We start from the raw sequence: 242,794 nt of genomic DNA on the forward strand, positions 1-242,794 counted from the left end.
ACAGAAATATGCTTAATGGAAATAGGAGAACAATCTTGGCAAAAATACACAAACCAAGATGAATACCAAATATAATCGTTTCTATGCTAGTAGATTCTAAACCAAGTTGGGAAAGTAGAATTAAAAGCAAACAATAAAAGCAAACATAAATAAAGTGGGTATTATAGAAAGATGTACAAAAATGAGTGGGTGATGTTATCCTTTACATGATAATGAAACAAGAGAATCAGTATTGGAGATAATATCAAGTCCATAAATTAATTTAGAATTTTATTTTTCTACCCCTCTTGAGATTGCCTGCCTGATTTTATTTTCAGTTTGATCCAGATTGATTCTATATTCTTATTGTCACTCTCCATTATATATTTCCTATGATATATTTATCCTGCCTTCATTATTAAGATACTGGATGATTCCAGCAGTGTCAAGACCAAGCCATAATGATATAAAAATAAACAGGTATCTTGTGTTTATCTTACAACAGCATGTTTAAAATAAACCAAGCATATACAGGGCAGAAGGCCAAGCCTTGGGGGTAAATAGCATAGTATATTAGCACACCGCTCCACCCAAAAGTGAAGCTTCAGGAAGAAGATATAGCCTTGGTGTTAAAGAACGAATTGTTATTACATATAACTCATTTGCATGCCCTCAGATGTCTAATTGGTGCCACCTGGGATTGTTCATAATTCATAAAAAGGTTAAATATTACCTGTGCCCCTAAAATTCCAGAATGCTGTTCCATAAGATTCTAACTAAAAACAGCATTAACATTATAAACAATCAATGATTTATTAGATGTGATGCTAGACATAAGATTCAGCAAGACAAAAGTGATTTATTGCTAATATAAAAGAAAGCTTCTTGACTGAGCAATTCTGCAATAGGAAAAACAGTCATTACAAACTAGGTCTAGGGAATATAGTCTTGATAACCTAAGAATCTGTCTAAAATCTATATGGGGCCTGCTTGTCTCTGGAAGTGGACATTTTGTCCCAAAGATGCTTTCCCAAGAGGCAGATGAACTTTCTGGTTTTCTTTGAAGAAAAAAAGTAAAACCAGAATGTCCAGTTGCCTCTTGAAAAAGCATCTTTGGGACAACCATGACCTGGATGACTGAGAATGTCCAATAGACATTAAGTGGACATTTTCTTACAAAAATCAGGGGTTTTCACAGAAAGTACTGAAAGCATCCAACTAATTGCCCATGTGAATGAAAACTGTTTATGGGGATAGAAAGCAATTGTGGGATCAAATATACTTTTTCAATTGATTTTCTAGATAGCCTAGGCTTCACTGTACTAAACCAATATTAGTGGGTGCATACTGTTCCTACTGACCAGGACCTTCACTTTGGAGACTACAGAGGAAAGTGGCAGCTGGAACTGGAAGGCTGCCTAGCATTGCTTTGCCCATGCAGCAAATCTTGTTTGGACGTTCAGGAATGGAGAGAAATGACAATTAGTTTCATCTATACCTTAAAACTACCAGACCAATCCGCCACCATCTTCCCCTTCTTTTGCTCTTCAAGGTACTACTGTAAATCTGCTCTCCGTTGTCATGGTGTCGGGAGACCTGGACGCCATCCAGGACGCCCCCCCCCCCGCCCATTGGCAGCCACGTGCCTTTTTCGCCTTAACCTTCCCCCCCCCCAAGGCTGCTTGTGTCACAGTCGCAACTCGCCTCTCAGATGACCCCTCCCCCCTCCTCGCCTGAGAGAGTCTCTAAGTGGCCAAACGGCTTGGAGGGAGGGAGACTCAGTCCCGCCTGCCGGGAGGTGGAGATGGGGATTGCCCCACGGAATGATCTAGGCAGCCTGGCTAGCGCAAGCGGTCAGAAGGCGTCCGGGGGCTTCTGGGAGCGGCTTTCGGCACGGGAGGTGGAAGGAAACGGATTTCACCGCCGCCTGATCTTCTCATCTGTCTCTCTCTCTGGGGACTTTTGGCTCCTTGCAGCAGGCGAGATTGAGGAGAACATCTCCAAAACTCAATGTCATAGCGGTCCACGGGCGGAGCCGATGCCGAGAAGCCGATTCTGAAGTCAGTGGAAGACGGCAGGGAAAGAGGAGAAGTCCCGAGAAGTTGAAAGAACCCGGAGCTGCAGAAACCCTCCTTTTGCCTTGAAGCCTGAGGCGATTGCGAAATCTCGCAGCAGGTGCAGCGGCTAAGAGAGAGAGACCACCTTCCCTCCAAGCGCAGCTACCGCCGCCGCCGCCGCGGACTCGAAAGATAAGCGAGAACGCGCGCCGAGATCACCCGCTTCGTTTTATAGAGAACGAGAAAAAAAAACCCTTATCGCCGCGGGAACAGAAGAAAATAATAATAGTAATAATAATAATAATAATAATAATAATAATAATACTTCTATAGCTGCAGAAAAAAAGAACATTCCAATACTCGGGAAGCCGATTTGGACCCTAGGTAAGTCTGCGCTGGCGAGAAAGCGGAGAGAAAAGAGTACCTTTCGCTCTGACGAGAGCGCGCGCCAGAAAGAGAGGAGAGGGTTGCTGAAGGTGAAGTTGGCGCCGAAAGCGAGGTGGGCGGGGGTGGGGCAAGTGAGAAAGTTGGAAGAGGATGCGCGCGCCTGTGGGAGAGGTGCAAAAAAAGAGGGAGGGGGAGGGGGGATGGAGTTACGCGCTCACCGGGGCGAGGAGGGCCGGCTACGGAAGGCAGCTCGCCAGAAACTTGACTTTGTGGGTGCGTAAACCCCACGGGGGTTGGGGCGGAGGTGGAAATTGGCTGAAAAGGTGTGGGGAGCGACGAATGGAGGATGTGCGGCCGGGAGAGGAGCGAAGGATGCCGGAGGTGCCGATGGGGTGGTGGGATAGAGTTTAATATGGAGGGGGCGCATATCCTCTCCTCTGCCCTCTCCTAAATATATCGCAGCTGGCGAGTCACTTGGACCTCTGACGGCCTCGCCGCAGCCTGTTCCTGGCCTCGGCCGTTTGCAGGGTAGAGCCAGAAGTGCTCTGAATTGAGCCTTGGGGAGCGGCCTTTCCTTCCTCTTTCCCGGAGCTGCGTCCCCAATTACCTGCCTTTGCCGAGTCCAAGCGCCCCGTCCTTTCGCGGCCGGGTTCGCTGCCTGTAGGGGGCAGTCTCGTTTCCTTCGCGGGTGGAAGGCTGCAGCCGAACGCGGAGAGGGGACTGGGGGCCGACAACCTCAAGGGGTGAGAGGCTTCTTGTGAGGGAAAAACTCTAGGGGGAGTAGGAATGCGGAGCTGGAGGATGGAGAACATCCTGTTCTGGCCTTGGGTGCTGAGGCGAAACTTCGCTCCTTCGGTGGCAGAGGAAAAATGGATGAGGTTGCTGGAGGGCAAGGTTATTCAGGGTAAATAATATAATAACACACCGGCCCCACCCCAGGTCGAAACGGAGCTTCAGAAAAAGGATACCGTATTGTGCTTTGCGCTAAAAAGCGCAAGTTGGTGGTTATTTTAGGAAGAAATGAAACCCCATCTTTGAACTTCAAGGAAGTAGGACCGGAAAATAGGTGATTCCTGATAAGTCTGGCCATGCTAAACCAAGGTCGCTAAAGGAAAAGGAAGAAAAATGAGAAAAGTTGTCTGGCTGGCTAACAGTGGGTCAAATGGGGAGTTGAAAGAAAAATAGTTTTAAACGGGGAGCACCCAACGTTTTTTGTTTTTTTTTAAGCCAGGCAAAAAGTTACTTCTGAAAATCTTGAGTGAAATTTGCCAGCCTTTCACTGATCATTGAAAGGTATTGGTTTTTCTCTCCGGAACAGCAGAAAAGGGAGCAGAATATGAAAGATATTATGGCCAGAAGATTAAATATAATTAAAATGAAAAATAGGGGCTATATTTGGTGCTTATTAATGCAGGATTTAGTTCTGGTCCTTGGACAAAATGATAATGGAAGGACATATATTTATGCACATACTGAACTGGATCAGGGAGTATAACCAAAACCAAGTATAACCAGGACATATATTTGTGTACATACTGAAATGGATCAGGCAGTATAACCAAGACTTTAGGGAGATGAAATGTCAGGTGCAATTTGACTTTGCTGACATTCTTCAGCTGTGCTACTGCAGTAATCAACTCCTTACTATCTGTTTCTTCTTATTGCTATTGAGTCTTAACATCATTTGTGCTTCTCAGAATACTTGTCATGTAGGGTATTTATTATTTTCCTATTAGATTTTCAGGCTAAGATAACCAATGATAACTCTGCCTTGCCTTTTTATCGCAATTTTAAACTACAATAATTGTGTGGAGAGAGATTAGTGACAGTTATGATTCTAACATTAAAAGTGAAGTGCGAACGCCTAGTACGTGCTAATTGCTAAATAATGATTCATGTAGAATAAATCAAATAACAAAACAGAGATAATGAATTGTATGTATGTGGCCTGCTTAGGCAAGCATTCAGACCTATTAAAATATTTTCGTGCCACAAAATTCTCCTTTCAAATTGAGTTAAAGAGGATAGAATGATTCATGAGCACATGTGAACTATTGAGAACATGATATGGAGATGTTTATAAAGGGCAGCCATGGGAAATGTTACCAATTCACAAAATAATAATTTACCAGAAAGAATACAAATATTGTTAGTCCTCCCCCCCCCCCGCCCCCAAATGTCCCATTTGGATTCTCTCAATGACCCAGCTTACCTTTTTTTACATTCCAGGCATTTTTCCAAAAAAAATCCCCACAAAGCTACTGCAGTTAATTAATATTATTGTTTTCTAAGAATGTCTTATTAATTAAATTTATGTTTTCCATCTCTCAGTCACTTGTTCTTTAGCCCTTTTGCCTCATGTCATCACATTATTCATCTTGCTTTGAAATATGCACATCAAATTCTGTTTCGCAACAGTGTCTAGAAATAAATAGGTCCTCACTATGACTAGTATTGCCAATTGAACTTTAGCCTGTATACATTCATTTGCAATTGTTTTGTATGTGAATTATTTTATTTCCAAGGAATAAAGGTATAGTTTTCTTCACTTTCCATTTTCATAAATGGTTTAGGCTAAAAAAAAACCTGCATGCTGTACTTAATACAATACATACAGTCTCTTTGCTCATAATTCTGAAATACTAAAATATTATAGAACTTGGTTGATCGAAGCAAGGAAGTGTGCAGAAAGAGAGGAACATAGTGTATAACACATAACACGTAGGATTAACACATTTAGCCATAACACATAGGATTAAAGCTGCTGTGCAGTGAAGGAGGAACATAGTGCACTATCATGGTCTTGTTAAGCTAAGAAAAATGTCATGGGGCACCCTTAGTAGGGGGGAAATAGTTGCCCCTACCTGGGATCAGATTGGGCACCTGGCTTCAAGCTGGTTAATACTGATTTGGTAGTGGACAGGTGGGCAATTTGGATTATATCACTGAGAACCTATTGAGAGAAAACAGTGAGGTCTTCTTAGGAATCTACCCAGCCAGATTTCAGCCTGTAGTAACTTCATTGCCAAGGCTGGGATAGTGTTGATCTACTGTGATGTGTTACCTGCAGCAAGGATTGCTATTTCAAATGTGAGTGGATATGAATATGTGTTCAATTAGATAGTAGGACAAGCTAGGAATCCTTTTGGTGGACTACTTGCTGTGCCCTTCCTTAGGATCCCTTCCTATGTGACTAGACCTGGTTGCTAGACTGTAGGTAGAGATTTCCCCCTTGCCATGTGTTGGTACAGGGAAACGTCAGTTTCCAGGTGGAAGGGGCTGAGTCTTGTAATGCTAGGAATTTCATTGGCCTCTATGACAACCGAGAGTCAATCCTAGGTTATATTGGCTCCGATGCATGTAGACATCACGTATTAAACTTAGGTTTTACATCTGATTACAATTGTGTAATCTGGTTATGGATGTTACTATTATCTGCCCGTTGCCGTGGACAAATCACTTACTAATCCAGATGCCACCTATTTCTTCTGCAGGACCTGACCCATTTAGATGCCTTCTTCCTCTGGTCAATCCCCTTGTTTACTGAGAACTTCCATGAGATAAGGTGGCAAAAATAATGTCCAGTGCATAGGTAGAAAATAAGGTAGACTAAATTTTACTGAACAGGGGTGTATGTCCCAGTTTGAACATACTTTATGGCAGACGTGTCAAACATGCAGCCCACAGGCCGGATGCAGCCCGCAATAGGCTGAGAGTTGTCCCACGGGGTTTACCGGAGACAGCAAGGGACTGGCCCGTGTTGCCCTGGCCTACCCCAGCTACGCTCACCCAGTCGGCCTCAACAACCAGGCCACGCCTACCACAGCCCGCCAAAGGCAAACAAAATCCTGATATGGCCCACAATGGGATCGATTTTGACACCCTGCTCTATGGCATACATGTTTCTACTTTGTTTCTGCTTTTGCTGATTATCATCTGGTAGCCTTTTATGGGTAGTTAATTCCCTTTTGGAAAGGAGCTACCATCTGTCCTCTGTGACTAGTTTGCTCAATATTTTGCTTTAATTTTGATTGTATTTGAGATCTATTGAGGAATTTTGCCAGGTTACTTCCATTTCATTTTGGCCTATTACCTCTGAGAAAATAAATAGGGTGCTCTCTAAAATGTCCTTGGATCCTTGTTCTTCTTGGCTTCTTCAGAAAGCTAGGAACAGGAGGTGATCAGGTTGTTCCCTGGATCTTAGAAGCTGCGAAAGCCTCACTGCAGGATGGGTTGATGCCTGCATTCCTTAAAGAGGTATTGAATTGCTCCCTCTTTAATGGGCCATGTGTAGATTTGCATCTATTAGATAAGTGACTAATATCTACCTTTCTCTTCTTAGCAAAGATTATAGAAATAATGGTTTGCTATTATCCCAACCCTCCTCTGTCAGGATTCAGAAGTAGGTATGAGACAAAGATGGTATCAGTTGATTGATGATGTATGTCAAGACCATTACAGAACTAGTGTGTGCCTGTCCTGATCTCTTTGGATACACCAAACATGGAATTTTTCTGCATTGAATGAGGATTGGGAACTTGTTTTATAGGCTTCTGCTCCTTCCTCAGTAGCTGGTTCACATCAGTGGTGGTTTGTTGTAGGATTTGGCCCAGTGGTTGCTCTACTGGATGCAGCAGGATCTTTCCCACATTCTTCCCAGTTATTGAACATTCACATGAAGCCACTATGGGAGCTCAACTGGCAATATGAGATTGATATCATAATTATGACCTGTTGTATGTTGGAAATATTATTAAAGTCTTTTTCCAATGTCTGGAGACTATGAGGGTCTGGATGGGAGAGAACAGCTTAAATTGTACCCCAGCAAGGTGGAGCTATTTTTTGTACATGAATTCCTTTATGTTCTCTGTTTTGTCTTGGATGAGGGTTGTACTGCCATAAAAGCATTTCTGTGATATAGGGATTTTCTTAGACTCCAGATTTCATCAGGAAGTGGAAGCCATGCCTGGGGGTGAGGGTTTTGCCCAGTTTTGGCTGGTATGGTAGGATCTGATTACTTGATGGCGAACCTATGGCACACATGCCAGAGGTGGCACACAGAGCTCTCTCTGCTGGCACACGTGCTGTTGCCCCAGGTCAGATATCCGTGGCGTTTCTTTTGTGAGCTTCTGTTTCCCTGCAAACGACGAAACAAAAGCTCACGGAAAAAAAGATCTTAGCTCTTGCTGTGCTGCCAGTGCTGGGATGCTCTGCCTCCCACCAGCCAGCTGGTCTTCGGGTCTCTGTTGCCCATGCGTGCATGTCCATGCATACGTGCGTTCACCTTTCAGTTTGGGCATGCGCGGTTTAGATGGATAAAAGGTTCGCCATCACTGACTTACGCCATGTCTATCTAATTGGTGTTCTGAATCATACTATGTATGAACCTGCCTTTAAAGGCTACCTGGAAGTTTTAATGGGTGAAAAATGTTTACTCTGGGCACATATTATGCCTGTCTTGTGGCCTCTGTACTGACTTACTATCAGCATCTAGGTGCAATTTAAAGTGCTAGTTTTAACCTATAAAACTTGTGATGGCTTGGATGCTGGGTTATCTGTAGAACCACATTTCCCAAAAGAATTGTCGTGCCACTTTGATCATGCCAAGAAAAGTAGTTAGTTAACTTTCATTTTTGGGAGATTCAGGGGTGGGTTGCTGCCGGCGTTACTGGCTGTTCGCTTTGCATGCGTTAATGCTGGTTCGCTCGCATGCACGCATGCCGACCATGCATTGCTTGCGCATGCGCAGTTGCCTGTGAATTGTTCTCTGCATGTGCAGAACATTATAAAATGCCTAAAAAACATGCTGGCAACAGTATGGGTGACCGGGGAACCAATTTAGGGACTGGGCCAGCCTGCTGTGCCTACTGGTTCAGCGACCCACTCCCAATTTCCACTATCGGTTCACCCGAACTGGTGCGAACCAGTAGCAACCCACCTCTGGGAACATTAGGCTAAAGCCCAGAAGCGTGGTTTTCTTTTCCTTTTTTTATTACATATTTTTTATTATGACACTTTTATATAACTCAAGGTGACAATCACACCTAATAATCCTTCCTCCTCCTATTTTCTCCTTAACAACAAGCCTGTGAGGTGAGTTGGGTTAAAAATGAGTGACTGGACAAAGTCATGGAGCCAGGTTTCATCCCTAAAAGAGGACTACATCTCAGGTCTCCTGGTTCGTAGCTTAGTGTTTTACCCAATACACTAAACTAGTATTTCTTATGAAAGGGCCTGCATTCTGGAATTTAAGGAGCTCAGATCAATAATACTATCTGTTTCCTTAAAAAAAATTGAAAATAGATTTTCTGGAGGCTTTCAAGTGTTCTTTTTAAGCCTGTTTATAAGGCGTTTGTCTTTGGTATCATTGTGTTTATTTAGTATTGAATGCCATCAAGAGTATTTTTATGATTCCGCTGAGTCATTTTTATAATTCTGGTGGCTTATAAATCTGAAAAATAAACAGCTCTCCAGACCCAGTTAAAAAAGAATTGGTATATAGTATCTTGGACAAGATTTTAGAGATATACATTTGAAGTCACAGCTAAATACACAGCTAAATAAATGTACTTGAGGGTGCATTTTGTACTTCCTGGTGGTTAATACAATTTAAAATCATTTGGTATTTCTGAAGTGTATATGGTAACATTAATTATACACCATTTACCTTATATTTTCTACCACATTGAATGTACAATATTTTAATGCTTTACCATTTAGATCTAGAAAAAACTGAAATTGTATATTGAACCAAAATGTATATTGAAGTCAGATTTTTTTTCAATCTCACATCCCAAAAATCTTTTTGATATGTAGTTTGCCTTCTTTTTATGTTTTGTGATAGATTTTATTCATGTTAATTCTTGGAAGAAAGTTTAGGAATATAGGCATTTGGAGTAATTATAGCTTCAGTTGTACAAATAGTTTCCTTTCCATTTTCATAAATAATTTTGCTTGGCCATGACTAAACATTTGTCTCATATTGTAGATGCTTCCGACACACGTAAGAAAAAGAAAAAGCTCCTTCTCTTTCAAATGTACAGAATGTACATCTTGTTCTATTCCTTTACTGTTTCTCAAATAAATAGGTACATCATTACATATTTGTAAGGACCTCTCTCTTCCATATCTTTGTGAAATTTAATCTTCTACCTTAGCCATGTAATTCACAAAAAGTAGAACTAGATATGGCATAGAATTGACAAAAGCCCAAGGGAAAAAATGACAGGAAAGGTGATACTGAAATAGGAAAATAAAGCCAGGTTAGTGTGGATACAGGAATGGAAAAGACTTTGAATAAAATGAAAACATTGAATAGCAGTAAAGAGGATATCTGGGAAAGGAATAGTTTTCCATCTAGGGGATTTGATGTTGTATTGGTTGTACCCCTGAAGCTTGAATATTTCCAAACCAGAGATGGGTTGCTACCAGTTCGCACCAGTTCAGGCAAACTGATAGTGGTATGTTAGCCTGGGTTGCAGAATCAGGAGCAACCCAGGCTGGCCACGCCCCTGAACCAATTCCCCGGTTGCCGCTGCCATTGCCAGCATGTTTTTAGTCCTTTTTTGCAGAACATTAAAAATTTATAGGCAACTGCATGCATACACGAAGTGAACCGATAGTAACACCGGCAGCAACCCACCCCTGTTCAAAACAGCTGTCATTAACGGGATTTGGATAAATAGATATATAAAAATATAACTCCTCCTTGGTCTTAAAGGCAACTATGTCTTTACTTGTTATATTTCATAATTATTATTAACATAATCATAACATGTTCATAAATCTCTGATTTGTTGCATTCAAATAAGAAAAAAACATAATGCCTTGGTGAAAATTATTTCCATTCTTAAATTCCCTTATTCTTAAATAGCACTTCTTTCCTTACGGTAAAGTCTAGCAATTCTTGTATGCATAACAAAACGGAGCAAAAATTGAACCGAACTAGCCAGTTTATCTTGTGGTAAAGGCACCAGTTTAGAAACCAGGAAGCTGTGAGTTCTAGTCCTGCCATGAAAGCCTGCTGGGTGACTTTGGGCCAGTCACTCTCTCAATCCAACACACTTCACAATGTTGTTGATGTGGGAACAATAAAAGAAGAGGAAAATATTACATATCTTCCCCTTATTTATAATAATAATACAGGTGGGATATAAATAAAATAAAAAATAAACATGGGAGCGTAAACTATGGAGATGGAAAGATGGTTTGAATCTGGTTGTTTTTGAAGTCTGTGCAGTTATACAAAGGAGTTGGGAAAAATTTGTTCAGATAACAAGAAATCTGAAAACAACAGTAGTACAAATGGTGTCACTAATCACTGAGCATCACAGAAGATTCAAACAATGCTTATCTTTGTCCCTTAACCAAAACTTTGATATATTCAGAAGCAAAAGTGTCAGAATGTTTATTAATCAGATATACTGGTATAATCTATGTAAAAAAAGAAATAATTGATTTATTTGATTTTTTAAAAGTCTACTATATCTAGTTTGATAGGTTTTATCTTTTTAAACTTCTTTTCAAAAATTGCCTTCAAAATTTGCCTCAATTGTTATTTTATGGAAAATTCACTAGCAGCTTGAAACCTTGCAATGGAATTACACCAATACCAACATTTTTATTTTTTCCAAAGCCCCCCAAATCTGTTCTTATCCAAACGTATGGCTTTTAAAATTGTTAGTTGGAAAAGCTCCTACCAAACTTTTTTTTTAAATTCTTTGACTATCATAGACTCACACAGCTGTCCCCCTACTTCGTCTAAGAAACAATATGTTTCTTTGTCAGCATTTGGAAAGGAATAGCATAATTGCTTCTATTGTTTATGATCACCCCGGCACCCCGCTGTTGTCTCTGCCCTTACATACTAATGCAATGGTTTAAAAAAATGGGAAAATCTCTTTGGCCCAGACACAAGAGTAGGCAACTAAATGCCTGTTTCTGCATTAATGAGACATAGGTTGCTGATTAGGACAGAGGACAAGACTGATTTTGAACAAGGTCACAGTTTCAGTGTTTGGCATCTCCAATTGAAAAAAATCAAGGGCTAGAAAGACCTCTGCTGGAGACCTTGGATAATGACCACCAATCCAATACACATGGTATGCAATGCTGCATCCCTCTAAAGGGGTATTTGGCCAAGGTACCCATAAATTTCCTATTTATCTTTAAGAAATACCATAAATGCTTATTAGCTAATAAAATATAGCTGTTTAACTATGAAGGTTATGGCTTTCAATAGCTACTAATCATTTAATCTGTTTAGTTAATTCTAATTTAAAGACATTGGAATAGGCATTTACTCCAGCTAGCTCTGATTTTGAACTATATATTAAAAACAGTAAGTGTGATAAAATGAAATAAATAGGAGCATGCAGTAAAATGGATGCATTCTAGTATTCTACATCAGTATCTCTCAATTTTCGCAACTTTAAGATGGGTGGACTTCAACCCCAGAATTCCTCTGCCAGCATGAGGAATGGCTGGTTAAGCAATAATTAATCTGAAATTAAATGAAATATTTCATAAGATTTGGCAAACTTAATGAGAGGGCTGTGTGAACATGGTAATTGCAGCAAGCCCCAAAAGTAATTTCCCTCCATTTGTCTCTAAGGATTGCTCCATTTAAGAGGTATACATCTAATTTGTTAATATACAGCAGGAATGTCAAACTTGATTTCATTGAGGGCTGCATCAAAGGTTGTGTTTGACCTCGGGGGGCAGCTTGACGTCACTCGTGTTAGGGGTGCCTGTGGTGACCTGAGTGCTCTGCCAGTGAAAACAGGCTCCTGATTTCCGTTTTCTCCTGGGATGGCCTCCTGCAACCCTCTGCCAGTTAAAACAGATCTCGGGAGGGCCGCAGGGTCCTTCACTGTTTCCAGGATGGCCCCACGGGCTGGATTCTGCCCACAGTCCTTGAATTTGATACCTTTGGTATACAGCACCAAACAAAGTCCAGCTTACTTTCATTTTCTACCCTTAGGATGGCACCGCTATAATGAGGGGTAGTCAACCTTTTTATACCTCCCGCCCACTTTTGCATTTCTGTTAGTAGTAAAATTTTATCACCGCCCACCGGTTCCACAGTAATGGTGATTTATAAAGTAGGGAAGTAACTTTACTTTATAAAATTTATAAAGCAGAGTTACAGCAAACCCCTACCGCTCACCATGAAAGCTGGAACGCGCACTAGTGGACGGTAGGAACCAGGTTGACTACCACTGGCTATAATGGATGAGGCAAATGATCTTTTTGCAGACCAGCAGTGGCATTATATGTTATAGATGAGATCATTTGTGCCTAGTCTTGAATTGAAGTTACCTCCTACTACAATCTGAGTTTGAGGATGATTGCTAATCTGCTTAAATCACTAATTTTCTAGCTCCTGTCATATTCCTTTGCTCTGAAATTTTACCTCTCATATAGGTAAGCAAACATTTTTAACAGCACATTCTTGAATAGAACTAGTTTATTACAATACAATATGCCTTCAGTTTGATGAAACTGAACTTTTTTTTAAAACAAAGTTTTATTGGTTTTTTTATATTTTACAAAGGGAAAAGGTAAGGGAAAGGTTACAAATTTTGGCAGCTGCGAAATACGGTAGGTGCACCCCCCCTCCAAACTCATAGTATACATTTGCATAAAATTCAATATTCAGTAATAACATATAGTCAGTGTGGTAAATTCAATTGGTAATTTCGATCAGTTTATTTCAGGTGACTTTTCTTACTCATTTGTGTGATCTGAGCTTTCTTGATGTCGCCCCATCTCCCCCCGCTGGCAGAGCTCCGGCCCCTCCCGTGTCTTGTATGTCTGTTGAGGAGTCTACTGGTTTTTCTAGGAGTAGTTTGTTTTTCTCCATAAAGGCCTGCGCCTCTATGGGTGTATTAATTCTAACTCTTGTTTCCTCCCAGAATATTAACATACCTTCAGGCATCAACCATCTAAACCACACCCCCTTCTGGTATAATTTATTCGCCAATTGCGAATAATGTTTTCTTTTTCCCCTCACTTTCTTGGGGATCTGTTTCAGGATGGTTATCTCCTTATCTTTGTATGTCAAGGCTTGCCCCCTTTGTGCATTCAGGATTTCATCTCTTGTGCTTTTCCTAAGAAATTTAATGTGTACCTCCCTGGGAACATTGTGTGTTCTAGCGTAAGCTGAGTTCACTCTATAGGCCAGGTCTATTTCCCACCCCATCTGTTGTTTCTCCTTCTGAATATACTCAGCCAAAATGTTTGTCATGATGTCCCTTATATTTTCATCATCTGTCTCCATCACGTTTTGGAATCTAAGATAAAAAGACATTCTCTCAAACTCTATTTTCATTTGTTGGGTGTCAAGTTCTTTGTTTCCCTTCTGCACACCCTCTATCCCCCCCTCCCTCATCTCAGCTGCCCCATCCTCCAAAAGATCCAGTCTCTGTGAGTTCTTATTAATTTTATCCTGGTTCTCTTTAATTTCTTCTTTCATCTCCTTCAGTTGTCTCTTTATTTCCTCTTGTCCCTGTAGAATTTGCTGGAACATTTGATGAAACTCCAGGTCCATAGATTTAGGTTGCTTTAAGGCTGTTAACGTTGATTGTGTATTAGGACTGGAGGTTGCAGGTGTCGGGGCAGAGGCAGCAAAGCCTGACTTTCCAGGAGGTGGTCTTTTAGATGCCATTGTTTATAAAGTAAAGAGTCCAGTCAGTATAGAGAAGGATCAGTCAGAAGGGTAGAACAGCCAGGAGAGTCCAGGAGACAGAGGGTCCAGGCAGAGGGGAATTTTCTATTCACCCTGGCAGAAGAGCAAAAGTTTTTCACTCCAGGGAGTTCAAAAACAAACAATCCACAAGAGAATTGTCCGAGTAGCATGGAGACAAAGACCGGAAGCCTGAGGTTTGGAAGGTGGAGTCAAGTTTCACATTTCATAAAGACAACGGAAGTGTGCCATCTTGCCCTGCCAGCTTCGGGTTTCGAGGCAACAAATAAAGTTTTCAAAGTTCAAAATTCCCAAAGCTTCCAGATCTCATTATATTATAAGTTTAGGTCCAAAAATCCACTTAGTAAGGGTGTGGCATCTTTGGTTTGGCTCTCCCCCTCCTCCTTCCCTTGGGGCTGAGAGCACACTTGTTTCCAGCCGCTTGTCCGAGGGGGGGGGAAATCCCCCTCCCCTCCAGCCACGCCTCTCCAAGTCAAGCCGAGAAATAAAGTTTGCACAACTGACAAATTTTAAAGTTAGTAATGGGAATGGAGGAAGTCTACGCCTCACCGCACTGCCGCCGCATCCTTCAGCTTTCTTTATCTCCACACAGCCTCACAGCGAAGATGCTGGAGCGTCTCCCCTTCGTGCTCCTCAGTGCCTGGAGCGAAGCGGGGGGGCCCCGCCGGCCACCACCGATCCAGGGGTCCCCCCGCCGCGCCGCTCCTCCGGCAGAACGCCTCTGCAGGGCGTCCTGTGCCCCCCATTGATGAAACTGAACTTGACTAACTCTTCGTTTGGTCCATCTCCATCAAAGACCCTATTGCATTTAGTGAAATTGCAGTGTTGATCAAATATTAGTTCTTTCATCTATGTTGCCTATAAAAAGCTAAAATCAAAATTATTGTAATGCTCCAGCATCTAGATCTCTTATCTCTCGTGCTGCAGTTTTCCAGCATAATAAGGAAACATAATGAGGGGATAGTAATTGCCACCTATAAGCATGAAAAAGACCACTATAATAAAAAACAAATGAGAAAAACGGCGTAGAAAGAGCTCAGATATCTGCTAAAGATATTAAGCAATTTTAAATAGAAGACACAGAGAGACATAACATTACAGGAAGTGAATGGTATCTTTATTGTCTTAATAAATGTGTAGCCCATGATTCAGAAAATAGAAAATTATTGTCTCCTAAGTGGCTGCAGTTAGAAGTTGGAAAGGGAGAGATTCAAATATTTATCTTGATCCTTTTTTAAAATAAACATTTATTAGCAATTTTAAATGCAGAGTAAAAACTAACAATAACTAATATTTAGAATGAAAAAGGAGGAAAAAAGCACAAAGACAAAAGTACAGAAATCAAAGAAAAGGAAAAAAAGGATTGTTAAAAAGTTTCAATTTTCTTTCATAGCAGCTACAAATATAAATTAACCTCTTACTCTATGGTTAAACATTGTTTATATTTTATGAATAATCTATTTTATTCTAATCTTCAAACCCAAGTATTGTGACTTCATTTTTTTTTCTGTTTCCCTTAAAAAGTCCCATAAGGGGTTCCCAATCGTCATTAAACTTAGGCAGTTTAATTATAAATTCCCTACATTGATCCAGATTTGTAGTTAGTGTCCCAAAATTATTTTCTGGCACAGTCATTTCAATTTATGACCAACCATAGTACTGGATTAAAAGTAAAACAGATGAGTTCAATGTCTCTCTGATCTGTACATAGTAAGGAAAAAAACCTTTAAAGGACAAAGCATTTGTATGCCAAAATGATATCCATTACAAAACTTTTGAAGATCGAACAAGGAATACATAAATTATCAGAAAATGCCTCATATGAGCTTTGCTCATTTATAAACATGGAATTCTGGGAGTTGAAGTCCACAAGTCTTAAAGTTGCCAAGTTTGGACACCCCTGCTTTATAGATTCTTTGTCTGCCACTTGCTGTATTTCTGGCTAATTCCATCAATTATTGTAGCTTTTCAACTTGATAATGACTGGAATGCCTGTCTAATTTCATCTCGTACTACAGGTCTTGTCAGTAAGAAATATCTCATAAGGTATCTGGCTGTTGGCATCTCTGTTCCACAGAAATAATGAAATTATGCCTTTTCCTTTATCATTAAAGTAATCTGCCTCCAGCATCTCCCTATATTGATGCTACTCTGTATAGCTGCTTGTTTTCTTTACTTGGGCACCTGGGCATCTGAGATGATATTGATATTTTGGGATGGGATATATTTTTGGCATATACTCCTGGTATTCTTGGCTTACCCTTCCCATGAACACTGACTCTTCCTCGATGGAATTTGGGGGCAGGGGAGAAGGAAGGAAGGAGAGAGAGATAGAGAGATGTGTTATATAAAATTAACAAATATAAAAAGAAATTATAGATTAAATAATTACAAAAATATTCATAAGTAATACCTTCTGCACATTACTGTTACAATTTTAAATGTTTGCAGTTCTACTAGGCGCTGCTTGGAGTGTCCAAGCATGGTTAACTTCAGCTTGCTGCCCAAGGACTGAGTTTAAATCTTTAGTGTAGCCATGCCTCCAGCTCCCTTCGGAGGTCAGTTTGAAAAACTCAGTCGCCCTAAAAGGATGCATTTGAGATTTCCAGTCCTTGGATATCAAGCTGAATTTCTCCCAATTAGTTTAGTGTAGCCTTTTTAATTCCTTCCACAGTTGTAGCCTTAGATAGACCTAGGTTTTTTGTTTTTTCCCATTGCAAGAGGTTTATTCATCTAAATAGCCTTCCTCATGCGCCGACCAGGCTGCTGGAGCGTTTCCAGCCTCTTGTGCTTCCACGCGGTTCTGGCAGCACTGGGAGGCTTGTCAGCGGCCACTGGCGAGCTTAGGGGCCAGGTAGGGAAGTCAGGTGCCCCTGCAAGCCGTCGGAAGGTCCCTCTTAGCTCCGAAGGCTCTACTGAGCACTCCGTATCACCGACGGCAGCCCGGTGTGGCTGCAAACTTGTGGCAGCCATTTTGGAAGAGAAAAAAAGTGTGCACTTTAAATCCAAGCCATTTTTTTCTCTTTTCTTGTGCTACAGCCTGGTCACTTAGCAGATCGCCGCTGGAAGGGGTGTTGGTCAAGTGGCCGTGCTCTGGGTCTCCAGGCAGGCCTCTTCCTCCCCTGAAGATCTTGATCGGCGGCTACCGGGACTTTGGCTTTCCTGGCCATTCCCTGTCCTGATATTACCAGCATGGATCTGCGAACGCCCTAAGAGCTTCCTTTTGTCGCCATTTTGTTGCTGCCTCACCTGCTAGAGTCATTGCCTCAGGATTTCATCAAAACCTGGGACTCCATTGATTTGATTATTGATCTTTAAAATTGTTTACATTTTCAGGGGGGGGGGTGTTGCTTTTTTGCAAGTCTGCCCGGCATGGTAAAATGTGCCCCTTCTTGTTTTTTACATTTCCAGAATTGATTAGAAATACCATTATATATCCATGATAATTTCTCTGGAGTCATATACAAATGGTGCATCATTTTATAAAATTTCTATCAAATTATAATACAGTGTAATTTCAGTAACTTTATCTAATTCTCTCTCAAGTCAGGGAGAAAAAAAGGCATTTTTAAAAAATAATAAGTAAAAAAAACCCCTAACTTCTGACTTTCTTCAAACAGTTATGAATATAAATTACATTAAACTCTTGTTCTAAAACTCACAGTATTTCTGTGAAGATAAGCAGTTCTAATCATCAAATCTGAAAAGTAAAGTCATTTCTTCCTGTTTCAAGCAAAAAGTCCAAGAGTGATTTTCACATAGAAACAAAACTAGGCAAAAATGTTGTATGTTGTTCAATACCATCAATTACCTTTTTATTTATATTAAATATCTCTCTTAATTGTGCAAATGAAATTTGGGGGGGGGGGCTGAAGGGTACTGAATGTTTTAAAGTAGTGTTCCCTAAACTAAAAAAGAACAGCCAAATAAACAATAAAAACTGGGATGAAATGTAATTTGTCATTTCATATCTAATCAATTGTACTTTTTAATTATTTTAGATGTTGTCACCGTACAGAGACAGTTTTTAATAACTGCATATCTTGTACATACTCCAGCTGCAATTTGTCCTATTGGTTTCCTTTAAAGACTTCTAATATCATTTTTATTTTGAGTAAATCTGTACTGGAAATATCTTAAGATGACTGATACATAATTTGCAAATTGAGAAAATTAGTTTTCTTGCAGATAAACTTTACAATTGGTATAAGTAATACAAAAACAGGTGTGTTTTTACTTCTGCCATGGAGTGCCGGAGTCCAAAAGGGCAGAGATAGGAGAGAGATAGGCAGGTCAGTTGAGTTCAATGCACCTGTGATAGTAAGCATGGGAGGGTTGTCAAGTGCCCACATTTTGATGACTGCAATATCTGTAATTTCAGGGACTAAGATGAAGTTTTGTTCAGTGCTGCCATTTGAATGGTCATGATCAAATGATGGCACCTTGAGGACTATCTGAATAGATATAGCTATTTAAGGTGTCGTTATTCTTTTCAAGTGTCTAGAATAAACTATCACGTCACAGTATATTTCTATCTTGTTGCAAAGTGAGATAGCTTTTCTGAGACATCTTCTTACATTCTTTTTTCCAAAATAAAAATAGTGTAGATCAAAATACTTGTCAACTCCTATAGAGGCATTGCCTGTGAGTAAAGCCATGCAATCCCTACACCAGGGGTGTCAAACTCAATTTCATTGAGGGTTGCATCAGGGTTGTATTTGACCTTGTGGGGCCAAGGTCAGCGTGGCCAGGGTGGGCGTGGCCAGTATGACATCACTTGTGTCAGGGGGGCACCTGTGGTGACCCAAGTGCTCTGCCAGCCAAAACAGGCTCTCAAGCTCTGTTTTCAGCTGGGATGGCCTTCTGCAATCCTCTGCCAGTGGAAACGGAGTTTGGGAGGGTGACACGTGGCCCTCATGAGCTCTGTTTTTGCTGGCAGAGGCACCGTGGGTCTGTCCTTTTTGTTTCCAGGGTGGCCCCATGGGCCAAATTTAAGCACCCTGCAGGCTGGATCCAGCCCCCGGGCCTTGAGTTTGACACCCCTGTCCTAGACTATAATCAGTGAGGTTGATTCAAGCACTTAGACTTGTTTGGTGAGCCCTGCTAGTTGGTTTGTGTCAACCAACAAGTGTCAGGAGTTTCAAATAGATTCTTCCTCTTGCAATAGATAATTTACAAACTATACACAAATCAAACAACTAGGCTCACTTAACAAGTCTAAATGCTTGAATCAACCTCACTGATTCTAGTCTAGAGAGTGCATGGCTTTACTCATTTTAGTTTAAAAACAAAACAAAACATTGAAGTTGTTTTGCTGTTTTCCAGTTTTAATTCACTGCCAGTCACCCAAAATCAAAGAACAGGATGGCCATCCCTATACATGGTTTAAATAAATAGATAAATAATAAATAACACACACACACACACAAACACACACACAATGTTCAGTCATTTATTTTATTCAAAGTACAGAATGGGATGGATTAATTCTGACTTTGGTGCTAGGAGTCACAACTCATCTTCCCAATTTTGCTTTGAATCAAGCATTAATTACTCTAGTAGTAGTTCAAATGGAGCCCACTGTGAAACAAATTTAAATCTTTATAGCACATTGTTCACCTGTGAAAGTTTCCATAAATACCCTGTTTCAAATATATTGGGGTTTTCTTTTTTGTAAATTATAGGAAATGCAAGAAAAAGAAATGTCCTGCTAAGAATGATTTTCCTTTTGCAGATTACACTTACACCTTCTTTACAACATGTCCCAAGTGCCATTTGCACGAACTGTACAAGTCCTTTGCTGTAATAGTTACTTCTCAGACTGATAAAGTTTCAGAAGACAGTTCTGTAAGCTCCTATGTTATCAATGAAGAAAACCATTACTTTGCAGGTTGATAGAAAAGCTGTTAGTAGGAAGATAAAAAAGGCTGTGCCCTACTGTACTTTGGAATATATTGATTTATGTGGGAAAAGAATTTAAGTTACTGGAGTTCTTGTCACCCCATCCCTTTCTTATCAATCAATCTTACTGAATAGTTTTTGCAAGAATCGTCTTGGAGAAGTTATTTTTAGTTCAGTCAGTTGCCAAAGTATCTACCAGTAACTTAAAGGTTCTTCGGAATTGTGTACCTTTAGCGACTACCCAATCACAGCACGTACATTTACATTGATTTAAAGTGTTTTACTTGCATTGGGTAAAGAGGACTTTTTGTTGGGTAATAAAAGGAAACATTTGGGAAACACTTGCCCAGAAAGCTTGGGTCCTTTTACTTGACATGCGAGCCCAGCAAACCACACCTGATAGATGAAAAGGCATAAGACTGCAAGTTCCAAAATGGGCCCTACACCTCTTTGGAGTGAAGCCCCCTTTTACATGGTTTTGGAAAGCATTGCCATGAACCAATCATGGCAACATATATCCAGTGGTGGGATTCTAATTTTTTTACTACCAGTTCTGTGGGCATAGCTCGTTGGGCGTGGTGTGGCTTGGTGGGCGTGGCAGGAGAATGATACTGCAAATCCCCATTCCCTCCCCACTTCTGGGGGAATGATACTGCAAAATCTCCATTTCCACCCCACTAATCTGCTGTCCAGCTCTGTTCTCCTGTGCAGGGCAACAAAAGAAGACCCATCCGATCAGCTGGGACTCAGGAGGCAGCGAATAGCTTGGGGGCAGGGCCAGTCAGGTGGCATTTGCTGGTTTTCTGAACTACTCAAAATTTCCGCTATCACTTTGGCAGAACCGGCTGAAAATATAACCGGCTCTGCATATATCGCTCTAAACCAATAATCAAAATCAAGATTTTTGTCTACATTTCAGTAGTAATAGTAACATACAGGTAATCCTCAACTTACAACAGTTCATTTAGTGACTGTTTGGCAACTGACTCATATTTATGGGATTTGCAGTTTCCTGGGGCCATGTGATCCTCTTTTGCGATCTTTTGACAAGCAAAGTCATTGGGGAAGCCAGATTTACTTAATAATTGTGTTACTAACTTAACAAAACTGCAGCGATTCATTGTGGCAAGAAAGGTCATAAAATGGGGCATAATTCATTTAACTAATATCTCACTTAGCAACAAATGTTTTGGGCTCAATTATGGTCATAAGTTGAGGATTACCTATAGTTCAACCAAAGGTTGCAAGGTATACTGAGATCACAAGAATATATAGTATAATGTATATAAATCAGTGGTGGGATTCATAAATTTTTAACTGGTTCTGTGGGCACGGGTTGGTGGGTGTGGTGTGGATTTGTGGACATGGCTTGGTGGACATGGCAGGGGAAGAATACTGCAAAATGTCCATTCCCTCCCCACCCCACTATCCTGCTTTCCCGCTCTGTTGCCCTGTGCAGGGCAACAGAAGGTTGAGCCAATCAGCTGGGATTCAGGAGGCAGAGAATAGATAGGGCGGGGCCAGCCAGAAGTGGTATTTGCCAGTTCTCCGAACTACTCACAATTTCTGCTATCGGTTCTCCAGAACTGACTGAATACCACCTCTGATATAAATCACATAATAATAATATCAAAAGTTTACGATCTTGTGGGGCCATATTACTATAACTGTCCAGCGATGCATGCAGCCTATGGGCCATGAGTTGGACATATGTTATCTAGATGTACAATGATTTAGTTTAATTGCCTTTCGAGTGTCCTAGTAAACACAAGTACATGAAAACTAAAGTGGGGACTTCAATGGACATACACATCATTTACAGGGGGAGGACAAAAATCCCTAATGGGATTACTTAAACTACCAACCGCTTCTCCCAACCATTTAATGTTTTCTGGATGGACTGTTGGGAAAATAGCCTTGTTATTAACCTCTCAAGATTGCTAACCTCAATCTCATTTTTTACGTTTAAATAAAAACAACATTATGCATTTTAACTACAAAAAACCCTTTAATGCTCTTTAATTTTTCAGTGGGTTTCCAAAATCAAAATTTATAAAACTTGGGAAGAAATTGGCACAAGAGTTTATTCAGTACTTGGATTGCTTGTTCAGCCAAAAATTGTTGTGGAAAAAATTCAGATAGACCAGGAGTCAATGTAGGCTCAATCAAACATTTCTCTATTGCTTTTTTCTCTTTTTTTAAATCTTGTGCCATGTTGAGGGAGACCCAAAATCCAACAAGCTTCTCTTCATAACCATTTAAAGTCTAGAAGGATCTTGCAGCGTTTGGCCATTGAACTGTATATTGTATTGTAGTTCCAGCTGCTATGAAAAGACCCCACTCTTTCCACAAGGTCTCGTGCATATACAAAAATCTAAAAGTATGCTGAAAATCAGTATAAATATTCAAAGGCAAAACATGGAAGTTGCAATCTGAGGGTTGATGTTTGGTGCATGTGTGGAGAGGGGGGAAGGGTGTCAGGGATTTTTGCAATATAAAATTTTAACCATGTTTTTGTTGCAAAACAAAGACAATTTTACAGTAATATTTTATTTCAAAAACCCATTTCAAAGCTATTTCACTCTATCCTCCCAACAATTATGTGACTAAAGATTGACACATAAAAAACCCTTCGTTTCGGTCTTAGTGAAGGGATCTCTATTTCTGATGTTTTAGGATGCATCCAAGAGGATTATATTCTCGAATTCTACTCTGTTCACCTTCCATTTCGCACTGTGGGTTGTTTCCTGTTTTCTTCCTGATCCCAGAAAATCCAGTAATGATTTAGAGGTTGGCAGATGCTGGTCTTGGCATTTGCCGGAAGATAAAAACTCATCAGTGCATCACAGGTGAATCTACGATGGTCTTGGTGTTAACAGAGAGTCAGGTGCTGAGAAAAACCCAGCATGCTTCACCGGTGAATATATCCTGGTCTTGGCACACAGATGCTGAAGCCTCGTCAGGCCAGCCCTAAATGATTAGATAATAGAAATGGACCTATACTTGTTCCTGATGACATCTTTGAAGATTAAGAATGTAGCCCTTCCCCAGCCACTTTGGCCTCATTTCATCGCTTTTTTTGGTGCTTTATGTTTGTATCTCTGGCCTCATTCTTATGCCAGCCCAAACACCCAACTTCAGTTTATTCAGTGACACACTCATTCTTCCTTGCAGGGGACATTCACACATCTCTCAGCCATTCCCTTTACATTTACCAGTATTAAGTCTGTTGGCTGATGGTTCAGGATCAGTTTGGCAGATGCAGATGAGGCCCCTTGGCCCTATTCTGGCACCAAAATAGTCCAAGAAAGCTTGAGTCCTTTTACCTAGTATGCGAGCCCAATGAACCATATAAGGTAGGTGGAAAAATAATAAGACTTTCTATCTGTAAATAAAAAGTTACCCAGATCAAGCTCCAAAATGGGCACACTTCTGCTAGAAGTGAACTCCCCTTTTATATAATTTTGAAAAAGTGTGCATAGCTCAACCAAAAGTTACAAGGCATGCCAAGACCTTTATCTTATCAATAGCATTCCAACACTAAAAGCATTCCTAAGTAACCTGGTATCAGGATCTTGTCTATCACCTTAGTGGACAGGCATTTTGGAGCACGAAGGCAGATGATCGGGCCTCCATCTATTGCTATCATCCCTGCTTAAGAAAGCAGGTCAACCAGTGCACTGGTGGGATTCAAATTTTTTTACCACCGGTTCTGTGGGTGTGACTTGGTGGGTGTGACATTGCTTGGTGGGCGTGGTAGGGGTAGGATACTGTAAAATCTCCATTCACACTCCACTCCAGGGGAAGATTACTGCAAAGTCCTCATTTCCTCCTAATCAGCTGGTACTCAGGAGGCAGAGAATAGATGGGGGCGGGGCTAGACAGAGATGGTATTTACCGGTTCACTGAACTACTCAAACTTTCCACTACCAATTCTCCAGAACAGGTCAGAACCTGCTGAATACCACCTTTGAATCAGTGGATAACCATGCCAATAGATACAAAGCACCATCCCCTGAAGCTATTACTATATGCTAAATAATAATTAACATATATGTTAAAATAGGCTGTCCCAGCACACTAATCTTGGCTTTCAATCAGGAATGACAGCAGTAATGTTCATTAAAAACTTAGCAGGTTTTTGATTATTCTAACAAAAATATAATAATTGAGAAAATTTCATTAAAGTTTCTACTGTTTGTATTGCGTTTTTACTGAAATACCATTGTTTTCTTTCCTATAAATTATCAGTTAAGTCTTGGATAGACTTGAAAATGGCTTCCGTGAAGCCCTCGACTGCGTATGCAATTTGAGAAATGTGTTCCATAACAAAGAATTTGATAAAGCATTGTAATACAGACAAACATACTCTTTTGGTTTAAATTTGGGCCATTTGTCCTCCTCCCCTCCAGAGGGAGACAAAACCTGTCTGGTTTTATGAGCCTTTTTTCTCCTTTCAATATGGCATCTTGATGCTCTCTTCTAGAGTAAGGTCTCATGTTTAAGGCCTCCTGGTAGGCCTTGATCTCTGCAGTAGCAATATCCTTATTTATATCTTTGTTCTTCTCAAATCATCAGCACAAGTAGATGATTAGGTTTCATTTTCTCCCATAATTTTGCTTGAATGATTGCTGACAAGTCTCTAAATTAGATGATTTCGCTGCCTGCTTCTTCCCTATACCAATTTTTCTTTTGGAGGGGTTTCATATTAGGAAGTACTTCCATTTTGTTATTGCTGCATTATTAGTAGCACACTGCAAGCCTCAGCAGGTAAAAATATGGTTATGTTCTTACGTTTACATGCCTTTTTTTCTTCTGATATAGTAATATTTCCTTTGCTCTTAAATGATAGTAAAGTAAATAGGCTCAGTTTATTTAGAACCAATGGCAATGTAACCCTGTTTTGGATGATGATGATTGTGATTAACAGGAAGGTTTGATAGTGGTTGGCTCTAATTTGTTTGAAGTCATGTATAAAATACTATTATGTTGAGTTCTGATATCACAGAATCATAGAGTTGGAAGAGCCCAGTCAGGCCCTCAAGTCAAGCCAGTGCAGAATTTATTTATTATTTCTACTTTGCAAAACAGTATTTTAAAAATATCTTTCTCCCCCACCCCACTCCTCTGAAATTTGTGAAACAGATTAATGGATATATTGTGGAATAAGTTGTAATAATGAACAGCTAGTCATGAAGGTGATAGATAGGCGTACGTAATTTTACTTTATAACTCTGTTTCTCTTCTTTGGAGAAGACATATATTTACATATTTCTTTTTTGGAGTAATATGTAAATATATGTCTGTTGATCTAATGAAACAGCTTTTCCTAATTTTAACTTATTGTGGTTTTATGCAATTGATTTTTGTACTAAGCTATGTTTGCTTAACTATCCTTTATTGAATAAACTAGAGTTGGTTGGGTTCATACATCATTATAAGCCAAAATTACATTTTCACTTAACATGATATGGGAATCGGTCATTGATTAATTAGTCTATATTTTTGTACTCTCTTGTTTCTAATGCATAAATATATATTCCTTATATTTTATTTCATAATCATGACTAGCAATACTTGCTCTACATGAAATGATATAAATTGTAAAGGCACTTTAATCCTCAATTTATGTTATCATACAACTCAATTTAGAAATTATTGTGAACATTTATTAATATAATGAACATGAAAATTAAAAATCAATTGATTTGGCTCTCCATTTTCTGTCTTTTTCATACACAATATAACAAACATAGACAATTTTCTTTTACCAGAATCTTAACTACTATTTAATTGGCCTACGCAATGTATTAAAAATGGTGCTTCCTTTTATAGGAGAATATTTCAAATAATTAAATAGATTCAGTCTTTTCAAGTCTCACACTGTTGCTGCGGATTCTGCTCTCAGTTGTCTCTATGTTCATTTTTATTTCTTCCCAGGAAGGTGGCAGCATGCAAACACTGAGGTATGAAATACTGCTTATGAAAGGCTTACCCCCTTAAAATATCTTGTCAAACAAAAGTTTGCTAAGCATGATTCTTTCAGGAAGTTTCTATTTAGAGATTGGAATAAGGAATAATGGTGCAGCTATGCTAGACATAGCATTTCGAGAAGATTGTTTAAAGAGGTTTTTTTTAATTCCACCTTTATTATTTTTATAAATAACAAGGTGGTAAACCTAATACTTGTTTCTCTTCCTATTTTTCCTGAAACAAAAACCTGTGATGTGAGTTGGGCTAAGAAAGACTGGCTGATCCAGTCAGCTTTCCTGCCCAAGGCAGGACTATAATTCACGATCTCCTAGTGGTGCCTTAACCACTAGTGCAAACTGGTTCCCTAGTCAAAAATCAGAATCAGTCAAGGTTTTGAAATAATTTAAGATGTTCAGTCAAGATTTTAATCAAGGATTAAAACCATACATAAATTTCAGTACAGAATTAAAACATCAACAATCTCACAATCCAAATCCACATTGTCTAAGATTCAAACAATAGCTCCATTTTTTTAAAAAAATAGCTTGCCCAACTAGCTGATCCAAATGCTTGGGGGAAATAAGTAGATCTTCAATTCCTTACAAAAGATTAACAGATTTGGGGCCATCTGGACTTTTGAGATGCTGTTGTATAGAGAAGGTACTGCCTGATTCCTGAGTTCAAAAAGATGTCACTGCTTGATGTAAAGGACCTGAACCATGTTCTCCCTACTTGATCAATTGGGGTGAGCAGACACTCTTGACAGATATAGCGCAACAGTATATTTCATTAGCTACATTTGAAATTCTTTCCTGAGATCATAAAGACTCTTGAGCATCATAGGTGACATATTTGCCCTAATAATCTTCCCTGTCTCTGACCTAATTGAACAGCAGAAGCCTATTGGCTGGAACTCTTCAGAAATGTTTTTTCTGATTTCAAACTACCACATTCTAACTGAAATTCCACCATATACATAAAGGAATAGCCTGCTAACTGAAGGGACCTGGATAAGTGGAAGGAAAATGAAAGTAGACTAAGAGAAAATAAATTTACTATTGTGTGTCACAGGGGTAGGCAGAATAGTTTCTATAATTTTGCAGGTCCTATCTCTGATAAGCTAGATTTCTTAGGGAATATTTGAACCGTGCAATCTTTTTTTTTACTATGATACACAGTCACTAGACTAAGTGCTAATTAAGTGCTCATTAGTAAATGAATATACGGGTTCAGGAGAGTTAGGTAAATACAGTGCTGCGATTTCTGCCCTGTTTTATTATCTGTCAATGGTGTAACAACTAAGCAATTTAAAACCTCCTGGTAACATGAGAAGTACAAACTGAAGCTGCAAAGATTACTCAACAGGTGACCCTGTAATGCTGTTCACTAGTTAGAAGAGCATATCTGTAGCCATGGATACTCTTCTTAATGAAGATTTAGGGTGATCAGAAAGAGTGCAGTGAACTGAACAAAGAAATGGGAAGATGTGAGGTAACATCAATCTATTTATATTGTTTTCATTTATCTCTGTGAGAGATAATTGTCATCTTTCTCTTTTCCAATTTAATACATCTCTTGAAAATATATAGTGATTATCACAGGTGTATATCAGTATGTGCATGTATAGAAATATATTCCACAGGGAAGTTTATGGCCAATGAAGTGTGCAAATAGTGAACTTTGCAGTCCAATTCTGAGTAGTCAAGGTCCACATGATCTACCAGATATTCAGCTGACTAAATTTGTACCAAATCCAAATCCTGCACAGTCCAGACACTGTGTAAACAATTATTTTGGAACTCTTGTACTTGATGTGTAGTAAATAATTTAGGACTAATCTTAATCTGTCTTGTCTTTCTCCAACATTGTAACCATTTTCCTCTTCCATTTGACATTTGAAAGTAACGTAGTCCAGCTGTTCCCTTGCATCTTTCCTCCCGATCAGCTGGGACTCTGGAGGCACAGAATAGATGGGGGCAGGGGCCAGTTAGAGGTGGTATTTGCCAGTTCTCCAAACTACTCAAAATTTCTGCTACCGGTTCTCCAGAACCGGTCAGAACCTGCTGAATACCACCTCTGTCCTTATGTTGGATATTGTGGGTGATTCCTGTTTTTCCGGTTGGTGAGTCTTTCAGTATGCTTAAGATGTTTGGGGAAGCTTTCACTGCTTTTTGTGATGCAGTAATGCCAAGAGGTTGTAGTAGGCTGCGGTTGTCTCAGATATATTCTTAATATATAAGAACATTATCTTTTTCATAGGTTGTATTGTTTGTGGTTGTATTAACCTCTATACCTGAGCACATTTTCATGATAATATGTGTGCGTAGTTGCGCTAGGAGGTGTTGTAGTGGTAGCTTATTTTCTCTCCAGCATTCTGGGATATGACAGTGTGCTTTTTGTTTGTCTGAATAATGTTCTTGTGCAGTTCCTCTTCTCGGACATTGGGTTGTTGCTTAGTATGTTTGCAATTTGCCATTGTTTTCTCTGCTGATAAGGATATCTAGGAAGGATAATAACTTGTTTTCTCTAGTACATCCTCCCTTAGAGTAGGGGTGAAATTCAACAGGTTCTGGAGAACTGGAAGCAGAAATTTTGAGTAGTTCGGAGAACTGGTAGCGGAAATGTTGAGTAGTTCGGAGAACTGGCAAATGCCACCTCTGGCTGGCCCCAGAGTGCAGTGGGAATGGAGATTTTGCAGTATCCTTCCCCTGCCACATCCACCAAGCCACAACCACAGAACCAGTAGTAAAGATAATTTGAATTTCATCACTGCCTTATAGTGTTGTATGTGTCATGTACATTTTGTAGTTGTTCTTTTCTTATAGAATTATATTAATCCATGCATAATGGATTAATGATTGGGATTTTGTGTGTGTGAAAACTATTGCGTCTCAGCTCTGAATGGGATGGGTAATCTCAGGGTTGTTCCTCAGACTTGTCTGTACATTTGTCTATAGAATTGGAAATAAATGTGAGACAAAGACAGTAAATTCCATGAGTATGGGAAATCCAATTTTTGTATGTTCTGTTAACAAAAGAATGGAATCTAGATTCATAGATATGAAAAGTGCTGTAATCAAATGAATTTTGAACCATAAAATGTAACAAAAGAATCCATTGCAGTAACATTATACAGGCAATGTGTACCATACATATAAATTACAGAAACACCCATTTTTTATTATTCAAACAATCATTCATTCCATACTTCATCTATTCACTTTATATATCACTTCCAATCTGAATTATTTCATGCATTTTCTAGTGCACTGTTTTGGCCCTTATTTGCTTTCCATTTATTCAATTAAACAATAATCACAAGATTCCAATTATCAGGCACTGGTGCAGTTGTCACATGTTAAATGTCAACTATTCCATAAGAAACCATAATTATCTTAATCCATTTTTTCTTGAGCACTAACTTGTTTAGCAATCAAATGCTTGCTAAATTCTTGAAACATCATTGTTCCCATACAAATTAAAAAATAATAATTCCAGCATTCTCTTACTTCAGTTCCATCCAAAATAATTCATTACTTTTATGTTAACTCTACTGGAGGCTCTATGTCATTTTATTCATTTAGCTGACACCAAGAGTAATTTTTCTCTATTTTTTTAACCATTCTCAGTACATTCTTTGCCATTATATCTTCTAAATGTATATTATTCAATATCTTTCTCTCACCCTATTTTTACAGCATTCTTTTTTCTAAACTTTACCCTCTTTGCCGTTAGCATTTTACCAAGTGTCCTTTTTCATATTTCCTGTTATCATATGTTTCTTAATATACTGATTATACGTCTCTTCAGATCAGTGGATGACTTCTCCCAGTGACCTCATTAAGATGTTAAAGAGCTATAGGGAAAGAGCCAAGCTCTGTGACATCCCATATGGAAATAGCCACAGATGTGACAGCTCCTTATACTTCTTACTGAAACTGATTATCAAGATAGAAGTGGAAATGGTTGATAGTATCAAAGCCAGTTGAGAAATCTAAGAGAAGCTAAAGGTATGTGCAGTTTACTGTCACACTCAGGATATTGTTATAAAATAACCAATATAAAATACTGTACAGATAGTCCTTGATGTACAACCATAATTGAGCCTGGAATTGGGTTGTAAGTAGTAGTTGTCATTAAGGGATACCCCCATGCGACTGCCTCACTCACTCAATGACCACAATCCAATTTCTTTCTGTTGCTGTTGTTAAATGACTATACAGGTGTGCCTCAAGGGGTGGGAGAGGATTGGGAGGCATAATGCCCATCAGTTGCAGGTTGCAAGGAGGCCTCAGCTGGCTACGCCAACAGCATATGTACCGTATCTCTTCCACCTGTCAGTCCCGAGACTCCTATGCCTTCTGCCTGCTCCACTGAGCCCAGAAGGCCTCCGCTCGCTAGGGCCACTAGGGCAAGATCTCCTCCCTCCCTGGGTCTCCCCTGAAGCGTTGGCTTCTGCTCTGGCTCACCACTTGTGGAAGATCTCTACCAGCTGGGCCCACCAACTTGCTATGGACTGGAAGGCCTCAGCTAACTAAATACAGCAGCATGCAGACCTTCTACTTCTCCACTTCTTAGAGGCCTGGGCCTTCTTCCTTGACCCCATGACTTGGTCCACTTACTTTTCCCTTTCTGTGTAGTGCTGATAGGTGCACCAGCAAGTGCGAGGCTCAGCAATCTTTCTCAAAGCTAGCCAGGAAGAGGAAGTCAGCCACCAGGATTTCTACATACCGATGGGCCAGGTCATTCAAGGCCTTCTGAGTGTGATGGGGCAGAGAGAAGGTCCATGTCTCTTGGGAGTGCTGGGGGAGGGAAGCCAAGAATGGGGCTATCTGGCTGAGACCCACTGTGGTGGGAGTTGTGGAGTCCCACTGTCATAAGAACAGGGATGTGTCAAATGCCTGGATTTTGATCATGTAACCATGGGGGGCATTACAAAGGTCAGAATTTCAGGCAGGAGTCATAGGTCCTTTCATTCAGACCCAACATACCGTGTTTCCCCGAAAATACTGTCCTGAAACTAAGGCCATGCCATATTTTCGCAGTGGGCAAAAATATAAACCCTCCCCCCCCAAAATATGCCCTAGTGAAGGGGTGGGTTTATCCAGAACAGGGGGCAGCCCTTCTCTTCCCTGGTCACCTCAGGGCTTCTTGGCCCCTTAATCGGATCAGCTGGGCCGCTCCATTCACAAAACAGCTGATTCGCGGGTGCCGCTCAGGCCTCTGCCTCCAGCAAACTCTGGTCGCTTTTGCAGCCAATTGCGGCTGCAAAAGAAGCCGGAGGCCAAGCAACACAATCCAAATGCCTCATGCCCTCCTTGCCTAATGGTGACAATCACAGCTGCAATTCCATCCATGGAACAGGAAAAGAAGGCATGGAAATCCATACACCTGGGACATCGGAAGAAGCCCTGCAAGGAGACGCTGCTGCCGAAGTGCAGGAAATCCCCCCCCCCCACCTCCAGATCGTCCTTTCAAAGAGGAGTTTCACCAGGATGAAGGTGACACAAATGCCGCCTTCAGCCACCTCTTCGTCCTGGTGAAACTCCTCTTTGAAAGGACGATCTGCAGGTTGAGGGGGGGAAGATTCCTGCACTTCGGCAGCAGCGTCTCCTTGCAGAGCTTCTTCCGATGTCCCAAGTGTATGGATTTTAATGCCTACAGGAAGTCGCTTCTCACCTACGTATATTCACATTGAAGGCTCGAAATGGGTTTTTTTGCAAATGATATTCCTGCCTCTCCCCCTTTTCTGAAGATCAGCACAGACTGAGAACAGGATAAGAGACGAAATCCCCCCTCCCCATTTTGAAGAGGTTTGAAAACACCACATTCCAAGCCTTCACATTATCCAGGATTGCAGAATTGAAGGCATGTGGGAGGGAGGATTTTGTCTCTTATCCTGTTTTCAGTTTGTGCTGGCCTTCAGAACAGGGGGAGAGGCAGGAATATCCCCCTCCACATTTTCAAGCCGTTCGCAAAAATGTTCCATTTCAAGCCTTTAACATATTCCAGGATTGCAGGATTGAAGGCTCGGAATGAGGCATTTTTGAGAACGGCTTGAAAATGGGGAAGGGAGATTTTCCTTCCTCTTACCCTGTTCTGAAGCTCAGCACAGACTCAGAACAGGATAAGAGGCAAAAATCCCCCCTCCTTTTCCTGGCAATCGTTCTTTCCTTGGGATCTCAGGGCAGACGCACATCCCCCAAAAGCTCTATCTGAAGCCTTCTCTGCGTCTGTACAGAGCTCCCAAGGAAAGGATGGTGTGTATGTGTGTGTGAGAAAGAGATCCCTAACCGCCCCCCCCCCCCAAGGCAGCCACATCCCTCCACTAACCTGCTTTCCTGTTCCATTCTCCACTGCCATGTGCAGGGCAAGAAAAGCAGTTTGTGGGACTTCTTCCAACTTCGCAAGATTTTTTTTTTGCGAGAACTTGGAAGGTATTTTCTGGTGTTTTTTTTTTTTTTTTACCATAGGCACACAGTCTACTTTTCTTGTCCTGCACGTGGAGCAGAGAATGGAGCTGGAAAGCAAGTTAGTGAAGGGATGTGGCTGCCTTGGAAGAGGTGTGTGTGTGTGTGTGTGTGTGTGTTCGTTCGCTCTACCAGGAAAAGCCCCCCCCCTTGCGAGGCCAGAGCAGCCCAGTCAGCTTGTTCCGCGGCCAGCAAGCAGGGCAGGCGAAGGCCAGGATGCAAGGAGAACTTGGGTCATTGTGGCCACAGGCATGCAGAGGGTGGGATGGAGAGGGTGGGGCTAGTGGGTTTGCTGCTTCCTGCACCTGAAAAATAATTAGCCCTCCCCCTCTAATAAGCCCAAGGCCATATTTCGTGGATCAAAAAAATATAAGACCCTGTCTTATTTTCAGGGAAACACGGTAATTTTGAATGGTCGCTGAATAAATGGTCATAAGTCAAGGATTACCTGTTCTTAGTGCTGAAAAATACAGTATGTGTTGCCAACAGACAGGATATCTAATCATACGAACTTAATCATATGTTCTGGTATCACAAAAACTTCATAAAGATTCCCAGAATTTTATAGAAATTTGCCTTTGTTTAACCTTGGTCAAACCAACCAACTTTGAACTTCTTCCTTTTGCTATTAGTAGTCTTTATATTTAATTCATTTGGATGTCATAGGATTTGATATCTCACTTTTTCTTTCCTCTATCTTGAAGACTTTTTGTTGAGGCTTTAGCAAACCTCTTTTGTAAATCAAGTAATGGTCATTATTCTTTTGGGTTGTCATTTCTATTTTTACTATCATCTTATTTTATAATCCACATTTTTCCTGTATTGAAACAGTTTCTGTATATGCTAATATTTCTGCACCAAACAAGATTTGTTTCACCTCTTTATCATATAGATCTTCCATTGTATTCCCTTTTACATCATCTCGCAGTACAATTATTTTAATTTTTCATTCCACACCCCATTTTGGAATTTATCTTAATACTAGAATAAGAATGATAGAAGACAACATCTTATTTGTTTCTTATACCTTTCTTTTTATCAAAACATATTTTAAAAGAGTTTATTTAATTTAACATATACATTTATCTTCATTCTTGCCTAATCCCTAATATATAATTTAACAACTCATTATAATTTTTCAAGATGCATTATTATTACCGAAAATACGACAGGGTCTTATATTTTTTTGACCCACGAAATATGGCCTTGGGCTTATTAAAGGGGAGGGCTTATTATTTTTGGGTTGCCAGGCGGCTGCTCCCTTGCGACTGGGTTCCTGAAGAGCCGGGCACAGCCTCAGGGTCGAATGGCTGTGTTGCGCTGTCATAGCAACAACACAACAGCCATGAGGTGACCAAGCTTGCGAGCAGCCGCCCGGCAACCCCCTTTCCAGCCGGGTACAGCGCCGCTGACCGACCTAGCAGTACCCGGAAGGCACCAAGCAACGTGAGCAACTGTTTGCCGCCCTCAGCCTCCCGAGGCTCGGTGCCTTCGGAATGCTACTAGGTGAGTGAATGGGGCTCTGCATGGCTGGAGAGGGGGGTTGCGCAGCGGCTTTTCCTCTCCCTGCTCGTGCGAAGGGCATCTCCGCTGCTGGTGCCGCCCGCCGCTTGGGTTTTTTTTTTCAAAGCACGGAGGATGGATGCCGCTCTGGAAGTACGCTCTATAGTTGTGGGCTGCAGATTGTACAACCATAGAGCGTACTCCCAGAGCAGCATCCATCCTCCGTGCTTTGAAAAAAAACACCAGGTGGCGGGCAGCGCCAGCAGCGGCGGTGCCCTCTGTGCGAGCAGGGAGCGGAAAAGCCACTGCGCAACCCCCCTCTCCAGCCTTGCAGAGCCCCATTCACTCACCTAGGGGCATTCCGAAGGCACCGAGCCGCAAGAGGCGGAAGGCGGCGAATAGGCGCACGCGTTGCTGGGTGCCTTCCAGGTACTGCTAGGTCAGTCAGCGGCACTGTACCCGGCTGGAAAGGGGGGTTGCCGGGCGGCTGCTCACAAGCTTGGTAACCTCATGGCTACTGCGTTGCTGCTGCAACAGCGCAACACAGCCATTCGACCCTGAGGCTGTGCCCGGCTCTTCAGGAGCCCGCTTGCAAGAGAGCAGCTACCCAGCAACCCCTCCCCCTCTTCAGCTGGGCACAGCGCTGCTGATCGACCTAGCGGTACCCTGAAAGCACCAATCAACACTAGCACCTTTGCTCCTACCTCGTTCCCGCGGCTTGGTGCCTTCGGGATACCGCTAGGTCGGCGAGCGGTGCTCTGCCTGGCCGGAAAGGGGGGTTCTCCAGGGCGCTTATTTTCGGGGGTGGGCTTATATTTTTGCCCACGCGAAAAATGTGGCAAGGCTTTAGTTTCAGGACAGGTTGTATTTTCGGGGAAACACGGTATTTTAACAGTAATTAAAATTACTACAAATAAATAAATAAAAGACAAATGCTAGATTGGGACCCTGCATACTTGAGAATAGTTTGGGAGAGATATTTCATGCATGAGTGCAGTACTTTGCTGTGTTTAAAATAGCTCAATTTCTGTAGTTGGGTGTCTGAATTCTCCCATACTCCCCAGTGCTATTGCATTAAGAGTTACATTAATGTTACCAAGAGGATTCTTTAGAGCAGCAGCATTTTATATATGTTTCAGGCTCCTATTAAAGCATGATGTATGCAACACTATATTACCCTGGGTAATCATGAAAAATATTTATTAGCATTTAAAAGCCACCAAAGCAAATTAAACCAAAGTTATATTACCTGGGGGTACAATTTCTGATAATGGAGTAACAAACCAAGAAATCTATTCTTTATATTTTTATTGGAAGTATCACAAAAACGTATTGTGGAATGTGTGTCAAGAGTAGAATTCTGACATCTAAGTTTTCTGTTCGTCTGTATTAAAATGTTATATATTAACAAGTTTATATTAGGCTGGTTTGATATAAAGGTTCACATATTCCATTAGCTGGTGATTTACCCGTTTTAAATATGTCTTTAGCTATTTCATATAGTAACATCATAGTTTGTGAGGCAGCCGCGCGTCATGCGAGGCCTTCTTCTGGTCTTGGGAGGAAACTGCTGGAAAGCCTTGTGTGGCCAACAGCTATTCCTAAAATGCCAGGCCAAGCATGCTTGATCAACAGTAGGAGCAAGAAGCTGGCCACGGCCAGCTGGGGCAGTAGAGTGCAGGGTGACATAAGGACAGGATGGGGGAGATAGGCAGGTAGGGGTTGCCATCAATATAGACAGGTTGCCAAGCACCTGAATTATGATTGTGTGACTACAGGCGTGCTCCAAAAGTGATAACTTCAATGAGGACCAGGTGTAAATACCAGAGGTTCAGTGTGTTGTAACTTGGAATGGTTGCTGAACAATTTCTGTTTGTCTAGAACTCTGTCCCATCTCTTCTTCATGGTACATTATTTATTAGAGCTACAGTATGCAAATCTTCCAAAAGAGGTGCTTTGCAAAAAGGAGAAGCGCATATGAATCCCTTCTCTGAATAATTAAAACAGTGGCATCTTTTTCCAGGTTCGTGTGACAGTTTCATAAGTTTGTCCTGTCTTTATGTGCATAGTTTGGAAAAAAAATTCAGTACTTTAATGACTGAAAGAAAAGTGTTTTGTATACTATCCCCCACACTGGATTACAGAGTACTACTTAGGAAGCTTTTATACATCATTATGATTTATAGAATGAAGTAAGATCAACTGAGAAGGTAACTAGGAAAAAAATGTTCTGGTCACTCTATCTACCTTTAATGATGATTAAATATTAAGATATCAGCTGGAGAAGGTTACTATGACGTGGAAATAAATAGCATACCTTACTAATATCTGCAGATCTTAATTAAAGATAAATATATTGTGAGCTATTGAACAACTGGCAATATATAAGTAGCTATATATTTCTGGCATATGCCTATATCTTACAATGCTTTCTAGTTTCTCCTTTTTTATATATATATAATATAGCTTAGTGTCTTCCTAGCATGGTTTATTTGGATAATTTTGTTCCTAGGAAAACAAGTTTTTTTGCCATAAAAATCTCATCTAAAGTTATATTCTAAAGCTTTTTTCCCCTTTGATTTTCAGTAACATCAGTTTCATCAGTTTTAGGGTTTAAAACAATTTCCCCAAAACCTGATGCCCTCCAGAAATGTTGGAATACATCTCCAATAAAATAACTTGAATTATGGGAATTGTAACATAACTGAATAGTACTAGGTTGGAAAAGACTGGCTTAAAATATCCAATTGTTACTAAGTAATGGCTTTAAAAATATGTAAATGGCATTTCAGTTGTGTTGAATAACATTTTTGTTTATCATTTCAGCTATGAAGTCTTACATTCCATTTTTCATTCTTCTGTGGAGTGCTGTTGGAATTTCAAAGGCTGCCAAAATAGTTATTGTGCCGCCAATTTTGTTTGAAAGCCATCTATATATTTTCAAGACCCTGGCTTCAGCCTTGAATGAACATGGCCACCAGACTGTTCTGCTTCTGTCTGAGGGCAGAGAAATCCCTCCATCAAGTCATTACAGACTACAGCGATACCCAGGGCTCTTTAATACAACCACCTCAGATGAATTTCTTCAATCCAAAATGAGGAGTATCTTTTCTGGAAGACAAACGGCGTTGGAGCTGTTTGATATTCTGGATCACTATTCCAAGAATTGTGACATGGTTATGGGCAACAAGAAGCTCCTACATGCCCTGAAACAGGAAAAATTTGACCTGCTACTAGTAGATCCTAATGAGATATGTGGATTTGTTCTTGCCCATCTTTTAGGGATTAAATATGCTGTTTTTTCCACTGGCCTTTGGTATCCTGCAGAAGTAGGTGCACCTGCACCATTAGCATATGTCCCTGAATTTAATTCACTTCTCACAGACCATATGAACTTCCTAGAAAGATTTAAGAACACTATTGTTTATCTGGTTTCAAGATTTGGAGTCAATTTTTTGATTCTGCCAAAATATGAAAGGATAATACAGAAGTATAGTGTACAGCCAGCAAGGTCCATGTATGAATTGGTTCATGAATCCAGCCTGTGGATGCTATGTACTGATGTAGCACTGGAGTTTCCAAGACCAACACTACCAAATGTTGTTTACGTGGGAGGAATCTTGACCAAACCAGCCAGTCCTCTACCAGAAGTAAGGTTTGCTAAATTTTATTGTTATGAAAGATTGCACAACTATATGTGAATAGTTTGCATACTTACTTATTCCTAAGATTGGGTTGTTAGCATGCTACTTTATTTTGTTTCTTACACGTTCCTTCTTTCCTCTGTGGTCCTCTTGTAAAAACAGCTCCGGAGAATTTGTGGGAGTACTTTTGATTTGGAAGGAGAGGACATGCAAGACATCAAGAAACTAATGAATAGAATTTTTAAGTTTTAAATTGTCCAACCAGCTGTTTGTCACATTTACACATGAAATCAAAAAACATCTAATTCTAGTGTAGCAGTAGTGGGTTGCAGGTGGGTACACCCCGGTACGGGCATACCTATGCCTGCCCGGAGCACCGGGTACCGTTCTGGTACAGTGCTCCAGAGGCCCCGCCCGCCCGAGCTCCTTAGCTGTATTTGAGCTCTTCGGCGCTTCTGCGCACACGCACAGTGCAAAGCGCCTGCACGATGCTCGGCTGAGCAGCTGGAGTGTCGCGGAGGCATCACAAGAGGTAAGTACGCATGCACGCGCTGTGCGCGTTCATGTGGTGCACCCTGGGCCCTATTGCAACCGTTCCGGTTGCAACGGGATCCAGAACCCACCACTGCAGTGTAGTAATCAACACCAGATAGTACACACTGCTTGATACTTAATAATTGTTATTTCAGTAAGTTTAAAAAGCAGAAGAGCTTCAAGCCAAGTTAGTAAAAATTAATTGATTGGTTTTTATTAAATCTGTGAAAGAGAAGTTTAAGATTGCCTAAATATATGCTATATCTATTTGTGATGAAGACAAATAATTTGTCTTAAAATAGTGCAGTAAGTTTTAATTTGAATGATAAGTCACAAGGATTTGTTTGCTTTCTTTTGGACCTGAGTGTTTTTGTGTGATTCAATAAAAGATCTTATATTTTTTAAATATTGTATGAGTCACATAAAACATTGAAACATTGTTTGCAGTTGTATTAGTGTATGCTTTTTAAATAACAATTTTACTGTACTTTTTTAAAAGTACAGTAACATTTTAGTCAAAAGGTGCAAACAAGCATTTTTCTTAATCATCTTTTAGCGATAAATAGTTACATAACATAAAAACTAGTTTTTAATAAACTCCAGAAAATTCTGACGATTATATCAGTGCAGTCTTGCTCTTTAGCAGTTATCCATCATACATTTCTTGCCGTTTTTTTTAAAAAACTGTCCCTGTTTTCTGCATTTAACCCACTTGCAAACATTTTCTCTTTCATCCCTCGTGAATAGCAGCTGGCGATGTGCTCGGTCTTCATTGTTCAGGTGCTGAATGGGGAAAGAGAAATAAATACCTCAATCCCCCCTACTTTGGCAGCGTTACTGAACGTTCTGATATTTCTTTTTTCATTCCAAAAGTGGTGAGGGGTCCAAATTATAATAAGTAAATATGGGAATCTTAAACTAAAGAAAACTATCACAATTTAAATAAATTAAATTCTGCTTTTAAATCTAGTAATGTGGAGCATATGAATATAAGGGGAAACAGTTTGGAAAAATTAAAAAATGCAAACTGCATTGAATTGATGTTTCAGTGTAAATTAGTACATATTTAAAGATTATACATTTTCTAAATTTAAAGGTCAATATTTTTTCAGCTTTTCAGTTATATTTTTTAAATGTCTTTCTTTCTTTAAAACTGACAGAGGATTATGAGAGAATGATTGCAAAAATAAACCCAAAGTGTTCAAAATCAGAGGGATTTAGACTCTGCAAATTGAGCTAAAGGATTCATGTGGCTTGCAGATCACCTATGTTTTGTTTAATAATAAAACAACTAACTCTAAACTACAGTATTTTCAGTAAGGTTTATGCATACTTGTAATAGTTGACTTATTTTACTAAGCTGACTTTAAACCTATGGAACCAGGGGAAGCAGGACTTTGTCAAATTAAATTTGTCAGAATATTCTTTTTTGCTAACTTTTTGTGAAAATGAATTTTATGAGATGATTCTCCCACATCCTGGTCAGGTCTGAATTTGGGAAAAGTCTAATATTAATTTCAAATCTAGTATAAGGGGATCTGCCATGTATTAGTTTCTTTTTATCATTACAAGTTATTAATATGGATGAATATATAAAAGCATTTTAAAAATCACCGAAAAGCCAGCCCTGATTGAATCACATAGGTGTGTGTGTCTGTGTGTGTGTGCTATCATATAATCCATGGGTAATGTTCTTAGCCAGGGAAGTTGAATCACAAATGAGGCCTGTAAATATACAGAATTATTCATATTCCTGCATGTCTTAGAAACACCTTCCCGCTCCAAGGGAACATAGTTATGATAGCCATTTCCTTCAGCCCTAATGAGTCTGTTGGGCAATTCCAAAATATTGACATTTCAGCATATAACAAATTTCATGAGTCAAGCAAGACTTGAGTAAAAATGGAGAATAAAATTGTAAAGGCTCTATATTTGCCTGCCTGCGATGTGTACTTATCCTCCTTACTGAGCATACTGTGCTTCTGGGGAAAAAAACCTGTTTATTAAGGAGATATTTTCTTTCCTTTTCCTTGTTTTCTTTGCATAAAACCCAGGTTTTTAAAAAGTGACATTTGTAAGATGCTGTTTTCTTCAGCACCAAACTGGAAGTGATAGAAATCACTACCTTGCTATAGAAAAAAAATAGGTTAAGTCTGTTTACATTTTTACAGAAAGTTAACAATGAAATTATATATTTACACAAAATCCTTCTGTGAAGATCTTACTCAAGCAACAAATGGTTTGAGTAAAGTTCAGTGATGACGCTTTGTTACTAGGGCCGTAAAAATTACTGGACACGTGGATTGCTACCATTTGTCAAATGAACTCAGGAGACTGCCAATGCCTTTCTGTCAGTGGAAATTTTCCAAACTGGGACTCAGATAATATTGAGCTTCAGATAGCCATCCAGCAGCCCTGTTCCAGGTGGCCAAATCCCTCCTGGATAAAGAGGAGCCAGTGGATCTCTTAAATGAGGCTCTGAGGAAAAATTAACAGCATTTGCTAGGCAGACCCAATTTTGGTAAGAGGCAGTTTTCCTGTACACCGCTTGGAGAGTCCAAGCAATGGGTTAATTCAGTCTGCTTGCCCTTAGGACTGAGGAACTATTTTTCCTTAAGCCACACCTCCTCCTGGTGTGCTCAATCCCCCAGAATTCTTCCTCAGTCAGCCCGTTTGGACGTATTTAGTTAGAGCTCTGAGCTAAATTGATCCTTTTTTTGGCTTGGACTCTCTAATTGCGTTTAAAGTTTTTTCTCTAATATTCCCCAACCTCGTGAGACGTTTCTCTCTTCAATTCTGCGACTTTCTTCAGTAGAATCTGCACTTGAAGGCCAGGAGGTAAGCTGGAAGGTGGTGGGGGGTGCCCCTCAGCCGATCCTCTTGGGACGGCTTCGGAGGCCTGCCGCTTGTCGTTTAAAACGGCGCGGCTGCAGCGGCGAGGTTCCTAAGTCCCCAGGCCCCTCGTTTGTTATTTTCGTCGAAGTTTTTTCGCTCCCCGGCCTGCTAGAGGACCTCTGCCGCAGGGAGGAGTGGGCGATCGTCGCCATTGCGAGGCGCGTTCGCCCCTCGCTCTCCCTTAGCCCCACGCTGTTGCGGCGGCCATTTTTAGGCGCGAAAATAGCGCGCCCAGCCATGGCCGCCATTTTGCATCAGCCTCGTTGTCAGGAGGCCGCTGGAGGTGGCAGGGCCTAGCAAGGGTTTCTCGGGCTAGGATCGCCACCTTCGCCATTTGTCTATTTTTGCGAGCGGCGCTGGTTCCTGTGCCATTCCAACGGTCATCATACCGGCTCAGGGAGGAGGCCTTAAGTAAGCGCAGGCCTAAAGATTTTTTCTATAGTCATTCTCCTCCCTGCTTCTCCTGCGGAGCCTTGCACCTCGGTGCAGGCCCCAATCCTACCCCTGGGCCTCCGACTGGTGTGAAACATGGGATGATTTCATAGTATTGATTCGATTAATTGTATATATGGCAATTTTAACGATCATTTCGTTTGTTTCCCATTACAGCACCCAGTCTATATCTATCCTTCTGCCTTATCATAGCCTTGCTCCATCTTGTGTGGTCATTGACTATGGACCTGCCCAGTCCTCCCGATTCCCAAGACGCTAGGCCGAGCCTCTCGCAGGCCCCTAGCAAGGGTTCCTCCTCTTCGGGGAGTGGGGGTGCGGGCAAGAGTGGTGGGGGTAGCTCTGGGAAACAGCGTTCCAGAACCCCTTCGGTAGCTGAGGCCAAGGATGCTGAAAGGCGCCAGCGGGCCCTTGACAAGCAATTCGAGAAGGCCAGACGCCAGGCAGACAGGGTGCAGTCCCTTTCAGGAGCCCCTCCCTCCCGGGAAGATCTCCAGTCGGTCCTCGCCGAGGAGGTGGAATCCCAGGACCTATCCCCTAATAGGTCATTTGCAGAGCCGGCTTCCCCGGTCCCTTCTTGGGCCTGTGAACAGGTTCCTCCCCCTGGGGATGCTAGCATAGACGATATGCAGGGTGAGGCTTCACCCCCCCTAGAAGAGGGCTTGGATCCCGATTCTGACTCTGAGGAGTTATCGCCCCGCATGCAGGAGCTAATGGCCCGCGCCATTGCCAAGGGCATCACGGAGGCCATGAAATTTAAAAGCCCTACCGCAGCGGCCCCTAGGGGTCCCAAACCCGATCAGGCAGCTCCGCCCCCAAGCAAGCGTGCTCGCCATCCTTCCCTGGAATCCTCGGTGGTCAGCGAGGCCTCTGCCATTGAGGACCCTGACCCGGAGGTGCTAGGCCTCTCGGACGACGAGGACCTTCCCCCCGAAGCGCCCGCCTTTGCGGGTCTCTTCAAGCCCAGCCTTTTTAAATCGGTCCTTCACAAGGTCAAGGCTGCCACCAGGGTGGGGATCAAGCCCAAGCCGACCGCGCCGGCGGATGATGCCCCTCCGGCTAATCCCAATGCGGTCATGTTTGATGTGCCAGCGCCCCAGCAAGAGCTGGTTCCGGTCCCGGGGCTGTTCCTCGACTTAATCCAGCGCCAGTGGGCTCAGCCAGCCACGCAATCCTCTCCCAGTGGGGTAGATAGGAAGCTTTATACTATGGAGCCAGTGTTGGAGGACCTTCTGGCCCTTCTCACTGTCGACCCGCCCATCGCTGCGCTCACTTCCAACTCCTCGCTACCGGCCGACCTCCTGGAAGGCCTTAAGGCGGAGGACAAGAAGGCGGAAAAGGCGTGCCACAAGACCCATCTGGCGGCTGCCTGGGCCATCAGGGCCTCTTCTTCCGCTTCCTTTTTTAATAGGGCCTCTGTGATCTGGCTGCGCGAGCTCCTAAACAAGCTCCCGGCGGGAGACATCCGTCTCCACCAGGACGTGTCAAAAATAATCGCGGCCTCCCAGTATGCCGCTGACGCGTCCCTCAATGCCACCAAATTTGCCTCCAGGGCCCTCGGTTCTAACATAACTTCCCGTCGACTGATCTGGCTCCGACATTGGCAAGCGGACCAGAAAAACAAATGGAAACTGGCTTCCGCCCCCTTTAAGGGGTCCAAATTGTTTGGCGAGTCCCTGGATCCTCTCCTCATTGAGTCCAAGGACAAGAGGAAGATCCTACCTTCTCTAAATAAAAAGCAGGAACGTAAGGCCGCTCCCTACTCTAGGAGGCAGTCCTTTCGTGCCTCCGAGCCTTCCACCTCTGCCTCTTCCTTCTCTCCCTCTAATAGGTCCTTCGGCCAGCAGGGCGACAGGTCCCAAGACAGAGCGCCTTTTCGGGACAGAGGCAGGCAGCAGTTCGGCTTCCGCAAGTATAACCGCGGTGGGGCCTCCAACAGGCCGTTCCGTAAGTCAAAGTGACTGCCAGGGCTTGGCGCCCATCGGGGGTCGCCTCCAGCTGTTCGCCTCCCATTGGGCCCAGAACACCGAGGATGCTTGGGTTCTGCAGACAGTCAGGGAAGGCCTCTCCCTGGAATTCCTGTCCCTTCCCCCTCGGACCTTCATCCGGTGCCCTGTCCCGTCCTGCCCCCAAAAGAGGCAGCGTATGGACCAGGAAGTCCGTCATCTCCTAGACATCAGGGCCGTGGAACCAGTTCCCCAAGGCGAAGAGGGGAAGGGGTTTTACTCCATCCTCTTCCTGGTACCAAAGAACTCGGGGGGGTGGAGAGCCATCTTGGACCTCAAGAACCTCAACAGGCATATCGCCTACCGGAGGTTCAAGATGCAGTCTCTGCAGTCCATTCTGGCGGGGATTCGACAGGGAGATCTTCTCACATCTATAGATCTCAAAGAGGCATACCTCCACATCCCCATCCGTCCTCAGCACAGGAAGTTCCTGCGCTTCTATTATGCGGGTCGCCACTTCCAGTACAAAGCTCTTCCATTCGGCCTCTCGTCCGCTCCTCGGACGTTTACCAAAGTGCTGGCGGTAGTGGCGGCTCAGCTAAGACGCAGGCCCATAAGGCTCCAGTGCTACCTGGACGACATCCTGATCCAGTCGTCGTCCAGGCAGCAGGCCCTTCGGGATCTCCAAACCACTATGAGATCCCTCAGAAATCACGGCTTCTCTCTAAACATAGAGAAGAGCCATCTCACTCCAACCAACAGACTTGTACACCTGGGGGCGGTGATAGATACCAACTTGTGCAGGGTTTTCCTTTCCCGAGACAGGTTGACCGGTCTAAGGTCCATGACCCACAAGGTGTTGAGCTTGAGGCAGGCTCCAGTGGTCCTTCTGTCGCAGCTGCTGGGAAAAATGATCTCCTGCATTTCCATCGTGCCGTGGGCCCGCCTGCATTCCAGGTCTCTTCAGTGGCTGCTGCTGCCGCACCAGAGGGCATCCAGGAGCAACTCTACCAGGCCGATTCGAGTTCCCCCGGACGTGAAGAGGTCTCTCCGCTGGTGGGTGTCTCCGGCCATCCTCAAGGGCCACCTATTCAAGGAACCCGAGAGGTTGATCATCACCACAGACGCCAGCCTCTCCGGCTGGGGAGCCCACATGGGGTCCCTGGTTGTTCAGGGCAAGTGGTCCCAAGTGGAATCCAGCTACAGCATCAACCTGCTGGAACTGAGAGCTGCTCGCCTGGCCCTGCGCCATTTCAGCCGGTCCATCCATCGTCAACATGTGCTTCTGATGACGGACAATGTGGCCACCAAGGCCCACATCAACCGCCAGGGCGGCACCAGATCCAGAGCACTGATGAGAGAGGCGGAGTCCCTGGGACGCTGGGCGGAGCGCCATCTGGAATCCCTTCGCTCCGACCATATCTCCGGAGTGGACAACACACAGGCCGACTGGCTGAGCAGGACGACCATAGATCCTGCGGAGTGGAAACTGGACCCTCGCCTGTTCCACCAGATGTCCGACAGATTCGGGACTCCGGCCGTAGACCTGTTTGCGTCCAGGGACAACAAGCAGCTCGACCGCTTCTACTCCCGGTTCTTCACCCCGGGGGCGGAGGGGACAGACGCACTGCGTTGCAAGTGGCCCCGCGAGCTACTGTATGCCTTCCCTCCCCTGCCTCTCCTTCCTCAATTCATCTCCAAAGTCATCGCAGAGGGAGCAGAGGTCCTTCTCGTGGCCCCGCATTGGCCCCGCAGGTCGTGGTTTGCCGACCTTGTCCACCTGTCGGTGTCTCCTCCGTGGCGCATTCCTCCGGACCAGATCTCCCTCAGCCAGGGGGCCGTGATTCACCCAGAGCCCCAGTGGCTCCAGTTGGCCGTCTGGCACTTGAGGGGGACCAACTAAAAGACCAGGGCCTGTCGGAGGAGGTAGTGAACACCATTCAGGCGGCTAGACGCCCTTCAACCACTAGGATTTATGATGCGTCCTGGGCCGCCTTCGCCAAGTGGTGTGAGGAGCTGCTCATCGAGCCGACGACCGCGCCTGTTCCCAGAGTGCTTGACTTCCTTCAAGCGGGACTCAACAAGGGCCTGGCCCCGAACACCCTTCGACGCCAAGTGGCGGCTTTGTCTACTGTCTGGTCGGGCGACCACCTTTTGCCTCTCAGCAAAATCCCGAAGGTGCGTCTTTTCCTCAAGGGCGCTTCTAACCTTCGCCCTCCCACCGTTCATCGCTATCCTACTTGGCAGCTGTCCGTGGTCCTGCGGGCCCTCTCTGGCCCTCCATTCGAGCCTTTACGCACTACTTCTCTTCGATTCCTGACGCTGAAGACGGCCTTCTTGATTGCCATCACGTCAGCTCGCCGGATTTCGGAGCTGGCGGCTCTCTCTGTTCGCCAGGATCTGTGCGTCATCCACCCTGACAGGGTCATTTTGAGGCTGGACCCGACCTTTACCCCCAAAGTAAACTCATGGTTCCATAGAGCGCAAGACATTGTGTTGCCAAATTTTTGTCCTCATCCGTCGCATCCCAGAGAGCGATCCTGGCACAATCTTGATGTCAGGAGGGCCCTGAAGGTCTACATCGCTCGTACTGCGGAATTCAGGAAGTCAGAGGCTCTTTTCCTCTCTTTCCAGCCCGGTTCCCTAGGGAAGAAGGTCACTTCCTCCACAATTGGCAGGTGGCTTCGCGCTTGCATTGCGACTGCCTATGAAAGTCAATCCAAGGCCGTTCCGCGCGGCATCACTGCACACTCCACACGAAGTGCTGCTACTTCAGCGGCCTGGGCCACCCAGGCCTCGATCCTGGACATCTGCAGGGCCGCTACGTGGTCCTCTCCTTCTCCATTTGTGCAACACTATAAACTGGACATTTTCGCCTCGGCTGAGGCGTCTTTCGGCAGGCGTGTGCTCCAGGCGGTTGTGTCAGAGACCGAATCCCGGGAGCCTTCTTCTGCCCACCCAGATGGACAATAACTTTGGTATGTCCCATTGCTTGGACTCTCCAAGCGGTGTACAGGAAAATGACCATTGGCTTACCTGAAGAGTCCTTTTCTGTACACCGCGGGAGAGTCCAACCCACCCTGGCTCTCAAGGCCGGGATTCGGGTTCCTCGTGTCAACAGTACATCATCTTGGACGCTTCGCTCCGTCCGCACGAACTGACTCCTTCTAAGAATTCTGGGGGATTGAGCACACCAGGAGGAGGTGTGGCTTAAGGAAAAATAGTTCCTCAGTCCTAAGGGCAAGCAGACTGAATTAACCCATTGCTTGGACTCTCCCGCGGTGTACAGAAAAGGACCCTTCAGGTAAGCCAATGGTCAATCCCTCCAGAGGCAAATTTACCTCTGTGACAACCCTCATAGTTTCTGTGGGTGGTTATTTATTATACTGTGTAGTAATTAGTAAAACTGTAGTAATGTCATGAAGAAATACTGCTTTTTCAGAATATAGGGAAAACAAAGAAAACACAGAACCAAAGAGAAATTTCCTGGCAGAACAATCAGTGGAACGACTTGTTTCAGAAGTTGTGGGTGCTCCAACTCTGGAGGTTTTTAAGAGATTGGACAATCATTTGTCTGAAATGGAATGGGGTTTCCTGCTTGAGCAGGGAGTTGGACTAGAAGACCTCGAAGGTCCATTCCAATTCTGTTATTCTGTTGTTATTGTTATTATTATTATTAAAGTTTACTTATGAAGCATACTTTATTTGGGGGCTTGAGCAGGGTTATAAACTTTATTAAGAAAATGATGAAAAAATGCTGACATGCTTCCATCATACTCCCAATAGTCCCAAAGAATTTTTTTAATCTTAGAGGAAAAAAGAGAGGAATCACTCGGCCTCCTTAGATTTATCTTACATTTTGCTTTGCCATCTCAGTAGTGCAGAACAAATGAAAAGATTGGATTTGGGAGGGGTGGGGTTGGATGAAATGAGATGAGATGGTGGGAGATCGGGCTTGAAAAATGAATGGCAAATGTTTTGTTTGCAAGCCAATTCATTACATTTGTCTGTCTGTCTATCTCTCTGTGGTGTATGTATTAGCACACCATTTTGCTGCATTAATGGGAATAATAAGCATAGTGCTTCAGAATCAAAAATGATACCAAATAATGCAAGTTTGAGAACCTATGTGGTCTAAACTACAAATACCAGCATTCTTTGCTGTTAGCTGTCCTGGTTAAGAGTTAAATTTCACTATGTCCCAGTGTGAGATTTCCATGGAAACAGAAAATGAAAAATCCTTTTGTAATAATGTAATATTTCCAAATCTTGTAGCAGAAGCATCAATGAGCCACAAGAATTTTCAGAGGATATCTTAGCGAATTAATATATAATTAGTCCAGGAGATGTGATGATGGATTTTAATAAAAGTTTGATTTGATCTAAATTCTCAATTTGATTTTAGACTTTATTTTTATAATTTATGTATTTATGTGAAGATTGAACCAGAATCACTTCATATAAAAATATACCTCTACAAATAAATACTCAGGGCTTCATTGCAAGTATCTTTTTCCATAAATGATTTGTCACAAAAATATTAGTAAATAGTCACTGATGCTTCTGCATCTCTGATTCCAAGAGCTGAACAGAGAGCGTTTTGGACGTTGAAGCTCAGTTATGTTTGTATTTGCGTGTGTTGTTTATCTGAAACAAAGCTCAGTATTAGGCACCACTGGTTACTGCCAGCTGGGACCTCACACTATATAGTCACAGCTGTGCATTTAGCATTTATGCCTGCAAAGAATAGCTAATTACAAAAAACCCTAAGAGGACAAAGAACACTCAGTAGCATAAGTACAATACCATATCTGTCTTGTAATCATGTATTTTAAAATACTAAAATGGTTAAAACTCTGAGCAGCATCTAATAGGAGAGACAACTTCAGTTAAACACGTTCACCCACTTGGTCCTTTTACTTCTAGAATATAATTTTATATAAGTTTTGATTTAATTTATGTTACTTATTTATTTTTAGGAATACAGAGTCTGCCCTTTTCAGAATAAAGTTTTCAACAAGCAGACTATATTCATTTCAATTAAACCTTGTAGTGGTATTTTATTTTTTTCAAAAAACTATAGTGACGTTCATAGTCCTTTTAACATAGATTTTTCTTTTAAAAAGACTACAAATTATGGGTGACACCTAGTTTTTCATAGTTCTTATATCAGTATTTTATTGGTGGAATATATTCTAGGCAGTGTTTCTCAACCTGGACAACTTTAAAGATGGGTGGACTTCAACACTCAGAATTCTCAGCCAGATATTCAAACAATTTTATAATTTTATTGTATGAACCATATTATATTACTTGTCATTTTCTTATATTAATGTTCTGCATAGGGTTTAATAGAGGTTTTGACATTGAAGATATTCAAGTATCTTTTATCACTAATAAATATGGCAGAACATAACTATCACATTTGTAAATTATTTGTTATCTATCCAATTCTTTCTTTTTTTCTTTTTTAATCCTTTATTATTTTTATAAATAATTAAAGGCTGTGAATATACTTAATATTCCTTTGTTCTACTCCCCCCCCCCCCAACAATAATAACTGTGATGTGAGTTTCGCTGAGAAGTGTGACTGGTCCATTTGATGCCTAAGGCAGGACAAGAATTCACCAACTCCTGTTTTCTAACCTGATGCATTAACCACTTCATTCAATTATTCATTCACCATTTTATATATTTATGAGTCCCAGGTCATTAGAACAAAGCAAATTATAGGAATTTCTGGCAATTCCACCCATGAATCATGAGAAAATTGAGCATTAAAATGGTTCTGGTCAGGATGAGTCTGCTCCATGCCATTGCAAGATTCCACAGTTACAGCAATAGGCATATCAATGCAGAATCACCATGATACAAATCTCAATATTGCCCTCTAGAGACTTGCTAGATTTGATGGTAGAAAACTTTATTCATCTAGAGCAAGAGTGTCATGGCGGCGTCACATGACATATCGGGACTTTTTTCCCTTCCTTAAAATGGGTGTGGGCGTGGCCATCTTGTGATGCATCCGGTGCATGGGCCAGGAGTTTGACAGCCTTGATCTATAGTTTTATCTCTGAGTGGTGAATTACTTAACTTGCCATGTAACATATCAACATGAGAAAATAGTATCCTGCCTTAATTGCCTGCCAGATGATCCGAGGGGAATAAACAAAAGTTGTTAAGTTTAGTCACCCTGCATTCAGTCTTGGATGTCCTGGCTGGAGATTAATTATTCTTACTAATTTTGTAATTGGGTCCTATGATGACAGCTACCAGAATGTCTTTGCAAGTTTAGGAACTGTAGTTCTGTAACTGAGGGGGAGGAGGTGTCTGTTTTTCACACTTTCCACAAGTATCTTATCTTTCTGAACTGGTGGTACATTCTTTCTCAGACTTGCTGTTTTTTATTTTGACTATAGTTGTATATAATGTTGAGGTGGGAAGCCCGCAGTTAGAGCATACATATACAAATCCAGTGGAGAAACAATAGTAATAACTGGAACTGTTTACAATATTCAGGCTGCTGCATGTTTTCAGTCAATCATTCAAATTGTGAAGTTTCTCTTTGATGGTTCTCTAATAGTGGTGTGAATAAACCAGCGGGGTGGCGTGAAATTGCCCTCTTTACTCAACCTCTATCTGAGGCTGTGGGATTGGTGTGTGTGGCCTGGCATCTCTTCCTTATATCTTACAGAGAAAGACAGTGTGCTGGCATATGTTCCTAGCTGCATGAATTAATTACAGTAATTGGTTCTTGATAGATGATGGGATTCAAGAAATAAATATTTAGCAATCCATGGCAACCCTGGCTGTGTTCAATATTTCAGTGGATGGGAGCATGGTCTAAATTCATTTGCAGATACCAGTGTCTCTAGTTATGTTGCAGCTTGATTGCCAAGCTGGTCAAAAAAGTATTTAAGATGATACCGTGATCTCATCACTCACTGCTAGGTTTGCTGAACTTAAAAGTATCCAAATATAGCTTTGTATCATGAACATTCATATTTCACTTTGGTAAGGCATTTCTGTCGTCTCCCATGATCAAGCTAAAGGCATGAACTAAGACCATTCAGTACTTTCTCCATGAAAATGATTATACTACTAATAATTTATTAAACATGTATGCAGCCCAAGATAAATTATAATAAAACAATAAAAAATAAATATAAAAGATACCCAGCATGACAAAACTCCATATCTTACTTTCACTTTCTCTGGAGAAAGAGCCAGTTCTTCACAATTCTTCTAAACAACAGCGAAATGATGTCATTTGGTTCTTGGGGAAACCTCATTCAAGAGTGCAGGTGCTACTACCAATAATGCCTGCATCTGGTTTCTCAATAGATGACCATTGTTTAATTGAAGGAACCGGGAGCATGCTCGCCATGCAGGATTAATCAGCCAAGCAGATGTTGCAAGAAACAGATGGACCAACAAATAACCTGGTTATCTACCTTGTAAATCTTCGTAGGTAACAACCAGCACCTTAAATCACACCAGAAACAAAGTGCCAAAGCAAAGGTTTTTTTTCCCCTGATGACAAGCGCTATTATATGCATCCCATTGGACAACATGGGTGGTTGTCTGCCCTTTAGTCTTCAAATAGTTTCTGCTTTTCTGATAGGTAGGTAGGTAGGTAGCTAGCAAGGGTGGGTTCCGCCCCGCACTACTGCCGGTTGGTTTTGTGCACACATGCTGTGCGCATGCAATAGAAATTGTTCTGCGCATGCATAGAACTGAAAAACAAGATGGTGACGGCAGCGACCGGGGAACCAGTTCGGGGGCATGGCAAGCTTGGGTCACTGCCGGTTCCAGTGACCCAGGCCACCAAACCACTATCGGTTCAACCGAACCGGTAGGAACCCACCACTGGTAGGTAGAGAGAAGGAGGGGGAGAGAGAAAGAAAGAGAGAGAGAGAGAGAGAGAATCACTTGTTGTATTTTAATTTTCGGTGTCCTTTGAGCACTTATCCACCTTGATTGATTGGTGTTAGTCTCTTAGTGGTGTTCACATCAGCTTGACAGAACAGTAGATTATGTTTATTGATAACCTTAATTTGCATTTAGTTCTCCTTTGTCATAGTGCTTTTTTATTATTAAGGTAGTCTTGAGTCTCTGTGCAGGACAAATTCTACCTAATTTCTTCCTAATTTTTGAGGAAGTCTAGGTAGACAAATTAAGTAGACAAATTCTACCTAATTTCTTCCTAATTTCTTCCATAAACCCTCTATAACTCAGGTGAAATATGTTAGATCTGCTGTTTATTCTGGAAAGATGGGATTCCCTAAACCTGTGATGGCGAACCTATGGCACGCGTGCCACAAGTGGCACGCGGAGCCATTTGTCAGGGCACGCGAGGCGCTGCCCTGTCAGCTGGCCAGCATGCATGCGCGCGCTGGCCAGCTGAGTTCACCTTTTTAAAAGCTATTTTTCGCCTTCCCCAGGCTCCAGAGGATTTATAGGAGCCTGGGGAGGGCGAAAAGAGCCTCCCCGCCCCCCCCCAAAGCTTCAGGGACCGTCCCTGAAGCCTTCGGAACGCTTAAAACCACCCTCCGAGCAAACCGGAAGTTCCGGTTTGCTCGGAGGGTGGTTTTAAGCGCTCCGAAGGCTTCAGGGAAGCCTCCGGACAGTCCCTGAAGCCTCCGGAGGGCCTCCGGGAGGTCAGGGGAGGCTCTTTTCACCCTCCCCAGGCTCCTATAAAGCCCCTGGAGCCTGGGGAGGGCAAAAAAAAATGTAAAAATGGGCGCACTGGGGGGGGTCGCGCATTGCATTATGGGTGCGGCACGCCTGCACTCGATCCCCCTGCGCTCCCCCCACTTGTGGCACGTGAGCCAAAAAAGGTTCGCCATCACTGCCCTAAACAATGCAGGTAGCTGTCAAAATACTGGTGGCTAATACACTCTGTTGCTATCTGAAAATACATCCCTAGAAATGGGATATCTGCAGACATTAGACAGATCAATCACTAATAATTCTTTCAATGCTAGGTGTGCTATTCTGAGCATATTTCACACATAGCCAGTCTGAAGATAACTTTTTACTTTTGTTAGCCATTTCTGTCTAAATATCAGATTTCACTTTGCAATCTTTGGGCATATGGTGTTAATACCTTAGTATTTTCCAGATGTGACCCACTTTTAGTTTATTACCCTTGTATCTGAATCAGATATCACTCTGAAGGCTACTTGTGAATTTGACTATAATTGAAGTTTTTCAAGTCATCTGTGAATTCATACACACTACCTATGCTTCAAGGGAAAGTAGCTCAGCTTTGATATTTCTTTTTTTTAAAACTGTTTGAGTCAAGTCACTTTGAGCATAGGATAAGAACATCTGAAACAGTAATTGGACTATTGATTGATTGATGAATCTTCAATCAAATACTATATTATTGTTACGACATCACACTTATGGTGTGATGTATTTCCAATAGTATGTTTGTTGATAGCAAGCCAATTATTTCCATAGGATCTGCAAACATGGGTGAATGGTGCTACTGAAAATGGCTTTGTTCTTGTATCATTTGGAGCTGGAGTGAAATACTTACCTGAAGATATAGCAGATAAATTGGCACATGCTCTGGCTAGACTTCCTCAAAGAGTAATTTGGAGGTAAGATATTAATATTATTTAATTTATAAATAAAGTAGGATTGATGAATGTTTTTGTTTTATGGAAACCGGTGGATCCTAGAGTGAGGAGTTTATTCCTTTTCTCATTTTTACATAAAAGTTTCCATCTCGTTCTTGAAAAACTTTCACAATTTCAGATGTTGTATTTCAGTTTCAAAAGCAGTAGTGTGAAATATTGGGTGAGATGCAGTACTCGCCCATTCTACCAGGTTAGAGTCAGTAAGAGGCAGGAGAGCTATTGGCTCATTTTGCTTCATGAAGCAGTCTACCCAAAAGATTATTTTGCTGGATCTTAGGAATGCCTAGTGCATTTGCTGAGCGTGAGGGCATGTGTTGTTAAATGTTCTTTCCAAATGGAAAAACTGCTGGAACAAACCAATGTCGCAATCCAGGTCAGTCAATATATGGTAACATTGGGTGTTTCTGGTCAAATTGTACAGTTCATTTAATCTTAATTATTAAGTAAATAGAAATTGATACATTATGATGCAATGTTAAACAAAACGTATTTCTGAAAATGTAATGCGCATATATCATTTAGGGATATCTGTTAACATTCAGAATTAAAAATCGGTGACTATAAAGCAGGTATCTGAAATAGGCTGCCTGCCAGTTGATTCAGCACTAAGTTTGTTTTAGTGTAAAGTTGTTAATCTTCTACTGGTGCCTTATGATTGTGTGGGTATTATTAGAAGTGATTAAGGAGTAGTGCCAGTATGTCAGGAGTATAATTCATGGTTACCATGAAAACTGTCCCAGCTGCTGAACTAAAGTAAGTATGTATGCCTTGGTCTCAACAATCTTTGTTTGAAAACCTCCAGTAATAGACATCTATAACTTGAGTAGGTAAGCGATTCTATGTTTTATAGCTTGTACAATCAGGAAATTCCTATTAATTTCAAATTAGGATACCTCTCTTTAAAGCTTCCACTTATTGTTTTTTGTCCTATTCTGAGGCACTATGGAAAATAAATCCATATTCTCCTCCATGTGACAGTTATTCAAGTATAGAAAAACTATTGTTAGCTTCTTGTTTTTATGCTGAACCAATGATGGTGAGCCTTTTAGGCTAACTTGACTGTGCTGATGTGACATTACCCCTCTCAAATGAAAGGAGAACAATTCTCCATTTCCCCTCTATCTAGGCCACTCTGAACAATAGCACTCGGCAGCAATGCCAAGGTTGGGCCTAAAGTAGAGGCCCTGAACTCAACTTCAACTCTAGCACCCCCCACAGGCCACTGAAAGAGACCACCTCATGCTGTTCCCCAAGGTATGAGAGCCTTGAGGAATGGTGCAGTTGCCCCCGTGGTGCAGCACTCTAGGATCTGCAGCACGCCACCAAACTTTCAGGTGATGTTCTTTTTCTGTTCACAGGCCCCTGTATGCTCCTCAGGGCTGTTTCATATTGCACAAGGCCTTTGTTCTTGAGGCAGCTTCAGAGAATACTGTTTTATCCCCTGCCATGGTCATATCACTTCCTGGTAATCTCCAATTCTTTGGTGCCACCATTCTCCATGAAGAAGGAAAGAGAGAGTTTTTGAAAAGTTAAGGGGTATCTAGAGCCCACTCCCATGCTGTCTCCCAGCATGGAAGATCTAAAAAATATTCCACTATTTTGCTTTATATTCTTTTCACTGCACTGTAAATTGAATTAAACAAATTCTTCAATGCATTACACTACCTTACTCAGTCTAGTGCATTTTCTATTACAATATGATATCTAACCTCCTGAAACTAGTTTTTAAGAGTTACTCACTTTAACAAATGTCAGTACATTTATTGTACCTATACGATTACAGTATGTATATATGGTGATATATCTATAAATACATGTACGGATATATTTAATATTTAAGTTCATATTGTTTTTTTTTTATTTATTTTTATTGATAAGTTGAACGTTGAAAACTAACAATACATTACTGTATTCTTTTTGGAATGTAGTTTTATGTTTCTATTTCTTTTGTATTTTAGATTTTCAGGTAAAAATCCCAGGAATTTAGGTAACAATACAAAACTTATAGAATGGTTACCACAAAATGATTTATTAGGTAAGTATTGTTGGAAGTTATCATTTAAAGTTAACCTCTTGTACCATATTTGTTTTTTAATACTAGACTTACAGATAATCCTTGACCTGCGACCACAATTGAACCCCAAATTTATATTGCTAAGCAAGACAGTTGTTAAGTGAATTTTGCCCATTTTATGACCTTTCTTGCTACAGTTGTTAAGTGAACCACTTCATTTGTCAAGTTGGTAACACACTTAAGTGAATCTGGCTTCCCCACTGACTTTGCCTGTCAGAAGATCACAAAAGATGGTTACATGATCCCAGGACACTGCAACCGTCATAAATATAAACCAGTTGCCAAGCATCCGAATTTTGATCATATGACCGTAGGAATGCTGCAACGGTCATAAGTGTGAAAAGTGGCCTTAAGTCAGTCACTTTTTTCAGTAACTTTGAACAGTCACTAAATGAATGATTGCAAGGCAAGGACTACCTGTATTTGTAATCTAAATCTGTATAAGAATATTGTTATCATTAGATAGCAGGCCATTTCTGTTAGCTTCAGATTATAGGTGGAATGATTTTTCTGTTATCAAGATCTACATTCCCTCAGAGGCAATGTGTGAGGTGGATGGGAATGAAATCACGAGTGTCTTGAGCAGGTTGCTACAGACTAAGCTATACTGCTAATTTTTTTATGATAGACGATTAATAAACACAATTTAAATTTGAAAACTGTATCAATTGAACATTCATAAGCCTTATATATTTATATGCAGTATATTCATACTGAAGTACAGGTAGTCTTGATTTAGAACTGCCTGAGAGAGGGACTGTTTGCAAATTTGATAGTAATCAATTGGTCACTTTCTGATCAATGCACATATTTACAACAGCAAAATCCTTCAGTGTAAAACCGATTAAGTCAATTTCAGGCAGCAGCCATGAGTGTTCTAATCAACTGATTAAGAAGGCAGAGTGTACCTTACTTAAGCAATCTCCACCTTGGGAGGAAACAAAGAAAGGGTCAGACACAGGACATTGTATGAGAAAGCTTTATCTGAATAAGATAGCAGCAATCAGCAATTTTTCAACCCCTCTCGCCCTCTCTAAATTACATGATTCTCTTAGCAACTATGAGATTTTTTGCCAGAACTAACTACAGTCACTAAATGAGGACTACCTTTATTATAGGAGAACTATCTAGTTTCTTAAATATTGATATCAGCATCCCAAGTAGACCAGATAGGAAACACAATCAGATAAACTCTATTTTATTGTAGGGCTATATTAACAGAATCTGCAAATATGAAAGTATAAACGCTCCTGATGTCACTTTATATAGCCTGATAAAGCAAATCCTTTCTAAGTTTATTTCTCTTCCTGTTATTCAGATGTGAAAACCCTGCTCCCCTTAACTGATCATTCCCTAAACAGCATCTCTTTTCCTCATAAGTAAAGCTGATTCTCACATGCTATTATATCAGGGGTGTCAAACTCGATTTCATTGAGGGCTGCATCAGAGTTGTGTTTGACCTCGGAGGCCAGGGTGGGCATGGCCAGTGTAGGCATGGCCAGCTTGACGTCACTCATGTCAGGGGTGCCTGTGGTGACCCGAGCATTCTCCCAGCGAAAACAGGCTCCCAATCTCTTTTCAGATGTGACAGTCTTTTGCAATCCTCCACCAGTGAAAACAGACCTCGGGAGGGCTGACCACTGGCAGAGGCACCCACAGATCTTGAGTTTGACACCCCGTATTACATCATCTTAGGAAGTTTTGTTATCACTCTGGCAATAAAAGTTGCTGAGTACTATGCAATATATATTTAAATTTATATATATGTTAGTTACAGATCCTGTCTTTCCTCCAGAGGTTCAAGACAGTGTATATACTGTTCCATTTAATTTTCCTCCAGAACCATATGAGATAGTTACATCGAGACAGTGACAGATGAAAAGTCACCTAATAAATATCAGTGGCTGAGGTGAAAATGAATTTGGATCTTCCTAATCCTAGTCTAACAAATTAATTTTTGCTGAGTACTCTGTCAATTTTTTAAAATTGTTTCCTACTAAAAAAATCAACCTTTTGGGAGAAATACCACTTAAGGATTTACATTTCTTCTTAAAGTTATTCTCAGGTTTAGATAAATAAAACATCTGGTTGTAAAAATACATGCTTTCAGTTTGTAGTATTAATGTAAATTACTGAAATGAAAAATTCCTCTTTTGTTACAAATAAGGCTAAAAAGATGGCTAAATTCAGATATATTAATGTTATTTATTAAGATAGTATCTTGAGCAGAATGGGGGTTTTGTGCAATATATATTTTTGTCAACTCTATAGTCATTAAGAAAGTGAAGTCATTTTTGTCAACATGTTTTTGATCTCATTTGTAGTCTAATGTAATGAGTACAGTTATTTCATTTTCTGTGTCCTATCTATGGTAACAGCGGTGAGAAATTCTACGTGTGCTTACCATCTCATCTGTAAGGGAAAAAAAGAGTCAAAGATTCTGAGTGGGTTTTTTTTATTCCAATATTAAATTCAATGCACATACAGGTTTTAGATACATGGATTTTGTTCTGGGTTGTGATTAAACACTTTTCTTTCCTGTACTTTATCTTTTGCTGCTGTAGGTCACTCTAATATTAAGGCCTTCCTTAGTCATGGTGGTCTGAATAGCATTTTTGAAACCATGTACCATGGTGTTCCTGTGGTGGGAATCCCTCTTTTTGGAGACCATTATGACACCATGACTCGAGTGCAGGCCAAGGGCATGGGTATACTACTAAACTGGAAGACTCTTACGGAGGATGTGTTATATAATGCACTGGTGAAAGTTATTAATGATCCCAGGTAAGAATTGTCTTTTCTTTAAAAAAACAAACAAAGTTTGCTAAATTTTCAGTGAAATAAAAGTTTATAAAGAGCTTATGGTAATTATGCTGTCCTAACCATCTACCATACAGGTAGTTCTCGACTTAACAACAATTTGTTTAATGGAGGTCTGGGATTAGGATGGTATTGGAAAGGGTGTTTTATGGTTTGTAAAGCACTTCTAGATGTTACAAAATGTTGCATCACCACTTCTGCAATCAAGTGATTTGCGATTTGGGAGCTAAGCATCTTGTTTGTAGTTATGACTGGTTACTAAGCATTCCACCATAATATTCCATTTGCAATCTTCTCTACCCACTTCCCAGAAAGTCAGTGAGGAGGCTGGCATGGAAGGTTGGTGCTGCCTGCTGAGTAGATTTTGGCAGGGAAAAATTTCAGCTCCTGAATGGAAAGATAGAGTAGTAAGGAAAGGAATCTGGGGTGCCTCAGGGGAGCTACGGGAGGTCCTGGGAGGGGAGGTGCAGGCAGCTTGGAAGTGTTTCTCCACTCAGGAGCTCGAAATTGTGTTTGGATTTTGACAGGGAGGAATTTCAGCTCCTGGGCAGAACCTGCCAGAATTTCCCCCTCCCACTTAGGCATCCCATGCTCCTTATCTGAGGTTCTGTCTTCTCAAGAACTTACGAGATTGCTTAAGGACAACGAAGATTGCCAGGATTGCAGTTGCTCAGCAAAGCAACTGAGGTTGAAGTTGAACAACCAAGATTCCAGTCCCAACTGTGATCATAAGTTGAGAATTACCTGTGTAATAAATTATGTTTAATTATGATAAAATAGTATGGGAATGTTAGAATTGAAATGCAGTAATGTTGTTGTTGTTGTTGTTGTTGTTGTTGTTATGTTTTTAATTTTTATTTCACAGCTACAGGCGACAGGCCCGGAAGCTGTCTGAAATCCATAAAGACCAACCAGCTCATCCTGTTAATCGAACAGTCTACTGGATTAATTACATCCTTCGTCATAATGGAGCACAGCATTTACGATCTGCAGTTTACACTGTCTCTTTATATCAGTATTTCTTATTGGATATTGCCTTTGTTGTGCTACTTTGTACTGCCTTACTCTGCTACATTTTGGCCAGGATAGCAAAATTTATTTGCAAGCAAAGCAAACATTTTTGGTCCACTGATGAACATGTTACTGTCAATGGACATTACCAGAATGGGATACCAAACGGCAAGTATAGAAGAAATGGTCACATTAAACACGAAAAAAAGGTGAAATGAGCCAACTACTCAATGTACATTAGCAACAAATCAGTACTATAATTAAATTTTATAGCTGTAACATAGTCTAACACCTACTTAAAGTAAAACAATAAACAGTTCTAATGCTCCCCTACAGTATGCAATCTTATGCAATTACATTCTGCAGAACTAAGAAAAATCTTTTAAAAAATGAAGCACAACCTAAAATACAAAAAATATTTTATTCTTAATACTGATAGAGAAAGGTCATTCTGTCACTGAAGTTTCTAGAAGCCTTAATTCTCTGAAGTATTTCATTAGGTATATTCATGTCTGCTCAATTTGTGAATAATATGTGTGTCTCAGAAAAGGAATGGTTTCCTTTTACTTACAAAGATTCTTCCTTTTTTCATGCACATTTATATTTTAGCAAAGAAATCTTGATTCTATTTATCTAAGGTTTAATTTGTTATCTGACAATGATGTTAATTAAAGTCATCTTTCATAGTGTTCAGTACATAGAAATAAACAACCTGTAGAATTATAATGCAGCCATAAAATCATATTCTTAAAAGGCATTGAAGAATATGATGATGATACACCGTAGTTTTGATATACCACATAACTCTTCCATTTTCTTCCATTTCTTTAAAGAAAAGGAAATTGCACAAGAGTACCATAAGGTGTAATTTTATATTTATGTAAATTTTAGTTCTGTCCCTTACCTTTCCCTAATTCATCATTTATGCCATAGTAAGGTTGTTCTCTTTCAATAACTACAAGGGCTATGTGGATATAATAAATTGATATAAAAATAAATGAAGCAGAGAGAAAAATATTCTGCACTGGCTCTTTGGAAAAGGATTATTCTTGTCCCTTGAGCAATGCAGAATCAAACCATTTTTGGTTTGTTATAAAGTTGAATGTCTTAACTATTATATTACTACAATTAAGTTTTTGTTTCCCCCCCCCCCCAAACCATAATGGTTCAGAGGTTCACTTAGTTCTGTCTATAATCTTTACAGTAATCTAGTCCATGTAATCCATGTTATCTAGTTGCCAACATCATTTATTTGACTCTAAAGGAGGTTATTTTTTGGTCAGTTACACTGTTTTTGTAGAGGTTTGATATCATGCATGACATTAAACCTATAAACTAGTTAAACACTGTGCCTCTTCCTACACTTATAACATTATTTTTCTGCACAATGCTTTTTCAATCACTGCAACCAATATAGGTATCTGTTTTTAAACAGAGAATGGGAATACAGGGCATTAAAAATATTAGGATTGTCCCGTTAAACCAGTGTTGGCAACTATATGTTTATTAAATTTCCTTATCATCCTGTTTACTTGGAATTTGCACTGCACATGTTGTGGGTGTATACTTTATTTATTCGCAGTTTGAAATCCCATGTCTGACAGCATTAGGAATAAATGCAAAAAACAAATCTAAACTGTGTATTCACTAACGGGAAAAGTTCTTAAAAACTGTAAACTAAAATCATCTTCATACACAGTGACATGATGCTTCATTACCATCCCATCAGGAGCCTCTATATTATAGCAATAAAGTAGAAACTGCAGAAGCATTTCTAAAATTTGGTACAGGCATTTGTACTTTCCAGATACTTGAAAGGGTGTGGTGTTATTAATATGCCTATAGCTTTATCTTTTTACAATCCTATCAATATGTGGCAACTGAGGAAACACAAAGAGGCAATGAGTGGTGGGAGAATGACAGAGCCTAGAGTGTATGAATGAGCTAGTTTTAATGTTTTTGTATTGAAGAAAGTACACAAACACTGACCGGATGATTAAGAATAATTTAATCTCCACTGTGATAAAATTTAAGCAATAAACATGGATTTAATACTGAAAAAAGTTGTTGAAAGTATATCTTTATTCAAATATATTGTTGTATGTGTAATTAGAGCTGCACGTACTGTCTGTATATATGAATAATATATATTGTTCTATTTCTCAGAAAATGAGAGAAGAGGTGCATACTTGTTTAGTGTTAGATATTTGTTCTAACTACAGTGGTTTCAACCAAGGTCCTCTGTTCCGGCGGGAACAAAGGTTTAATCCTATTGGTCGAAGGGTCTGACAGTCCCCTATAAAAGGGCTGCTGTCAGACACAGCCTTCGCTGGATTGTTCTCACTTGTACTTAATAAAGAGCTGTTGTTACCGTTAAGCCTGGGTGTGCATATCCATTACCCAATCTAACACTGACGACGAAGGTGGGATTGGAAGGCAACTAAGCAAACCAAAGAGGGTAGCAATCCAGCAAGTACATCCAGCCCGGAGCTCAGCGCGGCTTTGAGCAGCCATTTTTGAGCAGCAAACTCAAAACGCCCTCTGAAAACAAAATGGCCATGCATGCCCCACTGATTCCATATGACCCAGTCACCGAACACTGGGACTCGTATATGCTACGGTTTGACTGCTTCCTCAAGGCAAATGACCTCATGGGCCTTTCTGAAGGCCGCAAGAAGAACATGTTCCTCGGATACTGTGGCTGGGAAGTGTTCGAGATGGCGAAAGACCTCTCTGAGCTGATACCGCTACAATCAGTCGCCTGGTCCGTGCTTCAGACGCTGAGGAGCCACTATGCGCCCAAGCCGTCCAAGCACGTTCACCGGCATGAGTTTAACATCAGAAACCAGAAGGAGGGCGGGTCAATTAATGGGTATGTTGTGGCGCTCCACAAGGCTGCAGCGTACTGCGAGTTCCGAGACCTGGACGAGCTGATTCTGGACCGCATAATTCAAATCGCGTCTACCGCCTTGCGCTAGCTGCAGAGGAGACCATGCCAGATTGGCTTGCCGTTGCCATGACGCAACCTGCCAATGCTGTGAGCGAAAGGGGCACATTGCCAAGGTGTGCCAGAGCGAATTCCCTGCCACTGCCTGGCAGCCTTGAAGTGCACCAAACCGCCAACAGAGGCCCAGCCAAAGGACCTGCCAGAAGCCACCATGGCACTAAGAGGGTGACAATAGAGTCACCTACCATATGTCAATCAGCCAAGTCCGCATCAGGCGACCAAAAAAGCTGAAGGTCACAGTCCTCATCGAGGACTCTCCATGTGAGATGGAGATCAACACCGGGTCATCACTGACCATCATACCGTGGTCTACCCTGCAGCAGGCTATCCCTAACCTAAAGAAGCAGCATCTTCGCACCCCTGACATCCGCCTACGCGATTACCAGGGAAACCGGGTCCCCATTGTGGGCAAGGCACCTTCCAGATGAAGTTCAAGCAGTTCAGAGGGAAACTCCCAGTGACAGTGGTCAGCGGCAACCTGCAGAGCCTCCTAGGGCTAGATTGCTTCCAAGCCCTGGGCCTAGAAATGACCGGTATCAACACCTTGAAAGATGACAGCGCTGAAGCCATCTTTAAGGAGTTCGAGGACATCTTCGGCATCGGTCTGGGTAAGTATGTGGGGACTCCAATTTCCTTTAGTTTGGAACCCAACATAGCCCCAATAAGGCTAAAACCCAGGAGAGTACCTTTTGCTCTCCGCCCAAAGATTGACAGGGAAATTGAAAAGCTCATAGGCCAAGGAATCCTAGAGCCGATCGATCACGCACATTGGGAGATCCCTATAGTGACACCTGTCAAATCTGACAGGTCTGTCCGCATCTGCGCGGACTACAAGTGTACAATAAATAAAGCGCTACAACAAAGCACCTACCCTGTACCCATTGTACAGCACCTCCTTCATTCATTAGGCCCCAGAAAAAATTTCCCTAAATAGGACATGGTGCAGGGATACCAACAATTGCCTGTAGATGGTGCTACGGCGGAGGCCCAAACCATTGTGATGCACAGGTGCATTCAAATGTCACTGCCTGCAATTCGGTGTTAGTATCACCCCTGGACTGTTCCAAAGCGTCACAGAACAGCTTTTGCAGGGGATTCTAGGAGTAGTCCCCTATTTCGACGACATCTTGGTATTGGCTGCAAACAAGGCGCAACTTTTAAAACATGTACGAACAGTTTTGGCTCGAATTAGAGACAAAGGCCTCCATCTCAAAAAAGAGAAATGCCAAAGGGTTGAATTCTTAGGGTACCTAATCAACGGCTCTGGGATTCACCCGACCACACAAAAAATCAAAGCAATTCAGGACGCCCCCACACCTCGCAATCAAACCGAGCTGCAGGCATTCCTCGGGCTCCTTAATTTCTACAGCATCTTTCTTAAACAGAAAGCCACCGTTGCTGAGCCCTTACACCGTCTCCTGGCTAAGAATGCGAAGTGGTCCTAGGGCAAAGCCGAGGCTGCCGCATTTGCCGCGGTAAAACGACTCCTGTTGGCAGATTCCTTCCTGGTACAGTACAGCCAGACCCTGCCATTGGTGCTGCCTGCGACGCTTCCCCGCTCGGCGTCGGCACCGTCCTCAGCCACCGCATGCCCAACGGAACCGAAGCCCCTATTGCATTTTACTCCAGGACCTTGTCTGCCGCAGAGCAGAACTACAGCCAGCTGGACCATGAGGCTTTGGCTGCAGTGGCTGGAGTAAAGAGGTTCCATGAGTATCTTTATGGCCGGGACTTCGAACTGGTTACGGACCACAAGCCGTTGTTGGGCTTCCTGGCTGGGGACCGACCTACCCCAGTGTCATTATCACCCCACATGACCAGATGGACCATCTTCCTAGCTGCCTACTCCTACCGTCTCATCCACCGACCAGTGTCCACTTTGGGGCACGCTGACGCTCTAAGACGCTGCCTGCTGTCTGAACTTCTCGCTGACCCTACCCCCGAGACGCCAGTCCTCCTCATTGACTGCCTTGAGACTGGGCCTGTCTCGTCCAGTGACGTTGCCCGTCACTCTGCTAAGGACTCCACCATCAAACAAATTTTGAACTGGGTGTGGAGGGGGTGGTCCAAGGGGCCTGTTGAGACTGATTTCAAAATGTATTTTGCCAAACGTGATGAGTTACCGGTTGTAAATGACTGTTTACTGTGGGGGGACCGGGTTTTTGTTCCACTCAAACTGCGCATTGCAGTATTAGAGGCTTTACACGTAGGGCATCCTGGAATTGTCAGGATGAAGTCTTTGGCTAGGAGTTTCGTGTGGTGACCTGACATGGACAGGGAGATCGAAGAATGGGTGGCTACCTGCACACCATGCCAGGAGTCCAGACCAGCTCCCCCAGAGGCGCCCGCTAAGGAGTGGGAGCGACCTCAAGCACCGTGGTCTAGGGTGCACATTGACTTTGCTGGCCCAGTTCATGGCCAGACATTTCTCGTAGTTGTGGATGCCTACTCGAAATGGTTAGAGGTAGTCCTGATGACCTCCACTATGGCAGAAGCAGTCATCAAGGTGCTACAGAGACTTTTCTCCATGCACAGCCTGCCCGACGTCTTGGTCTCTGACAACGGCCCCTAATTCACGCCCATGCAATTTGAGACCTTCTTAGCAGCTCAGTGAATCAGGCATGCCCTGGTCGCGCCGTTCCATCCGGCCTCCAATGGTTAGGCAGAGAGAATGGTGAGATCTGCAAAGGAGGCCCTCTCTAGGATGGGCCCGGGAGATTGGCAAACATGGGTTGACCACTATTTGCTAATTCAGTGCATCACACCCAGTGCCACTACTGGGAGAAGCCCCTCCGAGCTCAGGGGTCGCCAGCTAAGGTCCCACTTAGACCAGCTATACCCCAATTATTCTGCCTCATTGCCCCCAGACTCCACAAGCAAGATTCGGACATTTAGCGTAGGGGATTCGGTATGCACCCACAACTATGCCGGGGGAACTCTATGGATTCCTGCTACAGTGATAGCATCACCAGCCCTCGCTCTTATCTCCTAGAGCTCGGGGATGGTAGGAATTGGAGAAGGCATATTGACCAACTCCATGGTCGCCTCTCCAACTCCACTCTTAGACAACCAGAGGTAACTCCTGCACGAGTTAGCCAAAGCCCTACCCAAACGGAGCAAACACTCCTTCCACGGCTAGCTCAAGCCAGAGGGTACCGGGAAACTTATCTGGTTTTGTTGCAGACCCGCAGCGAGCTCCGAGCGAACCGGCTCTAGAAGCTCCAGCCGCGGCCTGTGAAAGGTTCCAGGAGCTTCCACCAAGCGGAGCTGCAGAGCAAACAGGCCTATCCAACCTATCCAAGGAAACCCCTCCTACTGAACTGCGCAGGTCAAGCAGAGCTACCCAAAGCCCGCCTACCTGCGTGACAAGTAGGATTGTCCCATCCAAGAGTGGAGGGGTGTTAGATATTTGTTTCTAACTACAGTGGTTTCCAGCAAGGTCCTCTGTTCCGGCGGGAACAGAGGTTTAATCCTATTGGTCGAAGGATCTGACAGCTCCCTATAAAAGGGCTGCTGTCAGACTCAACCTTTGCTGGATTGTTTTCACTTCTTGTACTTAATAAAGAGCTGTTGTTACTGTTAAGCCTGTGTGTGCCTATCCATTACCCAATGTAACATTTAGTATATGCATTCAGTGTCATTTTATGAAATATTTAATGTATTTAACAATTTTCCAGAAGCATTTTCAAATAACCTCTATGTTTATCACCCATATTGCTCTCTTCCTTAGCCCCATTCCAATGATCTTCAATTTCTTTATGTTCCTTCAATTTAAACATATTGGGTGATAATTTTTAAGAATGATGAATAGCTATCATTTTTAAATAATGCACCGCTTTGTAGAAAGCTTATTGCCATCTTATTATGTATCAAGGGTTTATTTATTTTGTTAAGTGCCTTATCAAATGTTGCTATATCTTATAGCATTTTTAACTTTCAGAATAGCTCAGGAAGAATCTTAGGCTGAAAGATAGTGGTCTGCCCAAAACCAGCTCCAGATCTTCAAGAGTGAGGAAGAAATTGAATCTAGCCCCTCATATCCAGGATTATAAAATGCATTTGATTGCCTTGTATGTTTTGGTAATTAAAATAAACAAGTATCTTTGAGCTTGCAAGCTAAAGATTCTTTGACATATTTTCATAGCCCAGTTCTAAATAAATAATCAAAATACATATTGGCAGTTGATAATTTTTATGTGGTAAATATGCACATATATTAAATAGACGGTTATCTTTTTTTAGCTCTAAAATAGCAAAGGTACTAATAATTTTGCATCTAGTAGTACTGTTTTGTATGGAGACAAAAAATGACCCCAAAAACACATTTCTAATGCAGTTCATAGAGATCAAGTAGAATTATAACCCTTATCAATGTATTAATTAGATATAAAAACCAAACTTCACTAATCTTGACTTTAAAATTATCCCTGAATATTAAAATAACAACATTCTGAAGAACTTAAACTGAAGAGAACGTGAGATATATTTGTTAATTTAGGTAGCTACTTTTTTTTGCATTTATCATGATGTCTTCAGTTTACTCTCTAAAATTAATATTTTGCTTGAATACCAAAGATGATGCTTGACAGTTTTATTCAGTTAATTAAAATCTAGTTGTCTGACCACTTTTGAAGGTGTTTATAATGATTAAATACAGTATAGAAGATGTTTAGATAAATAGGAATGCCATTTACACTATTTTATTATTAGCTCAGTAACGATGTCAATATTTGCGAATTCAGAATGTATTCAGAAGTTAGGCATTTGGAAATGAAATGTGTTATAAATGACAACACATACAACAATGCATATTTAAATGAAAATATTTGTATTTTTTTAAACAGATCAATAAAGAAACAGATTATAATCAAAGTATGAAATAATGCATGCAAAGTTACATGAGTGACATATACAATGAAGAACATTTGTATCTTGAAATATGTTTCACTTTGATTATTTCATTATTTAGCAAAGGGTCAAACTACAGATGTGTGTTGTGTGTAAATACATAGATACATACTTACACATACATTACACACGCACACACACACACATACACACACACACCAGAGACTGGAATGTAGCATTTTAAGACATTTTTTTAAAAAAACCTTTCATAGATCTATTGGCTCAGGAAAAAAAATGCAAAGCAGAAGTGGGAAAGGACAGACAATATAACCTGATAATACAAAAATAATGGTTTGCACATCACAATATCACAAAATTAACCTTTATATTTTACATTTGTATCCTGATATCCAGTTGAAATATACCATATGAGTAGTTTGTGTCATGATGTACGTTTTATTACTTGTCCTGCACACATGATAGAATAGGTTTCTATATTATTCATTGGGAGAAAGATATGATATAGAAGATTTATACTTCTCTCATACAGCATTATCACAGCACTGATAATCTGAATTTTAAGATTTGATCTGGATTGGGATTAAAGTAAAGGGGTTAGCCTTTGTTTCCTCTGTGATGACCCAATGAAAATTGCTTCCCACTGTTCTAATTGCTTCCTATCTCGAGAAAATCTTTCATTGACACCAATCACAGTTTTGTTCATTGGAATATGTGAATAGTATTTAAATCTTAAAGATTTCCCCCCATTATTTCCCATCCCAAAACTTTAGCAGCTGTAGGGTGATTGTTCCCACTCAATATTCCATTTATAAGTGGCCTTGCATTGGTTAGTACTCTGCCAAGCTACACTAGAATATTGTGCAATGTTTTAACAAATATGTATTTTGTATTCTGGGAATTATTGTTCCAATTTATCTTGGAGCACTACATTGAAAAACCTAATGTACTAAAGTGGAACAATGATTTTTTTTCTGGTGTGTTATTAATTTCTGACTGACAGAAGTCTTCCAAACCTGAGCTTGCTAAGAAACATGTTCTAAGTTGATAATAATATAACCAAATGTAACAAATATACAGTGGATATAAAAAGTCTACACACCTCTGATAAAATGTCAGGTTTCTGAGGGGGTAAAAAAAATTAGACCAAGATAAATCATTTCAGAATTTTTCCATTTTTAATATAATATATATAAGCGTCACAATTCAATTGAAAAACAAACTGAAATCTTCTAGAGAGAGAAAATAAAAATAAAAATGTACAATAATGTGGTTGTATACTGTGTCACCCAATTATAAATAGGGATGTGACTGTATTCAGAAAAACCAATCACATTCAAGCTGATATTAAATAATAATCAGTACAAATCTGTCATCAATTAAAGTAGGAGTTTTCTAACATTTACTTAGTTGCCTTTTAGAGCAAAAGTCATGGTCAGGAAACAGCTTACAAAGCATCAAAAGGTTATCATGATTGGAAGGTATCAGTCAGGAGAAGGATACGAAGAAATTCCCAAGGCATTGGATACACCATGGAACACAATGAAGGCAGTCATCAAGTGGAGAAAATTTGGCACAACACTGACATTACCAAGAACTGGATGGCCCTCCAAAATTGATGAAAAAACAAGAAGAAAACTTGTAAGCCAAGAGACCTACAGCAACATCAAAGGAACTACAGGAATTTCTGGCAAGTAGTGGTTGTATACCACATGTGAGAATAATCATCTATATTCTTCATATGTCTGGGCTGTGAGGTAGGGTGCCAAAATGAAAGCCTTTTCTTACAAAACAAAAAACCAAGCCTAGCTATGTTTTGCAAAAACTTACATCAAGCCTAACAAAAAGCATGTGGAATCTATATTATGGTCTGATGAGGCCCAGGTTGAACTCTAGCCATAATTCCAAAAAGTATGTGTGGCACAAAACACTGCACATCACCAAAAGTACACCATAATCACAGTGAAGCGTGGTGGTGGCAGCATTATGCTTTGAGGCTGCGTCAGCTGGAACTGGGGCTTTAGTCAAGGTGGAGGGAATTATGAACAGTTCCAAATTTCAATCAGTTTTGGCCTTCAGGCCTCTGCTATAATGCTGAAGGTGAAGAAGAATGTCACCTTTCAACACAAGAATGGCCTAAAGCAGTGGTTCTCAACCTGTGGGTCGGGACCCCTTTGGGGGTCGAACGACCCTTTCACAGGGTTCACCTAAGACCATCGGAAAACACATATTTTTGATGGTCTTAGGAACCGAGACATCAATTTTATGGTTGGGGGTCACCACAACATGAGGACCTGTATTAAAGGGTCGCGGCATTGGGAAGCTTGAGAACCACTGACCTAAAGCATGCATTTAAAGAACAAAAGAAAGGCTTCACCAAAAGAAGATCGGAGTTTTGAAATGGGCCATTCAAAGCCCAGATTTGAATCCAATTGAACATCCATGGGGTACCTGAAGAGAACTTTGCATAGGAGAAGCCCTCCCAATCTCACAGATTTGGAGCATTTTCACAAGGAAAAATGAACGAAGATTCTCAAGGTAATATATATCATGCTCCCGAATTCTGTCATAAAATGGAAAGATGCTTCAACAAAGTATTGGTATAAGGGTGTGCACACATATGCAACCACATTATAAGCTTTTTATTTCCCCCCCTAAAAGATTTCAGTTTCAATTGAATTGTATAGCTTATATAATATAGTAGCTGATAACCCGGCATTGCCCAGGTTTTTATTTATAGGGGGGAAATATCTGGACCAAGCATAAGTTCTAATGTTGGATTTTCCCCCTTACCAGAGGGAGCCCCTTGTGGAGTACTGTGAAACCGTACTGTGCTGTGCTGAACAGTAGAAGCCATTTTAAGGCACAACAGGCTGTATCTTAACAGAAATCACACCACTAGGGGTGTCTTACTCCCCACAGTATTTTTTTCCAGAGAGTAAGCCATCTGTGGACCAAGTTTGGTTGAAATTGCTCAAGGCATTCCAGAATTATGGTGGAACAAACACACACACACACACACATATGCTGGTCTTGTTGTATTCGGGTCTTTTCCCGTATAAGATTGAGATTGTCTTGGCAACATTTTGGTGAGGTCTCACTCACCATCTTCAGGCTGCGTTTTGGGCTTAAAGTGTTGTCGGAGCTGCCGTCTTTCTATAAATCTGGGTGGGTGGGTGTGGAGTGCTGGCTTTGTTTCAGTAAGTGGAATGATTGGTCATGTGGTTGTATCATGATCGGTAGATTGGTGCTAATTGGTGCTGGCTGTGTGTCCATTGTTGTTTCATGTTGTAATGGCCTGGGTGGTGGGTGGGGCTCATTTGTTGACAAGGGCTGGTTTCCAGATGTCTGGTAGGCGGGAGGTATCGTCATGTTTATTCATGTTGTGGGGGTGTTTCTCTATTTCGATAGCTTCCATAATTATTCTCTTGTTGAAGTGCTCAGTTTTGGAGATTAACCTCGTTGCTTCAAAATTAATTTCATGTCCACAACATGAATGAACGTGACGATACCTCCCACCTACCTGACATCTGGAAACCAGCCCTAGTCAACAAATGAGCCCCACCCACCACCCAGGCCATTACAACACGAAACAACAACGGATGCACAGCCAGCACCAATCAGCACCAATCTACCGATCATGATACAACCACATGACCAATCATTCCACTTACTGAAACAAAGCCAGCACTCCACACATCCCCACCAAGATTTATAGAAAGATGGCAGCTCCGACCATGCTTTAAGCCCAAAATCCAGCCTGAAGACGGCAAGTGAGACCTCACCGAAACGTTGCCAAGACAATCTCAATCTTACATGGGAAAAGACCCGAATACAACAAGACCAGCATACCTACACCTGTGAAAATTTAGGAATAGATGATGGATGGATGGATGGATGGATGGATGGATGGATGGATGGATGGATGGATGGATAGATAGATAGATGATAGATAGATAGATAGATAGATAGATAGATAGATAGATAGATAGATAGATAGATAGATAGATGATAGATAGATAGATAGATGATAGATAGATAGATAGATAGATAGATAGATAGATAGATAGATAGATAGATAGATAGATAGATAGATGTAGGTAGGTAGGTAGGTAGGTAGGTAGGTAGATAGATAGATAGATAGATAGATAGATAGATAGATAGATATAGAGATTAAAGATGAAAAAAATTCTGAAGTGATTTACCTTGTCTTGATTTTTTTAATATCTGAAAAATTGGCATTTTAATGGGTAAATAGACTCTGTAAGCATTTAGAAGAACATTTTAATATCTAGTTGTTTCTCAGCAATGATGATGGAATGTTTTGCAGTATACTTTACAAATCTAAGATATAGCACATGACTGGTTGGGGAACTCTGGGAGTTGACCTTTACCCATCTTAAACCTGCTGGCTTTGAGAAACATTGATCTAGCACATCTGGTATCCTTTATCAGTATTTTCATGGTAATATATTTGCAATATAAAATCCTGTACATCTGCTAATAAGGGATGGAATCCAATCTGACACTTAGCAGTTTTTCTCATCACAACTGCTTGCTTGGAGGATTGGAGCCAACATGACTGCACGGTAGGCAGCAAAGAATAAATATTTATTTTCTGTCAAAAGTTCATTCTGCCAAAGGATGCTTGCTGCATTTTTGTTGCATTTCACCAGACCATTAACACTGGATTATGGTTTTTGTTCCAACAGCTTCATAGATATTCCTCGCTATTTTTATTTTTCTTGAAACTAATTTTCTCCTAAGTATACCTAGGTACTCAAAAGAAATATGAATATTATTAAAGAAAGCATTGGGTATGTTAAGTAGATTCAAATATGATTCTATGTAAAAGATCTACGTTTTCTGCAAACAGCCGATTTTATGTCAGTTCAAGCAAGTTCAGTTCACAAGTGAAGAAATATTTTAATTTCCCAATGGAATTAAAAAATGAACCTGTTTTTATATGACCAGGACTTGTTTTCAGAAATCAAAATATCTATGCAGTGACATACCTTTGTATGGTTAAAATCTTAAAATATTCAGGAATGCATTTTAATTAATTATATTGAAATCCTACATACAGGTAATCCTCAAGGTACGACAGATCATTTAGTGACTCTTCAAAGGTACAACTCACAAAAGCCATGTACAACCATGATTCGAAGATAAGAATTTTACAAAAGTTATCCAGCCATTTGCACTTATGAATGACCACGCGGCTTCATAACTTTCCAGATATGCCGAAGCATGCGCACCTATCTCTTTTTCCATCCCCATCCTTCCTTTGCCATGTCGCTAGGAGACTGGGCCTGTTTTGCCCCCCTATTCCACCCTTCACAATGGCTTGTTTACCTTCCTGAGATTTACAGGATTCAGTATTATAGGCTGTTTTTACTGGGCCAAGTGGAGCAGCCATTTGCAAACTGAACTCTGCAAAGCAGCATTTCCCCTGCCTTCCGTCTTTATGTATGGTCTCTTTAACTCAAAACAGGATAATGAGACACAATTTGTGCTTTGCAGTTTCTATTTTTCCTTGTGAAAAAAGTTTAAAAGGAAGGGGGAAAACAAGAGCAGTGAGATGGAGAACAACGAAGGGTTAAGTGTTAAAAGGGCAATGCAGGGGGGGGAAGCAGCTTTCCTTCCAGGTTAGACTTCAAACAAGGCATTGCCCTTTTAACCTACACCATATCTCAGCCCATAAAATGATTTCACGATCCTGGGAAAAGCTATAGGAAATATGATACAACAATTAAAAAAGAATCAATAAATAACTCAAGACTCAACAGCACATGGAACCGACACACTGAACAATAAATATCTCAATTTGTAAAAATGTAAGTTTCATTTGAATCTTCCACAGCATTATTGAAATTGCAAACATATTTGCTTTTATATCTAGATACTTTAATAACAATACAACTAAAATTAAGGAAAGAAATATAAACCTGAACTTTGCTAAAAAAAAAAAAAAAAGGTAATGTTGAATTTTGGTTAAGTCTTGATCCCACACTCCATTTTATTAACATCTTGCTCATTTAATAGTAGCTAGAATTTCAATGGGATTTTAGACACCTTTGAAAGCTTTCCTGTTTCCATGTTTTTAAAAATTCAATATATATCTTATATTTTTGTATCTTTGTCAAATGTATAAAATATTCAGATTTACTAGAGACTAAGCATATTGTATTTGTTACCATATATAGTCCATTTTGTTATATACAGCACATTTAAAGTTTAAATATTTTAAAGCATTTCAAATGTAAAAGAAAATGGAGATTTTTCTAATCCTAAATTATTGTGACAAATATATCTCATTTGCACATGAATTCAGAAATGTAAAAATTAAATTTTTTTCATTTATCAAAGCCATTAGTTGATCCTAACGAGCAAAAGATAATGAAAATCTGTACTATTCTAAAACAGATTATTATAGAAGTCCATTCAGACCATGTCAAAAGCTTTTTCAGCAGCTAACAAAATAAGATAAAATGATTAAAATGTATTTATAGCTATAGTCATATAATCAATTACCACACAAATAATATAAGATGCTTGCCTGTTTTTTTTTATAAATGCAGATTACGATAGCTGTATTATGGATGGCATTATTATCTATAGTTTTCTAGCTAATATTGCTTTTAATATCCATATTAAGCAAACATAGCTATCCCGTCTTGTAGGATCTTTCTCTAGCTAATGTAACTGTGATACAGGCCTCATAAAACAATGAAGAAACTATACAGAGATTAAATGATTGATTAAAGACCAACAATCTAAATGTTACAGTTTAAAAGATCTACACCATTCAGCAAGATATCACTTTCATCCAGGAACTTTGCCCAATTTCATAGATTATTGACCGAACTTTATTTCATTGACCAATAAAAATACAATCAATAAAATGAACAACTCATTTAATGCGGATGAAGCTTTCACATAATATAATAAAAGTTTGCTACTTTTAGGGAAATGTATTTTGATTAGTTGACAGATAGTGCAGGTAAAAGCTATTGGAATTCCTTGGAAATTTAAATAAAGGGTGCTGGGGTTGTGGTGTGGTTTCAACCAGTAAAGATACAGTATATATCCCAAAATTAAATTCAAGTTTATTGACTCCTGCTTTCTGTTGAAGTAGCGCATTTGGAACAATTCAATGAAAGATACTTCTTTGAAATTTTATTCGAATCTTTTCTAAAGTGATCACACTGTTAAATGGTTCCAACTGAGCCCTGAATAGCAATTGTGCTCCAGCTTTAGCTGAAAGCAATTGCACTGGAGATAAACTGCTTCTCTGGAAAAATAATAAGTTGTATAGTTGATACAGACCTTTGCATTGGTAGATACATGATCTAAGTGTGCATTTCTGCTACCTGAGACTTGGAAAAATGTTCTTAGATATCTAAAAGTCTTAACCTACTCAATTTTAAGTTCCACCTAAGTTCCAGCTTCTCTGTTTTGGGCGTTTAGAAAAAGTAATAATCTTAGTGTAATTTATTATTAGTTGCTCCTCAGTACAATGTTGCACAAATGATCTCAGAACTCTTTTAAAACTAATGGCGGTTAATGACAGGATTAGTGTATCATCAGCAAATAGTAATAAACGTATATGTCTTTGGGAATAATCTAGGGGTCTAATGTTGATCATCCTGTTCTAAACCCAGCCAGTGCACCCCTCAGAATGTCGTTGGTTTCAAGCCAATCAATCAGTTTCTCTTGAAAATATTTGGCCTGCATTTTGCTGATCTACGTTAGCAAACTGACTAAATGGTAGTTAGCTTGATCATCTCTTTTGTCCTTCTTACATATTGATATGATGCTAGCCAAGCCCCAGTCCTTTAGTATAATGGCTGAATGATTTTTTTGTCATAAGAAGTGACACTACCACTGCGATCCACCATTCCATTTTTATTATTATTATTCATACATAATTAAAATTTGAGCCTCAGGCTTCATCTGGTTTAACTGTTTTATTATATTTCTGATCTCTGAACATGTGACTAGGGGCCAGTGGGAAAGAGAGATTGCATCCAACTTGCAAGTCTGCCACTGAATTCTCTGTTTGTCCCTATAGGGTTAAAAAACGGGGCTACCATCCTCCAAAAGATGGCAGAATTATGTTTCACTGGCAGCTGAAAGCAAAAGTTACCAGGATATCCACATAGCATTCGTTTTTTAGTGAATTAATTAAACTGGGTGGGTTTTTTTTTCAATTTTACTAGGTCAGAAATTGAACAAAAGCCAGGATTCCATTTGTATAAGTTAAAGTAACATTTAGAGAGATCCAAACCAGTAGGGAAATTCCATTTTTTTTACTACCAGTTCTGTGGGTGTGGCTTGGTAGGCGTGGCAGGGGAAGGATATTTCAAAATCGCCATTCTCACCCCACTCTGGGGCCAGCCAGAGGTGGTATTTGCCAGTTCTCCGAACTACTCAAAATTTCTGCTACCGGTTTTCCAGAACCTGTTGAATTTCACCCCTGATGCAAACTTCATGCCATTCATGATTGAACCAAACATGATGTGTTCTTCAATCATGCCCAATTATAACAGATTGGGAGTCAGTTAACAATGATTGGTTAAGTTGTTTAAATTAGCCAGTACAATGTTATCTAACTATATGCCCCTTTAGGATTTAGTAAAGAGTTTTGGTTGATTCCCTTCTAACAAGGTTGGTGGTTATTGTTGCTTGCTGAGATGTCTATTTGGAACAAGTAGGGCAAAGTCATTGGCCACTGTTATAGGTCCCCAATCAAAAGTTTTTCAGGTGCTGGGTAACAGGAAAGTGGTAACTTTCAGATCTACTAACAACTGCAAACCTTGAATTAAACTTTAGTCTAGTCGAGGGGAGTGGTGAAATCTATTTTTTTTCCCCACGTGGGCGTGGTTTGGTGGGGAGGGTGTCATGTGACTGGGCGGGCCAACTGTTTTTCACTTTTTAAAGTATTACTTTCCTGCTGGTTTGGGCGAATAGGCAGGAAGAAATGCTTTAAAAAGTTGGGGGGGGAAGCTTCCCATGATCAGCTGAGCCGCGCAATCCTCGGAAGCTTTTTTAAACTATTGGTTCGCTGAATCAAGGACAATCGTCCCCACCAGTTCATCCAAACTGGGAGGATTCCACCCCTGGTCCAGGAGTATCAAACTAAATTTCATTGAGGGCCACATCAGGGTCATGTTTGACTTTGGAGGGCTGAGGGCATAGCCAGGGTGGGCATGGCCAGCTCAACATCACTGATGTCGGGCTGCCTGTGATGGCCAGGGTTTTCAGCTGCGACAGCCTCCTGCAGCCCTCTGCCAGCAAAAACAGAGCTTGGGTGGGCCGCACACACCCCTCCAGAGCTCCGTTTTCACTGGCAGAGGCATTGCAGCCCAGTCCTTCACTATTTCCAGGGAAGCCCATGCACGAGCTGCATCAAGCATGTGGGCCTTGAGTTTGACATCCTTGGTCTAGTCTAAGAAAGAAGGTATTAACTGGCCCTGTGGGTAAATTCAGTTGGTAAACTTCTGAAAAACTCAGTACCGTGTTTCCCCGAAAATACGACAGGGTCTTATTTTCTTTTGCCCCATGAAATATGGCTTGGGCTTATTATCAGGGAGGGCTTATTGTTTTGGGGTTGCTGGGCGGCTGCTCCCTTGCGAGCAGACTCCCGAAGAGCTAGGCACAGCCTCAGGGGCGAAGCAGCCATGAGGTGACCATGCTCATGAGCAGCCGCCCAGCAAATCCCCCTCTCCAGCCAGGCAGAGCGCATTCACTGACCTAGGGGTATCACTAAGGCGCCAAGCCATGTGGCGCTCTGCCTGCCCCCCAGTTCCCACAGCTTGGCACATTCGGGATACCCCCTAGGTCAGTGCATGGAGCTATGCCCAGCTGGAGGGGGGTTGCACGAGCGCCTGTTCCACCCCCAGCCTCACCAAGACCTTGCGCAGCTCTACCAGGGTGCCGCCCACCGCCGGCACTCCTCCGAGCATAACTTCCAAGCTCCAAAACTCCGCTGCCGAGTCTTCCAGCATCGGCCACTCTAGGAGTGCTCTCTATGGTGGGCCGGCTGCTGGAAGACTCTCTGTCCAGAAGACTCTCTGTCCGGAAGACTCTCTAGTTTTGAGATAATGAGGTTTTTTTGTGGGAGAAATGCTTCAATTCTTGAAGTTGACTGAAATTGCCAGGGCATAGCTAAATAAGCTGTAAATATTTCTGGAGAATTCCTAATAGGACCTTAATAAATGATAAATACAATAGTAAGAGTTGCTATCTTACTTATCAAAAAAATAAAACATCCTTCACTGTCAAAATCATCATGGTTCATATCAATTTTAAGATTACTATTAAATGTATGCCCTACATATTGAACATCCACTAATATAAATTTGTCTAAGCCCCAGCCCTTGAAAAAAATATTTAATAAGTGTCATGCCTCTAATAGCATAATAATATTAGGTGTAATTTTTCTAACTATTTGTCCTCCATGAAGAAGTGATTAGAGATGGATTCTGGCATATGTGTGGGAGATGATTTCTGCTAATTATTTTAGAATAATTGTTGAAAGTAATCAAAGAAATTAAGTTTAGATAAATACAAAGTTTTTCACTTGGAAAACAAGGACACAATATGGGGATATTTGGGTTGGTGTTTTTGAAAATAAACTTGGACTAAGTAGTTTATTTATTTAGTGACTTCACATCCATGCTAATTCTGGGACAAGTGCCATTAGTTCATTTGGCAATATTTTTGGGAAAGTGATTGCCATTCCCTGTTTCCTAGGGTTGAGAAAGAGTGACTGGCTCGAAGACTCCCAGCTGTCTTCATTGCCTCAGACAGGAATAGAACTCACGATCTCCTAGTTTCTAGCCTAATGCCTTCACCACTACAGCACAGGCTCTCAAGTAGTTTATTAAAAACAGAATATTAGTTAGCAGCATGATAGCTGCACATGCGACATAGTATCAATGAAAATCTTGCCAAATCACAGGATGTAATTGCTCCAGGACACCGATTGAGTACTCTCCTTTTCCAGCCAATATATTTTAAGAAGATGTAGAGAAACTGAATCAGGGTCAAAAGGATAATCAGGAGAGTAGAAACTAAATCCTGCAAAGAGATATTGAAGCAGCAGAGCTGTTTAGCCTTGAGAAAACATGCCTGGAGAGGTGGAGAAATATGATAGTGCTCTTCGAATACTTGAAAAGGTATCACATACAAGTAGATCAAGACCAATTCTGTCTCAGTACAGAATACTGGGTTCAGAATAATGGTTTCAAGAAGACATTCAATGTTTTGAAACGCGTTCCGCTAGTAAGAGCAATTTAGCCCTTGAACCTGCCGCCCAGAAAAAGGGGGGAGCTCCCCTTTACTTAATGAGTCAAGCCCCTTCAACTTGATGATTTTGTGCTTCTGCAGTGTATATTACAATGCAGGGGTGAAATTCAGCAGGTTCTGACAAGTTCTGGAGAGCTGGTAGCAGAAATTTTGAGTAGTTCGGAGAACCGGCAAATACCACTTCTGGCTGGCCCCAGAGTGGGGAGGGAATGGGGATTTTGCAGTAAACTTCCCACAGGAGTGGGAAGGGAATGGGGATTTTGTAGTATCCTTCCCCTGCCACGCCCCTCAAGCCACGCCCACAGAACCGGTAGTAAAACATTTCAAATTTCGCCACTGTTAGTGTGTATGTGCCCGTGTATGGCTTTTTGAATATATACGTAGAATAATTTAGCTGTAGTGTATTTCTTTTAAGTTAGTATGTATTGAAATCATTTTATAAATTCAAAGTCTCCCAAATGGAGTTGTGGCCAGGATATGTCATTACATTATAATAATTTTAAAATGAGTCTATAATGCCTGAAAGGAAGAAGATAACACAGCTACTATTCTATTACCTTCCTTTGTCTTTTGTCTGGTCTCGTAAAACACTGAAATAATTAGCAATAGAAGTGCTAACTGTGGCTTACATTCAAGAGATTACAAAGGCCGCCATTATTCAGCCTGAAAAAAAGACACAGTATGTCCTCCCTGAGGTGTTTATAAAAAGACAGTGATAATGGAACTGCGTCCCCATTTTCTCTTCTATAGAACGAGAAAAAAGTACTTTGGGATGGACATGAAATGAAGAATGAAAAGAAACATTTCCACACCCGCTGGGTAGGTTTAGAAGCCATCCCACTTAAAACATAACAGTGAAGGGAAGTGATGGTAGGATACAGAGTTACAGGAAAGAGCCGTTAATTGATGCAAACTAGTTAGAGTGGTATTTTAGTAATACTCTCATTCCATTTTCAATCAAACACACATTTTCAATGCTAACATATAATTTTGAGAGGGGGACTCCTTAACAAAATAGTGTTATAAATATATGTGGGATATTTAGTTCATCATATATAGTAACATTTCAAGACTGGAATGTTTAAATAAGAAATTCATTCACATCCTTAAACTGTAATGATCTTTGTAATAAAAAATTAGCAACCTTATAGATATCAAACTTCATGTCAAAATGGAACATTAATATGATAATCCAATATTTTAAGAGCAAGTGTCTCCAGTACTGTTTACCTTCTGATATAATTAACTTAATCTGCACTTTGAAAATATTAGCTGAGGAGCCGAGTAATTTTTATTAAATTAATCTCATGTTCATACCTTTAATATAACATTTAACATTTTAAGGACACTTTACCAAAAGTGGGTTTCTATCGGTTTGCCCTGGATCGGACAAACCAGTAGTGGTGGCAGCGAGACGCTCTGCCCACCTGCCTGGACACTTCTGCACATGGACAAAAGCAGTGACGTGCGGTGAGGTTTATGGCTGGTGAGGCTGGTGACATCATCAGGAAGGCGGGGAATGGGACCACGTGTGCTGGAGGCTGAGGCTGCCTCATCCTCCAGCACACGTGATCCCATTCCCCGCCTTCCTGAGCACGCTCCGCCGGCTCGCGCTCCGCGATCCCCAACAGCAGCTGCTTTTCAGTGCTTTTCTGTGCGTCAGGCATTTAGGACATCCAGCTATCTACCTAAACGCCAGACACACAGAAAAGCACTTTGCCTCCAAGCCACTTCATCTTAATGACGTCGCCGACGTCGCTGCTGGGCGCGGCCGGCCGAAGGTAACCAGAGTGGCGCCAAGGGGTCCGGGTGAGCAAGCGAGCGATGGAGGATCAGGCAGCCTGATCCTCGGTTGCTCGTCCGCCGGACTGCCTCGGCGCCACTCTGGCTACCTCTGTCCATCCGTGCATAGCAGCTGCGGTGACGTCATCAAGCCCCTGCCACTTCTGGACGTCTATTGCAGTCACGAGGAGCGCGCAAAGTACAGCGGAGGCAGGAAGGTTATTGGCGCTTCCAAGAACCCTCCTGCCTCCGCCGGTTGCCCAGCTGGCACTGCCCCCCGCACGCTCCTCCTCCTCCCTCCTCTTCCTCTTATATATATGAAACTCCCTCGTGGATATTATTATTATATATTATTATTTCATGATGAGAGGAGAGGCTCTGCCTCCCCTGCCTCCCCTGACCGCACGTCCCTGAAAATGACAGATTTATGAATGATATGTTAAGACCTGGGAGGACAAAGATTAACAGCCAATAGGTAAATTCACCTCTTTGCAGCTCATTTTAAGTTATTTAATAAACTTAATTGGTTATACCATTGTGAATCATGTTTGAGTCTCTCTCTCCCTCTCCCTCCCACCCTCCCTCTCTAATCTTATTTTGGAGTATTAAGTTATAAGTTTCCACTTTAATTCTGAATAAGAAACAAAATAAGAAAAAAGCTCCCCAGTTATAATATATACAGTACAGGCTCAAATTCAAAGACATTTGGAGTTTAACAGTAATTATTATATGCAGATGGTATGTCCTATTTATAAATTATCATTTCATATTTCTTTATTGGTCTATTTTTCTATAAACAATATATTTCCCCTAGTTATATTTTGACACAGAGAGCATTTCTTTCATTTTTTTTCTACAATTAACAATGTATTATACTTTCTTTATTTCTTAATTAGTTGCATAACAATACTAATCATACTACTATTCCCTTTAATCTACTAATACAACTTTTTCCCCCTTCTTCCTCTTTTATCCATTTTCTCTTGGGCTCTCATGAATTCCACTTTTAATCATTTTTCTTCTTCTCCCCCTTTCTCCTAAATTCTTCTCCCCCACCTCCACCTGTTTTTAATGGTTGCAGTATCTTTTCTTCAGAGCATTCATTTTTATTCTGCTATCTTTCCCCAGGGTTTTCCCTGTTCGGCTGTGTCTTCTTCTCTTGCCCTGCACAGGAGAACGAAGCTGGAAAGCAGGTTAGTGGGGTGGGAGGGAATGGGGATTTTACAATATCCTTCTCCTGCCACTCCCACCAAGCCACGCCCACCAGGCTACACCATGCTCACAGAACCGGCAGTAAAAAAAATTGAATCCCACCACTGGCCTCTCTTCTCATGTAGTGGCCAAAATCTTCACTATTCTTTCAAAGAATAGTCAGGGTTGATTGCCTTGAATACTGGTTTGTAAAAAACAACCCATGGAACAAGTCTAAGCTTTTGGTGACATCCAGTGGTAAAAATAAATTTCCTTAGAAATTTTCCTGCCTGTGAGAGGGAAGCTTTTTGAAAATGAACGTACGTTGTTATTTAATTTGGAGGAAAAAGAATAAGAATGGCACCCTGAAGATTCAATCTCTCCCTCTGTTTCTTGCTAAAAAAAATGGCTTGGCCCAGTTGCTGTTCCTTCAAACAGCAACTTCGAGGACAAATGACTTTTATCCATAAACTATTTTGGGGCAGAAAACAACTCAGGACCACCACCCCTCCACCTAATGCAAACCATACAATATCACCTAGAGCAGTGGTGGGATTCAAATTTTTTTACTACTGGTTCTGTGGGCGTGTCTTGGCAGGCTGGTGGGCATGGCAGGAAGGTTACTGCAAAGTCCCCATTTCCTCCCGATCAGCTGGAACTCAGGAGGCAGAGAATAGATGGGGGCGGGGCCAGTCAGAGGTGGTATTTACCGGTTCTCCAAACTACTCAAAATTTCTGCTACCAGTTCTCCAGAACTGGTCAGAACCTGCTGAATACCACATCTGACCTAGAGGTATTTTAGTTGCAAACTGGACAAGTGGCATCAGAGCATGGATTATAAATGCGCCCCAAACTATTCAATGGATTAAGACAAAACAGATGCTGATTTCACTGAATTAAAAAATATATTAATTGCATCAATGAATAAGGCATCGCTTATATGCGTGTGTTCTTTTTGCAAAATTATAAATAGGTAGCAACTTCTGGATGTTCTACTTGGAGTAGATGATCCTACATATTCCAGGTACCAGGCCATAAATGGCTTCATAGGTTAGAATGAACAATTTAAATTATACCTGAAAATCAACTGACGATTCAAGCAGAATTCACAAAATTGGTGTTATGTGCTTCCAATGACAGAACCTGGAAAATATGCCTGCTTCTGAATTTTGAACTAATGGTAGTTTTTGCATAGTTTATAAGGGTTTTCCCATCTAGGATCACAAGTGACAGATCAGCCAATATTGCAAGACTTCTATCATGTCACCCATAGTCCTTCTCTTCATTAGACTAGACATGCCCAGTTCCTGTAGCTGTTCATCATAGCCTCCAATTCTCAATTCATCTTTATTTTTCTTCTCTGCAGTCAATACCAGGCTAATTCATTCAACATTTTTGTATTATAGCAAAATGTAGATATAATTAACCACTCGGCAGCATACCTAAATTGCTATTAAAATTTCACCAATGCAACAAATGCTATTTTAGTTTTAATGCAGACACCAAACGTCAGTTGCCCCAAAAGAATAGAACAGAAAACTGTTTCTGTGTCCTGACCTCTTACCTTCATTCTGTTTGTAGGCCAATGTTTGCAGAAGGTTTGTCTTCAGATATTTTAGTTTACATAACTAAACTTACATAAACACATAAATTGCCTCAAGCGGTGCGATTTGAGTTTCGATAGCAGAAAAAGCACTTATCATATGAGTGAAGGTTTTATTGGTGGGATATTTTTGTTTCTTCTCTCTGCAGTTTTATATATGCATCCCCTCAAGGTTTTCCAACCTTCCATTTTATGTTATGTTATGATGGTACGTGTCATTGTGGAGGTAAAATGCAATTGTTCCCCAACATTTGACTTGGATGAAGCTGGATTTCTTTCTTGTGATTTTAGGTGCAATTTTATGCTAATTGAGGTAATATCTGAAGGACACCCCTCTTTCCTTTCTAAAAACAGAATTGGAGCTTCTGTATTAAAGGGACGATGAAGAAAAAGTGCAGAGGAGAGCACCAGGATGATTAGGGGACTAAAACATACGATAAATGGTTGCAGGAATTGGGCCTGGCTAGTCTAGTGAAGAGAAGGACCAGGGGAGACATGATAGCATTGTTCCAATATTTGAGGGGCTGCCACAGAGAGGAAGGGGTCAAGCTATTTTCCAAAGCACCTGAAGGCCAGACAAGGAATAATGGATGGAAACTGAACAAGGAGAGATTCAACCTGGAAATAAGGAGGAACTTTCTGACAGTGAGAACAATCAACCAATGGAACAGCTTGCCTTTGGAAGTTGTGCGGGCTTCAGCACTGGAGGCTTTCAAGAAGAGACTGGACTGCCATTTATCAGAAATGGTATAGGGTCTCCTGTTTGAGCAGGGAGTTGGACTAGATGACCTATAAGGTCCCTTCCAACTCTGTTAATCTGTTAAATTATGCCATCTAACTTGTCTCTTTCCCAAACTCTAAAACAAGCTCTTTCCAAATGTTAGTAATTTTACTATATCTGTCTATACAAAGCATTAAGAAACCTAAAGGAAGAGAATGGAAAGAAATGATAACAGATGAATGGAAAAAGAAATAAAAAAGGGGGGGAAAGTAAGGATATTTAATAAAGAGAAAAGAAATCATGTGTGTATTGTGGAGGTAATGGGCTTTCCCCCTCCTTCCTTTCTCCAAACACTGGAACCAGGATCTTGCAATGAATCTGACTGGACAGAAATGTAATACAGACTAAAGGAAGGACTTACCATATTTTTCAGAGTATAAAACAAACCTTTTTCCCTCAAAAAAGAGGCTGAAAATCTGGGTGCGTTTTATACACTGAATACAGCATTTTTTTTTGCCTCCCAAAACTCTGCCCCTTCCCCAAAATGACCATGCAGAGCCTTTAGGAGCTTTGCAGAGTGCTCTTGGGGGCTGGGGAGGGCAGAAATGAGCGACAAACGGGCTGGTTTTTGCTCAATTTTGCCCCCCCCCCCTCAGCCCCCAGGAGCACTCTGCAAAGTTCCTAAAGGCTATGCATGCCCTTTTTTGATAAAAAGTGGCCCCTTTTTGCAAAATAAATGGGCCTTTTTTTGCTTGTTTTGGGGGGCACCCCCCAGGAGCATTCTACAAACCTCCTAAAAGTTATTCATGCCTTTTTTAAAAAACAGGCCTGTTTTCACAAAATACAGGCCATTTTTGGGAGGTCACCAGAGTGCAAAACCTTTTTTTAAAATTTGCCTCTTCAAAACCTTCGTGCGTCTTTTCCTCTGAAAAATACGGTATTTGCAAAGGGAAGATTAACATGGATAATAGTTGCAGGAATCAGGTATGTTTAGTATAATGAAAAGAAGAAGTAGGGGTTACATGATAACAGTGTTCCAATATCTAACGGGCTTCCAAAACAGGGGGCCAGCCTATTCTCCAAAGCACCTGACACCAGGACAAGAAGCAATAGGTAGAAACTAATCAAGGAGAGAAGCAACCTAGAACTAAGGAGAAATTTTCCGACAGTTAGAACAATTAATCAGTGGAACCAATTGCCTCCAGAAGTTGTGGGTGCTCCAACATTGGAGGCTTTTAAGAAGAGATTGGACAACCATTTGTCTGAAATGGTAAAGGGCACCTGCTTGAGCAGGGGGTTAGACTAGAAGATCTCCAAGGTCTCTTCCAACTCCCGATAGATAGATAGATAGATAGATAGATAGATAGATAGATAGATAGATAGATAGATGATAGATAGATAGATAGATAGATAGATAGATAGATAGATGATAGATAGATAGATAGATAGATGAGATGATAGATAGATAGATAGATAGATGATAGATAGATAGATAGATAGATGAGATGATAGATAGATAGATAGATAGATAGATGATAGATAGATAGATAGATGAGATGATAGATAGATAGATAGATAGATAGATGAGATGATAGATAGATAGATAGATAGATAGAGAGAGAGAGAGAGAGAGAGAGAGAGAGAGAGAGAGAGAGAGAGAGAGAGAGAAGGAACAAAAATCACTGCTTCTTGGGCCACAGCCCTTCTCTTTTCTATGCTTTGTTAGGCCACTGCTCAAAGCAAGTCATGAAAGAAGCAATTGAGAAAGAAGCAAATAAGAAAAAGAAGTAACAAGGTGGGTGGATAGCAATGCTTTGGCCTCCTTATCCACCCCAGTGTCTCAGATTGCAGCCATTGTATGGGTTGGAGAGCACTTTCCTTCTTATCGTGTGAGCTATCAGGACCACAACTCTTATAAAGCTCCTTTGACATGGACCACAAAGATAGGCTTTGTTCTGAGAATTCCTCTTGAATTTCTGTTGATACCTTGTTCAAGAGGCAGGTCAGCAGGAAGAGGGTTTTGCCACAGCTCATTGATCACTAGAGAAGCAACAGGGGCACCCATTTGATTCTAGCAGATTGCTTCCCAACTTCCCAACTTTGAAGCTGTCCTTCAAAATTCAGAAAGAGTTCCCTGCTTCTCCGTTTTCACCAGGAGGATGTAGCAAGATCAATACTAAGACTCTGCCAAAATCTGAGTGTCTCAAAACATTCCTTCTCGCTTGCAGGAGTCTTTTGTTTTTCAAATCTTGGTGCTTAAAAATCACTTCTGAATATTATTCTGATGCTGTTTTTGAGATTGATTAACTGCTGCAGTTGGAAGAGGATGCAAGAAACCAAGGAAAGTGTAGACTGTTGGGCAGAGAGTTGCTTTTAAACGTTATCGTATAATAAAATACAGAATCATCACGAACAAGTTTAAAAGCAACAAAAACCATCTGAATTCCACTAAAAATCTTTATTTTAAAAAGGAAAGCAAAATTGTTTTAAATAAATAGAATAAGACCAGGTAGGAAAAAAAATGGTGAAGACCTGTTCTGCAGAACTCTAGCAATTCAAAGGGTTGTCACACTTAAAGTCTATCATGGCTTCAGATCTGGCTATGGCTATCTTTGGGAACATCTTCTCTCAGTGGTATCTGCCTATCTGATCAGATTTAAAAGAAAGAGCTCCTAAATGTCTTCTACAGAGAACAGGTCTTCTCCAGTACTCTCTCTCTCTCCCCCTCTGGAATAAAATACACATTCCCTTCTCTAATCCTAACCCATCTACTTTCTCCTGGATATTACATTGTCTCTTACAGCAGCGCAGGGGTGGTATTCAGCAAGTTTTGACTAGTTCTGGAGAAACGGTATCGGAAATTTTGAGTAGTTTGGAGAACAGGTAAATACCACATCTGGCTGGCCCCGCCCCATCTATTCTCTGCCTCCTGAGTCCCAGCTGATTGGGAGGGAATGGAGATTTTACAGTATCCTTCCCCTGCCACGCTCACCAAGCCATGCCCACACAACTGGTAGTAAAAAAAAATGAATCCAACCACTGCAGCAATGGCCCCATACCTTTTGGTCACCAGGGACCAGTTCTGTAGAGAGAGGTTTTTCCGCATACCAGAAGGGTGATTTCACATGCTGCCTGCATCCTGCAAATGGAGCATCGCTTGCTTGTACGGCCCAGTTTATGCATGCTGCAGTCAGGTGGTGTCCATGGCCTGGGATTGGGGCCCCTATAATTTGCTTCTGGGACTCACAAAGCCATCAAGACCTGGTTGTTGGATTACTTGTGACTTTGGGACTTGAATAATTCGATCTCCCTCCCAATCCACAGTAGTATATCTTGACCTCAGCACCTTTAAGTTGTGTAGACTTCAACTTCCCAAATTCTCCCTATCATCAATTCTGGGCAATGAAGTCCACACTTCTTAAAGTTGCAGGGCTTGGGAAACGCTGCTGCAGAGGAATGTTTGTTGATTAGCTGTTTTTCCATGCGATGTGTCTATTTTGTTTTTAGAAGTGAGGAAACCATGTTGAAGTAAAAGCATCTCCTAGAATATCCTAAGGGTGGCTCAATGGCTAAGAGCTGAGCTTGTCAATCAGAAAGGTTGGCAGTTCGGCGGTTCGAATCCCTAGCACCTCATAACAGAGTGAGCTCCCATTACTTGTCCCAGCTTCTGCCAACCTAGCAGTTTGAAAGCACGTAAAAAATGCAAGTAGAAAAATAGGGACAAACTTGGTGGGAAGGTTTAGTCATGCCGGCTACATGACCACAGAGACATCTTTGTACAACACTAGCTCTTTGGCTTAGAAATGGAGATGAGCACCACCCCTAGAGCCAGAAATGACTAGCACGAATGTGTGGGGGAAATTTTACTAGAACATTCTGCATAATCCTACTATAGAAACAGTGCCATGCACAATGATTTAGTGTGTTGTCTGCTCTTCAGTGGGAGTCTGTGAACGTTATTCTAACTTAACACAATGCAATTTCAGTAGACTTCAGATGATCGGAAGTCACTTGTGAATTGTGCTTCATTAAGCCACGTTGAAGTTAGAAGCGTGCAAAGATTAAATCATGTTCTTAATCCTGCAGTTGATAGATATCAGCCATTTGCTGGGGTCCCATAGGTTAAAAGGAAGATTTGCAATTTTTAAAAGATGTTGCCTGCACTCTAGGTGAAAGATTTTGGGGTGGGCATAACCTCACAGCTTTAGATTTGGCATTATGTGGCAATACAGTCAGAGCATGTTAATATGGGAATCGATATCCAACATCCAGTGTAGTATGACACAAACCACATTTGGGAGGAAGTCATTACTGAGCCTTTTAGTGTATTTATTTTTTAAAAGATGTTAACAGCAATACTGGTTGGCTTAAAACTGTACCTGTTGATTTCTAAGAAAACCCTAAAATAAAAGGATAATTTGTCATTAATTTGAAAGGCTTAAAATCATGCTTTAAAATGGAAATACTGAATGGTCTAAACTGAACTTCTGATGGGCTTTTGTGATGTAGTGTTGCCTTTGAATTACGAACTTAGTCAGTTAGTTTTTTTATTGTGGCTTCAAGAAATATGTTCATAAGTGAACTGCAATCATCTATGAAATGCATAGTATAAGAAAATGGTGAATAAAAATATAGAACATTAAAACACATCTATAAAACCATCCAACTAGAATTCCTGAGGGAAATTAAAGCGAAGTCTGGGCTATGAATAAGATACACATATGTAGCAGGAACTTCAGCTGTCAAAGTCTGCAGGATCTTATAAGATGCTGCGCAAAACCTAACAATGTGGGCTGAAACCATGTGTCATATGCCGAGACTGAGTGATCAGGATATCTGCTCATTAGAAGGAGAAGAAATCTGAGTCAGGAAGGGAGAAGTACATGTTTCCTGGTTTCCATTCTCACAAGGGCAAAGCCGTTCAGCTAATGCTACTTTTAATACAGTATTTACCATCGAAACTAAAAGGAAGAACATGACATTGGGTAGAGGAGAAAGCTTTCCTACAGCTGGGTGTTTATAGCTCTGCAAGATAACAGGCAGCAAATCTCATATTTGCTGATGACAGGAAGTCTGAGGCCTTTCCTAGATCCGCTTGCTGTCCTTCACAGCTTGTTTTGCTTTATCATATTCCATTTGGAGAACCAAAGACAGAAAGAAAACCAGGCTTTGAAATTTAGTTATTACAGCCTTAATTCTGATAAAGTGATACTTCTGGAGTATTACTGGTGCTAAGCCTCAAGGATAAGTGCTTCAGACAAAGGTTTATGGAACAAGACACACCCTGACTTTGACTTTTAACATGGCTCTCTCTAGCCATTGATAAGAGCTACTGTGATTAATTTGGGTTATAGCCTCTCCAAGGTAGTAAAAAAGGAGATCCAACAAAGCCCATCAAGGTACCAGGACAGTAATCTATATATCTATCTATCCCCATCCATCCATCCAGCTCTATCACCTATCTCTATCTATCATCTCTCTCTCTATCATCTATCTATCATCTATATCTACTGTATCTATCTATCTATCTATCTATCTATCTATCTATCTATCTATCTATCTATCTATCATCTATCTATCTATCATCTATCTATCTATCTATCTATCTATCTATCTATCTATCTATCTATCTCTATCATCTATCTATCTATATCATGTCTGTCTGTCCCACATCTGTCTATCTTATCTATCTTTACTGTCTGTCTGCTTGCTTTTCGGACTTTAACATATAGAAGGTGCTGAGGATGTGGCTATCTCTAAAATGACTATATATTTATAAATAACATATTGCTTATTGACATAGATAAAGAAATGATAACACCACATCCTGTTAACATTTTTTGAAACAAGTGAAATTATTTGTAACTTTTTTTTAGTTCTAAGAGTATAAACCGAGTAAGAACAACAACTCAGCAAAAAATATTCCAGAGTCACTTGCTATATTCACTGAACACAAAAGGAAGAGAATGGAAGAACACACTTTATGCAAATATAGAAGTGAATTTCTCCTCAGAAATCTCAACTATAAAGAATCCCAGTAGATTTTTGTGCAGGTAGCAAACTCTTATATGATATGCAGAGACCAAACTTAAGAACATTTGTATATATTTTCACAACTTTTTATGTTTTAATGTGAAGAGACCACGATGAAGAAGAGCGTTTTTATATATTTTCACGTATTTATGGTTTTATTTTTAGAACTATAGCCCTATATCTAGAAGTATGTTTTGCAGTAACTACTGTTTGACCAAAAACTGCTAGAATTTTTGAAGACACGACTATGGGGATATTACATTTTCTTTGGCTTTTACACAGTTAATTGTACTACTTGACCACATTTGAGCCCCAAATTCTGTTGCTAAGCGACATTGTTATGTGAGTTTTATCCCATTTTAGGACCTTTTTTGCCACAGTTGTTTTTTTAAAATAAATTTTATTTTGTTTGTACAAACTTCACATCTTTGCAACACATTACATTTTTTACCTATCTGTTGTGGCTGTTTTATCTATACCAATAAATCTTTTATAACTATGACTTCATATGTTTGTGCATTTACATTATTTCATACTTTTTTTTCATTCTATATATAATATGTTATATGTTCTATGTATAGCACTTTTTACTACATTTATGTCGTTTTGTAAAATATATATTAAATCTTTTATAACTATGACTTTATATATTTGTGCATTTACATTATTTCATACATTTTTTTCATTATATATGTAATATTCTATATATTCTATGTGTAACAGTTTTTACTACATTTACATCGTTTTGTGTAATATTTATTTGCTATAGTCTATCTCCTATTTCAATCTTTTAATCCTTTTCCGGTTTTGTAGTTGTCTATTGTTTTGTTTATCTTTCTTCCTTCCTTTTTTGCTTTCCTGCTTTTCCCCTCCTTTCCTCTAGGCAATTGTACAATAAATCCCATATGGAGTAGTATTCAGATTCGTCTTTCTCTTTTAGTTCTTTCGTGAGCCTATCCATCTCTGCACATTCCAATATTTTTTTAATTACATTTTCTTCTGTTGGTATATAATTCCTTTTCCAGTTTTGTGCGAATATAATTCTCGCTGCCATAACGATGTGTGAGATTAAGCATCTAATATTTTTTTCATAATTTTCTTTTATAAACCCTAACAAAAATAATTCAGGTTTTCGTGCAATTTGATGTGTAGTAATCTTCTCTAGACAATCTTTTATTTTTTTCCAATACTTTTTCGCAGCTGTGCACGTCCACCACATATGGTAGTATGTTCCGTGTTGTTTGTTACATTTCCAGCAGATAGGTGAACACTCCGGGAACATTTTTGCAATTCTCGCTGGTGGAAGGTGCCATCTGTAGAACATCTTGTACATGTTCTCTCTATAAGCTATTGCCATCGTTAATTTGTAGTTTATTTCCCAAAATTTTTCCCATTCCGCCAATTCTATACTATACCCAAAATTTATCACCCATGTTATCGTTTCTTTCAGTTTCTTCTTCCAAATTTTAATTAGTGATATATATTTTTAATCAATTTTTCTTCGATTCCCTGTAAAAATTTATCCAGCTCTTGCGGCTCCTTATAGAATCCGTCTCTTTCCCTGTTTATTTTATACCTTGCCTGTATTTGTAAATAGGGCCACCAGCCAATATCTATTTCCTCGTCTTTCAATTCTTGCCTTGCTTTTAGCCTTTCTTGGTTGTCTTATATGTCTTTATATCTTATTATCTTGTTTATGTCCAATACATTTGGGTATATCAGAGCTTCCATGGTGGGTAGCCAGGTTGGGATTTTATTATGTTTTGTTTTGATTTTTAACCATGTTTATAGTAGAGCTTTTCTAATTAAATGTTTTTGGAAATAGCTATGAATCTTGTCTTTCCCATCCCAGATAAAGGCATGCCAACCCAATTCCAAATTATAACCTTCTATTGTTAATAATCTTCTGTTTTTTTTAAATTGATCCAGTCCTTTATCCAGGTGAGAGCTGCTGAATGGTAATAAAGCTCCCAATTGGGAAGTCCAAATCCTCCTCTTTCTCTACTGTGTCTTGTAACAATTTTAATTTAATTCGTGATTTTTTCCCTGACCAAATAAACTGTGCAATTAATTTATTTAAATCTATGAAAAAAAATTTCCCTAGGCTAATCGGCACCACTTGAAATAAAAATAAAAATTTTGGTAGTATATTCATTTTAATGATGACAATTCTTCCCATTAAGGATATTTGCAGTTTCCTCCAATTTTCCAGATCTTTCTTAATCTTCTGAATCATTTTAACATAATTATCTTCTTTAATTGTTGAGTATTTTTCCCTGTCAGCCAAATTCCTAGATACTTTATTTTTTATTTATTTTTTGCTATTTGCATTCCCATGTTTTTCTCTAATTCTTGCTCGTTTTTTAGTAAAATTCTTCGTAATGATCTTTGCTTTGTTCTTATTAATTTTAAGTCCCGCTACCTTACCGAATTCCTCTATTTTTTTTATTAATTTAATTCCTGATTTTAATGGATCCCCTAATATGAACACCATATCGTCTGCAAATGCCTGTGTTTTATATTCCTCTTTTTACATTTCTAATCCCTTTATTTCTTGATTGTTTCTAATTTCTGTTAGTAGAACTTCCAGTGACAGCATAAATAATAAAAGTGATAATGGACAACCTTGCCTCACTCCTTTCCATATCTTAACTTCTTCTGTAGTGTCACAGTTGTTAAGGGAATCACTGCAGTGGTTAAGTTAGTAACATGGTTAAATGAATGACCACTGACTTTGTCAGAAGGTCACAAAAGGAGCTCACATGACCCAGGACACTGCAACCATCGTAAATATGAGTTAGTTGCCAGCCTCTGAATTTTGTTCACATGACCATGGGAGGACGCAACAGTTGTAAGTGTGAAAAACTGTCATAAGTCTCTTTTTAGTGCCATTATAATGTTGAACGGACGCTAAACAAACTGTTATAGGTCGAGGACTATCTGTACTGAAAAGGCTCTTGGTTATTTGTATTGCTATTTATTGCTCTTCACTGCCTTAAAGCATCATAAAAAAGACTATAAACTTGATAAATAAAAATATGTGAAATAGAAGTTAATGGAAGTCAGAAAATGCTGGTTAGATGGTCTTTCATCTCGAAACAAGACAAACTTAGAACTTCTCTTCTTCTTTCCAAAAATGTAAAGAGAAAACAGTTATGGAATTAATAGCACGATACCGCTTGCTTGAGATTTCTCTCACACCATTGTTTGAGTTATCATTGAACATATTTTATCAGAAAAGAGAACTTCCAGATGCCTTGGTAAAAAAAAAAAAAGTTTATTTTCCATACAAAAGTGCCAAAATAATGACCAACATTGAATTCTAGTTCAACCACCAGCTCATTCTAGTAATCAAAAGAAAAAGCATTTTTTTAAGTTCACATTTTAAAAATGACATTCTTTTTTTTCACACATTTCCACAATAACCCGAGTCCCTAGGAAGAGAGAAGTTTGCATTCCGATTAGCTGCTGAAGTCCAAATATCTAAGTTCATGTAGGCACGGAATGGGTTAAATCTCGGGTAACATTCCTGCTTACATAGGACCGCCTGGCTCTCCACCTGGGCTGAATGCTGAGTGGCAGCGCTGATGGGGCAGCAGTTGTCATAGACATCATTCTGAGGGGCCCAGATGGAACCGAAGAGGCCAGACATGGGTGACAAACTCCTGGTGCTCGAGAGGTAGGACTGAAAGGCAAAGAGAAGCTATGACTGGAAGTGCAAAAGATGTCTGGTTACCAGGAACAAAGCAGTTAAATAGCACTTGAGAAACTGAAGCAAGCCAGCTAAGCTGAAAATTAAATTAAAATGGAAACAAACATTTTATTTTTATGCACATTTTGCTGAAGGATCGGCCCCCTTTTTTAGTTTTTTTTTTCTTTTACAAACATATCAATATATGAGCAGTGTGGCACCTGGATGTCATATGTTCGAATACGAATAAAACTAATAAAATTACTGTATTTTTCAGAGCATAAGACGCACCTGAGTATAAGATGCACCAAGGTTTTGAAGAGGCAAATTAAAAAAAACGTTTTTGCACTCTGCAAACCTCCAAAAAAAAAGCCACATTTTTCACAAAAACGGGCCCGTTTTCTCCCCCAAAAAGGCATGAATAGCCTTTAGGGGGCTTGCAGAGTGCTCCTGGGGGTTGGGTGGGGGCTAAAAATGAGCCAAAAATGGTCCATTTTCCACTCATTTCTGCCCTCCCCAGCCCCCAGGAGCTCTCTAAAAGCTTCCTAGAGGTACCCCCCCCAAAAAAGGCATGGATAGCCTTTAGGAAGCTTATAGAGTGCTCCTGGGGGCTGGGGTAAAATTGAACAAAAAACGGACCATTTTTCACTCATTTCTGCCTTCCCAGACCCCAGGAGCTCTCTAAAAGCTTCCTAGAGGCTATTCACGGCCATTTTGGTGAAGGGAGCAAAAAAATGCTGTATTCAGTGTGTAAGATGCACCCAGATTTTCAGCCTCTTTTTTGAGGGAAAAAGGTGCGTCTTATACTCTGAAAAATACAGTAATCATAATGATTACATTCAACCAACTTATATATTTCTAATAGTAACACATAATTATATTAAGTTGCAGTCTGTCATTATTCAATTATTCCATGTTTTCTCTTGTTATTGTTCTTATTTTATTATATAAAATGTATACATTAATATTCCCCTTTTCTCTTATTTTCTATCTCTTAATCTAACTTTTAGTTATGTCACCCTTTATTAAAAGACGTTTTCTTTTTATCCTACCTAACTTCTAGTCATGTCACCTACCTAAAAAAGGAAAGGAGAGAAGGAGAAAAAGAAAAGCAAATCAGAACAATACCAATAAAAATATATCATCTATCCATCATCTCTTGCCCGCTTCAATACTTTAATTGCTATGCTTTTCTTTGACTTGCCTTGCATATTCCGCTCTTGGATCATTGTTAAGGACCAGCCTTAACAGAGTCTTTATGCGCTCACAGCCCCATATTATCTAAGCATGTTCTCCAGGTAAATGTGGACTGGAACATTGTGTTTCCCAAACCCTACTCCTATGCCTTAATCACTGTGCCAGGATTATAAATCTATTTTTATATCCAGAAAAAAAAATCCAGCATTTTCCCATTTTCTGTTATTCATTTCATCACCTGCATAATGAAAATGTGTATTTAAATATGTACTAAACAATGAAATCTGTGGAACCCTTACGTGTCTTATTAAATGTGCCAAAGTTACAATCAAAACTGAAATTGAAGCCACCTAAATTTTGAAATGTGAATGTTAAATACCTCACACTTAAAAAAAAAGAAACCTAAGAATATGTAAACGACAACCTCAAAAGACTATATTTGAACTACTATCACAGAATGCATGCAACAGTCCACTTATAATACTTACTGTTGGGTTGACATAACTGGTGGGTTCCCATGTTGGAGGAAGGTTAGGTGGGGTATTCCATGAAGACTGACAGCTGTGATCAATGAAGCCTGAATTTTGAATTTCTTCTGTGCACGGAAATCCATTATGGTAATTCATATTTTCTTTATTTTAGGAGACAGAAGGGTTTTCAGTAGTAGTCAACTTTGTATCAAAGTGCAATTCTATATATTGTATGAATAAACATATATAATGCTCCTTATTTACATTAGCTATCTGAATAATTACTATATGAATCTTGATCCTGTTTATATGCCCAGCTGACCGAAGCACATAATAAACTCTGGCTAATCTTCATAAACCAAAAGGGGTCAGTCCAGATTAGTATTCACATGGGAGGCCTCTAAGGCTATTTGGGAAAATTTTAAATTCCCAAAATAAGGCAGTGGAAAACTACTTCCCATTGCTACCATATTGATATACCTGTATAGTCCATCATAAATAGATCGGGACTTAAAAGTAGACTTCATTTTTATATCCTGTTTTTTGTTCATTTGTATAGGAGAGGAGAAGACAGTCTATACCAGGGGTGTCAAACTCAAGGCCCGAGGGCTTGATTCGACCCATGAGATGCTTAGATCTGGCCTGTAGGGCTGCCCTGGAAACAGCAACTGGCCTGTGGTGCCTCTGCCAGGAAAACGGTGCTTGGGAAGGCCACATGTGGCCCTCGCGAGCTCCGTTTTCACTGGCAGAGGGTTGAAAGAGAACATCGCAGCCAAACACAGAGCTTCAGAGCCTGTATTGTTGGCAGAGCGCTCAGGCCACCACAGGCGCTCCCCTACATGAGTGATATCATGCTGGTCACACCCACCCTGGTCACACCCTCCCCAGCCCTCCAAGGTCAAATACAATCCTGATTTGGTGCTCAATGAATTCGAGTTTGACACCCCTGGTCTACACTAAATAATAACATAGGTTGGATGACTGAAGAACAATATCCATTTCACAGATATTGAAGGTGAAGGAGACTGAAAGAGGCAAGCTGCCATACATAAAGAGGAAGTGGGCAACTAAGTAGAGTGGATAAAAGCCAAGAATCCAGTCTAAAAGATCCTTTTGGGGAGATAGATAAGAAGGAACTAAGTTGTTAAGGAAAAAAAGGAAAAAATGACAGACAACAGAAGTTGGGCCAACAAGGAAAGAGTAGTTGCTAGTCTTGTCAATCAACAAAGCAAAGGATGCAAGGATTTGGGGAATAAAAGGGCTCCTGACTCTGAGTTGTTTTTGGATCTTCTGTCCATCTGTCTAGTGCCTGCCAGTCTAATTGAGAAAAACATGGGACAGTGTGAATGTGTATGAGAAAGCACAAATATATATCTATTGTAATCAATAAAGTTCTACTGTTGCTTTACAGTCACCAAGTCTCCATGTATTCTAAAGAATCAATTGTGCCTTGGTATTTGGTTGAAAGTCATTTCAGTATGGATATTTTCCAGGGTTGTGAGTGAGTGTGAGTGTGTGTGTGTGTGTGTGTGTGTGAGAGAGAGAGAGAGAGAGAGAGAGAGAGAGAGAGACAGAGACAGAGACAGAGACAGAGACAGAGACAGAGACACTAAGCCACGCCTGAGAGTATGGGGACAGTGCAATATGGACAGGAATTTTAAAACACATTTAAATGCTAGGATAACAACCAAAGCTGTTCAATGGAATTCTGAATGTCTATTTAAGTGTACCTAAGGTAAATGTAAAAGTTCCCCTCACACAGGTGCTAGTCCTTCCTGACTCTAGGGGGCGGTGCTCATCTCCATTTCAAAGCCGAAGAGCCAGCACTGTCTGAAGATGTCTCCGTGGTCATGTGGCCGTCTTGACTAAACACCAAAGGTGCACGGAATGCTGTTATCTTCCACCAAAGGTGGCCCCTATTTTTCTACCTCCATTTTTTTACGTGCTTTTGAACTGCTAAGTTGGAAGAAGCTGGGACAAGTAACGGGAGCTCACTCTGTTACACGGGGCTAGGTGTTTGAATCGCTGAACTGCCAACCTTTCTGATCGACACGGTCAGTGTCTTAGCCCTTATTAGGTAAATAGTGTACCTATTTCCAAGTAATAGGTAAATTAGGTAAATAGTGTACCTATTTCCATGTAAAATACTAATGGTTCTGTAGAAGACTTACCATACTCATTCACTTCTACCGGACAATACATGTTAAGCTGGCCATCACAGGGTGGATTCCAATCAACAAAGCTATTGAAAGATTTAAAAAAAAGTCTAAGAAAAATTTCAGAAAGACTGAATTAAAACCAATATCTTGCTCAAACGTCACAACAAAAAACATATTTCTCATAAAATAGCCTAATCGGGATCCCTCCATTTCTTCCAGATATGACAGGACAACTCCCAGCTCCTACCTCCAACACACAATCTCAGACTATGAAGACCATAGTAAAAATATATAAGCGATAATAAACAAATAAATAAACCTGCCCATTATGTAATGAAGGGTTTTCCTGGATCAGGCACGATACATTGTTCTCAAGACTGTAATTCATGCTATTTGTCAGGCAGATAGGCTGGGGTGACCACAGATCTCCGCCTGGATAGAGACCTAGAAAGGCAAATAAAACTTATAGCATGTTATATATTTATACAATATATATATATATATATATATATATTTTAAAAAATGCAAGCATCAGCATTACAATACTATGCAACACTGTATCTCCACCCAAACAAATTTTATAATATACAACATTCTAACTACGTAATTGGCTGAGGCTTATACAGTTTTGATATAAAAGTTCAAGTACAATATATTTGAAGGGCGTAAGGCTGAAGATCATCCATCATATGAATTTGTTATGATTTTTCAGCCAGTATCAAACTCTGCAAATTCAGGAGATATGTGCTGAATGGTACGGACGACTTTCTCAGAGATTCTCAGATTCTCAGAGGACTACACTTCTCAGATTCTCAGAGGACTACACTTTGTCACGTGACATATCATGACTTTTTTTCTCTTAGCTAAACTGGGCGTAGGCGTGGCCATTGCGTGACATATCCAGTCTGTGAGCCACGAGTTTGATAGCCCTGCTGTAGACCAAAGCTGAATTCTTAGAGATTCTGGGAAAGATAATATATTTGCAGAAAGTGATAAGCTAGTCCCCAGCTCTCCTTTTGTAACCCTGTCCATTTGAGACCAATAGATTTTAGAGGAGGATGCTGAATTATTATATTCACGGGACTATTCCAGTCTTTTCAAATGCGCCTTCCAGAAGCAGGTGTATTTAAAAACGGGAGTCTGTGGGAAATGGAAGAACAGGAAGTGGATATTTGTTCTGAAAATGCTGGATGAGTAAGTCCTTCTGCTTTAACTACTTTATGCTCCCATTCATCATTCTCATTTTATGACTTAGATGACAATTAATTAGACTAACAAATGAGCAAAGAGGCTTAATTTGCTTGTTCATTTATTTATATCTGGCATGTTTGTACCTAATTTCTGCCATTTTCCTAATATCTACCCATAAAAAGCTAAGTAAATCCCATCACTATAATATCTCAATCTATTTACATGAAAGTTGGTATTCTTGGTTAAGGTATTCAGAGAGGAGGAAATGCACTTGCAAACTTATTTTATCTCTAACAAAACTTCTCATCAGACTTATTTTTGATCTCTTGTGAACAATAAGCTGAGTACTTTTATGAAAGATTGCAATTTACAACAATAAAAACTAATGCAAATCTAAAAAGCAATAAAAAGTAAAAATGAAGGAGAAAAGACAAAATCAGAAAAATCAGAAAAACAAGAATATAGTAAGGCAAAAAAGAGAAACATATAAAGAAGTGACTTCCTCTTTCATCAAAAAATACAGGTAGTCCTCCAATTAGAACTGCAACTGAGCCCAAAATTACTGCTGCTAACCAAAACAGATGTTAAGCGTGTTTTGCCCCATTTTATGACCTTTCTTGCCACAGTTGTTGTGAATCATTGCAGTTGTTAAGTTAGTAACCCAATTGTTACGTGAAACTGGCTTTCCCATTACACTGCTTTTGTAACTGAGGACAACCTATATGAACAATTTTAGTAATTTATCAATTTAAAAATTACATTTTAAAAAGTTCCTTTCCACTTATTTATTTGACTAGGATTTCATCTAGACTTTATCTTCTTTTAAATGGATACTGCCTGTAGATTCCATCCAATTTTGTCAAAGGGGCATTATGCTGGATGTACTCAATGCAGCTTCAGATTTCTGAATCAAAGTTTCAGTAAATAAGAAATTAAAAAAGAACAATTAACAATAACAAAATCTCGAGGGCACATTATCTTTCAATAGAGGAAAAACAGAAAGAAACACAAGGGAATTTTAATATCTAATGCATTCCTGTTAAGTTAGTGAAATTTAAGCAACCGTTCTCATCCTAAATAAGCTACCTATTTTCACTTGAGTTACATAAATTGGATATATCAGAAAGAAAATGAATAATGCAGAACTGTTTGGATGATCTGCCTTATATTACAAACAATAAAAATTATGCGTGAAATTCTGATATGATTTAGTTACCATATCAGATCTTTTTAAAATAACTAACCTTCATTTTTGTCTTGATCTGTGGTTATATCAGTGAAGCTGGGACACAAATTCTCTGGATACTGTGTGATACTGTTCACTTCTCTACTAAAATTAAATATAAATATATTTATATTTTTAATAATCAACATAACTTTTCCACTGCAAAGAGTATAACCACGGTTATGTTTATAAATAGACATATATATATATACACATATATTCTAGGCATGATATCTAATGTAACCAAGTAAAAAAAGAACTATACAGTTTTTTGATCAAAATATTTGCATGGCAGCATCTGTTTTTTTGTCTGATCTCAAAATACAAAGCAGTCAGATTTGATTAATATTATTAAGAAAATCTTAAGACTTAACTACAGTGAGAGAGAGAAATCATCCCATAGGCCAGCAATGGCAAACCTTTTCTGGCTCGCGTGCCACAAGTGGGGGGAGCGCAGGGGAGTCGTGTGCGGGTGTGCCGCACCCATAATGCAATGCGTGACCCCCCTGTGCGCATGCACGCACAACAGGCGTGACCCCCCCATTTTTACATGCTTTTTTCGCCCTCCCCAGGCTCCAGAGGATTTATAGGAGCCTGGAGAGGGCGAAAAGAGCCTCCCCCCCCCCCGGAGGCTTCAGGGACTGTCCGGAGGCTTCCCTGATGCATTCGGAGTGCTTAAAACGACCCTCCGAGCAAACCGGAAGTCACAACAGGCAGAAAATGGCTTTGAAAAAGGGTGAAATCAGCTGGCCCGCACGCGCATGTGCACTGGCCAGCTGACAGGGCAGCACCTTGCGTGCCCTGACAAATGGCTCCGCTGCCATAGGTTCGCCATCACTGCCATAGGCTATGGCAAACCACTGCTATATGGCTCCCCAAAACATGGACATAGAATTTAAAAATATATTTATCTTGTTAAACCAAAAAGGGGGTACATTAAAATAAACAGTTAAAAGCATTATCAAATGTATAAGTAAGTTTAGAATTAGAATATTTGCTTTTCATTTCTTTGTTAGTTATATTTGAAACAGTTGGTCTGTGACTGATCAATAGAAAAGAGGAACTATTAAAAGTCTTTACCTGGTGTTGCAGATGTTGTGGGAAAGATTCAAAGTGATGGGCGCATCAGGTGAAAAATCATTACATGAAATACTTTCCCCTGCACAAAGCAAATTTAAGAATCAGGGACTAGAATAACATGTACAATACACTAACTTTGGGACTATATGATTTAACAGGCAGTCCCTAAGAGGACTTTTAGCATCTTTCTAGAGATTTTCTTTATTCTCTGTAGAATCCCAAAAGTCACAGAAAAGGGAAAAAATTGAGGAACAAACATAGCACTCCCATCCAGAACTAGCATTTAAGACCACAATGCCAGTAAGAATGAATTCATAATGTACAAATTTGATAGCAATAGCACTTAGACTTATATCTGCTTTATAGCCCTCTCTAAGCTGTTTTCAGAGTCAACGTATTGCCCTCGACAATTTGGGTCCTCATTTTACCTTGAAGGATAGAAGACTGAGTCAACCTTGAGCACTGGAGAATTGAACTGCTGGCAATCTGGAGAACTAGCCTGCAATACTACATTCAAACCACTGCGCCCCCATGGCTCTTTTGATAAATAACTATATAAATTGCCTTCAGAAATAATATATTTCAATGTTCCTTTAAACTATGCTATTAACTATGCTATTAACAACTCATGAGACTATTAAAATGCATTTAAAGTTAATGCATAAATTTAATAAGGATTAACAAGAAAAGCTAATGAAAAGACTTGATTGTTTATACAGGTAGTAAGGGGGGTGGGGTAGTAAGGAGTTTAATGTAATGCAGTGATGTCTTCCCAAAACAGAAAAGAGAAAGAACATGTGTCCAGATCCCACATACTTGAAGGAAAGAAAAGTCTGCTAGGAATCTTCTTATCTCCATCTGAACTGCTAGTGCTGCTCCAACTGCCCCAGCTGCCCCGACTGGCCCGGACACTTCCAGAAGAACTTCCACAATCTGAACTTGAGTCTGAACAAAACCTCTCCAAGCACTTCTTCTTAGGCCACTGGTAGAAACCTTCTTTGGGAAGCAGTTAACAAAACCAAATGTTAACACTTGAATCATTGCATTCTCACAAGAAAACATGTGACTACCAAGATATCAGACTTTCTCTTCTATTCCTTCTTTTGTTAGACGGAACGATTAAGCAATTTAAACAAATGGCAGACCAAGAGAGAGCTCATTTCTAAACTAGGACCATCCCAGAAGGTTAGACATGTTCAAGGTTTTATAAATATTTTTTTTGTCACTGGTTCCCATTCTCCTAATCCAGTGACAGCTAACCTTTCTGTCACCGCATTCCGACCTGCGGGCTGGAAATAGCATGCAGAATCATCCCACCTTGAATGTGAGGACTCACTGGCCTTCGTGTATGCAGGAGAACTGAAACCCACAAGAGCAGAGTTCCGGCGCGCATGCGCGCACCAGCACCTGAACTTCTGGTTTCCAGTGCGGGCATGCACCTGACAAACAGCTGGCCATCGCACATGCACGCACCAAAAACCTGGAAGTTCAGGTGTCGTTGCACGCATGCGTGCTGGAACTCTGCTCTTTCCGTTTCAGGGCTCCCACACGCGAGAAGACCAGCTGGCCGGCACAGGAAAGCAGAAAAGGAGCCAGAGACGCCATGCATCGCTGGGCTGGCTGTGTGTGCCAATTCCGGCACGCGTGCATAGCTTCGCCACCAGAGTCAAACAGTCAAATATAAAGGCTAGGATGTTCTCCTTATTATAGCATCAAATCAAATCATTTTTTTTTTGTTTCTTGGATTTGATTTGAGGTTTAGGTTTAGGTTTCTTAGGTTTATTTGGATTTATATGCCACCCTTCTCCAAAAGGACTCAGGGCGGCATACAACATTAAAAACACACATCACAAAAGTTAAAAAAAGATTAAACCCATTTCCAAAAAGACCAAACCGATTTTTTTTAAAAAGAAACAATACATTTAAAATAAATTAAAATTAACATTAACAGGCCAGGCCGGCTTGCTGGAAAAGCCAACTTTTTAGGGCGCGTCGGAAGGACTGGAGGTCAGGGATTATGCGGAGCTCCGGGGGCAGCTCATTCCAGAGGGAAGGCGCTCCCACAGAGAAGGCTCTCCCCCTGGGGGTCACCAGCCGACACTGCTTGGCCGACGACACCCTGAGGTTTTGAGGATTGAAATAACAAAAAAGGATTTCAAATGAAAAACTGGCTACTATTGTTTGCCTTCCTTTTGCATTTTACTACCTACCTGCTTCCCTGTGCCCAGATTTATCATCTCCTTTGCAAGTTTCCCCGTTGCTTTGAGCACACCAATTTCTTATGTTAATAGTAGTTCTAAGTTCATGTCTTTCGCTGCACACATGCTTCACTTCAGCCTGTTCAGGAACCCTGTAAAAATGTACCCCAAACAAGAAGAAAAGCCTTATTTTTTTCCTTTCCACTCTGATCAGTGAATGAATAATGGCAACAATGCATATTAAGATTAGATGCTTGGGTTAAATAGCACATGAACAGCAACTGAAATACCAAATGTTATATGTTAGCAAGAGAACGAGTGAAATAATTATAAAATAATACATGGCGCCAAACTCTCCCGTTCTTACACAGAATTACTATTCCTTTTTGGCAAAGGTTTCTGATCCAGCCAAACAATTCTGTTTAAAAAATAATGTCTTCGTTTTCTCTCTCCTCAGAGTCCTTTTAGCATTCATTCTAAAATAGTGCAGAAACCCCATGAAACAGCAGCAGCAATGGTAATGGAAGGAGAGGAAGGGATTGGAAAAAGTCCTTCCTCCTTTAGACAGGGACATTCAGAAATAAAAATACACTCAAAGATTGCTAGCACTCTCTGAACATACCCAATAAAATTTAAGTGGTAGAAACAGTGCTGATCTTCTAACTTTAAAATGTGAATATGTGATGGTAGTTATGCATACCGTGAAGATATGTTTATATGCTTCTTCTTATTTTTTCTGTTTGTCCTATGTCTATTCCAGCTCGTATTGGGCGTGTGTCCTTCTTTTTTCTCTTGAGACCCATTTTTTCGGTGAACTTCTTCCTGCTGAAAGACACAACTATTTTTTTAAATATGTGCTGGAACCATATTCAATATAACCAACTGTTGAGAGATTACCATTTTATGATACTGAATATATTAGCGTAAATCTTTTTTCTATTTCTTCTCTGATACTTTTATTCTGTTTTGAGTTAGAAAGGGCTGGAATGGGAGCAAAAATAAGTAGTACAATTTTGACAAAAACCAGGTCAGTATCACTATTAGCAGACCTACTATAAATGCTCCCTCTGACTTACTTCCTTGTTTTTTTCTTTTCTTTTTCATTCACTCACTCATTCACTCACCTTGCTGTTCCACTGAGGTTCAAAGTTTCCTGAAAAGTTATTTCAGCTTTGTATTATATAGTTGCAGCCAGGGTTAATCAAAGAGAAAATTAAAGTTAACTTTCATGCACGCATATTTTTGTTCTGGTGTTAAGATCACAAAATTGTAAATCTAAAGTGCATCAAAGAATATAAATAACCTCATGTAGTGTATGCAGCATCTAATTTGATCTAAGAGACTATGGAAAGCTTTGAAATAATTCTTTTTAATTAAATCATTTAAACTTAATTTGTAAAAATGGAGCTCATTAACCCACTTCAACCAATCTTTATATTTTGAAAGTGTTTATTCTTTTTAACAATTGTTTATAATGATTGCTTGTACTTTATTGCTAGTAATATCAATTGTTGTCACACACACATAGGGCATGGGGCATACTGATAGACAATTGTTAAAAAGTATGAAAGAAGAACTGAAATATGGCTACTATATCAAGTTCATCTTGTTGAAACCACTGGGCTTTTATTAGCTTTGATAAAACTTTCCACAAATTGGATCATATTTAACCCCCATCCGCAACCTATCATATTGTGGTTGTTGCTGCTTTTTTTTTTAAAAAAAAGGAATTATTGCAAAGAAGAGATATAAAAACAAACCTCAGCAGAAATCAATTCCCGTTTTCCAGAATACAGTAATTCATCTTTAAGTCCTTTATTGTCTAACTTCTCTGTGGAAAGCTGGTCGCTAGCCTGTTTTTGCAACGTCTCACAGTTTCCTGTTTCATTCCTGAGAGGCACTTGCTGACTATTCCCTTAAGCAATAAAGAGACATGTACTTTGTAATAACCGCTAATAAACCATGAAAAATTGTGGACGTGTATTACTTGAAATTTATAGTAAAGGTTAGTGTCATGTTACATTGGATTTTAAATTCTCAATTTCTTAGTTGAACGTATTCTTTCATGAGATACTTTAGAAAAAATATTTGGGTCTGACTAGATAGATAAAACATTGGCAAAACCCTTTTCGTGTTCTGGAAAGTAAAATAAATGCGAAGAAAACTATGCTTATATTTCAATCACATAAAACTTTCTCTGAAGGAATTTCCTCATTTACAATTCATCTTAATCCTAGTAAATATGCCTAAAATTGCAGCCTTTGTGTCATATCTGTATATCTTTTCTAACTGTTAAATGCTGAAAATCCAATTAAAAGCCACGTCTTAAAAGTATTAAAATACTTGGGGTTGCAATATAACGTTACGATTGCTAAAATATTTGACATAGTCCAGCTTCTATGGCCATAATTCTAGCATTATTTTGAAAATTCTAGAAGCTAACAAAAACTATTTTCTCTGCATGCATATTTCTCTGTTGCGTTTATTCCAAACAACACCTTTTTGATTAAAAAAAAAAATACCTCCATTTTTCCGGGAACTCTCTTGAAATTCTGCTTGTTGTTGAGGTGAAGATCTTGGAAAGCGACTCTCAGACAATTTCCTTGATGACTTTGAAGGACATAACTCAGGTTCTTTGAGATCAGCTAAATTTTCTGAAGACTTAAGATTCGTTTCCTTAGGAAACATATTTGTTTGAAGGCCCTCCTTCAAATTGCAATCTGAAGAAATGTTTTTCATAAGTGTTGCACTTTTCAATGCACTTTCGTCTTTATCTACAAAGTTCCCTGGATGTGTTAAGTTCTTTTGCATGTTCATGTTTACGCTATTTGCATATTTCAAGCTCAGCCAGTTTTCATTAACAGTACAAATGTCTTCCTTCGGTGACGAAATAGGATCTTCAATTGACTGGTTCGGCTTATCATCTGTTGTCAAAATGTTGCCGCTAGTTGTTGTGCTTGATTTTTGTTTACCGTAGTATACAGAACATTTATGTTTCTTCTGAGAATGGCTGTATGTTGCCGGACTCCTCTTGGCAGCATTTTGGCTACGGCTGGTGGCAGAGCCCACCAAAAGGGATCCTTTTCCTTTTCCTTTGTCAGAAGAACTGTAAGTTTCAGTGAACGCTCTGCAGCTACTCCTGATTTTAAAATAAAATTATAAGACTTACTATAAAAAAGGATTGCATGGTTGCACTTGCACTTAGACTTACATACTGCTTCACAGTGCTTTTACAGACCTCTCTAAGCGGTTTACAGAGACAGCAGATTGTCCCCAACAATCTGGGTCCTCATTTGGCCGACCTTGGAAGGATGGAAGGATGAGTCAACCTTGAGCCTGGTGATATTCGATCTGCCAAACTGCTGGCAGCCGATGATCAGCAGAAATAGCCTGCCAGTACTACACTCTAACCACTTTGCCATCACGGCTCTTAGTTGATACTTCTAAAACAATTTCTGAGTTTTCGATGTCCTTCAGTTTTATATTTCCTGCCTCCTTTACTATAAGTCATAACAAGAATATTCATTTTTTTCTTTATTTATCTATTAAACCTATATGATGTCCATCTTGCCTAGATTTTTGTCCCTCTTCCACTAGAGATACCGCAAAATAGCAAATATACATATACTCTGATATGCAAATATGGAAATCTAGATTATGTATATCCAAACCTTTTAAAACAGTAACTTGTCTTATTAGTATAAAGCAGCAGTCATCCCATCTAAGATCTTAGGAATACCAATCTATACCACAATCTATAATTTTTAAATAAGATTTCTAGGAATTTTATATATAGAAAGGTAAAAGGCATTACTTGTAAGTTTCAGAACTGATGATATCCACAGAATTGTTGTTTTGCAGTGTAGAATTATGATTTGACCTCTGTCTTGACTTCATGAATTCTGTTAGAATATACTGTGCTTGCTGGAAAGCTATTAAGATCACACCAAATAAGGACAAACTGCAAGTGCAAACACACGGATAGAAACAGTACTGCAAAATGTGCAAAAATGAAAGTCCATTTACTCTCAATTTAATAAAATACATTTGAAGGCACAAAGAAGTTATAGTCAAAGGATGACTACCATTATAAAAGCTGCCATATCCTAAACTTTGTGTGGTAAGGGGTTCAATATGCATGGCATGTATCCTATCCACACTATTTTAAAGTCATCCATGATCCTGACAGATTCCAGAATTTAGCATAAATTCTGTCTAGCATAATGCAAAACCCACTAAGGAACGGTAAGTGGGATGTAGGATTTTTCTCCACCAGAATAAGTGGGCTGTCAGAGTAGCAGCACCTTCACATATTTTAGTTTCTGTTTTACAGCTGAGATTATCCTCTTCCTGATAATGTTCTCCAATGTATGTTCTTCAATGCCTGATAGATACCAAGCAATTTTGTTGAGACCAACTATCTGTATGAGTAATTGTAAGAATTTTGTATTCAGCAATATTCATCCTCTTTTATGATGAAATTTAAAAATCGACTAGAGGAAAAGATTAGTGGCAGTTCATTTTAAAAAAATCTATATGTGTTAAAATAATTTATCAATTATTCCTGTATGATTACAGAGTTTATTTCTCCTTAGGACCCCACTGAAAGCATCCTGAGATTCTGCTTTACCTTACAAAGAGTACTGTGAGCCTCCAGAATGATTCTTCCCAACTGGGTCCTGGTACCACATCTGCACATATGGGTAAAAGATGGTGAGGAAGGGTCACGTTGAGTGTAAAGTGAAACTCGATGCCAGCAGCAGTAACCAGAGTCAGCTCACGAATAACCCAAGAGGATGTAAAATCTGGAGTAAAACTGCACCAGAAAAAGAAACCAAGACAATGAAGTTAGGGCCTTTTTAAAATAGCTCTGTCATAGTTGCTTTTGCTAGGAACAAGATCATTATGGGTAGTTCTCCAACTCCAACCATTCATTCAGTGACCATTCAAAGTTGTGGTAGCTTTGAACGTGTGGTACTTATCCCTAGTCCTCTAAGATACAGTGGTCACATGTTCAAAATTCAGGTGCCTGACAGATCACCTGCACTTATAACTTTAGGCATGCTTCAACTCCCTTCACGGGTCTATCTTTTCTATCCCTGAAGCCTGACTCCTCTACTGGGTGCTCCTCCACCCAGTTGACCTTCATTATCTTCTTGCTTCTACTGCTGAAGAGGTATGCAAGGCTTTCTTGCCAGGGTCAAACATCCTTGTGAGAAGCATGTATGACCTTCATGAGGTTTCCTTGTGAGAACTAAGAAGAAGATCTCAGTGGTCAGCAGCTGCCTTGTGGAGGACCAGACTAGGTATACCTTGTCAGCGGTAAGAACAAGAAGATGGCGAATGTCAGTTTAGCTTCAGATCTCTGCAGCGCATGCGGGAGACGCGTGTGGATGTGCTAGGCCCAAAAATGGGCTGGGGGGAGCGGCTCCTCCACTGCGCCCCATTTTTGGGCCTAGGAGGCTTCAGGGAGGCCTGTTAGGCCCAAAATGGGACACGAAGGTGGGGGGTGCGCATGTGCGGGGGCGTGTCACACACGCATTGCATTATGAGTGCAGATGCACGCAAACTTTTGGCACGTGAGGACAAAAAGGTTAGCCATCACTGCACTACTTCTTCATAAAAGAAGAATACTTTTATGAAGGCACTCCTTCTCTTTCTCGCTCTCTCTTCCCTCTCCCCTCCCTCCATCCTCTCTCTCATACACACACACACATATACACACAGGCTTAAACTATGAACAAACTGTTCTGCTGAGGAGGAGACATTCTGAAGCTATATAACCACATGATGGCCTCATTAACTGCTCTAGTCAAGAGTAGTACCAAAGAGTCATCAATATAGACATGTACCAAAGAAAGTAAGAAAATGGTAAAACCCAGGGTACAGGATTCTAAGAAATATTTTCCATTTTTAGCAGAAAGATGAATAGTGAAAAAGTGTAATCATTCCAACACAGAATGAGACAATGCTTTGAATGCATAATCTTATTCTAATATATTTGTTGCAGTCTCTTTTAACCTCTCTCTTATCTAATAACTAATATATGTGAAATGCAAAGCAGTTCAGGAAAGAATACCATAAGAAGAAATGCCTTTGCCAGAAGGATAAAGAAGGCTAAAAACACTCACAGATCTGAATTAGCCTATGGAACTTTTCTTTTTAGAGCATTATTATTATTATTACAGATAACTATGACAAAAAAACCCAACCATAAATAATGATTTAAGCAGCCAGCAAAGCAAACTATATCTTGTTAAAAGATCTCAACATCTAAAATAATGTTGCAAGTTACAGAATATGTTATTGAAGTAAACATTTGTTAAAATCCTTACTAGAAAGAATTTGGGAATTATAGTATTTTCTATGAAAATGTTTTATGGCATGAATATTCTGCTCATTATCAGTAATTAAAGACTATTGTAAGAAACAATAATTTTATTATAAAAGCACAAATACTTACACAATGCTAATGTCGCGTGAAGAATTTGGTGCCAAAAAGAACTCCCTGCAGTCAAGTACTTCGAACCCAAATCCTTGACAGTTGTACCCATTAATTTTCATAGACATTATAGTAATAGGAAGATGACCAATGTTCTCGACTTTAAAGTTCTTTGTGATAGACAGAATATGCTTGCCATCTTTCAGTTCTGAAAATCATAAAATAGATACATTGTATTTTTATAGCAGTCTATCTACTTCAGTGTTCTATAATGCTAACAAATCTTCAAATAATGCTGCTATGATACATTCATTTATATGCAAGGCAAGGCAGTTAGGTGGGAAAAACAATGATATGCAATGACTCTCCGTTTTCCCTGTATTAATGCAAAAAATATCAGTACTACATTATATATCATCCATGCATTTATGGCATATATTTATGATCATAAATAGCCACAACAGGAATCAGAGATATGTGACATATCTGCATGTTATGAACCTAGTCTCTACACCTTTCTTTTAACCATACATATCTGTACACTGGAAACTAATCCCATTCAATCCCTTATCAACAGACAAATTTTGTACTCACGTCTTCTGCAGTCCATAAGGGTTGACTCTGGCACCTTAAATCGAAGAGATCCGCCAGCCCCAGGTAACCTTCCCCCTACTTTCAGTAATTCTCTTGCTCCAATGCCTTCAACATGAACCATATCCAGAACTGTCAAATTATTCCTGTAATAAATCAAGGAAAAGTTAAATCACATTTAATTAAAAAAAAATATTAGCACCATCACAAATCACCCAACAGCATACAATATGTGCAATGTATCTCAAAGCAAAAAATTGAAAACATGCAATGAGAATTCCTTTTCCTAATGTATGCTGTTTCCAGTGGTGGGTTGCTAACTGGTTTACTACCAGTTCGCTTGCACGTGCACGCAACACTTCTGCACATGTAAAGAAGTGTCTGGGTGGGTGGGTGGAGCCTCCCACCACTACCGGTTTGGCTGAATCGGGAGCAACCCACTTAGCCAGTTTCCCTGAAAATAAGCCCTCCCTGGATAATAAGCCCTCCCTGAAAGTATTGAAACACAGCAGCAGCCATGAGGTGACCACGCTCACTGCCTCCTGCACCTCAAAAATAATAAGACCTCCCCCAAAATAAGACCAATCGCTTATTTCGGGGGTTAAAAGAAAATAAGACCGTCTTATTTTTGGGGAAACACGGTATTAGTAATGAATTAACTTATCCTAATGAATTAACTTATTCTGAAGACCTCATGGATAAGAACACCTTGAATTAACACTGGCTTTAATGATGGGAAAAAGATGTTTTCAATAATGGAAAGATGAGAACATTATATTTCTCTGCATGAAACTGATTACTGGAAGTATATAACATTAAATAAATAAATAAATAAATAAATAAATAAATAAATAAATAAATAAATAAATAAATAAATAAATAAATAAATAAATAAATAAATAAATAAATAAATATAATAAAATAATTATATATATATATATTGTACTGATAAATAAATAAAGGGAGACTAGTATAGATCTATTTCGAGCTAATTAGCTCTCATCAGCTAGTCATAGGTATACAACCAGGGGTTGTAACACAAATACATATATATATGAACTCTATAAACCATAGCGTTTGCAAGAGGGGTCCCCAACTCCCAGTCCACGTCCTGGACCCAATCTGCAGCCGGTTGGGAACTGGGCCACACAAGCCACAGGCAAATGCATGCGAAATCATCCCATCTCTACCGCCACTGCCAGTCCATGGGGTTGGAAAGGTTGATGATCACTGGTTTACATCACCTCGTATCATTTCAGATGTGAAGCGTTTTTAAAAATCTGCAATGAACTTTTTAGCTTCACTCTCAGTAAAAAGTAGACCTACCTGACTAATATAAGGGACGTTACTCTCCTGTAGTCAAGAGGTGTAAAGACAACACCAACTCTCTTCATTTCTAGAGGCTGCAATTTCAAATGAAGCATCTCAGAACTAGACCTGCGATAATCATGGCCTTCCTGTGGTTCACCCCCCCCCCAAGAAAAATAAAAATAATAACATATTATTTATATTTGTATTTTTGGCATCACTTAACACTATGTGAAGAGCATCTTTAATAAGTTAAATTAATAAGATTGTATATAAGATTCATAAGCTCAACAAAATATTCTGATGCCCTTTTCTGTTTGTAAGAAAATAATTCTTTTTCAAATTCTTTACTAAGAAATGAATGTTATTGAGATGAAGGCATATGGAATACTGTTATCTTCCCACCAAAGGTGGTTCCTATTTTTCTACTTGCATTTATACATGCTTTCGAACTGTTAGGTTGGCAGAAGCTGGGACAAGTAACAGGAGCTCACTCCATTATGCAGCACTAGGGATTTGAACCGCCGAACTGCCAACCTTTCTGATCAACAAGCTTAGCATCTCAGCCACTGAACCACCGCATATAGCCATTATATAGCATCAAATAACCAGTTTTCCATCTTTTTGCTATGACCCAGCAACTAAGATATGGTAAATCTAATAAATAAAAACTGACTACAACTAGCAAGTTAATCTTTCTTCAAAGTTTTCTCTCTTCATTTGCACTGGAAGCAATCTTCTATAACTCTGAAAAATATGGAGGTGTTTCTACCAAACTTTTTTTTCTTAACTCCTGTCATTAGTTACCTGTGGTAATCATTTTATTCAGTGGTAGAGCCAGGTTTTTTTTTCCAATTTTTAATCCTGACTGATTAAAGTCTGCATTCTAACTAAACTTCGCTCTTTAATGTATACTCTCTAATAATAATCTTTCTGTGACCTAACCTGCATTATTTGATTGTTCCATAAAAAAGAAAAACCTGCAATAGAGACAATGAGTTTTTTTCTTTTTTAAAAGCAAATAAATATTGTAAATTAAAAAAAGTTAATTCAATATTTCATAGCAAATAATAACCCTTAATAGTTGAGTGCCTTTTGTGCATATAAGCAACACATTCTGAAAAAAGTTGCTAGAGAATGTATTTAATGCAGATCTATTTTTAAATTCCCTATATTTGTATGTATTACATCACTTTAATACAAGACATAACTTACCCGGTAAGTATACTCTTCTGTCAATCTGAATTCAGTGGTTGTATAATTAATAGATTGTATATTTGCACCAAACCTGCATCAAAATGCATTAAAATGGTTATACCCCCAAACATAAAATACAGCACAGAAATAACTACAAAGCTCAAGTTATTTAAGTTTCTATTTAATTCAAATATTTTGTTTTGAAAGAAAAATATTACCGCGTTTCCCCGAAAATAAGACATGGTCTTATTTTCTTTTCCCCCAAAAAATAAGCACTTGGCCTTATTTTTGGGGAGGTCTCATTATTTCTGAGGTGCAGGAGGCAGTAAGCGTGGTCACCTCATGGCTGCTGCTGTGTTGCAATATTTTCGGGGAGGGCTTATTTTCGGTGGAGGACTTATTTTAGCATGTGCGCTCAAAAGCCTGATTGGGCTTATTATTTTCAGGGAAACAGGGTAAATACACGGGATGCACTACCCACAGATTTTTAATTGGCTGTTTTGAAATATTGCTCTTGTGATTGTACTGTAAGAAAGGATATTACACAGTTCAAAAGTATATTATAAATTTTACTGCCAAAAGACATAACATGGCCACCATTAAGAATTTTGAGACAATTAGACATATTTTCCTACACAATAGCCACAGGAGATTGTTACTTTTGTCCAACTGAAAAAAGCAGGGCCATGTCATCCTGATGCATGTGCAAAAGAGATGAAAGTGCCACTGTAATTCTGTAGTTCTGTCATTCTGCTTCTCTACCATCCCCACTTTTCCAGCCTATTGCTGCAAATCATGAGAACCAGTTTAGTCTAGTAGTTAAGGCACTAGGGGTTTGGCACCAGGGGTGCCAAATTTGCGGCTCGTGGGCCTGATGTGTCACACGCTGGCCACACCCGCCTGGTTTAGCGAAGGGGGAAAAAAGTCACGATACGTCATGTGACAATGCTGTGACGACGCAAGTTTGACACCCCTGCACTAGACTAGAAAGTGGGAAAGACTGTGAGTTCTAGTCCTGCCTGAGTCATAAAGGCCAGCAGGATGACACTGGGTCATTCACTCTCTCTCAGCACAACTCAGCTCACAGGGTTGTTGTTGTGGATAAGGAAGTGCGTTGTATATGTTTGCTGCCTTGTAAAACAATAGAGGAGGAATGAATGAGCAAATGAACAAACAAACAAACAAGCGAATGAAAGAACCAATGAATGAAAGTAGAGGATCATATCTGCTATCATTTATTCTTAACCTCTGTATGTTCTTTGCCATGGAAGGAAAAACAACTGGCATTGGGAGCTCATTAAGAACACAGAAGACCTAAAGATAGGGTGTCAAACTCGATTTCATTGAGGGCCGCATCTGGGTTGTGTTTGAACTCAGGGGAAGGATCGTGGGCATGGCCAGCTCGATGTCACTCATGTCTGTGGTGCCTATGGTGGGCCGAGCTCTCCCAGTGAAAACGGGCTCTGGAGCTCCGTTTTCAGCTGCAACGGCCTCCTACAACCTCTACCAGTGAAAGCGGAGCTCTGTTTTTGCTAGTAGAGGCAGCGCGGGCTGGTCCTTCACTATTTCCAGGATGACCCTGTGTGCCAGATCTGGCCCCTGGGCATTGAGTTTAACACCCATGACCTAAAGCATGCATGCATGCACACATACAGTCTCTTCTGCTTTCTCTATTGCTTTCACACTTTTTTGATAAATTTAATAAACTTACACTTTATTTATTTATAATTTGTTCTATTCCAGAGTGACCTCAAGTTAGTATAAAAGTAATAGAGACCTAATGGCTAGTATCACATCTCTCCCACTACACATATTAAGTACCACAGATATGGATGGAATTTTTTGTATGGGTTCAATCGAGGAATAATAAAATAAAAGTCATATTCAAATGTTAATTACCATTTCCTGAGTAGAATCAGTGGAGCTCGAGGATCAGGATAGAAAGACAAAGGCAAGAGTTGCAATGTAACTGGGAAATATGAAGGGTTTCTTAGCGTAAAATATTTTACCTAAACAATTAAAACACAAGAATTCAAGTTATCAATATACAGTTTTAAGGCATTTTTGGAATGTTATAAATCGTAATGCTTTTCCTCAAATACCGGTATTTACAATTATACATAATTAGCATATTTTATATGATTATAAATGTCAAAGAAATTATAATGGATGTGCAATGTGCTAAGCTAAATTATTGGCTTCAGTCTGGTTTTACAATTTTCCAACACAGTTGATGTCAACATTCTTTTAAATTGATGCAATAACTACACAATTTTTTTTGAGATCATAGTATAATATATAATCTCACCATGCTATTCATTGGTGCGGCTGCACTGAAGTTCAGTGTAAGACCAGCCTCTGACACCAAATGGGGAAAAGATAATGCAGATGATTCTTCTTCAGGATTTTTTTGATAAGCAGCTTGAATAATTTCCCTAAGATTTCTTCTGTTGAGATAATACATATAAAACAGTGGTCAATGTATTTAATGCTTTTATATAAATATCAATTACATACTTTTGGGTGGGAATATTTGTGAAATTAATTCTCTTTTTTTAAAAAAAAAAAAACTTTATTTATAAAGTTTATTAGCCACCCACAGGGTAACTCTGGGCAGCTTACAATCCTAGGAAACAAATATACATAAACATTTAAAATATACATAAATCAATACAAGCAAAGGCTATGATCCAATTACAGATGGGGTGAGTGGGTGGATGTTAATTGATCAGCCACCGCCATGGTTGATGTGATGCTCTCATTGGGGCCCCAACTGAATGGCAGAACCAGGCTGGCTCTTATGAAAATTGAGGATGGTTGGGGTCAACCTCACATCAAAGGGCAAGATGTTCCAGCAGCCAACGCAATGGCAGAGAAGGTCCTTCTCCTGGACCCCACGAGCCACAATAATCAGGCTGACAGGGCCTGCAGCATGCCTCATCTGCCAGCACAGGTGAGACAGGCCAATTTCAGTTGAATGAGATGGTGCCTCAAGTAGCATCAACCCTTGCCAATGGTTTTACTCCACTGCTTATAATATTTTTAAGAAGAAAAAGTTAAGACTAATTTTGATAGTGGCTGAACAAACAAGGTAACAATGGAATGAGAGATAAAGACAATTGCCAATTGGGAACCTGTCTTCCAAGCCCTTCCTCCCAAATCTATGGCCTGCTTAGTCAGAAAAAAGCTAAGTTCACCCTATAGCTGGCATTTTACCCATAAGTGAGTCCGAACAACTTTTTCTTCATCCTAATTTGAATTATGACTATTTTTGCTACGTGCAGAAATGTAATCATAAACCACAACTCTAGCTGCAGACAAAATTGCAAAAAAATATATGTATTTATTATGCAAACCTGCAAATTTCACTCTGCTTAATTTTTTGCCATTTTTCATGGAGTTCATATGCAAGATCAGAATCCACATTCCACGTCGAGCTGTCGAGTGAAAGACTTCTTTCCCAAAGAAGGTTTGCTAAAATGAAAATAATACGCAGTTGCACTGTTACACAATGTTTATTTTAATTCAAACTTCTCTGATCAGCATCACATTTCAAAAAAGTACCCAAAAATCGATACCAGTGATGGTTAACCTTTTTCGGCTCACGTGCTAAAAGCGGGGGGAGCGCAGGGGGGTTGTGCGCAGGCACGCCACACCCATAATGCTATGTGCGCAAGTCCAGCGCACATGCATGTGCTCCTCCCCCTGCACGCATGCATGTGTGAGCACAGCTCCCCCCCCCCACTTTTGGCATGCTTTTTTCACCCTCAGGCTCCAGAGGCTTTCTAGGAGCATGGGAAAGGCAAAAACAGCCTCTACCCCTCCCCCGGAGGCTTCAGGAGCTTCCCTGAAGCCTCCGGAACACAAAAAACCGGGCCTACAGGCAAAACGGAAGTTTGGGAATGGAGTTCTGGTTTGCTCATAGGGCTGTTTTTTGTCCTCTGGAGCTTTCAGGGAAGCCTCCTGAAGGCGCTGGAGGGCGAAAAATGGCCCTACGAGTAAACCGGAAGTCTGTTCCCGAACTTCCGGTTTGCCTGTAGGGCTGGTTTTTCATGCTCCAGAGGCTCTGGAGGCGAAAAATGGCCTCAAAAGAAGGCTGAACTCAGCTGGCCAGCGCGTGCATGTGTGCTGGAGCTGACATGGCAATGCCTCGCGTGCCCTAACAAATGGCTCCGCGTTCCACCTGTGGCACGCATACCATAGGTTTGCTATCACGGATCTATACTTTTTTTAAAAATTAAAGAACAAATTTTACCTAATACAGAAGACTTATGCAAAAAAAATGTTATTATTTCTCTTGCTCAAGGCGGCATCTGACTTATCTTTCCTCTGATGTACTGCCTTGCCCCATTTTCCTACTGTTGTCAAAAAGAATATATACATCTAAACCTCTGTAGTACAAAATGTTAAGCAGCAAGGACAGAATATTGCTAAGATCTATAAAGAATAGTGTTGCAAAGAAATGAATGCTAGTTATTGTATTTTACTTGATAACAGATTCAAACATTATTTTTTTTCTACATTTACCTTTGTCTGACATTCTTAAGGAACAGTACATATCATGATGTGCTATGGCTTCAAAACGAGTCTCTCCTTGCTGAAAGATAATTGGGGAAAAAATGGTTAAGCAAAATTATCTTGCAAAAATAAGTTTCTAAATGTAAGCCAGCTTGCACTATGATTTACTCTTATGTTTTATGTGTTTCAGGAATTTTTAAAATACAAATACAATACAAATTAAATGACATAATTTTAAAATTTGTGTGTCTGGCTTTAAAAAAAAATAGAAAGAAATATAGAGATTGTACATTCCTGTGACCTAAAACTTTCTATTTCTGTCACTATAATAAAAAATGTTCCAGAAAATTCTGTGTCTTACTTAATTCAGATTCAGGAAACACTGCTTCAATTAGCTATTTATTTAATCTTTTAAATACAATTTATATGACTGCCCCACTCAAACATTATGACTACAGAGGGCAATAATTTTTTTTAAAAAGGGAAATAATTTCAATTAAAATTCAAAACATTAATAGGTGACCAGAAAAATCTTAATTCATATACTAGCTGGATACCCCTGCTTTGCAATGAAACTATGTGATTGGGCAATACAGGAGAAATCCAATTCACTCTACTATTCAATGCATTCTGTATTCATAAATTTAGAGCAATATAGTACCTGAGACAAAGCAGAATAAATCTGTAATGGAATCTCAAATATCACTCCAACATTTGTAGTCACAAAAATACTGGAAAATAAACTTGTTACAGATTCTTGTATGTGATACTTCAAGGAAAACACATTCCAACAGCCAGGAGGTAGAATCAGAGCTCCTGTGAAGTTCAGAACCTAATGGCAAAAAACTCAAGATATAAAAATACTATTTGGGTTTTATGTCTTTTGATTCTAATCCTAGTGTATATGAAAATAAAACAGCAAACAAGGATTATATTTGTCCTGCTACTTCTTTCTGCAGCAAAACCATTTCCTTCAGTATCTAGAAATTCCATAAAGCCAAAACTATGAAGATTATCAATCATTCTTCAAATATATTGGCCCAAAATGAAATGTGATTATCAATTCAACATTCAATGTCCTTACAGTTTCACTGGCGTCTCACAAATTCAGTTACAAGTAGGATAATTTCTAAAATGTGCACTGATGCACATTTAGTGGCATTTTAGAAGCTGTTCAGAATAAGAAAGTTAAACAGCTTACTTCACAGCTAACAAAAACTAAAATAAACTGGGAAGGCCACAACTGGATCACTGTAGTTTACTCAGCAGTCCTTTGGAGTGGCCTTGTACTCATTATCACCCAATATCCAAATCACAGTAGAGCCTCACATTGGTTCTATATGATGCATTTGCACTGTGCATTAATGTTGGTAGGATGCACTAAACTGAATTTGAAATTTATATTTTATGATACAGTGATAAATAGTTGTTTCATATAAATGTTCATAGCTTATACCAGTGACAGATAAGGTATCAGTATTTTATATAGAATGAATGAATACAAATACCGTGTTTCCCCGAAATTATCATGCCCTGATAATAAGACCATGCCATATTTTTCCTGTGGGCAAAAATATACGCACTCCCCCAATAACAAGCCCCCTGGACAACCCCCCCTCCAGCCAGGCAGAATGCCACTCACCAACCTAGCGATATCCGGAAGGCGCAAAGCCGCAGGAGCTGGGGGAGGGGGGCAAAGACGCTCACATTGCTTGATGCCTTTGGGATACCGCTAGGTTGATGGGTGGCGCTGTGCCCAGCTGGAGTGCTGGGTTGCCAGGCAGCTGCTCTCATGAGCAGCCACCCGGCAATGCCCCTTTCCAGCTGGGCAGAGCACCACTTACCAACCCAGTAACATCCCAAAGGCACTAAGCTGCGTAGTGCTCTGCCCGGCTGGAAAGAGAGGTTGTGAGAACACTTGTTCTGCCTCTAGCTCGCGTGTCTCCCAGCCTCACCATGCCCAGCTCTCCCTGCAGGGCTGGGCCAGGGCACCGCTGCCGCCACCATGCTCCGAGCATAACCGGCTTCCAAACTCCGGAGATCCGCTGCTGAGTCTTCCGGCAGCGGCCGCTCTGGGGCTATGCTTTATGGTTGTGGGCTGGCTGTTGGAAGGCTGGACCGTGGTGGCGGCAGTGGCAGAGGCTGGGAGGCAAACGAGCTGGAGGCAGAACAAGTGCTCGTGCAACCTCTCTGTCCAGCTGGGCAGAGCACCACGCGGCTTAGCGCCTTTGGGATATTACTGGGTTGGTGAGTGGTGCTTTGCCCAGCTGGAAAGGCATTGCCGGGCGGCTGCTCAGGAGCATGGTCTGCGACAGTGCAACACATCTGTTTGCCCCTGAGGCTGTGCCCGGCTCTTCGGGCGCCCGCTCGCAAGAGAGCAGCCACCCAGCAACCCCGAACCAATAACCGCCCCCCCCCGATAATAAGGCCCAAGCAAAATTTGGGGGGGGGGGTCAAAAGAAAATAAGACCCTGTCTTATTTTCGGGGAAACACAGTATAGATATATACACAAACAAATTGCAGAAAGAAAAAGAGCTATGACTGAGCTGAATGAAAGCACTATTATATAGATGGTTATTTGAGGAAAAGTGAACTAGGAGACCAGAAGTTAAAAAAAATTACCTTTAGAATATCCTTGGTTTGCCTTGACACATACACATCATTTAGCATAATGCTAAAATCGAAATTATTTGTAAACCATACAGACCAAAATGCTGATATATTGTGATGTGGTTCTATGTGAAATATCACTGCAAATGGATTAATGCCAAAATATCTACAGAGATAAAATGCATAATTAAATGTGAAGACTGTCAATAATTTTAATTAATATTGTATGAATATATCTATATCAAAACAATACAATGTAAAAATATTTTTTTTAAAATACAATAAAAAAGAAAATTAATCTGGAAGCTGCCTGCTTCCTCCCTTCCTTCCTCCCAATGTAGCATTACCACATTATGATGATGATGATGATGATGATGATGATGATGATGATGATGATAATCTTTGGTGAGATTCACAGCCTTTGGGGCTGGTTGGTAGCTCAACAGCTCGAGTCCTAACCAAGGACTTAGGAACTGTTAGGGTAACATCGGAGGATATAGGTTGTTCCAAGTAGGGCAGTTTTTTGTATAGTCAGAATGTTTAAGTCAGGTAAATTTAGAATTTTCAAATAGCAAGGTAGCCCTTTAGGTATTGCTCCAAGGGCTCCAATTACAATTGGGACAACACATGATTTCTTTTTTCACAGTCGCTCAACCTCAATTTGCAAGGATTTTGTGATTTTTTCTTGCTGTTTATCTTCAATTCGTGCATCACCAGGTATTGCAATGTCAATGAACCATACTTTTTTCTTTTCAATTATTGTTATGTCAGGTGTGTTGTAGGCCAAGTGCCTGTCAGTCTGGATCCTAAAGTCCAACAAGATCTTGCCTTTCTCATTTTCTAAAACCTTCTCAACCTGATGGTCCCAGTGGTTTTTGCTGTACTCAAATCCAAACTTTGGGCACAATTTCCAGTGAATGATCCTAGCAACGCGGTCATGGCGTTGTAGGTAGTCAGTTTGTGAAATTCTGCTGCACCCACTGATTAAGTGGTCGACTGTCTCATCTTTCTCATTACAGAGGCTACATTTGCTGTTGGTGTTAACATGTTGAATTTTTGCCTTCATGCAGTTTGTGGCTAAGGCTTGTTCTTGAGCTGCCAAAATAAAGCCTTCTGTTTCTTTTTTCAGTACTCCTGATCTTAACCAGTTTCAAGTTAGTTTTTGGTCAGCTTTGCCTTCAATACTTTTCAAGTATTGGCCATGCATAGCTTTGCTTTTCCAATTTTCAACTCGCTTCTCAATTACTTCTTTCTTATAGTCAGCTTTTGACTTAGTTGTCTTCAAAAGGCCTCTTTCATTAACTTCCTTGATCTTTGGTTCTTCACTTTTCTGGATGTAATCATTCAAGCTGTGTCTTTCTTCTTCCACAGTCTTTGCTTTTTCTTCCAGTAGCTTGTCAGCTCCATGCCCTGGTTGCCTAGCAGAGGGAGCTGAGCCCTGTAGCTCATTTTGCGCAGAATGAGGAGCCATAGCATCCAATAGAACCCTTGTTAATCCGCGCAACGGTTCAGCCGGCATAAATTTCATTTTTCTCATATTCACCATGTTTGAATGGGTTGTGGAGCAAATTTTGTCTGGCCCTTCACCTGAGACCTGCCTGATATGGTTGCACCTGTTCAGCATAGCCCTTAGGATCACTAGAGTGTGCAAGCCCCTCCACCATGACAAGGTAAAGCTGATTATTATTGTTGTTATTGTTTATCATCATCATCATCATCTCAATATATAGTAAAATCTATCTGTTCCAAATGTCATTAAAATCAATACATCCCTCTGGAAATTGTTTTTAAATCATGTCAAATTAATTATGATATCTGAATTAATTCTAATTTAGAGAATATGCATTCTTCTATTTTTGAGGATTTTGCATTGTAGTATGTTGTTACAAATTTGCATTAAAAACTCACCCTTCTATCACTGGATGCAAAAGACACGGCTTAAGTAAAGTTGTTCTATCCAGTAGATTAACTCTTTCCTCGTTGCTTTCATGACCACATAGTGTACCTATGTTAAAGAAAGGGAGAAAAATGGATCCAGGAAACTACAGACCAACCAGCCTGACATCAATATTTGGGAGGATCCTGGAAAAGATAATCAAGTAACAGATCTGCGAACACCTAGAAGCAAGCAAAGTTATAACCAGAAGCCAACAAGGGTTTGTCAAAAACAGATGTCAAACAAATGTTATTGCATTCTTTGATAAAATGACTAAATTAGTGGACCAGTGAAATGCTGAAGACATAGTATACTTGGATTTCAGTACGACATTTGACAAAGTACAACCTACTTCTTGGTAAGTTAGAAAAATGTAAAATAGACAGATCAACACTAGATGTAGAAACAATTTAATATAATGTGATTTACGTTTAATAGTCCTATCAAAAGGACCATGAATTTAAATAATATATACTTGAAATGTTCTTTAAAAGCCAAATTATACAGTATGCTAAATTAATACATTTTGCTGCTTTATTAGAAAGGTAGACAAAATATTAAAAGGAAAATAAATAGTTTTTCACTCTGAACAAAAACAGATCTATAAAATATCAGTTCTTTTTATTGCACAACATATGAAAATACTGTACCTTTACAAATAATAGAAGCTACTTTTGTGAAATTCATAGTCAACGATGGTAGCAATATTGGCTCAAAAAGCAAAGAAAATATTTTTTCCTGGGTCAAATGTTTTATATCCTGCAAAAAAGCAAATTATGCTATCACATCATTTATTTCCAACATAGTTGCTATAAACAACTAAAGGCAAAGTTTCAAGTCCCTGCAGTTTGTCCCATCAAGCCATTCTTATTCTGAACTACTACTATTGAACAAATCTATTAATACAGTTTATAGCCTGTTAACATAGTTTTATACTAAGAATTAGCACAGAATTACAAATTTCTTTTGGATCTTTTTAAACGATCACTTCCCCACTCCCTATTTGTGCAAATTATTTCATTCACAATTTACACCAAAAGTATGTCCTAATCTGCTTTTCAATACTCATTGGAAGTGATTGATTGTTCCCCTTTGTTCATAAGAGATGAGAGGAGATTGTTGAAATGTCTAATTATGCATAAAGACATTGAACAGAAAAAATATTTCCCCAAATATAAATCTTATATGTATTTCACATTCTCCTTAATCTACTAAAAATCCAACACACTTCTCACTTTATTGGCTAAAAGCTATTTGAATCAGCCTTTCCACAAAAGTATTTGATTATCCAGAAAAAGGGACACTTAAGGGACAACATTGTTTTGATTTTATTACTACTACTGGGTACTACTATACTATTATTATTGTGTGGTTAATCTTTGGTGAGATTCACAGCCTTTGGGGCTGGTTGGTAGCTCAACAGCTCGAGTCCTAACCAAGGACCTAGGAACTGTTAGGTAACGTCGAAGGATATAAGCTGTTCCAAGTAGGGCGGTTTTTTGTAGAATCAGAATGTTCAAATCTGATAAATTTAAAATTTCCAAATAGCGAGGTAGTCCTTTAGGTATTGCTCCAAGGGCTCCAATTACAATCGGGACAACACACGATTTCTTTTTCCACAGTCGCTCAACTTCAATTTGCAAGTCCCGGTACTTTGTGATTTTTTTCTTGCTGTTTATCTTCAATTCGTGCATCTCCAGGTATTGCAATGTCAATGAACCATACTTTTTTCTTTTCAATTATTGTTATGTCATGTGTGTTGTGGGCCAAGTGCCTGTCAGTCTGGATTCTGAAGTCCCACAAGATCTTGACTTTCTCATTCTCTAAAACCTTCTCAACCTGATGGTCCTAGTGGTTTTTGCTGTACTCAAATCCAAACTTTGGGCACAATTTCCAGTGAATGATCTTAGCAACGCGGTCATGGCATTGTAGGTAGTCAGTTTGTGAAATTTTGCTGCACCCACTGATCAAGTGTTGTTGTTGTTGTTACTATTATTTACTTTATTCATTAAACATGAAACCCAGTCAACTGAATATTTAAAAATGTATCACAAATACCATTGACAGGTATTAATGGTTGATACGGTTTGCTGTCAGCGTCCTAGGTATCAACCAAGTACCTTCTTAAAATATACGATGTTCTGTGTAGCGCAGTTTTTTGCAGTTCTGCTGGTGTTATTTCAGAAAGCTGCAAATTGTTGATGTATCTTATAAAATTCTTGGACATCGTACCAAGTGCCATCATTATTATTATTATTATTATTATTATTATTATTATTATTATTATTATTATTATTATTATTATTTTCATGGCAGTCAGTCAGATGTTCAGACTGGGGTTTGGCATGTTTGTCTACCTAATGAGTCTTACCAAGGACTTGGAATGGGAAAATCTGGATGTTTGACAGTGTTACAGATATCATCGCAGAATGGAAGCAGTTCCAAGTAAAGCTGCCTTCTGCAATTGACTGATGGAAAATTTGTCAATGCCTATGGTGTTCAAGTGGTGCTCCAGCTGCTTTGGGATTGCACCCAAGGTGCCTATTACTATCGGTACTAGCCTTACTTGCCTTTGCTATAGTCATTCTATTTCTATTTGTAGGTCTTTGTATTTTGTTATCGTCTCCAGTTCTTTCTCTTCTATTCTGCTGTCTCCAGGCGTTGCCACATCCACTATCCAGACTTTTTTGTCTTTCTTATTGACAACTGTTAAGTCCATGGTGTTATGTGGCAGGTGCCTGTCTATCTGGATTCTGAAGTTCCAGAGCAATTTAAGTTCCTAATTTTCTATCTTTTTCTATTTTATGGTTCTTGTTTATTGTTGTTATTGTTATTATTATCATTATTTCTAAAAACTTTCACTCTACTGGTTTCCAGGAGAGTTCTTTTCTTGCACACCTGATTCAATATTTGACTAGTACCAAAAAACTGAATTAATTTCTAAAACCAAATTGGGAAATAAAGAATGTTCTGTTCAGCATCATAAACATGTTGGTAACAATCCTGTTTGCATTTTGTTCCTTGAATTGAGGATTTTCTATTCAAATTTCTTTTTCAATAAAATCATAGTTTGCTGTATTATAACGGGCCCGGGCATGATGGGATCAACAAGAATTTGTGAGCAATTTATTAAACATAAAAGCGTAGAGCAAAAATAATATTAAACACAAAAATATAATGTATATATATATTTAAAAATTACCTGCACATATAGAAGGTTGTTCCCCGAATGTAATAGATACAAGATTACTGAAGAACCATCTATACAAAAAGAACAAAACCAGAAGCAAATGTAAATTCTCTACTATGACACTATACTATGGTCTAAAAAAAATTAAATTTAAAATGGTAATATATCTTGGCCTTACCTGAGGTCTGTGTTTTATCCATTGCTACATAAATTACAAAAAGGTTCTCCAGTAAATATTGTCTAAGATCCACAAATTCATGCTGCACATTTTCCATTCGGACCATTAAACTTATTTCTAGCAGTAGGTCATTGGATGCAAAGCAACAATTCTAATACAAAACGAAAGGAAAATCCAAAAATGACCACAGGTGAATAATTAAAAGCCTATAAATGCAAGTCTTAAAAGTGGGTGTTTCCCACACCAAAACAAAACTGTGTGACAAGCAAAGGAACGCTCTGATGGCATTCTTCTTGTATGCTATGCACTAGCTCAGGGATTATTATTGTTGTTGTTGTTGTTATTATTATTTTGGCATGGATACCCCAAAGAAGAGCAGTATCATACATATTACGTTGCTTTCATATAAATAGTTTAAGTTTAATTAAGTCTATCTGATGATTATATGTAAATTGAATTTATAATTTACATATCATTAGACAACCATGGAAGGGGTAGTAGTATCACTATTGAGGATGCAGTGTTATTAGATCCACTACTAGATCTAGATCTACTAGAAGTCAGTCTGCAAATCTGAAATGGAACTAAAAAGTTTGACCATGTTAAATAAACAGAATGAATGAAGAGAATGAAGCAGTTACCTGAAGCTCTACATGCCTGCACTATGAAGAGGGCAGCAGTAGCATCTCACTGCTAGTCTCTTCTAGTTATTGAGAATGGTGTTATGAATCCCTCAGCCTGCCCTGCAAATTTTAAATTACTCTCCTGCCTTCATCTGCCATCTCATGACCAATGCTGAATGTTTCATATCATCAAAACTCTGGACTGATTTCCATCTTGTTGTCTGATTTTAACTTTAACTTCTTTAACAGTATTAAAGAAAAAGCTTTGTTTGATATTCAACATTGTATTGGTAGAAGGACATTTTTGGAAGCTAACTGCCATTCACTCCAGAACTTCCAAAGTCTTCCATTATTCAGGAGTACAGGTAGTCCTCACAAGACTTTGTTTGGTGACTATTCAAAGTTACAATGGCACACGAAAAAAGGGCCATGATGGTTTTTCACACTTACCACCATTGCAGCATCGCCATGGTCACGTGGTAAAAATCTGGATGCTTGGCAACTGGTTCATATTTAACATGGTTGCAGTGTTCTGAGGTCATGTGAACAATATTTGTGATCTTCTGGCAAGCAAAGTCAATGGGGAAGCCAGATTCAATCAACAACTGTGTTATTAATTTAACAATTATAATGGATCACCCAATGAAATCACTTTCTTGTGGCAAGAAAGGTCGTAAAATGGGGCAAAAACTCCCTTAACAAATGTTTCACATAGCAACATAAATTTTGGGCTCAATTGTGGTCGTAATTTGAGGACTACCTGTAACCCCTCCACATTTTGTTGGATGTGCAAAGGGCGTCAGGACGCCATAAAGAGTTATGAAAGCTAGTCTCCAAATGCTACCTTCTACTAATATGAGATTATCTCTCAATGTTGACTTCTCCTTCCACAAAAGTAATCCAGGAAGAAAGAGTTCTTGAAACTATTTTTTTTCCATAGATGGAGTAGTAAACATGACAAAATTAGTATTTTCTAAACACTAACAGATACATGTGAGAAGTGCTGATTCTGGGAAAGGATCATTCTGGATAATTTTATAATGTTCCATTCTTCCTCTGAATACCACCAATCCAGCTGTTCTTGGGATTGGAACATCCCAGAATTTAAAATGGCACATTTTGCACATTCTTAGAATCACTTTAATAACAGAAATTGTGGTGTCTACACCCTTTTAAGACCCCCAATATAGTAAGAGAATCAGGAAGACAGGATAGCAAACAGCACAGAAACCTATGTTAGATAATATCCAGCTTAAAGTTGAAGAAAAGGAATATCTAGAATAAAAGTGATTCTGTTTAACAAAGCTAATTATTCACAGAATAGAATGTTTGAGCAATTATTAAATAATTCTAATAATGTTCATGAATAAATATTAAAAAGGGCATTTAAGCCATATATAACTTGAAAAAGACCTGATAAAGATAAAGAAGGGAAAATTAGTTTTGAAAAGATAACCTTAGTGTACATGCTAATGTATACCTGAGCAATGAATCAGAACTGGTTCATATCACATCTAACAGCAGCTTAGTATACTGCTCATAGATAAAATGCTTATATTTGTAAAAGCAAATTTAAGAGCAAACATACATGCCATACCTTAAAATAATGATACAATTTGTTATGTAAACTGCATTCAAGACGAACTTTTACATGACTGACATTCCTAGTTTCTGCCTGAAAAAAATACATAACCAGTAGTTTTATAAAATAGTTCAAGAAATTGAAATCTAGAGGAAAATAAGGAGAAACCGATAATATCTAAGTAGAACAAAAGGTTGTGTCAAAGTACACAGAGTAGTACTTTCTTCTGTATTAAAATCTTGGGCTGGGTCTCTAAATACTGGACCAAAGGCTGCTGATCATAGAAGCCTTTCATTATATACTGTATACAATATACTTCAGATATTGTAAGAAGATACAAATGGCATGTATGCTTTTTAATATTGTAATTTATGTTATTTGTGTTTAAATAATAAGTAACCACTTGAAAAAGTATTTATAATTTTGTAAAAGCAGATTGTCAGATGTACTTATTGAAGAGTTTGCATACAAAATATAAATTATAAAAACATTGGTCCTTACCTGATACGCTCATTTTCTGGTAGAGTAGAGACAGCAGCCAGACTGGGTATGCTCCGTCCATTAACCAATCAGACTAAGTCTACACTTATGATTCATCGGGCCCTTGTGGCTCCTCCCCAGTTTCAGATGAAGGAAAACTGTAGACTCAAGTGAGAATTGTGAGCAAAAAATGAAAGTCCATAGTCACTGTATCTCTCTCCTCCAGACAAGGAATTCCCTTGTGTGACCCATACCAGGGCGGGGCTGGCTGCTGTCTCTACTCTACCAGAAAATGAGTGCATCAGGTAAGAACCAACGCCCATTTTCCTGTTATTGTAGAGACAGCAGCCAGATTGGGACGTACCAAAGACTGGGCTGTCCAGTAGGGTGGGAAATTGTAAAAAAGGTCCATTAGGGCACAAGCACTTGTTGCAGCACCCTGCACCCATAGGCCTCGTCAGCCGATGCATACTTGTCCAACTTGTAATGACGTATGAAGACTGTGGGAGACACCCAGGTGGCCGCCTGGCAGACTTCTTCCAAGGTGGCTTGAGTGGACCAAGCCGCAGATGTCGCAGTGCTGTGTGTAGAGAGAGCTCTAATGTTTGCAAGGACCTGTATGGATTGAAGTTCATAAGACAGTTTAATACAAGCTCTTATCCAGCGCCCCAGACTAGACGATGAAGCCTTGGTACCTAAGGAGGCCTGGCGAAAGGAGATGAAGAGAGCTTCCGAGTGGTGGAACGAGGCGGTGCAGTGGATGTAGATCTTGAGGGCACGATGTATGTCAAGAGTGTGCCACTTGCGCTCCCTCTCATGATGAGGAGACAGACAGAAATCAGGTAAGGTCAACTCCTGACCTTGGTGGAAACAGCTATTGACCTTTGGTATGAATGTCGGGTCCAGTCTTAAGACAACTCGGTCTGGATGGAACACGCACAAGTCATGACTGAAAGAGCAGCCAAATCAGAAATACGTCTGGCTGAGGTTACAGCCACCAAAAACAGCATTTTAAAGGACAACAGTTTCAAAGAAGTGAATCTCATAGGTTCAAAGCGCACAGAAGTCAAAGCCTCTAGGACACGAGGTAAGTCCCAAGTCGGATATCTATGTATGACAGGGACATGCAGGTTGGATGCTCCATGGACATGCAAGTTGGATGCTCCATGGAGAAATCTCTGGATCAAGGGGTGAGAAGGTAGATGTTCGGATGCCAGGCCGCCCAGAACAGAGGCCAGAACGGCCACCTGTCAGCGTAGTGTGATAGGGGTAAGTCCCTGATCAAGCCCCCTCTGCAGGAAGTCCAATATCTGCGGAATGGATGCCCTAAGTGGGTCAACAGTCTGGTTGGAACACCACAGAGCAAAAGTCCATCACGTGGCATCATAAATGCGGTTAGTAGAGTTTCTGCGTGGTGCCTGAATGGAAGCAATGACGTTGAGGGAGAAGTTATCGGCTGTTAAGGCTTGCCGCTCAATCGCCATGCGGTTAATTGCAGCCACTGGGGATCAGGATGACAAACTGACCCTTGGTGTAGAGACAGGAGAGACCATGGGATGTGCCATGGGGTGGAGATTGACAGAGTCACTAGGTCAGCATACCAAGGCCGGCATGGCCAATTCGGTGCTAGCAGCAACAGTTCTGCCTCCTGCTCCAGCATTTTTTGAATTACCCTCTGAATGAGGGGAAGGGGAGGAAACGCATACAGGAGACCCCTGGGCCACTGGCATCTGAGAGCGTCTACTTCTGCCATGGGGTTCATGAACCTCGAGTAATAACTGGGTACCTGGTTGTTGTCTGCCATCACGAGCAGGTCTAGGACTGGGAGGCCGAACCATAGTGTCAGTCGATGGAAGAGGTTCGGATGGATTCTCCACTCTGCCTGATCTATCATTGTCCAGCTCAGCCAGTCTGCTTGGACATTGGAGACCCCTGAGATGTATTCTGCCCTGAGAGATGACAGGTGAGATTCCGCCCACTGGCACAACAGGTTGGACTCCTGCATCAGGGACCAGGAACGAGTTCCCCCCTGTCTGTTTATGTGTTCCAGTGACGTGCAGTCAGGTGAGGCAAGTGAGGCACAGCTTCACCACTCTCATCATGAAAAGAAAAAAAATGTGAAAGGAAAAAGGCAAGAGCTGAGGTCAGGCTGAGCTAGTTACTGCCTCACTGTGGATGACTCTGCTTAACTGTTAAAAAAAGCCTCTTAAAAAGCACCCTCTACTATGAGGCAGGAGAACTGCATGCGTACTACAGCATGGCTCTTTGCCTGGCTTCCTGCCTCCTCCTGTGGTCTCCTCACTGGTGCTCTCCCTCCCCAAGTGTAGTGACTTCCTCTCCAGGCCCCCATTCATTTCTCTCTCTCACACACACAGCTGGATAAAACTATATAAAAATCTAGCCCAGCTTCCCTGATTACAAGTTTGAAAAGGCAACGTGGCTCCACCTGCAATCAAACTACACTTGGGGAGGGAGAGCACAAGCGAGCACTGAGGAGACCACAGGAGGAGGCAGGAAGCCAGGCAAAGAGCCATGCTGTAGTACACAAACTTTCCCCCTTTCTTTTGGAAGGCTCTGATCGGCTCCCTCCGGCTTCTCTGCCTCTTCCCTCCCCCCAGCCTGCCAGCAGGAGGTGGTGGGTGGGCTTTATTGTGTTCCAGGCATTTCCCACCCAGACAGCAGGCTGCATTTGCAATGGTGGAGGTGTTTGGGGAAGGCAGCAGGGGAATGGGGGGGGGGATGGCAGAGGAACTGCTTTCAAGCCACTGGAAAAGATATCCAATCCAACTTTTTTGTGTGTGTGGGTTTGTTTGAGAGTGAGTGAGAGAGGGAAGTGGGTAGGAGAGATAGTCCAATCCAACTTCTGTGTGTGTGTGTGTGTGCGTGTGTTTGAGAGAGGGGGAGGAAGGGAGAGAGGGAGGAAGGAGGGGAAGGGAGAAGAAAAAGAAAGAAGGAGCAAAGGAGAAAAACAAATACTGTCGCTTTAAATTGGAACTGAGCATGCCTGGCTGTGGAATTCTGGGAGTTGAAGTTCACAAGTCTAAAAATATTTGAAACCCAGCACTGTGTCAGTGCCTCACCAGTCATAAACCTCACCGCACGTCACTGATGTGTGCCTTGGTCGTGGTATTGTCGGTGAAGACTAATATGTGTCAGGCCTGAACTCTGTGGTGGAAGTGTCTGAGGGTGAGGCGAACCGGCTGCAATTCTAGCCAATTTATGCTGTTTTGGCTCTCTTCGAGGGACCACTGACCCTGAGCCAGTCCTGCATGTGTGCCCCCCATCATGTCAGACTTGCGTCCGTCGTTAAGTGTGAGACGGCACGGCTCTCTGAACAAGGTCCCTTGCAAAATCGCGGGGGACTGCCACCATTTGAGAGAGTGTAATACCTGTCTGGGAAGGGGGACCCTGAGAGGAGAGCTGCCCGTCGGCCTTTTGATGTGGAAGCATGAACCATTGAAGGCTCCTGCTGTGAAACTTGGCCCACGGGACAATCCTGAAGCAGGATACCATCTTGCCCATGACTTGGGAGAGAAGAAGGGATGCCTTGTGAAGACGTAGCACCTTCCTGACAAGTTCCCTCAGACTGAGAATGCAGTCGTTGGATAGGAATACCCTCTCCGCCATGGTGTCTATCAAGACCCCAAGATGGAGAAGGTGAGTGCTGGGAACAAGGTGACTCTTTTTGAGATTCACCCCGAACCCGTGATTCCGCAAAGTGTGAATGGTGAGGGCGAGATCTCTTTCTGCCTTAACCAGAGACCTGGACAACAAGAGGATGTTGTCCAGGTAACAGAGAATCTGAACTGGGGATGACCTGATGTGGGCGGCCAGTGCTGCCAGTACTTTTGTGAATACCCTGGGGGCAGAGGATAGACCGAATGGAAGAGCTCGGTACTGGAAGTGCCTCCCCCATAGGGGAAGCGGAGATATTTTCAGTGGTGTATGAAGATGGGGATATGAAGGTAAGCTTCAGTCAAGTCTACCGACGTGAGGAAATCGCCTTTCCGGACCACCTGGAGGATGGTGTGCAGAGAATGCATTTTGAACCGCCGATAATGTGGCGGTTCAATTTTAGATCTAAAATTGCTCTCCATCCCCCGGAATTTTTTGGTACCACAAACAGGTGGGAATAAAAACCCTGCCCTTCCTGATGGGGAAGAACCGGTTGGATGGCCCGGATCTCCAACAGATGCTGAATGGCCTGTTCCATCAGTGTCCTCTTGCGAGGACACCGAGAGACCAGGCATGACATGAAGTGTTCCTGGGGGATGGAGAGGAATTCTAGCATGAGACCAAATTTGACAGTTTTGAGTACCCAATTTTCTGTTGTGGTCTCCTCCCAGTGGTGGGCAAAGAACGCCAGGCGGCCTCCGATCAGAAGAGAGTCCAGATAGTAATTTCCTACGTGAAAAATGGTGGTTGCCCCCTCCACGGTAAGATTTCTTGGAGGGGAAACGCTGTGGGTTTCTATTGGACCTGTCCTGGTGAGATCCCTGTCTGGGAGTGTAGGATTGGAATTGTGGATGGGGGAAGGAAGGTCCCCCGTCCACCGGCCAAAAAGGCGACCTCCTATAGAAGGGAGCGGGCCGACTGTCCTGTTTCTTGTAGATGGATGAAAGGACCTTGCGCTTGTCTTTAGATTCCGTGAGGTAATCTAAGGGATTACCAAATAATTGGGTGCCACTGAATGGGGAGGCTGCTGCGCCACTTGGTATGGACATCCGCCTGCCATGGCTTGAGCCAAAGCAGATGCCTGGCCGTGACCGAAGAAGCGAATCTAGCAGCATTAAGGGAAGAATCAGCTGCAAATTTCAACCGCTGTCCTGATCTTGTTGAGATCCCTATGTGATCTAGTGTCAGTAGGAGCAATGCGCTCCTGAAGCTGTTCAATCCAAACCAAGGCACCCTGGAGAAAAAGGAAGTGGCCATAGAGGCCCTAACAGCCCAGGCCACAGCCTGATAGTTTTTGACTAAGGTTTGATCTGACCTTTTTTCCTCAGGCTTGAGAACCTCCTCAGGGGCTCCAGAGACCACAGTAGGTGAAGACAGGGCTGCAACTGGTGCGCCCACTGGAGGAGTCTCAAAGAACTTGGTGAGGTCTGGTGCAATGTTGTAGAGATGTTTGTCAAGGTTGGTTGGCTGTGGGCCTGTGCCTAGAGACTCCCACTGCTTCTGGATGATGTTCAGGAATATCTTGAGAACAGGGATCACCTCTTTTTCCACTGTGGGTTCGGTGAATGGGGTACTGGGACGCTCAGTTGAAGCCAGTTCTGCCGCTTTATCCTGTGAAGTAGAAGCTGAAGCAGAAGATGGTAAGTTAGCAGCTTTAATGGCCTTAAGTAGAAGGGACTTGAAACGATCAGTTTTGAATAATCCAGTAAAGGCAGGGGTATCTGGGGTGACCACCTCGTCAGACAGGTCTGAGTCCCGCAGGTTATCTTGCTCGCCACCAATTGAGGCCTGAGAAGTAGAGGCAGAGGGATCAAGTTGCTGACCCGCAGCAGAAGATTTATGCTTATGGCACTCCAAACGGCTGCTGTAGAGTTCATGCCTTTTTTTAAAGCTTCCAAAATGGCCGACTTTTTTCCTCTGAGGCTTTTCCTACCTGCAAAATGGCCACCGAATACCAAGTATGGCCAGGCGATCTGCAGAATGGCCACCGGACTCGCCTGGAACTGCTGCGTGCAAAACAGCCGGTCGCGTGTCCCTCCGACTGCCCAGAATCAAGGAGTGCCGCGGGGAAACAGCTGTGGAGCCGTAGCTCATGAGCTGGCCGATCTGATTGCAAAGCAAGCTTTCTGAGAGAACTCGTGGCCGCAGGCAATCAGACGGCTAAGGAGAGGCAGCCAGAGATCAGTTTCGAATTTCCTTCCAATATGTAGAATAAAGGATTATTTAAGGTACCAATTTAAAGGAGCAACAAACATTTTTGGAAATATTCACCAATTAAAGATATAATTAAAAAATTTGGAGGAGAGATCAATTCTCACAGCCAGTCCAGGTTGGACTGAGTCTGAAACTGGGGAGTAGCCGCAAGGGCCCGATGACATCATAAGTGTAGACTCAGTCCAATTGGTTAATGGACAAAGCATACCCAGTCTGGCTGCTGTGTCTACGATAACAGGAAAATATAATATTTAATAAATTAAAATAGCATTGTTGCTCATTCCATTTCATTCTTACATTCAAAGTTTCCACAAGGGGGAGCTATAAGATCTTATTTAAATTCTTTCTATAAGCACTACATTTTGTGGAAATATTAATACCTAAGGTCCAAATTTGTGTTTATTAGCACCTTTGTTAAAATACAGTGCAGGAGAATCAGCAAGACCTACAGTTATACACTGAACAAATATTTAATAAATCAGTATAATGACTAGTAGACAACTGAAACAATCAATGCATCTTTTAATAAACTAGAAACTATTTATGTTGTCATGGTATAGAGTAAGCAGCCTTGCTATATTTAAGGCTAGTAAACATCTGTTACCACGTTTAATTTAGCAAACCTGTTCCCCTTGCTTCTGCTACATCACGCAGAGCCAGTGATCGAGTTTGCATGATTTTTTCTATTTAAAATAAGATCCAAACTTATTATCGTCCTTTTTTCTATGTGTATTAAGAGTATATGAAAGTGTATAAAACGTACACTTAAAAAAAATATTTATCCATAAAGCAGTCAATAAAACACTTTTTTTCCTCATTAAGCTAGAACTTTTTTAAAAAAGTTCATATAGCAGTCCATAGTTCTAGCTCCATTATCAATTTTTCCTGTTTGCAAAGTGGGAAGCCCAGCCCTTAGCATGCAAATCACACCCTTTAGTTATATTCTTTCACATATAAATCTAATATTTGTGTTCTACAGACTTCAATCCATTTTTATTCTGTCCAAAGTTTCTAAAGACAATGACACAAATGGAAATAAGGGGGGGAAATCTTGGAAAACACACTGATTCGTGTGCTGAAATTCACATTGCTGCTTTTCCTGCTCTAAGGTGGTCAGTCAGTATGCTAATTCAACTAATTCAGTTCTGGATAACAATCCATTATAAAATGGCCAATCACTACTGATCAATTATAGTGCTTCAGTAGAGAAGTGCTACAAGGAACGACCCAGATTTCTTTCCAAGCTGAGGTTCACACTTAGCTTTTCAAATACAAATCACCAAATAATACTCTAAAACAGTGTTTTCAATCTTGGCAACTTTAAGATGCATGGACTTCAATTCCCAGAATTCCCCAGACAACATGGCAGTTGAAGTCCACACATCTTAAAGTTACCAAGATTGAGAAACATTGCTCTAAAAATATTGTTTAAATTATTAAACAAATTAAATATTATTTGCAATTAAACTTAATTAAAATTAAATATGTGATTACCCAAGTCCTGAATTTAATTATTTCTCTGTATCTATCGCATTAGATATTGCAATGTTTAGAAGCATGCAGCTAAGGAAATCAGATTGTGTATTTCATAGTATTACATAATACTATGTAAAAGAGCTTAAGACTGCTTTATGATATAACTTTCTCAATGTTGTTATGAATAAGTAGCAGCAGCAATCAATGTAATGAAATCCTTAACACTATTTCTTTGTAAGCAAGTTGAAAAGACTTTTAAAAATCTCATTAAGAGATTCTCTCTCTGACAGTATCTTATTTAAGAGTTATGTACCAAGCAGGTTTGCGTGTCAGAAATTTTGCCTGCTTAAATTAGCTGGTGAAAGTGAATGAGAATTATGTCAAAGCATGGATGCATGAGAAAGCAAAACAGATAGCTTTATTTTTAGAGCAAAAACCTCAGCACAACGGAAACATACTTGTCTGCAAAACCACAGCCTTTAGTTATCAGTTACTTCATCAACAGGGTTATTTTTCCCCACCATTTACAAATTCCCCACCATATTAGAATCTTCAAATTACATTACCCATTTTCAATTCCAGGTCACACTTAAAACTCCAGTTAATACTGTAGTTAATAATAAATAAGGACATTAAGAGTAATATATATTTAAAGGAATACAGTACCAGTGTTTGTGAGATCTGAATACTATTGATATGTGGAAGCAGCAAATAAGTGTTTGCTAACTCCTGTCTAGAATCTTCTGAAATGGCCTCTGAAGTTCCGGTTCCAAATACCTAGTGGAAAACTGCATGTTATATTAAATATTTCCAACAATAAATATAATAAAGAACTGCAATCTTTTATAAACACTTTTAGGTAAAGGTAAAGGTTCCCCTCTCTCATATGTCCTAGTCATTCTCGACTCTAGGTGGCAGTGCTCATCTCCATTTCAAAGCTGAAGAGCCAGTGCTATCCGAAGATGTCTCCATGGGTCATGTGGTCGGCATGACTAAATGCCAAAGGAACACTGTTATCTTCCCACCTATTTTTCTACTTGCATTTTTACATGCTTTTGAATTGCTAGATTGGCAGAAGCTGGGATAAGTAACGGGAGCTTACTCCGTTACACGGTGCTAGGGATTCGAACTGCCGCACTTTCTGATCAACAAACTCAGCGTCTTAGCCACTGAGCCACCACGACCCAACAAACAAACACTTTATATAATGCTATTTTAACAAGATGTTGCTGTATTAAAACAGCAAAAAGATATTGTTTGCAGTAAACATCTAGTTTATAGATGTTATAAATAAAATATTTTTTCAGGAAACTTCAGATTCAACTAACCAAATTTTATTTAGAACATCACAACTACTCTCCCCTAAACAACAAATAAGCAGTCCTAAGTATAGGACAGAGATAGGGAACGTTTTCTTAACCAGACTACCTGCAGGTTCAAAATATGTTCATTTGTAATTTTTTTTAAAAAAAACCTTAATATATCAAGTTTTGAACATATTCATGCTGCCCCCCCCTTTTGTGTGTGTGTGTGCGCGCGCGCGCATAAAATGTGTTTTACATTTAATAGGGATGAATTTAGCAATATTTAGAGTTGAGGCATTCAAGGGTCTAACATGAATTTGGATCTGGCATGGATTTATTTATTATTATTATTTCACCTTTATTATTTTTATAAATAAGCGGTGAACATACTAATTCTTATTCTTATTCTTCCCACAAGAGTGAGTGTGTGTGTGTGAGAGAGAATTATTATTGTTGTTGTTGTTGTTGTTGTTGTAGCTTAGGGAAATAGAAAATTGAGTACAGTACACTACAAGAGCCCTCATCTAAATTACAAGGCCTGTGCCGCTACAGTGAGAGTACAGAAAAGTTGTTGCTTCTCTACTCTTGTGACGCTTTTTAGGGCTACATGAAGAGGGCAAACGGTATATCAACTTTCACTATTTAAATTACAATTTGGTCTGTTTCCTTGTTTTACAAAAGTTAAAGCTACAGGTATTCCCCAAGCTTGGGTATTTATCCAAGTTCCATGCTAGTATAAAAACTAGGGCTGTAACCAAAGCATTATATTCTTTTATTTATTTATTTATTTATTTATTTATTTATTTATTTATTTATTTATTTATTTATTTATTTATTTATTTATTTATTATTTATTTATTTATTTATTATTTATTTATTTATTTATTTATTTTTACCATACAATCCTTAACTAACTCAGAAGCAGAGTCTCTCTTTATCAAAATATTATATATTCTTTTAATATGAAATTGTCCTTGGTCCCTAATTTGCTCAGTCAACTCATCATACGTATTCTCAATACCTATCCTCATATCTTCCTTAAACCTAAATTGTAACTGTTGATATTGAAACCAAGTCTGAACAATCTTTTTATCTTTTAGTTCATCTATCAACTTTAGCTCCCAATGATTATCTACCCAATCCAATAGTTGGGCATATGTAGTTTCATCGTGCCTCTGTGTTATACTAATATTTTCTATCATATGCCTTGGTATTACCCAGTCAGGAATCTTACATTGCATATTTGGCTGATACTTCTTCCAGACTCTTAACAACGCAGACCTGTATATATGCGTTCTAAAAACAAAATCCTGCTTTTTACCATACATTAAATACGCATGCCAACCATAAAGCAGATCATATCCTTCTAGATTAAGAATTCTCTCCTCCGTCACAAAGCATTATATTCTTAGATGACATGATGCTGAAGTCTTCATTATAGTGTGTGCATGTGCAGAGTTGCCAAATGAAGGGAACAGCTAAGGAACAAGGATCAACTTGGGAGTAAAGCCACAGGTGGATGGTGAATGGCCCCTCCCATAGGGAATAAAAGAGGAGTGAAAGGGGAGGGGTGTTTGCAGGAGACAATTGGTTCATTCCTGCATTCTTGCCAAGTATTGCAGCCTCTGAAAGATATCGGCCTGGCCACTCTCCAAGCCTGATAAAGGTCAGTAATTGTGAACTATCTTGAAAGACTATGGGCCGGGTATTTGCTGGAGACGAATTCATTGTAAATTAATTAATAAATACCGAGACAAGGACTTGGCTTCACCCTGCTGGGGAAGCCTAGGTCAGAACACCTGGTAGGAAAGAGAGGAAGGAGTGTCTGCTTTGCTCCAGCATAGAACTGGTTAAAGAGGCATCTATGCAAACTACAGACACACGCCTTTCGCATGCCAGCTTCTGACACCCAGTAAGACCAATTCTGCAATTAAACATAAAAATGAAGCATCATAACTGCTTGTAGAATGAGTCCAGCGTAAAGCCTAGATTGTGTCCTCATAACTTACAAAAATAAATCAAGGCCAAATAGTATAACACAGTTTAATATTATGTGAGATGAATATCAAAATATTAAAATTCCCAACAAGGCTACTTGTCTTTTAAAAGATATTTTTTAAAAAATTCCAAAAGATTATTCTTTTCATTCTTTTAATATCCATGCAAAACCCTTTCATGATAGCAATGACTAGAGCAGCAGATACCTTTAAATATCAACTTCTTGCGCAGCATGTAATGTTCTGCAAACTGTATTTGTTTGGACCGTACATCTTTGACAGCTTTCTGTTGTTGGTCCATTACACCATCATTTGAAATTAAGAATGTTCTGTGTCTTAAGCTGGTAAATGAATAATTACCTGATATGAAAATATTCCATGAGACGAGGTATTTATAAATAATGAACTTTCAAAACTGCCTTCTTCTATTGGAAGAAAAAGTACTCTGAAATAAATTTTTCCCATTGCTGGAATCACCTACAAATAAAATAAAAAGCATCTGATGTTCAATATATTAAATTGCCATTAATTTATTACACTTATAAATTACAAAGAGACAGTCATTACTTCTTTCTTCTATTCTGATTAAAACTAGCCAAGATATACTCATTTGAATATCACTTCATCAAATCTAGAACCAACTCCCAGAAGTATGACACTGTTCTTCTACAACCCATAGGAAATTATTGTCTTCTAGGTATCATAAAGAGTCATGGTGGCATGGTTGATATAATGCAGTACTGCAGGCTAACTCTGTCGACTGCCAGGAGTTTGATCCTGATGGGCTCAAGACTCAGTCTTCCATCCTTTTGATATCAGTGAAATGGGGACTCAGATTGTTTGGGACAATATGCTGACTTTGTAAACCACTCAGAGAGGGCTGTAAAGCATTGTGAAGCGGTATATAAGTCTAAGTTCTATTGCTATAATAGTGGTGTTCTACCGTGTTTCCCTGAAAATATGACAGGGTCTTATTTTCTTTTTACTTACAAAATATGGCCTTGGGCTTATTATAGGGGAGGGCTTATTGTTTTGGGGTTGCCGGGCGGCTGCTCCCTTGCAAACTGGCTCCCGAAGAGCCGGGCACAGCCTCAGGGGCGAAGCAGCAATGAGGTGACCAAGCTCACGAGCAACCACCTGGCAAACCCCCTCTCCAGCCGGGCAGAGCACCATTCACTAACCTAGGGGGTATCTCTAAGGTGCCAAGCCACGTGGCGCTCTGCCCACTACCCAGCTCCCGCGGATTGGCACATTAGGGATACCCCCTAGTTCAGTGCATGGAGTTCTACCCGGCTGGAGAAGGGGATTGTGCGAGCACCTGTTCTGCCCCCAACAGGCATGCCTCTAGCCTCAACATGTCCAGGCCCAGCTCTCCCTGCAGCAGCCCCCACCGCCGCACTCCGAGGTTCCAAACTCCAAAACTTAGCTGCCAGGTTTTCCAGCAGCGGCCGCTCTAGGAGTGCGCTCTACGGTTGTAGACTGGCTGCTGGAAGACTCTCTGTCCAGAAGACTCTCTTATAGAGAGTTACAGCAGCCAGCCCACAACCATAGAGTGCACTCCTAGAGTGGCCGCTGATGGAAGACTCGGCAGCCAACTTTCAATTATGCTCGGAGCGCCACCACGGCTGCTGCAGGGAGAGCTGGGTCTGGACATGTTGAGGCTAGGAGGCATGCCTGCTAGGGGCAGAACAGGCGCTCGCGCAACCCCCTACTCCAGCCAGGAAGAACTCCATGCACTGACCTAGGGGGTATCCCTAATGTGCCAAGCTGCGGAGCTGGGGAGCGGTCAGAGTGCTATGAGGCTTGGCACCTTAAGGATACCCCCTAGGTCAGTGAATGGTGCTCTGCCCAGCTGGAGAGGGGGTTTGCGTGGTCACCTCATGGCTGCTTCGCCCCCGAGGCTGTGCCCGGCTCTTCGGGAGCCAGTTCGCAAGGGAGCAGCCGCTCGGCAATTCCCCCCTCCGGCCAGGCAGAATGCCACTCCCCAACCTAGTGGTATCCCAAAGGTGCCAAGCAATGTGAGCGCCTTTCTCCCCCCTCAGCTCCTGCAGTTTGGCGCCTTCAGGATACCGCTATGTCAGTGAGCGGTGCTCTGCCTGGCCGGAGGGGGTTTGTCCAGGGGGTTTATTTTCAGGGGTGGGCTTATATTTTTGCCCATGCGAAAAATGCGGCAAAGCTTTAGTTTCAGGACAGGTTGCATTTTCGGGGAAACACGGTATTATCTGGGCTTCAATATGCTATAGCTTGTATTAATTATGCTTTGATAAACCAGCATAGCTAGGTTGCCCGTAACACTAAATCATTTTTATGAATAACACTGCCCAGGTTTACACACATAGCTAAGCCAAAAACTCAGATTATGGCTAAGCATTGGAGTACAAATTCAGCCACTAGCTATTCTCACATACAGCTATTAATCACTGACATAATGCCGTTTCGTAATGGATACATTCACACATTATTCCAGGCTAAAAACTGGTGATATTAAGCCTGAATGCAAAATCCATTTTAAAGGGATTTAAATAGATTTCATGTGGCATTAAATAGCAGTGATTAGTACCTTATTACATATCCTCTTCTTATTCCTCATGCCTTGTTCCTACATTACAATTGTAAGTCACTCTTGTAAGGTCTGCATGAAATGGAAAGCTACGATCTGTCACAAATCAGTGTAGCTATAACTAACAGGAACTAGAGATTACAATTAATAGAGATGAAGACTCAATCCCAATTTACAAATACAGAAAGAAGCAAAATATTTAAACTTTGGACTTATTGAAGGATATTTTTGAACAATGGTCTGAGAAGTTGATTTTAAGAGTGACAGCCTCTACAAACAGACTCTGTTTAAAAGATGCTATGGAAGAGGAACAACTATTAGCTGACTTGATTCAGAGTGATTTAAAGATGGATTTAAAAATGACATGGAAAAAGATGTTACACAAGACCGATTGATTCATTAATAATTAAAAGAGGTGTACAAAGCTGGTTTATTTGATTGAGGTTAAAAGAGATACATTGCTACCTCTGGTAACACTTAATAGACTTTTGCTGATCAGGACTGAAACAATACGGCTATAAGGATTGTTAATGGATAAGAGATGGGATATGGGGAAAAGAGATCTTTTGTTGTATTTTAAGAATATGTGATAAATTACTGAAATTATTTATACTTTTGATGAAAAGGAGTCTCTCTCTCTCCCCGTCTCTCTCTCTCCCCCATCTCTCTCTCCCTCTCTCACATACACACACAGAGATGGCATTTTAACATTAAGGATGTGATGCGAAAACCTCTATGGAATAAGTTCACATTTCCATACACTTGGTTTATATTGACTTATGCCCTTCAACAGCAATTGAAGCTGCAACATAACAAACTACCCTTGAAATCAGGTCAACCTCAGAGTAATTTGCGACAAGATGGGGGTAGAGAGGAAGTACTGTAGAAAAAAAAATTAAGGCATTTTAAGTATACCTCAATGTTCACACTGATCATGGTTGCACTCCTTATACTTTGAGAGGAAGTTCAAGATTAGTCTAGCTTCAAAAAAAGGAGGCATAAATCGAAAAATAAATTTTATTTTGCAAAAGGAAAACATGGATCCTGCAAACCATATTTTAAATATTTCATTCAAGCAGCTAGTTACCACCTTCTGTTAAGGTTTAAGACCATCGAGCATAAAAGGAGAAGTCTTGCAGATATATAGACCTTGATCTCACATCAGCTCTGCAGTTTCATGTGCAATTTGCTTTACGCTTCAAGGCTTGAATCACATTTCAAACTTACTATTGGCATTCTGTGTGCATTCACATCATGTACTTTATAACAGGAAAAATACTAAGTTTTACAAAAAGGAGGAGGGGCTTTGTGGTATATTCCCGCAAATGAGAGAGAACCCAGTAATATGTCGTCAACTTGCCTTTATTTTTAAAAGGATGTGATCTAATAATGCAAAACTTATAAATATACTTCTTGGTTATCTTGGTATCTTTTAACAGGTTTAAAATCAGAAATATTTCAGTTGTTTCACAAGGGAGTGTGTCTATTTATTCATACAAGCTGAGCCAAAGCCACAACTTTCTGTCTGAAGACTTGAGTCAGTATTTTAACCACCAGAGCCTCAAATGGCCTTCAAGGGAAGGGATTCTAGGGAAGTGATATCCTTGTGCAAACAGCACACATAAAAGAAGAGTTAGAACTTCAGCTTTTAATAATGTGGTTGTTGCACACATAGGTACCTGTTGTGGCCCAGCCGGTGCCGGTGCCGCTGCCACCAGACTCTGACAGCGAGGTGTCCTCTGAGTCGGCTCAAGAGGAGGTGGGGGACCCTGGACAGGGTTCCGACGCTGAGCAGGGCGCAGAGAGGCTGGTTGGCCACCAGGGGGCGCCTGAGGCATGGAGCAGTGGTGAAAGCCAAAGGAAGGGGGCTCCTGATGTCATGCCTTGGAGCAGTGGGGAGGAGTCACAGGACAGTGAGTCAGACAGCAGTGAGCTATTAGATGCTCGTTACCGACCTGCTACCCGGCGTAAGGAGCAATTGAGCAATTACCAGAGGTAATGGCTCTCAGCTGCTGATCATTAGACTCCTCTCCAGACTATAAAGGGACTGCTTGTGGACACACCCTTTGCAGGAATCAACTGATCATTGGAGTTGGGGAAGCTCAGATCTGTGTCCTACTTTGGCAGGCTGGATTGCTGCTAAAGGTTTTACCTGGATTACTGTCAATTTGTTCCCTGGACCTTGGCTGCTAAGGTGATTATCTGGAGCTTGGTAGCTGGATTGCTGCCCAGAGTGCTATCTTGACCTTGGCAGGCTGGATTGCTGCCAAGGTGGAACCTGTATGTCAATAAAGATCTTTGAAGAGACTTTGTGTCGGAGTGTCTTGGTATACAAGAGGAGGGGGTCAGAACAGATTGATTCCTGCCCCAAACAAAACTCCATTAAGTTGCAATGGAGCACCTACAAGCTGAGATGGCCCAGTTGGCTCAACTGATTGCTTTGCTGGCTGGTCAGGTCTCTCAGCTCCAGGGGCTTGCAAACCCCCTCCAGCCAAGGAGGAAATGTCCAGTGGCTACACCAGACAAGTTTGATGGCAAACAAGCAATGTTTGCAGCGTTCCTGGGCCAATGCCAGCTGTTTATCAGCTTGAGAGCGGAGGACTTTCCCACTGACCGGACGAAGGTGGGATTTATCATCAGCTTGCTCTCAGGCACAGCAGCGAGGTGGGCCACTCCATTGCTCTCCCAACCGAGCCCCCTGCTGGACGATTTTCAGGGTTTTTGTAACCATCTCCGGCTGATGTTTGAAGATCCCATTAAGGGGGAAACAGCCACCAGACTCCTGAAAGAGTTGCACCAAGGGCGTGGTTCTTTGCAGGATTATGTCAGCGAATTCCGGCTGCTTAGTCAGGACTCTGCTTGGAATGAGCCAGCCCTTATGGACACTTTCCAGGACGGCCTATCAGATGGCCTGCAGGACGAGCTTGTGAGGGTGGACAGGCCTCCAACGTTCGACGCGTTGGTTCATTTGTGCCTCCGGATAGACGCCCGGCTGCAGAGGTGGAGGCCTCGCCGCGTGTCCCAGGAGACCAAAAGGATGCCGGTCCCTCACGAGACTGCAGTTACACGGGAGGAGCCCATGGAGTTGGGTCCCGCCAAACCCCGCTTGTTGCGCACGGAGATGGACAGACGGCGTGCAGGGGGGTTGTGTTTCTACTGTGGGGATTTTGGACACTTGGCTTTGGTTTGCCCCAAAAAGGGTAGGGGGGCTGTGCGGACTGCGGCCTCCCCTCAGCAACGTGTCGGGGAAATGGGCGAGGCCCACTCTGAGGGAGACTTCGCGTCAGGCACAGGCCGGAACAGAGGCGGAGGGGCCTCCACGACATCTGATTCTTGCAGCGCACATTCTCTTGTCGGGTAGTCCGCAGGGAATTCCAGCCCATGCCTTGGTCGATTCCGGGGCTACCACGAATTTTATGGATGCAGCGTTTGTCACGAAATATCACGTCCCTCTGTGCCTGGTAGACCCTCCGATGCGAGTGGAGACCATTGACGGCCGGGTGCTTCTGTCTGGGCCCATCAAGAACGCCACGCAGCCTTTGTGCCTGATCCTCGGGGAGCATGAGGAGGCCATTCAATTTTACGTGGCTTCGGGTCTGCATTTCCCCGTGGTGTTGGGCTTGGCTTGGCTGCGGGCGCACGATCCCCAGATCCACTGGTCGCAGAACCGCATCTTGTTCCCGTCCTTGCAATGCGTGGACCATACCCGTCATGTTTGCGCGGCTCAGGTGCCCAGTTCGGCCGAGGTGACAGTGCCGCCGGATTTAGCGGAGTTCGCGGACGTGTTTAGTGAGCAGGAGGCGGATCAACTGCCACCGCACCGGCCTTACGACTGTCCCATTGACCTGGTACCTGATGCGAAACTCCCGACGGGCCGCCTATACTCCATGTCTGAACCGGAGTTGGCCGCATTGCGGGACTTCCTTGACAAGAACCTGGCCCGGGGTTTTATCCGGCCTTCGTCTTCGCCCTTGTCTGCCCCGGTTTTGTTCGTCAAAAAGAAGACCGGGGATCTAAGACTTTGTTGCGATTACCGGCGCTTGAACGCCATCACGATCCGTAATCGCTACCCGTTGCCTCTGATTCCCGAGTTGTTGGAGCGGCTCCGGGAGGCCGTGGTGTTTACAAAACTGGACTTACGTGGAGCTTACAATCTGGTTCGAGTCAGGGCGGGGGACGAATGGAAGACAGCCTTTGGCACCCGATACGGACATTTTGAGTATACGGTCATGCCGTTCGGGTTGACCAATGCCCCAGCTGTCTTCCAACATTTTATGAACGATATCTTTCAGGACCTTTTGGATCAGTTTGTCGTCATCTACCTGGATGACATCTTGATCTACTCTACGTCTCGGAAGGATCATCAACAGCACTTGCGTCAGGTCTTGCAGCGCCTTCGAAAGCATCGCTTGTTTGCCAAGCTGGAGAAGTGTCAGTTCTGGCAGACCACCATCGAGTTCCTGGGGCACCGTATATCCCCTGAAGGAATTGCAATGGAGCCAGGCAAGGTGGAGGCATTACGAAGTTGGCAATCTCCTCGACGGATGAAAGACGTTCAGAGACTCCTCGGGTTTGCCAACTACTACCGGTCCTTCATCCCCGGCTTTGCTTTCTTGACCGCGCCCCTCACTCGGCTCCTGCAAAAGAAAGTGCCGTTTCACTGGGGGTCCACGGAACAACAAGCGTTCGTGGCCTTGAAGCGCGCTTTTACAAAGGAGCCGATCTTGAAACACCCTGATCCCCATCGCCCCTTTGTAGTCGAGGCGGATGCGTCCGACATCGCGGTGGGGGCGGTGTTATTGCAGGCTCACGCCCCTGATGGCACCCTTTTCCCTTGCGCCTATTACTCTCGGAAACTCAATCCTTCCGAGCGCAATTATACCATCTGGGAGAAGGAGTTGCTGGCTATCAAGGCGGCGTTCGAAGCCTGGCGACATCACCTGGAGGGGGCCAGGCATCAGGTCGAAGTCCGGACAGACCATCGGAATCTGGAGTTTTTGACAACAGCGCGGAAGCTCAATCAGCGCCAGATCCGGTGGTCTCTGTTTTTTGCCCGGTTCCACTTCAAGGTCACGTATATCCCCAGTGCCTTGAACCAGAGGGCGGATGCCCTATCTAGAAAGCCGGAGTACTCAGACCCTGCTGACTCACTGCCCCCCCGGACGGTCCTACCCGTCGAGTCCTTCGCTGCAATCCAGGAACCCGTGGATTTACGGTCATTGATACGGAATGCGCAGCAAAACGACGAGTGGGTGGAACAACGGCGGGCAGAGGTAGGGCCAACATCCCCGTGGACCTTTGACAAGGACCTTTTGAGGTATCGGGATCGGCTCTACGTCCCTGCAGGACCGCTCCGTGGATTGGTTCTCTCCCAATGTCATGACACTCCGGCAGCGGGACACTTTGGCCTGTTCAAAACTTTGCACCTGTTTTCCCGTACGTTTTGGTGGTCTCGCCTGCGACACGACGTGCAGACGTACGTCACGTCATGTGTGCAGTGTCGACAGGCCAAATCAGCGACGGGAGCTCCTCCAGGCTTGCTACAGCCATTGCCGACCCCGGACAGACCCTGGGGAGCCGTGTCCATGGACTTCTTGACGGAACTGCCTCCGTCGTCCGGTTTCACTACGGTCCTAGTGGTGGTGGACATGCTCACCAAGATGGCGCATTTCATCCCCTGCCAGAGATTGCCGACAGCCCGCGCCACCGCCCGCATGTTCATCCAGCACGTGTTCCGGCTGCACGGCCTACCTGACCGGGTCGTCTCTGATCGTGGTACACAATTCACGGCCCAGTTCTGGAAAGGGCTGATGGCCGCTCTTGACGTTCAAGTTTGTCTGTCCTCGGCGCACCATCCCGAAACCGATGGAGGGACGGAGAAGGTGATTGGGATTCTGGAACAATATCTGCGCTGCTTCGTGAACCAGCAGCAGAACAATTGGGCGGAGTACCTCGCCGTGGCGGAGTTTGCGTTCAACAACTCGCAGCACTCCTCCACACGGACGATGCCTTTCATGGCGAACGTCGGGTACCACCCTCGTTTTTTCCCTCTCACCCCCGTGGACTCTCCGGGCCCCGCAGCGCAGGATTTCCTCTCTGAGCTTCAGGCGGTTCACCAGATGGTGCGCCGCTACTTGAATCAGGCGAAGGAGGATTACAAGCGGGTGGCGGACAGGTCTCGCCGTGCGGTGCCGGAATTGGCCGTGGGTGATCGCGTGTGGTTGTCCACGCGGCATCTTCCGTCCCACCGGCCTACGAGGAAGTTGGACCACCGGTATCTGGGGCCGTTCCCTGTGGAGGCCGTTATCAATCCGGTGGCCTATCACCTGACCCTCCCGCGCTCGATGCGAGTACACCCGGTGTTCCATCGCTCGCTCCTGATCCCTGAGCGGTCGGATTGTCCTCTCCGATGTCCCTCTTCGCCCCTGCCGTCGTCGCCTGAGGTGCACGCACGGCCATCGCACAGAGTGACCCGGATCCGTGACTCGAGATGGCTCAAGGGTCGGTTCCAGTATTTGGTCGACTGGGCGGACGAGGACTCGGACGGTGGGACCTGGACCGATGCGACGGCTGTGCATGCTCCAGCTTTGGTGCGGGCCTATCATGGACGTTTTCCCTCCCGACCGCATCCCGAGCGTCAGGCCCGGGGGAAGGGCCCTGCGGTGAGGGATAGTGTTGTGGCCCAGCCGCTGCCGCTGCCGCTGCCACCAGACTCTGACAGCGAGGTGTCCTCTGAGTCGGCTCAAGAGGAGGTGGGGGACCCGGGACAGGGTTCCGATGCTGAGCAGGGCGCAGAGAGGCTGGTTGGCCACCAGGGGGCGCCTGAGGCATGGAGCAGTGGTGAAAGCCAAAGGAAGGGGGCTCCTGATGTCATGCCTTGGAGCAGTGGGGAGGAGTCACAGGACAGTGAGTCAGACAGCAGTGAGCTATTAGATGCTCGTTACCGACCTGCTACCCAGCGTAAGGAGCAATTGAGCAATTACCAGAGGTAATGGCTCTCAGCTGCTGATCATTAGACTCCTCTCCAGACTATAAAGGGACTGCTTGTGGACACACCCTTTGCAGGAATCAACTGATCATTGGAGTTGGAGAAGCTCAGATCTGTGTCCTACTTTGGCAGGCTGGATTGCTGCTAAAGGTTTTACCTGGATTACTGTCAATTTGTTCCCTGGACCTTGGCTGCTAAGGTGATTATCTGGAGCTTGGTAGCTGGATTGCTGCCAAGGGGTGTCGCTGTAGCTGGATTGCTGCCCAGAGTGCTATCTTGACCTTGGCAGGCTGGATTGCTGCCAAGGTGGAACCTGTATGTCAATAAAGATCTTTGAAGAGACTTTGTGTCGGAGTGTCTTGGTATACAAGAGGAGGGGGTCAGAACAGGTACCATAGCTACAACTTGTATTGTATTTGTATTGTTATTGAATTAGAAACTTTTTGTACTTGCAGTCTGAGTGCAGTTTGGGGATTGAAATTTTCAGGAGACATACAATTCAGACTGATTTCGGGTGTTTCAGTATGATAAAATAGTACTAATGCATACAGACTTCCAGTGACGTGCGGTGAGGTTTATGGCTGGTGAGGCTGGTGACGTCATCAGGAAGACGTGTGCTGGAGTCTCAGGCTGCCTCAGCCTCCAGCACACGTGATCCCATTCCCCGCCTTCCTGAGTGTGCTCTACTGGCTCGCGCTCTGCAGTCCTCGAAAGCGACTGGGGAATGACGAGAACCTTCCTGCCTCTGCTGGACGTTGCACGCTCCTCGCGACTGCATATTGCAGTCACGAGGAGCGCGCGAAATCCAGCAGAGGCAGGAAGGCTCTCGTCATTCCCCAGTCGCTTTCGTGCCTTCGTCATCCGGGAGCGCCGACAACATTTCTGCCTCCGCCCTCCGCAGCTCCCAGGCGCGCCCAGATGGAGGTAGCCAGAATGGTGCCGAGGCAGTCCGGCGGACGAGCGACCAAGGATCAGGCTGCCTCGCTCGCTCTTTTGTCCGCCCGGACCACCTCGGCGTCGCTGTGGCTACATCCGTCCGGGAGCTGCGGAGGGCGGAGGCAGAAATGTTGTCGGCGCTCCCGGATGACGAAGGCACGAAAGCGACAGTCGTTTTCGTGCCTTTGTCATCCGGGAGCGCCAACAACATTTCTACCTCCGCAGCTTCCGGGCGTGGCCGGACGGATGTATATAATATTATAATATATAATATTATATACTATTATTTCATGAAGAGAGGTGAGGCTCTGCCTCCCTTGCCTCCCCTGACCGCACGTCCCTGCAGACTTCATTGTGCAGGTAATCCTTGATTTACGATTGTTTGACAAAGTTACAGCAGCCTCAGAAAAAGTGACTTATGACCTAAACCTGCACTTACAATCGTTGCACTACCCCCCCAGTCATGTGATTGTAATTTGGGTACTTGGCAACTAGCTTGTATTTATGATTATGCATTTGCTATTAAATGACTGGTATTCTAAAATTCCAGAAAAGTGACTAAATTATTGTGATAAACAATTATTGTTAGAAGTCACGGGACCAAAGTTTCTCTTATAAATGGACTATACTGAATGCTTTATTAACATTTTTATACAGAACCCTGACACATGCTTTAGTAAAATATAAAAGAATAATATTTGAATATTTTGTATACCAGATAAAACATTTTATTTGCAACTCTGCATTTTACAAGCAACGTTTGCTCCCTTTTGCAAGTATTTGCTTCAGGCAAAATAATAGAAATGATAGGATGATTCTGAATGATAGAAAAGAGGTATTATTTCTACCAAGCTCTACTTTTTTCTACCAAGGAATGAAATATATATATTGGCTCCAATGCATTCCCTCTTCCAATTTAATATTGTAATCCACCAAGAGATAAGATAGCAGTGAATAAAGTTTAATAAATAAAATAAAATTTAATAAATAAAATTTGACAATAGCAAGTCAATGTGACCGTATTTTCCGATATGAATGGATATCACTTCATTTGTTAATTATAAATTGATCGTGTGCTTACAAATATAAGCACTGCCATTTTGGCAAAAACTTGCATGCTACTGCAACATAATTGTTAAAAATACATTAAAATACTCACTCTGCTATGAGCAGGGGACACATGAAAATGCCTATTCGTTGTAAACACTGAATTCACTAGAATGTCTCTATCCTTATTAGGGTTGTAAGCATAGAGCATTTTAGCTTTGGGCAGCCCCAGTCGCCTAAGGAAACAAGAAAAGGTGAAATAGGAAGACAGTGCTAAAGATTACTCTTTTTGCTCCAACTCAGTTTCAACACTACAGAATTACATTCCACAAAAATAATATTATTTTCAACACAATTTGAAAAAAGATAATTTTGCAATAACTGAAGACATAGTATCAATGCCATGGTTTTACAATGACACAAATACTTCTTTCCTAGTATTGTGGCTCTCTCAATATTTGTTGATTTCAATGTATTATCCAAATATTGCCTTTTCATTTGCCTTTCACAGCAGAATCAAACCAGAAGAGTATTGCTTGAATATGCTGAATTGGGTTTTGGATAAGGACAAACTATGGCTGAAATTAGCAGAGACTCAACATAGTAACAATACATGAGCCTTGCCTTGATCACATCGTAACAAACCATGGTTTGATATAACACTACATCTGTGATGTAAGTAGGTATAGATTATAAAGCAAGTTAATATAGCTCTTTTACATACTCCTCTTAAGAGCTGTAATTATTTTAAAAGTTAGCTAATGTGCTGCTTCTTTCATAATTAAAATATATATTTGTTATCTGTTCATTATTTACTTTTATTTTCATAATCACCTGAAAATATTGATACATCTTATATAATAATTGTAATGAGAAATGCAAATAGACAAAAGGCTCTTTTCTTGAAAACATTATTTTTGTATTATATACTTTTTGCCTTTATTCTGAAAAATTGCCAAATACTCACTGCATTCCAAAATGGAGAATAGAAGGATGAAAATGAAGAATCTTGCCATCAGGCATTTTTGCAGAAAACCTGAAAAAGAATATAGGAATAACTATAGAATCTTATTAGATAAAGAGAACACATAAACACCCCTTCAATTAAATGTGTAGCATGCCATTTAGTGCTTTGTTTATTTGGTAATTCCATTTCTGTATTACTAGACTATATAAAATTCTGGATATTGGGATACTAAATTTCAGAATATTCTATCCAAATGTAATAAAACCTTTTCAAGAATTCAGTTACATGTAAACTATTCTGTAATGGCTAATTTAAAAGTGTTTGAGAATATGGAGGACACATAAGGAAAACTGCCATTCCATCATTCAGAAGTCAACCCTGCTGTTAGTCTTATGCAATTGAGGCTTGCTAGTTTAAACATTTGGGGTGGGGGGGTTGTTCCTAAGCAGGTTTATTCCAATCAGCCCACAGTCAATATTACTGCATCTGTAGCTTAATCTTACAACCTATAGGGCCACCGAGTGAAAAATTCCTAGAAATTGGGAAAACAAATCTGACACTGTTTGAACAAAATGCACTAGCATATATACACTTTTTCATTGATAGTCCCAACATATTGTGCTTTGCAATGATTAAGGAAGGAAGGAACAATAGCATCGATAACTATCACCAAATCTAAGTGTCGCAAGAAAGACTGTATCTAGTACACCAGAAATGTTATTTCCTGCAACCACAGTGACAACCCAGGAGTACTTCCCCATTACACATTTACTCTTTTAGGACTTATCAAGACCAGTTTCCGATGCAATAATAGTATCTTGACCACCTATCCAAATTTCTGTTTTTTTCTGCCTCATCTAGCTCATCATCAAATGCAGGAAATATTCAGAAGCATCACTTTCTTCCATATGGAACACAGAGCTACACATTTGACTGTTATTGCATATTTATAGTATGTAAATCTCTAACTGATGTCCTCCCAGTAATTTCATTTACATATTAAATAGCATTGGAACAGGACTGAATGTTGTAGAAAAAATAAATACTGAAAGGGCATCACCCACCACCATTATCTTCTAGACCAGGGGTATCAAACTGGATTTCTTCGAGGGCTGGATCGGCATTGTAGTTGTCCTTCGCAGGTCAGTTGGGGAAGGTGGACGGAACGGATGTCTCCTGCAGCACCCTGCTGGCCAAAACGGGGCACGTGGGGCATGTGCCCCCCCATGGCCCATTTTCACTAGCGGAGGCACCACAGGCCGGTCCTTTGCTATATCCAGGCCAGCCCTGTGGGCCAGATCTAAGCAGCCCACAGGCCTTGAGTTTGACACCCCTGTTCTAGACATAATCTCACTCTCAGAACCAAAAGAATACCATATTTTTCTGGACATTTTTTTAAAAAATGTGAATATTTCAATACTTCTTGTTGGCCTCAACAAGGTAATGTAGTATGCAACAATCTGCCCTTAACAAAAACAAAGTAGGATATGCTGCATGATCTGCCTGTTACTAAAGTGCCAAAGCCTCTGCTCCAATGGGGGGGGGGAATCACTGAACTATACTGACTCTCAGCCTCTCAACTTGGTACACAGCAAAAAGACATTTCAGGTTCAACAGCAAGATAGTAGAGGTTCAAGAGAGTAACCAGGCCTCTGCACACCTGCCTCATCAGTTTCTAGTGTAGCTCACCCATACAGCAGTGTCAGCACCGTATTCTGATATTTACATCTCTACATCTCTCAAAAAGTGATACTTTTGAAAGTTTATATATATATATGACTTGTTAATTAGAAGCAGGAGGATGCATATATGTGATCTTATTTTTATCTTCACATGAGAAAACTCTCAGAAGCTTTTATTTCAGATAAAGAATATTTTTAATTGTACATAGCTTATCCAAAAAATTACACTGAAGTCAGGACCTAGCTTTGATCACAATGCCAAAGGCAACACATGTTACCAAGTTTCTTAGTTTTCTCCTATGTATTCATTTGCATAATATCTATTCCCAGCTTTCTACACACCTTTGAATCGGTTTTTGTCTATGAATCAGCTTCTAAGAACATAAGCCTACAGCTATATTAAATTCCATGTATGCAATCAGCAGCACAACTTCATTACAATTTAATCATATAAATATACAGTATCGATGAAGACAGTACATTTCAAAGTCAGATGCAGTGGTAGGTTTCAATTTTTTTTTTAACCTACTCTGTGGGTGTGGCCTCCTTTGTGGGAGTGGCTTGCCGGCCATGTGACCGGGTGGGAGTGGCTTGCCAGCCATGTGACTGGGTGGGAGTGGCTTGCCAGCAATGTGACCGGGTGGGAGTGGCTTGCTGGCCATGTGACCGGGTGGGAGTGGGATGTTAGAAGATCCCAAATGAAGTTAGAAAGGCTGGATCCCAAACCCAGCTGGCTTAACTGGGATAGTGGGAATAGGGGGTAGAGGTTCACCAAGGACCCTCCTCTCCTTTCCCCCCAAAAGCAGAGGGCGTCAGTATTTAGAGGGAGGTCTCCCAACTTCCCCCCTTTGTGTGTCACTCTTTCTCTCTCTCTCTTCCTCCCCCCATTTCTCTCCCCCCTTTCCTTCCTCCTCCTTTTCCTCTGCACGGTTCCCCCCCATTTTTCACGCTGAGCCATTGGGGGAGGTCAGAGGGAGAGACGGATTGAAGGGTGCAAAGAGATGGGGGCGTCCCATTTTGAGAAGCCTCCATTAGCAAAAGATCGCTGAGAGGAGGAACGGGAGGATTCCCCACCCCACTCAGCGCTGTTTTCAATGGGAGGCTTTCCCCCCCCCCTCAGCTCTTTCCCTTCCCAAAAGATCGCTGAGAGGAGGAACGGGAGGATTCCCCACCCCACTCAGCGCTGTTTTCAATGGGAGGCTTTCCCCCTCTCTCAGCTCTTTCCCTTCCCAAAAGATCGCTGAGAGGAGGAACGGGAGGATTCCCCACCTCACTCAGCGCTGTTTTCAATGGGAGGCTTTCCCCCTCTCAGCTCTTTCCCTTCCCAAAAGATCGCTGAGAGGAGGAAAGGGAGGATCCCCCACCCCACTCAGTGCTGTTTTCAATGGGAGGCTTACCGCCTCTCAGCTCTTTCCCTTCCCAAAAGATCGCTGAGAGGAGGAAAGGGGGGAGCGAGCAATGGAGTGGCTTCTGGATGGGCAGGGGCGAGCGAGTGAGTGATAGGGGCGGGGCAGGAACTTACTTCCGGATTCATTGACCAACAGGTTTGCCCGAACCAGTGCGAACCGGCAGGAACCCATCACTCGTCAGATGTAACATAAAAATTCAGCAAAAGATAACTGCTCTTATATTTGTAATCTGTTTTGTTGTCATAGTTGCCATATAACTTTGCCCATATTAACAGAATTGGTCTAAAACCTTAATTCTTCTGATCTTGTATTTCATAATGCTTAGACTGACAGATCCAATTGTTACACATATATCTGCTTTTGCAGTGACCTGTATGGCTAGATAAGAATATGAGCAGTGAAAAGCCTAAACTGAATGTTTTCCTTGCAAAACAGGAACAATTTCATTTGCTGTCTTCAACATTGCTTGTAATCACCCCAAGGCCTGCTATTCTGCCTTACTATGGCAGCGTGAGGGATGTTGTTGAGTGGAGTGAATAAAAAGCACTGGGAGTATACGTATGTCCAACAGGATTATCCAAGGCATGAAGCTCAAACAGTTGCCCAGCTCTAGAAGACTACAGAGATGACTTTGAAGTAACAATATGATACAGAAAAACATGAATCAATCCTGGGAAGGAAAGAAAATGATACTCAGAAATCTGAAGAAATGATGCCTTGATTCTGGATCAAGGAAGGAAAAATGCTGCAGGCTTTCAAGATTCTGTTGCTATAACAACAAAGCAGAGTTCCAATATTTCTTGTCCATTTCATGATCTGGCCTACTTGGAAGGCTGACACCAGCTAGAAGAAGCAGATATCTATATTACGTTGCAGTGTGATGATGATGGTGGTGGTGTGGGAGATATAGTGATAAAGACCATTTTATTGACAATAGCAAAGGCATAATTCTATATTTGTCAGGAAAAACCCAATGGTAAAACTACATGGAAAAAAAGATAAAGCTATTGACAATATAATGTTGGACAATGGGCCTTTCAGGTCAGATGGCACTAGGTATGCTACTAAAAAGAGCTGAGAACTTTTCAGAATTGCTTATAGTGTGACTTTCCAGATAGCAAGTTAAAGAGAATAAAATCTGAAGTTGTAAATATAGAAGTACTGTAGGAACATGGAATGTGAGCAGCTTAAAGACAGGAAAAGTCAACATAGCGAAAGACGAAATGAATTTACTACACTCTGACATCTTTGCATTAGAGAATTGAAATGGCCTGAAATGGAACACTTTAAGTTACACGATACTTATTACTCAAAAGATAATAAGCAAAGAAGTAATTGCACTGTTTTCAAAGTTATAAAAGATAAAGCAAATACAATATTTGGGTACAGTAATAAATGATAGAATAAAACCAGTTGATGTTACAGGTTGGGCATGTTTATGCTCTAATCACTATTACAGAAGAGGCTGACAAGGTTTATGGTCAACTTCAATATGAAATTGACAGAACGTGCAAGTAAGATGTTCCGCTTGTGCTTGGGGACTTGAATGCCAATGATGAAAATAAGGAAAAAATGTTATTGGATTGTGCGTATAGCAAGCAAATGAAAGAGGAAAACCACTTATCCGTTTTTGCCAATTCAATGACGTCTCTGTTGCTAACAGTCTTCAAACAACAAAAATGACACCTACACACATAAGATATCATCACATAAAACACAAAGAAATCAGACAGACTATATTACTACTAAAAGAAGATAGAAGAATTTAGTTACAACAACAGAGATGTGGCCAGAAGCTGACTGGAATAGACCATGAATGCTCATATGAAAGTTCTAAGTTAAAGTAGAAAACAGCCAACCACTTTCTACAAGGTGATCTTGGACTTGTGTGGGTTTTATACTTTAGATTTTTTTAATGTTGTAAACTTCCCAGAGTCACCATGTCCATTATAAATGATAAATTAATTAATTTTCAAGACACACATCAGGAATTAGAGAGCCTGTGTGATGTGGTCCTTAAGGCATCACGTTAGAAACGAAGGGAGACCATGAGCTCTAGTCTCACCTTAGGAACAGAGCCAGTTGGGTGACATGGGCAAGTCACACTTAGTCTTAGGAAAGAGAAATGGCAAACCATTTACAAAAATCCTTGCCATGAAAACTGCAGGACTATTCTAAGCTATTGCCACAAGTCAAAACATGACACAAAGGAACAACAAAAATTGAAATGGAATAGATAGTCAAACAGGCTCCAACAGTGGCAACTGCAAATCCAGTGAGACCCACAGCTGTAACTTTACCTAACTCTATCTTAACATGATATCCAAAAGTAGGTTACTTCCATTTAGAGGAATGAAGTTGAAATGAAATTATAAAATTAATATTCTGCCACAACTGGAGCTGCCCCTAAGTCATCAGCTGTCCAGGTCATAAGAACAGCCAGTCGATCCAAAGGGAAAACCATCACTGGCGTGAGATTATTAGCATCCCAAAATTATGGACAAAATAAACTTATTACATAAACAAATCTAAATATGAAATCCATTAAAATATACTAACAATATACTTTACACACACACACATAAACAAGTTAACTGCGGATAGAATTTTAACAGGCTTTTAAAAATAAAATTTCAAGAATACCTTTTATTAGCATGTGCATGTTGTAAGGGGTTATTAGCATGAAGCCAGCTCTTTGCTCCATTCTCTGACTTGATATTTTATATACTGAACTTCTTATCTATAAGCACTTAGGTTAAAAGTCCATGCAATCTGCATTGGCAGCTTTTATCCCAAAGGAGATTGTATATGCAAATCCAGCTTAACCTTGGCTTATGTTTTTAATACACAGATGTATCCCCATGGAATGACCAGGGATAATCTAGATCAGGGGTGTCCAAACTTGGGAACTTTAAGACTTGTGGACTTCAATTCTCAGAATTCCCCAGCCAGCCATGCTGGCTGGGGAATTCTGGGAGTTGAAGTCCACAAGTCTTAAAGTTCCCAAGTTTGGACACCCCTGATCTAGATCCAAATAGTCATAAATACTCTCCAAATAAAAGGGTAACTTTTAAAGAAAAAAAAGAGTTTGGCCCTTTTCTATGCACACTGAGGATATCTCTGTTATAAAGGGGGGAAATGCAATTAAAGAAGGGAAGAAGGAAATGCAATTTGAAGCAATAGGAAGTAAAATGTCATTACAACCGGCCACATATATATAGGTTATATATACATTATACATTAATACAATCCAATTCCTAGTCTTAAATAAACAATGTAAACTAGATTTTGCAATTATATAAAGGATCTGTCAATGTAAATAACCTGAATAGTTCAAGTCTAATCACAGAACTGAATGAATATATTGAATATTTTTAAAATGATATTATGTTACAACTATGGTCTGCTACATAAAATTAGTTTAAGTAAACTGCAGGTTGAAAAGCAATATGGTACTCTCTCAAAATATGCTTATTTAAAAATAGGAGCAAAAGAAAATGTGTTCTGGAGTATAATTGCCATTTGGAGAAATCCATGTAAGTATGCCCTCTAACTTTATGAAAAACATGTACAAACTTACAGTCCCCACTAGAATTGAATACAGTTAACGGGCTATCATCACACAACTAGCCATACAATTCAGAATTGTATCTTTCATTCAGAAAAAATAAAACTATAAAATCATTAACCAGCATTTTTCACTATTCTTCTAGGTAAAAGCAGCTCAAAACTTTTTGTCTTTCATAAGAAGCTTGGTTTAACAAACCATGATTGATATGGCCTTACTTGTAAGCAGAATAACCATGTATAGAGAAGTAAGTAACTATAAACATTCTTGTGATATTTGTTATGTCATACATTTGACTGATGGGCATATATGTATATACATACATAGGAAAGAGTTTAACAATCCTCTAATCCAAAGTCAAACTCGATTTTATTGAGGGCTGCCATCAAGGTTGTATTTGACCTCTGGGGCCAAGGTAACCGTACCCAGGGTGGCCGTGGCCAGGTTGACATCACTCATGTAGGGGGCATCTGTGGTGGCCCGAGCACTCTGCCAGTGAAAACAGGCTCCCGAACTCCATTTTGGGCTGCAAAAGCCTCCTGCCACTCTCTCACAGTGAAAATGGAGCTCAGGGGGGATGCGTGCAGTTCCTTCAAACTCTGTTTTCTTTGGCAGAGACACTGCGAGCTGGTCCTTCGCTGTTTCCAGGGCAGCCCCGCAGGCCAGTTCTAAGCACCCTGTGGGCCGGATCCAGTCTGCAGGCCTTGAGTTTGACACCCCTGCTCTAATCCATCTAATATAAAACCAGTACTTCTACGCAAATATGTCATTTTATAAGTTTAAAGTCAACTACATCTTAAACAGAATTTATAGATAGATAAAAACTCAAATTAATTTGGCAAGAAGTGGATTACAAAGAGTAATCCTTCTGATCAGAAACTCTTAGACTATAGAAAAAAGGGTAAGGGAAAAATTTATAAATGGAAACACTGCAACAGAAATAAAACTGGCACTGAAGAACAGTAGTTAATGGCAACAAAATATGTATGTCATGGGTCAAAGAGTTGGTCAACCACAAGTCTTTCAAATCCAGTCTATTGCTACTTGTCTTGAACAGATTTTGAAAATAGCAAACAATACAGTATTGTAAAGCATTTCAACCCAGTGTTATTCAAGATGGCACATATTTTAAAAGTGACACTTGATGTTAATCTTTTCTTGTCTTAGTAGACTAAGCAAGATCTAAAATCCAAAATGAAGTTTTGGATGAAACTGAAAATGTAGTACTGCAATTTTGCAGACCACGAATGCAACAGAAGGCTGACACTAAATATTTTATTTAACTGATTTATTTTTGTTTAATTTATTTAAATATTATTCTGCCTATCAATTCTGTTCATTTTTCTGTTCATTTTTTATCAACAATCTTTATTGCTTCTAAAATTAGAATATGAAATATAACTTTTAATCACAAAACTACATGCTATATAAACTTAGTTTCTGTTTTACCAAAACTTCAACCCATACATCTTCCACAAGTGCACAGAGATCTAATCTTGACTTGCTATTTGAACCAAACATCTCATATACTATGGTTCATGTTAAATATTGCTTAAGAAAATACGTATTTCAAATCATGGCAAAGTATAATTAAAATTACTTCCTTAAATAAGGAAATAAGACAATGTAAAAATTCTTTTTTTTAATTTTAAGCAGCCACATGAACAATCAATGGTCCTGAAAATAAAAAACACAAGACAAGTAAAATAAAAAATAGTGGTTATATTGTAATAAACTTAAGGCTTATGACAAAATGTAATACAATTGAATGACAAGAGATTTCAAACATATATAACTGAACCAATATAGAGGAGGAGGAGGAGGAGCTTCCGGCGATGGCGGTCGCCTTCCTGAGCTCCTAAGAACACCATGGAGCTCCCGACCGGGTAGGGGATTGCTGCCGGCCCTCATATCATCGGAGGGCCGAGAGTTGGACAGCCAGACCACCCTGGTTGGTTTTGGGCTCGTTTTGGCCCGCCAGGGTGGTCGGAGGAGATCGGAGGGAAAGAAGAAGCGGAGGGCTGTAAGCGGCTGGGGAGAAAGCTGTGAAGCAATGGCGGCGGCGCAGCGCGGCGTGAGACTGCGCGGGCGGCGGAAAAAAAGGCAAACAAAAAAGACAAAAGGCATCGCAGAGAACAGCGAGGAACAACGAGGCACCGGAGAGGTGAATAAGGCTGGGAGGCAGCCGGGAGGGGCAAAGGGAGACGGCTGTGGCGATGGACGAGTGGAAGGAGCCGCAGCCAGGGACTCCTCTTTGGTATTTTGCCGAATCCTAGCTGCTCCCAGGCCCTGCCTGCGCTAGCAGAGGAGGCCGAATGGTTATTTCGAACTTGAAGAATTTTTTGAGAACTTTACCCTAAACCGTGGAGAACGTTGGGGCGCCGGATGGGGGCCAAGGTGAGTGTGCCCACCGGGCGCTTTGGCTGGGAACCAGGAGTGAGGGCGAAGATCTGAAACAACGGTTGGGGGTGGCCTGGAATTTCAGAGGCCACTGGAGGCCCTGTTCCAGGGCTATGAATAGGCCTGAGCGGCTGCCTGGGCCAAGAACAACTGGGCCAAGAACAACTGGGCCAAGAATGCCCCCCCCCACCCATTAAGGAACCCACACCCATCTGGAACCACCTTGGACTGTCTCCCACTTTTCTGTCATCTCTGCCTTCCTTCACCATTTGGGGATATTCGATCATTTCCCCCCCCCCCCTTTTCCAAGTACTTTCTGGACATTGAAGCCTCCAGCTTCCCATTGAGACTCTAACCCGCCGGCTTTTAACTTTTCATTACCAGCACCCTTACCCTACTGGGTTTTTAACAATCTAACAATTTACTCGAGGTCAGACCTGCTCCGCCTGTGGGAGGCCCCTCTCTCGCAGGCATGGCCCTTGGCTCTCTCAAGGGCCTGCCTTGATGACGGGTTTGTGAACCCCGAGAGGTGGAAGAAACGGAAGCTGAGGGGATTTTTATCTAAATGTTTTGTATTGTTTTTAGGGGGTTCCAGGGAGGGGGGGTGGGTCAACCAGGCCGGGAGGGAAGCCAGTGCCAGACGAACAGGTGAGTCCAGGAGGGAAGTGAGCGCGGTGGGGGGGGAGAGGGAACAAGCTATTCCTGAAGAGGGTTGTTTTATTACAATGGTCGTGGGGAGGGGGGATGCAAGGACAAGAGAAGATCACAAGGTCGGTTGGGAGACCGTGGCTGCTGGCTATGCCTGGTCGTTTGTACCAACCCCTGCAGTCTAGGTGGTCAGGAACTACAGAGCCAGGGCCTGCGGCTGATGCTTTGCAATGCAAGGTCCGTGACCAACAAGGCCCCCCTCATTAGTGAGTTGATCTCTGAGGGGGAGCTGGACCTTGCAGGGATAACGGAGACCTGGTTGGGCCACGAGGGTGGTTTACCCCTCGTGGAAATGTGCCCACCGGGTTTCCGTGCATTCCATCAGCCTCGGGCCCTGGGTAAGGGTTGTGGGGTGGCGGTAGTTATACGGGATTGTCTAGAGCCGAGGGAGTTCACTGTTCCTCAGATACCCGGGTGTGAGTCCCTAGGTGTGAAATGGGGCCCAGGGAGGCAGTGGGGTCTGCTGATTGTATACTTGGCTCCTCGCTATACATCAGCGGCCCTGCCCAAGCTCCTCGAGCTGATCTCAGAGATGGCGGTTGAGATCCCCAAGCTTTTGGTTATGGGGGATTTCAACCTGCCGTCGATGGGAGCAGCATCTGAGGTGGCTCGGGAGTTCATGGCTTCCATGACAGCCATGGGCCTGACCCAATTAATTCAGGGCCCCACACACAAAGGTGGCCACACACTGGACCTTGTTTTTGTATATGAGCAGTGGACGAGTGATCTGGGAATAGGGGATTTAGTTGTTACTCCCCTGTCATGGTCAGATCACTCATGTCTCCGGCTGGACTTCCCTGGCACTACCCTCCACCGCGAGGAGGCGGAGCCAGACTGTCCAAGCTGGTACCGCCCCAAGCACCTGATGGAACCGGATAGGTTCCAGATGGAGCTTGGGGCCACTACCTGTAGCCCTGACCCGCACTCAGTCGGAGGACCTAGTGGCCGCCTGGAATAGGGCGACGGCTGGGGCCTTGGATCGGGTTGCGCCTTTGCGACCTCTCCTACGGCAGCGACCCACCCGAGCTCCTTGGTATACCGAGGAGTTGAGGGTGATGAAGCGCCATAGGAGACGTCTAGAGAGCAGGTGGAGGTCCTCACGCTCCGAGTCTGATCAAACACAGGTAAGAGCCTATTTACGGACCTACCTTGTGGCATTGAGAGCGGCCAAACGTAGACATTGTGCCGCTCTTATTGCATCCGCGGATAACCACCCTGCCGCCCTGTTTAGGGTGACCCGCTCCCTCGTGTCGCAGAGGACGCGGGGGGCACCCTTGCAGGGAAGAGCAGAGGAGTTTGGGGAATATCTGCAGGACAAAGTCGCTCAGATCCAGAGCGGATGGGCCCCCTCCAGTGGACCAGACGGGCCATCAACAGTGAGTCTTGTGAGACCATTCTGGGAGGAGTTTGACTATGTTGCCCCCGAGGATTTGGACAGGTTGCGTGGACGGCTGCGACCCACCACATGTTCAATGGACCCGTGTCCCTCCTGGCTGGTACTGGCATCCTGGGAGGTGACACGAGGCTGGCTTCTGGGCCTGGTGAACGCCTCATTGGGTGAGGGATCCTTACCAACGGCCTTGAAAGAGGCAGTGGTAAGGCCCTTACTCAAGAGGCCTTCACTTGACCCAACGGAGCTAGCTAATTATCGTCCAGTCTCCAACCTTCCCTTTCTAGCGAAGGTTGTTGAGAATGTGGTGGCACAGCAATTTCCGCGACACCTTGACAAATCCGAATATCTAGACCCACGCCAGTCCGGCTTCCGACCCGGGCACAGCACAGAGACAGCCTTGGTCGCGTTGGTTGATGATCTCTGGAGGGCAAGAGATAGAGGTTGTTCCTCTATCCTGGTCCTATTAGACCTCTCAGCGGCTTTTGATACCATCGACCATGGTATCCTATTGCGCCGGCTGGAGGGGATGGGAGTCGGAGGCACCGTTTTGTGGTGGTTCGGCTCCTACCTCTCCGACCGGATGCAATGTGTGTTGACAGGGGGGCAGAGGTCGACCCTGAGGCCACTCACTTGTGGGGTGCCGCAGGGGTCGGTCCTCTCGCCCCTCCTGTTCAACGCATATGTGAAGCCACTGGGAGAGATCATCCGTGGTTTTGGGGTTGAATATCATCTGTACGCTGATGATACTCAGCTGTACATCTCAACCCCAAACCACCCCAACGAGGCTGTCGAAGTGATGTCCCGATGTCTGGAAGCCGTCGGGGTCTGGATGAGGGACAACAGACTCAAACTCAACCCCTCCAAGACTGAGTGGCTGTGGCTACCGGCACCTCGGTTCAGCCAGCTGACCCCATCACTGGCCATAGGGGGCGAACAATTGCCCCCTGTGGAATGGGCGCGCAATTTGGGCATCCTCCTAGATGCCCGGCTGTCAATGGATGACCATGTGGCAGCCGTGGCAAGGGGGGCGTTCCACCAGGTTCGCCTGGTGCACCAATTGCGCCCCCTTCTGGACCGGGATGCCTTACGCACGGTCACTCATGCACTGGTGACGTCTCGCCTGGACTACTGCAATGCTCTCTACATGGGGCTTCCCTTGGGACGCGCCTGAAGACTGCAGCTAGTCCAGAACGCAGCCGCGCGGGCTGTCATGGAGAGTACTAGGTACTCCCACGTAACACCTCTCCTGCGCGAGCTGCACTGGCTGCCTGTGGTTTTTCGGGTGCGTTTCAAGGTTTTGATCACCATCTTTAAAGCGCTCCATGGCACAGGACCTAGCTACCTGCGGGATCGCATCTCTCCACATACATCCCTGCGGCCAATTCGCTCTCACAGGGAGGGACTTCTCCTAGTGCTGTCCACTAGGCAATGCCAACAGGTGGCGCCAAGGAGTAGGGCCTTCTCTGTGATGGGCCCGACCCTCTGGAATGACCTCCCCCCCGACATTAGAACCACCACCGACTTCCGCTCCTTCCGACAAAAATTGAAGACACACCTGTTCCGATTAGCTGGCCTGGCATAATCATAACTGCTACCTCCTGGCAAACATATTCAACTGGTATTTTAGGGGAATTGTTTCTAAATTCAATTTTATGGGATATTTGTAGGGGTTTTAAACTATTTACACAGCAGTACAGTTCTTTTAAACCTTTTTATCCTCCTTCGTATCTATTTATCTATTTAATAATTTTTTATTGTTTAATTTTATAGTTATTTTTATGATGTATTTCTGATATGGACTGTACACCGCCCCGAGTCCCTTTCGGGAGAGGGGGCGGTCTATAAGCGCTCAGTAAATAAAATAAATAAACTATAAAATATCTTAATTAGCACATAGAAAATGAAGAACTTCAGTTCAGAATACAGAATGTTAAGATGGAACCGTGGAGGTCTTCTAGTCGAACTCTATACCATTCTGGACAAACAGCTGTCCGCTTTTTTCTTAAAAGCCTCCAATGTCGGAGCACCCAAAGCTTCTGAAGACAAGACATTCCACGGATTAATTGTTCTCACTATCAGGAAATGTCTCCTAAATTCCAGGTTGGATAAGTTTCCATCTGTTACATCTTGCCTTGCCCTCATGTGGAGAATAGGTTTTCCCCCTCTTTTTTTTAACAGTCCGTCAAACACTAGAAGACTGCTATCGTGTCACCCCTAGTCTTTATCTTCATTAAATTAGACATACCTAGTTCCTGTAACCATCTATCCATATGTTTCAGCCTCCAGCTTTATTGTTCTTCTCTGCTCCTTTCAGAGTCAATGCTGACAGAAATTTAGATATGGACTATCTGTCCTTCAGTTGACTCTGAAATCCCTCAAGGTGTAGAAGGCTTGCTTGCCAGGAGGGCTTCCCCAAAGACCCCTTAAAGTTAGTGGGGGATTGGAAGATTTTTAAAAAACGTATAACTTGATACAAATTTCCAAAATGTATACAGCAACCAGAAAACAATTGCTCTTTGTCCATATTTAAAAGCTCTACATCCAACAAATGCATCTAAAGTAGGAGAAAAAACAGATAATGAATTTGTTATATTAGCAGAAATATGCATGACCCTATATATATGGTTTGGTGCTTTCTAAAAAATAAAAATGAAAACTTAACTTGTTCAGTTTTGGGATATAAAAATTAGATATTGGGAACCGAGAGAAAATAACATTGACAAATTTGTCCATTTCTAAAGATGGACAAATTATTTCAGGGTTTATTTAATAGAAGGATGCTAAAATATATGGCAGGGGTGTCCAAACTTGGGAACTTTAAGACTTGTGGACTTCAACTCCCAGAATTCCACAGCCAGCATGGCTGGCTGTGGAATTCTGGGAGTTGAAGTCCACAAGTCTTAAAGTTCCCAAGTTTGGACACCCCTGATATATGGGGAAGGGTCTTTTACATCAAACAATTTATTTAGCAAATAAGGTTATGTCAGCATTTTTTAAAATTCTGCCCTCTCTAAATTGTTTTTTTTTTTGCATTATCTTTGAAGAACAGTTGGGAAAAATAAATGAAGCTGAGGGTAAAAGAAAGACCGTTTGAGATCAAATATGAAGGAAGCCAGCATTACAGGTAAAATAAAAGGACATTTGGAAATTGTCTTGTCAGCAGATATACTAATCAAAATTTCCATTTGTTCTTCTAAATATCTACCAATATTGGAATGAAGTCAACAGCAACTGGAAAGTATTTTGAAGGAATATCTTAAACTGAGAAACATCTCCATAAAGTAAAGGGTATAATGCAGATACTGCATAGGGCAACAGATCTAGAGACGAAGAAAACTAAAAATAATACTGAACATCAGAACACCAAATATGGTGCAGCCTTCCACCAACTAACCAAATGACAGCACGACATTCCCAAAAGAGCTCTGGAAGTCTAATTTTGCTCTTAAAATATCCTCTTAAAATACTGAGTGTTCTGGCACAGCAAGACACATTTCCCTCTCTTTTTTTTTGTCCCAAGTTATTTGGCTAGTGAATTTGTAAAAGCCTGCTTACGTTTATGATAGATCTCTGCTACATATATTCAACTGCTGCACTCTGTTCCTTTTCCATGAATCATCTGCTGAATCCCTGGGAAGGGTTGTATACCAATAGTTTCTGTTACTACAAAATCATGATGGATACGGGGAGTTTTAGACTTATGACGATAGTTGTGAACCACTTGCCAAGCATCCGGATTTTGATTACGTGACCATGGGGATGCTGCAATGGTCATAAGTGTGAAAAATTATGACAAGTCACTTTTTTCAGTGCTGTTGTAATTTTGAACAGTCACTAAGGGAACAGTTGTAAGTCAAGGACTACCCTGTACTTATTTTTCATGCAGAAGGAAGGCAAAAGAATGTACTCTCTCCCCCTAAAACAATACAAGGTAGCGAAACTGGACAGGACAATCTTTTTTAACCTAGCACCTATCAGATATTCTGCACTTTAGTAGCCAATATTTCAAGCTACCAAATCCAAAGATTGGAGGTGACTGGAAAAATAGTGCAACAGATCAAATTAACTGAATATTTGTAATTTTGCACTGTAGCAAACATTGGAGAATAAGCATGCATCTTCCTTTAGATTAACAGTTTTGAAAGTGTGAAAATAGTACTACCTGAACATTTTTAACACCATTTTTAAAGAATCCTTAACTGAAGGATACTTTTACTCAAACTTCACCTCCACTTTTGAATTATTGAAATTTAAAAGTTAAACAGCTCTGTGGATAGCAGTTCTGATATTTAAAAGTTTGCATCACAAATTAGGGGCGGTAGATGGAAGCACCTAGTTAACTAAGGGTTAACTCTATGAACTAAGCAGAGCCAGGCCTGGTTAGTATTTTGATAGATTGCCAGAAAAACCTGGGATTCTGGACTAATTTTTTAATGCAGAAATTTCCATTTTATTTCTCCATGGGCTTAATGTCCATAATTAACCAAATAAAGCTTGGTGCCTTAACCACTAGACCAAACTGGTTCTAATTTTCAAATGCTTTTTAAAAAAAAATAATTATGTTTGTCCTGATTTTGAGTCTTTTCACTTCTTTATCGTGCTTCCTTTTATAGTCAGCATTTTGTGAATATATGGTTAAAAAAATATTACCAGATATCCATGTAATATTGATTGTTACAAAGAATGGGGTTAAAACAATGAAAATTTTAAAAAATCAAATTGAGAATAAACTATTTGCCAAAGTGCAATTTTTAACATAGTAGAACACGAACATTCTTTAATATAGGAATGAACAGCAATGATATTTTCTTTCTATAATCTTAATTTAATGTAAATTTTAATTTAATATTTTTCCTGGACCATTATTCACCATGTGCGGCAGCCAGCCAGTTAAGATGCTGGGCTTGTTGACCTGAAAGATAGCAGTGCAAGATCTAAGTACCATGTGATGGAATGAGCTCCCATTTTTTGCCCCAGCTCCTGCCAATCTAGCATTTCGAAAGCATGTAAATGCAATTAGATAAATATGTACCAACTGGTGGGAAGGAAACAGTGTTCCATGCATCTTCAGCGCATAGTCATGTTGGACACATGACCACAAATGCGTCTTTGGACAACACTGGCTTTTTGTGGAAATCAACACTGCCCCCTTGAGTTAAACAGAACTGGCAAAGGAAACCTTTACTTTTTTTTTTTTTAACCCTACACAGCCCCCAAAACCTAGTAAAACTCTTACTAGGGAATACTTGCTTATCACTACTATCAAAATGAAACCAGTGTCACCCCAACTCTGAAAGAATCAGATGTAGGCCTCACCAAGACTTCTCAATATTTTCTTTTTATGATTCACTACCCATCCAGTTTCAATAGATTCTTACTTTTACAGAAGTGCCCTACATTTGAATCTTCAAATTGAACTGAAACCAAAGTTCACAATGCTCCAAAAGGTGAAACTGGGGAAAAAAGACAATTGGAGAAAAGAGTAAAAGAAACTTAAGAGAATCAGAGTAACTCAAAAGAAGAATGACGGGCTGACAAACTAAGTGATACAAAAAACACATCAATATTATGCACGGGGAGAATAGATGTGTAGTCCTATTTTGTTCAAAGCCAAATTTCATTTCAAAACGAAAACAAAGCCAAAATCATCTTAACACAGAACTACAAAATGAACCATCCATCCAAATGAATCAATTAGCAGAAACAATTTGTATTTTACCATTAGCTCTTACTTACATTGGTATCCCACTTGCTATTTTTTAAAATATACTTACTGAGCTTACATGTTTTCTATCCCAATCGTTAGGTTCTAGGAAACTCATATACTTAAAGAACCCCTAATACCATTTTAAAAAATGAAAAGCAATAAACCTAAGTAGAATTGGATGCTAACATTTCTAAAACGTTCTGAAAACCCAGAAATAGAAAAACTATGTTCATTTTCTTCTAAATGTTCAAAGGGAGGAGAGGCTATCTTTACATCAGGGAGTAAGGAATCCCATAAGCTGGACAGTCACAGAGAACGCAAGCTTCTGGCCTGTGCCCATCTCCACTTCTGACTGCTTTCATGGCATAGGATGGGCCACCACGTTTAACATATGAGATAAGATTCTCATGTAGTGGTTTCCTTTTACCCCACATAACATTTTTCATTGAAGCCAAAAATTTCTATTTTGGACTCATCCATCCAAAGAACATTCTTCTAATAGCATTCTGATTTATCCACATGATCTTTTGCAAACTGAAAATTGTCAGCAGTACTTTTTTTTTTGGATAGTGTCTTTTTCCTTGCAATTCTGTCTTGCATACCAGGGCTGTTCAGTGTTCTTCATGAACACTGACATTGGCCATTGTGAGAAAGCTGCTTAGTTCCTCAGACTTTAACCCAGGGTTCTTTGAGATTTCCCAGGACATTACTTGCCTTGATCTTGGTCCAATCTTAGTTTCATAAACTTTTAATAGTTCATGAACGATTAGGTCTATAATATAAGTGCTTATTAACTTCAAATTGCACTGGAGACTCCAATAAGGATAAATTTCCTGACAGTTAGAACAATTAATTAGTGGAATGACTTGTCTCCAGAAGTTGTGGGTGCTCCAACAGGATGTTTTTAAGAAGAGGGTTTCCTGCCTAGGCAGGGGGGTTGGACTAGAAGACCTCCAAAGTCACTTCCAACTCTATTTTGTTATATCTAGCTGCCTTAGTTTTTATTTGGAGGACATTTTAGCAATAGCAATAGCACTTAGACTTATATACTGCTTCATACTGCTTTGCACCCCCCTCTAAGCAGTTTACAGACTCAGCATATTGCCCCCAACAATCTCGGTCCTCATTTTACCAGATGGAAGGCTGAGTCAACCTTGAGCCTGGTGAGATTCAGTCTGCCAAACTGCTGGCAGCCAGTGATCAGCAGAAGTAGCCTGCAGTACTCTAACCACTGAGCCACCGTGGCTCATTTCTGAATATTAATTTAAAGCAAAGACATACTCTGAACCTGCTCATATTTTATATGACATTTTAGACATACTATGATAATTATTCTTAATTTGACATGCATAAAGCAACCTTTTGTTTTTTTTAAAATGGTCTAAAAGTGATTGCCACCGTAGATAAGGCCACGACAAAACATTTAACCAAAATGTATTCAGTGACATTGCGCTCTAATATTTCCTCACAAGAATATTTGGTATTTCCTCAGTTCACTTTTTTTTTTCTTGGCTTATTTCCCGAAGGTGCTTAATTGGATCCATGAATATAAATACTGTGCTTTAATTTGAAGCTTGCCAACAATCCAAGATAAATATTCATAAAATATTGGTTGCCACCCCCCTGGTCTAAATCAAGAATTGGAAGTTTGCTAATGCCAGAATGCTCTGCTGTTTTTCTTTTTTTCTTTTCCCAACAAGCCTCCTCTCTCTGTACCATGCCTTTACAGTGAGCAGAGCAATGGGGAAATGAAGTACAATTAAACATGGAGGAAAGATAAATGTGTGCTATTCTTCAAGGTAATCAACTTGTATCCATTCATTTAGTGACCAGTTATAAAGGCAGTGAAAAAAGGGACTTATGATCAGTATTTGAGCTGACGATTGTTACTGCATTCCCAAGATCACGTGATTAAAATTTGACAATTGGCATGGGTTTACGATGGTTGAAACATTCTGTAGTCATGTGATCACCATTTTCAACCTTCCAAGATGACTTCTGACAGGCAAAGCCAATGGGTGAAGCAGGATTCCCTTACCAACCGTGCGATTCAATTAACAACTGTAGTGATTTATTTAACAAAACAGCAAAAAAAGGTTGCAAAATGGTTGCGTCTCACTTAAAAACTGTCTTGCTTAGCAACAGAAATTTGAGTGCCAGTTGTGGTTGTAGTCAACTCATGCAATTTGGAATTATTTTCAACAAATCCTTTTTGTAAAAGGATTTTTCTGAAAGGACTTCCTAAATCGTTCATGCAGTGACACAAGAATTAAAGCATTTTAAGTTGAATTCCACTGTTCGGCATCTTTGCCTAATGCCATTCCAATAATTTGTCCCTTTTCCTTCAGCCCTTTCTTGTAGTTCATCAAAAAATATTTGAAATGAAGTAATTATTGGAGCATGCATTTTTCCAGACTCATCCTAGAATTTGTAAACTTTTTGACCTTTCAATGTGTTTTGAAATTCTTTGAAACAGCAACTACAATTAATCCCCAGGTTCGAGTGTTCATTTAGCACCTGTTTGAAGTTGTGAGATAAGCAGCCCCTAGTATTTATGAGTAAGTCCAAAAATTATGAATGTTGAAGCACCACGGCAGTTGTTCACCCTTACAACTGCAGAGATCTGCAACATTCCCATTCCCCTGCTCCCATTCCCCACTTCTTCCCCCTTGCATTCTGCTGTGCCAGAATCACTTACCTTACAAGATCTGTCTCTTCTCTGCCAGTTTCTTTGCTTTTGAAGGAGAGACGACTTGATGGAAGCTCCTGGGTGCCATAATATCATGTGAATTCAGGCACCCATCCTATTTTGCAGAGACTGGGTGCCTGAACTCTCACAAGATCATGAACCCCAGAAACTTTCATTCTCGTTGTGAAAAGTGTTTGTGGAGCCTGTCTCCTGTTCCTCCCCAACTCTTTTCCATTACCACCAGGACCCTTTTTGCCTAGATGGAGACCTGACGGAGACTGGAAGCTTCACGGAAGGATTCGCTCCCTTTTGAAACACTCATAGATGCCTTTGAGGCCTTTGGAAATTGAGCAAATCCCTCAGTTTTGAAATGCTTCTTAGGCACCTATGAGGCCTTTGAAAATGATTTGGAAATGCTCTGTAGATGCCTATGAGGCCTTTGAAAACAGAGGGATTCACTCCCTTTTGAAACACCCTATAGATGCCTATGAGGCATTTGAAAACTGAGGAATTTGTTTCATTTTGAAATACAATATACAATAGCAGAATCCCCTCAAGTCCATGGAGGGAGATTTCCTCCTTCACAATGAAAACAGCCGGTGAAGCGCCTCCTCCCAGCGCTGCTCCCATGTCAAACAGGGGAAACACATGCACACACCCTGGGCCGATCTCTCTCATTCCCCCCTCCCTGGGGAACTTGTTTCCCCACTACACACCCTTTCTGCACCGGTGAAAGGCGCTGGGCATCGGGGGCATTGCACCCGCAACCGCTACCAGGGAGACCTTCGGTGCTACCAGGTGCTTCCCAGTGCAGGTGAGCCACGGTTAGCTGGGTGGGAGGTTCATGAGGCTTCAGGCCAGGACCGCATGGACACGGCTGCCCCACCAAGAGTAGCAGTTGCCTCCATTGCCTCTGAAGGTGACGGAACGGCAGGTCCTGCAGGTGTGAGTGGAAGGTGCTGGAAGCCTCCAGGGGAATAGGAGGGCATTTTCACCCTTCCCAGGCTCCTAGAAATCCTCTGCAACCTGGGAAGGGTGAAAAAACATGACCACCATGCACCAAAACTAGGGGTGAGGGCGGGGGTCACACGTGCATGCGTAGGGGTGGTAGTTGCATGCATATGCGAATGGGGATCTGCACGCATAGGATTATGGGTGTGGCACGCATGCCCATGAACCCCCTGCCCTCCCCCCGCTTTTGGCACGTGATGCCAAAAAGGTTTGCCATCACTGCCCTTTACCGTTTCAGACAAATGGCTATCCAACATCTTCTTAAAGACTTCCAGTGTTGGGGCATTCACAACTTCTGGAGGCAAGCTGCTCCACTGATTAATTGTTCTCACTGTCAGGAAATTTCTCCTCAGTTCTAAGTTGCTTCTCTCCTTGATTAGTTTCCACCCATTGCTTCTTGTTCTACACTCAGATGCCTTGGAAAATAGTTTGACTCCCTCTTCTTTGTGGCAACCCCTGAGATATTGGAACACTGCTATCATGTCTCCCCATGTCCTTCTTTTCATTAAATTAGACATACCCAGTTCCTGCAACCGTTCTTCATATGTTTTAGTCTCCAGTTCCCTAATCATCTTTGTTGCTCTTCTCTGCACTCTTTCTAGAGTCTCCACATCTTTTCTACATCATGGCGATCAAGACTGAATGCAGTATTCCAAGTGTCGCCTTACCAAGGGATTATAAAGTGGGTCATGTGATCTTGATTCTATCCCTCTGTTTATGTAGCCTAGAACTGTGTTTTTGGCAGCTATGTTTTTGGCAGCTGCTGCACACTGCTGGCTCATATTTAAATGGTTGTCCACTAGGACTCCAAGATCCCTCTCACAGTTACTACTATTGAGCAAGGTACCACCTATACTGTACCTGTGCATTCTGTTTTTGTTGCCTAAATGTAGAACCTTACTCTTTTCACCATTGAATTTCATTTTATTAGATAGTGCCCAATGTTCAAGTTTGTCAAGATCCTTCTGTATCTTAAACCTATCTTCTGGAGTGTTGGCTATTCCTGCCAGCTTGGTGTCATCTGCAAATTTGATGAGTTCCCCATTTATTCCCTCATCCAAATGCTCCACAGATGCCTGAGGCCTTTCAAAATGGAGCAAATCCCTCCATTTTGAAAGTCCTCATAGGCGCCTATGGGGTGTTTCAAAAGAGAGCGAATTCCTTTGTTTTCAAAGGCCCCATTTGCACACAGATGAAGCGTCTGGGTGAAAAGTGTCCTGGTGATGGTGGAAAGGAGTTGGGGAGGAGAATGAGACAGGCGCAGCAAACATTTTTCACCCCCAGAAGCTTCCACTGACTCTTCTCTCCCTCAAAGCAAAAGAAACTGCGGCTGAGGGGAGACAGATCTTTGCAAGGTAAGTGAGCCCTGTGCAGCAAGGAGTGGGAAGCATGAGGTGTCTTAGTGGGTTGGGGACGACTTGGGGGCCTTCCTCACCTTGAGATACCTCATGCCCACTTAAATTAGCGAATGTGTGGGCAAAAGCAGGGAGTGATCTCATTCAAGGTACGAGATTCACTCCCACTAATCCTTGAGGTACAAATGGAATAGACAGGCAGAATTACATTTGTAACTCAAAGACTACTTGTCATTACTTTAATTATTTCTGTCTTCTTCCAGGAATTCACAAGATGCAGCAAGAATCCTTCCACATTAGATTTATTTAGTTATTTATTTAACCTATACAAATTCAGAAGGAAAAAATGGAAATGTAGGTAAAAAGAAAAGTAAATTTCTTTCACTTCTTGGAGCTTACAGACAAATGGTAGTGCTGAAATTCAGTGATAAAGTTGAAATTTCTGGTAACACTAGGAGCCACACATTATTGGGGACAGCGTATGAGGCATGTGGGCCTCCTACCCATTGTGTAAATGCTCAGAAAGTTTTTTTTTAAATGCCAGAAATGCAAATGAATAAAGGCATCTATACCAAATTTCATAAGAATGTTTTAAATATCACAGTTCCATTGCCTGTTTTTAATCAATACAAGTTTAAAGAATGCCAAACTTTTTTTTTCTGTGCAGGTTCTTCCTCTCAGCAGTGTTTTTCTTTTTCTTTGACTAAAATTTATCCCTCAAGGGAAAATCTGCTAAGTATGCAGTATACTGTGTGGTAATATGAGCCTGAAAAAAAAGCACATATCCCATCAACAGTGTTTGGTTGAAAGTGATTTGAGTGGCTGATGATCAGGGCTGTGAGTAAGTGACCATAAGTGTTACTGATCAACAGCCACTCAAATCACTTTCAACCAAACACTGACATTCATTCACTCCAAAAGAATACACAAGAGACCCAGTGAATCTAAAGTTACAGTTTACTGATAACAATGTAAATTTGTTCTTCTCCCTCCTCCCCCTCTCTCTCTCACACACACACCTGGATCCACACCTACCCACTTCCTTCTCAACTTCCTTCCCTACCCACCTTTTTCAACTAGCCGGCCTGGCTCAACCATAGTTCCATTTTGATCCTCCTGGCAATCTTTTAAACTTGTAATTTTCTAGTGGGGTATTTTAATTTTTAACCTATTTTATTATTTCTATGTATTGTAATGATTGTTGTGTGATTTTTATACCTCCTCCGTGTAATGTTTAATTGTATAATATGTGTTTTTTATTTATTGTATGCCGCCCCGAGTCCCTTTGTGGAGAGGGAGCGGCTAACAAATCTAATAAATCTAAATCTAAATCTAAGCTGCCATCCTCAATCTGCCAGAGGGATGGAAGCTGCCAAATCTGAATCCAAAGACAACGCAAAGAGCATGCAGGCTTCAGAACCCTTTTCATCCCCCAGAGTGCTTGCTTTGTTAATTTACAGTAATGGAAGCTACTCTTGCCTTGTTCATTTAAAAATCTGATAGCCGCTGATGGAAAAGGTGTTCCCAGGTGTTCAGGAGCTTCAGGGTCCAACTTCTTTTCTCTGGTTCAGGTTACATTTTTTCTTGACAACTTGGTTTCTTCTTATCTATTTCCTCTAAGTAAATGGGGGAATTCTGGGAGTTGAAGTCCATATATCTTCAAGCCTCCAAGGTTGAGAAACACTGTTTTAGACAATTCCTGGCTTTTTTTTATCCACCCTTCTTATACACCTGTTCATCTTTAGTATGGCAGCTTAAGCTCACAAATGTCTTTATACATACTGCCTGGTTCACATCTATTAAAAGCACATCATTTGCACAAGAATTGTTTTCAGAACAGCATCTTCCGTAAAACTAGAGCACATCCTAACAGCCCTTGAAACATCTCCCCATTTCCTGAAATGTGCAATATCATTGCAACAATTATTGTAAGATTCATCTTGTGACTTCATTGCACAGAAGTCCACAATAATGAAAGATATGGATGCAAGCAATGGCAAATGCTTCTAAAAATTATGAATTTCTGTATCTCTCTATAGTCAATCAATGATTTCCCATCTGAACTAAAAAAAGCATATTGAATTTTACTCAAAGTTGACTAAGCAGAGAAAACTGACCCTAAACATTCCTGGCATATTAATATGTGCTTCTTAGCAACTACGATGCAACACAATGAGTATCGTATAGGGAAAGATCCCCAGGCACCGTGTCTATTTCTGGATTATATTAAGTATATTTTTTTAATTTAAAATTTTTCATTTCACAAATTTGCAATTGAACTAGTAGGCATAACAAAACAAATACATGAAACAACATTTCTAGGAAACATTATGAAACTAATAAAAGCTAAGGAAAAGTAATGGGAAATGTATTTGTATTACAAAATATACCAAAAAGTGTATTTATGCTTTTTCAATTATTTTTCAATTTTATGAAAAGAGTTTAAAAAAATTAAAATAAGTTACAAAAACACTGTGTTTATTTTACATAAGGGGCTGGAGGAGGCAAGATATATATGACTTTGAGAGCAATCAGCACTAATATGGCTTTCTGACCTTCAATTAAATCCTATGGATTTTTAGAAAGGAAAACTTTCGCAGAATCTTTTTCATACATTCAACCATTCTCTTTCATATAGAACAAAATAATCTGATATAATTTGTTGTATAAAATACAAAATTTCCTCATCTTCATTTTACAGTATTTGAAAAAGACAAGGCGAAGATATTCTAAAGTATATAACAAGAATTCTACATCACCAATTATTTTTAAAATTAATCTAAATTTTAAAAGTAACAGGTATTACATGCTATATTATATACTGTTCCAAATTATGGATATTTTATCAATACTTTAAAAATTGCTATATATTAATCTTTTCCTATTCATTGGTAAATAAAATAAAGTATTTATTAAAAGTTCAAGGTGATTTCTAGATTTAACTTGATCGGGTTAAGGTTATGCAAGTATACAGTAGTAGTTACAAAATCAAGTGTAATCAGATCCAACAAAGGGATGCTATCTAATTAAAGAAAAAACATTATATTTGTCAGTATATTGGGAACAATTCAAATATGTATGTCCATTAATCAGCAAACATATAGATATCTGTACTTGATTGGAAAGTTAATGAAGCAACTTACAACTAAGCATAATACTAAAATCTTCCTTTTCCTTGAGAATAAGAACAAGTGGAGGGAGCAGTGAATTATCACCTGTGGTAGAGATGATTCAACCATTTGCAAAAGACATGGTAAAAGTATTTTTTCCCTAATGTTAGTAAGGATACTGAAATAATGTTAATGTTATTTTTATAACAAGAAGATGGCTTATATTATTTTTTCTAGAACCATGCCTATGTAAGATTACATTTCTATATAAAATTCATCTAAGGTAAAAAAGATCAGCATTGAACTGCATTTAGAAATATTGCTCCCTTGAAAATATTGTTTCTTTGAAAAAGTACATTTCTCAGAGAAATAAGTAAGAATAAGAACATGTCAATGATTTTAAAGACAATTATGGATGCTATTATTATAAGTCAAATTATACTATAGTTGTGTTGCATTTCTCTAGTAAAAAAGCAATACACATTAAAATATCAGTTGCACTGATATTGCGATGAACGCCACAGAATGAATTCAGTGGGAATCTGCCATAGCTGCACAGCAGAGCTGGGAATTTTCTTAACTGAAACTACTAATTTTTCTAATTAACTACTGTAGTCACTGCCAGAAAGAACTGTTAATTGAAGATTAGCTGGATCAATTGGTCAAACACTTATTGGAAGTTGACTTTGCTTACCTCTGCTCTTGGGGATCTTCCTCCACGTCTTCCTCTGATTCAGCCTAGTAAACAAAGAAAACACCAGAAAGCTTTTCAGCAACATACGTGCATTTCCTACATATACTTTATTTTGGCAAAGCCAGTATTGTAACTGCTCGGTGATGTTTCATGTTAATTAAGCTACTACGCTACAATATGTTTTAACTTTTGCATGCCAATTTTTGAAAAAAATGTTACTAGCAAAATTTAAACTTTTTCAAGTAAATGCCTAAATTTTCAGACATGTAACACAAGACGACGGTAACAAAATAAGTAACAACAACAATAACAATATAGAGAGCAACAGCAGAATAGAAGATATTCTAGAAGATTGGAGAAGATAGCAAAATAGAAAGACCTGCAAACAGAATTAGAATGACTGTGACCAAAGCAAGCACAGGTAGTACCAATAGAAATATGTGGCTTGCGTTCAATCTCAAAACAACTGGAGCATCACTTGAATGTCATCAGCCTTGACAAATTCAGCACCAGTCAATTGCAAAAGGCAACAACTCAGAATAGCTTCCATTCTGCAACAATATCTGTAATGCCATCAAACATCCACATTCTAGGTTCTTGGAAAAGACTTGATGGGTAGACAAAAATGCCAAATCCAGTCTCAACATCTGGCTTACTATGTGATGAACCATAAAATAGAGAAAATCATAGAAAATGAAAAAGCTAAATTTCTCTGGGACTTTAAAATTCAAACAGACAAGCATCCGCTAATAACACCAGAGACTTAACAACTGTTGATATAAAAGACAACAAAGTCTGGATAGTGGACAAGGCACTACCAAGAGACAGCAGAAGAGAAGAGAAAGAACTGGAGAAGATAGCAACATACAAAGACTAGATAGAAAATAGAATGACCGTGGCAAAAGCAAGCAAAGATAATATCAGTAGTAACAGGCATTTTGGGTGCAATCTCAAAACAACTAAAGCATCATTTGAACATCGCTGGCTATGACAAATTCACCATCAGTCAATTGCAAAAAGCAGCTTTACTCAACAGCTTACATGCTGTGACAATACATCTAACACCATCAAACATCCACATCTGCCTATCCCAGATCCTTGGAAAGGACAAAAATGCCAAATCCAGTGTGAACATCTGGCTGATTGTGTGATGAACCATAATAAGCACTAGACAAAGAGATGGACAACAGCCAGACTATCAGCAACAGTTAATAGCTGCATTAAGACTCATGGGAAAGTCCAGGAAATCTATAATACATGACAAATGGCATTTCTTTTCCATAAATTAGGCCCTGGAAAAGCAGTATCTCAAAATCCCATAGCAAGCAGGCCTGCTGTTCACGGCATATTATCCTTGTGTATTCCACTGAGTAACACTCAAATAACCTTAAACATATCATTTCCCTTCTGAGAAGTATCAATAGACTTTGCTTAATACACACACTTCTAAAGGTTTTCCCATTTGAGATTATTTTTTTTCTATCATCCTTGGCAGGGAAATAACAAGACTGTAAGAGTCCTATATTTCTGACTACAGAATGTAGCTTCCTCTTCCCACATTCGCATATGCCACATCCTTAATATAGACAAAGAAAATGAAAATTCCAATTTCTTCCTAATTGCAAAATGCATCCAGATATTATGATATCATAGTACACACTTAAGTGCATGGGAAACACATAAGAAAACAAGTGTCTTTTCTTTTTATAACCTACAGCCTTGTCCACAGATCTGGGGAGCGGATGAAACAGTTCAGGCATTTCAAGTCAAGAATCGCTCTCCAGCTGCCCGAGGCCTTAGGAATTACAAAGAGAATAAAGTAATACCTCTGGCCTTGCTGCTCTAGAGGCACTGGCTGGATGGCCCTGATGTCCAACATGTGTTGGAAGGCCTCCTGCATCAGCAATCTCTGGGTCAGGTTGCTTGAGACAGGGCAGCTCCGAAAGGAACTCGGGGGGTTGGAGAGGAACTCGAGTGAGAGACCATACCGAATGGTGTTCCGGACCCACTTGTCGGAGGAGGTTAAGTCCCAGCGGTCGGCGAAGTATGCCAAGCACCCCCCAATGGGAGGTGAGCTAGGTCTAGGTCTTGTGGAAGGAGCGCCCGCCCCGCCGCCACCTCGAAAGGACCTCTTCTGCTGCCTGCCCCTCTGCTTTCTATCTGGATATCTCTGCCTGGATGAAAAACCTCCCTGGTACTGCCTGGGACCCGAGTACACAAACTCCAACCCCCTGAAGGAATCCTGACCCCGGAAGGAGGACCCGAAATCCTGCCCCCGGGAGTTGGGGCATCTAGGGTATGGCGCCACCCTGAAGTTGGACTTCTTGTGAACGGTGGGGAGCACCTTCCGCTTGTCCTTGTTCTCTACCAAGAATGGGTCGAGGGCTGCTCCAAAGAGAGATTCTCCCGTGAAGGGGGCCAATGCCAGGTGCCATTTGTGGCGTACGTCTGCTTGCCACTGCTTCAGCCAAAGCAGCCTGCAAGATGCCACAGATGAGGCGATCGCCCTGGAGGCAAACCTGGCTGCAGCTAAGGTAGCATCTGAGGAGAATTGGGTGGCGGCCCCCAGCTTGTTGATGTCTTGGTGGGCCCTGCCATCCGAAATGGGGATTTGCTGCTGCAGGTCTTGCAGCCACAGCAGAGAAGACCTGTTGAAGAAGGAGGCGGTGGTGGCTGCTCTTACTGCCCAGGCCACTGCTTGATGCGTCCTCTGTAAGGTGAGGTCAGCTTTTTTGTCTTCCACCTTCAGGGCATCCTCTGGTTCTTCTGGCATGTTAGTAGGCGTATGCAGGGCGCAGCGATGGTGGGTTGCGAAAGCACCTGGGCCATGTCCCTGTCCCCGTTGAAGAAGATCTTGTCCGTGGAAGTGGGCATGGGGGCTGCCGTGGGAGAGGCCCATTGCCGCTTGATCATGTCTAGGAAAGGCTTGGGTGTGGGCACCGTGTGTGCCTCGATGGCCTTCTCCTCGAAAATGTTTTCCACTGAAAACCCCTGGGGTTGTATGGGGGCTTCTGTTGGCCTGTTGACAAGCTTGGCAGATGTCTTGGCCTTGAACAGAAGGGATTTGTACAAAGAGGGCTGGAAAAATCCAGAGAAGGTAGGTTTGGGAGGAGGCATGCCTTCATCCTCAGAAAGTCTATCCTCTCTGATTTCGCCCTCTTCGGAATCCGAATCGCTGTCCCCCTGGGAGGAGGCAGGTGATTCTGGAAAATCTTCCTCCTGATTCTCTAGCCTGGGTCTGCATCTGTGGCTGCTGAAAGGTTGCTGCCATGCACTGCTGGAAGGACCACATCATCATATCCTGGAAGTTGGGCAATCCCGATGTGGGTGGTATTCCCACCCCTGTGCCAGCAGGTGTGGACGGGAAGGGCTGTGGCGAGGGTCCCGCTGCTGTGGGGCATGGGGGTGCATCCTTGTGCATTCCCCCAGATCCCCAAAGTATCAACGGGAATCCTCACCTGTGGGGGGGGGGTGTCCCCATCTGCAGTCCTGCCAGGAGAAAGGATCCCTGAAAATCGTTCCCCAGGTTCCTGGCCAGTCGTAGCCATCTTGCTGCTGGCCTTGTGGCAAACGCGCTCCAAGAATCGGTGCCTCTGCCTTTCGTATTTGGAGCCAGACTTTGGAGGCTTGGAGCTGCAGCCTGCCTCTTTGGCCCCATTGGAGGAGACATGCTTTCTCTTTGCCTTTGCCTTGCCTCCTTTTCTTTCCTTAGAAGCCTCTGTAGCAGTCTCTGACCTGGTTAGCTGCTCCTCTGCTCCTCCGGTGGGGCTGCTGGCTGCTGGGCTGGAGGCTTGAGTCCTGCTGGCATCCTCTGTGCTGCTGGGTGCCACCATCTTGGATCATGTGGTTCCAAAATGGCCACCGGCTCCAAATTCAAAAAGTTCCTCTCCCTGGGAACACGTGGAAGCGACTTGTGCCTTTGGGGCTGCCGCACAGCTTCTGCCCCCACTGCTGCTTCTTCTCTCTCGCTTCCTCCGTTCTCGTCTGATCTTTGTGAGTTCCTGCAGGCCGCTATCTCTCTCTGGCAGTTCAGGCAGACGCGGGCGCTCTGCTGCATTTAAAAATGCCGCGGTTCGCCGCTCAACCCCTTGGGGGAGCGGCGGAACGCTCCAGTGCCGGCTGAGCCTCTCCGACGTGACTGCCTTCCCAGGGCTTCCAGGGGAGCGTTCCCTCACCTGCAGTCTCGATTAGTGCCCTAGGTCTCTCTTTATGACCTGGGCTGCGCGTTGCCCTGAAGGGCTTGCTCCACTTGCTCTCTCTCTCTCTCTTCCCAGCCAGGGAATCAGCCAAGAGCCAGTTACTCACTCAGGCAGGGAGGCAGCGAATGCAAGTAAACAGTGAGTTAAATCCTTTCTTTAAAATTTTCCAGGAGCTTGGGATGATCACAGCCGCCCGTTGAGGGGCTGAGTTGATAACTGGGTGGTACCTGATGATCAGAGCATGGCCCAAAGAGCTTATCTGACTCAGCCAATCAATGAGAGGACAAGGTCAACCCATCCTGGATACTCCTCCCCTCACTATGGAGAATACTACGACCTTCAAGATGGGAGTTAACAAATGCACCCACCAAAGACTTTAAAATATTCACTGGAAAATCAGTCTTATTTTAGTTGTGTTCTTACGTAGGAATTAAGATAGGCATGGACAAATAGGAGATTAGGCACAGTATCTTTTCCAGTTCATAATGGGCATGTTATTTATAAACCATAATGGGCGCAAAATATGGTAACTTGTACAATTGCCCATAGCAACTCATTATCTATAAGTCATTAGTTGAACAAGCATTAATGCACTTGATTCCCAGAAATCAATATACTGTAGCAAGAAATGACATTGGTATAATACGGGAAAATGCAATTAAGAATTTATAAACAAAGCAGTATTTGAAATGCAGCACTTCATCACTTTTGCTTTATGGTTTTTATCTATTCTTGAAAAATATTAGAAAAAGCCTATTGAAAAATATTGGGGGAGACCTATTCTTTTTATGAGCATTTCAAAGTTACTCAAAATTTGAATTTGAGATTCTACCAGTTTCTAAAATAAGAACATCAGTCTCATTACTTCATAACTGAGAATTTAAAATGAAACTCTTAATTCACTTTCTACTTAATATTGGCATCGGACTTGCATGGAGGCTAAACTCTACGCAGGGATTTAAACTACAGGCCTGACAGTGAAACTGAAAAATATGAAATTGAATTTTCTCTTTAAAAAGCATTTAGGAAGTACCCAAAACACTCCAGCTCTTCTAAAATCTACTTCAAACTATCTCACAGTAGACAAAGAAAGAAATGATTAGTCTTTATTCTAAATTCACTTCTGCTTTTTAAAACTGGCTGTGGGTATACTGAAACCAATCTATTTTCATACTAGTGCCTGCAAAATTTATATATGACTAGGAAGTCATATTAATAAAACCTTTGTCTCTGAGAAAAAAATCTGAAGCATAATTTTATAGAAAAAAAAAAATCCTGTTAAAGTAACATGTTCCTCACCCATAAAAAAGAAAGAAATGTTTCTATTATCTTTCCATTCAAGGCTTACAGTCAGTTTTTTTCATTTTTATATCCTTCAGAGTTATTAGACAATCATTCCTATTATAACTGCCAAAACCATTGTTTTAATGCCTAGGAATTATGATAGTAGCAAACCAATGCACTCTAAATGTAAGATAGGAAAAATAGGGAGATGCTTATAGAACATTTCCAATTGCACAAAACTGAGATTCAGTTTTTTTCGAAACGTATTTGCTTCATCAAGATAACCATTGCTGCATGTTAAACTAATGCACCAATGAGGGTTTGCTTCACCTTGCTACGCATGGCTGAAACAAAGGTCAACTTTGCATGCAACATGCACTGTTGCTCATAAAGGAAGGCAGAAAAAGCATTGTGAAACAAAAGACCATTTGGTTCAGTCGTACATAATTAACTGATGGCATAATATAATAATTTAGAATAATATTTATTCATATGCTCCATGAAAATATAATATACAACTAATTTAGATGATGTAAACTATGCTAAACATATTACAATAATAAGCTTTTAGCTACTGTGCTGTCCTTGTCTGCACACAGATTTTGGACAAACAATAATTTGGCATAATACACAATATGAAACTTATTTTAGCTAGTTTGCTTACAATCCAGAAAAACCAACAATTTCACTTAAACACCCTCCTTTGCTTTCCTAAACAGAACGCAGTCACTAATAATGCCATAATTTAAAACATTAGTATAAATAAAAGGTAGCAACATTCTTAAGTTAATGGGTGTTTACAACTAAACATAAAAACATGCAATTTTTACCACCTTCAGTTTAGATAAAACAAATGAATATGCACTTCATCAATTAAAAACTAAACCAGAAAACAAACATACTAAGTTTTCAAGTATCTGGAACTTGCAGTCAAGATCATGGCAGGAGTTACACCTTTCATAAGACTAAATGACATAAGCACACAAACACCAATTCACATAAATCTACTTTTTAAAAAGTCGCCCCTGCATAGTAAGAAATGGTCTCAGTAAGAATGCTCATGCATACTTTATTTCTATCATAGATATTTAAGTCCAAAGAGTTCATTTTATCTAGGGAGTTGATGGAACTATTATGCTCTGCAAATGATCACTCTGGGATTAAGAAACTGAAATAAGTTCCCCAAATACATTCTTTCCATGCCAGATCCTCTTCTGCTGGTATTTTTTTCTGATAGCCACGGAAGATATCATATGGAAAGTTCTTCCAATCATGAGGCCTTAAGCTACATTATCATATGAGGCCTCCATCTACCATATGAACTTCTGCAGCAGCTGGGGATGAGACAACTTATACCTTTCCCATCTGGTCAGCACCAGGGAAGCTCTTTTAGTGCTTAGAAATAAACTCTTTTCAGCTCATTGAGATTATACCTAAATTAGAAGACATGATTACAGAAAATCATAATCATGAATATTGCGTTGTTCATGAACGTTTGGAACTACAGACAGAATATGGGGAAAATGCAAACCTAGATAGCTGCTAAAGAAAATATATCTGTAACTATTAAAAACTATTAAAGCAAAACCTTCTATTTAAGAATTTTTTCTAAAAGTTTGAATTTTAAAATAATTAAGATTAATACATTGTGAGTATCTTCACAATTTAACTGGCTACATTCCCTCACTTTAACAGGGATGGGAGGGCAGCAGAAATCGGTATTACATTGTAACAAGAAAAAAATATCTTTATAAACATAAGCCTGATACAATGTTCCTCCTAAGGAAGTGGGCTTTAAAAACACTTTAAAGTTCATGAGATCTGCTGACAGCAACCTTCCCCTTATAAGCAGCAGTACTGCCATCACGTCAATGGATTTGTCCTACAAAATTATCAGGTGCAATCAGATTTTAAAATCTTGCAGAAGCTGGTGCATAACCTTGTTTTACTTTGAAATTACAGCAAAATAGAGCCTGCAGTGTTGCTGATATCCGGTTAAGAGGAACATGGGGGTGAATAGCTTTCCAGCCACAGCCTCCACCAACTCTAAATCTTAGGCCACCATGACTTGCAGAACAATGTGGAGAAAAACACTGGCAATGTATGGAAATTATTTGTTTTCCCAGAGACACCTAATCCCCCTCTTCTAAGGGGAAGAATGATCTTATTCTATAGGTGCTACCATCCCATATATCCCTCCTATTTACCTCTTCCCAGATGTTCCCCTTACCTTAGCAGGCATCAGGAGTTCCCCTTCTTCTGCTTGCCACAGCTCCACCACATTGGGAATAGGATCAATGGCTAGGTGGGGAGAAAGGGGGGTGGGTGGGAAAGAGAAGAGGTAGACACCTCAATCAATGCCAAAACACTTCTAACCAGGTCAATCGTGGTGACCTGGATCTTCCTGTAGTTAAAAGGCGCCGAGTCCCTATGTTCTAGGACGGGGCCTTTCAGAGCGGCCCAAACATGTGGTCAGGCTTTTGTTTTGTTCGGGCTCGAGGCTGAGAGGCGCTTCCATATTGAACGCTGCTGCAGACACCACGCGCGAAGAAAAGGGGAGTGTGGAGAGGCCGACTCGGCTTGCCCAAGGCGCGCGCTTTGGCCTTTTATTCTTCAAAACAGCAAGTGGCGCGGGGTGGGGACGGGGCCCCCCAACTCCGAACAACCCCCCCACCCCTCCTACTATGAGGCGGGAAGGCAGAAGAGGGAGAGCCTGGGCGAGGGATGGCGTCGTCGTTTTCTCAGCCAGGCGAACCCCAGCAGCAGCAACAGCAGCAGCGTGTTGCCCGAGCAGGGCGGGAAGAGAGAGAGGGGGCGGCGGTGGCAAGCCGTGAAAGCGGCGTCCACACGTTCAGAGGGTGCGAAGGCGCCTTCGACGGTTTGGCTCCCCCACCCACACTTTATTGACTGATCTGCCACACGCCTCGTGCAAAGGAGCTCCGAACGAGCGTTCCTTTCCCCCCCCCCCACCTCTCTGCTTTTTTGTGTGAAGCTTTAAGCAACGAGGCAGGAAGGGGAACTGCGCTCTCCCCCCCCCCCCCTTTCTAGGCGCCCGGGAAGGCAGCAGGCGGAGTGGTTGCTGCACAAAGGGAGGCGTAGAGAGAGAGAGAATGGGGGGAGAGGGTGGAAAACCTCCGTCCACTTTCGCCCTGTCAGACCCGGACTTCTTCTGGTTGATCCCCCCCCCCAGCTCCCCCGCCTTCACCTCCCGCTACAGATCGGCGCTGCCCCCCTCGAGTGTTTCGCCAGCCTCCTTTTTACCTTGGCCCTGCGCTCCTCCCAGACGGAAGCCAGGCAAAAGGACCTGAAAGACGCCGAGCAGGAGGTTCATGGCCGTGGCGACGCGGCAGTAGCTGCTCTGCGACGGGTAACGCAGCCCCGCCATGCTGCTGAGGCGGCTGCTTTCCTGTCTGCCCGAGCTGGCTGGCGGAGCTACAGCTGTGGCGGCGGCGGCAGCAGCATTGGCCGCCTCCTCCTCCTCCCCTTCCCCCGCTCCAGGCGCGTGTGCGGCAGAGATAGAGAAGGCTGCGCGGCACAGGGCGGTGGAGTATAAGAATACAGTTTCCCCCCCTTCTCCTCGCTGGGGCTCCGCCCGGAGGCGGTGGCTCGGCTGCTGTTACCGCCGCCCAGAGCACATGGAAGGCAGGCCGAGCAGGCACCGAAGGGAGAGGACGGGCAAGGCCCCGACTCTGGGTTTGGGCTCCTTTATTCAGGCCGTCTGTTTGCTCAAAGGTAGGGCTGGCCCGCCAGTCGTTCTAAGCTGCAGAATAAACCGTTGGTCCTCAGTTCTGCATTAGGCATTGCGGGCCTCCCCCCCTCCCTTTCTTCTTCTTGTTCCCCACACCTGTTCAAGCTCTTTGGCAGAAGCTTTCACTGCTGAACTGGTGGGTGCTTTGCCTGGAGCAGAAACTCCCCCTAGATGATCTCCAAGGACTTTTTGACAACACCCCCCCTTTTTAAAAAATATTTTTCATCCATTTGTAGGAAGTTAGCGCTCACCTCTCCTAGAGAAATGAAATATTTTAGGAAATATTAAAAAGGCAGAATATTTCCCCTAAAAAGAGAAGTAGAAACTCAAGAGAGGCAGAAACTCAGCCGCCCCATCTTTGTGAATGAGCCATTAAGGAATGAGCTAGGCTACTCTTCATAACAAAGGTAGGATTAACCCTCTGCCGATCTCACCATATGGCACCTGGGAAGAAGCAATGCTCAACCAAACATGGACTCAAAACACAGCCTGCAGAGTTGCCCCTACATGGCCCCATGGGAGTCTGACAACCTGTAGGAAGTTAAAACCCTCCCCTCTCCTAGAAAAATGAAATATCCTGGGAAATATTGAAAAGGCAGAGTATTATATTTCCCTGGATAAAAAATGGGAGAAACATATTTTTAGGCAGGAAACAGACACTCTTAATAGCTTTGTCAATGGGCCATTAAAAGGCCTGAGCCAGTCTATTCTACATAAAGTCTCCCTCTTCAGCTCCAGGGTGATGGGATTAAGGCATGATAGTATTAGTCCTTTATCCTTACCACAGGGCACCTGGGAAGAAGCAATGCTCAACCAAACTTGGACTCAAAGCACAGCCTACAGTTTCCCCTGCATGGCCCCATGGGAATCTGACAACCAATCAGAACAGAAGATCAAGCTCAAAGGCCAGAGAGGGCATAACACCAGGAACTTTCAGCATCTCAGCCCTTTTTCTTCTTCACTCAACATCTTGAAGCATGTAATCACCTTTTCCCCCAGGACCTCAAACTATGTGGTCCTGTCCACCATTAAACCATCTGTCCAAGCAGCCTCCATTTTTCCAGTGTCTTTCCCCACTTGGAACTGAACGCAAAAGGACATTTCTTCCAAGACATTTTATCTGTGAAGTAGGGCAGACAAAAATCCTGCCTGAGTTTTGGGAGGAGGGAGGCCACTCACACAATGGAGACCCCCTAAAAGCATGCTTTCATTATTAGAATTATTGTTAGAGTATAGTAATACCTGTCTTTCAAGGCAGTAAAACCATTTGCTGATGAATGACCCAAAGGCTAAATATCATTATTTTGAGTATTTCTTTGCACTCTCCACTTGAAAGGAAACAGAAAAAATAATAATTGATGCAGGATACAGTGGGAAGTAATATGAGAAATTCAAATGAACATTTTAATCTTCTAGCTTCTCAATCTTAAAACCATAGGACTGGTGGCACATTTAACTATCTGAAATGTAGGGCTAAATTAGATTTGAACCTGTGTCAAATTCAAAGCTAGAATTCTGATCAGTATGGTTCCTTCCTGGTGACTTGCTCAGGCTGGAAAATGTAAGATGCAGAATTTTAGAAACAAAGCTTCGGTTCATGCAACATTTAAATCACAACACCTGGTTTACTACATTAAAAAAAAGATCTAGCAATAGTGTATCCAATACACTTCCAGTACAATAACATACATGTATGGTAAGAAGCCACTGCATATCAAAAGCTTGTATCTTTTAAGGGGCTACGTAACTCTTTTTAATCAGTATGTTAGAAAAAAATAAGTGTGACCAGATGGTAACCAGCTCCAGATAATATATTAGTTCTCTTTATTTGTACTGGAAGAGCAAGTGCCTAGGAGAGTTGTTTGGAATCTGTGCTCTATATAAATACATTTTCCATAATTTATAAATCTAGTTTTGTTTAGATATTGGCTATACTATAGTTTTATATATGAAGAACAGGTTTCCCTGAGTTCAAAGAAATAATGTAGCATTGTACTTGTAGACAAATGCTAGAATTAGAAGACCAGGAAATAAGAGCTAGTAGCCTAAACTTTAGTTGCTTAAGTATTATTTGTATGAGGCTAACTGATCTGGCTATAAAAATCTTTACAGCCATTAAGTGGGAACATGCACGTGTATACAGATATAAGAGTACAATACAAGTAATAGGTTCCCATTGGCTCAATGAGATTTGCCATTTAGTATGCTAGTAAAGGCATGCTTTAGGGGCAACAGTCTGGTAGCTGGTACATGATTGGCAGTTTCATGTGAGATCAGTACGGACACTTTAACTATGGTATGATGGACATGACAAAGAATATAAATTCTTTGCTTCAAAGGAAAGGAAATAAACTATGCAGACAGTGACCCATTTTTCAAGAGTAGTTAGAAATAATTATCATATTGTCTCTTGATGGCATTATTATTAGATTTAATATCTCTTCTTTAAAGTAATGTTAGAAAGTATTACTTCAAATGAATAATAGTAGAAGCTTAGAACCAACTTCCAATGGAGGTAATTGGAAGTCATCAGTAACTGAGTTTGGGATAAACATAACAAAAACTAAAACAAAAGTAATAAATAATAATAATAGTAATATGATTTACCTGTATCCAGAAAGTCATGGGAACATAAAGTGGAAAAAGTTATCAAAAATGAGAAGGTGAAGATCTTGTGGGACTTTCGAATACAAACAGATCGTCATTTGGAGCACAACACGCCAGATATCACGGTTGTAGAGGGCCGAAGTGTACAGTTTATTGATATCGCTGTTCCTGGAGATGCCAGAGTCGAAGAAAAAGAACTAGAAAAAATAATGAAATATCGCGACCTGGCCATCGAAAGTATACGACTATGGATGAAGCATGTAACAGCATGTACTGCTGAAGCATGTAATGGGTGATACCCATTGTCATCGGGGCACTTGGCACCATGTCCAAGAATTTTCCAAAAAAAATCAACAAATTGCAGCTTCCTGCTGTAACACCAGAACTGCAAAAAACTGCGCTACTCAGAACATCTTATATTTTAAGAAGGTACTTGGCTGATACCTAGGACGCTGGCAGCAAACCGTATCAACCATTAGCACCAGTCACTGGTATTTGTAATGCATTTTTGAATGTTCAGTTGGCTGAGTTTCATGTTTAATGAATAAAGTATATAATAATAATAGTAATAATTCCAAAAACTCCAAAGGACAGACTTGATTGACCAATAGGTCTTTTTCTACCGTCAGTTTTCTATGTTTCTATTTTTCTTTCCACCAAGCTGAACATAGCTTACATGTTTGTTTATACTGACAACAGAAACCTGAGAGGCATGTTGCACTGGCTAATATTAGCTAGAAAGGAGCTTCCATAGCTGAAGGTGGACTTGAACCAGATTGTCCACACTCCTAACCTATTATTAGCTGTCAGGTATTATTACTATAGATCCTCAATTTACAACCAATCACTTAGTGACTATTCAAAGTTACAAAAAAAGGCCTTTATGGCCCAAGTTTGAAGTTCCAACTATCGGGCTGCCTCTGCAACCGCAAAACCAAACTTCAGATATTTGGCAACGCGGTTGCATTTACGGCTGTTTTTAGCATCCCACAGTTACATGACCACATTTTATTGTGGCTTTGCTGAATACCAGAATTTCCAGTTTTTGGCAAACCACATCCATGGTAAATCATTGGTTTGTTTAACAAATATGGCATTTGCTTAACAATTGCTGCAAAAAATTTTTTACCATAAAATCAGTCACATGACTGATTCATCTTATGATCATAAAACAGTCCATTTTATGGGAGGCTCCTTTACTGTCATATGCCAAATCCCACCTGTTCTTCATAGCTTTGGATCTTTGCATGACATACAATGCATGGTCTCTCGTGTTTGTCCAATAATAAGCATATTTATAAAAATGATTGTCCTTCCCATTCTATATTCCCATTAACATTCAAAATACCTTATATCATTAAAATATTTCCATTAAAAACACAAAAGATACCAATCCCAAACAGAAAAGCAGCACTAACACTGCAGAATAACTGCTATTATCTACCAAAAGCTTTTTTTAAAAAAAAAACTCACTTCATTTAATATTTAAGCAAGCTAAGGAAAATATCAAGCAAGCACATGGGCTGTTCCAACAGATGCTTTTTAAGTGCTTCTGCACTGCAACTCAGTGACACAGTCATATGGGAGCAATATTTTAATAATTCCAACTTACTAGGTAAGCATGCCTCTCTACTTTTTCTACAATTCAGTACATATTGAGGGTATTGTAAAATACCAAGTAAAATACTCTAAAATCCCATATTCTGTATGAATGACAATAATCAAAGCTGGAACAATACTATCCAGAATATGTTAAATCAAGGGTATCAAATTCGATTTCATTGAGGGTCGCATCAGGGTTGTTTGACCTCAGGGGACCAGGGTGGGTGTGGCCAGCTTGACATCACTCATGTTTGGGGCGTCTGTGGTGGCCTGAGTACTCTGCCAGTGAGTAAAGGCTCTTGAGCTCGGTTTTCAGCTGCAACGGTCTCCTGCAACCCTCTGCTAGTGAAAATGGACTTCTGTTTTCACTAGCAGAGGCCAGTCCTTCACTGTTTGCAAGGCAGTCCCGCGGGCCACATCTAAGCACCCCGTGGGCCAGATCCGCGTCCCGGGCATTGGGTCTAACATCCCTGTGTTAAATGGCAACTCTCCTCTATGTATTTGATTCTCACTAACCTGAAACAGTGTGAAATCACAATAGTATTTTATTAGGGCTGTGCATACTTTGAAAAATGTCCAGAGAAGTATTTCAGGCTTTATACAAACACCACTGTTTTAATGATTCATGTTATTAAAGTAGCATATTTTCAATGTGATATTTGCAATAGTGACCTTTTTTTGGTCATGCTTTCATAGCTGTTTTAATTAATAGCTGGAAGTGCTCTGCTCACACTTGTACTTCTGATTCATTTTTAAAGTATGCATTGCTCTGTAAATTACTTTCATTAAATAAAAAAGATATCTTGCCAAAAACTATGTTCCATCAGGTCTTTCAATTTCATATCACAGAATACAGCATGTCCAGTATGACAGTAAGCAAAAAGATAATAGCCAATCTCTCTATTTTTGCAATAGCAAGTCATCTATTACAATTCACATTTTTATTATGCCGGGTACGTTTAAGAGATAATCCAAAGGTTTTTTTTTAAAAGGTAACTGCACTGTTTTTTCCTTGAAGACATTTCGCTTCTCATCCAAGAAGCTTCTTCTATTCTTCTTAGGGGAAAAAAAGGAATTCTGGTTGCCTTCTAGGCAAAAAACACCTTTGGGACAACCATGCCCTGGATGTCTGAGAATCTCCATAGACATTTAAGAGATTTTAAAAAAATCATAAAATGTTTTTACGATCAAATCCAAGCTATTTAAATCAGGGAATGTTTCATAAGCCATTTTTCTAACAAATGAAAATGAAACATGCATGCTCAGACACATATTCACATACAAAACTTGCAAGGATAAGATAAATAGAAAGAATATGCAGTTCACTTTTATTCTTGAAAGCCTGGAAAGCATTGCCCACAATTAGCATGGTAAGTTCTGACTCCCTGAACAGGAGGTGAGTTTTCAAACTGGTACTATGACATACTGCCCAAATTTGGACTTCCTTCCTGTAAAAAAGAAAAGTGTTTTTTTTTTAAAAAGCATAGGCACTTTCAGCTTCCAAGAATGTGGGTTTCTATCCAGTTGTGTGGGAGATTAGGTTTAAACCCAGGCAGGATTATTGGAAGATTCAAGAGATGAATACTGTGGGATATAAAGTCCTGTGAGATCAGTGTTGAACAAAAGAATACCTTACAGTCGCTGCTGAAAATGGGAAATTGGAAGAAAACCTTAACGCATGATGACATTAATAGGAATTCTTTAATTTGGTCCTTCTACTCCTTGAAAATAAGTATGTATGCATAGAAATATGCATACATTTTGTGGGGGAGCTTCATAGAGCTATTCTAGAGATATTGGAGCCCTTTTCTAATCTAGTCTTCTAGAGGATGCTATGGGAGAACACATTGTTCACAGGCTACTAAATTGGGCCATCCGATTTTTGCAGTGTTATCTCTCTGTACAAGGTAAGTTCAAAAACAGCTCCATGCCTAAAACTGCTAATTCATCATCTCCAATACAACATATATTTGGAATCATTCACGGTTCACTAGAGACCAACTCTTCTAGAGGTAAATGAAAACCAGAATGGTACAACTTGTTGTGGCTAATTTGCCCTGGCCAACTCACCACAGCACATTAGCCACAGCCAAACTCACGTGGCCAACTTGCCCAGACAACTCACCACAGGACAATACAACAGTTCAATTTAATTATTTAAAATAATTTGAACATTATTTTAATTTTTGTCATTCACATTTCATTTTGTCCCTCCTTTTGCATCCTTTAATGATTCTGTTCCAGCATTTCTTGTCCCATGGAGAGTGGTCCTTCAATAAGTTGGCCATGGCAAGTTGGCCACAGTGAGTTCACTGTGGCAAGTTGGCTATGGGGAGTTGTCGTAGACCCAATGAAAACAATACAGTGGCTAGATATAGTTAGCAACAAAAGTTGAAATATGGGTGGCCAGAAGTTGATGAAGATAGGATTCACTAACAAATATGTCCCTGACTCCCAACAACTGCAGATGATTTACAATTGTATTTATTTCTATTTTAAAATGTTTTTAACAACTCCCTCCCCCCCCTGGCGCGCGCATAAAAAATAGCACAACACAGAACAACAATGGCAACGAAAAGAAATCTGAAGGGAAACAAAAAAAAAGGCTATTGGTTATCCTTATCAAAAGCCCTAATGAAGAATCAGTTATTCAGCAGTAGGGTGAAGACCATTTGAACATGGGTGTGTGTGTGTATAATTTCACTCCAAAGGGTAGATGCTGTTGCAGAGAAGGCATGCTTCCAGTGTCCTGACAGATTGTATTGTTTAATCAACAAAATCCAGAGCACACCAACTCTGCTAGATTGAACTGGCCAGGCAGATACAATGGGACACAGATAATCTGTCAAGTAACCAGGACGTAAGCCATATAGTGCTGTATGGGTGGTAACCAGCATCTTGGATCACATTTGAAAGCAAACTGGCAACCAGTGCAAGTCACAAAACAGATATTTCACACAAGCCTACTGAGATATGCCCATTGCTGCTTGTGCTGCTGCAGTCTGCATTAATTGAAGTTTTTTTTTTGGGGGGGGGGGGGTGTCTTCAAGGGCAGCACAATGTAGTAGTCAAGCCATGAGGTGCCCAGGGCATGAGTAACTGTCTGAAGAGCTCTTTAATCTAGAAAGAGTACAATTGGCATACCAGTTGAAGTTGGTCAAAAATATTTCTGGCTACAACTGGCACCTGCTTACTGAACAGGAACTGTTTCCGGGAGAACTTCCAATTGTACACTATATTCGAATGCGGAAGTGCAATCCCAGATAAGGATGGGAATTTAGAATATCTCCAGATCTGGCGGTCCTAACCACTATGACGATCGGGATTTCCGTCAGCACCAAACTGAACCTTTATAGTGTGGTTTGAAATATGCTGCTTTTTAAGCTGGATCACTGCAAAGCAGATCTGTTTATTTATCAGTTGTTTAACTTATGGGTTACTTTAGGCAAGGAATATGAATACAAATAACTTCATAATGGAAAGCACATAAAGTGTGCCAGGACCCTACATCATATCTCAATAGTGCTAAAAATAGAAAGACTTCTGAACATTTCAGAAAAAAAAAGTGATTTATTTTTCTTTTGAGATTTCTTGTTGGATGATAAAGCATATATATATACACACACAATACACAACACAAACAGAAACAAACGAGTTGGATCTTGAAAATGAGATACCCTTAGTGGACCTGTTTCAAAAATCTTTGCCATTTTTTAAGCTATCATCAAAATGGCTTTTAAATTTTCACAACTTTTGGCAGCCACTGATTGAAAACATGCTGAAAGATGGCTGGTAACCATACTATACAGTTGATATTTATGTGAAAGAGACATCCGAGTCTTAATTACTCCTGGTAAAAGATGTGTGTGAATCATTTCACTAAAAATGAGGTGTGTGAATCATTTCACTAATGAAATAATAAGATAATTTGTAACGAAGCATAAAGTTCTGGACTAGAATACTATTATATAGTTAATACTAGTTTATATACAGTATGCATTACATATGCTAAGTCAAGCTATAGAAATTACACCATCTATGGGCAAATTGGTTACCTTGTCTATTTCAATCCCTCAAAATATACATTGGGTGAGTCTGAAAAAGATGTAGGTGTGTCTCTATGTTGAATGAACCTTCCACACTTTATATAATCCTTCTTTCAACTAAATACTGATTCATACTTTGTATGCAATGGTTGCAATGAAACTGATGATATACATCTTAGCAGCTGAGTAGTCCAAACTCCTGCTTAAAAAAAAGTCTGTTGCTTATCCTAGAAATGTGTAATTAAAGCTTGTTCTTTCGACCAAACTTCTGCTTGATGTTTTTCCAGAAAATGCACAATGGGTTCAGTATAAGGGACAAAAAAGAGGATCTTGCTGGCAGAAAATAAAAATGAAGTGGCACTATTGATGGCATCACATAAGCCCATTCTTACAGCCAAGAAAAGGTTACTGTTTATTGTGGAGACACCCTTACACTTTCTGGTGCCAACATTTATAGGTAACTGGCTGATTGCAGGCTAACACTTTTCTTAACATTTTATTTATGAACAAGCTAACACAAGGTTAATGAGAATAAAGCATTCTAAACCAATCGGATTCCTTTTTCTCACAGAATAACCAATTTAGCTCACAGTGACAGTGTACCTTTACTTGAACAAATCTGAACATTTGAAAAAGTCACCAGTAAGACTCTAGTATGGAATATAACAAGTGTGAGTGGGAATAAGTTGCCATTAGATGGATATAGAATTGGTTAAGCAATTGTAACCAACGAGTCAACAGCTCCACAATGACCTAGGAGAAAATGTTGAAGAATGTACTGCTAGGCTCCAATCTAAGCTATGGACTGTTCAGCATGGAGAATTTATAAATGGCATGATAAGAAATTAAAAAATATAATTTACAATTGTTATTCATTTATCACATTTCAAAGGCTTAATTCCAGTATATTTGCAGATCAGACAAAGATAGAGGCAACAGAAGTTTGAAGAACATCAATATTTAGCAAGATACTGACAAGTTGTAATATGAACATTAATCAAGATTAATTTAGGGCAGGACAGGACATCAGTATATGCATAAAAGAATCTGGTATTACAATTTGAATTTAGTGAACAGTATCATACAGGTATGATGGGACATGGTGTACAGATATGAGACGCCATGGCTCAGTGGCTAAGACGCTGAGCTTGTCGATCAGAAGGTCGGCAGTTCAGCAGTTCAAATCCCTAGCATAGCACCATGTAACAGAGTGAGCTCCCGTTAATTGTTCCAGCTTCTGCCAACCTAGCAGTTTGAAAGCACGCAAAAGATGCAAGTGCAAAAATAGGGACCCCTTTGATGGGAAGGTAACAGAGCTCCTTTGGCGTTGAGTCATGCCAGCCACATGATCACGGACATGTCTTCGGACAGTGCTGGCTCTTTGGCTTAGAAACAGAGATGAGCACTGTGCCTAGACACAGAAGCAACTAGCACGCATGTGTGGGGGAACCTTTAGCTTATCATACAAGTACAGAAAACAAATAAAAACAGTCCTAGACTGCATCAGCAGAAATACAGTGTCAAGACCAAGACTAACTCTTAATTCTTCCATATGCTGCATTAGTCATATAACGCCATCCAATTCTTACACCATTTTAAGAAAAATATTAATGAACTGAAAATATCCAGTGAAAAAAGCCAAGATTATAAGGGGAAGAAACCTGACAAGGAATGATTGGGTGATTGAATATGTTGACTATAAATAAAAGACTACACTGAGACAGGATAGCTGTCATCAGGTATGTAAAGGAGACAAGGAATAATTGTTCAGTTTTTACAGAAGGCAGGGCAAAAAATAATAAGACTGAATTATGAAGAATAGAGTTTACTTGCACAATTTGAATAGTAACAATTAATGAAAGAGCAGGTAGGAGAATACTGGATTACTTCATTGGAATTATTTAAACAGAAGCTGGAGAAGCTTGGAGAAGCTGTAATGGGAATTCCTGCACTGAGGAGCAGTTAGATTAAATATCTATAAGCCTTCCATGTCTTATATTCTATGAGTCACAAACTTCACAAACATTTCTACTCATTTAGTGGTCAGCTGTCAAATAATATAGTTTTACTATCCGTGTTTCCCCAAAAATACAGTAAGACCTGGTCATATATTTTTTTAGCCACCAAGAAAGGCACCAGGTCTTATTTTCCATTGACTCACCTCGAGGTGGTGGCACCAACAGCCCCACCTATCAGGAGCCCGCTGCTGACCCACTTCTTCTGCAGCTGCTTGATGCCACATGTGTGTCGCCTCCCGCCTCTGGCAAGCGGCTGCAGCAGAAGTGGGCCAGCAAGGCAAGTGTCGAGGTGCGCGAGGCCTGGATGCAGCTGTCTGAAGTTAAGTACCAGTAGGGCAGCTCCACCACCCACCATCCCTACCCTAGCTTGATTTTTACCCATGTGCTCGCCCCACCCCGTGCACCCTGGTGGGCAGGGTCTTAACTAGTGCTTATTTTGTGGGTAGGGATTCTATTGGGCCCATGTTTAAAAATCAAGCTAGGGCTTATTTTCGGGAAAACATGATATACTTTTTGGACCTTACTGTTTCACTTGTTAACCCATTGAGTAAAACCCAAGGACCAATATATTTCATTCAGATAGCTCCAGTAAATATGGTCTGTATCTCTTAATTCATCATTATGTCCAATCTTTTTTTATTGTTTATTTGTGCCAATCTTACTCTTTACTTTATTCTATTTATTTACTTTAATTCTTTATTCAGTCAGTCTTAACTTTTAAAAACCTTAAAATGGACATGGCACTTTTTCTTCAAAAAAGATATTTGATGTATGCTACAGAAGGTGTTATTTGCCTTTGTGTTAAGAATATACCATGAAAACTGTCAGGAGATTAAATCCTTTGCAAACATCACATGTTTAATACAAACAAAAGGCCAATATTGGTTAATAAATGCATTTCATAATCCCTTAACTCTTTATATATGCAGTATAACTCATAACACATTTCACCTACACACACATACACACTTATAAAAATGTTATCACTAGTTCACTGAGGTGACATGATATTGGTAACCTGTTTTGAAAAGGTTAGACAGCCTAATTTTAAGGCTAACACAATCCAAACACACTATGTCTAGCCATCAAAGGCCAACATTCCTCATATTAAGTTCATTGTGCTAGATAAATAAATTAAATCTAGATCAAGACCAAACTAGATATATAACATGCCTGGACCTGTTGCAAGCTAATCTTGACGTCTAAGGAAAAAAATTATATAGAGAACTGGGCAAAATTAAAAATAGGCAAAAGTCTGCATATAGTGCATGTTTAAGAAAATGATATACAAAGATATATCATAGTAAGGAAAACTGCAAAAATTATATATTTGGAACAGGCACACCAAATTAAATAAGTTTGGGTAATGTGACCAGAATCCATTCTAATTATTGTAAATTAATTTATGAAAAAGTTTGATTTTAAAATTATTCCCCCATCTCAAAAAAAGATTCCAAAAAATGGTTATAAGTTCATGCAAAAACTTGTTGTGCTTCTTAGCTCTCTTTCCTTGTCAACTATGGTTGTCAAATATTACTGGAACCAATATCAGATACTCTTGTCTCAACTAATGTCTTTATGACACAATATGTACCTATAATTACAATATGTATATTTCTATCCAAGGGCCTCATTCCAAAATCAACAAGGTCATGAGAATAAATATTTAATAAAACATTCCATGTGCAAAATTAATTGGTCCACATCTACATACAAACATTATCTCACATGTAAACCATTCCTTCTGTAGACACAAGGAAAGTGTAGTCAAGACAAACAAGCAGACCAACTGAAAATCTGACCTCAACAAGCACCAAGCTGTGCATACTAACTTTTATATTAATTCTGTTAAATTCATTTACACTTATTCTTTGGCTAAGTACATACAGGCTGCTATGCCTGTTTAGTTCTATTTACATAAAGTCCTCTTTTGCAGTTTCAAGTTATGAACTTTCACCACTATGAACAACGCTGTCTGCCAATCCAAACTAGAAGGTCCTAGAACAGCCCCGCCCGAACCTTTTGGCACCAGGGACTGCTTCCTTGGGGAGACGATTTTCCATGGACCGGAGGGGGTGTAGTTTCACTTGCTACCTGCATCCCACAGATGATGCTTTGCTTGTTTCTACGGCCCAGTTGCTGGCATGTCAAAGTACACAGACTGGGGGTTGGGAACCCCCGTCCTAGAAGACAGAAAAAAATAGTTTACGCTGCACTGCATACATACGTTGATTGTTTTAAAATTGACTTGTGAACAGCCTGTTGGGATGCAACCTGTTCTTAAGTAGAAAATTGTACTCCAATTAATCTGCAATGAAAATTAGTGAAGGGATCCTACTTAATTGTTTTGAACTTTCTATTTAAAACAGAAATGAGTTAACCAATATGAGCTAGTGCTAAGTGTTAAGCTACAAGAACAAAGAAATGCTTGCATGCTCACCTTACAATAAGTTCCAATGAATTGTGTGGCTCTTCCTCCATGCATAGGTAAGCATGCCTGGCAGGCATAGGTCTTGTAGTTGACAATAGCACACTATTGTCATTCTCATTATGTACAAAGTGGAGGTTTTCTTCTTCCTCGTTTGTGTGGACTTTCATTTTGTGTATAAGTGATTGTCAGCAAGAGATAAACATATTTTTATCTTTTAACTTCAGCAAGGGTCTAAACTGGCTTACTGAATATGAATTGAAATAATACAAGCTAGAACAAAACAAAGCACAGAACTGGTGAAGTTGACAATGGGACCCAGAGTAGAGCTCCTGAAATTGCTATTGATGAAGAGGCTCATAGAAAAAAATAAGCTGAATTAAATTTAATCATATATTAATATATTAAGGTTTTCATCAAATGTCAGTAATAAGAAGCAAACACATTAATATCATTGTACATTCTTTTTTTCCACTAAACTATATTAATTGGCTTTCTTTAGATTTCACTTTTTAAAATAGTTCAGTATTTTTCACTTCAATGGATAAAACCAGTCTATTTAATTATACAGCTGAAGCTGGCTTTTTTGAATTAAATATGTGGAAAAGATACTCAAGATAATATATTCAACTCAACTTCCAGGTAAAAACACTTCATATCATTAAAACCCTTTAATGCCTTTTAATTTTTCAAATAATTCTAGATAATTAAAACAGTTTCCTATCGCTTTCATTGTTTTGTAAAGGACTAGCTTGTTACTTTTATCATGCAACTAGTACCATAGATTTTAAAGCATAGTCTGCAAATAACTTTTCCGTTTCAGACAATTATCAGGAAGATCAAAGTGTAAGAAAGCAATATGACTTCAGGGTTTTCAGATTTTATTAATGACAGTACTAGTAATGGTAGGAATGAAATACAACTTAAAATAAAAGTGTCTCGAACAATATTAAGTTATAAGGCATCTTTTTTATTAAACACTTTCAATCAATATAGTCAAAATCTTCTGGTATACCAAATGTTTTGTCAATTTTGTTGTCTTCAAATCCAAACTTCCGTTTAGCCCAAGATTTTACAGCAAATATATTATCTGTAGATAAGGTAAATGAAAAACAATGGATATTAGGGCTTCAAGTGTTTGTAATGATAATCATAATAAAAGACCCTTAATGCTTAAAGATAATTAACAGATCTACAAATTGTTATCCTGAGGCCCTTCCTCAGACATAAATCACCTATTTGGTTGCAACATATAACAGTGGTTATTTTGTAATTTCCAATTCTCATGTAGAGGATAACTACACTGAAATCCCTTTCTGTGTATGAGACTTCAGCAGTAATAATTATCCAAAAGGCAACTGATTGCGCCATAGGCACAGGGCGAACAGTTCAGCACAAAATCTACTGAGCTTAGAACTCGACATACACATTTTACCTGAGGAGTTATATGTGATTGAAAAGTTATATGTCTCTGGGGATTTCTACACGGGCAAACACCAGTTTTTCCTCTGTTTATTTAGACTCTTATCTAGATTTTAACCAAAATTGTTTACTTCCCATTCATTTGGTTCAGGAATTTTAAAAATGAAACTAATCCTTCCCTCTCTCTACACTGAAATAGAAGACTGAGATACCAATCTATTTGCCGACAACCCAATAGAATAAAATTATGAGTCTCTGGGTTTTATAATGCTAACCTTGATTTGATTTTTCCTGTTGATTTAAGTGTCACAGTATTTCCTGCATGGTATCTTGCATCCAATTTAGTATCAAACAGATACAAAAATTATAAAACTGATTATAACTTTGAAAGAATTGCACTTAATAAAGCATGACTGTTCAAAAGAACTCGTCAAAGCAGTGAGGGAGAAAGGTTTTTGAGAAATAAGAGTACAATAAAAATAGGTGTGCATATGTCATGAAGTGAATAAGTAAGTATATGATGACATAAATAATATATTTAGCACACATTTTTCTCCAATTTAATATGTTAATTTTACAACAGGAGTTGCCCACATGGCAATTGATATTAAACTGTTACAAAGAGATGGAAAATCACAAGGAACGAAATCAAGTATTCTGTTTGCTTGCAAACACTCAATATGTTATTTTTTTATCTTTCAGTTACTAGCAAACAATTGAAATAGAAAATTCAAAAGAATAAATTCACACCATAGGGGAAAAATTGTTAAAATAAAAAAAAAAAACCTTTACACTTTTCAAGACTTTAAAATAAAGTCTTGAAAAATAAAAAAAATGCCAAATGCAATCCTAAATACAAGTAGTCCTCAGCTTAGAACAATTCATTTAGTGACTGTTCAAAGTTACAATGGCACTGAAAAAACAACAGTTACAACAGTTGAAGCATCCCAATGATTACATGATCAACATTCAGATGCTTAGCAACTGACCCATATTTATGATGGTTGCAGTGTTCCTGGAGTAATATGATCACCTTCTAACAAACAAAGTCAATGGGGAAGCCAGATGTAGTACGTGACAACTGTATTACTAACTTAAGAACTGCAATGATTTACTTAACAACTGTGGCAAGAAAGGTTGTAAAATGGGGCAAAACTCCCTTAGCAACAAAAACTTGGGGTTCATTTGTGGTCGTTAAGTCGAAGACTACCTAGTAAATGGCAGTTCCATAATCAAAAAGGGTCTTTCCCAGCTGGCTACTTCTAAGCTTCCGCGAAGAGTCTCTAAAAACTATTTCAATGAACTAGAAATTTCATATAGAAGACAATTCTTCTTATTTATGCAGTTTTATTGATTCATTTTAGGTAACACATGCAAATTTACTTCGCAGTGATAAAATTGAGGGAGCTGAAACATGAGTACGCACCAATAATTTTGGACTTGATTACACATGACTGTTCCTGGAAAACTGTCCCAATGTGGAATACGTTGTAATGTGATGTGATGAAATTGTAATTTCAATGTAAAATCATATACCATTCATATCAACATTCACAATAATCTGACAATGAGCAAGCCAATTTATTGTGTCAGCTGCTTTGTATGATTACCATGAATCATATACTACTGTGCACTCTAATCCAAAATCCCAAGTAACTTCAAATTAATGTACACATTTTACTGGTTTTCATTCAAATACTGGGTTAGTTTGTACCACCCATAATTATTTGCAGATTACTTGAAGATTGTCACACTGAGTGTGTGTATGTGTGTAAAATGCTTAACACCCAAATAATAAGTGATACCTGGCAAAAACGTAGTCTATAAGAACAAACAAAAACATTAAAATGTATGAATCAGAAATCACAAAAATTATATTACAAGCAATGGCAAACTTAATCAGAAATAGTTATTTAATGAGTTTTCAGCAATCTGTTGCCTCAAAAATCAATCAATTTTATGTAAAAAATAATAATTATAATGTTAAAACTTGTATCTTTCCATGTATTTATTTTTGTTCACAGAAGAATGAACGCTGTAAAATAATATAATGCAGACACACCAGTCCATCTGTTGGTTGCTTCCTTAGCTATTTTATTTGCTTGACCTAAAAAGAAGAACAAATAAACAAATAAAATTCCACAGAAGCAATTCATTAGATCAATAACTGAACAGACTCAAAAGAATAAAACTATATTTTCAAACTTACTATGCATTTTAAATAGCTTGAAAATGTTTTACTGTTCCTTTGGAAGTTATTCAACCAATCCTCAAAGATTAGTAAAGTTACACCAAAATGAAATTATATGCTGAAGTAATGCCTTCTATCAGTTACAAATGAAAATTCTTGACATATATCTGGCTATACTACATGAAAATAAGAATCATTTAGTGCTTCACTGAATTAGAAAAGGCTATGCTCTAAGAAGAAACAATCTATTGTACAAAAATTTAAAAATTAGGATAGATGAATTCTGTGATGCGTAATGAAGAACGTTATTTGAAACAATGCTTTTATTTGTACTTTTCATCAAAGATGAATACATTTATTTAAAAAAAACATGGATGAATTACTGAATGTTGACCCTTTAGTAAAAATCCCTTGCTCATTTGGGCAAATTCTTAATGTGCCAGTTCATATATTCTCGTAATTCACTTTCCTCTGCTACGGAACAATTTATAAAATGGGAATTGGCAGCTAGTAAAATTCATAAGGGTAAGCTGAAAGCTTCTGTATCCAAAGTTCTACACCAATGAGTTTGTTTGCTTATAGAAACAGAAACACTGGCTAAGGTGAACATCCCCTCCTAAAATATATACATCAATTTGATGCGATTATTTAATCACATACCAAAATAATACAGAAACATTTATTCAGTAAAGTAGCCTATGGCCACTTAACAGTTAGAATAATTAATAAGTGGAACAACTTGTTAATTAAAGTTGTGAATATTCCAACACTGGAAGTTTTTAAGAATAGAATGAACAACCATTTGTCTGAAATGGTATAGGGCTGTGATGGTGAACCTATGGCACACATGCCACAGGTGGCACACAGAGTCCTCTCTCCAGGGCACACAAGCTGTCACTCCAGCTCAGCTCCACCGCGCATGCATGTGCGCCTCCTGCCAGCCAACTAATTTTCAGGTCTCTGCCATGCACACGCAGAGGGCAGGGCACTTGCGGGAGATGTGCACGCATGCCCGGGATGCAGGGTGCCCACGTGGAGGTTGTACATGCATGCACGGGGTGCGCATGGGGGTTGCACATATGTACACTGGGAAGATATTCCGTTTTCTGGGGCGCACATGCATACCAGCCACCTGGTCTTTGTGTGCACATGCGTGCCAGAAACCAGAAGACCACGTGGCATGTGCGCTCTGGAAACCAGAAGATCATTTTCCTGGCATGTGCACTGGGCAGCTGCTCTTCTGGTTTCCAGTGCTCCCGCATGAGTGAAGACCAGCTGGCCGGTGCACCAGAACCCGGAAGAGCAATGGGCGACGGCTTGCTTGCCTGGAGAGATGGCTCCGTGTGCTACTTCCGGCACGCATGCCATAGGTTCGCCATCACGGTCCTAGCCTCTAACATAAATAACTATTTTATTTAAAACTTGCAGATGAGATCATATAGCTGCTTTAAAAAAAAGTGCAAATATTTAGAAAAGCTTCTATACTTTTGGCTTTGCCATGCCATATAAAACAAAAACGTTTTTAAAATGAAACTTAGTATGCTAAACTGTAAATAAAAATTAACTTCAGATTAAAGATCATAATAAATTTTAAAAAAAATAAAAGAAAGGAAAAAGAAGATAAAAGAAAAAAAGGATCCTGTAAATTACATTACAAAGATAAGTTCTCATCTAAAAGGATACATATTCTCTGAAATGATAAAATGAATCAATAATATTACAGTATGATTTCACTGTAGTTAGCATAGGATCAAAAATAAACCTGTTACTTTTAATAATCATATTTTAATCAAAATATCAAACAAACTAATGATAAAACTTTACAACTTTATAAATCTGTTTTATTGGAAATAAGCAATAAATACTTAAAATTTGAAACACCATTTGTAATAGAGTGTTCTTGCTTGCTTTTGCATAATTCCTGAAATTTGGGTCTTATTTTGTACATAGCCATTCTTATTCACTGAAATCAAAGAAAAAGAAAAAAAGAGAAGTAAAAAACCTGCTTCAAAATGCCTGCAGCTTGCAAAAAACTAAACTATTTTTTCACTCTTTCCTCTCATGCAGACAGAGTGTGATAACAACCACAGCCCATTTTCTCTTTCCTCTCTAGCCTAACGTTTGAGTCCCTTGTGCATTCTTGCTACTTTTTCCTTCTTCATAGTCCTTTTTCTTACACTCTACTGCAATTCTATCTGTAAAAAGATGGTCTTATAGTACATGAGGGTTTACAACCCACATGCTAGGAAATCTTCTTATACAAACAGAATTTTTAAAAACTTGTATTGTATTTCTTTAAATACAATTGCTCCTCTGCCAAATATTGATAGACAATAAATAAAATGGCTGAAAGTCAGCTATAGTTTTCCCCTGCAAGTATTGTATAATATTTTAGCCAGATCACAGGACCCCAAAATGTATAATTATAAGGCAAATTTAGTTATCCTGAATAGTGATACATCCAAATTAATGTTAACAATCTTACCAATGTTGGCTAAATTAGGACTACAGAGTAAGACTAAACCAATGTTCCATCTTGTGAGTTAATTTCAACAAGCCTGAAATAGGCTGAAGGAAACAAGATTTTGCTTTAAAGCACCACTCCACTGGTTTAAAAGACAGAACACTCAACTTGTTATTGCAGAAGTCACATAAATAACTTGCAACAATTTTGTCAACTATCTATGACAAACAGCTATTTGCTTAATGGTGTTATTAAGACACCCTCCTTGCTCTCAGGACATGAAGACCTGTTAAACATTTGTTCAGGACATGTCATCACATGGCGTTTCTATCTGATTCTGTTCCAGTGAGGCAGGCTAAAGCTAAATCAAGTTGATCTAATAGGCAAATGGGGTTTTCTGTCAGAAAACGCAACACAATCCCCTTTCCCAACATTCTGATCCAGACGCCGAAGGAGATCAGTGACCAGCAGGTTTCCAAATGCGGTGATGCAAGACCATTCATTCTCTAGCCACGAGGCTCTGAGGCTCTAGGATCTCTTGTGCCTTTTTGCTAGAGAGAGCCCACCTAAGCAACCAAAGGGTGTTTTAGGTTGTTTTTTCTTTGCTTGGAAAAGTTTTGTTCTTGCTACAGAATAGAAAAAATAGTGGGAGCAGAAAAACTAGAAGCCTCTGTAGAATAGAAAAAACTCCTAAGGAGACAGGCGTCCGTTATCTTTCCCCCCTGCTTCTGTTCCCTGCACTTGCTCTTATCTCTGAATTTACAGGCAGCAGTCACCTACAAGTGTAGTCCTGATTCCATCTGAGGGTAGCAGCTTTACTGGCCTCGTTTTGGTAGCACATCAAGAAGTATATTGTGGGGGGAAGCAGATTTAGAAGGAGCAGGCCTGCCCCTACCTCAAGGACACAGAGAGCGCTCAAGTTACAAAGGTAATTGGGACTGGAATTTCCAACAGGAAGTGATGTGTGGTTATCATGCACGATGTCACATGGCTGCATGGCTTAGTGACGGTAAATCTCGGTAATCCTTGTTGTTATAATTAAAGCAAAGTTTGCAGGTTATTAAGTGAGGACCTCATGTGACCATGACTTGGGATCTTGGAAAACTGCTGTCCTACAACAAGCAGTCAATGGGGAAGCCAGAATGAAGTCATAGGCTCTGGGCAGCCTGCAAGCAGGCCAGCAGATGGGTGAGTGCTAATGAGTGCAGCCACAAAAGGAAAGTGCTGTTCTAGTGCTCTGCAAATATTGGACAGATGTGCATGGTCTACAGATTGCAGGTGGGGAGTGTGCTGTGGGACAGATGCGACTAATCTCGTACTCTGTAGCAAGCTACTTAGAAAAAAAAAGATGGCAGAGGTCATTTATGGGACCAACTTGCGACCTTCCCTTCTGTCTTACCCACTGACTTGGATCAAGTGACCACCCACTGCTTCAACCACATAAGTGTGAGGTGGTTGCCAAGTGCCTGAATCACAAACAAATGACTAAAAGAATGATGTGACAGTTGGAACTTTGAGCATCACTCATTTGGTGCCGTTGCAACTTTGAATGGTCGCCGATTGTTAACTGAGGACTGAGAAAAGTATGAAGGATCAACTGCAGATATAATACAGTTATACATATATAGTTCCAGTCATAAATTTATGGATTAACTTTACATTTTAGCTAAATTGTAGGATATTCAAAATTCTTCTAGTAATTTTTTTCACTGTCAACGTGTTTCTTAGAAATAGCACTCAATAGAAAAAAATACTTTATGGGAAGGCAACTAACAAGACAAAATGTATGTATGCTGCTATTATATTTAAGATTATACTATATTTTAGGTATTAATATTGTTTTTACTATAATCAAAAGGGTAAAGGGAAAGAACAGGAAAAGAGATTTAAATGCATTAATTAGAACCTTTTAATGAAATTGTTATTTTAGAAAGTGTGGAGTATTGCGAAATAACAAACTATTACTTTAATAAAAAAATTAATATAACTTGCACTTTCATTGAGAATATACTGGCAATGTAGTGAAATAAAGGAAAAAAGAAAAAAAAACTTTTGACCTTGAAAAAACATCAAGCATGCACGGCTGAATTTACAAAACAAGAAGTAGCTTGGACCAGTATGAGTTGTCAGCTTGCAAATATCCACCAAGCAATTTTGAGAGTTTCTTTTTCAGTTAACAATAGCCAAATACTCTGAAACACTTTCCACTTCGTTATCAAGTAACACAGTATACGATAAATCTTCCCCTCCCCCCATCCAAAAGAAAGCATTTCTGCAACGCTATTCTATCTTTGGCTTGGCTTCATTTATTCCAGTACCTTCCAAAATCATCGTTGATAGACGCCCTGAGTTGCAGCTATGTACTTTTCTGAAAGAATAATTCTTTGTATTTAACTAATGAGACAGCTACTGTAAAAGCAATGACTCTTCTCTAGGGCTAGGTCTATTACTCTAGGACAGAGGGTCTCAACCTTCCTAATGCCGCGACCCTTTAATACAGTTCCTCATGTTGTGGTGACCCCCAACCATAAAATTATTTTATGTTTTCTGTATTTTTTCGAAAATATGTGTTTTCTGATGGTCTTAAGCGACCCCTGTGAAAGAGTTGTTCGATCCCCAAAGGGGTCCCAACCCACAGGTTCAGAACCACTGCTCTAGGAAGAGTAACCTACTGGGAGCAAAACCTATTCAAATGCTGACAATAAAAAGTGGTGAATTCTAGAGTACAATAATTTTTATTTTTAAAGACACAAGTTTGCTTCTATAGCAGAAATTGTAAAATTGAACTTAAAGGGTGGATCCAAAATTGGTGTATTATAGAGTATAATTGATATACATTCTGTTTAAAGAGAGATACATCCCATTTAAATTAAGGCTGATTGATATCAATTAAAATGCTATTTTAAGTACACTTTTTATAATTAGTGCAGTATAGGATTTTCTAACCTACAATGCAGGAACCTACCAAGAAGGCTATTGATTGAGATGGTAGCATAACTGATGCATATTTGCTTCTCTGTGTCATGCAAATATTATGTTTTGCTATAGCACTATAGAGGTAATCCTCGATTTACAAACGCAATTAAGCCCAAAATATTCTCCAGAATATTTATTTATTTATTTAAAAGGTTTGCATGCCTATTTTGAACACTACTCTGGACAGTGTGTAACAACAATAAAACCCAGTAATTATAAAACCATAAACCATAAATCAAATAAAAAAACCTGTGTCCAATTCTATCTTGGGATGTCCATAACTAGCTCCAGATATCCTGATTCTATCCCAGCAACTGGGTAAAAAGCCAGGTCTTGGTGGTCTTCTGAAAGGCTAAAAGAGAGGGCTGCCAAATCACCCTGGGGATTAGGCGTTCCATAATGTAAGGGGCAGCCACAGAAAAGGCACACTTGTGAGTTACCACTAGGTGGCAAGACTTCAGGGAAGGGATCTGGAGCTTGCTCACCCTATCTGATCTCATGGGAAGGGCGGCTAATCTTAGGCACAGGCAGACCTGCAAATAACCTGTTTCTGTACCATGCAGGACTTTAAAAGTGATAACCAGTGCCTTGAATTGCAACCAGAAGGAAATTGGAGCCCATGCAACTTGCTCAACAAAGTGTAACATGGGCATAAGTAAGAATATTCAATATTGTGAGGGCTGCTGCATTTGGACTACTTGCAGCTTCCAAGTGGTATTCAAAGGCAGGCTCATGTAAAACACATTGCAATAATCAAAATGGGAACTGATTAAGGTGTGAGGGCCACTAGCAAAGGCTCCTGAACTAGGAAAGGGTATGACTATTGCACAAGACAAATCCATGCAAAATCCCCTCTAACAGCAGCTGAATCCCAGAGAACCCTCAGACTGCACACCAATTCAGTCTGAGGATGTGCAATGTCATAAAGACAGCAAGGTACCAGATCCTGAGGGATCAAAACCCCAAAGGTACTGCATGTTACCAGGATTGACTCGAAGTCAGCTCAACTCCTCCCAGATCCACACTGACTCCACATATAGATAGTAGACAGGATGCAGTAGTGGGTTATTATTTTTACTACTGGTTTGCTAGTGCGAATGTGACACTTCTGCACATGCGCAGAAGCGTCTGGGTGGGTGGGTAGAGCCTCCCACCACCGCCGCTACCAGTTCACCTGAGTCTGTCCGAACCCGGAGCAACCCGCCTCTGGACAGGAGATACCTAAGCACTGAGGTGCCCCATGCAAGAGCCCCTCATTCTTTTACCAACATTGACTGGAACTTGCCACTGAGAAAAAAGGAGACCCACCAGAAAACAATGATTCCAAATTCCAAACTCTTAAGCCAGCCCAAAATGGAATCAGGGTCAATGGTATAAAAAAACGGCTGATAGAGCCAGGAGAACGTAAACCAGGGGTGTCAAACTGGTGGCCTGCAGGCCAGATGTGTCACACACAGGCCACGCCTACCCCAGCTCTACAAAAGGGAAAAATGTCACGATACATCATTTGACATCAATGTGACACAGTGAGTTAGATACCTGTGACCTAGACAGTTGCTCCAAAGGTTATCAGCAAATGCAACCAATCCCATCTCTGTACTAATACACTGGCTTGAACCTAGACAGAAAAGGGGCCAAATAATTTGCTTTATCCATGACTCTCTGAAGCTGAGAATTACCCTGTCATCACTCTTTCCCAAATGGTTGGAGGCTGGACAAAAGTTGTCTAGCAAGGCTGGGTCAAGGAAGACCTCTTGAGAAGCAGGAGCACCATCTTCACCTTCAGGGCAGGAAGTACACCTCCTCCCACCAAAAGGAATTAATCACCACTTGGACCCAGCCACGTGCCACCTCCAGGAAGCTTTAATGAGGGGCATAGGTCTAAGCCAGGGGTCTGCAAACTTGGCAACTTTAAGACTTGTGGACTTAGACTCTCAGAATTCCTCAGCCAGCAAAGCTGGTCTAGAACACATAACTAAGCTCACAGCTGCAATGGCTCTATTCATTTCTTCCAAATAAATTGGCTCAAGCTTTTCCCAGATTACAGGGTTCAGATGTGTCTTAGCCAAAGTCCAATTCCAAATGAAGTTGAGACTTTATCTGACAGATGCTGAGAATTTTCTCACAGTGAAAATAGATGGAATAGTTGGAAATAGTGTGTCAGAGAAATATAGAGAAAATAACTGTAAGGAAACCTAGAAGAGACCATGCAAAATAAAGACATTTCAATCACAGCAAAGATCAGAATAATTAAAGCATAGTCTTTCTAATAGTAATTGATTGTTGTGAAAACTGGGCACTGGGAAAGACTGAAAAACATACACCTTGGATTTATGGATCTGGAGGTCATTACAAAGAGTACCAGGGTCTGCAAGAAGAAACAGTCAATCAGTTCTGGATCAAACAAAGGCTAATTGCTTCCTTGAGACAAGAATCAGCAAGAAGAAACTTAAATACTTTGATGTAACTGCATGATGGGTTAAAAAGAATGATTGTACTTGGCAAGAAAAGCGAAAAGGAAAGTCAATGGATACAGTGGATAGTAGTGATCAAATAAATCCTTGGAAAGTCCCTGCAAGAGCAATATAATTGTCAGAACAAGTCTGTGAACTTTTGCTCATAAGGTCACCATTTATCATGCATGAACTGGAAATCTTGGTAGACCTTCTGTGCTTTATTTTCCACACTTTTGCACTATCATTAAGCTACATATGAAGTGCAATCTTGAATAATTAGCAATATTTTTAGGAGATGAACTAATGGTATCAGTTCAAACTTGAAACAAATGGCTAGCTCACAGATGATAAAAGGAAGAATTTGCTTGCTGTTCTTTTTTCCACTTCTGTAATATATGCACTAATAGGAAATAATAAAGACAAGCTGCTTCCTATCCAGAGATCTAGGGGGTGGGAGACTGGGAACTGCTCTCTGTGGTTATGTAAAACTGAAAAATACAGCAGTAATTTTTCTAGATCACTTTCCACTGCTGAATACAAAGTCAAGTGCTCAACAAACTAAAAAAAAGAGAAATTATATTTTTTGTTACTTAATCCTTGAAAAATGTTTTTGACTAACAATGTTATTAGCATTATTATATTTTGCAATGCATGTTGATTAATACTCAAAGACCCAATATTTAACAATGTAGATCCATATAGGCCTAGATGTATGCTAACTTTTAATATTTCTTGTTCTGAAGCATAAAGGCAGATGTGACTTTGCTTATGCATTTTCACAATTTAAGAGAAATCCATAATACATCTTTTAGCAAGAGATAATGCTTCCCTACGTACATGCAACTAATGATTTCATAGAAAACAGCAAACAGGATCATCCAAAATATTCCTTTCACAAAGGACTTACTGTAACTCATCCAGTAGAAGCCATACTTTTTGGAGTATAAGACACACTTCCTCCCTCCTCAAAAGAGGCTGAAAATTTGAGTGCGTCTTATACTCCAAACGTAGCCCCACCCACCTGTTGGCCCCCACCCTTCAGCCTCTGAGTGTCCTCTTTCTGGCTGCAGAGATTGCCACAGACAATGGCTTGCATTTTGGGGCTCCGCGCTTCACGTTTTCAGCCTCCAAACGCTCCATTTGAGACCCGTTCAAGGCTGCTGTGATCGCCAGAGCACATCGCCGCCAATGTGCGTTGTGTTTTCTGGTGGTGATAGGAGCATTTGGAAGCTGAAAACGCAAGGCGTGGAGCCCAAAATGGCAACCTGGAACAGGTGCTACCTTCTCTTACCTCTTCCGCACTTTGCCTGCTTTACTAATTGCAGCTCCCTGCGATGATCAGCTGTGCTTTAGACGTTGTTTTCAGCCCCAATGAGGTGCATGTGCACGCGTTCACAACCAGTGAACTAATGAAGTTGAAGCTGTGCTGAAAGACGCTAGCCAGATGAATACCTGGTACACAGAATTCCCCCCCCCCGTAATTTCCTCCCCAAAACTAAGGTGCTACTTATACTCTGAAAAATACAGTAAATGGTACATCTAAAGAAGCAGTTTTATACAAAAGGAAAAGAGAAGCCAATTTACTGACACCCTGAAAGCAAATTAGATAATATATTTTAAGCGATGACTTCTCAGTATTTGTGTTATCTACAAATATCTTTATGAGTGTTTTTATTACCAATAACATGCAGTTAACAACTGAATGCATTTATTCCTGACATGTAAACTTAATTTCAATACTTATATTACTAAAGCAGCCCCATGTTTCAAACAAGCTGCCCACAAAGAGACAAAAACAGTGGTCACTGCCAGGGTTTAGAGCTCTCAAAGTTGAGGAAAAGTCACCTTGGCTCAAGTCACGAGTTTGGAGACTTCAAATGTATATTGGGTTAGCTCAATTCCTTTCTTAATCACTTTACAAAATTGCTTCTTGAGTGCTTTTAGATACTAAGAACATTGGACACAACAAGTTTCATCATACTAGATGATTCTCCTTCAATCCTCAGCAAAAAAAAAGTTTAATGTGTTAAGTTTTAAGAATTTAAAAAACCTGAAGCAAAAGGGAGATTAGAATGGTGTTGTGGAAAGTTATAAATGGACTAATGAGCCAACTGGATCTGAAATAACATTTTGAAATTAATTATAAGAATCTTTCTTGTGGGTTGCTTAAAACTCTGTTAAAAAGATACAGTACAACACTTTGGATCTAAGTGTAAAAAATCTTTCAATGGAAAAAATATTATGGGTTAGAGAAAAACATAATAAGAGAAGACTTTGAATGCTGCACACTAGAGGCAATTAGAAAGAACTAAAAAAGAAACCCACTAATACAGAATGGAGAATTTATTTAACTTTGGAAGAATTCAAGGATATTTGGGGAAATAACTCTAGGAAATTCCTCTTAAAAGAAGAACTAGAAGATACTGCTGGAGAATCAGGCTATTTTGGATTTGGATTTTAAATAAATAAAGATTCTTAATATGTTGTTCTTGGTAGCTGTTAATGGATTTTTATTGACTGGGTCTGACTGATAAGGATTTAAAGGTTTGTTTATAGATAAAAGATACAGGAAGAAGAGAGTGTTTTGTTTTTTTTAAAGAAAAAGATAATACTGTTAAAAGTAAAGGAATATGAAGCTGATCTATTTGATTATATATTAACATGTTTCTTGTTATTTCTGGTAACTCTTAAGGAATTTTGCTAACTAGGACTGAAATGAGTGTTTATAATTTGTTCATAGATAAGAGATGAGATAACATGGGGAAAATGTTATTTTGTATAAATGATAGGGATGGTGATAAGTTACTGAAATTGTACTTGTCTTAATGAAGAAGCAAGTAAGTACCTAATCTAAGACAGGAATGTAAGATAATAGGGTGAAACATATATGGCAGAAATATATGTGAAAATGATCTACCTGCTTTGGAGTATCACAGTTGAGTATGAATCGGGTATATTATGCAGAAGAGAGGAAAGGAAAAGGGAGGGGAGGAGGGGAGAGGACTGATTCTAAACTACACCACTTAAAGTACAGTGTTCAGATGAAGAAAAGTCTTTATTCCTTCTACTCTTAGTTGGCCAGACTATACTTAGAATAGTGTGCCCAGTTCTGAGCACCGTATATTATGAAACACACTGATAATCTGAACTCTGTTTAGAGAAGAGCCAAGTTGATGGGAGGGAAAACAAAAAAATCAATTGGAGTTTTGGAAGTCCCTCTAAAGAAAACCACAGGAAGACATGATATCTGAAGAGATGAACATCTGAAGGGCTGTCATTTGGAAAACAACAGAAAATTGTTCAGAATTGTTCCACTTCTATAGGAAGAAATTGTGCTTGCCTATTATCAGGTCCTATTCAAATCAACCTATTATAAATAGCTACAAAAGGGGAGTTTTGTAGTCAATCACCTATTATCCTTACTAAATCCTATTGTCACTGCAGCCTTTGTGCTGAGACTGTCTCCTCTGTAAAAAGGGATTCCACACCCAATCTGAATTGTTTTAACCTATATCTGTTTGTCAACATATTTAAATGTGAGCCCAATAGTTAGATGCAAGAAAAACAGTTTTTCCTTTTCTTAGCAGGCATCTTCTAATAGGGTTACAATATCATTCATTTCAACAGCTAAGTTCTAAGACAGCCTTATTGATTTCAAAGTGAAAGCCTAATCTACAAATAGTGATTGCCCTGATTTTCATTCGCCATCCAAATGGTGGTAACCATAGTCATATACTGACTCAAGCAGGGGTAGCAAAAAAGGCAAAAGTAACCACATCTCACTGACTACATTGCCACTATGATGTTCTTTTATCCAATGTTCACACGTGCACCAATCCAGCTGAACCAGTTTTCTAGTGTTCTCTTCTTTCTTCTCTATGTCACTTGACGGTCTCCTTACAGACACTAACCTCCACAGTTATCTTTGACATAGATTTATCCCATCCTTTCACAAGAAGTCATAATCACACTTTAAGAAAGATGACAGATACGACATCTTAATCCAACCCACAATTTAGATATGTTTCCAAAAAATACCTTCTATTCTGCACTCATACTCTTAGCATACAACACCCACACCAAAAAAGAAGTATATAGTGATTGTGACCAGGAAGGAAGTATCAAGTTAAACAATCATCAGTGAAAATACCAGTGTTTGAAAGCTATGAAAATGGGATTATTACGAAATGGGGGGGGGGGGGGATCTGTATTATAATACTAGACAAAACTTACGGATTTCTTCAACAACATCTGGATCACATTCTTTGTATTTATCTACTTCTGTCTTTAGATGGACTTTCTTCTGTTGTAAGGCACTAAGTTCCTTTATTAGTGCTGCACGTTCTGCCTGAATACATTTAATTTGGGAGAATCCAAAATAAAATCATCATTATCATTAAAATGTATCAAGTTTTCTGGTCACTGCGCATACAGATAATCCAATATCTTTCAAATGTAGCAGATAAAACTGGTGTATTCTAACATTTTTTTTCTACAAACACAATATAATTATGACAGTAATACAGAATTTTTATTTTATTCATTCAGCATATGCAAATGTAGTTTAAATAAAGGGTCAGTATTTTAATTAATATATGGACAATACAATATAGGAGATAATATGTTAAGTTAAAATAAAACTAGAATAAATTCACTGTAATATGTAGCCATGGAATTTCAATGGGATAGATGTTATAATTCGATATCTAAGGTAGCTAACCATCTAACTGCTTCTGGTGAGGCTGCGGGGAAGTCATCCCAGGTACCTTAAAATTTCCTGAGGGGATATTCTTGAACTATGAAATATTTGAAGAGGTATGAAATATGCAGCTAAAAGTCTAGTATAAACCTGGCAAATGAACTGGATATTGCATCTCTTACAGTCAAAAACTAGGGAGGCAGCAATTAGATAGGATTTATACTGTTATATCTGTTAAATATAGTATTTTTTGGAGTATAAGACATACCTTTTTCCCTCAAAAAAGAGGCTGAAAATCTGGGTGCGTCTTATACACTGAATACAGCATTTTTTGCCTCCCAAAACCCCGCCCCCTTCACCAAAATGGCCATGCATAGCTTTTAAGAGGCTTTCCGAGAGCTCCTGGGGAGGGCAGAAATGAGCCATAAATGGGCCATTCTTTGCTCATTTTTGACCCCCCCCTCCCAGGAGTACTCTACAAGCCTCCTAAGGGCTATTCATGCCCTTTTTTGGGGCGGGGAAACGGGCCCGTTTTGGGGAGGTTTGCAGAGTGCAAAACCTTTTTTTAAAAAAATTGCCTCTTCAAAACCTTGGTGCGTCTTATACTCTGGTGCATCTTAGACTCAGAAAAATACAGTATATATTTCAGGGCTAAGTGCAAAAGCATGTGTATTTTTGGCAATAACAGTTCAAGTATGTGCAGATTATTAGAATGCATCTCTAGTTGCAGTCCTTATAAATCCATGTTCATGATCTAGTATATGAATACTATAAAGGAAAGTGTATAAAAGGATTTAGAAATAAAATGATTTCTAAAATACATTTAGAAGTAGAATTTCAAAGAAACTCCCCTCATGTAACAATAATATTAGTATTATTACAGAGCTATGTTTTAGGTAACACAGACAACCCTGCATTCTACAGCTGTCAGTTAGAGAAAACCCATACTTTCATCCTAATCACTGTAATATTTTCAAATTGGAATTCCATCAGGACTTGCAGCATGGCAAAATAGGGATGCCATGGTATTCCCCACTGCCACCAGATTATTTAAAAAACATTATTTCAGAGGACACGATAAAAGAATACAAAAATGTCACAAGATTTGATATTAGCATGCAGCAATTTTTTTAGGGCCTTTGAGCCACTGCATAAAATTACACATGGCAAATGGGGCTTGATTGGTTGCTAAGCAGTGTTCTGAAATAAAACTTACAGTATCTTGCCGCCCAATTTTTGATTGCTTGATGCTTTCTTCTAAATCCTTTTTCTTCTGACAATAGTCTGAGAACTAAAGGAAAAGAAAAAGCAAATGTCAGATTACAGAAACATTAATATTTATATTCAATGTTCATTTTTTCAATTTCATTTTCATTTTAAGAAATAATATTTCATTTCAAACAGGCTTAGATTTTTAAAATATGCCTGTTCATAAGATGGCTATTATGGTTAATTTATTATGATAAAATATCCATTTACTGGAAAACTATTGCATGGTAGCTTCTTTACGTTGGATAACAAGCAGTATTATACAGTGCAAAAATACGTGGAGAGAAAGACACTTAACAATTCAGCTTGCACAGTAGGACTATAATATGGATAAACTACAACAACCTAGAACAGTGCACACTACTGCATTCTGTGTCCGTTGTGACTTCCTATGTACAGTACAGCAGCTGAAAAATGACTAAGCCATGAATGACTGTGATAAATGTATTTATCAGTTTATGTCATTGGATGGCTATTTTCACCAGTTTCCAGTTCTAGTGTTGCTGAGATAATCCTGAATTTGCATATTGAATGACAAAAATGCAAGATATTTGTAAAGAAACATTGATACAATATTCTATATGTGTGTATACACACGTTACATACCTAAAACGTGGTTATATAGGTGGCATAGTGTATGTGTATTAAATTTATCAGATGGTTTTCCAGAGAGATAATTAGTTTAATTTACAGCAACAGAACACACTCAGTGGCTTATCATTCCTTGTTAGGTTTTAAGACAGCTCTTCTCAAACCTATGTAAATTACCTAAAATTAGGTAAAAGGGTAATAATACACAAACCACATTTAAATAAGGACATTCTGATAAGTAGTAAAAAGAACTTTTTGATAGTTTTGGCAATGAAATTTGGGAAGTGCTACTTTAAGATGTCACAAGAATTCATTGCTTTTACCACTTAATATCTAATTTCCATGAATTAATTTTAACTTTGTAGATGATAGCTGCTGCTGATAAGCTTACAAAAACATTTTAAAAGTTTGAAAAGATATAAATTCTGCATGAATATAATAAATACAGAAAAAGCAGTATAATCTGAATATTTTATATGTTCTGAACTTCTTAAGGATATGAATAATCAGCAGTATGTCTTTTTAATATCTATAAGTACATAGCCTATTGGATGAGTTACTGTATTTTTAATGTCTGAAATGTTTGCTAATAAACCAATTTTTATGATTGGATTTCCATCTAAAACTTAGAATGGTCCACAGCATAGCATATAAACTATATTACTAAGGTTTTGCTTTGTTGATTCACTGACAAGTAAATTGTAGAATCTACTCTATCCACATTGCCTTTTATGGAAAATCCTCTCAAAAGGTATTTTTGTACACAATATACAGTATTTTACAGCAATTCTTTCGTTTTTGCAGCAAAGATGAAAAATCAATCTTGGATCTCAGCTTCCTACATTACAGCATTTTAATGTTTTAAACAAAAATCTCTTTCAACATAGAATTGCTTAGTTTAGCAAATCTTTCTGAATTACAGAAATGATACTACACAAATTAACTTAGCGGGAACTGATGACTAAATATTTATAATCACTTTAATAGGATATAAAAAAGCCAGTAAAAGATCAGTATTTTTACGTAATTATCTATTAGGCATTTCTGGTAAATCATAAATAAAACTTGAAGGCCTTGGCATTTTTTTTACTAATGTTCTCCAACAACCAGCAGTATGTATAACTTCCTGCTTTGGCATATGGAAATACTGCTCTCCTTTTAAAGCCCCAAGTTGATTCCCATCAAATTCACACAATTTTGCATTATGCAAAGTTCTTCCTTAATATCTGTGCTCAAGATTTTAGGATTGTAACCATGCCTAGTATGATAATCGTGTTCACTTGCTTTCGTTATGCATAATTTTTACATACAGGACCATTTCCTGAACCCCCATATTTCTTTTAAGTAAAAAACTTCAAATGCTATATTTCATAAAAATCAATTTGATATAGCAATCAGATAATGTTATTTAGTCAGTAACAGTAGTGAAAATATAGCCTTAACCATACCAAAGTAATAAAGCTAAACCTTAAGCAATGTTTTTTCTACTCTGTTTTCCTGAAGTAAGACCTGGTCTCATTTTCTTTTAGGCCCCGAAGTAAGCACTCAGGCTTATTTTGGGGGAGGTCTTATTTTTTTGACGTGTAGGAGGCCTAAGCATGGTGGCCGACAGGAGTGGGAGCACTGTTACCATCGGCCCCACCCTCTCTTCCACTATCTACTTGCCTGCGGCTGCAAGGGACCAAATTCTTGGCATGCCCTGACCTCCGCCCTCCCTGCCTGCTGACCCTGCTGCAGCTGAGACACTGGAGTTCAGGTCTTGCCGCACCACTAGAGCCGCTCATGGCAGAAAGCCATGAGACTTTTCACTCTGGTGGAGCCACCCTTGGCAGGACACTGTGAGGCTCATTGTATCGGTGGAGCCACTCAGAGTATGACGCCGTGAGGCTCATCGCACTGGTAAAGCTGCTTGCAACAAGATGCTGTGTGGTGGGTTGTCTCATTGCACACACAAGTGGCTCCAACCGGGGCTGCAGAAGTCGGGCAGTAGCATGGCAGGTATCGGGGTATGGGAGGCCTGGCTACAGCAGTCCTAAGGTAAGTGGGTGCATGGTGTACCTCCAACCCCCATTCCCGCCCTAGCTTTTTACACTGGCACCTTGCCCCACCTTGCACAACCAGACAATGGGCGGAGCTTAACTACGATTTATTTTTGGGTAGGGCTTATATTAGGTACAGGTGTGAAAATCGGGGTAGGGCTTGTTTTCAGGGTAGGTTATATTTTCAGGGAAACACTGTACACTCGTACATTATTCCTGAAATTCATGAGATACTTCAACTATGAAAAAAAAAAAGATCAAATAATCTTGCAAAAAATAATAATCCTGCATAAGCATGAATACCTTATCTGGCCAAGAGTGATTAGACGCATGAGGAATTTGTCTCTGGTATAGAAGGACTCAATGTACATCCAAAGCAACAGAATGATGATAATAACAATAATATAATTATAGTCATTAGCTACACAGCTGGAATAGTGGACTGGACTAAACAGAATTAAAAGTCCTGGATAGAAAGACCAGAAAATGTGGAATGTTGCAAGTACACCAGAAAAAGAAGAAGAAGAAGAAGAAGAAGAGGAAGAGGAAGAGGAAGAGGAAGAAGAAGAAGAAGAAGAAGAAGAAGAAGAAGAAGAAGAAGAAGAAGAAGAAGAAGGAAGGAAGGAAGGAAGGAAGGAAGGAAGGAAGGAAGGAAGGAAGGAAGGAAGGAAGGACAGGGAAGAAGATGCTTTGAAGTTAGTATATCACCAGGAAAACTTACTGAATACTTGAGAGACCAAACTGGCTTATAAGAAAGACCAAATGAAGAACAGAATGGAGGCCTGGGAAGACAAAGTATTACAAGGCCAATACATTTTAAAAAATAGCAGGGAAAAACAATTACATTATCTTGGTTACCTTACCTTTAAATTTATTTAATTTATATTATCCCCATAAATTAGCCACTGGGATAGGACAGCTGACAGAATGTAGTTCCTGTTTCATAGCAATGGACATAAAGTATCCTGACCCAGTCCTTCAGATTGGCCAACAGTGGGATAATTTCACTGGGATTATTTCCCCCGCCTTGCTAGGCAGAGCATTTCACTCCTATTGACTAGTAACCTTGCACTGGACAATTGAAAGGCAGGAATTATTCAAGCAATAATATTATGAAAAGAAAGTGGGGCAAGCATGTTAGATATTCATACCACTTATATTCATATCTTCATTATAGATTTTTAAAGAAATAATTTTTCTATTTTCACTTTCTATGGCTCTTTCTTTATATTTCTTATCTTTATAAACCTGAAGATAGACCTGGTTTTATTGTCTCTTATTTTTATTTTACTTATATGAACTACTTCAAGAGAATTAAATAATAAATAACATTTTATTATATCTTATAGGAAACTGTTGCTTAAATGTTAATGTAGTAAAAATTATTAAAATGTATCAATTGTAGTGAGGATCAATTTAAATATAAATGGGAAACTAGAATTTGACCATACATATATACTGATTTTTAAATATACATCTATTCTCTATTATATCTAAATGTTACAATCTCTCATTATATATACATTGCATGTACAATTATACATACAGTTTACATTTCACATGTATTTTTCACATCCTTGGATAAACTTATATGGGGGCCAAGAATAAAACCTCTCTTACACTTTAAGTAATCTCAATATGGGAGGTGGGATAGTCTGAGATAGTTCTTAGCAAGTATGAATTTTCCCTTCATAAAGTGACTCATCCTGGGTAACATATTGATTTAACAATCTTTATTCATTTTATTATGACATTTACAGTTTTAAAAATATTTTTTTCTTCTTGTTGACCATCTTGAAATTCAGATCAGAATTGCTGTGCAGGAAGAAAATGTCTCTACTGAGTTGAACTTGATTATACTACTATGTAAATGCTGTTGTATTGTGTTATAGAAATGGATTGCCAATGTCTTCTTTTAGGATCTTTTTTCCAATTTATCAGTCTTGGTCACAAATCCTAGGAAATCCTGGTAGTTTCTCATTCAAGTAGTAATCAGGTTTATCCCTGCTTATTTATTTTCAGAGATTAGCGAAGCGTAGAAACTGCTGAACTGGGTTTAATTCTCCCTTCCATTGTCATTTTGATGAAAATTAATTTGCCCCATTGTTAATAATAATAAGTAGATCATGCTGGGAAATATTGAATTCCTTCCGAACTGCTCCCTAGACTAGTACTGATTTACAGAATGGCAAAATGGCAGGAGCACTCAGCAGAAGAGTTTCAAGAATTAACCAAGATCAATAAAGTCATTCCAAAGTCTTTTGGATTCGGTCAGACCACAGCCTTTATCAAATCATTTGGCAAAACTTTTGAAACCTGGTATGTTTGTTTCAGGTTTAAAACAAGACACTTTTTCCATTTCCCCAAAGCCCTGCATGCATAGTTTACAATTGTTCCCTAATACACACTTACAAGAATTCTCGAAAAGTTACAAACTGGGTCAATGTGGAAAACAAGTCATTCTTCCTCTCAGCATCTGGCAAGCTGAATTCTATCCAAACATATGACTTATATTTCAATTTCAAAAGAAAAGTTATGTACATATTTATCATTTACAATCAGACAATTCTTCTGTAATAACAGTAGGCCATTCCTAATAATGATTAAGTTTGAAGAGTCTGATCTTTTGCTTACTACCTAATAGAAGTAAACAATCTAAAATGTATGAAAGATACATATTTGGTAAGCTTCTTACTATCGCACTGTAACAAAAAACTCTAGTACCTTTTTACCTTCATCCTTCATGGTTTTAGTGTCTGCTTGTTTTTGCATTGTTGTTACATAGTTATTATGGCAAAACTATCTATGTGTGAAGCAACAAGGAAGCTTTGTTTATCAGCTGGCCTGATATAACAGTCTAACTCTGATTACAGTGGAAAGACATGATTGGTCTAGAACCTCCAGCTGGCTTCCATTCCACCACCACCCAAATCCCACTGTACCATGCTGATAGTACCATACGTATAGTAAATTTATTCTATAGACTGGAGAACATGAATCAGTTACATTGCCCTAGAATTTTATTAGGGTAGGCTATCCTTTACCAAGTTTTTAATCCTAACAGCAAATATTTAATCAAGGGCCAGCTAATTCTTAGATTCAGGGCACTAATCTTAAAAAAAAAAAGTTTTTAAAAAATTACAATATTTCTATTCAAAGTATTCTGTGTGATTTCACAATCACTAAAATTGTACATCACCTTAAGCAGGAATATAGATATCTTATTGCCTGATTTCTACTTTCAAATTTTGTTTTATTATTTTCATATTTGATAACACTAAAGATTATTTTCATATTTGATAACATTAAAGATAGCACATAGGCAGTGATGCTTTTATGTCTATAGTGCCAGATGTAGTTTAATAATATGTACTTCAGGCTAGTGCAATGAACTAGCTGGGAGTACATATTATCAATGAAACTAGCAATATTTGATTCATAGTAAATTGCATAGGTAAAATTACCTTTTGAAATATAAACTCAGCATATTTTTTAAAAGATTCTTATATTCATTGTTTTACTATGGCTCCATTTCATTTTGGAGTTAAACAAAGCACTTTTCCTTCTTATATCTGTGTAATCAATACAGATGTAGCTATTTTATTCATATGTGAATCTTAGAGAGCTCCTGTTCATTTCTATATTAGTTGCTGAAAATATTTCTGTCATTCTAGCATTCCTTCCTCTGATCTTATTTATGATTCCTTCTTTTTCTCTACACTGTACCAGTTTTCACTGAAATGGCAGCTATACTGTTCCTGCAAATAAAATTGTGCATATTCTGAGTAGCCTTGATGTAATCTATATTGACCTTTAAACGTTCTAGGTTCTTCCCTTCTCATCAAGGAACCAAGAGTTCCTGGCCTCTAACAATTGGAATGCAGCCAGGGTTCTTAATAGCACAGGTGAACTTCTCCCAGCATAGAGTAGCAATGAAATAAACGACACTAGAAAAGCATTTGTCCCTTATGAAGATAATGTACACTAGCACTACTCAGCCAATAAAAAATAATAAATTCAAGGATCAAGAGGAAACATTCGATAACTAGATGGCAGAAGAAATACGGTATGTGTTAGTAATTGCATGTGACAAAAAATAATCCTGATATTGGTGTTTTTATAAAGGAAAAACTAAGGAAAAATATTGCTTTCTTTGTATTAAGAGGAGCAGGGCAGAAAAAAGCATATTTTCAAACATTTTTAAAGTTATCCATGTAATATCCAAATACAGCTTTGCATCTGGTTGTTCAATTTTCATTTCTCTAAGATAAGTGGCATTAATAAAAACTACATTTTCAGGTCTCTGTTTCATGAAGTTATAATGGTGCTTAAAGCCCTTGCCACACAAGACTTTCTTTCCCAGATTGTGCATGACAGTTTCTTCATGAGACATGGGTAAGATGGACTCCCGTGGCCAGCAGCTGCCTCCCAAAGAGCCAGGCTGGGCATACTTTATTGGCAGCAGAAGCAAGAAGACAGTGAAGGTCAGCTGGGGAGGGGGTGTGGGTGGAGTGGAGGGCATCAGTAGGCTTGGAGTGGAAGCTGGTGAGGCTGCTTGCAGTTGGGACTGGGCTGGGACAGCTCTGGCTTTCCAGGGCAGCTCTGGCTTTGTGCTGCTTTGCTGCCCTGGGCTTCTTGCTGCACAGAAGCTAATGGGCTTTTTGCAACATCAAAACCATGGCATGCCAAGAAGCCCCTGAGCTGCAATGTGGCAAGAAGTTCCAGAGCTATGTGCTTCTATAATATCCCACAAGACAAGATGCAGGGCAGCCAAAAGAGCAGAAATGGAAGGGAACAGGCAGTTTGGGGAGGGGGAGGCTGAATGTGAGACAGTCCCTTAGCTTCCACTGGTGTACAGGCCTCGTTACTCCCCCTCCACTGTTGAAAGGTCTAGGTCTTTTACCCGCCATGTCATTTCTAGATGTTCTTGGCTGGCTAGGCCCACTGATCTAGAGCCTGCTTAAAAAAATATAGTAGCACAATTTGTCATGAAGCTACCTGTGTAAGAAAGCTGATCCTATGTTCGGCCAGGCACCTCTGTCAGAAGCTGCAAAGAAAAAAAAAACCCCACTGGCAAATTGTGTGCTGATTGAGGCCTGCAAGCCACTTTGTGTGCACTGCAGCTGGCCTGAGCTCCCTTGGGTGGATGAATGGCTGAAGGGACGATGGCAGGGGGATTGGATGCTACAACATCCCTGCAATCAGTCATTAAAGGTGAATGATGCAGGAGTGCTGCAGAGGCTGTAATTTTTAAACCAGGTTATAAGTAGCTTTTGAGGAAGGTGTCTGTCATAACTTTGAAAGTTGAAGACTACCTGCATTTGCATTTCTATAGTATTACAAATTACCACAAATGTAAACAAGTAACAAAACTGTACCGCAACCTTATTAATGGCACTCTAACAAGCTTGAGAAAAATGTAAGTTTGAGATAATCCTTCTGCACCCCGACATCTTGATATCTGGAGATCTTTGAAAGGTAAATGATTGGGGTGATGCGGGGGGATGGGTGTAGGCTGCAGAGGAATTCCAACTGGCTATGGGACCCCAAGAGGCAGGATATGGAGCATGGAGTATCTCAGTGGGTGGGGGGGAGGCCTTGGGAGACTGGATGCAGGTGGCTTGTGCCTGTACTAGGGTGTACCCCACCCAAGGCACCCCATATTCCACCTAAACACCTGGACATTCATTTAACAAGTGCATTAGAGAGAGCAGGGATAGGGATTCCTTAAGTGAGGTGGTTCATTTAAAGCCATCCCAATTTTCAAATGCTATGGGCAGGATCTATTATGGTTGTAACTCGAGGATTACCTGTATGTTGCTTTAAAAATCCTCTCAATGAAGATGACTAATTTAAGTGTAAACCTTCTCATCCTCTAAGGCACAACTTTTGAAAGGGAACCATTCCTTTATTGCTTCCCTACAGTTAACTCCAATATATGTATTAATGCTAACTGTGGCAATAGATAAAAAGATCCAAAAAGTACACTATAGTGAGGGCTATTGGAATCAAGTAACAGTTTAATAAATAAAACATGTACAATGTGTAAACCAAATTCAAACCCTTCCAAACATTATAGTTACAAAGTAATTGTGTAAAATGTGTCTTTTGCCTGCTATTAAATGAACAGCTTTTACAAATATCTAAAATTTAGTCACTAGCTTATACTGTATACATGACTCAAAGCCAACAAAAAACTCAGCACTACTAACTGTAAATATTTGAGAAAAAACACTAATAAGTTCAAACAATACAATAGTAAAATACTTAATAAAAATACTTAAAACATAATGAAGATACAGCATAACTAAGTTAAATGAGAAAATATTTATTTAGAAATAGATTGTTATTTAGTGATCATTGTATTTGCATAATAGGAAGCATGTAGAATTACCTGATTCTGCAGTTCTTCCAGTTTACATTTTCTTGTGTGCAATGCTTTACTTGGGAAGGCCCAAAAATAATTTGACGTTCCAATCCTATCAGTGTCTACCATACCATCATCAACTAAGCTTTGTAAGATATCCTTTACTGACATAGATGCTGTCAAAGAAATAATCATAATTATTGTTTTGAGAACTTATAAAGATTAGGGCAAACTATTATTCATTAAAACATCAGAGAGAATAATAAAGATTGAGAATGTCCTTTGAGAAATTGTCAACAATTCCTTTGCAAATTACCACAAATAGCAGATGGCAAATTAGGCTTACTTATGTGTACAGCAACCCAACACACAGAGTTCCTTTAAAATCATTGCCATGGAAAAATAGCAAAAAAGATTAATTTACACAGCTTTTTCTTGTAAGAAACTAGATTGTAACAGAACAACAGGATACTAGTGGGGCAATTCCAATTCTGTTAGTACATAGAATAAATATCAAGAGGAACCTTCAGCATAGATCCAGAGGAATTTCAATTCTTCCCAGTCCATTATTATTTCTCTAAAGGAACTCTGAAGAATCATTGGTTTTAAATCACTTTTCCCATTGATGTATCCAGCATGATTTACTCCTCTGAACTAGGTGATTTTCCCTGGGATCTACCCTTCCCATCTCCTGAGATCAGAACACTTTTTAATATATGAAATCAAATAAAGAAGAAATGAATCTGCACACTGAAAATGTAAGTCAGGTTTATGAAATCAGCTCAATATATATATATACATATTAGGTATGTATTACCTAATTACCATATTAGGGAAGCCTAATATGAAGGCTGAAGCCTCCAGAAGGAGAAAAATGGCCCAACGGGCAACCCGGAAGTCCGTTCCCGAATTTCCGGTTTGTGTTGGGCCGTTTTTTGCCCTCTCAGGTCAAAGAAGCCTCTGGATCCTCCTAGAAAGCCTCTGGAGCCTGGGGAGGGTGAAAAACGGGCCTACTAGGCCCATTAGAAGTCAGAAAATGGGCTGTTTCCAGCCTCCGGAGGGAGGGGGGGAGAGGCCATTTTCACCCTCTTCAGGCTCCAAGAAAGCTGTGGGGGAATGCAGCTCCAGCAGTAGCAGTAGTTTTCCCCTTCCTCCGCCCAGCTCTCCACCCTCTCCTTTGTTTACGCTCCCCGCTGGCTCTGAGGTTGCAGGCGCCTAGGGAGACAATATTTTTAACACCATCAATCAAAAACATTTGCCTATCTCAGGTCCTTGGGAACAACTGGATTGGTGGTTAAAAATGTCAAATTGAGTTTAAACATTTGGCTGACTGTACAACTAATTATAATAATGTCTTACATAGATTCAGTTTGGTCTAGTGGTCAAGGCACCAGTCTAGAAACTGAGAGACAGTACGTTCTAGTCCCACCTTAGACATGAAAAATGATGAGTAACTTTGGGCCAGTTACTCTCTCTCAGCCCAATTCATCCCACAGAGTTGTGCTTGTGGAGTAAATAGGATGAATATTAAATTAAACTATCAAACCCAGTTAGATCCAATTTTCAGACTTTTGTGAGAGCAAGAACATGATGTCTTTGGAAAAAACAAAAACCCTTCAAATGGAATTATGACTCAAGCTTAGAAACAATCAAGTCTAGGTACTCACTTATTCCTTTTTCTTTCGAAGCAATTTTCTCAATATCCTTTAATTGGAATACATCTTTCTGATACCAAAAAAGGGAGAAGAAAACAGTTTGTTTTGTAATGTGTTCCTATTATAGCGAAGGACAGAAACATTACTGAACTCACTAAATTCTCTCTCTAAATGTATTGCAAGAATAAAAGAAGAAAAACTATGTTAAAAATAATTTAACCAGACTATTAGAAGACACTTTCTGATAAGAATGAAAAAACCATCGGATCACTTGCATTTCCTCAAAGGACACATGTATTTCGCTGCTTCTAACGTAATTGCATCCTGCTATTTACTAAATACTAATTACTGTATTTCTTTTTCATTTATTCTAACATTTTAGACAGTGATATCAATAACTGCTAATGCGTGTTTTGCATCTGTTCTAAAATTACCCTTTTCAGACATAAAATTAAATGGAACTGTTGCTGCAGGATCATGTAAATGAATATCTTTAAAAACCACCCAAAGTAGACAATAATAAGCAAATATTTGTGAAGTAAGAACATTTAGCTTGGCTCATTCATTTCATTCTTTTGTTCAGCATTCTATAGCCAAATAGTTTTATAGACTTTATAAATTTCATATGCAATTCAAAATAAAATACAAAGAAAACAAATATATTAACATGAAAAATAGTCTTTATAGCACTGAAATATTATATGACTCAAAGCTCTACACATAAAAATATAATATTCCAGATTAAAGAGACATTTATTCATGTATGCATCTTCTTTGCTCCACCATTCATGATGCAAGTAGACTAACATTAGGATGTCTTTAATAATTATAGGTTCCTGATTCATCAAAGTCTTTTTATCTATACTAAAATAGTTTTCCTCAAATTAAGATAAAATATATAAAACACTATATAAATTTCTTAGAATATTTGGAATGTTTTACATTAAAAGGCAATTTATCAAAGGTCAGTTGTCAGATTGAGAGTAGAATTCAACATTTCATTATGCCATAGAGAACATTTAAAATTGGTATGCCTTTTTTGACATGATCATTTTTCCACATGAGTTTACATGATAAATTACTCTTAGGCATCATGGAAGTGACTACAGCCATTAGTATATAGCAAGGACCTTTAACCAGTCCTCTTGGCAACTCTGTATTTTCAAATCAGATTCTCAATTTGTTTAAAAAAATCCAAAGTAATAGAAAGCAACAAAAAATATTACTTACTGTTTCAAAAAAGATTTCCAGCATTCGAGTTCTCTTCTCTTCAACGCTAAGACCTCTTTTCTTTGACTAAATAGGAAAAGCCACGCTACATAAATGACTGCATTCAAAACCAAAAATCTTAGATACGTAAGTTAAAATGAAGGACTACACTGAGAGCTTGAAGAGTCTCAACCTATCTGATGGGCATCAGCTTTGATAGACTTTGTGGAAACTTCCCACACAATTTATTTCCAGTTTTATATATAAGATATTATTCAAAAGATGACATATCTGATTTCAGTCATAAAATTAGTTTTATATGTTTATTTGCACAGATTTTACTATCTATAGTAATTTAATGTATTTTTTTTCTTCAACAGAAGTATCAGTATATGCAACTACTTCAAAACTATTAAGACATTCAAATATAAAACTTATTTCTGATGTGTTTGTTTCATTTATTCTGTTGAAAATACAAGAAATATTGTCTTGACTGTAGAATCATATATTTTTGTCTGATTTATATTATTCCATAATAATTGTCTACATGCATGTCACAATAAAAAATATAAAATAATTTAATCCAAAACAATGTATAATCAAACATTTGATTGATTCATAAAATATATTTATAAATTACAAAATGTATAAAACCAACTCATAACAACTCCAAAAATGAACACATTTTTAAAACAAACTACGGGGCTTTTTCAAAGATGAATGAAATATTTTCTTCTGATGCCCAAAATACATTTTCTTTATATTTTAATAGTTCTATACTGAATGTACACACACCCAAACACACACAACCTGCATTTTGTGGACATAAAAGTATAGGAAATAAATAAGCATGGCTATCCAATAAACAAGCATTTTCTTTAAGACTGCTATTTGCTTCATAAGATCATTTGGAAAGTCTGCCTACAGCTGCTGCTAAACCAGCTGCTATACTATAGCGATACCTTTTTAGGACCAACTAAGAGTATCAAGTTGTCAAGTTCTAGCAAATTATTGCACAAATTCATATACTGAGCCATGGTAGTGCAGTAGTTAGAATGAAGTACTGCAGGCTACTTCTGCTGACTGCCGGCTGCCGGCTGCCTGCAGTTTGGCAGTTCGAGTCTTACCAGCTCAAAGCTGACAGACTTCCATCCTTCCAAGGTGGGTAAAATGAGGATCCAATTGTTGGGGGCAATATGCTGACTCTGTAAACTGCTTAGAGAGGGCTGTAAAGCACTGTGAAGCGGTATATAAGTCTAAGTGCTATTGCTAAATTATAGTGCAACCCTATTTTTATACCTGCTTGTTTATGCGGCTTTGTCATGAATGACAGCTATGATAAAGCAACCCATTTCTTCCTACGGTTATCAGCCTGATTAGCAATAATGTTACACATACCAAAGTTGTGAGTAGATACAATATTTACTACAGAAGATACTATTACCCTTCCTGGCAATGCTTTTATTTACATAATCTTTAACCTATTATAATCAATTAAACAGTGTGGACAATAACAGGTGTTACGTTTCAAAAGTTCAATAGCAAAACGTTTGTTCAACTTTCAACAACAGGTTTTAAGACTAGTAGTTGTAAATGATTTGTTTAAAATAATGTGTTTTACCACCCTCATTTAACTGGCTGTGCTCTAAGTTATTTTCACAGCTATATGCACTACAAGGTATCTATGTTTTTAAGGTGCGTTGTATAGACATATACTTTTACATGCATTTCTCTTCCTTGGTTACAAGCTTTGCTGTATAGTAAACAGAATTGCAAAGGGAATAATTTGTAAACATAATCAAAACATACTCTGTACAAGATTAGTATTACTTAGGGATTTTTAAAAAAATTAGGTTTTTTTAAAATTTCCAGGATTAATATCCCACTCACTTTCACAAGAGAGATCTTTAAACAGCCGTTATTCATGATACCATAAGGAAAATTCTTGGACAAATAAATAATATCTCAAGACCTAAAATGGACACCTAGCATCAAAAACATCATTAAAAAGCACAACAAAGAATGTTCTTTCTGCACCAATTCAGAAAGCTCAAACTGCCCAAGGAGCTGCTGATAAAGAGTTCTACAGAGGAATTATTGAGTCTGTCATCTGCACCTCTATAACTGGTTTGGTTCTGCAACCCAACAAGACAGACACAGACTTCAGAGCATAATTAGAAGCGCAGAAAAAAGAAATACTACTAATCTGGCTCCCATTGAGGACCTGAATACTGCACTAGTCAAAAAGAGGGCTATGAAAATATTTACAGACCCCTCTTATCCTGGACATAAATTGTTTCAACTTCTACCCTAAAAACAACTCTATAGAGCACTGCACACCAGAACAACGAGACACAAGAACAGTTTTTTCCCTAATGCCATCACTCTGCTAAACAAATAATTCCCTCAACACTGTCAAATTTTTTACTAAGTCTGCATTACTATTACTATTAATCTTCTCATTGTTCCTATCACCCATCTCCTCCCACTTATGACTATAACTTTGTTGCTTGAATCCTTAGGATTTATATTGTTTCCTAGTATGATTTGACTGTTTATTTGTACCCTATGACTATCATTAAGTGTTGTACCTTATGATTCGTGATGAATGTATCTTTTCTTTTATGTACACTGAGAGCATATGCACCAAAGACAAATTCTTTGCGTGACCAATCACACTTGGCCAATTAAGAATTCTATTCTATTCTATTCTATTCTATAATGAAGGGAAGGAATGACCATTACTATTATGGATTTCTTAAATACTGATGGCTAACTCTGCAAAACCTGAAGCAGAGGCAGAACTCCGGCAAAAGAGTTTAAAAAGTGGAGATTTATTCTAAACAATTTACATATCCCACACAGCAAAATCCCTATATTTTGGGATTGATGTTATGCATGCATATATTTCCAATTCTTGGAAATTCTGTGGATCTTCTTCTTCTTCTTCTTCTTCTTCTTCTTCTTCTTCTTCTTCTTCTTCTTCTTCTTCTTCTTCTTCTACTACTACTACTACTACTACTACTACTAAACTATTACTTTATTAAACTAACTACTACACTTATATGTTGGGATTACTAGATATAATAATGAAAGTGTTCAGAACCAGAGTATGAATTCTGTGTACAGGTAGTGATTGACTTGCAACAGTTCATTTAATGACTGATCAAAGTTACAACATCCTGAAAGAATTGACTTATGGCCATTTCCCACACTTAATGACTATCTGTATTTAATAGATCCAAAATCTCCATTCCCTCCCCACTCTGGGGCCAGCCAGAGGTGGTCTTTGCCAGTTCTCCAGTAGTTCTTCTAACTACTCAAAATTTCTGCTACAGGTTCTCCAGAATTTCTGTTGAATTTCACCCCTGATATACTGGTCTGAAGGTGGGGAAATATGGAACTCACCATTCTCTCCCAAGCAGAAGTCTGCTTGACTTCTGTATGAGCAAGGGAGGGCTGGAAATACACATGATTAATTGTAAGTGGAGACTGCTATAAATGCTCAATTCATGTTCAATCTCGCTCAGTGATTCTATATTGATTCTGTCTCAAAAGATCGTTACAAAGATTAAACGGAAGAGAGAAGGTGTAATTAAAATATAGAACTTTCTTTTGATCTAGTCAATTTATGTATTATATGGGGTGAGGGTAGTTACTTTAAGACAGACATGGGGGACGACGGCCTTTTATGACTTGTGGACTTCAACTCCCAGAATTCCTGAGCCAGCATTGCTCAGTAAGGCCGGCTCAGGAATTCTGGGAGTTGAAGTCCACAAATCATAAAGGGACTATCGTCCCCCACTCTTATTTTGACCTTTCTGTCAGTGCCCTCTTCCTTGAGGGAAAGCCTTATGGAGTTCAAAGACTTCTAGGCGAGTGGGCTGTCTGTGACTTCCCCAAATAGGTTGCCTACAACTAGCGCTCCATCACCGACCCGCTAGCTGAAGATAACTGGGTTACGCTGAAACACGTCAGGACGCATCAGGTGCGAGAAACCCAATTTCTTAAACAAGTCCGACTAACCTCGAGGAAAAGAGGTTAATTACTCCAGCTTCTTCCATCCCTGCGTTGGACTCCACTTCCCACTTTCCCCAGGTACCTCAACGGGTGTTGGGCATGATGGGAGCTGTAGTTCAACGGGGAAATAACATTGTCACTCGATCGTATATACAGCCTTCACAGCCCGCTATATGGGAGCGGTGAGTGACTTAGAAAGCTCGCAAGCCCTGCGGACACGGGCCGGCTTACCATCTCCTGTCCGCCACAGGTCCTCCTTCAAACGGCGGGAACGGGATTTGAGCGGGAAAAGCGGCGGGAAACCATCCCGCCTCATTTGACGAGAAAGTGCCGCCTGACGGCGCTCAGCTGTATTTGCAGCGCAGCAATGGTTGAATTGGCCCCGCCCTTGCTTTTTTTTTTTTTTGCAGTGTCCTATAGAGCTAGAAAAAAGAAAAGAGCGCAGAAAATGTGCACGCGTATACGGGAGCTCGCTCACGTTCGGTAATTATTCGGCTGTTTTCTCCTTTTCCCCGTTAAGGCAAATCATTGTAATACTTCTCAATGCTTCGTCCAAGGGTTCTAAATGCGTAACCGTGAGTTATTTCTTTATGCATTTAATTTCACACGTGGAGTAGCATTTTATTTCATACGTGGAGTAGCGTATGGAGAATATTATTTTGGGAATATTAGCGCAAGGTTTACGTATTTAATTTCTATTCCTACAATCAGCGGTAATCAAAATCCTTTTTAATCCGAAATACGGACAGGAATATTAAAACCATACTCAGAAATAATGTTGATCTTTTGTGCTACTTTTATTTTCAGGTGCTCCTAATCAATTTATTAAAAATAGAACTGAAAAAAACCCGAATATTAAATAGGATAAAAGTTATCTAAACTATTGGAGGGAAATTTCAAAATATTTGCTACACTTATTAAGACTGTTCTCACTCTGAATTCACGTATCTATGGTGTTTGCAATTAAATAGCATGCTTTGTTATCTATTTCGGGCAATTGTCTGAAATTAACACCTGCTTTGAAAAAAATTGCAACTTCACTTAGGATCATCGTTGTTTTTCTTCATAAGAACTATGATTTAAAAAGATTCTTCTGAGGCTCTTCACAATCTTGGTTTCACCAGTGTAGATAACTTGGGGTCATTCTTAAAGTTGGCCAGTTTATTCTTACCCTCAATTCAAATTCATTTATGAACAAGCTTAAAAGCTGACTCCAAGCACATCCTTGCTGCTTATAATTGTTTATTGACTTCTTTGGGATAAGGTGAGGAATTAAGCAATTCCCATGAACTCTACATTTTTGGAAGAAATGTCAATGAACAATTTCAATAAAAGCTTCAAGAGAAGAGAACTTTATAAATGTTTTGAAAACCCAAGTACAGTATATTGACAGGTTCATCTCCATCCACACACTCATTGACACAACTTTTATATAACCCACTAATGTGGTGGGTTAAATAGCTCTGCCTGTGCTTATTGTTTCAGTACAGTGTAGAAATATCTGAAAATTGTTTTAAAGTGTAGGAAGTTATCACCCAGCCCTCTCCCAGAAAAATGAAATATTGAAAAGGCAGAATATTATATTTCCCTGGATGTGAAAAGGAAGAAACATGTTTTAAATTCAGAATAGCTCCCTGTAGCTTCCTGCCTCCACCCACTTTGTCAATGGGCCATTAAGAAGGCCAAGCCAGTCCCTTTACATAATAAAGAGTTCTCCCCTTCAGCTCCAGGGAGATGGGATTAAGGCATGATAATATAAGCCTTTACTCAACTGACCACATGGCATCTGAGAACTCTGAGAATTCAACCAAACCTGGACTCAGCCTAGAGAGTTGCCCCTGCATGGGGACCATGTGAGTCTGACAACCAATCAGAATACATTTCTTACACAGGAACAGGAAACAGATAGGTGGGACTGAACAGATTATAAAAAGCCCTGCAAGCCCTTCTTCACTCTCTTCTCTTCCCTTCTCTTCTCTTTTCCACCAACATTGAAGCATGTGATCACCTTTTCTGTTCAGGACTCAAGCTATGTGGTCCTGTCCACCATTAAAACCATCTTTCCAAGCAGCCTCCATGTCTCCAGTCTCTTTTTCCCCACTTGGAGCCGAACCCAGAAGGACATTTCTTTCATCAAAAGTAAAGGACTTCTTAACTTCTTCCCATTTGATACACTAGCAAATCAGCATACATTAAAGATCATTTAACTGCTCTTGCTCAGTTAATCTTATATTATAAAGATAGCTTAAACCTACAATATATGATAGAAACTCCCTAGAGTCGCAGCAATTGGATGGAGATGAGCATTTACTAGCCAGATGCTCTTCCTGGTGCCTATGGAGTTTGCAGCAGGTATTTTTTCTTTACACCCTGGGAGAGAGAAACATTTACCGCTATCTTAATTAAAATTAAACTCTCAAGCTTCCGAATGGGAAGTGAGCATCTTCACCACTAGGTCACCACACCAGTTTATAGGGTATCACAGAACTGTAATAAAACACACACACACACTTACTAGCCTATTTGAATACATCCAATGAAAGCCACTGGATGAAATAGCCAATGAAAGGAAGCCTACTTTGTTGAACAGTTTGCTGTTTAACAATTCCTACCATCAGCAAATTCCTCTGAATGGCTAACCTAAGTCTACTTACCTGTAAACTCACTGGTTCTGTCTTTCAGAGTAAGAGAAAACAGGCCCAGTCTCTATTATATATGACAAGCCTTTGTATGCTTGAAGACCACTAGCACATCTCTTTTTCTTCCTTAGACTAAACTTACTTAGTGTTCCAATATCTCAGGGGTTACCACAAAGAAGGGGGAGTCAAACTATTCTCCAAGGCACCTGAGGGTAGAACAAGAAGCAATGGGTGGAAACTAATCAAGGAGAGAAGCAACTTAGAACTGAGGAGAAATTTCCTGACAGTTAGAACAATTAATCAGTGGAACAGCTTGCCTCCAGAAGTTGTGAATGCCCCAACACTGGAAGTCTTTAAGATGATGTTGGATAGCCATTTGTCTGAAATGGTATAGGGTTTCCTGCCTAGGCAGGGGGTTAGACTAGAAGACCTCCAAGGTCCCTTCCAACTCTGCTATTGTATTTGTATACTTAATGCTACAATTCTGCTGAGGTTGGTTTTATCTGTAACAAGCTGAGCGTGCCCCTTAGATCCTGGAATCTCTGGGCAAAACACTGAGGCAAAAAACAGCAGTGGTGTCTGTTAATTCAGTGGCCATCCATTGATCCCAGCATCCTGTTTGTGAGCCAAACAGGAGTCTAAGAGCAACCTAATTTTGTTCTATCTATCTATCTATCTATCTATCTATCTATCTATCTATCTATCATCTATCCATCCATCCATCCATCCATCCATCCATCCATCCATCCATCCATCCATCCATCCATCCATCCATCCATCCATCCATCCATCCATCCATCTACACACACATATATGTTGTTTTTGTGCTGATAAATAAAGGGAGACTAGTATAGATCCATTTTGAGCTATTTAGCTCTCATCAGCTAGCCATACCCTTACTGGGATTCGAACCTGGGCTGTATTGCATATTAGGCAGGAGTCTTAGCCACTAAGCCACAGGCTCTCCTCCCTTATCAGCTCAGCCAGGGAAATAGGTATGTATTTGTGTTACAACCCCTGGTATGCCCAAATATGGGAGGAATGTATGTATATGGGAGGAATGTGTGTGTGTGTGTGTGTGTGTGTATATGTATGTGTATATATATATATATATATATATATATATATATATATATATATATATATATATATATATATATATATATATATATATATATATATATATATATATATATATATATATATATATATATATATATATATATACACACACACACCGTAATTCCTCTGTAGCTACAGGATTTCCTCAGAGAAGGCAAAAGTTTATAATGCAGCTAGTTTATACAGGTTGCATCACCTTTTTCTGCATACCTTACTAGGAACAAACCAAACCGTATTTGGTTTAGGAAAAGAACACCCTTGCCATTGATTGTATATAGTTATACTGGTTTTCTCTCTCAGGACAAAGAGAACTTGTTTCTTACTATTGTGTGTTCCTTAATGCTTATTCCCTTCCCTGCCAGTACTTTGTTTTGTGCAACTTTGCTGTTATAATGGCTTCTACCCAATTCTATTGGGCATTCAAAATATCGCTTTGGTTAAGTCTGCTAATATTTACTGACTCCAGGGTCCAGTACCTTTCTTTTTTCAGTCCTCTCACTATCTTGGCAGCCAGTTTGCTAATGTTCTTTTTAGATTGGAGTTCCCAGAACTGACCAAAGCAAAGTGGGACAATTATTTCCTGTGACTTGGACTTTATGCTCTTTTATATATCCCAAAGTTGCATTTAACTTTTTTCAGTAGCCTCTTCAATCTATGATGTATTAAAGCCACACATCTTTTTCACATATGCCAGGGGTGTCCAAACTTGGGAACTTTAAGACTTGGGGAATTCTGGGAGTTGAAGTCCACAAGTCTTAAAGTTCCCAAGTTTGGACACCCCTGACATATGCAGCCATCAAGCCAGTTCTGTTTTCTTGTGTTTTCATTTTTTTTATCCCCAGGTGTAGTTTACATTTCATCTAACACATTTCAGCTCACATTCAAATCTGCATAAATCTTTTTAAACACATTATATTCCTTCTAAAGTATTAGCCGCTCCTCCTCTTTCTGCTCTCTTTAAGTTTAATAATTACTTTCTCTTTAACATCGTTAACAAAATATTAAATAACACACAAAATGTTGAATAACTCACAAAATGTTCAATAACACAGAATTCAGGAAATTCCTTTGGCACTCCACTCCACTACAAATACTCCTTGAGTTAAGACCATAATTGAGTCCATCATTTAGGTTGCTAAGTGAAACATTTGTTAAGTGAATTTTGCTCCATTTTATGACCTTTCTTGCAACAATTGTTAAGTAAATCATTGCAGTTAAGTTAGTAGCACAGTTTTAACTGAATCTGGCTTTCCCATTGCTTGTCAGAAGGTTGCAAAAGCTGATCACATGACTGCAGGACACTGCAACTGTCATAAATATGAACCAATTGCTAAGCATCTGAATTTTGATCATGTGACCATAGGAATCCTGCAATGGATCTAAATTTGAAAAATGGTCATATGTCAAAATTTTCAGTGCCATTGTAACTTTGAACGGTCACTAAATGAACTGTTGTAAGTCAAGGACTACCTGTACTTTCCAACCTTAAGTGCAATTATTAGGAATATTCTCCACTGGTAGTCATTTAGCAAATTATGAATCAAGGTAAAAGCTCTATTTATTACCTACTTCATATTTTAGGATTTTACCAATGAGAAAGGATTAATGGAACACTTCCACTAGTTGTTCCAGTAACCTAAATGTAATGCATTTGATGCTGAAGCATTAGCCTCATTTACATTAGCTTTCTTTCTTGTCTGTCCTAAATGGCAGTTCTCTCTTTTTCCCATAGCATAATGATGGTTAGCCAGGGTTTCATTTCTTTCTAAAAGAGAGTAGATCTAAAGTACAAGTTAAAACATTCTGCCTTTTCACTGTCACCATTTAAAAATCCACTTTCTTCTAGCCACAGATCTACAGCTTTTTGCCTTTCCTTTTGTACCTAGTAAATCCATAACATACTATATTTTTTGGACCGTAAGACGCACCAAACTTTACAAGAGGAAGAAAAGAAAGTTTCTGGCCTCCACGCATCACGTTTTCGCCCTCCCAGGTCCCCAGAAGCACTCTGCAGTGTTCCGCCTGGCCCGTTTTCGCCAAAAACATACCTGTTTTTGGCCTGCAGTGTTTCTGGGGCCTGGGAGGACAAAAACACACCACACAGAAGGTTTGCGAGCCCAAAAATGGCTCTATTCGGACACACTTACATTTTCACCCACTTTTAGGGGTGGGGGGGGAGCACCTTATACTCCGAAAAATACAGTACTTTTTTTTGTTTTTAAAGGCATTACTTGCATGTTTTCATCTATTCTATATTTGTCTTTTCTTTTCTTTTCTATTTGTCATTTTTCTTTGGTTATCCACTCCTGCTTTCATTTCCTATATACAGGCCATTTTCTTTTCATCCTTTTATATAAACTGTATCTCATGTATTTTCTCTTTTCTCCTAGGTAGGAATTGTGATTCTGTGCTCTGCCTCTTGACTTCAAGGCACTGAATCCACCCTATATTCCCACAGATTGCATCAAAATCTGTTCTTTTAAATCCCAGTATACAAATCTGATTCAATTTGTATGGCCTTTGGCATGAACTCAAAGATGCCAAGATTACATTTTCTCCGCAGGATTCCAATCATCTCTTCGTTTCTTCAACCAATTTGTCCTTGTTAGAATTTTTTTTTACTTCTGAATTCAGCAAATTAAAGATTTCCAGGTGGTGGTGGTAGAGCAGTTGAAATGACCTTGCTATTGCATTTCTCTGAAAGTTTGGCAATCTAACAGAGAGGTCTCACTAATATCCTTCGATTATCCAGGCTGTCTTATAATAAACTCCAACAATATAAATTTAGATTTTCTTTAATTTTTGCAAATATTGTCAATGGGATTTTTGTGTTGTTTCTTTGATTTATATTATTTTTTTAGTTACCACATCCCTTTCTTTTCTATTGTCTTTTCCTTGAAGAATTTCTACTTAACCATAAGTAAGTTCTCCCCGTTTCCCAAATCCTGCATTTTTGCATTGTAATATATTGAGAACTGAAGTGATATCCCCAAGTTATTCCGTTATTTCGTAGTTATTAAATTTCGTATCTATTTTCATACAACACCTTCCTGTTATTAGTTTCACTTCTTGAAAGTTCATTTGATTTCCTATTTTCTCTAATTAAATGCCTTTCTGGTGAGACACATGTGGACTATTTTCCAGTCTTTGTGAAATGTAGCCTGTATCTTGCCGGGAATCCTTCATTAAATCATTGTCCATGGTCAAAGGAGGCAAATCCTTCAGGGATTAGCTCCTGGTTTCAAGGCTCTTTACTGGAAGAGTTAAGAGATTGTTACTGCACTCTCAGGTCCTTCACCTTCCAGCCCAAGGTCTCTGTAGTTTTGAGATACTTATTTCTTCTGGCATTCATTTGGCCTACACGAATGAACAGAATGAAATAATTGTCTTTTTTCTTAGGCATTTGGGCCAGGAATTTAGGCTAGCCCTGTTGTTCATGTGCTTTTATGCCTGGAAGACATGTTATTTCAGGCTATTAATTGTTGGCCTTTAATTTTTGTATAGTGACAAGAATCACTGTTGAGACATGGATGACCAAATAAATTATTTAAATAAAGAAAGTAAAATTCCATAACAGTCACACTCATTGCTGGGAACTGTTATTAAGCAATGCAATGTTTTTTTTTTCTTGACAACTATCTTTCTGCTAAACATCACCAAACTTTGCATTCCTATGAAGTATACAGATTTAGCTTCGATATAGCTAGCAGTTGCTAGCATACTTTATAGTTTTTACCGGAAATCACACATAATTCCTTCTATAGAAGAATTGCAGATTAAGCTTTGAGAATGTGCATTAATGTCAAAATATATTTGTATTCGAAAGACAAATATAAAATCTAACTAGACTATTTATGGATTACAATTCTGCACATGGACTTATACTATTCATAGTTTGAGTTTCTATCTAAGGCAATTTAAACATTACACTTAAGGCAATTTAATATATGTGCTCTGCTGTTTTATACTGTTGTTTATGCTGAGTGATGATTATTGTACTTCCTTTTTTGTTATTTAATATTGACTTGACATTCCAACTATAATATGAAGATCAAGTTATAAGGTTGTAAAGATCATTTTATATGCAATTATAGTTTAATCCAAAAATGATTAAATTGTATATCGCTTCTCTATTTTACTTTTGTTTTTTAATTTTCTTTTGCAGTTTTTTTCTTCAGATATGCTTTCATTCTCTATTAGAAGCAAAAAAAAGGCAAAAAGAAAAGGAAAAACAAGAAGGATAACAGTTCAAAGGTGGGTGGGGTTTTTTTTTGAAAAGGCAACTGGACTGATTATTTTGAGGAAAATAAAATTTAAATTTAATCTTTTTAAAATCAGTCCGGTTGCCTTTTCAAAAAAAAACCCACCTTTGGGACGATCATGGATGATTGACCTGGATGATTGAGAATCTTCATAGACAGTTCACAGTTGAGTTTGATTGAAAACAAAATCATGCACCCTAATTCATGCATTGAATATATAGAGTAATTTTACTAGACGTCATACGCTCTGAAATACTGATTTACAATTAATATGTAGTTATTCCGTATGCACTACATAGACTTCCTGACACTATTAAAAATGAAAATGAGCAGTAAAGGTAAATGAGGACGTGGCAACCCAAACATCTTCAATTCTGAAAAACAACACAAAAACAATTTTCATTCAGTTTTATTTGGGGGAGGGTTGTGCATGATAAAAGATACACATTTGACTTTTTCTTAGTGTTCCAAAATAAGGTAAAAGGGTTTTTTAAGCTCTCTTCGTAGGATAAACCATAAAAAATACCATGGCACACATGAAGCTAAATCTTACCTACAGACATTCTTCAATGAACAGCTTTCATCCTCAGCCTTAACTAGATAGAAATTATACATCTATTAAAACTGATAAGGGAGTATAACAAATAAAGTAAGTCCTACAATTTCAGTATTATTTCCAGGGAACATGAAACTTAATAACTTTATGTACCTAAAAATGAAATAGGGGTGAAACTGTCATACAAAGCTGGAATGTACAGAGCAACAATGAAGAATACAATGTGTGAAACAATTCAATTGCAAGCACAGGGATATAAGAATATGTGCTACTTATTATGGAACATTCCCATGTCATAAAGGGGGGGAGGGGGAAGGAATCAAACTTTTGAGGTTAAGGCTGTGCACACATCCAGTTCAATGTTGTACATTCATTAGAAGCTATCAACAATTAGGAATCATTCTACACTATAGGAAAAAGAGTGTCTTTCATACATTCTTCAGAACACATGTTTTTCACTGCTCGCAGTTTAACAGCATTTTCAATGGATAGCATCATTTTGTTCTTTGCTACCGGTATCATTTCTTCACACAACAAGCAAAACTTAATGGGCACTTCTTTTCATATGGCAATGCTAAATCTTCAGTTATATCAAAAGAAAAAGTAGCTGTAAAGTTGAAAGCCCCGTAATGTTTACAAAGGTCAACAATAATGGAGAACATTTTCTCATTACATTGCTGAAACTTTAAATCAGTGTAAAAACTTAACTAATTTTAACAGCTTTTTACAGTTAAAAACCTTTCAATATACACTTTGCAAGTTTATCCAAAAACGAATTAACATTAAAAAAAATCTTATATCAAGCAAGTGTTTACATTGAATAAACACATATGCATTGCTCATTACTGCAGCTATAAGCACCACTTGATACAAAAGGGATGTCTGTTCTGCAAATATAAACAAACAATTCAGCCTCCTAGAGTCCGTTAATTCAGTTCACATTTGCAGTACAGAGATATACCTTAAAAAGTAACTAGGTTTGGCAGAGTCACATATTTGGGCTGATTCTACACATACTGCTCTTGAATATTAATTTAGAAGAGGAAATGCCTATATTCTGGTAAATGTTTATCTGGATCCAAATTGGTTTCTTGTATATGCAATTCTGCAAATACTGCAGGTTTTACAGTAATCTCTTACGTCAGGACACAAATGCTTTAGTAGTGAGCTTTGGAAAATTGATGAGCAAGAAACAATTCAATCTTGACTAGGCATTTTTCAAACACTCAATGTTAGAATAGATTCATCTAACCTTATTTCAGCCATCTAATGATTCTATACCCTTGATGGTGAACTGTGACACGCGTGCCAGAGGTGGCATGCAGAGCCCTCGCTGTGGGCACGCACACCGTCGCCAGCTGCTCTTCTGGTTTGCGATGCACGCATGCCGGCCGGCCAGATGGTCTCTGTGCTCGCTGGAAAATGGCCCCCCCAAAAAAGGCATGCGTGACCAGCCAGCTGGTCTTTGGGTGTCCGGTGTTCGTGCATACATGCATGTTCTGGTTTGGGCACATGGTACTGAAAAGGTTCGCCATCATTGTTCTATACTTTCAACTTCTAGCAAGGATCTACAATTCAACAGGCCTCTTCACTCCTTGGCCTTTTAGCTAAGATCAAGAGAAGTATTCAACAGATCTCTAGCAGCATCAGTCAATTTACATTAACATGCATAACAAAAAAAAATATCAAAGGGAAGGCCACATTGCCTTAACAAATGACAGCGTAGTTGCAAAGGAAAGAAGCGATAATTCAAATTTTAATCAAATATCGCTAAGCATTACTAAGTTATTTTTTTGATTAGAACTGAGGAACTATTTTAGGAAAGTGTTTTAAGGAATGCATGGACATGCCTGCATGCATCAAATACTATATATGTATCAATTTAGGACAATTTAGCCTCTATTCTATCCTTTATATAATGAACTGAAAGCTACAGTAAGTTTCATTAAAATGAATATAAATACCCCAGATATTTACGAGAGACATTTCCAATTAGGTCACTATAGGATTTGGCTTGGTATCCTTTTTAAAAACTCAAGCAAATATTTGTATTTATCATATGACTATCTTTACAAAAGTATTCACATCTCAAACTTTAAGCCAGATTGGTATGACAATGTGCCTTGAATCATGTTTCTAACAATAACATTTGGATCAATTTGTAAATGCCTTTTCATATCAGAAACTCAGTAACAATTACAATTTTGTTATTGTTCATATGATTAATAAATATTCATAAAATCATAAATAGGAAATCCAGTTCCCCCTTAAAATTCAAACAGCTTTCAAATTGGTTCAGTGTTTAGGACAGATAACATCTAGTGTGCATTGCCTTTGCAGACATTTGTCTATCCAAGAACTCTTAAATTAGATTCTTGGCATATTCTTTTTAAGACAATTGTTTTATAACATTATTTGAAATTATTGGCTAAGTATTAAAACAATATTTATCATTAGTTTAGATAGATCATTTTCTTTCTTTCAAATTTAATAGTGTCACATTCCAAAATATAGGCAATTAACTAGTAGCAGTACTAACTACATAATTTCTTTTATTTTCTTCCAATTAGAGCTGTCATGTCAGTATTTTAGATAAGATATCGGGCTCCAACTATTCCAGTAGTTTAGATGGAATATATTTAGAGAGCGCC

The 242,794-nt window shown here is 40.1% G+C and overlaps 3 protein-coding genes across 15 annotated transcripts; 1 reads left to right on the top strand and 2 right to left on the bottom strand.

The window, feature by feature from the left end:
* Positions 1-1,762: 1,762 nt before the first annotated feature.
* On the top strand, positions 1,763-61,064 carry UGT8 (UDP glycosyltransferase 8). Of its 5 annotated transcripts, none has more exons than XM_081960238.1 (6): positions 1,763-2,420; positions 36,804-37,627; positions 52,915-53,057; positions 55,055-55,131; positions 57,735-57,954; positions 58,856-61,064. In XM_081960238.1, the coding sequence occupies exons 2-6, from the start codon at positions 36,806-36,808 to the stop codon at positions 59,217-59,219; spliced, it is 1,626 nt and encodes a 541-aa protein (XP_081816364.1). In that variant the 5' UTR covers positions 1,763-2,420; positions 36,804-36,805; the 3' UTR covers positions 59,220-61,064. The 5 variants fall into 5 exon arrangements, with proteins under 5 accessions (XP_081816364.1, XP_081816363.1, XP_081816366.1 ...); XM_081960237.1 differs by lacking the exon at positions 1,763-2,420 and adding an exon at positions 2,625-2,696; XM_081960240.1 differs by lacking the exon at positions 1,763-2,420 and adding an exon at positions 2,725-2,746.
* Positions 61,065-92,772: 31,708 nt separating this feature from the next.
* TMEM131L (transmembrane 131 like) lies at positions 92,773-185,277 on the bottom strand. 5 transcript variants are annotated; one of them, XM_081959105.1, is made up of 35 exons: positions 185,019-185,277; positions 183,988-184,058; positions 176,275-176,318; positions 150,549-150,617; positions 149,694-149,817; positions 138,411-138,527; positions 135,416-135,526; positions 126,920-126,997; positions 124,700-124,850; positions 124,534-124,592; positions 121,982-122,090; positions 121,304-121,400; positions 119,408-119,561; positions 117,446-117,616; positions 116,794-116,863; positions 115,623-115,740; positions 114,575-114,713; positions 114,166-114,275; positions 112,285-112,357; positions 111,088-111,218; positions 109,765-109,907; positions 109,192-109,378; positions 107,359-107,544; positions 106,543-106,689; positions 105,251-105,867; positions 104,489-104,643; positions 103,429-103,550; positions 102,741-102,880; positions 101,347-101,526; positions 100,531-100,609; positions 99,470-99,555; positions 97,358-97,478; positions 97,047-97,117; positions 94,894-95,036; positions 92,773-93,202 (listed from the first exon to the last, which is right to left on the bottom strand). In XM_081959105.1, the coding sequence occupies exons 1-35, from the start codon at positions 185,140-185,142 to the stop codon at positions 92,924-92,926; spliced, it is 4,776 nt and encodes a 1,591-aa protein (XP_081815231.1). In that variant the 5' UTR covers positions 185,143-185,277; the 3' UTR covers positions 92,773-92,923. The 5 variants fall into 5 exon arrangements, with proteins under 5 accessions (XP_081815231.1, XP_081815230.1, XP_081815232.1 ...); XM_081959104.1 differs by having other exon boundaries at positions 101,347-101,523; positions 103,429-103,553; XM_081959106.1 differs by having other exon boundaries at positions 99,470-99,552; positions 103,429-103,553.
* A 13,878-nt stretch (positions 185,278-199,155) lies between these two features.
* MND1 (meiotic nuclear divisions 1) lies at positions 199,156-231,959 on the bottom strand. Of its 5 annotated transcripts, XM_081959625.1 has the most exons (9): positions 231,796-231,959; positions 231,571-231,673; positions 227,563-227,631; positions 226,348-226,409; positions 224,708-224,856; positions 215,631-215,705; positions 213,949-214,063; positions 201,691-201,735; positions 199,156-199,296 (listed from the first exon to the last, which is right to left on the bottom strand). In XM_081959625.1, the coding sequence occupies exons 2-9, from the start codon at positions 231,606-231,608 to the stop codon at positions 199,190-199,192; spliced, it is 660 nt and encodes a 219-aa protein (XP_081815751.1). In that variant the 5' UTR covers positions 231,609-231,673; positions 231,796-231,959; the 3' UTR covers positions 199,156-199,189. The 5 variants fall into 5 exon arrangements, with proteins under 5 accessions (XP_081815751.1, XP_081815752.1, XP_081815754.1 ...); XM_081959626.1 differs by lacking the exon at positions 231,571-231,673 and having other exon boundaries at positions 226,348-226,405; positions 227,566-227,631; XM_081959628.1 differs by lacking the exon at positions 231,796-231,959 and having other exon boundaries at positions 226,348-226,405; positions 227,566-227,631; positions 231,571-231,655.
* Positions 231,960-242,794: the final 10,835 nt, after the last annotated feature.

This window comes from Natrix helvetica (assembly GCF_964273705.1).
Source record: "Natrix helvetica genome assembly, chromosome: 7".
NCBI classification, from domain to species: Eukaryota; Metazoa; Chordata; class Lepidosauria; order Squamata; family Natricidae; genus Natrix; species Natrix helvetica.

Coding starts and splice junctions, on each gene's coding strand:
- UGT8 (XM_081960238.1), top strand. CDS start 36,806: ATGAAGTCTTACATTCCATTTTTCATTCTTCTGTGGAGTGCTGTTGGA. Junction 53,058..55,054: donor CCTCAAAGAGTAATTTGGAG/GTAAGATATTAA, acceptor TTTGTATTTTAG/ATTTTCAGGTAAAAATCCCA. Junction 55,132..57,734: donor ACCACAAAATGATTTATTAG/GTAAGTATTGTT, acceptor TTGCTGCTGTAG/GTCACTCTAATATTAAGGCC.
- TMEM131L (XM_081959103.1), bottom strand. CDS start 185,142: ATGGCGGGGCTGCGTTACCCGTCGCAGAGCAGCTACTGCCGCGTCGCC. Junction 119,562..121,303: donor TTGCATCCAGTGATAGAAGG/GTGAGTTTTTAA, acceptor TTATCTCTGTAG/ATATTTTGGCATTAATCCAT. Junction 103,554..104,488: donor GGGAATTGATTTCTGCTGAG/GTTTGTTTTTAT, acceptor TGTGTCTTTCAG/CAGGAAGAAGTTCACCGAAA.
- MND1 (XM_081959624.1), bottom strand. CDS start 231,017: ATGTGTATTTCCAGCCCTCCCTTGCTCATACAGAAGTCAAGCAGACTT. Junction 227,632..230,952: donor CTTCTGCTTGGGAGAGAATG/GTGAGTTCCATA, acceptor TTTCCTATTTAG/TCAAAGAAAAGAGGTCTTAG. Junction 215,706..224,707: donor TGGAAGAACTGCAGAATCAG/GTAATTCTACAT, acceptor CTTTTCCTTTAG/TTCTCAGACTATTGTCAGAA.